A 288,358-nucleotide genomic window follows, 5' to 3' on the forward strand; every position below is an offset into this window, starting at 1 on the left:
AAATCTGAGGATGCACATGGCCCTTAAACAAAATGGCATAGTATGTGAATATAACCTACACACAATCTCCCATATACTTTAAATCAACTCTAGATTACTTATACCTGATATAACATAAATGATATGTAACAGCTGTTATACCATATTTTTAAAATTATCATTGTATTATCTTTTATTTTGTTGAATATTTTCGATCCCTAGTTGGTTGAATCCAGGGATGTGGAATCCACATATGCACAACCCATGGATACAGAGGGCCAACTGTACATACTTGACTTTTCCAGTTCTGTCTGCTGAATAGCGTAGAAACAGACACCCAGTAGCAATGAGTATATCCAGCATCCAGATCTAGGTATCTAATATTCCCTAGGGTTCTATGGATAAATTGCTGACTCTAAATCCTGGAATATATTTTATATAACCTATGAAGTGCTTCAAACAAACGACAGAGGATATCACAAGGACATGGGAGCCAGCTCAATAGTTTCTACTGGCCAAATCTAAGGCAACTTGAGCATCAAAGTAAGTATGGTAAAATTAATTTAAAAAAACATTAAAAAGCATGAGTTTATAACAATAACAGATGTAAAAATGAGATGGATATAGATGGATGAATGAATGGATGGATCAGGGGAGAAAGCAGGGCTCCTGCTTACAATAAAATATTAATTGCCAACTGGTACATGTGGAAAGAATGCTGAAGTTGAAGACTGAATAATCAAGAATCATCAATGCATGCTAAATCCTGGATGAAAATGTTGTTAGCATGGACTTAAGAGAGTCTCCCACAGGTTGCTTATTAATTGCAATATAAAACACAGTAACTATACATTGGAGAAACTGAACATTACCTTGATCAGGTGATCAAAATTAGCATCACCAATAAGATGGACATTGTGTGCCCCCAGTATCATACCATGATGACATAGTACCATCAACAGAGTATTCTCACCAAGAATGCACAACTTAAATTCGATTCAATGCTATAAAAGACCAAAGTGGCCATGGAAATGATCCAGAGTAAAGGGGACTTAAGGAAGGACAAATGAACAAGCAAACAATAAAATGAAGAGGGTAAAATCTGAGTAATAGTTGAGTCTTAAAGGACATACAGATGTTCTTCGCACTATTCTTATGCTTGCAAATTTCCTGTAAATTTGAAATTATTTCCATATAAAACGTTTAAATCAATTAAGACAGCTCAACAATGAGTTGTCAACCTGTTTTGCCTGATTAGGCTTTTAAAAGTTATTTTAAAAAAATTTACTATTGTATCATTTTTTAAAAGTGTGGAAAGACAGTATTTTAAACATCTAAAACAGCAATAATCTCCATGATCCTTTAAAATGACTAGAGTTAGATTTATGAAAAAACAATCACATTGCTCTAATTTTTCTCATTTTCCTGTGGACCAGGGAGAGGTTTCTCAAATTGATGTTTGGGAACTAATATCCCAAACTAGACATATTTTCAGTAATAGAGGGAGTACAGTTCAGGGGAAAGAACATGGAATCTGGACACAAATTTAAACTCTGGCCCTAGCAGTTACCAGCTGCATACCCTAAGCTCTGTCAGTTTCCTCAATTGTAAGATAGCTAAATCACAGGACTGTTAAGAGAATTATGTAAATGTAACTAGGGCTTGACACAGAGAAGGTGCTCAACAAATTTGTTTTCCTCCTCTTCCTTTCCTCTGAAGCCACTTTTCTGTTCTCTGGAAATGAATCTAACTGGGGCCACTCTGGCCTTCCTTTAACACAAACTCAGCCCTGTTGGAAGGATCACATAAGAAACTAAAGTACTCTAAGAATAAGCCTCCTTTGTGGAGGAATATTTCATGAAAACAGAAGCCAGAGATAATGGATAGTGGAATGATAATATGGAAGGCTTATAAAAACAGGTGATTTGAGGCATGTCTGGTAACTGGCTGAGTTCTTTTAAGGAGGGTAAAGACAGCAGAAGGAGTGATGATGTTAGATGATGTTAGAAATGATGTTTAAAAAGTCTGCTGCAAATAAAACAGTGTCTTTTTTCTTCATATATCCACAAGTCTATTCGGCAACTGATCACCCATCTACTTCCAGGAGTGAATGATAGTTTATGCCAAAAATAAATAAAGATCAGCATTCTATTTGTTTTACTGGCTACATATCTTTGAAGAAAAAAAAAATCAAGTCAGTAAAATGTTCACTAATTAAGAGATTTCATCCAATTGCCTATTTTTTTGCTCCTTTCAACATATTTTCATTTACATTTAACAGGATGTTTTACTTTTATGGTGCGAATGATGATAATTCTTTAAAAATCTGTTTTTTAAAATGGAGAAAAATAAAACAACTGAGTTGCATAACAGCAAAAAAATATACTGCCAACAGAAACTTAGTTTAACATCTAAAATCTTTATAAAAGATAAGCAAATTCTGATTTTTTCCCTTTATTTTATAATTGAAAAATGAAACCACTTAACATGAACACTTGATACATAATTTCCTTAAAACTTCTCTATGGTGAAATAAAACTGTACCTAGTTGAAGAGTGTATATAATATTAACACTCATGACAATTTCAATCCAACCGTTGATATAGCTTCAAATTACTATTAATTGTGTCTATTTTTTGGGAAAAAATTGTGCAAAGCTTATGAGGGCCCAGTACATGAAAGGCTTAATTTTTAAGAGTCAAATCTACATTTGTCACAAGAGTTCAAAAAGTGGCATTATAGAGCAAAAACACTAGAAAATGCTATCTCTTACTCATAAGTCTTTTAAAACAGGTTGGAAATCATATAAAAATACTCAGTACCTTATAAGTAATTAACAAAAATATTTCCATTGACTACTCTGTGTCCAAAGTGATTAAGGACAAAAATAGAAATTCTTGCTTTATTATTTGATAAACTGCTGATAAGCTCCCGTTAGAAGTTTTTTAGACATTACACCAAGTTGTCTTGGTCTTCTGTTCATATATATATATTTATATATATACACACATATATATATGCATTTTTTTCAAGTAAAGAAATGTTTAACAGATGTAAACTATTTATTGAATATTTGCCACCAAATATTGTTAAATACATTATCTTGCAGCATATCGCTTTCAAGTTAAAATGTCAGAAACAAACACCAATATTTACAATTCTTTTAAGGAATGTTATATAATGACACATTAAGGCGTAAATTCTTTTGGCTTATAATTCTTAAAAGAATGATAATAGCAAAAGTGATGCAAAATCTTCAGTGTGAGATTATGATTAAGCTACATTTTACAAAAATATGGTGTAAGATGGCAATAATCCCATTCAACATCCTGGATTAGATCCCTTCAGGAGGGACTGATAATTTATACAGTCAAACTTTAAAATTTACAGATAAAGGCAGTTCAATACTGCCACTGAGAAGTACATCTCTTAACATATACAACTTTCAGGCCACAGTTTTGAAGGTCTGAAGTATTAAGTTGGTTTGATGAATTAGTCGGTTGGCACTTACGAACACATTTATTGCCCTGTTTAAAAAGAAAAGAATAAGCATTAATTTCATCCAAAAAATTCACCCTTTTAAGATTTATACTATTAACAGTAGCAATGAAATCAATTTTAGAAAAAAAAAGACAAGTTAGTATTATTAAAACTTTTATTCCAATTTAGGATGTAATAGTCTTGCATCATTTTAAACTATCTAGTAATTACTGCCCCCTGGTGGTTCTGACTGGTAATAAAATGTTGGAGGACTGCTAATGATAGCGCCTCAACAACCCAGTTCATTTATAGGTGGAACAAGTTAACTGGCCAAAAGGAGGATTCAGATGTGGTCTCCAGCTGTGGTTTCATAGAAGTTAACAAGTAAAATCTAGCAAAGTATCATAATCTCAAAATCTGTAATTAATGGGCATAATACTCAAGAAAAAGTTAATTACTTCCAATCTGATTCATCCCACTCTCTTATCTCCTTAAAAAAAGGTAGAAATTCTAAACTACAAACTACTTTTACTATAAACATACTTTTAAAACAAAATAATCATGCAGTTTTCAAAATCTGGGAGCTGACAATATATAAAAATATATTCTTTAAAATTGGCTTTGAGCCCCACCACATTCTCCTAATGGCTCATCTTCATGCAGCTGGGATTCAGAGATGATGCCCTAGTCCCATTGTGTGGCCTCAACAGTTTCCTAGTATCATATCCAGCATGTACCCGCATCCTAGACATTTCTCAAAAGAGAAGGCCCAGGGACTGGACCTGGTGGCTCGCACCTGTAATCCCAGCACTTTGGGAGGCCAAGGTGGGCGGATCATGAGGTCTCCTGGAGTGTGAGACCAGCCTGGCCAACATGGTGAAACCTTGTCTCTACTAAAAATACAAAATTTAGCCAGGCATGGTGTCATGTGTCCATAATCCCAGCTCGGGAGGCTGAGGCAAGAGAATTGCTTGAACCCAGGAGCTGGAGGTCGCAGTGAGCCCAGATCCAGCCTGGGCAACAGAGCAAGACTCTGTCTCCAAAAAAAAAAAAAAAAAAGAGAAGGGCCAGGAAGAAACAGCTGAATCAATGCAAATCCATCCCCCTACTTTTCTGACTTTAAGCACTGTTAAAAAATAATCTTGTTCAAAAAATTCTCACATTTGACTTGAAGTGCAAATAACTACCTATACGGCCAGACTTTCCATCAGTTTATACATTATACGTATGCATGTATGTATGTTAAACTATATAAAATCTCTTGGTTTTCTATAGTGCATCACAACCAATTATATGTAAATTAAAAAATAATGTCCAATTTACATTTTAGTATATTTCCTATTTTATAGAATGATGCTGTGAAAGCCTCTTTCCAGGACAGTGAGTCAAAACCCTTACAGCACTTTAAAAACATCTTGGCACTTTTACAAAACATCTAAACCCTGACTCCACTCCCAGCCAATTCAATCAGAATCTCTGCAGGTGGGGTCTAGGCAGTGGGAATTTTTTAAAAACTGTCCTCAAGTGACTCTAATGCACAGAAAGGATTGGCAACTACTGCTTTAACTTTAGTGCAGTAGTTCTCAATAGACCTGTGATGTCAGTATCACCTGAAAATTTCTAAGAAATGCAAATTCTTGGGCTCCATGCTAGACCTGCGAAATCAGAAATTCTAGAAGTGGGACCCTCAAGCAATTTGCAATTTGTAACAAGTCCTCCAGATGACTCTGATGCCACTAAAGTTTGAGAACCACTGTTTCAGGAGTGTATAAAGTAGGCCAATGAACTAAAACTGCTTTTACAATTTTAAATGGTTAAAAAACAAATCAAAAGAAGAATATTATATGACAGGTAAAAATTATTTCAAGATACTGAAATTTGAATTTTGTATGAAGTTTTATTAAAACACAGTCACACCCCCTTGTTTGTACATTGTCTATGGCTTGTTTCTGTACTACAACAGGAGAGATGGGTGGATAATGGCAACAGGCCCACCAAATCTAACATATTTACTATGTGGCTCTTTTCAGAAAGCGTCTGATAACTCCTGTTCTAGAAAGGAGTTATGGCTAGATTAGCAACCATTCATTTTCTATTGTTAATGGTCTGCCTTCATTATCAGTTGCCTGGAGTACTAATAATAAAGTAAAAGGGCTTAATTTATGTGGTTTTCACATCATATAAAACCACATAATCTATTTAATTTTAAAAGTAAAGGATAAATTACAGTACTTACTTGCCATCTTTAAAATACGTTTTCAGAGTATCACTGAAACTTTTGGAGTACTTTACAAATTCTTTCTTTTGGTGTTCAAGTGCCTACAGTCACAAAATATAAGAAGAAATAAAGTACTAAATAAGAGAAATAATCACAAAAGCCAAAGGCAAGGACAAGAGATTACACAGGATATGGGATGCACTTTATATGAATATTACTAATAAGCAATTGTGGAGTATTCACTTTTAAATAAAAAGGCATATTTAAATTCAAGAATAAACTCAATGGTTAATGACACAAAACTATTTCCAACAATCAATCTTATTTTTAAGTCAATAAAACAACTAGGCATAAACCAACATCTAGGGTGTCAACTAGCAAGGCTTCTACTAAACGTACCCTGCGGTTCTGGTATTGATATTTCTTGAAGACATTATTCACTGTATCAAGAAGTTCTTTTATTGCACTAGCTATATCCCTGTTGGGAAAAGAATAAAGAATATCAGCTACATTTGAAAGAAATTTGTGAGAGAAAAGAACATCAGCTACATTTGAAAGAAATTAAGTACACTCTTAATCTAATCACAGTACACTCTTAATTATGGTAAGCGCAATCACTTCAAGAACAGCCAGACTTTTTGGCTAGCTGGTTGGAGTGGGGATTTTAGCCTGTACCCCCCCTCTGTAATCCTGATTCTCTTGCACTGCTGACCAAAGGTTGCCAACCAAAACCAACTTTCTCAAATCAATCACATTTCATTAAGCGTTCCTTACTCTAATTTATAAAAAGATAAACGTTACCTATGCCTGTCTTTTCCCATTTTAAAATTTTTCTTTGCTCTGGCTAATGTAGCTAAATTCAAGCTACCATGTTCTCTACTTTTGTTATTTGAACAAGGAACAATTTTATAATATTCTCCATTACATATAACTCAATTCTGTATTTAACAATGCTGTATGCTAGATACCTATTAGTTTTGATGTTTAACATAAAATATTTCCTCCTCAGAAAATATTCCTCTCCCCTGAGGAAATACCTCCTCCTTTACTCTTTTATAGACACTTTTAGCTTCTATCTAGCAACCAAATATCCTCCTCTTTCAAACACTTGCTGTCAGTCACTATTCCCTTTGGAAAATATAATATTTAAATTACTAGGGGAGACAACATCACAATATTCTTCCACTTTAACCTTCCCAGCAATCATCCTTTGACTATATATGCATCATCATCTCCCTCCCCTTTCTAAAGAAAAAAAAGAAGGAATCAATAATTCTCATTTGAGTTGACTGTTCTTCTTATCCATGCACCATTTTTTCTGAACTTTTTTTTGCCTTTCTATCTAGTCCCTTTCGATTTCCACATTTTAACCTCATAGCAATTTTTTTCTGCCAAATTGAACTTTATGTAATTCTGCATTCTCAAATAGTCTCACATTCTCTACGACAAACCTTTTTCACGGCCATTCTCTTAGCTGTTAGTCACAACAAAAACTTCAAATGCAATGCAACTGTGAAAAAATGAGTAAGATGGAAATCTGCACCATCCTAAACATAACATTTTATTACTAATACTAATTACAAATGTCAGATTTCAGTTATTTCCTGTCTAAAACATTTCAACATTCCTATTTCAAGGGGAAAAAAACCTCAGTGTCCAGGTTTCTGTGTGCATGTGGGTGTTTCCCAGCATGTTTTTCAGTAAATAAGCATGTAGAAATTTTAAGAATTAAAAGCATACAGAATTTTGATATTTTTTAAAAGAGTATTTTTGAGTACTCTGAAGTAGTAATTACATTTTCATTAATTATTTTCAATAATATTTTACTTATTACCTCTCAGGTCAAACACTGGTATTGGGCTGAAACATTGAAACATTACATATTCAAGTAGGACAGTAAGTCTTACATAAATGTTATCTGTCTAATTTTTTTTGCCTCTGGTTTAGTAACAGCAGTTTTTAATTAGATAACTATTCCTTTCATTTATGGCTTAAGTTGAATCTTTGTATATTGGTGTGATGGACATAAACCCACCACTGTTTAAAAAAATGCTGTCATAGAAAAATTACAATTTCAACAAATAAAAAATGTCAAATCTCCAAATATGCAAGCTTCTCCAAATCCACAATGGAGTTATTTAAAATGGAATATAATGGAGCAAATTACATAGTGATCAGACAGAAGTTTATATAGTCTCACTTTGTAGTGTATTTCAATATTCTGCTAAAGAGGAATAAAATGTGTTTCCAGGGCTAGTCATCAAGATGAACGTATGTTTCATATACAATAACAATGGCTAGATTCTACCAGTCAAAAGAGTGGGTCTGAAACATGTTGCCTCATGCACCTAGGGAGACAAAAAGACAAGGGGAGAAGAAGGGAGGGTTTTGCTGGACAAAAAAAGAGAGACCTGCTGATAAATACTGGAAATCTCTATTTTAAAAGGGAGTGGAGGGAGGCGCAACTCCTCAGGTGACTGCTGATGAGTCAGGTTTGAAAACTTGGAGCTAAGGTTTAATGCCTTATTGGAACAGAGCTCTCTGTCAACCAAGGCCATTTATTCCTAAGCCTCTGTTTGGACACGAGGCAAAAGACTATTCAATGCCTACCAAATTGTAGAAAAAATGTTCTCTAGAAACAATCTGCAGCAATGTATGTCAAATATTATGTTATCCATATATACACAGAAAAGTATTTTCATTTATGGCACCAAGGTGTACACATAGGGAAGCTAAATTATATTAGTAACTACCAGAGAGTTTGTTTCCTATGAGAGAAAATACCAGCACAAAAAAACCACTACAGACAATTAACCAGATAAAGAACTGAGAAAAATCTTGAGGGTAAAATAAATATCGAATAACTAATGAATGCGGCTTGGTGCAGATGAATTCTGTGGTAAGAGGCAGATAGTATGAGTAGAAGAAGGAACTTAGCAATTTGCACCAACCTAATAGCGCAGCTTTGCGAAACATACACTGAAAGGCAAAGGCTTCAGATGAAACGTAAACATACATCTTATCAAAAAACTGCAATGGAAAAGTAGAGTTTCTAATCATGCCACCCAAATCTGCATGATACATGTTTATGCAAATGCACTAATGAAAGGGAATCCCTCTGCTATATGTTGAGTTTGGTTTAGACCGGAAAACTCTGAAAAAATCTATTCTGAACCCTTCATGAAAACTCCTAACTTAAAACAAATAAACCTTGCTGAATTTTAGCCTAAGAACATGCAAATGCAGATTACAAACAGTAAATAAATGCCTGGCTTTTTTATTTTGGTCTGTTAAATCACGAGTCTCCACTAGTTTTCCATTAGTTGAGATGTATTGGACTTCAAAAAAAATACAAATTAATTTTATAACATATTTGCATAGCTCAAATGTACTCAGGCACACACATTCACTGATCAAAAGGCCTTTTAAAATATTTGCTGGATCATTTTTCCTTATCAACTCCATTGAGAAAAGGGAGGAAAATCCTCATTTCACAATGCTTTATAGCATGTACTGTCGAATGTATGCTAGGTTCTGTGCTAGGCACTTCATGTACATCATTTCTTTCAATTCTCACAAGTCATTACCCGCATTTTCAGAGGCACAAACTAAAATGACAGAAGTTATGCAACTTATATCCAAGGTTACATAGCTAAATGTTGGAATGGAGATTCAAACCTAGGTCTGCTAATATATTCAAAATTGCCTGAATATTTATTAACTGTCAGGATTCTTTTTTACTTGTACTTTGATACAATCTATAGCATCACCTATAGTACTTGGTGTAATATGTATATGACATATGCTTATTGAAAAATGTTGCTAAAATGAATAAAGGGGATAACTACCTTAGATATAAGTAAAATATTGGAGAAATGCCTGAAGAAGAAATCATTTTCTATTTTCGTGCAATTTTATCCACTAATTTGTCAATTAATAATGGTAAGAACATACATGAAAATGTACCAATATATGACACTGATACAAATAATTATACTTTAGCCTATCTATGCTATTCATATGTGGTTGAATTTTTAGTCTCAGAAATAACATACATATCGACAAACTTGCCAGGGCAAATTATCCCTCCTCAAACTGCAGGAAGTAAATTTTCACTGCCACCATTACTCTTAATTCAATTGTGCTAGATCAGTACACTCTAGAAACCAGAACTGAAGTATTATTACTCCCTCATAAAGGAAACAACACCCTAAAGAAAGCCTCTGTCAATGACTATGGACAAGACTCTTAAGCTCAATTTCCTTATGACTAAAATGTGCTGTTACTAATGTGGTTTTCAAACTGCAGCTCCCTAGAGTCACAGACGGTTTAGCAGAGATGTCTCAGGGACTCTGTAAGGGGAAAGAGGATGTCAAAGTGACAAGATGAGGGCTCTGGGCCTACATTTCTATCCCAGTTTCAACCACAATACTGTTATCTCTCTCATATACTGGCATTCTATGTTAAAATATCCTTTTTCACATTTCTTTCAAATGTCAGAAACTATTTTTCAATCTCCAGATTACATCAACATTGGAAGTCTATGATTGGGAAACAGCAGTGAACACCTGGCATTAGATTGCCTGGGTTCAAATCCAGCTCTACCACTTAATAGGTAAGTTCTGTGGCCTTACCTAATTTTCTGTGCCTGCTTCAATTTCCTCACTTGTTACTGGGTTGTTGTGATAAGTAAATATATGTAAAGTGATTAAAATAGTGCTTAGCATATAATAAGTCCGACATAAATGATTGCTATTAAGATGACATTGATTATATAAACCTACTTCGATGATCTGAAGCAAAATCTGCTGCAAATATTATTTTAAATGTCAAATCTTCATAGAAATGTATCATGGCTCATCAACAAGTACACGATTACCAAAGCAAATGGAAACTTACCAAATTATTTGAAAACTTTAGAAATAAATAGTCTAAACAACCAAGTTTGGGATCACTGACAATTTATCCTTTTACAGGCCAAACATGTTTACTTTAACTATACAGGGCGAGTATCCCTTAAACAAAATGCTTGAGACCAGAAGTCTTTAGACCTGGGGATGAGGCCCAAGTATAAACATGAAATTCATTTATGTTTCATAAAGTGCATTCATATATGCATATATTTTGTGCATACAACAAAGTTTTGATTGTGTTTTGACTACAACCCATCCATCACATGAGGTCAGACGTGGAATTTTCCACTTATGGTGTCATGTCATGGTGCTCAAAAAGTTTTGGATTTTGGAGCATTTAGAATTTTATATTCAAATTAGGGATGCTCAGCTTGTACCAGATTAAAAATAAAACTCCATAAACAGTTGATTATCTTCCCCCTTCACATATTAAAAGTAGAAAAGGAAGCTGGGGCTTTCCTATAGGAAAGGTAAAATACAAAACCCTTAGGCCGGGTGCATTGACTCACACCTGTAATCCCAGCACTTTGGGAGGCCAAGGCAGGCGGATCACAAGGTCAAGAGATTGAGACCATCCTGGCTAACACAGTGAAACCCCATCTCTACTAAAAATACAAAAAATTAGCCAGGCATGGTGGTGGGCGCCTGTAGTCCCAGCTACTCGGGAGGCCGAGGCAGGAGAGTGGCATGAACCCGGGAGGCGGAGCTTGCAGTGAGCCGAGATGGTGCGCCGCTGCACTCCAGCCTGGGCGACAGAGCAAGACTCCGTCTCAAAAACAAAAACAAAACAAACAAAAAAACCCTTAGTGTTTGTCCCTTGTGACACAGATTTTGGCTATTCCATTAAAAGCCTTTTTTATATTCCTGGCCCTTAATTATTGTCAAAGAGTAGGGTCATTCCTTGATAGCTGGGTTGCATACCTATCACAAACCGTTATTTTCTATGGGACATATTCCTCTCTTTATGTGACTCAAAAGAGAGTATCCAAACTAGCTAGGTATCCAAACAAGCTAAAATAGCATTTCTCAATGTGAATGACAAAGAACACTATTTTCAAAAGATGAATGTTTTCTTTTTCTTTCATAATTGAGATTTCATCACTTGTGTTGAGGATCAGTACACAGACATTTCAACTTGTACACAATTCTGAACATAGGTACTGCAAAATCTAAAAAGCCACGTATCATTATTATTCTTTAAAGTTATTCCAGTGACTTTCCAGCTTACAATTGAGGCAAAATTTCCTTAAAAGGCTATCAAGTACCAGTACCTTCAAATGCTGATAAGCTGTCACATACGTCCCACCGATTCACAATTTAATAGCATATACACTATATACTTTAATCTTTCACAGCACATTAACAAAGTTATTAGAAAAACAGGACTACCATGTTACAGAGTGCACACAATTCTGATAGGGAGAGCCAGGCTCAAGGAGTGGTTTGCCCAAGGAAACAATTCCACTAAAAAACAATATGAAGAATAGAAGTAATTTAAGGCCAGGTGTGGTGGCTCACTCCTGTAATCCCAACACTTTGGGAGGCCAAGGCAGGAGGATCACTTGAGCTCAGAGGTTAGAGACCAGCTTGGGCAATGTAGGGAGATGTGGTATCTACTAAAAATTAAAAAAAAAAAAAAAAGAAATTAGCTTGGTGTGGTGGTGTACACCAGTAGTCCTAGCTACTCTGGAGGCTGAGGTGGAAGGACTGCTTGAGCCCAGGAGGTTGAGGGTGCAGTAAGTTATGATCACGCCACTGCAGTCCAGTCTGGGTGACAGAGTGAAGTAATTAAAAATGTTCAAGACATTAAATGCAGGACTGCGACTCCACTTTGCCATTTAGTATGCTTTATATTATGGGATATAAAAACTAACCACCCATCTATGGAATGTTAAGCTGACATCCATAACAGTCAAGGCTTCCCATAATTCAATATCCAACATTATTTCCTCATTGTACCAAAAAATAACTAGCAAATTAAATTATTTCACCTCTTTAAAAAAAAAAAAAAAAAAAAAAGCATTTACACTTAAAAAATGGGATGCGGTGGAATTCCCTCCTTAAATGTTTCTAGAGCTACTAAAAAACATGCATTTACAACATAGTTGATAAAAATATTCCTCTGGATTATGTAAGAAGAGAGACAGGGAACCACTGATAAGACATGGTATGCGATATTAATCAGATTGGGCTTCTTTCTCTCCTGCTTCAGAGGCTGGACTCTCTTCAGTTTTAGTTTTTCTGTTTTCTGCAGGTAAATTGTTATTCTTAGTTAGCCACTTTGGCTTGTTTTCACTTTGCTACTCTTTTCTCTTTTGTTTGCACTTTTTTGCCTGAAGATTTATGCTTTCCTGCTACCTTCTGGGGCTTCAATTTCCACTACTGAAAGAGCAGGTTTATCTGACAACCACATCAATCTCCTTTTGGGCTCTTCCTTCACTGTCCCATCAGCTGAGCTGACCATCCTCTTGGGCATCCTGGAAGCGGGGAAGGCGCATATCGGATGCATGTGGGCCATGGCATGCTGAGGGCCTTCACGAAGCTGGGCTGCCTGGCTGCTGCCACTCCTCCCACTGCCCAAGCTCCAAAAGACGAATGTTACTATTTATTCCAAGTGAGTCTCCTCAGGTTCTTCAAAGTTACCACATATGTCACAGCCTCTTCCAGAAAAAGACCTGCACTAAATCTTTTCTTCCCAGCACTATCTATCTATGGTTTCACCAAAACCATGCATTGATAGTGACACTGCAGGTATTCCCAGCTTTCTTTGTTTTTTATCCACTGAGGCTGAATAAAATTATCAGACTCTCTAGTTTAAAGATACTTATGTAGGGATTATGTTTTCACTCAATCCCCTACCTTCTCACCCCTCACTGTACTCCAGAAGAGAGTATCCCTGGTCTGAGAACTACTGCTCTAGGATGACCCTTCTTGCTGCTGCTCACCAGCCAGCCTTCTGGCCCCATGCGTATTCTTGGTCTTATTTAACCTATATCCCCCAAAGGCAAGGATTTAGAGGCTATTTGGTCAGTCTTAGAAAACACTACTCATGCCTAAGAGTATATTACTTACCTTAATGACTGCTGCCATTTCTGAAATATAAAAACAATTTTGGTATCTCTTACTACCAATCTCTAGGATATATCCAGTTTCTCTATTCATTTATCTGACATTTATATCTTCCCATCATTTATGTAGTTCAAACTACATTCCAGTTTATGCACATTCCATTATTGTTTTTAAATTAAACATTCTAAAAAATGTTGTACTCTGAAACCAAATGCCATAAAGTTAGTAAAATGTGGTATTTAAAAATTTGAGATTTTATTTCAAATAAGCATTTCAAGTTAATGTCATACCAAAATTAAAAAATTTAGATGAGTAGTTCCTGGGAAGTACTTTTAAGAAAAGAAGAAACAAAACAAATAATTGCTTACTTGATTGTCTGCAGAAACCTCACTCTGTCATTGATCTCATCTGGGATCTTACTGAGAATTTGTTTAAGTGCTCGTGCCTTTTCGTTTAGGTCTTGGAATTCTGGCTCTGGTCGTTCAATCATATACTCTGATAAAATAAATACATAATAAAAAACATCCTGCGACTCTCTGCCAAATTCATCACATCTAAGAATTTCCAATGTTGGTCAAAGGCAGGTGGGGAAGGTGAAAGGCCAGATAATTAGGAAAGACAAGGTTGCAAAGCAGAATTCATTAGCGTTCGACTTAGTCCAGTAACAACAGCAGGGCTCCCTTCAAGTAAGGTATCACAAAAAGAAAGAATAAATATTTCCAATTTGGGATAAAAGAAAATCCCATGAAATCTTAAAAAAACAAACAAAAACAAAAAAAACAGATTTAAAAGGGAGGCTTAAGTTCATCAGTACTCTGACATTACATTTCCCAAGGAAACCTTAAATAATGAGTGTCATAACTAGTGCAAAGGTAATATCTACTTGCCAATTAGAAAGATTAAAAATTTAAAACCCCTATATTTAATATACATTGCTTCATTATATTAAAACCCCAAATAATCTAATAAAATCTTTCATACATTCTTGAAATCTCACTTAAAAACAAAAACACCAGCACAAATCCAACACACGGGCTGGGATCACAGAACACCAATTTTGGAAAGGAGACTTCACCAGATTCGTTGTAGACTTGGAAGCATTACAACTCTACCAATTCATCAATATATTATGGCCTAATGGGCTGCAAATGCTCAACTCTAAATAATGATAAGGGCTTTCTTATAATCATGGAATCAGTTAAAATACCTGCTTTTTGTTCTTCCTTAATAATTATGGGAAATTATATGTCCACATTTTTCTAAATTAGTGGGAAAACTGCTACTAAACTTAAGTAAAACCAATGTCTAGATAATTTCAAGTAAAAAAAAATAAGAAAAGCAAAAAGGATGGTTATATTGTTCTCTTAAATCTGTGCTTGAAAAACAGATGCTGTACTAAAGTTAAAAAAACAACCAAACAAAAACCTCATTACTTTCAAACTGTTGTTTGCTTAAAGTCAACACATTCCAAATAGCTTAGCTTTTAGTAAAACTGAAACTCACCAAACATAAAGGGGGGAAAAATAAAAGCATGCAGCATAAACAAAGTTCAAGTAATTCAATCTCACAAATATAAAAAGCAAGAAAAACCATTTTTCTATTTTATCTACATTAGCTTCCACTATCACCACCACCACCACCATCATCATCATAAGTGAAGGGAGGGAGGGAAAACAGTAGGGAAGGAAGATCCTTTAGTCAAATGATAATGATTTAGAGGAAGTGCTATTCAACAACTGTATAACTTAAACAAGGTTCTTCTGTCCGTTACCTTCTACATCATCAGCTGCCATACGAAGAAGGGACTCCGTGAAGTTAACTTCTACGCTTTTTTTCTCTAAAATTTTCATAATGATGTCTTGTGTGAGACCTGGATTTTCTTTTTCAGCCTATAATAAAGAGAAAACTAGTTTTGAAATACAGATAAGGAATCAACATTTTAAAGCCAAAGTTTAATTGTTTAGAATCTGTTGGGAACATCTTACACTGATAACTTTTAAGGGCAGAAATCTTTGTAAAGCAGGTGTCATGATAGCATTCACTAAGGCTTTGTTAGAGCTTGTGCACCCAACTCTTTACTATGACTAAGGTTCCATTTTCCATTTGAACAGAAAGAACTTAGTATTTTCTACTCTTCTTTATACTCTTTTGCAATTGGACTAATAACAAAGATAGAAATAAGGATTATATATGTTTTAGTAATCTATCAATTGCTATTCTCATTACTTTAAATATCTTGATAATTTTTTAAGCTTTTTTTAATGTGCTAATACTGCAACTCAAGGATCAAGCATTAACTCATCTGACTAGTGTTTTGCATATTCTTTCCATTTATATTAAGAGAATGCCAGGAAAAACAAAAAAGGTTTTATTTTGAAGGTTTTACTGAACCTATATAATAATACCTTAACTATTTTCCCACACAATGATTTTCATTTCCTATTTTATTTTTGTAGCAAGACTGTTTCCTTCACTGGTTTCTAGAACATCATTAAACCTTTTACTACCTTTTGAGCTTGTTTCATTGAGTTTGCATTGGTTCTATGTTACTTAGACTCCCCAGGACACTAAAATTTTCTAGCCATTTCAAGACTGGGCATAGAGTTCTGAGTTTACCAAAGCCAGAGTTAATTTTCAGATTTCAGTTTTTCCCAGTAAATTCTGTAATCACACTTGATGTTTGTTTCCTGTAGGATGCCTGCCAATTTTAATCATTATGCTGATGATTTTCTTTCCTTTTTGCCCTAATATTAAACAGCAAAATAGAAACACAATTTACGATCTTAATCAGATGGCAATCTTTTTGTTTTCTTATGTGTCAAGCACACTTAACCTCTGCCTCTTCAATTCCATTGATTATCATTGCAGATACAGTTTTCTTCTCCTCCTATTGCTCTTTCCATTATAACATCTTGTTTCTCATTAGACCTCAAGTATCAAAAACTGAAAGGTTGTGGGATGAAATGAGAAAAGAAAATACACGCATTTATCCCAATCTTGGGATCATTTTAAACGCTGTCAAATACTATTCAGGAAAATCATTTTGATAGATGATTAGTAACAATAAACTGTGTTTGACTGAATCCTCTTTCTTTTATAGCCTATGTCGACTTTTCCTTCCATGGATATATATTTTAAAAAGAATCTACTTTTTAGCCAGGCATGGTGGGGTGTGGCTGTGGTCCCAGCTACTTGGGAGGTTGAGATGGGAGGACTGCTTGAGCCCAGGAGTTCGTGGCTGCAGCGAGCTATGATCATGCCACTGCACTCCAGCCTGTGATACAGAATAAGACCTCGTCTTAAAAACAAAACAAAACAAAAAAAACTGTGTTTTTTAAAAAAGGAGTTTCCTTTATAAGATGTCCAAATATGGCTTAAGACGTGTTGTTACAGCATTAATGCAGTGAACTGCCACAAAATTACATATAACGTAGCATTCAGTAACAATACTTTATCTTATCTAGCAATAATCTTCCTACATAATGAATTATCTTGGGGAGAGGGGGAGCATTCTCTATGTGCTTGTAGGGGATGAAAAAAGAAAAGCATATCTCTGATTAAGTTATAATAAAGTACTGAAAGGTTTAAATGCCGAAAATCTGAGAATAAAGTTTTCAATACCGAGCTGGTCTGGGACCCCAAAATGCTAAAGCTAGAGCATTACAAAAGTCTCACAAAGGTCCCTAACTTCTTCAGTTTTCAGTGCCCTTAGTGCCAAAAGATATACCTCACAGTGCTGTTTATTAAATACTTAGGTCCAAACAACTTAATAAGTATAGTGTCCTAACCACTTAGCCTTTCAAAAAATAATACACATAAATTGAAAAAAACAATTTTTACTCCATTCTTAAGTAACTATCGTCATTTATTACTGGGATGTGTGTGCCTACTGGGTACTTCATAATTTCTCAAACATTGATCTTAGATTGGACCTTGCCCCTCTCATTTCCTCTTGCAGATATATTTTTTCTGGTACTTCTGTTAGATCATAGCACTGGCCAAAAAGTCCAGCTTCTCAACGATCTAACACCAACGAAAGCAGTGAAGGACAATCCAATATGCTGAACTGCAATCCATCTCAAGCTAGGAGTCCATGCAGTGTCAAACAGATGTTCAGTATCACTGTACACCTTCACAATTTTAAAATACTTCGTGGCACCCCTCTGTATTTGCTATGGGCCACCGGGTACCTCAGTACATCGTTTGGAAGGAGTAGTCTTAGTATCTCCTGGCTAAAAACCTGGTTAAGCTAATTCTTATTTCAAAAGCTTGAATTTACCAAATGGCTCTGATGACAAAATGAATAAATATGGTCTTAAATCAGAGGGACAATCTACAACTCTAGGTTTTCCCTCAGAATACAACATGAACCCTGTAGGGTGTCTAATCTTTGTAAAGAATCCAGCTGTAAGAAAATATAAACTGAAGGGCAGTAACATACACTCTTGTGGATCAGTGATTCTCAACCTGGAAGCCAACCTATCGGAACCTCTCAGAGAGGATAAGGGGGAGAGGGAATCAAGTAGAATATAGCTGACCCTTGAAGAACTGGTTTTAACTGCTCAGGTTCATTTACATGCAGATACTTTTCAATAAATATATAGGAAAAATGTTTGGAGATCAGCAACAATTTGAAAAAGCTTAGACAAACTGAGTAGCCTATAAGTAGTGAAAAAAATAATAAAAACATGTTATGAACACATAAAATATAGGTATCCACTAGTATATTTTAGTATTTACTATCATAAAATAGATACAAATTATTAAAAAGTTAAAACGTATCAAAACTCACACGCAAATACAGACTGTACATAGTGTTATTTGCAGTTAAAAGAAATATAAACAAATATACAGAGGGAATATTAAATTATAACTGCACAAAATTAACTGTAGTACATATGTATATGTAATAATTTTGAAGCCACCTCCTGTTGCTACTGCAGTGAGTTCAAGTATTAGTAAGTATATGATTAAAATGCCGTGTGACTCTAATCATCTCCATGTGAACAGTTCATCTCTCCAGCAAACTGCACATACCAGTACAAAGTAATACCTCCCAGCCCTCACATATTTTTTTCATCGTGTTTAGTGCAATACTCTAAACATGGAATAATACCATGGGACCCAACAAAGTGCCACTAGTGATGTTGGAAGTGTGCTCAAGAAGTAAAGTCATGACATTACAAGAAGGTGAATTGCATGATACTGAATTGCTTGAATACAGCCTAAGACTCACCGTCAGAAAAAAAAAAAAAAAAGGAAATTCATGAAACAAAGCCATTGCTGCAGCTACATAGCAGGTACAAAAACCTTGCATGTTTTGTAAAATACCTTTTTGTCTCCTGTTGAAAATGCAGCTTTTATGTGGGTGCAGGATATCTATAAGAAAGGCACACCTATAGACCCTAATATGATTCAAGAAAAAGCAAAGTCATTCTATGACAACTTAAAGCAAAAGGAAAGTCTAAAGCTGAAGAATTTAATGCCAGCCAAGGATAGTTTGATAATTTTAGAAAGACGTTTTGCTTAAAAAATGTCAAGATAACAGGAGACCCAGATTCTGATGACCAAGAGGCAGCAAATAAGTACCCACAAACCATTAAGAAAATCTTTGAGGAAAAAAATATCTGCCTGAAAAGGTTTTTAATACAGATCAAAGTGCCCCATTCTGAAGGAAAAAATAGCCACAAAGAATACTTATTAGTAAAGCAGAGAAGTGAGCAAAAGAATTTAAGGCAGGAAGGGATAGGACAACTCTACTGTTCTGTGCAAATGAAGTTTAGTTTATGATCAGGACTATCCTTATTTATAATGCTGCTAAACCCTCGAGCCTTGAAGGGAGAAGAAAAACACCAGCTTCCAGTCTTGTGGTCATACAAGAAGACCTAGACAAAGAGAACCTTGTTCTAGACTGGTACCATCAATGTTTTGTTCCTGCAGTTAGAAAGCATCTTGGCAGTCAGGTATGGTCTTTTAAAGTTCTTCTGATTGTGTATATGTATCTATAGAGATACCTATATATCTCTATATAGACAGATCTATAGATACCAGATATATATTGAGATATCAGATATATATATATATAGATATCAGAGATATCTACATATACATACACACATATATATATGTATATGTATATTTAATTAGACACAAGGTCTTCCTATGTTGCCTAGGCTGGTCTTGAACTTCTGGCCTCTGGCCTCACACTTCGGCCTCCCAAAGTGCTAGGATTACAAGGCACGGGCCTCTGTGCCTAGCCTTTCTTTTATTATTACTGTTGTTCAAAAAAATTCTTCTGATGCTGGATAATGTCCCTTGCCTCCCAGAACCCCATGAGTTCAACACTGAAAGGCATCAAAGTGGCCTACTTGTCCCAAAACACCACAACTCTAAATCAGCCTCTACATCAGGGGATCAAGAACCTTTAAGGCTCATTATACATGGAACCATAAGGCCTCTATGGAAAGGGCTGTCAACAATCTTTGGTAGAAAGAATACCATGAATGTCTGGAAGAATTACGCCATTGATGCTATTGTTGTTATAGAAAAACCCATCGAGCCTAAAACAATAAATTTCTGCTGGAGAAAACTGTGTCCACATGTTGTGCATGACTCCACAGGATTTACAACAGAGCCATGGAAATCATGAAAGAGATTGTAGATATGGTAAAAAAAAAAAAAAAAAAATGGTAGAGGATGAAGGGTTTCAAGATATGGATATCAGAGAAATTTAAGAGCTAATAGACAATGAGGGAGAAGACAAAGGAGTGCCAGAAAACAAGTGGAATTAGACAATCCAGCAGAAGAGTTCTGTTTATTCAAGGCTGCTTTATGACATGGACCCTTCTCTGATATGAGCACTGAAACTAAAGCAAATGTTGGAAGACTGGTACTGTACAGAAACATTTTTAGAGAAATGAAAAACTAAATAAGTCAGAAATTAAACATATTTCTGTAAAGTTACACTAAGTGTGCCTGCCTCTCTTGCCTCCCCATTCACCTTCTCTACTTCTGACATCCCTGAGCTAGCAAGACCAACCCCTTCTCTTCTTCCTCCTCCTCAGCCTACTCAATGTGAAAATGACAAGGATGCAGACCTTATGATGATCCACTTCCACTTAATAAATAATATATTTTCTCTTATGATTTTCTTAATAACATTTTCTTTTCTGTGACTTTAAGAATACAGTATGTAATGTATAGGATACACAAAATATATGTTAATCAACTGTTTTTTTCTACCAGTAAGATGTTCTGGTCAACAGTAGGCTTTTAGTAGTTAAGACTTTTGGAAGTCAAAACTTATACTCAAATCTTCAACTCTACAGGGGGTCAGCACCTCTAACCTCCACACTGTTCAAAGGTTAACTGTATATACATTAAAATATTCAATAGTATTATCTTGGGAAAAACTATTTTAATCCTCTTTTTCCTCCAAGTAACAAAAACTATGATGAAAATTATTGTTGTTGTGGACCAATAATTGGAAGTATGAATATAAAAGATTTTATGACTAGTGAGGTTTCTTTCATCTTTTTCAAAAGTTGTAATTAAAAAAATACAAACATCTTTACATTTTTAACACGTCCTCCTTCAATTTCACTTGAAATGTAAGAAACTAAATGTGATAATTAAAAATACATCCATGCAAAATTGGTGACTTTGTTTTCTTCCAAAATAAGTAATCTATGCCATGGACAACAAACTTTATCCATGGATCAAACCACATCTATCACAGTCACATAATTGTACTTAAGTGTTAGATAATTAGCTTATATGTTAGGATGTTACAAGAAAAACTCTCATGAAATTTATTATTTTATTTTATGAATGTCATTGAAGATACTATCTACTCCTTCGGACAGGGTCTTCTTCTCTCTGTTCTTGGCATTAGAAAAGCTGAAATATTGACTTTTCTCTTAGCAATACTACGGTACAGATTACTTTTCCTTCTTCTTTAGGCCACAAAAATGCTTAAGATAGCATCATGCCTCCCTAATGACCAAATATGCCATTCAAAAGCCAAACTGACACTCAAAGAAGAAAACAACAACAATAAAAAAAAAAAGAAAATGACTAAGGTGTTGCTTCATTAACCCAATGATTTGGCAGGATGCAATTTAATGAAACTATTAAATATATATGTACTCACCTTGAATCACAGAATATTAAATCAAAACAGCTCTATTCTAACATATGTAATGTAGATTATTATGGTAATATGAGATACCTAGTGACATGACCTGTGCTACCAGAAAAGAGTGTTATCAATAAACTTGTGTGACATGGAAGAAATAAAGCAGAATGGGCTTATAGTTTCAACTCCAATTAAAATATAAATGTATTCCACATTTAAACATTAAAATACTTTACCTAAAACACAGGTTATTTAAGCTACTGATGGGAAGGAATACAAAAATCAAAATTAAAGTTTTGGGCACCATGATATGTATTTGGGATGGAGGACCAGATAAAAGTTTTATATTAAAGAATGCATTCAACATGTACAGTAAGTCTCTAGAGTAGGGCTGTACAACAGAAATGTAATATCAGCAACAACTATGAGCTACCTATGTAATATTAAACGGCCACATTTAAAAAAAAGTAAAAAGACACAGGTAAAATTATTTTAATAGTACATCCAAAATATTATTTCAACATGTAATCATTATAAAATACTTATTACTAAGCTAGTTCACTTTCTTTTTCTTATATGAAGTCTTCAAAATCTGTATTTTAACTTCGAACATATCTTGATCTGACCTAGTCTTTTTTTTTTTTTTAAATGTATTATTATTATATTTTAGGTTTTAGGGTACATGTGCGCAATGTGCAGGTTAGTTACACATGTATACATGTGCCATGCTGGTGCGCTGCACCCACTAACTCGTCATCTAGCATTAGGTGTATCTCCCAATGCTATCCCTCCCACCTCCCCCCACCCCACAACGGTCCCTAGAGTGTGATGTTCCCCCTCCTGTGTCCATGTGTTCTCATTGTTCAATTCCCACCTATGAGTGAGAATATGCGGTGTTTGGTTTTTTGTTCTTGCGATAGTTTACTAAGAATGATGATTTCCAATTTCATCCATGTCCCTACAAAGGACATGAACTCATCATTTTTTATGGCTGCATAGTATTCCATGGTGTATATGTGCCACATTTTCTTAATCCAGTCTATCATTGTTGGACATTTGGGTTGGTTCCAAGTCTTTGCTATTGTGAATAGTGCCGCAATAAACATACGTGTGCATGTGTCTTTATAGCAGCATGATTTATAGTCCTTTGGGTATATACCCAGTAATAGGATGGCTGAGTCAAATGGTATTTCTGGTTCTAGATCCCTGAGGAATCGCCACACTGATTTCCACAATGGTTGAACTAGTTTACAGTCCCACCAACAGTGTAAAAGTGTTCCTATTTCTCCACATCCTCTCCAGCATCTGTTGTTTCCTGACTTTTTAATGATTGCCATTCTAACTGGTGTGAGATGGTATCTCATTGTGGTTTTGATTTGCATTTCTCTGATGGCCAGTGATGGTGAGCATTTTTTCATGTGTTTTTTGGCTGCATAAATGTCTTCTTTTGAGAAGTGTCTGTTCATGTCCTTTGCCCACTTTTTGATGGGGTTGTTTTTTTCTTGTAAATTTGTTGGAGTTCATTGTAGATTCTGGATATTAGCCCTCTGTCAGATGAGGAGGGTGTGAAAATTTTCTCCCATTTTGTAGGTTGCCTGTGCACTCTGATGGTAGTTTCTTTTGCTGTGCAGAAACTCTTTAGTTTAATTAGATCCCATTTGTCAACTTTGGCTTTTGTTGCCATTGCTTTTGGTGTTTTAGACATGAAGTCCTTGCCCATGCCTATGTCCTGAATGGTAATGCCTAGGTTTTCTTCTAGGGTTTTTATGGTTTTATGTCTAACATTTAAGTCTTTAATCCATCTTGAATTGATTTTTGTGTAAGGTGTAAGGAAGGGATCCAGTTTCAGCTTTCTACATATGGCTAGCCAGTTTTCCCAGCACCATTTATTAAATAGGGAATCCTTTCCCCATTGCTTGTTTTTCTCAGGTTTGTCAAAGATCAGATAGTTGTAGATATGCGGCGTTATTTCTGAGGGCTCTGTTCTGTTCCATTGATCTATATCTCTGTTTTGGTACCAGTACCATGCTGTTTTGGTTACTGTAGCCTTGTAGTACAGGTTGAAGTCAGGTAGCGTGATGCCTCCAGCTTTGTTCTTTTGGCTTAGGACTGACTTCGCGATGCAGGCTCTTTTTTGGTTCCATATGAACTTTAAAGTAGTTTTTTTCCAATTCTGTGAATAAAGTCATTGGTAGCTTCATGGGGATGGCACTGAATCTATCAATTACCTTGGGCAGTATGGCCATTTTCACGATATTGATTCTTCTTACCCATGAGCATGGAATGTTCTTCCATTTGTTTGTATCCTCTTTTATTTCATTGAGCAGTGGTTTGTAGTTCTCCTTGAAGAGGTCCTTCACGTCCCTTGTAATGTTTTTATCCTCTTTTATTTCATTGAGCAGTGGTTTGTAGTTCTCCTTGAAGAGGTCCTTCACGTCCCTTGTAAGCTGGATTCCTAGGTATTTTATTCTCTTTGAAGCAATTGTGAATGGGAGTTCACTCATGATTTGGCTCTCTGTTTGTCTGTTATTGGTGTATAAGATTGCTTGTGATTTTTGTACATTGATTTTGTATCCTGAGACTTTGCTGAAGTTGCTTATCAGCTTAAGGAGATTTTGGGCTGAGACAATGGGGTTTTCTAGATATACAATCATGTCGTTTGCAAACAGGGACAATTTGACTTCCTCTTTTCCTAATTGAATACCCTTTATTTCCTTCTCCTGCCTAATTGCCCTGGCCAGAACTTCCAACACTATGTTGAATAGGAGTGGTGAGAGAGGCATCCCTGTCTTGTGCCAGTTTTCAAAGGGAATGCTTCCAGTTTTTGCCCATTCAGTATGATATTGGCTGTGGGTTTGTCATAGATAGCTCTTATTAGTTTGAGATATGTCCCATCAATACCTAATTTATTGAGAGTTTTTAGCATGAAGGGTTGTTGAATTTTGTCAAAGGCCTTTTCTGCATCTATTGAGATAATCATGTGGTTTTTGTCTTTGGTTCTGTTTATATGCTGGATTACATTTATTGATTTGCGTATATTGAACCAGCCTTGCATCGCAGGGATGAAGCCCACTTGATCATGGTGGATAAGCTTTTTGATGTGCTGCTGGATTCTGTTTGCCAGTATTTTATTGAGGATTTTTGCATCAATGTTCATCAAGGATATTGGTCTAAAATTCTCTTTTTTGGTTGTGTCTCTGCCCGGCTTTGGTATCAGGATGATGCTGGCCTCATAAAATGAGTTAGGGAGGATTCCCTCTTTTTCTGTTGATTGGAATAGTTTCAGAAGGAATGGTACCAGTTCCTCCTTGTACCTCTGGTAGAATTCAACTGTGAATCCATCTGGTCCTGAACTCTTTTTGGTTGGTAAGCTATTGATTATTGCCACAATTTCAGCTCCTGTTATTCGTCTATTCAGAGATTCAACTTCTTCCTGGTTCAGTCTTGGGAGAGTGTATGTGTCGAGCAATTTATCCATTTCTTCTAGATTTTCTAGTTTATTTGCATAGAGGTGTTTGTAGTATTCTGATGGTAATTTGTATTTCTGTGGGATCGGTGGTGATATCCCCTTTATCATTTTTTATTGCATCTATTTGATTCTTCTCTCTTTTTTTCTTTATTAGTCTTGCTAGCGGTCTATCAATTTTGTTGATCCTTTCAAAAAACCAGCTCCTGGATTCATTAATTTTTTGAAGGGTTTTTTTTGTCTCTATTTCCTTCGGTTCTGCTCTGATTTTAGTTATTTCTTGCCTTCTGCTTGCTTTTGAATGTGTTTGCTCTTGCTTTTCTAGTTCTTTTAATTGTGATGTTAGGGTGTCAATTTTGGATCTTTCCTGCTTTCTCTTGTGGGCATTTAGTGCTATAAATTTCCCTCTACACACTGCTTTGAATGCATCCCAGAGATTCTGGTATGTTGTGTCTTGGTTCTCGTTGGTTTCAAAGAACATCTTTATTTCTGCCTTCATTTTGTTATGTACCCAGTAGTCATTCAGGAGCAGGTTGTTCAGTTTCCATGTAGTTGAGCAGTTTTGAGTGAGTTTCTTAATCCTGAGTTCTAGCTTGATGGCACTGTGATCTGAGAGATAGTTTGTTATAATTTCTGTTCTTTTACATTTGCTGAGGAGAGCTTTACTTCCAAGTATGTGGTCAATTTTGGAATAGGTGTGATGTGGTGCTGAAAAAAATGTATATTCTGTTGATTTGGGGTGGAGAGTTCTGTAGATGTCTATTAGGTCTGCTTGGTGCAGAGCTGAGTTCAATTCCTGGGTATCCTTGTTGACTTTCCGTCTCGTTGATCTGTCTAATGCTGACAGTGGGGTGTTAAAGTCTCCCATTATTAATGTGTGGGAGTCTAAGTCTCTTTGTAGGTCACTCAAGACTTGCTTTATGAATCTGGGTGCTCCTATATTGGGTGCATATATATTTAGGATAGTTAGCTCTTCTTGTTGAATTAATCCCTTTACCATTATGTAATGGCCTTCTTTGTCTCTTGATCTTTGTTGGTTTAAAGTCTGCTTTATCAGAGACTAGGATTGCAACCACTGCCTTTTTTTGCTTTCCATTTGCTTGGTAGATCTTCCTCCATCCTTTTATTTTGAGCCTATGTGTGTCTCTGCACGTGAGATGAGTTTCCTGAATACAGCACACTGATGGGTCTTGACTCTTTATCCAATTTGCCAGTCTGTGTCTTTTAATTGGAGCATTTAGTCCATTTACATTTAAAGTTAATATTGTTATGTGTGAATTTGATCCTGTCATTATGATGTTAGCTGGTTATTTTGCTCGTTAGTTGATGCCGTCTCTTCCTATTCTCAATGGTCTTTACATTTTGGCATGATTTTGCAGCGGCTGGTATTGGTTGTGCCTTTCCATGTTTAGTGCTTCCTTCAGGAGCTCTTTTAGGGCAGGCCTGGTGGTGACAAAATCTCTCAGCATTTGCTTGTCTGTGAAGTACTTTATTTCTCCTTCACTTATGAAGCTTAGTTTGGCAGGATATGAAATTCTGGGTTGAAAATTCTTTTCTTTAAGAATGTTGAATATTGGCCCCCACTCTCTTCTGGCTTGTAGAGTTTCTGCCGAGAGATCCGCTGTTAGTCTGATGGGCTTCCCTTTGTAGGTAACCCGACCTTTCTCTCTGGCTGCCCTTAACATTTTTTCCTTCATTTCAACTTTGGTGAATCTGACAATTATGTGTCTTGGAGTTGCTCTTCTCGAGGAGTACCTTTGTGGCATTCTCTGTATTTCCTGAATCTGAATGTTGGCCTGCTTTGCTAGATTGGGGAAGTTCTCCTGGATAATATCCTGCCAAGTGTTTTCCAACTTGTTTCCATTCTCCTCGTCACTTTCAGGTACACCAATCAGACGTAGATTTGATCTTTTCACATAGTCCCATATTTCTTGGAGGCTTTGCTCGTTTCTTTTTATTCTTTTTTCTCTAAACTTCCCTTCTCGCTTCATTTATTTCATCTTCCATCGCTGATACCCTTTCTTCCAGTTGATCGCATCGGCTCCTGAGGCTTCTGCATTCTTCACGTAGTTCTCGAGCCTTGGTTTTCAGCTCCATCAGCTCCTTTAAGCACTTCTCTGTATTGGTTATTCTAGTTATACATTCGTCTAAATTTTTTTCAAAGTTTTCAACTTCTTTGCTTTTGGTTTGAATATCCTCCCGTAGCTCGGAGTAATTTGATCGTCTGAAGCCTTCTCTCAGCTCGTCAAAGTCATTCTCCGTCCAGCTTTGTTCTGTTGATGGTGAGGAACTGCGTTCCTTTGGAGGAGGAGAGGCGCTCTGCTTTTTAGAGTTTCCAGTTTTTCTGCTCTGTTTTTTCCCCATCTTTGTGGTTTTATCTACTTTTGGTCTTTGATGATGGTGATGTACAGATGGGTTTTTGGTGTGCATGTCCTTTCTGTTTGTTAGTTTTCCTTCTAACAGACAGGACCCTCAGCTGCAGGTCTGCTGGAGTACCCGGCCGTGTGAGGTGTCAGTCTGCCCCTACTGGGGGGTGCCTCCCAGCTAGACTGCTCAGGGGTCAGGGGTCAGGGACCCACTTGAGGAGGCAGTCTGCCTGTTCTCAGATCTCCAGCTGCATGCTGGGAGAACCACTGCTCTCTTCAAAGCTGTCAGACAGGGACATTTAAGTCTGCAGAGGTTACTGCTGTCTGTTTGTTTGTCTGTGCCCTGCCCCCAGAGGTGGAGCATACAGAGGCAGGCAGGCCTCCTTGAGCTGTGGTGGGCTCCACCGGGTTCGAGCTTCCAACTGCTTTGTTTACCTAAGGGAGCATGGGCAATGGCGGGTGCCCCTCCCCCAGCCCTCGATGCCACCTTGCACTTTGATCTCAGACTGCTGTGCTAGCAATCAGTGATACTCTGTGGGCGTAGGACCCTCTGAGCCAGGTGCGGGATATAATCTCCTGGTGCGCCGTTTTTTAAGCCCGTCGGAAAAGCGCAGTATTCGGGTGGGAGTGACCCGATTTTCCAGGTGCCGTCTGTCACTCCTTCCTTTGACTAGGAAAGGGAACTCCCTGACTCCCTGCACTTCCCGAGTGACGCAATGCCTCGCCCTTCTTCAGCTCGCGCACGGTGCACGCACCCACTGACCTGCGCCCACTGTCTGGCACTCCCTAGTGGGATGAACCTGGTACCTCAGATGGAAATGCAGAAATCACCCATCTTCTGCGTCGCTCACGCTGGGAGCTGTAAACCGGAGCTGTTCCTATTCAGCCATCTTGGCTCCTCCCCCTGACCTAGTCTTATTTTAAATGCTCAAAAGCAACATGTGGCTAGTGATAACCCACTGAACAGCTCAGGTCTAAAGACAAGAAAAACATTTATTTTAAGTAACTTAACTGTATATCCTCAAAGTATATTTAATTCACTATATTTGAAGGTATTACTTTCCCACTGAAAAACATTTTTTAGACTCATGTTCTATAATTAAACAATAGAAAGAATACCTTTCAAGTTACACTTTTACAAATACTTTTAAATTTTTACTTTATTTTGAGACAGGGTCTTGCTCTGTTACCCAGGCTGGATCACAGCAGCATGATCATGGCTCACTGTAACCTCAAACTCCTAGGCTCTAGCAATCCTCCTGCCTCAGCCTCCTGAGTAGCAAGTATGACAGGCACGCACCACCATGCCTGGCTAATATTTTTATTTTCTGTAGATACAGGGTCTCGCTATACTGCCCAGGCTGGTCTTGAGCTCCAGGTCTCAAGTGATCCTCCTGCCTCAACCTCTCAAAGTGTTGGGATGACAAGCCTCATGAATCACCATGCCCAGCCATATAAGTTTTCAAAAGGTCAAATAATAGAAAAAAAAAATCTCAAAAATATAATCTACAGCTAAGGAGAGAACACTCTGAAAAACTCAGTTTCAAAAGCACAAAGTGATGAAAAGATGAATGCGAACGAAATAACATTTGTTCTAGTTTATCTTTTGGAAGTGTTTAAAGCTTTATGGAATATAGTAAAACAGGCATAAGATGGCTAAAAAGGCTTTCCCTAAAAGAAAATAAACTGGCAACCATCACATGTACTTATATTTACAAAGAACATACACTTTAATAATCATAGTAAATTATTTGCACCTCACCTTAATGAAAGCGGCTCTCAGTGTCTGGGCTGCAGACAGATTTACTCTTTCTAGCTGCAATAAAAATTTTAAATTATTATGAATATCAACTTTCTTGGAAAAAGCACATTTCTGAGATTCCATTCTGTAGCAATCACATGAACACATTAAACATTTAATCAACATTCTTGTTAACAATTGTACATCACCGTAATTCTTCAATTAGGCTATCAAAATTTTCAATGAAAAAATATATGTCCTTAATTTTTTATAAAAAAATTAAAAGCAACCCATATGCTTTTAATTTTTATATCAAATATGTGAGGTTTATAATTTCAAAAGATTAACATCCTTACTACACACATTAATTCAGTTTTCAGCGAACCAAAGGCACAGAATTTCATAATTTCATAAAAATAATTCCATTTGTAAAGAGTTAACTGCCAGGCTTAAAAAACCTAGCTTCTGTTAAATTCTTATTTTTTCAGTCCTTAAGGATTGAGCTAGTTAACCCAATAAAACTCAATTGTATATATTTTTTACTTGGGACAATATTAAACTGGAAACAATGTAACCTATATAGATTTTTACCAAGTAGAATATTTCTACACAAACCTTATGAACATATATCATATTATGCAATAAAGTCTTCCCTTGAGGCAACAGAAGTATAAGTTTTGCTTCAGAAATCTCCTGTATGGGATCTCTAACACGTTAAATCAATTTATTTTCTAAACAAGACAGTTACAAATGCCAAGAACCTTATCTCCCTACAAATTACTAACTTTAAGCACAAAGCAAAAGCAACAGAATCTGACAAGGTAATTTATCTGCCAAAAAACAATGAACCATTTAGCTTAATATTTAACATGACTTCTAACAAATCTTATAAAATCTAATATTGCCTCAGTAGATAAAAAAGGCATAAAGAGCCCAGTAAACAAATGTAGAAAGAAATAACTATATAAGTAGTTCATAATTAACAAAGATATGTTTCCAAAATATGAAAAAAGTTTCCTACTTCCAAGTAATTAATATAATTATAGTGACTATTACTAAGATTAAAATAACAATATAGCTCATTAGATCTCAAGTTCTTGTCATTCAAGAGAGGCAGGGACAGACATAAAGAATGTATGTTTCCGTTTTGATAGGAACCCATTTCCTTACTTAGGTTTACACCACACTCTGACCTCTTTTAAAAACGTCTGAGTCAGCTGTGTGCTTTCAAGTATCAGCGTTATTAGTTCATTCTGTATAGCCCTGAATGGTATGTGAAAGGATCCAAACAAGTAAAAGTGCCCAGAAAGTTCATGAAGAGCTAACAAGATTATCTTAGATATCAGCAACTCTAGATTTCTAGACTCATTTTAATTATGTGAACCTTACAAAAAGAATAAGTCACAGGAAGGTCAGACATATACTAAATCAAAAATCTGTGAGCTGAGAAGCACTTCACCAAAATTCTGCTGGGAGTCACTTGGAGATACACTGCAGTCATGCATCGCTTAATGATGGGGATGGATAAGTTTTGAGAAACATGTCATTAGGTAATTTCATCATTATGTGGACAACACAGAGTGTACTGACATAAACCTACAGGGATAGCCTACCACACACCTAGGCTGTATGATACAGCCTACTATGTCTAGGCTACGAACCTGATGTTTACTGGACTACTATAGGCAACTGTAACACAATGTATTTGTGTATGTAAACATAAAAGAGGTAATGTGTTGTGCTACAATGAACAATGGCTTTAACATCACTTGGTGAGAAGAATTTTTCTGCTCAATTATAATCTTATGGGACAACCATCATATATGCCATCCATCTACCACTGACTGAAATGTTATGTGCCACATGACTGCATATACCCACAGGCCTTACAATAAAGTCAAAAGGCTTTCTTACTCATATGGTATTGATATATTCATGGTGTCCAGGACAGTACCAGGCATATGTCTATTGTTTGAACTGAATTTAATCTCTTATCCATAAATATATCTAAACTGTTCTTAAATCTATTTATAATTTCAGCCTGTACTAGTTAGCTAGCAAGATATGTTATCTTCTCCATTTTACAAAGGAAGAAACTCAGTTTGACTCTGAATCCTGTATACAAGCCACCAATGCTACCCTGACGCCCTGTACTCACTCTTCCAGACTGGAGTCCACCCTGTCACTGAATCTCTTCAACCTGGTTCTTTAAGGACCGACATATTCTTGAGTTCCTACCATGTACTTGAGTTCCTACATGCACAACGTGAAGCAGCTATATGAAAAGTGGAGTGATTGCCATCAGTTGAAACAGAAAGAAGTCTTTATAAACACGGGATTTGAACTGATCTTTAAAAAGTGTGTTCCGGCCTCTTAAAATCATCCTCCTGGGGAGTTCTCCCACTTACAAGTTTCTTCAGGGTTTGTAACACATGGAATGTAATGATTTCATGTAAATTTAGAAAAGAAAAGAATTTCCACTTTGTTTTCAGTCTCTTTAGAGTCCAGCACTTTCTGAGCTTTAGGGATAACGTCTTTGGCTAGGGTAACTCTAAAGAATAAACACAGTAAGGCTGGGCATGGTGGCTCACGTCTGTAATCCCAGCACTCTGGGAGGCCGAAGCAGGCGGATCACGAGGCCAGGAGATCGAGACCGTCCTGGCTAACAAGGTGAAACCCAGTCTCTACTAAAAATACAAAAAAAAATTAGCTGGACATGGTGGCGGGCGCCTGTAGTCCCAGCTACTGGGGAGGCTGAAGCAGGAGAATGGTGTGAACCTGGGAGGCAGAGCTTGCAGTGAGCCGAGATCGCGCCACTGCACTCCAGCCTGGGCGACAGAGCGAGACTCTCATCTCAAAAAAAAAAAAGATTAAACACAATAACCTTCTTAGTAGTAACTGACAGTGCATACACTGTATTTTGGGTCCCCTGAAGGAGGAATATATGACTGCACCTTGCATTAATGGATACCGCGACAGTGAGAAGCACTGCTTGGGCCTCAGTTATACAGTATGTCCATGTAACCAGTAAAGGAATGAGAGAAAATAAGAGAATCAGAGTGAGAGAAAAGGTATGTAACATACTTCATCTCTCCTAAAAGAGAAGGAAAAGTGCCTCCTGAAGCACATTTGGAGACAATGGATAGGCTGGGTAAGTCTAACAGGAGAGGTCTTACCTCAACCCCCATTCTGCCTACTGTTTTGTGAACTCCTTCTGTAACTTATTGTTGATAGCCTTTAAGAACACTTACACTTACTATCAACCACAAACTAGGCAAATTTACTCTGGTCCACTTATAAAAATATTTTAAAAGCTCCACATAATTCAGATTCCATGGAGAGAACATTTGTTGTTTTGCTCTCTCCAAAAGTATCAGTTTCTTCTACACTTTTCCAGCATCAAGTTTCCTAAAACCATAATTAAAAAAAAAAAAAAAAAGCCATTTAGCCCTTTGGTTACTCAAGTTTTAAAAGACTCTTGCTTTCACACTTTTGTGAAAGCTGTGTGTTTTGTTGTTGTTTGTTTTAAAGATCAGAATAATTAGATTAACTGGTTCTGAATTGTGTACAAATCTACTTGCTTCCTCAAAATCAGGCAAGATTTGATTTTTCCATGTTCACGCCCCTCTCCCTACCCACAGTGAACAAAGATTGTTGATCTTATTTCTTAAAAAGAACTAAACTGGGCCAAGTTACAAGAATAAAAACTTCAAATACATCTCCTGCAATTCAAATAAAAATGAGGTGAGCCAGGTAAAAGTAAATAAGCTTGCTAGAAAGACAGAAGTAATGGAATCAAGAAGTCACTTAGTTTTTGAACTGTCACAGAGAAAGAAAATGCAATCAGCTGTATTTTGTACATGTGAAGTTCAACACATGCTTCTAAAAGAATCAGTTCTGTGGGCTGCCAAGCTGTCTGGCAAAAAAGGTAAGCAGAACCACCTATTATAAAAATATTCCATTAAAACACTGGCTACAAGTATATGAAACTGTGAAATACATGTGCAAGATTCCTTAACAACAATAACTAACACTTACTATATAACTAGTACTATTTTAAACACTTTACAATACATCAACTTACTTATTTCACAGAGTTGTTGAGATAATGAAGTACACCACTGTTTATCCCCATTTTATAAATAAGGAAACAGATAAGATTAAATAGCCTACTAAGAAGAAGAGCAGTAATTCAAACCCAAAATGCTAATTATGATCACTTCCGGATGGTAGGATTGTAGATAAAATCCCTACCTGCATTGTGAAGAATGTTTACTATGCTCAAAGTTTGAGGTCTGGTTTATTTTATCTTAACAGGAAAAATAAAACTAAGAGAGGAGGCGAAGCAAGATGGCTGAATCAAAGCCTCCATTGATGGTCCCCTCTGCAGGAATACCAATTTTACCAACTACACACAAAAAAGCACTGCCAAAGAACCAAAAATCCAGTGAGCAATCATAGTACCTGGTTTTAATTTCATATTGCTGAAAGAGGCAATAAAGAGAGTGGGAAAGACCATCTTGAATCACTGATGCCACCCCTCCCCCATCCCGCAATAGCAGCTGTGTGGCATGGACAAAGAATATGTGCACTTGGGTGGAGAGAGCACAGCAACTGGGAGACTTTGCATTAAACTCAGTGCTGATCAATCACGGTGGAGAGCAAAAGTGTGCTGGGTTCAGCTAGCAGCCACCCACAAAAGGTAGCATTTGGACGTGACATGGTCAGAGGAGAATCGCCGATCCAAGAGGTTGGAAATTGAGTAAGCCTTGCTACCAAGGGCTAAAGTGCTCTAGAGTCTCAGATAAACTTGAAAGGCAGTCTAGGACACAAGGACTGCAATTCCTGGTCATGTCTTAGTGTTGCACTTAGAGCCAGTGGACTAGGACAGCATGCAACCAAGTGACCCACCAGACAGGGCGACCAAGGGAGTGGATATGTCACTCCTTCCCCAATCCCAGGCAGCAGAGCTCACAGCAATAAGTGACTCCTTCCTTCTGCTTCAGGATAGGAAGGCAACAAGTAAAGGCAACAGGAGTGTGTCTTTTATCTTGTATACCAGCTCAGTCACAGCAGGATAAGCAACAGGCAGAGTACTGAGACCACATTCCAGGCCCTACCTCCTGGACGACATTTCTAGACACACCCTGGGCCAAAATGGAGCTCACTGCCCTGAAGGGAAGGATCCAATCCTGGCAGGATTCATTGCCTGCTGACTAAAGACCACTTGGGCCCTGAATAACCAACAGTGATACCCAGGTAGTCACTGTAGGCCTTGGTTGAGATTCAGACATGCTGGTTTCAGGTGAAACCCAGCAAATTCCTGGCTCACTGTGGTGGCTATGGTGAGAGACTCCTGCTTGAAAAAAGCAAAAGGAAATATAAAAGGGATTTTGTCTTACATCTTAGGTACCAGTTTGGATTTTGGGGTCCCCGATTCCAGGCCTAGGCTTTTGGACAGCATTTCTAGACCTGTCCTGGCCCAGAGGGGAGCCCATTGTCCTGAAGAGTGAAGCTCAGGCTCGGCAGCAATCACCACAGGCTGACTGAAGAGCCCTTGGGTTTTAAGTGGAGATCAACAGTGGCCTAGCAGAACTCCCCATGTGCCAGTGACCACAGAGAGAGGCTCCTCTGCCTGTAGAAAGGAGAGAGAAGAGTGGGAAGAACTTTGTCTTGTGCTTTCAGTGCCAGCTTAGCCACAGTAGGAAAGAACACCAGGTAGATTTCTAAGGTTTTTGACTCTTAATTTCTGGCCTCCAGACCGCATCTCCAGACCATCTGGGGCCTGGGGAACATACCATACTGAAGGGAAGGACATAAATCTGGCTGGCTTCACTACCTGCTGATTGTAGAGCCACAGGGCCTTGAGTGAACATAGGTGTTAGCCAGGTAGTGTTTACAGCAGGCCTTGGGTCACACCCAGTGCTGTGCTAGCTTTAGGTATGACCCAGTGCAATTCCAGAGGTGCCGGCGACAGGGGTGTCACCCCTCCCCCAGCTTCAGGAAGTTCAGCACAGAGAGACAGAAAGAAACTACATTTGTTCAGGAGAAAGTAAGGAAAGAGAACAAGACCCTCTGACTGGAAATCCAGAGAATTCTTCCGGATCTTAGTCAACACCACCGAGGCGGTGGTATCTCTACGAGACTGGAAGAACCACAGCATTATTGAGCTTGGGGCCCAAGTCCCTTCGAACACTTAGAAAGTCTTCCCAAGAAAGATGGGCAAAAACAAGCCCGGACTGCAATGACTACAATAAATTCCTAACTCTTCAATGACCAGACACCAACGAACATCCACAAGCATCAAGACCATGCAGAAAAACATGACCTCACCAAACAAACTAAATAAGGCACCAGGGACCAATCCTGGAGAAACACAGATATGTGACTTTTCAGACAGAGAATTCAAAATGACTGTGTTGAGGAAACACAATGAAATTCAAGATAACACAGAGAAAGAATTCAGAATCCTATCAGACAAATTTAACAAAGAGACTGAAATTATTTTGTAAAATCAAGCAGAAATTCTAGAACTGAAAAATGCAATAGGCATACTGAAGAATTCATCAACCTCTTAATAGCAGAATGCATCAAGTGAAAGAAATAATTAGTGAGCTTGAAGACAGGCTATTGAAAATGCACAGAGGAGACAAAAGTAAAAATAAGAATTAAACACTCCTACAAGATCTAGAAAATAGTCTCAAAATGGTGAACCTAAGAGTTATTGGCATTAAAGAGGAGGTAGAAAAAGAGATAAGGGTAGAAAGTTTATTCAAAGTGATAATAACAAAGAATTTCCCAAACCTAGAGAAAGATATCAATATCTAAGTACAAGAAGGTTATAGAACACCAAGAAGATTTAACCCAAAGAAGACCGTGTCGAGGCATTTAATAATCAAACCCCCAAAGGTCAAGGATAAAGGATAAAGAAACAAATAACATATGATGGAGCTCCAATTTGCCTAGCAGAAGACTTTTCAGTGGAAACCTTACAGGCCATGAGAGTAGTATGATATATTTAAAATGCTGAAGGAAAAAATTTTTATCCTAGAATATCCAACAAAAATATCCTTCAAACATGAAGGAGAAATAAAGACCTTCCCAAACAAATGAAAGCTGAAAGATTTCATCAACACCAGACTTGTCCTAGAAGAAATAACAAAGGGAGTTCTTTGATCTGAAAGAAAAGGACATTCATGAGCAATAAAAAATCTTCTGAAAGTACAAAACTCACTGGTAATAGTAAAGTACACAGAAAAACACAGAATATTATAATACTGTAATTGTGGTGTGCAAACTACTCTTAAGTAGAAAGACTAATGATGAATCAATCAAAAATAACTATAACAACTTTTCAAGACAAACCGTACAATAAGACATAAAGAGAATCGACAAAAGTTAAAAAATGAGAGGTATGAAGTATAGAGATTAGTTTTCTTTTTGCTTATTTCAAAAGCTAAAAAATGAGAGTGATGAAGTATAGAGATTTTATTAGTTTTCTTTTTGCTTATTTATGTAATCAGTGATAAGCTGACATCTGTTTGAAATAATAGGTAATAAGATAGTGTTTGCAAGCCTTACGATCACCTCAGAACAAAAAACAATGTATACACCAAAAATAAAAAGCAAAAAATTAAAACATACCACCAGAGAAAACCACCTTCACTAAAACGAAGACAGAAAGGAAGGAAAGAAGGAAGAGAAGACCAGAAAACAAGTAACAAAATGGCAGGGGTAAGTCCTTACTTACCAATAATAGCATTGAATGTGAATGGACTAACTAATCAAAAGAAAAAAAGTGGCAAATGGATTAAAAAACAAGAACAACCTGTTGCCTGCGAGAAACACATTTCACCTATAAAGACATCTGAACTCAAAGAGACGAAAAAAGATATTCCATGCAAATGGAAACCAAAAAAAGAGTAGGAGCAGCTGTATTTGTATGAGACAAAACAGATTTCAAGACAAAAATTATAAGGAGACAAGGTCATTATATAATGATAAAGGGGTCAATTCAGTAAGAGGATATGATAATTGTAAATACATATGCACCCAATCCTGGTGTACCCAGAAATATACGGCAAATATTATTAGAACTAAATAGAGAGACTGAGTAAAATACAATAATAGCTGGAGACTTCACCACCCAACTTTCAGCACTGGACAGATCTTTCAGACAGAAAATCAACAAAGAAACATCAGACTAAATCTGCACTATAGAACAAATGAACCTAAACAGAATATTCCATAGAATAGCTGTAGAATACACATTCTTTTCCCCAGCACATGGATCATTCTCAAGGACAGATCATATGTTAGGTCACAATACAAGTCTTAAAACATTCAACTAGTATCAAACATCTTCTCTAAACACAATCAAATAAAACTAGAAACAAATAATGAGAAATTTCTGAAACTACACAAACACAAGGAAATTAAACAATAGGCTTCTGAATTAACCGTGGATAAATCAAAAACTTAAGAAAATGAAAAATTTCTTGAAACAAATAACAGAAACACAACATACCAAAACCTATGGGATACGGTGAAAGCAGTACTAAGGAAGTTTATAGCTTTAAGTGCCTACATCAAAAAAGAACAAACACTTCAAATAACACACATCTTAAACAACCAGAAAAGAGCAAACCAAACCCAAAATTAGTAGAGGAAAAGAAATAATAAAGATCAGAGATAAATGAAATTGAAACAAAGAAAATACAAAATATCAATGAAACAAAAACTTGGTTTTTTGAAAAGATAAGCAAAATTGACACAACTTTAAACCAACTAAGAAAAAAAGAAGACCCAAATAAATAAAATTGGAGATGAAAAGGTAGACATTACAAACTGATACCACAGAAACTCAAAGGATCATTAGTAGCTACTATGAGCCACAGTATGGCAATACATTGAAAAATCTAGAGGAAATGGATAAATTCCCAGACATATACCACTTATCAAGACTGAACCAGGAAGAAATCCATAACCTGAACAGGCCAATAACCAGTAACAAAATCAAAGCTGTAATAAAAACATCACCCAGTAAAGAAAAGCCCAGGATTCAATGGCTTCACTGCTGAATTCTGCCAAACATTTGAAGAACCAATACCAACCCTACTCAAACTATTCCAAAAAACAGAGGAGGCAGGAATACTTCCAAACTCATTTTACAAAGCCAGTATTGCCCTGATACCAAATCCAGGCAAAGACACATCGAAAAAGGAAAACTACAGGCCAATCTCTGATAAATAAATCCTCAACAAAATACTAACAAACCAAATTCAACAATACATTAGAAAGATCATTCATCATAACCAAGAAGATTTATCCCAGGATGCAAGGATGGTTCAACATATGCAAATCAATCAATGTGATGATACATCTTATCAATAGGATGAAGGACAAAAATCATATGACCATTTCAGCTGATGCTGAAAAAGCATATGATACAATTCAACATCCTTCATGATAAAATCTCTCAAAAAAGCCTTTCCTCTATGATGTGGTAAACGACAAGGATGCCCACTGTCACCGTTATTCAACACAGTACTGGAAATCCTAGCTAGAGCAAACTATACAAGAGAAAGAAATAAAGGGCACCCAAATTGGAAAGGGAAGAAGTCAAATTATCCTTGTTTGTAGATGATATGATCTTATATTTGGAGAAACCTAAAGAGTCCACAAGGAAACTATTAGAACAGATAAATTAAGTAAAGTTGCAGAATACGAAATCAACATATAAAAATCAGCAGCATTTCTATATGCCAACAGTGAACAATCTGAAAAAAACATTTAAAAAAGTAATCCCATTTACAGTAGCCACAAATAAAATTTAATACCAAGGAATTAAGTTAACCAAGGAACTAAAAGACCTTTACAATGAAAACTATAAAACATTGATGAAGGCAACTGGACACAAAAAAGGCAAAGATATTCTATGTTAATGGATTGGAAGAATCAATATTGTTAAAATGCCCACAGTACTCAAAGCAATCTACAGATTGAATGTAATCCCTAGCAAAATACCAATGACATTCTTCACAGAAATAGAAAAAACAATCCTAAAATTTATATAGAACCACAAAAGACCCAGAATAGCCAAAAAGAATGAAACTGGAAGAGTCACACTGCCTGACTTTAAATTATTCTACAGAGCTATAGTAGCCAAAACACCATCTACTGGCAAAAAAAAAAAAAAAAAAAAAAGACCAGTGGAACACAACAGAGAACCCTGAAACCAATGCATATGCCTACAATGAACTCAATAACAACAAAGGTCCCAAGAACATATACTGGAGAAAAGAGTCTCTTTAATAAATGGTGAACAGAAAACTGGATATTCCTATGTAGAAGAATCAAAGTGGACCCCTATCTCTTGCCATATATAAAAATCAAATCAAAATGGATTAAAGATTTAAAACTCAATCATCAAACTATGAAACTACTGCAAGAAAACATCCACAAAACCCTCCAGAACAATAGTGTGGGTAAAAATTTCTTACATAATACCCCACATGCACAGGCAACCAAAGGAAACGTGGACAAACAGGACCACATCAAGTTAAAAAGCTCTGCAGACAAAGGAAACAATCAGCAAAGCAAAGAGACAACCCACAGAATGGGAGAAAACTGCAAACTGTCAATCTAACAAGGCATTAATAACCAACATCTATAAACAACTCAAACAACCGTACAAGAAAAAAAATCTAATAATGCAATTTTAAAATGGGCTAAAGATTTGAGTAGACATTCCTCAAAAGAAGACATACAAATGACAAACATGCATATGAAAAGTTGCTCAACATCACAAAACATCAGAGAAATGAAAATCAAAACTACAATGAGATATCACCTCATCCCAATTAAAATGGCTTTTAACCAAAAGACAAGGAATAACAAATGCTGGTAAGGATATGGAGAAAGGAAAACCCTGGTACAGTGTTGGCTGGAATGTAAATTAGTACAACCACTATGGAGAACAGTTTGGAGGTTCCTCAAAAAACTAAAAACAGAGGTACTATATGATCCTCTGCTACCAGCAATCCCAATGCTGGGTATATATCCAAAAGAAGGAAAATCAGTATGTAGAAGAGATTTCTACACTTCATGTTTGCTGCAGCACTGTTCACAGCAGCTAAGATTTTGAAGCAACCTAAGTGTCCATCAACAGATGAACAGATAAAATGTGGTACACATACACAATGGAGAACTATTCGGCCATAAAAAGAATGAGATCCTGTCATGTGCAACAATACGGATGGAACCAAGGTCATTATGTCAAGTGAAATAAGCCAGGTACAGACAGACAAACTTCAAAGGTTCTCATTTATTTGCGGAAGCTAGAAAATAAAACTGAACTCATGGAGATAGAGAGATGGATGGTTACCAGAGGCTGAGGAGGATAGTGGGGGTGGAGGGGAAGTGAGGATGGTTAATAGGTACTAAAAAATAGGAATAATGAATAAGACCTACTATTGATAGCACAACAGGGTTACAATAGTCAACACTAAATTGTACATTTTAAAATAACTAAAAGAGTGTAATTGGATGGTTTGTTATATAAAGGATAAATACTTGAGGGGATGGATAACCCATTTACCATGATGTGAGTATTATGCATTGCATGCCTGTTTCAAAGTATCTCACGTACTCCATAAATACATACACCTACTATGTACCCACAAAAATTTTTAAAAAATTTAAAAATAATAAAAATAAGATTTTATCTTCTTAAAAAAAGTATGTAGGTAATGTTGGAGAGGTATTCCAGGTTTCATTTGCTAACTAGGAAAAATTAAGAGTTCCATATCTGCCAATAATTGGCAGAAATAGCTGATTCAGATGCTTCTGAATGGAAACATATTAATTACTTACACAGAAGCATACTTTTGTGTAATTTATTAGTAAACAAACATATAAACCTTTGGTGACCTAAAATTCACATTTAGTTGCAAAACTGTTTATTTTTCAAAACATAACATACATTGCTTGAGAAAACAATTCCTCTAAATGGTCTTAGGAAAAGAAAACACAAGACTTATTTTTTCCTGGAATCAAGAATTGAATCACCATTCTCTCCTCCCCGATATACAAAGAATCACTACAAAGTAATAGTTATGTGAGAACCTGATATGACATGAAATGAGGTTTCCAGAAATCCATTATTCCATAATGTAATCAGGGGACCTATTTCACAGTACATTTACAACACATGCAATAAACTTGGACTCTGAACTCCGCAGCAGCTGATTAAACAAGAAGCCTACTTCTTCTCAGCTGTCCTGGCATAGCTTTATTAAGTCTAGCAAACATCGAGCTTCCAGAATGCCATAAATAACTTTGGCTTGCAAGCTGTAGTAACAGTACTAAAATTTCCCCAGGTGTAAACATGTCCTACTAGCTAGAAATCCTTTAAAAGATGATTACTAGACTACCATTGTAGCTATCATGGATCTAATGTTAAGGTGAGAAGGAGTAATCATTTTAACTCTTAAAATACACTGTAGACAAGATTTAGCGAATCATTTAGCTTCAGAGTAAAACAGTCATCCTTACTATGGTACAATTTTGCAGATTAATTTGACAACCACTTTCATCTTTAAATCTGCACAGCACAGAAAAAGCCAAACTAAAATATAATTTCCCTATTAGATATATAGAGAATTTCATAGGTAAATTACAGTTAAACACTAACGTGTAACTGATTAGGTATCTTATTTATATGTTATGTTAACAAACAAACACCAAATAATAATCCTAGTATTTCATTCTTTTTTAACCAAACACCTCATATTTGAAGGAACAATTATTTTACTCCACTCCCAATTCAAGCCCTAGATTTCATCTCTATATCAAAGAGGAAACCCTAATAAGTACCATCCCTATTTCTAAAACCCTATACTTCTGAACATGCTTTTGAATACATGACAGAAATAATTTTTTTAAAAGCTTGACACCACGCTGTTAATGTTTGATCAGTAAATTCAATTTGAGAATTATGCAGGAAAAAGACCACTCAAATTGTTAGAACAAAAACCTTTTCTAATTTCTCTTCATTCACTAGAGGATTAAACTGAAGATAATGCAATGTAAATTTCCCTCCATTCAAGTAAAGGCTCAAAATACCAGATAAATACAGAAAATTCTTCCAAACAACTTTGCCCAATAACTTATCAACTCAGAATATAGACATGAAAAGAGAGAGTATCTCTGGGTGGAATTGTGATAATAGTTCCTAGAGTAACTGAGAAGGTCAAACTAAATTGTTACCAAGATAGGTTACTCACTAGCTTATAGGATCTGTCTCCTTATCAAATTTCTAGGGCAAGAATAATTTAAAATTTTACTTGCTTAAATATCTGTGTTTCCGAATAGATTCTTAAGAACATGCATGCAGCCTTTTTCACACTTCTAGACCCTAACAGAAGCATTCAGCAAACAAATGGCTGGCATTCAGTAAGTATTTACTAAACAGAACTGAAGCCACTTGCTTCTAACAATAGCTCCTTGAAATGAATGGGAAAGTATCACAACAAAAATGGTGAAATTAATTACTGGTGTTGGCTACAGCTGCCAGAGGGACATAACCAGACCTAAAAAGCGTCTCCAATGCTACCATGGTGGCAGTATATCAGGAGGTTTTTCAAAAGATGCTTCTTCCTTGATAACAACACTCCTAAATTTCTCAACCCCTTTGTGGCTAGGTTTGGTCATTAGAATTAAGTTCTTGACAAAAAAATTAAGTGGAAGTCTTGTGTAGGCCTTTCAAAAAGGCTACTTTAAGGAAGCAAACTCAGCTAGATGCAGGACCCCACTCTCTGCCCCACTTTTTCCCCTTCCAGGCAACAACTTAGGATGTGACGGGTGGCTCTTCAGCAGCTATCCTGTATGCTGAGGTGACCTTGATTGATAATGGAAGGCAAACACTAGAAGACAGAGCAGAAGATAAGAACCTGAGTTTCTCATACTGAGTCATAATAATACTAGCCCTGGACCACTTACCTTCAGAATCTTTTATGTGACAGAGAAATAAATTTTTATCCAAGCCACCATTTTGTCCATTCTTCTATGGTTGTTAAACCTAACATTACTCGAGAGACAGCGTTTGAAAATTTAAAATGTTGACTGCATTGGCAACTAAATCTGTGGCTTTCATGGCAATGAGTGTAAATGGATCACTCTCTACTGCCCCTAAGACTTAAGATTATAGAATACAACAACTGTAATCAAACCCAATAATGTGGAAAAAAATGGTTTTGAAATGCAGAATCTTACTTTAATGAAAGTATTTTACAAAGAGAGATGAAAATTCATTGGAAATGGTGAGAGCATATGGACTATAACAGTAACAATAAGGTTAATGGTACTAAAGGCAAATTAGATTAATAAAATAGCAAAAAATTATTAAATTTTAAAAGGCTGAAGCCATTGAATTTGAAGTCTGGAGATCTTGATTTGATTTTTTATAGGTAATTTTAGGAAAATAATTTCACATATCAGGGCCTTAGTTCCCCATTATAGAAAAGGAATTAAATAGTCTCTAAGAAAATTTCAGCTCCAGAATTCTCTACATACCTTAGCATGTTAATATTAATTTAAAAGAAAACCCCAAAATATATCAACATTAAGTCTAAGACAATTCTTCAAATTAAAAAGCAACTACATCTTCTCCAGATACAAAGCAATGATATCTTCCAAATATTGGTTTAAAAAGTTTTGTCACCACTGACAATATCTGATTAAGATCTTTGTGCCTGCTATTCTGGCTACCTAGAATGGACTTATCTCCAACTCTTCAATTAACTCTATTTATCTCTTTTAGATCTCTTTCAGGTCTTAGGATATATGTCTCTTCTTGAGTGAGGCCTGTCCTGACCCCTAGAGTAGGTCCCACATATTTTCTTTCCTAACATACTCTGCTTTTAAACTTCATAGTACTTCATCACCGTTGTTCATTCATATAATTATTTGTGTTCTTTTATTAAATGTCTTTTTCCCATTATAGCATAATCTCTAGAGGGAAGAGGCATATCTGTTTGGCTTTGTTTTCACTATTTTTTGCCCTGATACAATGCCTAACACACTGATAAGAGTTCATTCATGCTAGTATTTGTTATACAAAAAAAACAAGCAGATGAATAAATAAAGCAGGCATTAAAGAATTGCAGAGTTCATGCAAGAACATGTTTACCCAACTCACCTCATTAAACACAGGATACATGACTGCATAGAGGGGCATAGAAACCATGGATGTGGTCTCAGCTTCATTCTTCATCTCTTCCATTGTCATCCTCATTCAAAAGCCAACTACAGTTGAAAAAGCAGTGCTAAAATGCAGAGGAATCTTCATTCACTGCAATATTTCTTCTCTTTTTTGGTGATAAAAGAATTGGACACAAAAAACACACTGATCTGGTGAAAGGGGAAGAAAGAACAGAGACTTACTATATTAAGGGGAAATGACAAATACCAATAATTTTCCTTTCCAAATTAGAGTTCCTATCTTATGAAAAGCTATTTTTTAATATATTCTACTTGTGAAAGCAAACCTAGTTGGCAAGAAACTTACCTTTTCCTCCAAAGACTCAACAACTGCCCTTTCCTAAAGTCCTTGGTTAGGTACTACCTCACAAAGCAGTGATTTAAGACGCTGCTTAACCTGAACTCAGAGAGTTCTCTATGAAGCACCATGGAATAATGATTTATGTCATGCCACCATATACAATCTAAGAGAACATATGAATAAGACACATACTTATAATATTTATACATAATATAAAATTATAATCAGGAAATGCATGATGTGTAAGTGTGTGCAGAAAACCAAACTGAAGAACCAATAAAGAAGAAAGAACTAGGGTGTTTTAACATTTTTATTAAAACCTTTTTGCTACTTGTTTATTGATTTTGTCACCTGAAAATAACACAAACATAACAAGCACCAAATAAGTCAGACAAACATAAAATTGAAAAAAACGCTACCAAATGTGATCCACTTGGTAAAATACTTGCTAGTTAATTGTGCCAGTGATACTTTTTGGTATTTAGAAGAACTACAGAAATTGTTGTCCAAATCTGACACAAAAACTGAGAAAGAAGAAAAACCCAGAGAGGCTGGTAGTTTGGGATTAAAATCAAGAATTCAACAATAAAAGAAATTTTGTCTTGAGGTGTTAAGGAAATATGTTAGTTTTTAAAGAGAATACAACTATATTTCCTTTACTATGGTTAAAAAAGATGATCCTAATCATAAAGTGAATAACAGTAGTGACATACCTATATTAAACAAAAAGCCATTTTTTGGATTAATTTCTACTACTTGTAAAGCATTTTCATAGTATAAAACATTTTGCACATGCATTTAGTCCTATAATAACCTGCTTTAAAAAACTGCAATTCTAATTTTACAAGTGTAAAGCAGGCTCAGAGATAATAAATAACTTGCCCAAGATCACACAGGTAGAGACCCAAGACTTGATCCCAGGACTCTGAATACAGATCTTATATTCTCACATACTAAAACCAAATTTGAAGTGGAAATAAAGAACCCCACCTCATCTACTCAAGAAAAGTACCCAGAATTTATTATTCACTAAACATGTTTAGAGTATGTTTAACACACACCGCTAGGTATGAAATGCAGTTCCTAATCATTAAAAATTTATCTGTGCCAGAATGTGTAAGACCTAACGAGATTGAAAGATACAATCAAAGGCCTGCAGTGACGCTTCAAAAAGCTCCAATAACCTGTTCCATTGGAAAGCTGCTTAGTATTCCACCATATCGCTACCAGTGAAAGGGAACTCAACACCTACGGAAACTGTTTAGTCCCATTTCTGACAGTTCTAAACATCAAAGAGTTTTCCTGTTTCTCACCTGAAACCTACTCCATGACTTGACAGAACAAAAAGAGCAAAAGGCGAATTCCTGAATTTCGTTCTATGGGGAAAAAGAATACCATTCCCTGATTATGTAACTTATTTAAGTAGATGACTTTGGTCACAGCATGATGGAGAGAATGGAGGAAGAATGATGACAAGGAAAACTTAAGAGACTTAGTATACCTATGTCAGAAATAAACAAGACCAAAATAATAAGCAAAAAGAAGTAGATAAATACCAATTGTGGCCCTGCTCTTCCTATTTAACTACTTAAGTCACTTCGTAATCTGCTTTTCCACTTCAAAATAAATTGGGAAAACTTCATAATAAAAAAAACCTGGGGAAAAGGAGGATGGCTAAAATGCAGTGGTATCAGTTAAAATGAAAAGGGCAGAATGAATGCAGAATATAGACAGCAGCAGAAGGCATGGTATCATCAATGAAAAATCAAGTAAGAAATGGCAAAACAAAACCAAGAACAGACCTTGAAGAGCTCTCTCATTGTGTGACAGAAAAAAAATTATTTAATAAATATTTCATTGGTCACAAAGAGGCACGGTATTAAATATAGAGCAGTGAACAAGACAAGACAGTCTCTGACCCCATAAAACGTGTTTTATAAAAGGAAAGTCAGAAAACGTACAACTGTGATGCGCACAAAAGGGAGAAGTTAGGCTGCTATATCGCTATGGGAGAACTGGAGAAAACCAGCATCACGAAACAAGTTTCAAGAAGAAGGTAGCCAAAAGTTTTAAATGCTACTGAGTATGGAAAGTAACTTTTAAAAAATTATTTGATTTCTTGATGAGGTTAAAGCGGTAACCTTCAAAGAGCAGAGTACTTATATACTGGGGTGAGAAATCCCTGCAGGGGCTAAGAGAGTGAGCTGGTAAGTTTTCAAGAATCTCGGTATAAAGGAGGTGAAATACTTATGAGAAAAGTAAGCACAATGGAATTACTTTTGTGTTTCACTCTTTTGAACACATACGCATGTAACTGCAGATGTACAGGCTGCCAGAGGTAAAGGGATAAGGTAAGTAGCCAGAGTCACTTTCAGAATTACTGCTGACATCTCTACCTATCTACCCCCTATAAACCTACTCAAATACTTAATTTTTACCTTTTGTAAATACTGGCATTTAATATTTTTAAAACTCGTGTTTAATAGTCTCTTCTCTAAAACTAACTTTACAGTACTTATTTGTCAACAAAAAGAACAGTATTTTGGCAACATCATGGGCTACATAAGTGGCTGGCCTGCGGCATACATGCCATCTTTTATACTGTTCTTATGAAAAATGCTCCAAAGAATCAATTTAAAACTGAACTTTTTATAACACACATTAACAACTGGAGCCACTCACAGTTTCAGTAGCATTTACATGAGATTAAAAATCAACAATTCCAATACGGCTTTTTAAATATTGAATTACTGTCAATTTCAACTTCAAGTTAAAATATGCCTTTGTCATTCCTTCCACATGCTTCTTCATTTGAAATAGTTCAAGGGACAACCTGCAATTACCCCATGCAACAAAGAGCCTGCTATGGAAACAGCAAGGGTTGGCTGAGCTGAGTGAGGTCTGAGGCCCCCTTTGACAAGGTGCCTTCCTTTTAGGATGAGTGTGACCAAGTCCCGGCAGCTGGGTAGCACATTAACAAAATTTCAGCCCTTTAAAGGTACACTATTTTCTGGAGTAGGTGCTGATTATGCACATACAGAAAACTGAAGATCACTGACTACAAATCCCACATCTGAAATGGCCTTAAAAAGTTATTTCATCCATTCCACTACCTACAGCAGAAACCGAAGTACAAAAAGGGTGTAGTGACTTGCTCCTGGTCACAACATCTAGCTAATAATTAAATACATAATAAAAATTTAATGTTGGTATGATGACAACATAGTAAGAACTTTACGTCTCACATTTCAAATGTGCTGCTTTGCAGGGAAATTTTCAGTTCAAAGTAAGCTTTGTGTACTGTTAGCATCCACAGAATAAAAACCAAGAACAAGAAATGTTGATAAGAACCTAGACAAAAGGCATACTTTTAAACACACTTTTCTTCAAAAACACCCATTGTGATATCGGGATATCAACATACAGTATAAACAATCTTCTCATTTATAATTTATCCCTCATTTTCTTGAATATTCAAAATAGCACTGCTAATTTTTAACAGAAGATAATCAGCTTTAAACATCTTCCTGAGCTGAAGATAATTATCACTTGCTTAGAGTAAGAAGCCCAAAAACACAGGTATTCGCCATTCTACACCAAAGTCTTAAATCTTTGGTGTTTCTGCCCTGCCTAACCATTTAAAGAGCTACACATGGGTATATCTCAGGGCTCAGAATCAGTATTTCCTGAAACTGCCTTACTTTACTCCATCTGGGACTTGGGATAAGTCTAGAGCCAAAGCTATTTACTATCAAATGAAAGGAGTGGACCAACATAAGCTCTTGGTACTGGTATGGGCACTTCTTGGTTAGAAAAACAGCTTTTTAAGTAATTCTACACTTAAAACGTTTGTAGGCAGGCAGGTCTTTTTGTCTTGTTTTTCTCTCTAGTAAAATCCAGTACTCAGCCCTCTTGGCCCTAAATTCTTATAATTCCTACAATTTCTCTCTCTAAAAAGGGAAAGATTGATTGAATGATGTATGCTGGATCTCCAACAAAATGTGCATGAACAGTCAGTTAAGAGAAGTGTGTTCATTCTAGCAGTGAGCAGAATCCTGTGTTTATGTTCCCATTTATAAGTGTGTTTCTTCTTCCCAATAGGGACATTAGAGTCAGCATAGCAGGCATATAACAGACACTTAATGTTTGCTGAATGACCAAATTCATGAGTTGAGATGGGCAATTTATAAATTGAATCAGTCTTGCTAATACTTTTAAAATAGCATGCCTAGCAAAATAAAAACAAACACAAAAATCAAATTAATTCTATTAACAAAGCCTGGACCCAGACACATTATCACTGGAAGCAAAATTCAGTGATAATAAGACTTCATTATTGTTATCAGCTATACTTTCCAAAGTAATCTAATAGGAATTTTTTTAAGACAAATTTTTCTTTAAACATCATATCATTAAAAATTATTTACAAATTCTAGTTAAGGAGGTCCTCCCCAAGAGTTGGTTAACCCAGGGTTTCAATTAACTGACAATTCCTTGCTTTCTCTCTATAATATAACATACAGAATCATACTCATCGGCTGGGCACGGTGGCTCATGCCTGTAACCCCAGCACTTTGGAAGGCCAAGGCAGGTGGATCACTTGAGGTCAGGAGTTCAAGACCAGCCTGGCTAATATGGTGAAACACCATCTCTACTAAAAATACATAAATTAGCCAGATGCGGTGGTGGGCTTCTGTAGTCCCAGCTACTCAGGAGGCTGAGGCAAGGGAATTGCTTGGACCTGGAAGGCGGAGGTTGCAGTGAGCCGAGATTGTGCCACTGCACTCCAGCCTGGGCAACAGAGCGACACTGTCTCAAAAAAAAAAAAAAAAAACCGCTCATCAAACTCTTAGAGAAAATGGATTTATACAAAGACTGTATAGATCGCAGTCTGGCCATTTAACAAAGCTGGGCGGGGTTAACAATTGCTGACACAGTTTACGTACCTTTTTAGGGCTTTCTCAGGCCAAAATGCTGTTAGTCACTTCCAAACAAGAGACCAAGATTTAGAGGACAAAGCTAGGAAAAAGGGAGGCAGAGGAATAGGGTAAGTCAGTGATCCTACTTAGAGTAAAATGAGCTTGATGTCTTAAGGATATACCTACATCTCTCTCCTTGACTTGCAAATTACATCTTCTATAATTCAATGTCTTCCATTTCCAGTTTTCTTAATAAAGTTAAGTGGAACCTAACCTCTGTGAACATACACTACTGTCAGTTTAGTACTTACAGAATTTTACACTTAGGGACATCTAGAAGCAATCTCTTGTTAATGGTAAGTGTATATAGCACTTTACCATTGTATTGTTTATATATATATATGCTTTAAAAATATTAAATGGACAATTTGTGCAGAAAGATACAGGGAAAAAGCATAAGCATTTAAAATCTCAAAGCATGGGCTCAAATTCTGGTCCTGCCATTTATAAATTATCTTTGTCTCTGAACAAGTCATTTCACCTCTCTATCCTCTGGTTTCTTCTTTAATATATCTGACAACTCTAGGGTACTTAGCAGCACAAGCTTGTGGATCTTCAACTTGGTGCTGCTGAGACTTCCAACTCACCTTAAAAATTAACTGCATCATGTCAAGTGTATGCACTTACATATTTTGTAGAGTACTGTTTCTTTTTTTTTTTTGAGACAGAGTTTCACTCTGTCGCCCAGGCTGGAGTGAAGTGGCGTACCTCCGCCCAGGTTCAAGCGATTCTCCTTCCTCAGCCTCCCGAGTAGCTGGGATTATAGGCGCCTGCCACCACGCCTGGCTATTTTGTATTTTTAGTAGAGATGGGGGTTTCACCATGTTGGTCAGTTTGGTTTCAAACTCCTGACCTCAGGTGATCCACCCGCCTCAGCCTCTCAAAGTGCTGGGATTACAGGCGTGAGCCACGGTGCCCGGCCAGAGTACTGTTCTTAATACAGAAATTTATAAAATGGGTAAGAAGTAACTTTTTCTACACATAGATAGACAGTATACAGCAGGAGATAGTGCTCAGATTGGAAGGAAAAAAACCTCAGTTTGAATTTTTGCTCAGCTGGATGCTATCATTTCAGTTTTGTAAATCTCTATTTCTAAACTAGTGAGAAACAGAAATACTGAAGTACTCACTTCCCCAGATTAAGAGTACTAAATGCATATAAAATACTTACTACAGTGGCTAACACATAATAACCATTCTATTCATATTGTTATTAATATTTTAGCCAAAATTCTAGGAACCTGACATGGAATCAACTGCAACTAGGGTGAGGCAAACCAGATGCCTAGAACACAAAATTTTGCTCTGATTTGCATGACTTGGAGAGTTAGTGCTTCTTCAAAGTTTGTACCCTAGGCACATCTCTTGCCTCACCCTAGTCCTGCCCCTGCATAACATACACAATGAGAGTCAAACACTGATATCACAATGTCATAAAGGCCACCTACATAGCATATTTTCAAAACCTTTAATCTCCCATTTGCCAAAATGGATGCATAAATAAACTTAGTTTTGGCTTACATAAAAGAATTTGGCCACCAGGTGCATTTTAAAACTTTTGCCAAGCCAATGTTAAAATTACTTTTTCTAAATGTACATAGATAAACTTAACAAAGGAAACCATGGCCCAGAAGCAGGCTGGGTAGCAGGCTGGGTTGCAGACTGAAATCAAGATGTGATCAAAGCCCTTGAGATAATTCATAAAAGGTTATAATCTGTACAAGATAATCAAAAGTTGACAACAAAATCAAAGAGCTCATTACCTCTGAACTAGCTGATAGGAAATGGAAACAGTTAACAAAATAGTAACAATTGGCTCCTACGATATTTCAAAGCAACTTGTTCAGGGGGAAAAACATACATCTCTTTAGTTGTGACAATCCTCATTTTTTTTTTCCTGTGTCTAAATTTTTGGTAAATTCTGATCTGAGTAAAATTTAAATAAAAACACTTGTTGGAAGACAGGAAACAAATCTGTCCCCTTGAATATGTTCATCTTTTGCCCATAAAGTTCTCAACCTAATGGTTCATGAATAATGCCTAGTTGAATAGTTGTTTGGTGTTTAATTGAGGTACATGTCTATTTTCCTTTTTATTAGTATTATTCCTTGTCTTAGTTTCTCCAATACGATGTTAATTAAAGCTTTCCTTTAAAATCCCTTAGAAATTCAACTAAATTCCTCAGAGTGTTCTTATGTCCTCTCTGCTTAAAGGTACAATTAAAGGAATCTGTACCACCCTGGATCAGAGCTACTTGCTTTGTATCACTTATAATCTTAGATACCTAGAATTTAACTTAATGACTCCTAATGGCTTAAGATCTTCTAAAACATGCAACAGGTACTTTCATTACTTTACACAATTTCTTTGCACCAAAAACACTGCCACAGGGCACTCAAATGTTGATAGAAACTATTAGCCCCAGACAATAAATAGCCTCTGCCTTATTTAACATTAGGTGCTAATGAGGCCAAGGTTCTATCTTGACGATGCCATTTAACTTTACCTTTAGCTCCCAATTGATCTCAAATACAAATACTATTGCTTACAAGAAGAAATTAGGGCCAGGATAGTATCTGTTTTTACTGCATCTACTGTTCCTCCTGTAACCTTCACTTCGCAAAAGTGTGATTTATTTTGTAAGGAAGCATACCAAAAATAAGGTAGAACCTTGGAAATCTCTCAAATTTTGACAGTACTGCATAAATACCGATTTTAATATGGATAAAGACATAGAGAAAGATGTGTAGTTCTCAATTAAAAAAAAAAAAAAAGGATTCCAAATGCTTTGGAATTAAATGAAAAAAAGCCTAGCAACAATCTAAACTCGTATAGGGTGCAGTTGCTGTCTAGAGGCCAGGTCTGACTCATTTAACATTCCCAACTGGCTTCTGTTGTAGTAACCTTATATAAGTCTGAGGAGGCAGCCGGTGTGTAACATCTTAGGGTTTTGTCATTCCATAACTTCAATCTCAGTTGAATTCCAGTCTATCTTGAAGTAAGAGAGAATGACTGAATAAGACAGGGAGACCCATTTCAGTGCCAGGGACCAGATGGCAGTTAGAGAAACAATCATTTATTTTTCTATCAGCTGTAACCTAAAATTGTAAAATGAACTGATGCACATGGAAGTACTTACTATATTAGAAAGACTAAATGTCCATACAATGGTCTTTCAACCCTTTCCCCTTGTAGCTACTAAAGTATAAACTCCCTAAAGAGAAGTTGTATCCATTTCTCTATTTCCTAGTATCCAACACAGTATTCTGCATAGTCAGTCTAAGTCAGCAACAGTGTTAGTTGGAGATATGGTGATGAAAAGTCGAACAGCACATACCCTTTGAGGGTATGTAGTCTTGCAGGGAAGAGAGACAGTAAAGAAATACAGTAACATGTCACACTGCCCCTTGGCATTAACACTCCAGGGAGTGTACCTGCTTCACATGATACTCCTACCCTATGCAAGTTCAACAGACATGGTGAACATTTGTTTGAAGAAAACAAACAAAAAAAAACTTCATTAAAAATAACTACTGGAGTATGTGATAATTCCATTCCCTATGCAAAAGTCCCACAATGAGACAGATAAGAAACATGGATCTGCCACTCCCCACACCAGACTGAGAGCCACAGTGAGCTCTCACAAAGAGTAGCTTGCCACACTGATTGTGACTCTTGTATTATAATATATATATTTCTTTTTTCAATACGGTCTCTGCATAACAAGTCAAACACTTCACCTGGTACTCAAAAGAAATCTACTCCAATGCTAGAAAAAAACTGGCTGTGTTGAAGTTGTTAGTCTACAACGTGTATTTCCTAATAGGTTTTTTTAAAAGTTTGAATATTAAGTAATTTCTGCCTGCCACACTGACCTTAGCATTTAAGACATAACTGCTCTGTAACCACAACTCTTAATGCTAATTTCTCTCTCCAATGCAGTTCAATCACTAACATCATTTTTACTATAATGATGAAAAACATGGTCTCTTGAGTCAGCCAGCCTGGATTCAAATCCTAATTCCAAGCAATTTTTCCTGCAACCGCAGGCAAGTTCCTTAACCTCTCTGTACTTTAGTTTCCTCATTTAAAAATTGGAGATAATAGTGCCTCTACCTCGAAGGGTTGTCGTAAGGATTATAAGAGATCCTGTAAAATGCTTAGCATGAGACCTGGAACTTACTTAATACTCAATAAATGCTAGCTATTATATTAGGTTCCAGTTCATTCCAACGAAGGTTTAAGGCAATTTCACAATTAATATGCATTGAATAAGTAAATGAATCAAAAAATCATTATTTAGACTAACCTCTGGTAAACTTATTCCCAAGTGACTGGCCTGAGTATATGTTAGTGACTACCACTTAACATGCTCCACTGCTGTTACCCAATAATTCATAAGCTTGTTAATAAAATTCTTTTCTTTTTCTTTTAACCCTATAGGCAACCTTGATTCTATCAACTGTATAAGAATGAAACTGAACAGCATAAGATCACTTTTGGGTGATTTTAAAAATGGTTATACATAACCAATAATGTAAGGGTGAGCTTGAAAAATAAGTGTAATATAATACACTTAAGACACATTTAAATTTTGTAGCTTAAATGACAAAATTGAAATTTCCGTCTTCATATAGACAAAAATGAACCACCAAACCAGTGTTTATCTTTCAGCACATAAATTATTTCTAATTGCTATAATAAATGTGCTTTCATTTTTTGCATCGTGTGTGTGTGTGTGTCCCTAAAGCATAACCCTCTAACACTGCAGCTTACTATAATATTTCAAATGCAATAACATAGATAACAGTGACATTTAACTTCTAAATCACTTTTACAGATTATGGAAAAAATTACTTATCATGTAAGTGGCTTAAAATCCTTAGTAACACCTATCATAATGACCTTTACTGTCCAACAACATATAAAAAGCAGTACTTCAGTTTTATCCTCCACATACTGGTTATGCTAGGTAAATATGAAAATTTTATCCAAGATTCAAGTAACATCAACACTGACTTTTTAAAAAGTAAGTTTAGGATTTAGCAAAGACTTGTTTTTAATAATAAAATGGATAGTATTACCAAATTTTAAAGCCAAATTATCAGCAATCTCTTTTTGACAAGATCTTGTGGAAGAGTAAACTGGTAAATCCATGAAGGCACACAAGGCTACAGAAACTCAGGGCTATTGACCTTACTCTATGCCATACTGTGGTACTACAAATAACTGCAGAACTTGTTTTCAAGACCAAAACCTAACACAATTTATCCCTAAAATTCAGTTTCTATGTTTTAAAAATGATCTTTTTATCCTTAAGTCTCCAGCTATAAAGCAAATAAGATTAGAAAAGTATTAGAAAAATTTTCAGGAAACCCAAAATATAAGTTCCTATGAAACAAAAACTACTCAATTTTACAAAGCCACCTTGTCTAAATCAAGTGATACTAAAGGTATAATTCATAGGAAGATAGCAAGGTTAAAAAGCAAGAAACAAAACAAAAAAGGAAAGAAAAAGGAAAAATTATGGATTTTAGAATACAGAGATAGATCCGGATTCTAACCATGGTTCCAGTACCAACATTTTGGAAACTCTAGCAATTTAATTCAACTTTTTTTAGTTTAATAAGTAAATTTACTTATTTTCTTGATGTCTTCAGCTATAAAACAGTATTAATACTACTAGCTACAGGAAATAAAGGTTTTTAGGGCAGAACGAGACAACATTAGGGAAGAAGAGTCCATTAGAAGTTTCTTCCATGTCTATATTTTGTTATAATGAATATCGCTTGCAAAAAGCAGGACAGTGATAAGTCTCTAAAATGCTGTGTTACACAGCAATTTTGCTGTAAATGAAAGTGATTCCTTTATCATTTCCACTTAGAAAATTAATCCTGATTTCAGAGACCTCCAAAAAGAACAAACATTTTTCTACAATTTATATTAAAATTCTGTAAATGACTCCTTTCCATATAACCTAAATTGCCTAAGCATTATGGCTCATTTGAAAGTTCTTATATACTTCAATCCAGAAAGCGTATCCGCTTTATTCATTTCTCTATTTCTGTCCCCAGAGAAGTGCTGGAAGCATTGTGCATGAATACACTCCTTCATTCATTCAGCAAATATTTAGTGAACCCTTACAATGTGCCAGGTACTATGTAAGTAGTGGGGTAAAAACATGACAAATGAGAGGGCCCTGCTCAGGGAGCTTATAGTCCAGTGAGGAGACAATATTTGTCAAATAAATACAGAAATAATTAAGTTTCTATTATGATGATGCCACAAAGGAGTACAGAGTATGGTGAATACATGGCGGAAACCTATTCTGATTTTGGGAAGGCGGGCAAGGCTCCCCTGAGGAACGATATTTAAATTGACACGTGAAAACTGACTACCAGGTGGCCACATTTAGGTAGGCGTGAGGGGAACAGTCCAAGGAGTGAGACGGAATATGTAAAGGCCACCAAGTCAGGAAGCAGCTTACACATGTAGTAACTGAAAGGCATGGTAAATGAGAAAGGCTGGAGATAAGGACGGAGAGCTGGATAGGAGAAGAGATAAATTTTTAGTGTTAAACAGAGTAAGAAGGTAATAGTATTTGAATATTTAAGTCACATCAAGTCTTCTTCTCATGTAAATAATCTAAGGGAACTAAGTCTTCACTCCAAAATATTAAAGACCTGTAGTCAGAAGATCTCGATTTTATCTTACTCCCATCAGTTACAAGTCGCTTAACCAACTTGAGCCTCTTCATTCTCTTTGTAAATATTATCTTACCTACTGAGACAACAATAATAAACAGCCCCTATTCTTACAGACCTTACATCCTTAAGAGAAAGAGACAGATGTATAATATACGGAAGACATCCCAAGTCCTCTAAGAAATAATGTCCAAAAGCTGACATAAGGCTCCTGCAAAGTTCAAAATGAGAAGAAATGCAGACACTGGTGAGCTGCAAACCACATGTGTACACATAACTCTGTGAACTCCTAATTATCCAACTTGCAGAGATCTAAAGTGACAACGATACTGCAGCATGTGACTGAAAGATGATAACAACAACACAAACATTAATCCACCATCCCAACAGAAGAAATATCAAAACAATAATTGGCCTCAGAGATAAATAGTAGTGGCAGAAATGAACCAAGAACAAAATCTAAAACACACTGAACAAATGCATTATACTAACTAATTTCCAAAATTTCCTCATAGTTCAAAAGCTCTTTCCATAATGACAGAGTTACATGCCAAAGATTAGAACTTATTTCGTATCTCCTTCAACAAAAGGCAAATACCTACATTGTCATCTAGAAAACAGATTAATATTCTTGCTTTACCATCACTGACTCATGTTCAGTTTATGGTCTACTTACACCACCGCACCCTTCTTAATCCAGCACAAAGTCAGTTATCACCACATAATTTTCCATTTGTTTAATTGGGTCTTCCTTGTCTGTGTACTACATTACTCATGGTACATTATTCCTGATTTTACTTCATTCTATAGTACCATACTTTTTCCATTTTAAAAATCGTATTAATTTCCAGACCATCTTAATTTCAACCATAAGGGAAGATAATAACTGTTCCGAAAAAACGTTTTTGCATTAAAAAGTGAAGCACATTGTTGATAATATAGTAACTGCAGAGTACATTCAAAATTCAGCATAGTCTGATGATCAACTTATATATAAAACAGTAAGCTATGATTTATTACATGTTAAGAGTAAGCCATGATTTATTACATGCTAACCTGTATGGATACAAAGTTATCATAAATAAATTCTGCCATCAATGAACATACTTTTACAATTCTATTAAAAACTTATCCAATAATAATAGTCATGAGCTATAACTGGTCATAATAATTATAGAGGATAAGACTTGCATAAAGGCACTACTTTCTGCAAGATATGAACTATAACTGTACTGTTTTTTCATTCTTTAATGTAAAATAAGAATGAATTGAAAGTCACAGTTGATGCTAAGAAAAATAAAAATATGCAAGAGCCCAATTTTATTATTTGCAGACACACACACAAATACAGCCTAGAGTCAAGAAAATGGGGGGGAAAGTAAAATCTCAAAAAAGACGATGTTACCTCCAAGAAATGCAAAGTACCTTCTTTTCTAGTAATGGGCACACTAAACTCTTCTAACGCTACATTATTTGAAAAAAGTGTAAAGTTTTGAAAAAAGTGTAAAGACCATGTTACCTCCAAGAAATGCAAAGTACCTTCTTTTCTAGTAATGGGCACACTAAACTCTCCTAACGCTACATTATTTGAAAAAAGTGTAAAGTTTTGTGAAAGAATTCCAATCCCACTATTATCAGTTTTACAAAATGAGAGTAAAAACAGTCCTAAGGTAGAAAAAGAAAAGAATATTCTTCTAAGGATGGGATATACTGTTTAACTGTTGTTCTCCCATCCTATTACCTACCCTTAAAAATGAACTGTGAGAGTAGAGTCTATCATTTAATACACCCCTAAAAAAAGGGGAAAAATCTGTAAAAGTTGAAACTGGCCATTTTTATTTTTTCCAAAAGGTTCTTTCCTTTATTGAGGAATTTCACTCCAGTTCAAGTAACAACTTTTTATCTCACAGTGGCTTCTTAGATATACTATATAAAATACATTTACTTTGTAACTTCCTCCACCCTTTTCAAAAAGCACAACCAACGTCCCTACTCCAGAAGCTGGACTCGAACCAGACTAGATTCAGAAAGTCTGTCCCTACGTGTGTGACCTTGGGCACGTTATATATCCCTCGGTTTCCTCATCAGCATCCCAAAATAAAAGCGCTCTGAAAGCAGTAAAGGAGTAAAAACATACCTTAGGTATGACACCTAAGAGGGTCAAGCCTTTCTGTTTAAGGCAAAATTATCTCCTTAGAGGGCCACATCAATCATTAAACTGGGACTGAATCCGCAGACCCCAACATTTCTCTTCCTTCTTCCAGTGCTCCTCTTCCCTCAAAGGGCATAACCCGAGTCACCCCCAAGAGCCGACTCCCAAGCACCCTTTCCTTCCTCCTCCCTTTCTCTTACTTACAAAGCAGGGGGAAAACAGCAGCCTCACCTCTCGGTCCGAAGCCACACCTTCAAAGGACCCCACCCCAGGCACATCCGCCCTGTCCCCTCTCCCGGGGCACCAGGGGCCAACCTCGCCCTTCCCCTCCCGCCTCCACCTAGAGGAGACTTCCTGGAGGCGTTCGGGCCCAAGCCGGCAGGCGGCATTTACAAACCCGCTTTACGCCACTCGCGTAGGGTAACCTCGCTTACGCCCGTAGGGCCCCGCTCTCAGCCCCGTCCGCTCCGCCTGCCAGAACCAAGCCCGAGTTCCTCAGCCATGGCCTCTGCGTGACCCTAGACTTCTTCTGCTCGGTGCAGAGCTACGGGGACTGGGACAGAACAGCTACACCTTACCAGCAACTGAGGCACTGACTTCACTTCCCACCTTGCAGCCCTCTTCAACTCCCGGATCAATTCACTCCGGCGACGCCGGAAGGACCCGAGAGGAACCAGGCGTTGTCCGGAATCCTGCCCAGCCGGAGTCGCGCAGAGGCCTATGGGGACTCGTAGTCCCGCTCGCCGGCGTTGTCCGCAATTCCTGCAATCGAAAGACTGCACTTCCCGGCAGGCCGTGCGGGGGATCCTGAGGCGATGGGTGGAGACACTTCTAGCCAATAGTAAGAGAGTTCCCTGCCTTTGCGGGAGGAGGTGAGATGAAGAGAGATGGTGCACGGAAAGGAGAGGAAGGGCGGGGAAAGCCCTCACCTGCGCCAATCAGGGTGCGGGGTAGGCCCCGCAGGCGCCTCACCCATTGAGGGGGCGGGCTGACAGAGCACGGGAAGGAAGGGGGTGCGGGGCCCGTTGTGGGGATCCTGGGGCTGTCGGGCTGAGTATGCTGTGTGGGTGGAGAGGAAGCCTCGGGGAAATCGCCCGGGTGAAGGGAGGGCTTGGTGTGGGGACTTGCACTGGGCAGAGGGGCAGCTTCCCTGAGAGCAGCTAAGCCCCAGGCACACCGGGCATCCGGACACACAGGTCGGGGAAGGATAGGCTGAGCCGGGGCTCCCAGCAGAGACGCCTGGGTGGGGCAGGAGGCCGCTCCAGGTGTGAGCCACAGAGGAGGGGAGAGGGACCCCCAGGGGAGGGGAAGTGGCAGAGCAGCTGCACAAGTGCAGGGAGCGGGAAGGTACCAGGGCAGCTGCTTTCCGCTGCCTCCGGCCCGGGCAGCTGCAGAAACAGCAGGGGGAGGAGCAACAGCTGCCAAATTCGCCAACTAGAGGAGGGAGAGGCGGAGCTTGGGTCCCTGTAGAAGCCAGAGGCGCAGTCTGGACTTTAGTTTCCCGGGAGAGACGAAAGCAGGAACGAGAGCGGAGCGGAGCACAGTCCTCCGAGCACCAGCTCCAGCATCCCGTCAGGGGTTGCAGGTGTGTGGGAGGTAAGCGTGGGTCCTTCTTCGGGGCGTCTGCACTGCCCTGGAGAAAACGTCTTCCAATAGGAATTACATCAAGACACAGCTAAAAGAGTCCGCCGTGGGTTAGGAAACCGGTGCAAAACCTCTCGGGTGAAAGATTTACATTTTTCGACTTTAAGGGCAAAAAAGCAAAAGGAAGCTTGACTCTGGGTATAAAGGGCGTGGTTAGTGTTTTTGGTTTGAGTTGCACCAGTAAAACTGTTCTGGGAGATCTGAAGATTGAGAAAAATCCTGCTAATTGAGGACGAGGTGGATGTTATCTGGTGGATGTTATAGGTGCGTAGCCTATAAAAAGCAAAAATTTTGCTATTGATATAGAATGACTTCTGAACTATTTCACTAGGAAAATAACTTTGCGTTCTTCTTCAGTGTCTACCCTTTACGTTGGTTTATCAGATTGTCCTGCTACCGACCTGTTATCCAGGGTGGTTATTTTGCTGTTTCCTAGAATTGCAAGAAATCCGTATTAAAGAAGCAAATGCAGGCAGGAATAGTCAGGATAGGATGGGCTCTGACTTAATCTATCAAAAGTATAACTTTTGCCAGCAATAATGTAAAAATGAATTTTAATGAATGGATAGTTAGCTTTCTTCCCAGTGGTTCTGGAATATTGGAACAAAGACCTGGATTCAGCCTACAATGGAAACATATGGTGTACCTCACTGCTGCTCCTTAGTCTCTCATTTGTGTCCAATCATATGTGTACATTTTAAAAACAAGAGTACATGGAAAGCTGTGTGTGAATCTTTTCTCTGGGTAGAGAGTATGTGCTGAAGGACTACCCTTAATATGTGTTATGATAGTGGGTTCAGATTTAAAACACATGTAGTGACATAAAATAATAGTTTATTCTCGATATTAAACTATATGTGTATTCAAAGCAACGTAACTGTAATACCTATGGATGGAATTACGTTGTAATGCTGGGTAAAGATGAAAGTCTCACCTACCTTTGTGTAATTATGACAAAATTACAGCCTTTTATTTTTAGAGAAGTAGTAAGAAGCTATTTTCCTAGTTCATTTTCATTTTGTTACAGAGGTTCCCAGATTACACGGCTTTTAATCATAGTAGCATATTGCAGCAAATTTTGCTCTGAAATGCTTTCATTGTGACAGTTGCATATTTCAGAGTCTGTCTCAATACTTTCATCTACGTTTTTTTTTAATAACCAGGGTCAATAAAATGGAGTAATTGTCTTGTTTTCTCGTATTTCTATGCTTTCCTGAGTTCTCGGGATTTTAAATTTTATTTTTGTAATGCATCCCAAATTTCTTTTTGAAAAGAAATGGCTCAAATGAATTCTCTTCCCAGATTAAAGTTCAGTCCTACTGAGTGCTACTACCGATAAGCCTAAGTGACTTATCAGTGTGTATACTCTTCCCTCCCACACTCTCACATACCATAGAAATATATAGACAGATAGATCTTAGAAAAACAGCTGCTTTTTGATTATCCCTAAGCAGATCAGCTAAGTATCAAAAACAGCAAAGAGCTTAGAAGAAAGAAAAAGCAACAGTAGCTGCTAAACTTAACCACTATAAGGATCAGGTTTTATCTTTGCTGCAGCACTGGAGAATCTATTAATTCGCATAGCTGATATGGCCCTGTGAAAATGATTTTGGGAGTAAAAAAAAAGTGGGTATTAGGGTGACACATGGAAAAGATTGTGTTTGCCCTTGTTATTTGTGATTAAGTGGATTGTCTTGAATCAGTCTTAGATTCTTTCTCAGACCCTACTACTAATTCATTTTGTAAAACTGAATAATTGCTGTCGCTGGGTTATTTCCTCCATGTAATAATTATAATACTAGCAATGAAATTCTTTCCGAGGCTTTATTAAAAGATCTGTTTGAAAGAGTTTTATTGGGAAACAGTTAATAAGCAAGCAAATGGATAGAAGATAAATATCTAAACAGTTGAAATTAAGATATACTTTGAATCTCAGCTCTTTATAGGTCTTCTGCTCTGAGACATGGTAAAGGATAGAATCTGATTAGGAATGAATGAGTTTGTGGTATTAAAGTACTGATTTTTTCACCTGTTTCCAAGATTTGGCTCCTTTTTACTGTGTCAGTAAAAGAGATTGGGTTTCAATATCATTTGAAAAAAGACCATATTTTTATATGAGAAAATATCATTGGAAATATATGGCATTTATTTTTTACCTTGCACTCTTGATTCATGTTAGTTAATATTCACATTCAATCTCAGGTAATCTGAAGATTTTTCTTGATTGGTGTTGAAAACGTTCATTATATGGCGGTTTATAATTCTGTGTAAAATGCTACCTATGTTATAAGCATATTACTTATTTTGCTTTTTAATTTTACTATTTGTGTATGGCTATCAGTGAATATGATGAGAAAGGAAAAGCAACAGAGTGCAGAATGTCTCTCTTGAATGGAAATTGCTCTGGGGATGATTGTTCTTTAGCCAAAAACCTTGGTTAATTTCAAATTACCATATCCTTTGGCCTTTTCTTTAGAGTTCTGATTCTAAGCCTTTTGAGTAAAAATAAGTTAGTATGGATTTCTCTTTAACAAGAAGATTCACTGACGCATGCAGCACAAAAGAGCAAGACTTAAAGGTTCAAGATCAAATGGTTTTGGTAAAGAAGGATACAGGGGAATAGATATAAAGAAAACTACTTGAGAAACACACCTTTAGCAAAAGAGAAAAAAGATTTTATATTTTTTGTTAAATTCCTATAATCCATGATTCCATGGCCTTTTCTCCCCCAGTCATTAATTTGTAGAGGCCTGTATTCATATTGAGATACATTACTTTTCTAAGTAAAATTGAATATTCAAAATCTAATGAATACCACTCTGATTCCAGTTAAAATGGCAATTTTTACTGGAATAAATTTTGGATGATTAACCTTCCTTTTTTATGCTTTTATAACCCATAAATATTCAAAATCTAATGAATACCAGTCTGATTCCAGTCAATTGCCATTTTAACTGGAATCAAACTGGTATTCATTAGATTTTGGATATTCATGGATTATTAAAGCATAAAAATCCTACCTGTATACACTCACTTCTAAGTGAAACATTATTTGGACAAAATATCAAAAAGTAAATACCTAAACTGATGTTTTGCCCCTTTAAAATAATAAAGGTACTTGAACCAGACACTAAGATGAGCAAGAGCCCATTTATTTAATTAAGCAAATTCCAAAGGTTAAACACTGCTTTTGAGATCAGAATTAACATACACAAATAAGGGAGAGATTTTTTTTTTTTTTTTTTTTTTAAATCTTACCTCTAAGAATTTAGTCTTTAAAATTTGGAAGGTGTGTTTTAAGTAACTACATTATTAACTCTTAGAGACCATATACTTCATTTCTATCTCCTGTTAGTCCTGAGCACTTTATGTCATATTCAGCATAAAGAAATTGAGTAACCAGTTACTGAATTAGAACCATTGGACATTGGACAATACTTCTATAATGCACACATTGAGACAATTTGCGCTTTGATAGACAGAGTCAGCTGACCTCACAGAATGATTGCTTATACATTAGTCCTTCTGAGAATGTGTTTATGCTAGTTTGCCTTTGCAAAAGTGTTGATTGAGCACAATTGGATTCACACTGTGTGCGCTGCAAATACATTACGGATTTGAGTGCCAGCATTTCTAAATTCATCTCAGAGATAGGATATATAGGCGAGGGTAAAGGAGTCTCCAACTGGTGGCACTTACGGTCTTAATTTCACAGACAGAAAAACCCAGGGCTCAAGCACCATTTAACCTCAAGGCCCTGGAGTTATACCTTTGTTGAAGCTTATCTATAGAAACCATATTTCATTCTATAAAAACTGAATTTGCTCTTCTGTTTTTCTAATTATTTCTTCCAAAAAAAAAAGTAGACTGATTTTGTTTAAGCATGTGTGGAGTTGGTCATTAATTGTTTTTTGCATTTGACCTTCTAGAAACAAATTAATCTGATTGGTGTTAGAATTAAGAATCTAATGTAATTTTTACTTCATTATGATAGACCTATACAATTCTAGTTAATTGTATATAGTTTTTTAGTAGTAAAATTAATTGTAGCACATATTTAACTATCTTCTGTTTACTTTTACCTTCATGTTGATTGATATAAATTGGCTTGCTTAGAACTGATAATTAACCTGCCTTTTTCTTTTTTTTTTCTTTTTTTTCTTGCCTTCTTTTTTTTTTTTTTTTTTGAGACAGGGTCTGACTCTGTCGCCCAGGCTGGAATGCAGTGACCTGATCATAGTTCACTGTAACCTTGAACTCCTGGGCTCAAGCACTCCTCACACCTCAGACTCTCCGGTAGCTAAGACTACAGGCAAGAACCACCATGCTCAGCTAATTTTAACTTTTTATAGAGATGAGGGTCTCACTGTGTTGCCCAGGTTGGTCTCAAACTCCTGACCTCAAACATTTCTCTCACCTTGGTCTCCCAAAGAATTGGGATTATAGGTGTGAACCACCATGCCTTGCTGATATTATTCTTAATGATTAGCACTGTGCCTTGTGTGGAGTAAACTTAGTTCATACTGTCTTTCTCACCAGATAGGTATCTTTAGAGCTAACTCTGAGTTTCATTGACCTTTGTATTCATTTTGAGAATCCTTTTACATAGTTCATACTTAGTAAGTAGTGACAATTTGGATAACTATTTGGCAATCTATAATGAAACATCATTTTGCAAACAAATACAACTAGAAAAATGAATTTTTCTTAGACATCTGTGTTAGTACCAAATTCAGCCCTCTGCCAACAACGGTTGCTTATATTACAGCTAAATATAAATATTGCTATCTTGTTGGACTTCTAAATGAGTAGAACAAATTTTGTTATTAACTGCAACCTTGCGTGTGTGTGTGTGTGTGTGTGTGTGTGTGTGCGCGTGTGTGCGTACGTGCATGGGCGCATGCTTCAGACATGAATTTATTCATTAGATGCTATTTGGGGTTTGTGTGGTCCTTTTCTCTCCTTGCCTCTAGAACTCTGCTGATTTAAAGATGTGCCTTTATGTAATACCTCCCCTCCCCTACACATGATTTCCATTACTTTTTTTCTTAACAAATAGAGAAAAATAAATAGATGAATGTAATATGAGGCCTTAACTAAAGTTTAAGTGGCTGTAAATGTTCTATTTTCAGTGAAAAGGCTGCATTGAGAGACCTTAGTAAAGCTTATATTGTACCTGAATTATACAGGTATTTGTCATCTCTGAGCCATCATGGGGAACGAATGAGTTTTGAGACTTGGCATTGACAGTGCTCAGTGTTGGTCTTCTGTGTATAGCTCGGTGGTGGAAGCTTACAGGGTACCTTCAGTTTCAGCCACTGCTTCGAGGCCCCCTTCTGGTTCTGCCTAGGAAAGGAGACTTCTAAGCTCCTCACAGCTCTTAATGTGGGAAGGAAAACAGATGAAATGTTTTTCATTTAATAACCTTATTTTGTTAAACTGTATTGTTTTTCCCAGGTATATCTCGCACCAGGGTTCCCAGTAAGAGTAGCTCAAATGTCACACAGTGATTTCTATAGCACAGCCAGGCAGTTCAATGAGTACCTATCAACTTGTAGTCCACTCCTAGCATCTTGGCTTTTCTTGAACAGACCCCAAAGAGCCCACTAAAACATTTCTGATATTTTACCCACATTGGATTGCTTCTGTCATTTTCTTGATAACCTAAATTTTGTTGCTTTGAGGTCTTTTAACCAGATCTAACTTGAAGAGCTAGCTAATTTTATTGTTTTTATACCTGTTAGTAGTATGCTAGAGATACCATATTGTGGTGTATAATTTTTGCCTTTACTTGAATTAAATCAGTTATTGGAGCATTATAATTGTTGTGTACTTCACGAAGCAATTTAGAATCATTGAAGCAATTAGTGTTTTTGAGATATATTCAACCTTCCAATTAAGAAACCTGTACCTAGTCTCCTAAATTGCTTACAGATGTTAAATCCCTTATTCAATGTCTGTGGCAGGTTAAATAGTATCTTATATCTTATGTCCTTTGACATACAATACCAGATGAAATTATATAATACCAATAATCTCATAGAATAATTTTTGGCTTTGGTAAATTAGGAAACTTTTTTAAAAATTATGAGATTTTGAGCACAAGGTATATTAACTAAATCTAAGGCAACAAAGTTTGTTTTTGTATTTCAAAGTTTCTGATATGTTCTTTTAAAAATGCAAATAACTAGTTATCTAGATAAGAAGAAAAAGCCTTAAAATTTAAAAAAAAATAAGGAATAAAAATTAAAAATGCCAATAACTTTAAAGGTGTAAATAATAGCTATTTGTTAATATAATAGCAGATTTAATTAATAATTAGTAATTAGTAATATAAAATTGAACATTTTGAAAAGGAGAGAAAGAAATCTTATCCAGGATTATCTTGAAAGCAAATTTTTCCTCACATTGCGTGGCCCAAAAGTGATTAACAATTTAAAAAATAATTGTAAAGTACAGATCAACTAGAAGCGCTTTCAGCTACAAGTTTTATGCACAATGAGATAAAACAATAGGGATTTATTTTTCCAGAACAAGAAGTCTGAGGAGAGTAGTTGTTTGCTTTTTGTTTACAGGCTCGATGTTGTCAGGGTTTTGTCCTTGTGATTTCTCTTGTGCTTGCTGTAAGACAGATGCCTCTGTTGATCCAGATATCACACTCTCATTCAAAGAAGGAAGAATGAGAAACAGTTGTTCCTGTTGAGTCTTTCTCTTTTAATCAGGAAATAAAAGCTTTCCCAAAGATCCCCACCAAATGTCCACTGTGCACTAACTGGCTCATGTCATATGGCTGCCCTAGCTTTAATGGAAGTGGAGATATCAAAGACTTTTGGCTTCTGTGGTAGATGGAGCAGGGGAACAAAGATTTGAGAATGACTTTTGGGTAACTGTCAATAGTTTCAGCCATAGTCTGATGACTAAAACCATGTTTATTTTAAATTTTATTTCTTCTCATTCTTATCAATTTTGTGCCGTTTTGTGTGTGTGTGTGTGTGTGTGTGTGTGTAGAAGTTTAGCAACTCTAACCTTCCCACACCAAGTGTTCACTTCAGTGATTTCCAAATTTTAAGTCCCTGAGCAAAGGCATTCCTCAGAAACTGATGGTATCTCCAGTTAAAAGGCCATCTTGTTAATATTGCATCTAATATTTTTCTTGTACTTTGCATTACAAACACTTTTCGTAAAACTTGATGGTTCTGTAATAAATCTGCTTTAAATCTAAAAATATTCAGTAATCTCTCCATATAGACTGCATTAAAAAATATGGGTATAATACAAATAAAAGAAAAATTTAGTATTAGGATTTCTTTTATGAAGATTTTCTTAGCTGCCTGAAAAAGCAAAATAAGACATTATTCCCTAGAGGAGAGCCTACTCTAAAAATTTGTTACCCTAGAAAATGGTGTTATTATCCATTTCAAAAATGTGAAAAATATGAACATCTATAGAGTGATTATTACCTAAATTATGACTCATTCATACAGTGACACTTTGATACTCACGGTTTTGGTGAATTATGATTCCTTGAGGTAGGAAAGTCTGAGAAGAAAATTGAAATTGAGAAAATGTAAATAAGTACGTTAATTTTTTTCTCCGCCTATAAAACTCTCATAATCAAAGATATCGACTTGGCAAAATTGTAGTTGTCTTTGCATTTCTATATCAACATTTTTACTGCCTGATTTTTACATTTCTATCATGTTACCCTAGGTGAATGGCTTTATTGGGATAAAGCTTTCCAGATAAGAGTCACGCGTAAATTTCTAAACTCTTCTACAAACAATCTCTAGTGTGAGTTTGGATGCTATAGGGGAATATAACAAAATATATAAAATTACTTACTGTCTGGCATAATCTTTTGTCAATATAGTTAATAAAAGAAGACATTAGAAGACACATTCACATTACAACAAGGATATATGACTTAAGGCTATGATATTACAGCAGTTACTATGGTAGAAAGCCACAAGCAGAAGAAATTGTTCTATGTGGTAATCAGGAAAGGCTTTGAGGAAGAATTAGGGCAGCTGGTATGTTGGTTAATTGCAGGGGATGGCAAGCTAGGGCCTACAGTCACACTACCTTGTTTTATAAATAAAGTTTTATTGTAACACAACCATGCCCATTCATTTACATCTTGTTAAGGCTGCCTTCTCGGTACGCAGAGTTGAGTCATTGCAATGAAGACGTGAACCACAAGACTAAAGTATTTCCTATCTGGCCCTTTTAAAAAAATTTGTCAAACACCGGTTAAGAATGTCAGCTCTACAGTCAGACAAAACTGGGTTCAAATTTTTGTTCCATAATCATTAGCCATATGATATTCAGTATGTTACTTAATCTCTCTAAACCTTGGTTTTGTGATATGTAACTTTACTCAAAGGTTGTTTATGTTGACATAATGAGATTTTACATAGAGTGCATTACACAGTACCTGGAGTGTAGTAAATGCTCATTAAATGTTATTTTATTAAATGTTAGGTTTTATTTTATTATAATTTATTTTGTAAGTGAACTATAACTTTTTTTACTCAAATAGGGATTTGAAGCTCTCATTTTAACTCCTCTTCAAACCGCTAAAATAATGTTCAGGACACTAGGAAGGGTATCATCTAATTGTGAGGAATTTAGAAGAGTTGCGCAGAATATTGTACTAGGACAGTAAGATTAAGAGCCAAATGACCTAAGTGTATGGAAAAAGTAATGCTACACTTTAAAATATAGTTAAGACTGAATAGCTTATTGAGTATTGAAGGGTGCCAAGCCAGACAGTATTTTATAAGTTAAGATACTTTCTCAGAATTTAGAAGAAAATGATATTTAAAGGTGAATATAGTAAAGAGGAGACATCACTACCAACCTTACATAAATAAAAGTATTATTGGAGAACACTATGAACAATTGTATGGCAAAAGATTAGATAACCTAGATGAAGTGAACAAATTGCTAGAAAGACACAAACTACTGAGACCAACTTAAGAAATAGAAAATTCAAATATAGACTCAAAAATGCTCAACAAAATACTAGCAACCGAATCTGGCAACAAAAGAATTATATACCAGGATCCAGTAAGTTTTATTCCAGGAATAAAGGTTGGTTTAACATGAAAATCAATTAGCGTTACATACTGTATCAATGAAATAAAAGACACGTAATTATCTCAATTGAAGAAGAAAAATATTTGACAAAACACACTTTCATGATAAAAACATTTAACAAACTAGGAGTAAAAAGAAACTTCCTCAACGGGGTAAGTACATCTACAGAAAACATAAATAATTTTTTTAAAAAACATAGCTAACATATTTAATAGTGAAAGTCTGAATATTTCCCTTTAAGATCAGGAATAAGTCAAGGATGTCAGCTCTCACACTTTTATTCAACACTGTACTGAAGGTTCTAGCCAGGGAAATTAGGCAAGAAAAAGAAATAAAAAGCTCCCATACTAGAAAGGAAGAAATAAATTTCTATTCACATATGAATTGGTCTTGTATATAGAAAATCCTAAGGAATTCACATGAAAAACTATTAGAACTAATAAACAGGTTCACCAAGGTTGCAGAATACAAGATCGATATAAAGAAACTAATTGTATTTTTATACACTAACAGTGAATATCCAAAATCAAAATTTTAAGATCCACTTAAAACAGCATAAAAAGGAAATAAAATACTAAGGAATGAATTTAACAAAACTGCAAGAATTTTACAACAAAAACACCAAATGATGTACAAAACATCACTGAAAGAAATTAAAGAAGACCTAAATAAATTGAAAAGTATCTCATGTTCATGAGTTGAAAGACTTACTATTCTTGGGATGGCAGTATTCTCCAAATTAATATGCAGATTTAATGAATCAAAATGTCAGCCACCTTTTTTGCAGCAGTTGACAAGTTGAACTTAGGACTCACATGGAAATGCAGGGAACCCAGACATATGTGTCAGTAGAACAGAATTCAGAGTCAAGAAATAATTCTTTACATTTTCAGTCAATTGATTTTCAACAGGGTGCTGAGACAGTTTAATGGGGAAGGATATCCAACACATGATACCAAGACAACTGGATATCCACATGGAAAAAAATAAAATTGGGCTCTACCTCACGCCATATACAGAAATGTTACTTAAAATGGATTACAGGCCTAAATGTAAGAGCTATAACTATAAAAGTTAAAACAGGAGTAAATTATTACCATGCATTATATAGTAGTTTCTTAGATATGACACCAAAAGTACAAGAGACATAATAAAAACAAATTGGACTTCATCAAACTTAAAACTTTTGTGTTTCAAAGGACACAAGAATTGAAAAGCCATATAATGGGAGAAAATATTTGCAACAGGTATTTGAGAGGAACCTTATATGCAGAGCTCATAAATAACTTATAATTCAACAATTTAAAACAATGCAATTAAAAGTAGGCAAAGGATATGAGCAGACATTTCTTCCTCCAAACAAGATGTAAAAATCCAGGAAGCATATGAAGAAATACAGAGCATTATTAGACACTAGGGAAATGCAAATCAAAACCACAGTGAGCTACTACTTCACACAAACTAGGATGGCTAAAGTCAGAGAGACAGACACCTATGACAATAAAAAGTACTGGTGAGGATGTGGGAATATTTGAACCCTCATAAGGTTTTGGTGAGATTGTAAAATGATGCTGTCACTTTGGAAAACAGTTTAGCCATTCTTCAAAATATTAGCCACAGAGTTAGCCTATGACCCAGCAATTCCACTGTAGGTATATGCCGAAAAGAGTTGAAAAAATGTTTGTCTACACAAAAACATCCACAGGTGTTTATAACAGCATTATTCATAAAAGTGGAAACAATCCAATGTTTGTCAGTTAATGAATGGATAAACACAATGTTGTATAGTCATCCAGTGGAATATTATTTGACGATTAAAAGGAATGAGGTACTGACACTACAACATGGATGACCCTTGAAAGCATATTAAGCAAAAACACCAAACACAGCAGGCCACATTTTATGTGAAATATCTGGAATAGGCAAATCCATAAAGACACAAAGTAGATTACTAGTAAGGGACAAAGAGGAATAGGAAGTGACTGCAAATAGTTATGGAGTTTCTTTCTGGGGTGATGAAATGGTCTAAAATTAGATCTTGGTGATGGCTGCACAGCTTGATGAACTTCTTAAAAACCACTAGATTGGCCGGGCACAGTGGCTCAAGCCTGTACTCCCAGCACTTTGGGAAGCCGAGGCAGGCAGATCACAAGGTCAGGAGATTGAAACCATCCTGGCTAACACGGTGAAACCCTGTCTCTACTGAAAATACAAAAAATTAGCTGGGCGTGGCGGCGGGCGCCTGTAGTCCCAGCTGCTCGAGAGGCTGAGGCAGGAGAATGGCGTGAACCCGCGAGGCGGAGCTTGCAGTGAGCCGAGATCTTGCCACTGCACTCCAGCCTGGGAGACAGAGCGAGACTCCGTCTCAAAAAACAACAACAACAACAACAACAAAACACTAGATTATACACCTTAAAAAGGTAAATTTTATGATATGCGAACTATATTTCAATAAACCTACTTTTTAAGTGAATATAATATTTAAAACTTTTAAAAATAGGAGTTATGGAAGATTGAATTATGAGGACCCCAGACTAGCAGATAAAAAGTAATGTAGAATAAAAAATTCATTTTACATCACTTGGCCTCACAGAACACCATGAAAAATTAGTGAAGAGAAACTAAGACCTACCCACACTTTGTCAAAGTTTTTTTTGTTGTTTTGTTGTTTTTTTTTTTAATTTCAAAATGAAGGCAAGAAAAAAGCCTAAGCAACTTCAAGCAGATAAAAATAAAGGAGGCGGAAATATCAGCTTATCTTAAAACTTCTTTTTATCTTATTTTTCATTCATAGAAAATATAATACTTAGGAACAAAAACGTGATCAAAACAAAAAGAAAAAACTAGAACTTTAAAATAGAATGACAAATACTAAACAAATATATTGCAGTTATCAACAGCTTTAGTCCATTAATGAAACACAAAATCCGTCATACTGGATAGAAAAAAAAAAAGTCAAACTATTTAATATTTAAAAGAAAGTTAAGCAAAAGAATGCTAGTTTAAAGTGAAAGGATGATGAAGCAATAATAGACAAAATAGACAAAAATAAGTTTTAAAATGTAAGGCAGCTATATTTGTATAAGACAAGACAGAATTCGAGGCAAAAACCTTTAAGGTCAAGGAAGGTAATTTATATTGATAAAGGTGTAATGCATAGTGAAGACTGAATAGCCATGAGCCTATTTGTGTCGGTCACATAGAACTAACGTAGCTAAGCCAGTCTGAAAAAGAACTGTAAACATGGCCTTTGGTGCCAGATCTTGATTCAGGAGGGAAAAAGTAAATAGTCATGCAACATTAAGAATAAGGAAGGGCTAAAAATGGACTTTGGAAGAAATGAAGATGACAATGTCTCAGAGGTAGTAGCATTGATGATGCAGATTTGAGGGAATTTGAGTACAAAATCAACTAGTTTTGTCCCTGAATTAGCTCAGTGATTACAAAATAGGTCAGCAGTCAGCCCACAGGTAAGAGAGCGTGTGTTAGAGAGTGTGTGTGTGTGTGTGTGTGTGTGTGTGTGTGTTAACTGTATCTAAATACCAGTTCTCCACAATGACTACCATGCCCTGTTGTCTTACACTGAGCTCTTTTTGGTCATTTTCCCAGCCTCCCTGGCCTCTGTAGGCATTTGGATTTGTTACCACTAGTTTGGGATACGGGAGAAACTGATAAAGAGGAGTAAGTAAGTTTTGAGTCGAGCAGCAAGAAAAGAAAGAATAATTGTAGTAATTCAAAATGTAACCATTGTAAATGAGCTGAAAACGTAAAGCATTTAAATCTTTACAAGGATCGTATTTATGTACATTCAGTTTGCTTCATGTTATTAAAAATTACTCACTGAGATATTGATATATCACGATTTTGAAGTTATCCCCTTGCTTTTATGATTAAGGAAGTCAACTTTCATTAAAATACTGAATCTCATTTCCTCTCTTCTGTGTCTTAAATTTTTGTTTGTGTTTTTTTGCTCTAGTTTACTCTCATGCAATGTTCCTTTTATGTCTTACCTTACCCTAATGGGAACATTTTATTTTTTGGTTTGACTCCTTCTCGACATCCACAAAACATATGAAGACATCTATGCTTTTTACTGTCATAAAAACATAATGTTCAGCTAGCTGCCTGGCATGAATAATCCATCGCTGAGGACCATTAACCATACATGACAAGCTACAGTACAGTAGTTGCTATCTTTATACAAGACAATCGTGACTATAAGGCTGATGACTTAAAACCATAAACCCAGTCTCACTTTAAATCTAATAGTGCACCAACTGATTTTTTTATTATTATTATTATTATACTTTAAGTTTTAGGGTACATGTGCACTATGTGCAGGTTAGTTACATATGTACACATGTGCCATGCTGGTGTGCTGCACCCATTAACTGGTCATTTAGCATTAGGTATATCTCCTAATGTTACCCTCCCCCCTCCCCCCACCCCACAACTGTCCCCAGAGTGTGATGTTCCCCTTCCTGTGTCCGTGTGTTCTCATTGTTCAATTCCCATCTATGAGTGAGAACATGCAGTGTTTGGTTTTTTGTCCTTGCGGTAGTTTACTGAGAATGATGATTTCCAGCTTCATCCATGTCCCTACAAAGGACATGAACTCATCATTTTTTATGGCTGCATAGTATTCCATGGTGTATATGTGCCACATTTTCTTAATCCAGTCTATCATTGTTGGACATTTGGGACCAACTGATATTTTAAGTAGTGTTTTATTTTCTGCTTTTTAGAATGACTTATAAATGAGAAACTTTAACAGGAATATCTCATTTATTAAAAGGATCCAGAATTTCCACTGTAACACACCTTAGAATACAGGAAATAAGCTTACAAACCCAGCCAAATTCCTTGCTGTGAAATTCATCTTATTTATCCATTAGCCTTTATGCAGAACCTGTTTACTGTTAATAAACTGTTTAATTTACTATTGAATGCTATTTATATGTTTAGACAAATTAACAATGACTCAATATAAACAAAAGATGAGAGGGGAAAAAAGCTAAGTAACTAAGAAAGCATAGTTGCCTGAAGGGTTCATGTCTTGACCTCAGAGAAGTGCAGAGACATAAGCTGTGGGGCAGTATGTGGTGCTCAGTAGATACTGGCTGGGTGAATGAAGGACAGAGCCAGAAAGTTTTAAAAAATGACCTTCAGGCATAAGAAAGAGGATTAATTGTTACATTTCCACTTTTCTGGAAAAACTAAGTGAATTATACATTTTCTTAAAGTTTCATGCAAATGGCTAAAATAAAAATAAATTTTGGTGCTTAAAAAGTAAATTCACAGCTATTGGTAAAACACCCAGCCAGGATGACTTATTTTCAGAGAAATTAAAGAAACCAAAGCTTTGCTTTTTTTCTTGATATCACTACATGTATATGTTACCCAAATATCTAAAATGACAGCATTGAAATGTCTGTTTCAGAAATGTGCATATGAAATGATTAATTACACATTATGTAACATATCTTCTTTCCAGGTTGAATTTAGCAAGCTCTATGAGAAATATTTTTTCAGCCATGCAATGTAGCATGGGAAAGTAAGAACAAGATGACTGCACATAGAAATTAATGAAATAGAAAAGGCAACATGGAGCAATGGGTTTGCCATCACGTGTTCGTGATACTTATTTGTGTATCATGTGAAGGCTATTATTAGTATGTGAAGAGAAAGTGAAAGGTTTACAGGAGGCAGTGAGTGTTGTCTAGAAGGAAATCCAGAACTGCTTCACTGTTTCTGAGACTGAACTTTTTACTGTGACCTAAGCACTAATATCTTTACATCCATACATTATCACCCTTAATTTTTATGACAATCCTATGAGACAAGTACTATCATAATTCTCATTTCATAGATGAGGAAAGTGAGGCATAGAAAATTATATAGGTTATTTCAGGTATCACCACACAGTACCTAGTTTGCATTTGTTTTCAGCCAAAACATAGTTCTGCAATATAATTATGATCTCAGAAGTAACCAGAATACTTTGTGTATTTCTTTGGAATTGTCCATATTTACTTCACAGTATTTGTATATTGTACCTTGCATTCTGCAACTATGAATTCTCTTGCATTCTTAAAAAATTAGACAGCTGCAATTACATATCTAAACCCTATAAAAATAATAAAATCAATATATAAAAACTCTAACTTCAGACAAAAACTAGAGAATGTTTCATAATATTAAAAAAAGAACAGAAAATCCACGGCAAGCTTACTTTAAATTAGGCATTTCAAACTGGCAGCTTGACAGATGGAAATCTTTCTGTCTCACCTCCTGCCAGCTAAATTGTTTTGCAGAGTTTATTACATTAGGAAAAAAAAGATCTTCTTTGGGTAAGGAATAGCCTCTTCAGTTACCGCAGACTCCACTATTCTCCATTATACTGGACCAATTCACACATTTATATTATCTGCTAAGAAACTGCAGACTTCTGAGTTTGTCAGAACTTTCAATCATGAGCCTCTTGGTAAATTTAAAATATGCTATTGAATTATTAACATAGTTTTTGGAATATGTCTACTTGATAAAATGAGGTAGACCTGTAATTACACAAAGTAAGTCAAACTGTATCAGAATAGTTTTTCAAAGCTTAGTTTCTACAAGCAAAGGTTAAATTATTAAGCAGTCAACCATATCTGTTAACTTCCTTTAAATGTTTTCTCCACATGGAAAGGAATAGGAAATAAGAGATTTTTCTTAAGCCAGATGAAAAATTTGAGATGTGTTAAATTGCAAGATGTGTTAAATTACTCTGCTAAATATATAGATTTATCAGAGAATAGTGTTGAGGTTATCGACACAACATGGTGATGGGTTGTCAATGGCATTTTCAGGCTGTCAACTGTCAGGATGAAACTAATTGGTACATCATATACAGCATTATCATGTATGATTTGTTCTAATATCTTTTCCAGTATGATATCTAGTATCTTTTCCATGTACAATAATAAAGCCTCCAATATTAGTGATTCTCCTTCATGTATGAAGTGACATTTTAAAACTGTATACTGTCCCACAATATAAATGGATTTTGTTTCAAATTGTGTTATATGAAGTTGAACTTTGTGAAACTGCCGATATTTGACTATTTTTGACTTACCAAAAAAAGGTAATTTATATGGTTCAACCTAATACAATAGTTATGCCAAATCGGGAAAACGTTTTTCAACAGAAACTGAAATACAGGTTTGTTTTGAGATTAGTAATAAACATGCCTTGTGTCTCTGCTTTCTGCCAGACCCTGAGCTCTCAAGGAAGATCATTTTCTCTCTTCATCCTCGTAAGTCTTGCATGTGTTTGGATTTCCCAGAGCTTGGCCATAGGGTGCCTCTTCTCCACACTCCCCAAAAACTCTAATCCAAATGTGCTCATAACTCCTAAATGTATCTCTAACCCAGACCTGCACTCTGAACTCTGACCTTATTTATCTAACTACTTTCTTAACTCTCCAAGTGGATGTCTCATGGGCACCTCAGTTTTACCTATCCAAAGCAAAATTCATGATCGGCTATCTCACCCCTCTCTGCTTTTGTTCCAGCCTTCTCCATCTTAATGAAGGACAGCTCCACCTTCCCAGCTGGCTGAGTTTAAACCTGGGAGTAATCCTGACTCACCCTTCCTTACTGTTACCTCTGTCTTGTCCAATTTATTTTTTAAATAAGTCTATCCATAATCTAACTACCCCTTTTCTATCTTCATTGCAACCCCCATAGTCAACTATCTTCTCTCACTTGGACTGTTACAATAACCACCCAATTTCTCCTTGAGCTTCTGCTTTAGACTCCCCATACTCTCCTGTATAACTTTATAAATTATACTGTGTTTAGGAGAAAATGCAACATCCTTGCTGCTTACAAGGGCCTAGATAACCTAGCCCCTACCTCATAAGCCAGCCTCTTCTTTCCCTTTGTTCATTGTATTATTTCAGTTCTTTAATCACAGAACTTTTAATCACAGTTCTTTTCTGCCATCAGGCCTTCATATTATTCCCTCTGTCTGGAATACTGCTTCCCTCCTTAACTCTTATTTATCCTCAACTCTCAACTTAAAGAACACTTGCTTAGAGAGGCCTTCCCTGATTCTCTCCTTAATCTAAAATAGGTCCCCGTTATTCTTTTATATGACACACTATTACTTTTTCTTCATTGCACTTAACACAGTTTTCAACTAGGTACTTTAATGCATGTGTGTTTGTTTAATGTAAGCTCTGTGAAGGTAGAGCCCTTGTCTGCTGCTTTCACCTCCATATCCAGGGCCCAGTACACAGTGGATGCTATCTCCTTGAAATGAAAAGTATAGTCTATATTGGATGTCGATGCTTGAGGAAAGCCAGATGTTCAGAGGAGGATGTGAGGGGCTTTTGGAAATGTGGTATGGTTTTAAATCCCATCTTTGTTTTGGGTGACTTTTCTGAGCCCCTAGATTGTAAGCTTTCTCAAAGCAGTTATTTTGTCTATTTTGTGTAGAGGGCACTGCTCTATTCCCAGTGCCCAGAAAAGTGCTTGATAATTAGGGATGTTCAATAAATATTTGTTGAGTAAATGAACTGTTTCCTCTTTCACAAAGTTCCTTTCTCATGAAACTATGAGGATGGTAAATAAAGAAAATATAGGAAGCATCTAATATATAGCAGGTACTCAATAATGCCAGGAACCCTAGTGGGTTTTTCAAAACATAATTCCCACATTTTTTACAAGAGTGATTCTCAGAGGCCTTGGGACCCTATGAAGATTGGGGGTGGGGAGCAGTGAGGTGGGTATCTTAAACTTACCCCTGTGGCCTTTTTCAAACTACCTAAACTTATACTTCATGTCCAGTGCCTACTACAGACTGGCTATTTTTGATGAAGAATATATCATATTCCTCAGGTGTGCTAAGGCAAAGATGAAGAAAAATATGTCTAAATCTTGCCTAGAACCAATGTCACAAGAATAATAGCTAATAAAGGAGAACTGTATATCAGAAGACTATCAGTGTTGTTGGGCTAAAGTATGTATATTAAAACAGGAACTGTGAAATAATTATATAACGATGCTACTGTCTCTCTTCTTGTAAGAAATATCAGAATGTGTGCTTGATAGAGTGTCTCTCTGGGTATATTACCTTGGATTCAATTTTAAAGGCATTGGCTAGCCCTTAATGTTTTTTAAAAGGGGGAGAGGAATAGATTTTCTTATTCTCCAAAATCATGTATTAATCTTACTTCGAGCTTCTTTTTCAAGGGAAATATTTATACCCCCAGTGACTGGTTGGAAGAGATGCAGTTATGCCACATTTACCTTTGTTTTATCCAGTTTAAGAATTTGTGAGCTCTGTATTCATTTTTATACTGGTTAATTAGGCATGAAATCCAGGAGGGATAAAGGAATGAAGGTTAGAATCACCACAGGCTGTCACAAATCCCAGAAGTAGAGGAAGTGAAAATTCACCAACCAATTGAACCACACATTACATACAGCCAGACCCTGGGCTACAGAGATGCATCTTCAGCAACTGGAATAGATGAAAGTGTCCCTTAAAGCCCTCTGTTGATCTATAATTGTAAAATGTTTACAAGCATTTTGATTGTGTATACAACAAAAATAAGCAAATTTAAATGCCCTACCTCTGTGGCACATACATTTTCATAAGTTACAGATTTTATTATCTGTGCTTGCTTTAGTATATGTACACTGTTCAAATTTGAATATTCTAAATGTCAACAAAGAATAACATTAATGTTTATGACTTGGCCATAAGGAAATCCACAGTGCAAAATCTGAATTTTCACATCCTTGGAACGTACTGGAAGTGTCACTAATCAGATAAATCCATTAGAAGAAAAACTTCTGGTAGAGGTATAATCCAGAAGGGAAGTTGATTGAATACAACTGCATTATTTGCTTATAGCAGAACTGCCACACTATAGGATTTCCAGATTCATCCAGGTAAATCCTTTCATTTTCTTCCACTTCAGGAGTTCTCAATCTTTGCTGGTCTGCATGTCCACCATGGAGTTCAGGGTCAAGCTATTTTTGTCCATGTCCTACCCAACCCTGAGTAGGTGCTTGCTTCTTGGATCCCTGCTAGCACTGTTTCATTCCCTATTAACTGACCACCTAGTTGGCCTCCTCTTGCTTCTTTCTTTCTTTCCTGCTGTTCACAAATATCTTTGATAGCTCCTTCCTGCAACCTCAGGCAGCTCAATGAGCTGTTCTGCTGTCTGATCAAAACATTCATTCAACAAATCCCATTCCTTCTTGACTTTTATTCCAGTCTTTCAACAACCCTACCAGGTTACTGGGTCATAGCTCTCATTGTAAGCATTAAGATATAACTCCACAACTACATTTTTTTAAGTTTAGCTGTATGGAAAGAATCATGCATATTAATCCATGACCTATTTCAGGACGGTAGTTTGGAAGCACTTCCTAATTAAGAAACTCTGAAAGAAAGCACATGACATTATCATGATCACTCCAAATGGACCTCCTTTTAAAGTCATTTCAGATTTCACCAGCAGTACACATTCACTCCTGATTTGGAGTAGGCAAGTGACCAAGGAAGCTGGTAGATTCAATATTTTTAAATGAACTTACTGGTAAAAATAAGTTCTTGTTTCAAGGAAATAGATGATGGTCTTATAGTACTTCAAAAGGGCCCATTATGATAGAGCTAAACTTTGTAAAAAGATTTGTTATTTTAGGTTAAGCAATTCAGAGAGAGGAAACCATAAGAAGGCTGTGGTTGGTACTGGAACCTTGTAAAATGAAGATCAAAATCACTGACTGTTCATACTTGAAATTACAATAAATGTAAAATGTGACCTTGGTATTATGGCATAGTCTTTTAAAAATGTCTTTGTTTTCATTTGTTTTTCACTTTCTTCTGTAATCTCCCAGATTCTAGTACTACTGAAATAGTTTAGCTTTGTAAACCTAAAGCCTATATTATTAGCTATTAAAACAAGTAGGTGTTGATTTTTTTTATTTTTTATTTTTTGGCTGGGGTCTGTCCCACAGACCCCAGCTGCATGATGGATGAATAACGTACTCAGACACTGATATTCAGTGAAAGAGTGGGCTAGGGGACCAGGCCGCTGACTGAAAGAGATGTAGCAGCCATGACCCTGACTAGCTGGCTCCTCTGACATTTATTCAGCACACATTAAATGACAAAGGGTTTGAATCAGCACCACTAGAGGCTAATTAACCTGGTCACCCTCCCTGCCCCCTGCCCCCTGCCCCTAGCCCCAGAGAGCCATCCTGCCCATGAATGATCAAAGGTTAGTTTTAGGACCACATGAGTAAACAAGTTGTTTAGATAAGCTCCTCTACATTCCTAGGTATCCACGCCCTGTGCTTTTAAGATAATTCAGCTTCTTTCAGCCAAACACTTTACTGAAGCTATGTAAACCCCCAGGCCTTCCAAGAAGGTTTGTGTTTATTTCCCATAATTTTACAATTTCTCCCACCATCCTGACCCAACCCCCACATTTTTTGAGACAATGTCTCACTCTGGTTGCCCAGGCTAGAGTACAGTGGTGTGATCTCAGCTCACTGAAGCCTTGACCTCCCAGGCTCAGGTCATCCTCCCACATCAGCCTCCCAAGTAGCTGGGACTACAGGCATGCATCACCACACTAGTCTTTGTTTTTGTTTTTTAGTAGAGATAGAGTTTCACCATGTTACTCAGGCTGGCCTTGAATTCCACTACTCAAGTGATCCACAGGCCTCAGCCTCCCAAAGTGCTGGAATTACAGGCATAAGCTGCCACGCCTAGCCCTAAAATTGCTTTCGTAATTAAACTTCCAAATAAACATGTCTAGCCATTAGTCAAAAGATAAGTCATCTTTATTTTTTTTTGAAAAATATATATGAGCATATGCCCCTTGTAATGACTATGGCAGTCATGCCATAAAAGCAATTTCTAGTCCACCACTGCAGTTATTTAGATTAGCTATTTGATTTCCATTAATCCAAAGAAGACCAGAACATCTAAGTATCTACAATATGCAACCAACTTTCTGCTTCAGACTTTATAAATAATGTATTCTGCGTCTCAGCTGACTCTTCGTTATGTCACAAGTCTAAGCCACCATGTAAAAAATAGACTTAGTGACTCTATGTAAATGAGGTTTTCTGCCTGTAGGGAATCAGTTCTGTGAAATCCAGTGAGTATTAAAACAGCTACAAAGGATTTATTAAAGAGAGAAAAGTGCATCTATTACTGATTAGGATATTTTTAGAGAAAGGCACATTGAACAGCAACCTTTAAATAATCAAGTTAGTTAATCACAGTATCAAATGACTTTAGTGCTGGAAGGAATCTGAAAGATCAAAGACCAACCCTCCTGTTTTACTGATGAAGCCTAGAGCTTTTTCTAAGACCAGCTTTTGAAAGGACCTCACACTAAACTGCAAGGTCACTGAAGGCAGTGTATAATGGTTACTTATATCCATGGTGTTTGTGCAGTGCTTGGGATCTATTAAACATTGAAAATATGAATTTGCATGATGAATTAATAAATGATTTTATAAACAAAACTCAGGAATTAATATGATCTTGGTGTTACGTAGGAATTTCTGTTATACAAATCATAATGAGCGTTAATGTTACCTGTTTTCAAAAAGTACTCTCGTTTTTAAAGGAGCCTTAATTAGTGAGATCTCTCTCTCTCTCTCTCTCTGACACACACACACACACACACACACAAAATACATTACACTATTAGATATAGTCATTGAACTTGTAATCATACTCCTTGTTGGCCTCGAATATTCAAATGAACCAGTGATAGAAATGTTCCTAACTGTGGCTGGGTGTGGTGGCTCATGCCTATAATCCTAGCACTTCAGGAGGTTGAGGCAGGCAGATCACTTGAGTTCAGGGGTTTGAGACCAGCCTGACTAACATGGCAAAATCCCATCTCTAATAAAAATATGAAAATTAGCTGAGCTTGGTGGCCTGCGCCTGTAATCCCAGCTACTCAGGAGGCTGAGGCAGAGAAATCACTTGAACCCAGGAGGCAGAGATTGCAGTGAGCCGAGATCACACCACTACACTCCAGCTGGGGCAACAAAGTGAGACTCCATCTCAAAAAAATAAAGAAAAATATAAATGTTCCTAAATGTTCTTCTTGACAATTGTCAGAAAACCAAATCTCCAGCCAGAGTATAAATGTCAGGGGTATTCAGCATTCTGATTTATGTAACACAAATCCCTATGCAACAGACAGGAAGTAATATTAATTCCTTTGCACAGATTCATATTTTGAATGTCTCTGTATCTTTATAAGTCTTTTGTCTTCATTCTGGACCTGCAGGTGTGTGGATCCGGTGCCCTGTGTCCCCTGATACCCCACACATTTTTTTCTTGTCTAAGCTTACATTTTAATCAAGTTACATTTTTAAACAGGCATTTCTTTGGATGGACTAATTTTTAACAAGACATTGATCTATGTGAGTTGGACCATCTAAAAAGTCCATAGCAAATCTGGGACAATTTGAAAAATAACTAATGACAGCAATGTATTATAGCCTGTAGAATAAAATAAATACCTATGAGTCTCTACTGACACAAAAATAATTTCGATACATAAGTAAATGGGAGCAAAGGGACAGCTATTTCTTACAGTAGAATTCCAATTGAATGTAGAAAGAATGATGGAAGTAGAAAAATCACAGTGTGTCAAATACAGCATTAATCATTGTTGCAGATAATCATTAGCAGATTAAAATTAGTGTTCAAAGATATGATGAGTAACAGGATATTTGTATAACCTTAAAGTATTCAACCACATGACACTTTTTCACAGATTGGAGGAGACTAAGGACATGTGGCAACTCAATGCAATATGGGATCCTAGATAAAATCCAGGGTCAGAAAAAGATCATTATTGAAAAAATTTAAACAAGGTCTATAGATTACTCAATAACATTGTATCAGTGTTAATTTCCTGGTTTTGATGATTATGCATTAGCTATAAGTGAGATACTAACATTTGGAGAAACTGAATGAAGGATATATGGGAACTCTACTTTTTTTCAACTTCTTTGTAATTCTAAAATTATTTCAAAATTAAAATTTAAAATGTTTTAAAAATAAATACAAAGGTTATAACACTCTCTTATATTTGAGTGGCTCTTTATAAAAGAAGCTTAAGAGATACAGATGTTTTTATGATCCACATTAGACACAGGAAATAGATTACAGTCGTTTCAGTGACTTGCCCAAGGCCACCCATTATAGAGCCAGGTGTTCTGTTAGATTCCATTTTCCTCTCTACAGAAACTGCTGGGCTGTACTATTTCATTCTCATAACTACTTTACAAAGACAGAGAAGGCATATTGTTCCCATTTTATAGACTTTGAATTCCAGAGATTTCTCAAAGACCTAAAAATAGAACTATCATTTTACCCAAAATCTGACTACAGATTTTTTTTACCACCCAAAGGAAAATAAATCATTTTATCAAAAAGACACCTGTACTCATATGTTTATCATAGCACTATTCATAATAGCAAAGTCATGGAATGAACCTAAGTGTCCATCAACATTGGATAAAGAAATGTTGGTATATATATATGTATATATAAGGAAAATGTGGTATATATATATATATGCCATGTGATACTATGCAGCCATAAAAAAATGAAATCGTATACTTTGCAGCAACATGGATGGAGCCAGAGGCCTAATATTATCCTAATTAAAATAACTCAAAAAATCAGATACCAAATATTCTCACTTATAAATCGGAGCTAAACACTGGGTGCACATGGACATAAAGATGGAAATAATAGACACTGGGACTCCAAAACTGGGGAAGGTGAAAGGGGGTGAGTGTTGAAAAGCTACCTGTTGGATACAATGTTCACTATTTGGGTGATATTTTCACCAGAAGCCAAAAACTCAGCATCATACAAAATATCGATGTAACCTCCACATGTACTCCCTGAAACTAAATAAAAATAAATGAAGTAATGAATGAGACTGAGTTCCAGCTAAAGTAAAAAAATGCCATAAATAACACAGATTAGTGAGTAGATAGAAGTTAAGTCCAAGTTTTCTCACTGTTAATCCAGTTTTGTTTTTATTCATATTCCGACAGGTATTTCTGTAGAATTCCAAGAGACAGACATTTCTGCAGTCAAGACACTGCACTGAGCACTATATATATATACATATATATGTGTATATATATATGTATATATGTGTGTGTATATATATATACATATATATATATGCCACGTGTCCTTAGTCTTCTCCAATCAGTGAAAAAGTGTCATGTGGTTGGATACTTTAAGGTTATACAAATATCCTGTTTCTCATCATACTTTTGAGCACATATGTGTATATATATGAAAATGGATATGACTTGTTGGGGATCATCTTCAATGAGATGAGCTCTGAAAGAGGATTAGAAGTTGGCCAGGTGAAAGGAATTAGGAATATCATTCTAAGTAGGAATGGTGCTTAAAATTCTGCTTCTGGCAAGCTTAAATTAGTTATGATGTCTCATCAATTCCTCTGAGTTATCAACTAGATGTTACCATAGTTGCAATGGTTCTGGTAAAAGAAGTGCCTGCTGCCAGCTGGAAAACTAATTTCAAATATATATATATATATATATATATATTCCTGACTGGCTTGGGAACTGTGAGATCACATGCTGTTCTGGCACCAGGGTAGCAGCATAAGGCATCTGATCAGAGAATGCATATAACCTCCAATCCTCTGATACTATGTATCTGGGTTGAACATGCTGCCTCAGCTTTAATTGGTGAGCTGGTGACAAGAATTTCCTCAATTCTGGAAGCCTGGCTCCAAATTGTGGGGGGGGGGGGGGGGGGTGTATGTGTCTTAACTGTGTTACAACACTTAACCTGTTTAAACACTATAGGTTGTTTAAGTGGAACATCTCTCTGGATTTATCTAATCTGGCCAAAGATTACACAATTCAGATTATCTGAATTTGTCCTTTCCTTCATTGATTTCAAACGTGTTCAGATTAGCCTACAAAGAGGAAAAGTTCAACAAGGGAGATGTAAGGCATTAACATTTAAGATCAATTCATCACCGCAGTTCTGAAAGTAACAGTGTAAAGGCAAGTTCAGGCAGAGTAAAACCAAATGATTATTTTCTGCAGGGCGGGTAGTTTTGGATCTTGAGCTTGTGCCATTGTTTTGGTGACATGCGGAATTTATGCATCTGTATTTGAACAAGATTTAACACTAGTACAACAGCTGTTCCTTAGAACAAATGAACTGTTTGCTTATATAAGAACCTTTAACCTAACTTAGAGAGGGAGAAAACAGTGCCTCATATGGTTTACTCACGTGTGATCTTTTGCCCAAGCCTGCCTTCAGACTTACGAACAATAGACTTAATACATTTGGGATTGCAGGTGTTTCATAAGTGTATCCACTGAAAGACTAGCCACTGGGTTGCAACAGCTTTGAGGCTTGAAGAGCCCAAATAAAAAGATGAAAAGTTTGGTGATAGAAATTTTAGTTTGTTAAACTATTCATTGTCCCCAGGTTAAAAACTTTGTGGGCCTCTATTTAATGGCTGATGCCTTTGCCCAGATTCTCTGTTAATAAAACTAAATTCCCAATTGTAACAATTTCTAATTGTATCATCAAATGTAGTAGCATAAAAACTTTAAGCCATGTTTGCCTTAAAGATTTGATTGATATGGTGGGGTGGAGGACTAGTGAGTAATACCTTTATTATCTGACTTGTGTAGGCTCATTCTACCTTAACCCTCTAACCATTATATAGTCTACTGATGTCCTAATTCCATAGGACATTAGAGTAATTTCTGTTGCATAAATGATAGCTTTCATTGCTTATAAAATGTGCTTCAACACACTCAATAATGTCTTCTTCAAACTTATATTGCATTGATTACATCTGGCAGCCCCATATGGTAAAACGTAGTTATGACCCTTCTAATTAAATTATAGTTAGAAACTCACTTCTGGGGTGCAGCTCAGCAATCTACCAAATTTCTCAGTGACATTCAGAACATGAAAAAACTTGGGGAGAATAAATTTGCAATACAAATGGGAACAGAGGAGAAGGTTTTCAATCTCTATTTTTCAAAATTCATTACTTGTACAATTTATTTTCCAAACTAATTCTAAGCAAAGATGAGTAATACTACCTTGGCAGGAGTCTGTGCTTAAGATATTTCCATATGTTTAAGCAGAAATACCTAGTATGGTACTTTCCCTATAAGTAGAATGCCATGAAAAATGTTCTTAAGACAGGTTCTCCAGCACCTCCTTCCACCCTTGGTCTCGATGAAGGACCCCATGTCCTACTTCACAGAGAAAAGGGAAACCTTCAGAAAACTTCCACACTCAATACCACGTGTTTCCACCCAAAAGCATCTGTACCCATGTACTTTACCTTTTCTCCTGTTTCTATAGATACGTTGTCGGTGCTTCTCTATAAGGTCAATGCCTCTACTTGTGTTCTAGACTTCATTCCCTCTCCTCTCCTCATGATACCACTCCTGCAGTGCCCTTCTCCTCCAAATAATCAACTTCCCCCTCCCCTAGATCATTACCCCTAGGAAACGTGCTGTTTTTTCTCCTGTCTTAAACAAACTAGAAAATGAAGAAAACTCTTTCTTGACTACTCTCTTGTCCACCCAGCTACTGTTCTTCAAGAGTTTTCTTTGCTCAGTTTCTAAATTTTTGTTTCCCATTCTTCCTTAACTCAGTCTAATGAGGCTTTCAGTTTCACTCTCCACCTCAGCCTCCCCATTCCACCTGTATTGGCTTCTTGCTGATCTCTGGATTAACCAGACTCATTCCTCAGCATTTGTACTTGCTAATCCCTGGCCTCTGACCCTAGATATCCAGAGTTTAGCTTCTTCACCTTCCTCCTTGAAACCTTTGTTCAAAAATCACCTATTCAGTGAAGCTTCCTAATCTTTTTGTTTAAAATTGCAATACTCCCTCTCACCTCTTTACTTTTTCTTATCCCCTTTCGCTGAGGTTTTTTTTTTTCCAGGATATTTATCACATTCTAATATTCTACATGACTTATTTTCTAAATAAAATTCCTTACAGAGGTTTTTGAAGACTTGAATGTTTAACAGGCAAAATAGATAGAAGCCTCCTTTACGAACAAATTGAATGCCCGGTGACATTCAGTTCAAGGAGGGGATGTTGGGAGGGAAGGGGTCTGGACTTTGGAGCCAGACCCGACTGATTCTCTGCTTACTATTTTTCAGCTGTGTCATTTTAGGTAATCTACCCAAAGTCCCCATGTCTCAGTTGGCTCATGTATAAGTAGGGATAATATACCTAAATCACTTGATATACCTAAAACATTGAGTGCAGACTTGGGCCAAGCAGTGGGCTAGGTCCTGGTAGTCCTAAGTGGGTCAGATGTGGTTTCTGTTCCTCATGGAGCTTGCAGTCTTGGGAGAAAATTGATGTTAGGCAATAATGCTAGAAAAAAAAAGATAAAAATCACAGCTAGTAGATTGCAAAGGAATAAGTGGTCTGTCTTGTAATTATTGCTCAATTATTTCCTCGTTTCCCGTTCCTCTCATGCCACCACTGTCTTATTTCAATCACAATTGTGTGTGTGTGTGTGTGTGTGTGTGTGTTGAGACAGGATCTTACTCTGTCACCGAGGCTGGAGTGTAGTGGTGCGATCTTGGCTCACTGCAACCTCCACCTCCTAGGCTCAAGCAAGCCCCTCACCTCAGCCTCCCGAGTAGCTGGAAACACAGATGTGCACCACCACGCCCAGCTAATTTATTTTGTATCTTTGGTGGAGACACAGTTTCAACATGTTGCTCAGGCTGGTATACCACAATTTTACTGACAGGCATATCCTAGTTGGTATTCTACCAGCTCGTTTTCCACACTTGAGTGTGTCTGACAATCACCTGAAATATCCGTTAAAAATACAGGCAACTGAGGTCAATATGTAGAATTTCATTTTCAAGAGTTTGGTGATGTGGCCCCCAAACTGGATTTTAACCATCTCCTAGGAAATTCTGAAGTAGCAATCACCAGACCACACACTCAGAAGTGCCGGGTTTGAGAAATAGTTGTATTGTCTCTCTTTTTAATAATAGGTTATGAAAACACTTTAAAGTCATGTCATTCTGAATAAATTATATTCTCCCAGAAGCTATTTAATCTAGAACTTTTGCCTCACATTAATAATATTAATGATCTTTAGAGAGCACACACTATTGAATTATACTAGGATCTAAATCTTAACATAACTCACTCCCCAAGGACACCTTTTGTTTCCTGGTATCTTTATTGCAAAAAACACTTAAATAATTTTTAAATTGCATCAATTACAATGGCTAAAGAGTAAGGAACAGCAAAAGAACCACAACCAAAAAGAAAACTGACCACAGAGAGCCTTCCTGCCACAGGCACTGAGGACAGCAATCAACAGATGGTGCTGACTGCTGTGATTATTAAGCCAAACACATTTGTATTAGTCCGTTTTCATGCTGCTGATCAATTCATACCCAAATTTATACAGGGAAAAGGGTTTAATGGACTTACAGTTCCACGTGACTGGAGAGGCCTCACAATCATGGTGGAAGGCAAGGAGGAGCAAGTAATATCTTACATGGATGGCAGCAGGCAGAGAGAGAGAGCTTGTGCAGGGGAACTCCTCTTTTTAAAACTATCAGATCTCATGACACATATTCACTATCATGAGAACAGCATTGGAAAGACTTGCCCCCATGGTGCAATTATCTCCTACTGGGTCCCTCCCACAACACATGGGAATTCAAGATGAGATTTGGGTGGGGACACGGCCATACCATGTTATTCCACTTCTGGCTCCTCCCAAATCTGACATCCTAACATTTCAAAACTAATCATGTCTTCACAACAGTCCTTCAAAGTCTTAACTCATTTCAGCATTAACTCAAAAGTCCACAATCCAAAGTCCCATCTGAGACAAGGCAAGTCCCTTCTACCTATGAGCTTGTAAAATCAAAAGCAGGTTAGTTGCTTCCTAGATACAATGGGGGTACAGACATTGCCTAAATACAGCCGTTGCAAATGGGAGAAATTGGCCAAAACAAAGGGGCTACAGGAACCATGCAAGTCTGAAATCCAGCAGGGCAGTCAAATCTTAAAGCTCCAAAATGATCTCCTTTGACTTCATGTTTCACATCCAGGTCACGCTGATGCAAGAGGTAGGTTCTCGTCTTGGGCAGCTCCACCCCTGTGACTTTACAGGGTACACCCTCCCTCCTAGCTGCCTTCACAGGCTAGCAGTGAGTGTCTGTGGCTTTTCCAGGCACACAGGGCAAGCTATCAGTGCATCTACCATTCTGGGGTCTGGTAGACAGTGGCCCTCTCCTCACATATCCACTAGACAGTGCTCCAATAGGGACTCTGTGTGGAGGCTCCAACCCCACATTTCCCTTCCACATTACCCTAGCAGAGGTACTGCATGACAGTCCCACCCCTGCAGCAAACATCTTCCGGGGCAATCAGGCGTTTGCATACATCTTCTGAAATCTAGGTGGAGGTCCCCAAATCTCAATTCTTGACTTCTGTGCACTCACAGGCTCAACACCATATGGTAGCTGCCAAGGCTTGAAGCTTGCACCCTCTGAAGCCACAGCCCAAGCTCTGCGTTGGCCCCTTTCAGCCACAGCTGGAGTGGCTGGGACGCAGGGCACCAAGTCCCCAGGCTGCACACAGCACAGGGTTCCTGGGCCCAGCCCATGAAACCACTTTTTCCTCCTAGGCCTCTGGGCCTGTAATGGGAGGAGCTGCCACAGAAGTCTCTGACATGTCCTGGAGACATTTTCCCTACTGTCTTGGGGATAACATTCAGCTCCTTGTTTCTTACGCAGATTTCTTCAGCTGGCTTGAATTTCTCCTCAGAAAATAGGATTTTCTTTTCTATAGCATTGTCAGGCTGAAAATTTTCTGAACTTTTATGCTCTACTTCTCTTATAAAACTCAACACCTTTAACAGCACCCAAGTCAATTTTTGAATGCTTTGCTGCTTAGAAATTTCCTCTGCCAGATACCCTAAATCATCTCTCTCAAGTTCAAAGTTCCACAGATCTCTAGGGCAGGGGCAAAATGCTGCCAGTCTCTTTGCTAAAACATAACAAGAGTCACCTTTGCTCCAGTTCCCAATAAGCTCCTCATCTCCATCTGAGACCACCTCAGCCTGGCCTTATTGTTCATATCACTATCAGCATTTTTTTCAAAGCCGTTCAACAAGTCTCTAGGAAGTTCCAAACTTTCCCACACTTCCCTGTCTTCTTCTGAGCCCTCCAAACTCTTCCAACCTCTGCTTGTTACCCAGTTCCAAAGTCGCTTCCACATTTGCGGGTATCTTTTCAGCAATGCATCACTCTACTGGTACCAATTTACTGTATTAGTTCGTTTTCATGCTGCTGATAAATACGTACCCAAGACTGGGCAATTTACCAAAAAAAAAAAAAAAAAAGATTTAATGGACTTCCAGTCCCACATGACTGGAGAGGCTTCACAATCATGGCAGAAGGCAAGGGGAGCAACTCACATCTTATATGGATGGCAGCAGGCAAAGAGAGAGAGAGCTTGTGCAGGGGAACTCCCATTTTTAAAACCATCAGATCCCTTGAGATTTATTCACTATCATGAGAACAGCCTAAGAAAGACCCACCCCCATGATTCAATTATCTCCCACTGGGTCTCTCCCACAACACATGGGAATTACGGGTGCTACAACTTGAGATTTGGGTGGGGACACAGAGCCAAACCATATCAGTGAGGAAGGCATTTTAAAAGCTGAGATAGGCCAAAAGCTCAGCCTCCTGTGCCAAGGAGCAAGCCAAGTTGTAAATGCAAATAAAAAATCCTGAAGTCAATTAATTAAAAATGCCACTCCAGTGAACACAGTGAACACATGGATGATAGAAGGTTAAACAGGCCTATTGCTGATATGGAGAAAGTTTTAGTGGTCTAGATAGATCAAACCAGCCACAAAATTCCTTTAAATCAAAGCCTAATCCAGAGCAATAGCCTAACTCCTAAATTCTATGAAGGCTGAGAGAAGTGAAGAGGTTTCAGAAGAAAAGATTGAAACTAGCAGAGATTGGTTCATGAGGTTTAAGAAAGGAAGCCATCTCTATAACATAAAAGTGTATGGAGAAGCAGCAAGTGCTGATGGAGAAGCTGCAGCAAGTTATCCAGAAGATCTAGCTAAGATGACTGATGAAGGTGGCTACACTAAACAACATATTTTCACTGTCAATGAAACACCCTTATACTGTAAGACAGTGCCATCTAGGACTTTCATAGCTGGAGAGATAAAGTCAATGTCTGGCTCTAAAGCTTCAAAGGACAGGCTGACTCTCATTATGGGCTAAATGCAGCTGGTGACTTTAAGTTGGAGCCAATGCTCATTTACCATTTGGATAATCTTAGGGCACTTAAGAATTATGCTAAATCTACTCTGCCTGTGCTCTACAAATGGAACAACACAACCTGAATGACAGCGCATCTGTTTTGCAGCATGACTTAGTGGTTATTTTAAGCTCACTGTTGAGACCTACTGCTTGGAAAAAGAGGTTCCTTTCAAAATATTACTGCTCGTTGACAGTGTACCTGATCACCCAAGAGCTCTGATGGAAATGTACATGGAGATTAATGTTGTCTTCATGCCTACTAACCCGGCATCCACTCTGCAGCCCATGGATCAAGGAGTAATTTTGACTTTCAATTCTTATTATTTAAAAATATATTTTGTATGTTTATAGAGCCGTAGATAGTGATTCCTCTCTTAGATCTGGGCAAAGTAAATTGAAATTTTTCTGGAAAGGATTCACTAGAATGGCATCATTTAGTGATGCCATTTGAAAAAAAATATTATCTTTTTTGTAAAGAAAATTTTTGATTCATGGGAGAAAGTTAAAGTGTCAACATTAAAGAGAGTTTGGAAGAAATTGATTCCAATTTTGAGGGGTTCATTGAAGTCTTCAGTGGAGGAAGTAACTGTGGATATGGAAGAAATAACAAGAGAACTCGAATTGGAGCCTAAAGATAATAACTGAATTTCTGCAATCTCATGATCAAATTTGAATGGATGAGGCATTGCTTCTTATGGATGAGCAAAGGAAGTGTTTTTTTGGAGGTGGAATCTACTCCTGGTGAAGATGCTGTGAACATTGTTGAAATTACAACAAAGAATTTAGACTATTACAAAAACTCAGTTGATAAAGCAATGGTAGGGTTTGAGAGGACTGACTCCAATTTTGAAAGAAGTTCTACTGTGGGTAAAATGCTATCAAACAACATTGCATGATACAGAAAAAATATTTTGTGAGAGTCCATAGATGTGGCAAACTTCATTGTTGTCTTATTTTAAGAAATTGCTACAACCACCCAAACCTTCAGCAACCGCCAGCCTTATCAGTGAGCAGCCGTCAACATCAAGGTAAGACCCTCCACCAACAAAAAGCTTATGACTTGCTGATGGCTCAGATGATCATTAGCATTTTTCAGCAATAAAGTATTTTTACATTAAGGTATGTGCCTTATTTTTTTTAGACATAATGCTATTGCACACTTAATGGACTACAGTAGAGTGTAAGCATAACTTTTATATACACTGGAAAACCAAAAAGTTCATGTAACTCACTTTATTGTGTTATTAACTTTATTGTGGCGATCTGGATCCAAACCAGCAATATCGCTGAGGTATGCCTGTACTCAATTCAAAACTGAAGAAGACTGAAAAATCTGACTTGTGGGTTAAAAACAAAAGCACATCAGTGATCATGCATTATTTGTCTTTTACACTATAGCAATATCATAGCTAGCTACAGCCACAAATAAATTTGTTTTTCTGTGTATCTGAGTTTTCTAGAAAACTGAAATGTATCCTGTTGAATATTCCAATATTGTGTTTCAGATGGCTTATGGAATTTATCTAACACATATTATGCACATCCCTGAAGATCCTACTGAATAGAATAGGTTACTATTTCTGAGATGGTTGAAGGGCATCATCATGAGTATCCAGCACTGGCTGCTGCAGTAATACCATGATCCGCATAGGAAATATGCTTATGGTAAAGGTCCTAGACTTTAAGGCTTTATTTGAGGTCTGCCGAGTTTTTCATTTGCTGCAGACCAGCTTTTTTTATGGCTTCTTCCTAAAGTCAGTATGCCTGTCTCCAGGAGCTCCTCCCTCTAATTTTGTTCTTTTGTTTGTTTGTTTGTTTGTTTTGAGATGGAGTGTGGCTCTGTCACCAGGCTGGAATGCAGTGGCATGATCTCAGCTCACTGCAACCTCTGCCTCCCAGGTTCAAACAATTCTCCTTCCTCAGCCTCCTAAGTAGCTGGGACTACAGGTGCGCACCACCATGCCCAGCTAATTTTTGTATTTTTAGTAGAAACGGAGTTTCACCATGTTGGCCAGGATGGTCTCGATCTCTTGACCTCGAGATCTGCCCACCTTGACCTCTCAAAGTGCTGGGATTACAGGCATGAGCCACCGTGCCTGGCCCTAAGTTTGTTCTTTTAATTGCCAAAGACAGGAAGCCAAAACAAAACATGCATGTACATTAAGATCATACATAAAATGAAATTAAACATTCTAGGGTAGGGATTACATACTTCTGCCCCTCTGAGTTAACTATACAGACTTTGATACAAAATATTTAACTTTATGGATTTTTATTTTTGACTATTTAAAGATCTGAAAGTTTTTGCCTATTCTAGTTTATCAGTTGCATTCTGGATAAGAGAAATCATCTAATATTGTGACCTTTGTATAAGTGAGATAGAACCATAAAACCCCAACCCTAAAGATTATAGACATATTCTACAACTTTTAAGAGGTGACTGCTTTTCTGTCCCAGTTCATTTTTTTACAAGTCATGCCTTAGAGTCATTCTCTAATATTAAGAGTGTGACTCTTAATATTATTTTTATCAGTCTGTTAAGTGACTAATGGTACCTCAGTGTAGTTTATTTTAATTAATAATTATTGAAAAGTTTGACCATGTTTTTACATGTTTAAAAGCCATTTATAATATCTTTTTGATGAAGTATGTATTCATATTCCTTGCCTCTTTTTCTATAGAATTTTTGTTGATTTTTTTAATTTATAAAAGTCCTTTGTAGAGTAGGAAAATTATTCTTTTGTCTGTGAGTTAAGATTTTTCAGTTTTTCACTTGTCTCTTGACTGTAGTTATGTGGTTTTTTTTTTCCTGTGGATTATTTTTATTTTAACATAGGCATGTTTACGTTTTTCTTTTTAATGATGCCTCGGTCTTTGTCACACTTGGGCCTTCTCTAATGCAACCTTATATATTCAGCTATAACATGCATATATATGCACACATATATGTATGTTTGTGCATATATGGAAAAGATATGTACAAATATGTGTATGTATATATTTACATATGAATATATCTTTTTAAAGTATATGTTTAAAAAACTTCATGATTTTTTCCTGGAACTTTTAAGTTTCATTGTTTACTTTTAAAGTCTGATCTCTCTGGAATTTATTTTGATTTGAAGTACAAGGTAATCTTCTTTATTGATTTAACACAAAAATATCTTGTTCTCCCAACACCAGTTATTATTTACTGAATAATCTCTTTTAAAACCACTGATTTGAAGTGCCAAGTTTTATCATATAGTAAATTATATTTTGAACCACCCTATTTTAATTATTGTGGCTTTTTAATGCATTTTAGTATCTTATCACTGTTTTTATTCCTCAAAATTTTCTTTGGTGTTCTTAATTTTTTCTACATAAACTTTAAAATTAGTCTAATTTTTTTAAAGCTCTATTTTTATTGAAATTTTATTAAATGTTTAGTATAATATAGGGAGAACTGACATCTTTTCAATATTGCATATTCCTATTGAAGAATAAGGTATCAATTTCCACTTATTCTAGTCTTTTTCCACAATTGTCTCAATTGTTATAAATGACTTTTACAATTTGTTTCAACTGTAAAATAAAGCCCAGGCATGGTAATTTGTTGACGTGCATCTCAAATCTCTTAAGCCATCTGTTTCCCTGTTTCTCCAGCTCTCACTGACCTTTATTTCTATGTTACGTTTGTTGAAACTGATCAACTGTCCTGTACATTTTCCCACCATCTGGACCTTGCTGATGTACCCTCATGGTGTTGTTTATCATGTTAATCTGTCCTTATTTTGCTAAGAATACTACTTAAAAGATGAAGGATTCTAGTCTTTTCCGTGTTTATTCCTCAGCAGCATTTTATCTGTTCTTTTGTGTAGATCCTTCTTATTTCTGTTTGAGTATATTTTTAGGGTTTTTAATAATATAACCTCTGTAGAGGGCAATTTGACAGTATTTATCAAAATTATAAGTACTTGTATCTTCTGACCCAACAATTTAACTTCTCGGAATTTATCCTGTGGAGATAATTGCCCACCTGTGAAATGCTATATATCTGAAATTACTTGTTGTGGCATTATTTATGTAGTAAGGTTGCAATAATCTAAATTCCCATTGGTATAAGACTAATTAAATAAATACAGTGAAATGTTATAAAGATGATTTTTTTAAATGGGAAAATTCTTTATGTAATGCTAGGAAATAGTTTCCAACATACACTGTTAAATGAAAGTAAAAATGTAAACCAGTGTATATGAATGTATATTATGTTGTTATTTCTGTCAGAAAAGGGACCATACATATACTGTATATACATAAGATATCTCTGGAAGATAACTTTGGTTGGTTTCACCAAGGGAAACTGGCTAAGGGACAAGGGAATGTGGGGAAGAGAATCTTCACTATATACCTATTTATAACTTTTGCATTTGTGCTCTGTGAATGTTTTACCTGTTTAACTTTTTTTTTAGTTAAAAATGTTTAAGTACTGTAATGAAATAAATGACAGATTAACATCCCAATAAATATATTTTATGTTTGAGACTTGTTGTAGAGTTATTTGGCACAAGTAGGACCGATATGTTAAATGTCATCCACATTTAAGGAATACCTTGCCAGCAAGTAAGACAGTTTAAAACTAGATGGACAGTGTGTGTGTGTGTGTGTGTGTGTGTGTGTGCGTGTGCGTGTGTGCGCGTGCGCACATGCACACATGGAATTTAGCAGAGTCGGTCTTTTACAGGGAATTATTGCATTAAATTAACAGAAGTGAACCTGATGACCTCTAAATATCATCTAACATGGGCAGCATGGCATAGTGAAATAGTACGAGACTTGAAGCCTTCAGATGAAAGTTCAGATCCCCTCTTCACTCCTTAATAAACTGTGTGAACATGATATAGTATCTTCAACTTAATAGATTTCAGTTTCTTAATCTACAAATGGGGTTGCTTCCATCTACCTATAGGCTTGTTATTAGCATTAGCAATAATTTATATTATGTCTAGAAGTTTGGTTCATTATATTATTATTCCATCTCCACAGAGCTATGAATGAATGATCCTTGGGGAGAAAATTGAGGTCAAAGGATATATTTTATGGGAGGAACTTCTCCTTTCATTTTGAAACTTAGATATTTCTATCATATTCCTGAATGTTATTAACAATTCTCTAGATCTTTTACCTCCCATCCACTCACCTATAAAAATCTACAAGCAATACTAGAAGTGAGGAAATATGACCATATATCCCAACCTATTTGGGTAGCCTGCCTTGCACTTACCTTAAGTTGAGCTTTGCCTCTTATTGCTTTTCTTATTGGGATTTTAAAATTGTATATTCAAATATAGCTGTATAGATCTGTTACGGAGTAAAATCCATGATGCTCATGGCAACCCAATGTCCATCATGTAGTCATTCTTTGCAGGGCTAATTGTCTGTATTTTTAAAAAGTTAAGTCAAGAGAATTGTTTCATTTTATTCTAATTCATTTATGGACATGTCTTATCTCCATGACAGTCTCTGACACATACCTTGGAGTCATTAAAATATTCTCTGAAATTCAAGTGCAGTGGAGTGTACCTATAGTATCAGCTGCTCAGGAAGATGAGGCAGGAAAATTCCTTGAATAGCCATTGTATTCCAGCCTGGGCAGCATCTTGAGACTCTATCTCTCTCTCTCTCTTTGTCTCTCTCTCTCTATATATATACGTATATACAGATATATATACACATATACGTATATATGTATATATATCTGTATATGCGTATATATATATATTTCTCTGAAGTTTATCTGACACAACTAACTTTAACTTTTGGTAGTGCTTAAGACAAGAAGCAAATCAAAAGTTAAAAAACAAAAAGACTCCAACATATTTCCTGCATTTCATCATGACTGTTCTGAGAACTTTCAGTGGTTACATAAGGAGAGGGACACATCCTAACTATACCAGGGCAGTGAATGCTATTGTTCACAATGTAAGATCCATTAATTACACTTCCCATTCTACCTGGCCAATGATGGGAAAAGCTTTAAGCTGCTATGTAAGCAGCTTGATAAGAGACAGTTTCCTGTTAGTGAGGACTATTAAACTTGGATTTGATTCAGAAAAATAAATTAAATCCATTTCTCTCGAGATCTCCAAAAATAAGAGTGGTCGATTTGCTATTTTAAGTGCCTTGTGAAGAACTACAATATTTCCCCTACTTTTTTTTTCACCTACACCAACATTAACATTGGCTGATTTCCCTGACACGTCTTTCTACATACTTCCTAAAGCTGTTACTTTATAAATTATGTATTATAATTGTTGTTCCAAAAATTACAAGCAAATGTAACTAGAATACTTTGATAGAACCTTTTTAAAACCTACTAATGTTTTAGTTGTTTGCCCACACTCTGCAATAAAAATTATAAGTTGTCTTTTCAGTCATTCACACTGATGAACAGGAAGAGGAAACCAAAGTTTCTTTTAGAAATACCTCTATTACAATGTGTGTGGCAGGTTTATAAATAGAATTAACAGGCAGGTATTTTCAGATAGCATTAGCACCGTGTTAGTCAATGTCAGGGAAATTTTTTTAAGTTTATAGGAGCTTTAAAAAACAAAACAGTAAAATTACTTTTGACACATTCTTTGTTACTTTGACTTTCACCACAGTCTATAGTCCTGAAAAGACTGTTTATAAAGTAACGTATGTAATTTAATTTCCCCAGGGTCAAGTAAGTGTCAGCCACAAGTAGTTTTGTGATTAAGAAAGAGCCACTTAGGTTGGTGTTCCATATCAGTTAGAGATTTCTTCTGTCAATTTCTAGCATTTCTACCACAAGTTTTTTTTTTTAAAAAAAAAAGACTTCTTAGAGGAAATAATAAAGATTTTTTCCAGATATCTAAATTAGTATACATTTTTTAAAACATCATAATAACTATGAAATATAAAGTAGCAAAACAACATATGAAAGTTCTCATCTTCAGCTTGGCACACAGCTAATTCTTAGTAAGTAGCAGATTGAGGCATATGAGGTTGCCAATGTTTGACCACTTTGACTTATAAAAATGACAATTTCATGAGATTCAAGTTAATCTTAGTATTCTTCCTTATTTGCATTGGTGTCAGAATCCCATTAGCCTAATTCACCTTACCAAAAGGGCCCTCAGATCTCGAGAAAATTATGGTTATTGGCCAAGATAAAAGTGTATCTGCATGGCTTCAGTAGCTACTGCAGCAAAGTGAACCTGTACATTTCACCTCAAGAGAGTTTAAGGATGTTCTCAAACCTCATACCTGATATTGTAAGGCGGAGATCCCCAATCCCTGGGCCATGGACCAGTACTGGTCAGTGACCTGTTAGGAACCAGGCCGTACAGCAGGAGGTGAATGGTGGGCAAGCAGGAATTACCAACCCGAGCTCCACCTCCTGTCAGATCAGCAGCAGCATTAGATTCTCATAGGAGCCTGAACCCTATTGTCAACTGTGCATGTGAGGGATCTAGGTTGTGCACTCCTTATGAGAATCTAACTAATGCCTGATGATCTGAGGTGGAGCAGTTTCATCCCCAAACCATCCCCTCACCCCTGTCCATTGAAAAATTGTCTTCCACAAAACCTGTCCCTGGTGCCCAAAAGGTTGGGGGCCGCTGTTATAAAGTACAGCAAGAGGTTAAAGCTAAAGGAGTGAAATAACAGTTGTGAGGCTGACATTGTAGTGGAGAGAGACACAGAATCCAAAAAAGCAAAAAAGGACAAAAACAATCTACAAATATAATACAAATACCATTTAATATGGGAGGCTTTGATGTGTACAAATGACTAACAGCACTATATCCTGCTGTCCTGTATCAAGATATCATTATATTATAATAACATATTTCCAGTTCTGACTGTTCATTATGAAGATAAGTTTAAAACTGTCTTTGAATGCTCTAAAAGTCTGTGTGAATTTTAAGTGTGTGTTCTAAATAACTTCTCTGAAAATTTTACCTGATTTCCCAGCCCTTCAGGGTACAATGAAGTGTCACTTTATTATTATTATTATTATCATTATTATTATTATTATTTGAGACAGAGTCTTGCTCTGTTGCCCAGGCTGCAGTGCAGTGGCTCAGTCTCAGCTCACTGCAATCTCCGCCTCCTGGGTTCAAACAGTTCTCCTGCCTCAGCCTCCAGAGTAGCTGGGATTACAGACACCTTCCACCACGCCCGGCTAATTTTTGTATTTTTAGTAGAGACGGGCTTCACCTGAAGTGTCGCTTTAACACATGAATGATTAGAGGATGAGTCAGGCTACAACTCTCTTTATTAGCAAAACGATTGGGGAGCAACTTTGTATCTGAGTATTTTTAGACTTTCAGGGACACAGCCAACTTTTAAAATTTTATTACATGAAAACATTTTAATAATAAAAAATTAGAGAATGTAATTTTTCTAAAATTCTGCATGAAAAGCTGAATATCTCCTTGAACAATGTAAACCTAGTAGATGAAGAAAAATACCACAAAGGTGGGTTGCTTATTTCATCCTGTTTTTTCTGTCTCCCTGGCACCTAGCTCAGGGGCTGGCACATAGCTGGCAAGAATACATATTTGTTGAATGAATGAATGAGTGGAGTGAATGCAATTCTAAGTATTGCATTAATATGTAAGTCTTTAGCTCATTAAACGTCCTTTTTGTACAAGAAATTGTTCAGTAAAAATACTCTTTTCTCCACTGCACTTCAGCCTGGGCAACAGAGCGAGACCCCGTCTCAAAAAAAAGCGAAAAAAAAAAAATACTCTTTTCTCACCTACAAAATGGGGGGAGGCCTTACAAGGTGTTTCCAGCATAAATATTCTACAGTCTTGTAAACAGGCAAGCCCACTGTCTAGGGAAGAGATCAAACAGTAGGGATTTCTTAAAGCATTAATGGGTAAGCTAAGACCATTAATGCCTGGCTTCGTTCCACAATGGCCTTGGGCCACATGCAACCTTGATTGATGATGACTTTTTACCCGTCTCTCTGAAACTACTTGCTGAGTTTTGTCTTAGGGCTTGTGTGTCACTTGTTTAGCTCTCCTGACATTAATCCAAAGGAAGTCATTCATTGGCAAGTACAAATTCTCCCCAATTATGCCAAAGAGAATTATTCATTACATTTTATGGAAAACCCAAATCTTATTTCCAGGAGGGCTGGGGACCTGCCAGCTCACTGGGTTTTGTTGGCATTGATTGATTTTGCTTTCCCCAGGCTTTTAACCAAAAGCTTTTGGAATTCCAAATGGAGCCTCTTTATCGTTTGAGATCTCCTGAAGAAAGGGAATTTGTTTTTAAATAAAAATATCTTAGCTAAGGACACATGTTTTGTGGGATTAATGCTACTAATTTTTCTCTGCTTTTGTTTTAAACACTTGAATTATGGGCTCTTTGGTCAAGAACCAATGTTAGGAAAAGTTGATCTGTTTAGCCTACTTCTAGCTGTGTCTGCACTGTTTAATGCAGAAGGCACTAGCCACATGTGACTATTTGATTAATCAAATTAAAAGTTAAGTTCCTTTATTTTACTAGTCAAATTGCAAGAACTCAATAGCCAAAAGTGGCTGCTGGCTGTCTCACTGGAGAAGCACACATATGTAGTATTTCTGTCAGCACAGAAAGTTCTGTTAGACAACACTGGCAAAGACTATCTCCTTGACTGAACTTGAGTCAGACTCCTCTGAACTGTCTTCTCAACTAGGCCCTGGCCTTGGACTCTGTCCTTGACCTACTTGGTCCAGTTTTAGCAAGAATCCTGCTGAGTCAGTATAGCAAGAATTCCCTAGTCTTGATATGTGATAAAATTCCTCATCTTGCCCAACCTACCCCCATCATCCTCCATATCTTATCACTCTGGCCTGCCTTCACCAAGAATCCTATCAGGTCAGTTTAGGTAGGGGTCCCCCTTATTCCTGATCTTTCCTCTTAGTAATTTTCCATCCACTGACATCCACTCTGCTCCTTGGCTATAAATTCCCACTTGTCCTGGTATTTGGAGTTAAACACGTTCTCTCTGTACTACTACAAAACCCCCACTGCAGTAGTGCCTCTTGAACAGTCCTCCTTATCATCTTTGACAATGTCGTGAGCATTTTTTTCTTTATTGACATTATCTTAACTTCTAAAAGGACATAAAATATTCAAGTATTTCAGCTTTTAATTTTAAAATTTTCTTATTATCTAAGATGGGAAGAGGATTAACCAGAGATTTATTTATTCAACATTTATTTATTGAGTCAAAACAGTTTCACAAGAGGTTATTGTAGTTGTGAAATATTCTTGGAGGTTTACACCCTCTATCTCCCACTACACAGGTGATGTTATGGTCCGGGGAAGCACCTGGGGAAAGCCCAAACCCTTTTTGGAAGTCTCAGACACTGCTAAAGAAAGGGAGTCTTCTCTTCTGAGTCACAGTTCATCTTCATTTCACCCACCCTTCTCTCGATGCTGAGGAATTCAAGTTTAATATATTAAATATATAAGAAAGTACTTTAGAAATTCTAGGGAGTGTTGGCATTACATATTCTCTTAGTTGTTTCCAAACGTTTCTAGGGCTAGATTGTGTTACAGTTTGAATGTGCCCTCCAAAAGTTTATGTGTTGGAAACTTGATTGCCACTGTAACAATGTTAAGAGGTAGGGCTTTGGAGGTGATTGGGCTATGAGGGCTCTGCCCTCATGAATGGATTAATGCTGTTATCATGGGAGTGGGCTGGTTATGGTAGGAGTTTGGCCTCCTTTTCCTCTCCATACTGCCCTCTCTCGTCTTCTCTTGCCTTTTTACCTTTCAGCCTTCCACAATGGGATGACCCTCATCTGATGCTGGTGCCATGCTCTTGGACTTCCCAGCATTCAGAATCATTTGCCAAATAAACTTCTTTTCTTTATAAATTACCCAATCTGTGGTTATTCTATTATAGCAACAGAAAACAGACTAAGACAACTTGTTAGTCCCCAAATGAGCAGGTCATCAGGCCCAACTGTACTCTTGGATGCATGTAAAATAACCAAGAATTTTAGACCTGTGTTACAGCCCAATGGGTTCTTCTTGCCTGCTGCACAGATAAAACCAATACACTAAGACAACACTGTTGCAGCAGAGAAAGAATTTAATTATCGCAAAGCAGCTGAGCAGTAGAGAGTGGGAGATATTTCTCAAATTTGCCTTCCTGAGATCACAAAGGCTATGGTTTGTAAGGATAATTTGGTGGGCAGGGGGCTAGGAAATGGGTTTCTCTGATTGGTTGGGGATGAAATCATAGGATATTCAAACTGTCTTTGGAAGCTGAGTCAGTGTCTGTGTGGGGATCACAGGACCAGTTGGGTCCATTCCTTTGTGTGAATCACTGATCTGGGTGGCATCAGTTGGTCCATCTGAGATATTTGAAAAATATCTCAAAGACAAGTCTTAGATTTTGATAATAGTGATGTGATTTATAGGAGCAATTAAGAAAGTTTCAAATCTTGTGATCTCTGGCTACATGATTCCTGAGCAGTAAGCAAGCTAGAGAACAATTGCTGATTATCAGTTAACTATGCTTATGGGCTGGCAGAATTCAGGCCCTTACCATAATTCCCAAAGAAGAAAGGAGTTAGTTTGGGGAAGAGACTATTGTCATCATTGCTTTAAAGTTAAGCCATAAGCTAAATTCCTCTCATAGTTAGCTTGGCCTATGCCCAGGAATGAGCAAGGAGAGATAGTTTGTGAGGTTAGAAGCAAGATGACGTCAGCTGTGTTAGATTTATCCTGCTACTATAATCTTTGCAAAGGCAATATCAACTGTAGCACAGCCAGGTCAGTGCTAGTTGCTATGTGATCAGTAATCCCAAGCTACAGAGTTCTACCGAATCATTTTGGGCTATCACTGATACAGTACACATTCAAGCAATGATTAAGTGATTAAGAAAAGGCTAATATTCCAGTACCTTCCTAGCCTAATTATTGGATTAGTCTATGAAAATACATATTTTTAAAAGAAAAATTTCTAGCTTAAAAATTTTTTTAAACCAATTAAATGGTAATTATTTTTAAGAAGGTTATAATCTTGACTCTCATACAAATGCAAAACGAACACATATCAAAGATTTTTTTAGCTCAGTAATTAATGAGATAACAAGTAAGATATTAGAATTCAGGAAAGGATCCAAAAAGCAAATGAATATATAAGCCTTCAGAAATACCAAGATACATTTGCTTAATAGATGCAAACTGGCCAATATCCACAGGGCAATAATCAATTGCATTCCACTATACATGTGTATTGTGCATTATTATGGACTAGAATCATTTGCCTCATGACCAGTTTTCTACAACATAGAGAGTTGTAAAATTGTTCAAAGAAAACTTCAAAACCCATAGAGTCAGATAACCTAGAAATGCATGTTTTCAATAATACCTAGTTTTCACTGGAGACATCCAGTAATCATCTTGGCCCATTCCCAAGTCTTCCATAATTTTTTCTTCTGGTAAATTAACTCTTCATATATTACTCTTTCCATGGTTATGCCCTTTTGATGTACCTGGCCATTTTCTCAAGTTCACCTTATTTGAGAGATATCTGAGGAGCTTTCCCTTTTGTTTGATTCAATAGTACAGAAAAAAAGAGCATGTCTCCTATTACAAACTCCAAGTCAAGAGATATGGGAAGGGTCACAGTGAGCTGGGTAGCTAGAGGGAGAGGCAAAAGAAAGAGAAAAAGGAGAAAGGATTAAATCATTTATATCATAATTTCATGGGTAGTATTATAGAATTCAACCTCTTTGTAGTCCCTTATTTCATAGGTTCTGGCCCATTGGCTTTAAGAGGCATCTCAATTTAGTGATGGTTTTTTGGAGGAGAAAGAAAATATGAAAAGGAAAAAATATATACTTCTTAAAAAAAATGGAGTATATTTATACCATGGCATATTATTCCCTCAGTAAACAATGGTTTAAAACTTTTTAACATTCTTTCGAATCACTTTGTCCATCATTTATCATGCATATGACTTGATACTTTCATAGTGCATTTCCTGATTGAAACCTTTTTAGCAGCTTTGTGATTGAAAATGTAATCTTAAAGCATTTCAAAGAATACTGGGATATTTTCTACATAATCCACCCCATACTCCTACTCTTTCTACACACTCCAATTTAATTATATACCTGAGGTTACCCAGCTAATTTTGAAAGTTGTAAGGAAGGTTTTGATAGCTTACCACCTAAGCAGTTGTCCTTAGCATAGCATTCATGGGTTATTCACTTTTCCTAGCTTTGAAAACACTGTGATCTATTCTGTAAGACTGACAAATCCTTCTGCCTTTAACTGTGCTGGTTGGCATCCAACAGACAGTCCTTTTGAATAACCCAAGGCCAAAAGATTTATTAACTTGCACAGATTTATCTACTTGCATGTGTTTTCTATTCTTGGGTCCTCTGTAAAACATTTAATTGTTATTTTACAAGAGAATCACTTGGTTCATTTCTTGAGTGATGAATATTTGCATCACTTACAGTAAATTTACATCCTCTGGTGCTCTTCATTCTCTTCTGCATTCACAGTACTTTTTCTGTTCAGTTCTGCCATCACAGTACAGTCCTATTGAGGACAAGTCCACATCCAAATTTAAGGAAAACTACTGTGAGAGGCAGGACCAATGGAAACAATTGAACTGAGGGAACAAGGATAAACAAATAGCCTAAAGTACACAGTTGTCTAGGCTATGGCTCATGCACAGAAAAATGGCAGCTCTGACACATAATTGTCTGTATGATGATCAGCTGATTTCTTTGGACATTGATTATAAGATTTATTAGAATTGGGAAAGGGAAGGAACACTATGCATGAGGAATTTGCAAAATTACAGATTTCTAAAATACAGATTGTTTCACGAAGTGTGACCCCCTTTTCTTTTGACAAGTTTTTTTGACAAAGTTCCTAGCTTCATTGCTGCTGATCTAATTGTGCCTTTCTCTTAGCAAATCAGGAAACACAGACCTGGAAACTTTCACTTATTCCAACTTTCACCAAGGTAGCTAGTATTAATCAAAGTTAAAGCAGTGGTTTCCAAACTCCCAGTTTTCCAAACACCTATGATAAAGTTTTCACCAGTCTGTGGCAAAATGAAAAAAACAAAGTAGTGAATTTTTATGAGTTCAAAAATATCCACTTCAAGGGATTGTTTTATTTTCATGTTAAAATATTCATTTTTTATGTGATTAATGTAGTCATTCTTTTGTGTGATTAAAAGAGGCATTATTTTTGTAAATTTTTTTGCCGCCACCCTAATATATTAGTAGAACAAAGAACAAAAATTTAGTAGCCCTATGTAGGTTCTTTCAATTAAAGGAATTACTAGTCCTTTACATACAAAAGTCTGAGAATTAACAGGCAGGGAACTTCTAATACAGTGTTCTTTTTGTTAGGCATTTCTCCCTAGTTATTTCTTGTGGCTTTTTTTTTTTTTTTTTTTACTGGAGAAAGGGCCTCCCTCAAGCATTTTTCTCAGCTACCAAAGGACACCTCTCTCTTTTTCTCAACTCACAATTATGAAACGATTTTTTATAATTTTAAAATAATTGGGTTATAAAAAAGATGCATTTATGAATAATCAATACCTTATAAATTAGATGAACTACCAGGGAAGTTAAAAAACACTATCTTTTTTCATAATGCAGACTTTCAGTTTTGTGATTCATCATACCTCAATTACAAGAAGATTTAGTTCCCTTACTTGTTTTAATGAAGTGTTTTCTAAAGTAGTATACACATATACACTTATACGCAACTTACTCTACCACTGGTAACAAAGAAGAGAAATGCAAGAATTAAGGGTAGTTTATTCATAGCTAACCTACTTCTACCTTTTCTACTACCATAGCACTATCTACTACTATTCTGGTACTGCAGCCTCTTGTTGTTTTTATGTAAAGGCATTTTACAGAGTAGCTAGAAAAATAATAAATCTCCAATGTAATTGTCTATGTGAAAGTAACTCATTTGAGAATATATTGATTATTATGATTAATAGTAGGGCCCTGGCATTTTGTAGACTAATGTTAATATTGTAATGTTTTGGTACCACCTTCTGCGATTGTTCAAGGTAGTGTACTTGTTATTATATTACGTGTCCAGTCATTGGTGACAATACCACTTTGTCGGGCTGTAAAGATGGAAACACTTTTTCAAAGAGAAGAAAAAATTGAGCTGCTACCCCTGGGCTCAAAGTAGATTAGCCTTAATAATTTAGAAGTGACAACTGTTCTTGCTGTTCCTTCTGATACAGCATTATGGGCCTTTACTTGTCACACTATATTAATTTAATAAATATTTATTTGGCACCTACTATGTGTAATTAATTAGGTGCTCATTCTGATTATCCTAAGACATACAAAGATGAATATCCTTCCATTTGTGTCCTCAAAAAGCTTAGGACAAGAGATGATCCATGTATGAAATTACCTGTAACAGAAGGAAGCAGTGGTATGTGCTATTGGAGAGGTAGAGATAAAAATTTGCCAAGGTTTTAAAGGAGGGAGGAAGTTGCTGTTTTAATTGAAGAACCAAGTGGGTATTCAGGAAGGAGACAAAAATAGAACAGAACCTGGAGAAGTGCTTTGGGTTTGAACATATGGAACTTGGGCTAGGTTAGTTTCAGAAAGAGAACTACACAAGCCAGTAACAGGAGAGGAAAATTCTGGTGTATCTGATGCAAAACAGAGTCTGGCTAGAGTTACAGGATCCATGAAGGAGTAGTAAGTAGAAAGTTATGCTGCGTCACAGAACAAAGGCTGTGTTATATTCGGGACTAAAGATTTTGGGCTTTGGTCTACAGGGATGAGAGATCCTGAGGTTTTGTAAACATAGGAATAGCCTGGTCATGAGTATCAAGACAATTGATCTGGAGGCTCAGCATATGCTGGATTGAAGAGGCCAATAACCAGCAGTTCAGAGAGTGGCTGGAAACCAGAACCATTGGAAAAGTCCTTGAGATGCATTGAGAGGAAGAACTGCCATTGTGGCCATGGCAATGGCCATGGGATGATCAACAGGAGAGGTGCCAGGGTGCAACATGGAATGAGTGCTTGACAATGAATTGAACATGAGGGAAAAAGAGATGGAGGGGAGTCAAATGCTTTGACGTTGAAAGAAAAAAGAGTAGATTTGATTGATAAGATAAGGAGTCCTGTTTGGGCCTCCTTGAATTCAAACTGCTGGCAGGCATCAACGAATAAATATCCCAAGAACAATTACCAATGCATATCAGAAATTAAGATAAAAATGAAGCCAGAGCTATAATTTTACTTATTTGGGAATAATCTTAATAGATATAATAGTTGAAGTATCTTTGTTTTGAGAGTTCACCAGTGGGCGTGAGAAGTGTACTACCAAGAAGAGAGAACGGCCAGGACTAGAGCTGTGGAGAATATCAACACTTAAAATGTAGAACAAGGAAACCACTCCCTTCAGCCCCCACCCAGCCAAAAACCTAGAAACTAAAAATAACCACCCAGCATTCAGGAGAAGTCAGAGGCAACAGAGGCAAAGGAGGGAGCCAGCAACCAGCAACCAGCAGCAGAGAGGCTAGAGTAGGCTAGCAGAGGTAATTTTGCTTGCAAGCTGGACATCTTGCCTTCAAAAGGAAGAAAGATCACTTAACTGTGGATAGACACGTGTGTTTCCAGAGCAGAGTTTTTTCAGCTCCCTGAAAGAGTTCCCTGACAGGGCCTGCTCCCACAATTCATAGCCACATGGTCCAAATTTCTTGGCAGAATGTACATCAGTGGCCTGCTGCCCACTGCCCTGGCAGAGCCCTGTCCCACAAACATAATGGGAGCTCTTTCCAGAAGTCCAGAAGCCCGAAGATACATCTGTGGTTTTGACATCCCGTTTTCCCCAGTAAGAAAAACCTGCAGAGCTGCAGGTCTATCTAACATTGCTTTTTTTTCTATCTGATCATCTGTAACCTCTGTAAACCAGAGGTTTTTAACCTGAGGTCAGTGAATATTCTGGCCAGTGGATATAATTTTCTGCTATCCATGTGCATGTATTTTCCTGCAGGGATGATTTATTCTTCTCATTCTTAAAGAGATCTATTTTCTTAAAGAGCCACTGTAATATTAATTGTACACTCTTGCAAATAATGTGAGTTCCTTGAGGACAAGAGCCTGTCCTTATAAATTTTGATAACCTCATGGAATCTCTATCAGTCTTGGCTGAATGAATGGCTAATGGTGCTACATTAGATGGGCAACAGAGATGATTGTATTAGTCCGTTCTCATATGGCTATGAAGAAATACCCGAGACTGGGTAATTTATAAAGGAAAGAGGTTTAATTGACTCACAGTTCCACATTGCTAGGGAGGCCTCAGGAGACTTACAATCATGGTGGAAGGCAAAGAAGAAGCAGGCACCTTCTTCACAGGGTGGCAGGATGGAGAGAGTGCAAGCATGGGAAATGACAGACGCTTATAAAACCATCAGATCTTGTGAAACTCACTCACTATTATGAGAACAGCAGTGGGGAAGCTGACCTCATGATCTAATTACCTCCACCTGGTCCTGCTCTTTACCAGATCGGGGATTATGGGGATTACAATTCAAGATGAGATTTTGGCTGGGGACATAGCGAAACCGTATCAATGATAAAAATACTCATTTTGGTTCTCTGGCCTATTGTTTAACTTAAAAAATATAGATACCTAGGAAACATTTTTTCATAATGTCCTCTGTTAGAATAACTTGTTGCTTAAAATGAGTGCTTCGCGCCAGGCATGGTGGCTCACACCACTTTGGGAGGCTGAGGCGGGTGGATCATGAGGTCAAGAGATCGAGACCATCCTGGCCAACATGGTGAAACCCCGTCTCTACTAAAAATACAAAAATAGCTGGGCATGGTGGCATGCGCCTGTAGTAGTCTCAGCTACTTGGGAGGCAGAGGCAGGAGGATCGCTTGAACTCGGGAGGTGGAGGTTGCAGTGAGCCGAGATCTCACCACTGCACTCCAGCCTGGCGAAAGAGCGAGACTGTGTCTCAAAAAAAAAAAAAAAGAGTGCTTTGCACACTCTCTCTTATTTATTTCCTTAATAATTTTGCAGAGTGGGGATTAATACCTTTATTTCATTAATGAGGATGCTAGGGCTGAGAGAATTCATGTGACTTGCTGAGGGTCAAACAGCATGATAGCCGACTTGGGACTTACATCCAAGTCTTTGTTCTCCAAGTCTTATATATTGTCCCACTTATCCAAGGACTGGAGAGCCAGGTTAGTTTAGTAGGTAAAGCCCTGTAAAGATGGCTTGGGCTCTAATCCTGGCTCTAGCACTTCCTGTATGACCTTGGGCAAGTTCCTAACCTCTGTAAGCCTGCATTTCCATTAATAAAATGGAGATAATAAGTGTCTGTACTTATAAGGTGATTGCAAAGTTTAAATAAGATAGTTGTTATAAGTATTCAACAAATGTTAACTATTATTATTATCATCTCATGGTACGTTCATTTGTAAACAAAAATGCCTGTGATCATAATAGATTTTGCCTTGTTTTATGGAATGCTTATTGGCAATAGGTTGGATTTTGTTTTATACAAATACAATATTTTTCTTAGCCTAAAATATGATATTCATGTTAAATGCAGTGGTTTCCAAATAGTTGTGTTATTGACTGACAGATACAAGTATCATACAGTAAATTTAATTGCTTGGCCTTACACACTTATTGCATAATGACAGAGATATATTTGAACAAATGAGTCATTAGGCAATTTCACTCTTGTGGCAACATCACCGAGTATACTTACACAAACCTAGATAGCATAGCCTACTACACATCTGAGCTATATGGTATTACGTAGCTCCTCGGCTACAAACTTGTACAGCATGTTACTGTACTGAATATGGTAGGCAGTTATAACACAGTGGTATTTGTGTATCTAAACACAGAAAAGGAATAGTAAAATACACTATAACCTGCCTTTCCAGTCCTTGGATAAGTGGGACAAGATATAAGACTTGGAGAAGATAGGCCGGGTGCGGTGGCTCACGCCTGTAATCCCAGCACTTTGGAAGGCCAAGGCGGGCGGATCACTTAAGGTCAGGAGTTCGAGACCAGTCTGTCCAACATGGTGAAACCCCGTCTCTACTAAAAATACAAAAAAAAATTAGCCGGGCGTTGTGGTGGGTGCCTGTAGTCCCAGCTACTTGGGAGGCTGAGGCAGGAGAAAGGCGTGAACCCGGGAGGCGGAGGTTGCAGTGAGCCAAGATCGCGCCACTGCACTCCAGCCTGGGCAACAGAGGGAGACTCCGTCTCAAAAAAAAAAAAAAAGACTTGGAGAAGATAAAATATGATGTACCTGTAAAGGACACTTACCATGAATGGAGCTTGCGTGGGTAGAAGTTTTCTGGGTAAATCAGTGAGTGTGATGCCTAGAACATTATTGTATGTTACCGTAGAATTTATAAACACTGTATACTTTGGCTATACTAAATTTATTAAAAATGCCTTTCTTTCTTCAATAATAAATTAACCTTCACTTACTGTAACTTTTATACTTTATAAAGCTTTAAATGTTTAAAAAACTTTTTGACCGTTTTGTAATGCCACCACGTCTGGCTCCAGTATTGTACAGCAATATCCTAGGCTTCACGTTCAGTTACCTCTTACTCACTCACGTACCCAAAGAACTTCTACCCATGCAAGCTGTGTTCAGTAAGTGTGTAAGTGTGTAACAACACTTAACTTAAAACACAGACACATCGTACAGCTGTACAAAAGCGTTTTCTTTCTTTATATCCTTCTTATTCTATAAGCTTTTTTTTCTAATTTTCTACTTTTTATTTTTATATTTTTACTTTTTAAACAGTTTTGTTAAAACTTAAGACACAAATACACATATTCACCCAGGCCTGCACATGATCAGGATAATCAACATCACTGTCTTCCACCTCTACATCTTATCCCACTAGATGGTCTTCAGGGGCAATAACACCCATGGAGATGTCATCTCCTGTGATAACAATGCCTTCTTCTGGAATACCTCCTGAAGGATCTGAGGCTGTATAACAGTTACTTTTTTTAATGATAAGAAGTATGGTATAGTAAATACATAAACCAGTAACGCAGTCATTTATTATCATTATCAAGTATTGTGTATTGTATGTAATTGTGCTATACTTTTATACAACTTGCAGTACTGTAGGTTTGTTTAAACCTATCCCATGCATCACCACGAGTAAAGCTTCTGCCTTTTCCTGGAGTCCTCTGGAGTACAAAAGGAAGTAAGATTGCCAAAGCAGTGGCAGCCCCCCAAAGGTGGCTGAAATCAGTAGACTGGCAGGGCAGCTGTGCTCTTGGCACCTGGCTTTATCCTAATGCTGCATGAGTGACAGAGACTGCCCCGCAGCAGTGCACTCCATCTCCCATTAGCTGTCATCCCATTAGCAACAGAGGTGATGAGAGTTCATATTTACAAAGAGGCTGAGACTTACCTTCCTAAACAAGCAATAACTATTTAAACTTGCATACAAATGCAGGAGGGTGAATGGGTGAGGGCAGAGGACTTTGGAACTTTTCAGACAAAAAAACTGATGCCTCTAACATGAAAATGTGAAGGACTTACAAAGTCACCAGGGAGTTCTCTGAAATTGGAGTTACAAATAAATGTTACAGGACTGATTAGGATCTTCTAATTCATAAGCCTGTTGGAATCACTCTGCTCTTCAGTTCAATGTGTATGTACTCTGTTAATTGAGTAATGGAGACTATTAATGCTCGACCATAATTAAAATACAATTTTCCAAATGCATTTGCTCAATATCACTTTACATGTTGTTTTAGTGATTTTTTTAAATCATCAAGAACAAGTAAGTTACTTAATTGTATGAATAAACAGTTTAGCTTTCCAAATGCCTGTAGTGACAAAATGGGAGAATACAAAGGAAAGAGGAAATCGTGTCCCCAGTGTGCGCAAGTCAGGCTGTTTGTGGGAAGACACGGCTTCTGGAACACTGGCATGCCAAAAAGCAGAGATATTATTCAGAGATATCTGGGCACTGATGGTGCTTTTTTTCTCCAAGAGAAAATGTGGCCTCGATGCCCTTCAATTTGGTTCAAGAACCTGATGAGCCTGATAATTAGAAATATTAATTTAAATAGAAACACCAGTTTGTTTGGTGTAAGCTGAAATGGTAACATAAGCCTGAATATAAATGGACTGTGTCATAGCAAGAATTCAGCCTCATTCTCAACTTTGGTAGAGGGCTCCTCCCTGCCCAAAGATTGTCACTGGGAGAGCAGCAGCCTCCTAGGAACCAATACATGAGGAACAATCACGCAAGGGTGTGCTGAGTCTGCTCCTTCTCTGGATTACCACTTCCTGTGGGCTCTGCAACCTGGAATGAATAAACTGGGATTTGAGGCAGGTATATGTCTGATCTCTGCTCACCAGTTGGTAACCCAGCTGCAAGGTGCATTTACTTTATAAATGGGTGCAGTGACATTTTCAAATGCCTAGCGGTGCTAGTTCATCTTAAGCCATGTAAGTATCTTTTGGTTTTCATTGTACTTGTCCTAGACCTATGTAGTTTAGTGAAAGCTAGAGTAAGTCCATTCAAAGTCATGATCAAACTGTATTTGGCGAGGCTATGAAAAACTGATAAATTAGTTTCACCAAACATGACTTGTAATTACTTGTTGTATAAGTAACTATACATACTCTTAACCCCATGAAGGTGGAGACCGTGGTATCTTGTTCCTGGGAGAATCCTCAGAACTTAGCAGTGTAATTTGTTCATTTAACTGTTAATTGACTTTTTAAAAGTAGAACCTCCCAACATATCCTTCCATGAGACTTTTGTTATAGAGATAACTAATAATTAATATGTAAATTATTGTTTTTTAGGCTTGAAACTATTACAATATGGCTTTCCTTGGACTCTTCTCTTTGCTGGTTCTGCAAAGTATGGCTACAGGGGCCACTTTCCCTGAGGAAGCCATTGCTGACTTGTCAGTGAATATGTATAATCGTCTTAGAGCCACTGGTGAAGATGAAAATATTCTCTTCTCTCCATTGAGTATTGCTCTTGCAATGGGAATGATGGAACTTGGGGCCCAAGGGTCTACCCAGAAAGAAATCCGCCACTCAATGGGATATGACAGCCTGAAAAATGGTAAGAGTGATCAGGTTTGATTTCTCAAGACTTTTGAATTTGACTTTGACTCAGTTATGTTGTATTCTTATTCCAGACACAGCAATATTTACACAGGGTAAAAAATAATCTCATTGAAATGATATGGCTAGAGGGATTAGGAAACCCAAGAAATCTGTTAATTCCTGGTTCCATTTCTGGCTGAGTGAATCTAAGGAAATTGCATCTTTTAAAAATTATGATTTACATAAACTCATTGTGATTTAAAAAAGCAAACATTATTCTGGAGTTTTCAGTGTAGAGGGAGAGGCACATATTTTATCACACAAATAAATGAAAAATTACAAATATGATGAGTACTACAAAGAAAGACAGCATGGTTTGCTAAGAATATCAGAAATTTTTGCTTAAAATCAGCAGTATCCTCTTGTTTAAATAGCATCCAAGATTTTTTGAAGTGTTATCTTATTATAAAAATTCTATGTATTGGGGGAAATTTCTAGCGTAATGGTATTTTGTAATTACTTTGACATGATGTTTGATTTCTATTTTAATGCTCTGATATATGTGTGAATTAGCTCATTAAAAAGTTAAAAATTAAAACAATTTCTAATGGCTTTTCTAGTTTTAAAATTAAAAGGTCTACTGAGTAAAATGTAAAAGATGATCTTGAATTTTAAAATACGTACTTTTTTCTAATAGTATAAAAGAAGTTTAATTTCATCAAAGTAACCTAGTAATTTGGAAGAAAACAGTCTCTATAGATTGTAGCAAAATAACAATGAAATAAAAAATAATATCAGTAGATGATATTAACTTGCAAAAAGTTAATTTGAACATCTAGAAGTAGTACAAGTATTGGACCATATCAATGTGGGGGGAAAGCCTGGCACTTTTCCCCTGGGTGCCTGTTCGGTTAATCTCCCTTGCTGTGCTTTAATGCTCCTCCACTCTCCTTGACATTTCACCATGTTTGTTCTACAAATAAACTTATCCTTTCTCATCTTTCAGGTGAAGAATTTTCTGTCTTGAAGGAGTTTTCTAACATGGTAACTGCTAAAGAGAACCAGTATGTGATGAAAATTGCCAATTCCTTGTTTGTGCAAAATGGATTTCATGTCAATGAGGAGTTTTTGCAAATGATGAAAAAATATTTTAATGCGGAAGTAAATCATGTGGACTTCAGTCAAAATGTAGCCGTGGCCAACTACATCAATAAGTGGGTGGAGAATAACACAAACAGTATGTCACTTGGTTCCTTTCTTCCTCTAGTAGCTTAGTTTTAACTGTCTTTAACTTCTGAAAGTATTTCCTCCTTGCTCCTTTTGCATTTTGAATGTTTGAGAGCATTTAGTTGGGTATCTAATAATTATTATGTATAGATTATGGTCTATTTGAGAAACATTGTTATGAATGAACATTTGAGAAAGAAGTTAAATCTTTTGGCATATATAGAATTTGGCAGTGATAATCTGAAATCTGTACTCTCTGATTGATAGGTTTCCTCTGTAATCTTAACCACTTTATTGGAATTTTGCTTGTCCTATTTAATAAATTAGTTGCTAGATAGAATGGCAGTTGGCTCTCATAACAATGTGATCAAAATAGAGTTAAAAAGAGTTAAAAATCAGAGTTTATAGATGTTTGTTGGCTTTTGAACCAAAGAACTTCATTGGTAATTTAAAACATTTGTATATGACTCATTTTCAAAAGAGCAGCTTATTTTAAGCCCTCCAAAATGGAGAGGAATTAGAATGAGATGTATTCATTCGAAATTTTATTGCTATTTTATATTTTTTAAATGTATTTAGGGTTTCCAAATGTTTCATATTTTAGCATTTTATTTTCCAATTTGACCAGCAAAATAATTGAAATCGGTCCAAAAATTGAGACTAAATTAAAAGTAAATTTTTATAGCTGTTCATTAAATGAAGCCATATTTTCAAAGCCACCCAAATCATGTTAATCTTGAACTTTACATTGGAACAACAACAAAAACAACCCTGAGTAGATACTCAATATCCCTTAATCTCCAAGATGCAGGCATCTTTTACCTTAAGAAGTGCCATGATTAATACAGTGAGAGAATACAGAGCAAATTTTTGTCTTATGTTTTTTATCTGTGAGATTAAAAAAAGATTACAATTAAATAAACAAATTTAGTCTTTTAATAATCAAAGAATAAATCAGGGGTGATAATCTATATGAAGTAGATTCAACTATTAAAACCCATTTGTTTTCAAACTCCTTTAGACACGTTTAGCAAACAGCAAAGACCTAATATCTTTTAAAATAGATTTGGAAAGGAATATTTCAGATGATAAACACTAATGCATCATGATTTAAACTGGCTTTCACTCATCTGTTTTCACTTACCCAAAAGCAATTGGTATATTGGCAGAATGATGTCCAGTATACACAGGGAAGAATTTGAAATTGATAATTTAATCATGTACATTGTTCAAGAATAAACTTAGGGCCGGGCGCGGTGGCTCATGCCTGTAATCCCAGCACTCTGGTAGGCCAAGTGGAGTGGATCACTAGGAGTTCGTGACCAGCCTGGCTGACATGGTGAGACCCCATCTCTTCTAAAAATACAGAAATTAGCCAGGTGTGGTGGCACACACCTGTAATCCCAGCTATTCAGGAGGCTGAGGCATGAGAATCACTTGAACCCAGGAGACAGAGGTTGCAGTGAGCAGAGATCATACCACTGCGCTCCAGCCTAGGTGACACAGCGAGACTGTAAAACAAAACAAAACAAAACAAACAAACAAAAAAAAGAATAAACTTCGAAGCATTTATTGAGTGCTTACTCTCTATTAAGAGTTTTACGTGCATCATTGCAACTAGAAAGTGATTAAGTCTAAGCTTATGTTGTATGTGGTTCTGTAGTTTGTGTATCAAGAAGCTACTAGTATTATTTCAGGTGATATGGGTGTTTTGAATGCCCTTAATTGCATATATATATATGTATATATATATATATATATGCAATTATATATATATATGCAATTATATATATATGCAATTATATATATATGCAATTATATATATATATAGTGTGTGTGTGTGTGCGTGTGTGTAACTCTTTTCCCTTTGAAAGTAAGATACTTTTTATTTTCATTGTAAATTTGGTGTACAGTTTCTCTGGACCACTCTATCAGATGGTGGTTTGAAAATCTTCTGGTCCCCCTTAATCTTCCAGTTTAACATGAATTTTTATCTATTCATTTTTTCCTAAATAGATCTGGTGAAAGATTTGGTATCCCCAAGGGATTTTGACGCTGCCACTTATCTGGCCCTCATTAATGCTGTCTATTTCAAGGGGAACTGGAAGTCACAGTTTAGGCCTGAAAATACTAGAACCTTTTCTTTTACTAAAGATGATGAAAGTGAAGTCCAAATTCCGATGATGTATCAACAAGGAGAATTTTATTATGGTAAGACACTTTTTGCTTTTATTTCTCTTTTCTTGCAGAATATCAATACATTTCTAAGAAAAACATGAAGTATTCATATTCAAACTCCTTGTCAATCTAATTCGGGTTACAATTCAATTTTTTTGGCTCCATTTTAAAATCCTTCTAATTAGCTTCTGAGTAAATCTTATATTCATTGATAGTTTCCAGTGTATTTTCAAATTTCTAAGTCGACCACACCTGCACATTAGCTTTATTCATCTGAAAATACCTGACATTGTGTGAGAATGTTCTGATTTACTCCAAAAACTCACTGGGTTTAGGATGGGTTTTAGTGAACCATATGTTCCACGAAGCACTTGATTTGGGCTCTGTACCACTTTTTAAATTACAAACATTCTTCTTATACAAGGACTTTAAAAAAATTTGATTTTAGACATGTGTACATATGGCCAAACATAATTGTTTGTTTATACTTTAATTTATTGAGAGCCTATAATTTTTAATATAATTCAATATCTTTGGCATTATTTTCAAAGGTGTTTTATTGGACTCTTCAGAAGTTTAAGGTATTAGTCCTTCTTATCCACTATATTGACTTGTAATAATTTGTTAAGTCATAATCAGAAAGGTAATTTTTAGCCAAGTATATGTTAGAACTAGTAGTTTTATTCTATTAAAAGCACAGTACAGGCCAGCTGCTGTGGCTCATGCCTGTAATCCCAGTACTTTGAGAGACAGAGGCAGGAGGATTCCTTGAAGCCAGGAGTTCGGACTAGCTTGGGCAACACAGCAAGACCCTGTCTCTACAAATATATATATATTTTTTTTTAATTAGCTAGGCATAATGGTACATACCTATAGTCCTAGCTACTCGGGAGGCTGAAGGAGGAAGATCGCTTGAGCCCAGGAGTTTGAGGCTGCAGCGAGCTATGATCACACCACTGCACTCCAGCTTAAGTGGCAGAGCAAGACCCTGTCTCTAAAATTATATGCGTACAGGTTTTATATGTAGATAAAACTATATATACTGTGTGTATATATATATAGTTCATTTTGGCCGTGTGTGTGTGTGTGTGTTTATTTGGCTAAGTTCATAGAGCACAAAGCCAATTACCTCATTTACCTAATTACCTAATTTGGAGATATCAATATTCACAAATATAATAGCTAAATATTATACAATGCTTAGATTTCATTTTGACTCTGCAAACTTTGCTTTAAAACTTGTAGTTTTTGTGATAATAAAGTGCCAGGTATTAAATGGTCAAATTTTCCCTTCTTAAAAATCAGGTGAATATTGATCAATGTGCTTTACAGTCAGCTTGGAGCCAAGGCTTTATTTTTCTAACCAGTGTTTTTTGTTGTTTCTAATGCTACACTTTAGATATATTGAATTGTCTCATTTAAAAATAAAAAGCAAGTCTTGAATACATATTATTATAAATGTGAAATAATTCCGTGGATTCTAAAATAAAATAAATTATACAGGGCTGTGAACTTATTTGAATTTTAGGGCCTATTTTCAAATAAACCTGCTTTTTATCAGATGCTTGAATTTCTTTATATTCTATATACTATTTAGGAAGAAACATATATAACAAATTTAAACCTTTTTATTTATTTTTATTTTTTTAGATTTTATTTCAATACTTTTGGGGAACAAGTGTTTTTGGTTACATGGAAAACTTCTTTAGTGGTGATTTGTGAGATTTTGTTGCACAAGTACCTGAGCAGTGTACACTGTACCAAATATGTAGTCTTTCATCTCTCACCCCCAGCTTTTTTTAAGCTTTGATATGCATCTTTTATGGCCTTTATTTTCTTTTTAGGGGAATTTAGTGATGGCTCCAATGAAGCTGGTGGTATCTACCAAGTCCTAGAAATACCATACGAGGGAGATGAAATAAGCATGATGCTGGTGCTGTCCAGACAGGAAGTTCCTCTTGCTACACTGGAGCCATTAGTCAAAGCACAGCTGATTGAAGAATGGGCAAACTCTGTGAAGAAGCAAAAAGTAGAAGTATACCTGCCCAGGTATGAGGTTCCTGTGTCACCCATCCCACAGCATGGAAGATGGGCTATCAATGAAAATCTGACCCAGAAAAACTCTTCGAACTGCTTTCGAATTATAATTCTTGTGCCACTTTCTTATTCTTGTTCTTCTCCTTCTCTTTCTTCTACTTCTCTTTCTCCTTCTCCTTCTTCTTTGAATTTTCTTCTTTTTAGTATTCTTTCATAGTCATTTCTTTCATACTCATGTGGTCCTTCCCGTAGACACATGCTCACTTATTGGTTCATTCAGTGCTATTCATCAAGACCTAGTTTCAGATATAATTCAATGTTCTTGTCTTTGTTTTAGAAAATTTATCTATCTATTTTGTCTGAATATCATTTGCATTGACAAGTATTTTATTAACACTAAAGATTGATTATGACTGGAGAGGAAACAATCTCTGACACTGCTAGAAGAACTGCAAGCAAGTCACTGTGCTAGGTGCTGAGATGCAACCATAAATTAGCAGGAAGATGCAACTCTGCTCAAAATTCTCCCTGTGGCTAAAAGAATAAGATGCATAGAATGCCTTTGATGTCCTGAATGCCATCCCCTTCTCAACCCCATTTCTGGCCACTCATCACATCAAGCATGTTGTTGCATGTTCTGTCCAAGTACTTGTGATTATGCCACATACATCATGCTCTTTTCATGTCTCTGAATCTATACTTATGTTCTTACATTGGCCTAAACTGCCCTCCTCATATTTCTTTACCAAGATAGTGTTGCTTAGCCTTCAGGGTACACCTCTAGAACCAGTTCTTCTCTGAAGCCTCCCATGAACTACCTGGAGCAAGTTACCCTCATTTTTGCTTCACTTATACACCTTTCTGTTATTACTTGTTACCATCCCATAATAACATTATCTTTTTGTAGGGCTAGTTTTCTTTCTGTAAGTTCTAGGGTAGAGCCAGTTTTCCTTCTTATGGAAAGAACACAGTAAGTGTTTGCAAAATGAAACTGAACTGAAAATGTTTATTCTATCCTTGAATACCTTAAAACCTAGTAGGAGAACTAGGCCAGTAAACAAGTAGAACATGTTTATTAGCATACTATGTAAATTTTAGTCTAGAAAACAAGACATATCAGTAAAAACAGATTAAATATATATGTATGTATGTATGTGAAAGTACAGTTAAAACACATTCTATATTAAGAAAATTGTTCAAGTATGATTAACTACTGTGAGCATTAAGGTGATAAATAAGTTATTAGTATTAAAGATGAATTATTAATAACTGATTAACCTATTCATATTTATTCTAATTTTAGGAATTATCATTTAAGGATTACATTTTATGTAAATATCAATGTTTCTAAAAACTTAGCTGATAGTTTGTGATGTAAGTGAAGGAGATCTATTCAGAACTATGGAGTTTTTGCCTGGAAAATTATGTTTTATAATATATTCATAATATGGAATATTGTGTTAGGTCACAAGTTATTATATAGCATGTCATGTTATATATTCATAATATATAACTATAAATAATATGTAGCCATATATTTTCTATTTTTTATATTTTATTTTAAGTTCTGGTATATATGTGCAGAATGTGCAGGTTTGTTACATAGGTAAACGTGTGCCATGGTGGTTTGCTGCACATATCAACTCATCACATAGGTATTAAGCCTTGCATGCGTTAGCTATTTATCCTGATGCTCTCCCTCCCCACAACCCCCTGACAGGCCCCAATGTGTGTTGTTCCCCTCCTTGTGTCCATGTGTTCTAATTGTTCAGCTCCCACTTATAAATGAGAACATGCACTGTTTGGTTTTCTGTTCCTTTGTCAGTTTGCTGAAGATAATAGCTCCCAGCTCCATCCATGTCCCTGCAAAGGGCATGATCTCATTCCTTTTTATGGCTGCATAGTATTCCATGGTGTATATGTACAACATTTTTTTTTATCTGGTCTGTCCTTGATGGGCATGGCATTTTGGGTTGATTCCATGTCTTTGCTACTGTGAATAGTGCTGCAATGAACATATGTGTGCATGTATCTTTATAATAGAATGATTTGTATTCCTTTGGGTATATACCCAGTAATGGGATTGCTGGGTCAAATGGTATTTCTGGTTCTAGATCTTTGAGGAGTCACTGCCTTCCACAATGGTTGAACTAATTTACATTTCCACCAACAGCGTAAAAATGTTCCTTTTTCTCCACAGCCTTGCCAGCATCTGTTGTTTCTTGACTTTTTAATAATTGCCATTCTGACTGGCGTGAGATGGTATCTCACTGTGGTTTTGATTTGAATTTCTCTAATGATCAGTGATGTTGAGCTGTTTTTCATGTTTGTTGGCTGCATAAATGTCTTCGTTTGAGACGTGTTGTTCATGCCATTTGCCTACCTTTTAATGTGATTGTTTACTCCTTGTAAATTTGTTTAAGTTCCTTGTAGATTATGGATATTAGACCTTTGTCAGATGGACAGATTGGAAAAATTTCCTCCCTTTCTGTAGGTTTTCTGTTCACTCTGATGATAGTTTCTTTTGCTGTGCAGAAGCTCTTTAATTTAATTAAATCCCATTTGTTAAGTTTTGCTTTTGTTGCAATTGCTTTTGATGTTTTTGTCATGAAATCTTTGCCTGTGTCTATGTCCTGAATGGTATCGCCTAGGTTTTCTTCTAGGGTTTTTATAGTTTTCGGTTTTACATTTAAGTCTTTAATCCATCTTGAGTTAACTTTTGTATAAGGTGTAAGGAAGGGATCCAGTTTCAATTTTCTGTATATGGCTATATATAGCCACATATTTTCTTGTCTACATACAAAAGCCAAGACAATCATAACCCAAATCTTTTTGGCTAAGATATTTAGCATGCATAACTTTCCATGACAATACATATATGTAGAAATATTCCATTATAAGTCTTTTCTTAAGGAGAGGTAGTTAATGAATACCTACCAAGAGTTTTTTTATGTATGATAATTGACATTTATATACTAAATATGTAAACAATGTACCTTAATTCCAAAGAACAATTTACTTTTGAACATGAATGGTTAAATTTAAATTACTATGTAAATCAGGCCTAAACTTATAAAACATATAGTCCATGTTGACCCTCATCTAATGACCTTTCACAATTAATTTTGTATTTTTTCTTGCATTTTATGAAGAATTCCTTTTGATAAAATGAGAAATTCAGTACAGTGTTAATGCTTCTCTTATTAAATCCATGAATTAAGTGCAGTGCTTCCAAATGCTCCAATTCTGTGAGGATGCAAAGTTATTTAGGAGTATATTAACAGAATTCTAAATGAATGCTTACTAAATATTATACATTCTAATTCAACCATATTCGCTAGAAAATGTGGCCTCCAGGTCCTGCCCGCTGAGAAATTGAATGTAGCAGCAGAAGAAAATTAAATTTTCATTTCCTAAGAGATACTCTTCAATTATGAAATAGTTTGGCTGTCTTGCTCATATTAATGCCTGTACTAAATTAGGCACAGGTAATTATCATGTATCAATTTTTCCAGGAGTTCCATAAATTCTCCCTGTACATGGCTAATGCATAGATAGGGAGGCTAAATAGCAAAATAAATAACTCTGGATTCCCCTTTTAACAGAATGGCTCTTTTCAAATACTTATATATTATAATAATCAATGTGAAACTCCACCTTCTCCATTTTACAGCATTAGGATCCACTAAATGTTTGATAATGGTAATGATTTATGTGACCCATTTTTAGCAAAGGTAAAAATGTTTTTCGTAGCTATACTCTGTGTTTACTCAAGTGTCAATTTTAATGGTGTGCATAGTTTTATCCACAGAGAGATATTACTCTGAAAATGCAACTTGCATTTCTGTATTTTGACCACATTCTTGTCCTGCTTGACAGGTACTTTTACTTTCTATTTTGCTAGAATTTATACAAACAGCTTTCAAACACTGTCCTTGAACCAAATACTGCATTTTCTCACTTATAAGTGGGAGCTAAATGTTGGGTGCTCATGGACATAAAGACAGCAACAACAGACACTGACGATGACTAGAGGAGGGAAGACAGAAAAGGGGCAAGGGTCGAAAAACTATTGGGTGCTATGCTCACTATATGTGTATCTCATTGTGCTTTTGATTTGCATTTCTCTAATGACCAGTGATGATGAGCCCTTTTTTCATATGTTTGTTGGCTGCATAAATGTCTTCTTTTGAGAAGTATCTGTTCATATCCTTAGCCCACCTTTTGATGGTTTTTTTTCTGGTAAATTTAAGTTTCTTGTAGATTATTATTAAAATAATAAAAATATATAAAATGCTGTCTTTAAGAGGTAAAGGGGAGGGTATTTGCAGGGGAGGGTCATGTAGAAGAAGAAATTGCTTTTGTGTTTTAGCAGTTTTTCCCCCTTAACAGTAAGTTCTACAGAAATTAGATGCTGAACTGAAATTGTATTTTTATCCAAAATATAAGAATCTATTCAAGAAAAGGTAAGATTGCTGTACCCATTACCAAATCCAATGAAATGCCACAAGATTTATATACATAGTTGTACATATCTAAGATTTAAATAACATTGCCAGATCCTTCCATTTATCCATGGTAGCAAAAATAGTTTGTTTCATATATAAAATATTTATGTAAAACACCCAAAAAGCACTTAAGTATCAAATCTGCTACAGCGTAAGCATTATGTAATTATTACCTATTATTAATATTATTGTAATTTGTTTAGTGTACATTTTAAGTCCTGGTATTTACACTGTGTTAATCTTATAGGTAGCTTTATATATACTTCTCTCTAAATTGAATTTTTTAAACTTGATTCTTTTGCATTTTCTCCTCTTCAGTGCGTATGCTTCCTTTTCAGTCTTTACTGATATAGCTTAGATATAAAAAGATTTTTCTAAAGTCAGCATCAAATACTTTAATACTTGGAAGCAGATGTACCTTGCTGTATGTAGTATCAGTCTACTCTGGCTTTGTAGTCTCAGATTTGTCATTTGTGATCAGAGTGTTGGACATCAAAGGATGTGAAGTGGTTCTCTATTTTGTAACCAGAAACTATCCTGATATTTTGAAATAATTGCCTATTAATAAAGCATTTTAGTTTGATGTTTGTAAAGAAAACTACATAAGTCATCTGCTTTTTTGTTGTTGTTTTGTTTTGTTTTGTTTTTCTTCTAGACAGAATCTCACTCTGTCACCCAGGCTGGAATGCAATGGCACGATCTTGGCTCTGCAAGAGCACTGCAACCTCCACCTCCCAAGTTCAAAAGCCATTCTCCTGCCTCAGCCTCCCAAGTAGCTGGGATTACAGGCATGTGCCACCATGTCCAACTAATTTTTGTGTTTTTAGTAGAGATGGGTTCTCGCCATATTGGCCAGGCTGGTCTCAAACTCCTGACCTCAGGTGATCCACCTGCCTCGGCCTCCCAAAGTGCTGGGATTACAGGCGTGGGCCACCGCACCCGGCCCTGATTTTGTTTTTTAACATGAGTGCTTTTCATTAGATTTTTCTACAAAGGGTATGATTGGGTTTTTAATCCTTATATGTGTTATAGTCTCCTAGCTAGGATATATTTGTTATTTTCTAACACTTGTTCTGCAGGTCTTCAAACCTCTACCCTCCGTACGGCTCTTCAACTTATTCAGGTAGAAAGTTGCAAATGCAGAAATTACATTGTATGCCTTTATTAAAACAGGCATGCCCTTCGGCTTTATAAAAGCAGTGTCATGGCTTTTAATGTTTATAATTTATGAAATGTAAAATCTACTTCTAATGTTTTTTTTTATTTTTAAAAGTTGTTGTTGGAATTATAGTGATTAGTGATGTGGGGGCTTTACTGTCAGAAAGACCTCCATTCATATCCTCATTCTACCACATATTATCTGTGTGATTAGAGAAAGTTGCTTGTTGCTTAGCTCTTTTAAGCTTCAGTTTAGCCTTCTGCAGCCAGGAGATGACACTTATCTCATAGGGTTGTTCGAGAGCATCACAGAAATCATTAAATAACATATTATTCACAAAAGGATTTGCATAGTGCCTGAAACATAGTAAGCACTCAATATATGGGAGATAACAATTATTTATATTAATATTAGCTTATATTAAGAGGAAAGAAATAATAACTAATCACTATTTTTCAATAGTTTGATTTTTTAAAAAGTCAAGGAATGGACAACTGGAGATTATTTACTCCCTATCTTCAACTTTGAACAAGGTCTTACAAACACCTAGATTTTATTTCATTTGCAACCTATGTGGTTTGTCTTATGCTAGATATTGCAAATATTGGAATAAATAAGACAATAGATTTGGCTGATTTACAGTTAAGGTGGCAGGGATTAATATAGCTATTTAATCAAATTACACCAATTACTACTGGAATGCAAACATACAACACCCTAACATCTATAATAATGTGACATGTTATACATAACTACAATATAATAAATGGTATTAATGGTATCTGCTCCTCATTGCATGCCTCCTGCATGCTAGCACCATCCTAAGATCTAACCTTATTTAATCTTTCCAACAATACTATGAAATAGGTATTATTATTGACATTTTCCTGTGCCAAAACTGAGCCTCAGAAATTAAGAAACTTGCCGAAATTTGCCTGGATCGGTCACTCATCATCACCTGACTAGCTAGTGTTTCATCACTAAAGTGTGAAACAAACTAAGCTGCTTTTAAGAAGCAAAAAGAATCCCCTACTAATATCTTCCTTCTCTTTCTTATTTTAAATGGAGCAGGACAACTGTAATACCACCTGGATCCATAGCCCTGCTCTGCCACTTATTAACTGTATGACCTTGGTTGTACAGGTTATTTCATCTTTCTGCTACTCAATGTTTTCTATTACCTGAGAATAACAAAAATACCTGCTTCAGGGTTGTGGTGATATTTAAGTTAATATCTGTTTTATACTCTTGCAAGTTTCTGGCATATACTAAGCTCCACATAAGTGTTCAAAAATAAATAGTAACAATAAGCAAACGCATACACACATAAACATTTTAAGCCATTGAATGTATTGTCTGAGACATTCTGTATTTTCTTACTCATTCCCTTTTTTGAGCTGGATACCATAGAACAATTCTACTTCACAATCAATACCTGCTTTTGGTAGAAAACAAAATAAACAATATTAAGTCAAAGTGCAAAATTTAGATAAAATTTAGCACTCGGTTTAGTTTGTTTGATATACATGTACTCATCTGTCAATCATATTTTTCCATAACTGTGAACCTGCTAAAACTATTTTCCACTAATCATTCCTTTTGTTAACTGCCATCATTTCCTTCTCATTTTCCTTAAAACCAGACGTTAGAAATGATGCTAATGAAACTTTTTGTTGACTATCACGGACTTATCTCTGTTAAGAGAACAACCTATCGCCTAAAATTTTATATTTATAATCTGTATTAATTAGGAGGCAACATCCTAGAAAAAGTGAAGCATTTTGTTCTAGCCAGTTGTTTTCACTTTTAAAATAAAATAAATGCCTTTGCTTGTTTAAAAATGTATTTTTTCAGGCGTGGTGTTTTATGTCTGTAGTCCTAGCTACTCAGGAGGCCGAGGCAGGAAGATGGCTTTAGACCAGAATTTCAAGATCAGCCTCAGCAATAAAGCGAGACCCACATCTATACAAACAAATTAAAAACAAAAAATAAAAGCCACGTGCTGTGATGTGCACCTGTAGTCCTAGCTACTTGGGAGGCTGAGGCAGGAGAATTGCTTGAGCCTGGGGGTTCGAGGCTGCAGTGAGGTGTGATCATGCCACTGCTGCACTCTAGCCTGGGTGACAGAGTGAAACCCTGTCTCACATGCACAAAAATGTGTTACTTGAAGCAGGCATGCTTGGTCCATGTCTTTCACAAGAAAATTTGGTGATACAATTCATTAGTTTGGGGAAGAGTCCATATTAAGACCAATCTGGCTTGCTGTGGAAACTATTTTTTAAGTTAATATTCTGTTTACGATCACTATATTTATTTTCTTTTTGTTTTAAAATAATGTTTTATTTTTTCAAAATTGATACACATTTATATATAATAATTCATAAGGTCAATTAAAACAAAAATAAAGACCCATGATTCTTTTGTTTAAAAAAACTCTTAAGTGTACTAATTTACACTTCCACCAACAGTGTAAAAGCGTTCCTATTTCTCCACAGCCTCGCTAGCATCTGTTGTTTCCTGACTTTTTAATAATCACCATTTCGACTGGCGTGAGATGGTATCTCATTGTGGTTTTTGTTTTCGTTTCTCTAACGACCAGTGATGATGAGCTTTTTCTCGTGTTTGTTAGCTGCATAAATGTCTTCTTTTGAGAAATGTCTGTTCATATCCTTTGCCCACTTTTTGATGAGGTTGTTTTTTCTTGTAAATTTGTTTAAGTTCCATGTAGATTCTGGGTATTAGACCTTGTTGGATGGATAGACGGCAAAAATTCCTCCCATTCTGTAGGTTGCTTGTTCACTCTGATGGTAGTTTCTTTTGCAGTGCAGAAGCTCTTTAGTTTAGTTAGATCCCATTTGTCAATTTAGGCTTTTGTTGCAATTGGTTTTGATGTTTTAGTCATGAAGTCTTTGCCCATGCCTATGTCCTGAATGGTATTGCCTAGGTTTTCTTCTAGGATTTTTATGGTTTTAGGTTTTACATTTAAGTCTTTAAACCATCTTGAGTTAATTTTTCTATAAGGTGTTAAGGAAGGGGTCTAGTTTCTGTTTTCTGCATATGGCTAGTCAGTTTTCCCAGCACCATTTATTGAATAGGGAATCCTTTCCCCATTGCTTGTTTTTGTCAGGTTTGTCAAAGATCAGATGGTTGTAGATGTGTGGTGCTATTTCTGAGGTCTCTGTTCTGTTCCATTGGTCTATATATCTGTTTTGGAGTACCATGCTGTTTTCTAAAACCAGAAATACCATTTGACCCAGCAATCCCATTACTAGGTATATACCCAAAGGATTACAAATTATTATATTATAAAGACACATTCACATGTAGGTATATTGAAGCACTATTTACAATAGCAAAGACTTGGAACCAACCCAAATGTCCATCAATGATAGACTGGATAAAGAAAATGTGGCATATATATGCCATGAAATACTATGAAGCCATAAAAAAGGATGAGTTCATTTCCTTTGCAGGGACATGGATGAAGCTGGAAACCATCATCCTCAGCAAACTAACACAGGAGCAGAAAACCAAGCACCGGATGTTCTCACTCATAAGTGAGAGTTGAACAATGAGAACACATAGACTTAGGGAGGGGAACATCACACACTGGGGCCTGTCTGAGGGGGTGGGGGACAAGGGGAGGGAGAGCATTAGGACAAATACCTAATGCATATGGAGCTTAAAACTTAGATGATGGGTTGATAGGTACAGCAAACCACCATTACACATATATACCTATGTAACAAACCTGTATGTTTTGTACATGTATCTCAGAACTTAAAGTAAAAAAAAAAATTCTTCAGTGTAGAAGCACATGGTTTTTAAGATATAATATTTCACTCACTCTCCATTGATTGTTTTTTTGTGATGATATCATGAGAACAGGCTTATGTTTTAGAGATCACTATAACCATAAATTTTTTAATGTAGTGCATTTTATTTTTGCTTTCTCTGAGTTGTAGGGAGCTGAAATGCTAAATGTATTTATTGTAAAATAAAATTTGGGTCTAATTTAACCTTGTCCATGGCATTGATGTGGGTGGGAGTTGCATAGTGGCAGAGGGAAAGGAACATAAATTGACCAGGATACTAAGAAGAGAATGAAATAACCGAGGTAAATGTATGATTAGTCATCTCCAGCTTAAAAAAAAAATCAAATATATTACTACTAGGTCAAAGGATTTTGAAAGCTACTCATTTACAAGTTTTACTCAATACTATGATACTAAGTAATCATATGGTAATGATACTTGATCTCAAAACTCATTTGTTATACCATACATTATGGTTTTGTGTCTATATCATATATTTTCCTGCTTATATGTTTAAATTCTATTTTGTTATGTCAGTCTCTTTGATGCCACCTATTTTTCCGTGTTCAATCAAATGCTAATTGCAGTCAAAAGCCAGTTTTAGCACAATTTACTCTCCATAAAGCAGACTTTAAATATCCACATATCTAACACTTTGTTCTTGTTCCAGGTAACAAGATGCTGTAACTAAATATTTTTCTCCCTGTGTGTTCTCCAGGTTCACAGTGGAACAGGAAATTGATTTAAAAGATGTTTTGAAGGCTCTTGGAATAACTGAAATTTTCATCAAAGATGCAAATTTGACAGGCCTCTCTGGTAAGAAATAAACACAAATTTTTAAAAATGTTATTCCATAAGAGCTTTATTAAATGATGATATTAAATCCTCTATTTACTATGGAGTTCTGGGGTAAAATGTAGTTACCACTTGCCAAATGAATCTAGCATGAAATATATTTAACCTCTACAAGCAAAACTATAGATATAGTCTTAACATTAAGTTTATATTATCTGTTTCATATCGTATCTTTGACAATAGATTATATTCTCCAGAAGACCTGTCTTAAACATCTTTGGATTCCCCATCCCATCTGACATAATGCCTTGTAGAATAGGTAATCAATAAATGTGTTGATTGACTATCTCAATATGTCCCATTGTAGTAAATCATGTAAGAAAGAAAGAAGGGAGGATAAATGAGTGACTGCTGTGAGAGCTAGACCAAAGATCCTTTTTAAAAGAATAAAGAATACCCAGTGAGATGGTATAAACATGTTCTAATTATTTAATAAAAAAATAAATAAACAGTGGGCTGGGCATAGTGGCTCATGCCTGTAATCCTAGTACTTTGGGAGGCTGAGGTGGGTGGATCACCTGAGGTCAGGAGTTCGAGACCAACCTGGCCAACATAGTGAAACCCCATCTCTACTAAAAATACAAAAAATTAGCCACACATGGTGGTGGGTGCCTGTAATCCTAGCTACTCGGGAGGCTGAGGCAGGAGAATTGCTTGAACCCAGGAGGCAGAGGTTGCAGTGAGCCAAGATTGCGCCATTGTACTCCAGCCTGGGCAACAGCGAAACTCTGTCCCAAAAAATAGTAATAATAAATAAATAAATAAATAAACAGTGGTTTTAAAGAAGTAACTTCAAAGTATACCTGGCACATTGGGGTGTCTAGTAATTTATTTTAAATATCCCAAGAAAAAAATCCAATTGAATTATTTGATTCAAATACCCTATTTTTTTCAGAATAAAAAAAAATCACAAAATATTAGCAATGTTAAAGCATTTATAATTTGTAAAATACTTTTGGAAGTATTTTTAAGTAGCTAACCCCAAGAAATTTGCCATCAAAAAAAGGCAACAATGAACTTAAGACTGAGTAAATAAGTTATATAAGGATTATTTTTATCATTTCCTTAGAAGAGAGAAAATAAAAATACAATCTGTTTTCTGATGAGATAAAGATAGATATATATTAAGATAAAAGAAACTCAACATGTAAGGCCTCTTTATATGCAAATTATTTAACTCAAATTTCCAAATAGCACTGAGATGATAGATTCCTTAGCAGTTCTTGTGTTAAAGGAGAGAATTTAGTTTTCTTAGCCTGAAGCAGCAGCCTATAGAGAATCAAGCTGACCAAACTATAGCTTCTAAACCTGGAGTGTGAGGGCTCATAGACTGAATTCAGAGAAGCTGATGCCCTCCAACCCTTGAAATTGCATATAAATGTGTGCACACAAAGCATCTGCACATATACATGTAGGTGTGTGTGAGAGAAGCAGTTTGGGGGGGTCATATTAATAGCTTTCGAGAAATTCTCAATGTGTCTGTGATGAAAAATCCTTTGTCCTCCCAGATTTAGGATTGGATGTGTTGTTTTCTAAACAGCACTCAGCTTCTAGCAATGAGTTGATACTAATGTATTTGGTACAACTTCTACCCCTCGTTCAGAGAGCTTACAGCCCTAAACACTAATAGAGCTTTTCTAAATGTCTACTATATAAATGTTCTTGTCCACATAAGAGAAATGAGCTTTCCCTGAGTAAATGTTTTCATGGCTTATATCCAAGCTCCTAGGGCTCTGAACTCTTCAGTGGGGTTATCAAGAATGTAGGACTGGTAGAGTTTCAAAAAATAATGTGGTATCTGTACCTGAGTCAGAAATATATTCATGGCTGAAGTTTAGCATAATTTAACATTGTCATTCTCTCTTCTTTAGGAATTGAGAGAAATCTGTCTTACCACACTGGCCAAATTCCAACTGGATAATTACATTGTACTTTCCTAACGTGGCTCTATTTTCAGTTTGATTAGTAATTCCTCACTGTCTCACCCAAACATCTAGGAAGTTATTTCAAACAAATAGAATACCTGCTGCCTCTCAGTCCTGACGGAGTAGCACTGCAGTGGCAAATCAATTATTGTGGTCAGTGTAGCTTATAATTTCTAACACATTGGAAGGTTTATAAGGTAATATTTAATTGCCTTTACAGAGACAGAGACAATAGACCATAAATACGCATTATTATGAATACAGAGGGTTTAGAGATTGGAAATAACACTAGAATCTTCCAGAGAATTAATACATTCTATATGCAAAGTATCTGTTTGTTTGATCAAAACTTCCATGAGAATTGAATCCTTCTCTGTGTCCTACTCACAGTTGTATTCCTGGTACCTTGTAAAGAACTGACATATAGTTGACACACAGTAAATGTTCACTGAAAGGTAAAAAGGATGAGGGGAAGAAGACAAGAGGTTTATTTGGCCCCACATTACATACGGTCTAAGGACTATTTGCCCCCTTAAACATAAGTAAAAAATCCTGGATTTGCCGTTCTCAAATACCACCCCATTCAGGTTTTCAGGATCACTTGATAAAAGATCTAAAGCAAACTTCCTAGTCTTTCAGTGGGAATTCTTTGATTATTACATTATTAGTTTTGCCAGAGTCTAAGCAGCTCCAGTATGCCATCCACCCTAACCAATATATCCTTACATTCCCCGTGGCGTGCACACACACATTAATTTATGAATCATTCATTCAAAAATTATTGTTTTAATTATAAAACTTGCCTCCTTGTTTCCTCTAAATTCAATAGCATTTATCTCTTCATCATTTATTTGAGCACCATATGCTCTGCTTTGTAAGGTTGGTATCATTTTCATATGTCTAGTTTTTTCCTCTCCAAATAACATAACCTTGATGATTAATGTCTATAACTCTTCATAACCCCCATAAATACCCAGGACAATTATTTGCATGCATTTTGTTTCTACTTTAATAAGAATCTCATGGTGTTTAGGATATATAAAGGTTTACCTCAATATATTACAGGTTTGGCTCCATACCACTGCGCTAAAGTGAATATTCCAATAAAATGAGTCACATGAATTTTTTGTTTCCCAGTGCGTATAAAAGTTATGTTTACACTATACCATAGTCTATTAAAGGTACAAAGACATTATGTCTGAAAAAGTAAGGCACATACCTTAATGTAAAAATACTTTATTGCTGAAAAATGCTAATGATCATCTGAGCCATCAGCAAGTCATAAGCTTTTTGTTGGTGGAGAATCTTGCCTTGATATTGATGGTTTCTAATAGACCAGGGTGGTGGTTGCTGCAGGATGGAGTAGCTGTGGCAATTTCTTAAAATAAGACAACAAGGAAGTTTGCTGCATCCATGTACTCTTCTTTCCATGAACAATTTCTCTGTATCATGCAATGCTGTTGGTAGCATTTTACCCACAGTACAACTTCTTTCAAAACTGGATTCAGTCCTTTCAAACCCTACCACTGCTTTATCAACTAAGTTTCAACTAAGTTTCTGTAATAGTTTAAGTCCTTTGTTGTCATTTCAACATCGTTCACAGCATCTTCACCAGGAGTAGATCTCATCTCAAGAAACCACTTTCTTTGTTCATCCCTATGAAGCGACTCCTCATCCATTTAAATTTGATCATGAGATAGCAGCAATCTAGTCACATTTTCAGGGTTCACTTCTAATTCAAGTTCTCTTGCTGTTTCTACCACATCCACAGTTACTTCCTTCAATGAAATTTTGAAACTGTCAGTTATAAAAGTCAGAATCAACTTCTTCCAGACCCCTGTTAATATTGCTATTTTGATCTCCTTCCATGAAATATCAGTGTTTTTATTGGCATCTAGAATGCCGAATTCTTTCCAGAAGATTTTTTCTTTGCCCAGATTTTGGATCTGGGCAAAGAGGCCAGGAATTCTTCCTAACATCTGCAATGCCCAGGAGAGCTCCTCCACAACAAAGGATTATCCAGCCAAAAATGTCAATAGTGAAAAGGCTGAGAAATACTATACTGGAGAAAGCATGTGGAAACAGAGAAGAAAAAAAAAAATTAAAAGGCAGAATGGGAACATATTAGGTCAAAAGACAGAGGAGTCAAGCATATGAAATGGCTAAAAAAAAAAAAAAGAAAAAGAAAAAGAAGAGAAATGAAAAAATAGAGAACAATATATGTATGTATATAGGCTTTTAAATGGACATAAAATATTTGAACAATATCTTAGAAAGTGATAACAGCAGTTGCCTCTGGAACACGGGACAGAGGCTTTAGATGAAAGAGGAGTTTTCGTTTCATATACTGCTCTGTAGTGTTTGGAATTTTACCTTGTATATGTATTGCTTTTTTAGTTAAAATTGTTACTTAAAAATTAGAAAAAACTTTTAAAAAATACCATTAATAGGCCAGGCGCAGTGACTCATGCCTGTAATTCCAGCACTTTGAGAGGCCTACACAGGACAGTCCAGGAGTTCAAAACCACCCTGGGCAACATAATGAGACCTTGTTTCTTATTTTAAAAAAAAGTCATTAATAATAGAATTAATTAGCAAATTTGAAATCACTCAGAGAATAATTCAATACTATCGTTATATTGTTACTTTCTTAAATTATGTGATAAAATTGTATCTTTCTTCAAAAATAGCATACATGATTTGTCAGTGGGGAAAAATAAAACCTGCTTTGCTTTCTCTTGCTTCTGGAAAAACGGAGTGACTTGAGATCTTTTGCTAAGACCTCTCAAGTCCACTCTTTCATTTTTTATTCCATGGCATCCACTCTTATTTGAGACTCATTACTGCTGTTGTAGACTATTTCAATAGCCTTCTAAACAGTTTCCAATCTCTCTCCAATCCAATCTATTTTATCTGCCACTGCCAAGATTAATCACCTTAAAAACTTACTCTTAGATCATTCCAGTTCCTGTTCAAAGCCGGCCTTCAGTCGGCTGTGCCCCATCCGCTGCTCAGCAGGGCATTGAGACCAGGCTTCGCTCTGGTTGATTCCATATATACAACTCCTGCGCAGCCAAACTAAATACTCACTCTGTGTCTCACCTGTCCCCAGCTCTCTGCTTCTGTGAAGTCTCTTCCACAAGAAAAATCTCCTGCACTGAACCTCAGCTTTAATATCCCCAATTTCATCAAGGCATCATGACTACACCAACCAGAAGTAATCATTCCTTCTTAAATTCATGATACCTTGTGCCTTTCTTTATGGCACATATCTCTTTTTATCTCATATTATTGTTATTGATGTGTCTAATATTCCCTGCCAGAATTTAAACCCTCCAAGATTGATTCTTACACATTTCCTATAGTGCCCAGCACTGTGCTTTCTGCTTAGCACCTACTGAATGAAGAAATGAATAAAATGAGATGTTCAATATTTATTACATTTATTTTTTATTTCTATTTGATGTCCATTGCTTTTGTTGGTAAATTCCATTAACATAAAACACAGTAAAGGCTCATACAATAAACATGGATTATAGAAAGTGCTAAGAATCATTTTCTTCTCAGGCTCTATTTAAAAATGCTCATCTACTTGCAGTGAGGATCCTGTTATAGAGAAGGACTATTTTTGTAATGGAAATGGATGACTGTCAGCATTTGGATTAATAGATAATCCTCTTGGAAGGTGTAAGGGGAAGGAGAAAGAGAGTACTAAATCCTTCAGCATCAAGTACAAGCTTTAATAAAGGAGCCAGTAAAATAAAGGAATTAAAAAGACACACCAAAAGCCATATTCAGGTCAGACTCAAGTGCTGTTGATTTATGCTGGACCTACTCTTACCCCCTGCCCTTGTTTGTTCTCTTTCTCCTTGCATCTGTAAACTACAAGGCTCTATTTCTCTCATTGCCATAATTCCAATTCTTCTACTTTCTTGCCTGGATTATTGCAACAGCTAACAAAGTTCATCTTCCTGCCCCCAGCTGTTTGCTTATCTGATTCACCCTGCACAGCAGCTGCCACAGCTATCTTCTAAAATCAAAGCATTGTGTCCCATTACTTCTGGACAAATCCAGGCTCTCTAGCATCATCGTCAAAGCTCTTAAAATTATGTCCTCTCCTACTCCCCAACCTCCTCGTAGCTCAGGCTCCAACTAGACCTTCAAGAGATCCCCACTGGGGATGTAAAGTTTCTCTCACTTTACAAATAGAATCTTCTGCTTGGAATGTCCTTCTTGCCTTCTCTGACTTTTCACTCTTACTAATTGTTTAAGAGCAAGCTGAAAGGTCAACACATCAGAGAAGCTTGACCTGACATTCCTCTTCCTTCCTAAATGGTTTACTTTTCCTTATCTGGAATCTGGTAGCACTTTGCATACACCTCTGTTAGGACATGTTTCATTTTCTCCTAGACTATTCATTTACATACTTGTCTCTGAGCTCAGAGCTATTCAAAAGCATAGACATCTTTCTGTCCCCAGAACACAGAAGAGAATTTGTGGTGGGGGACAGGGTAGATACCGAGTGGCTGAGTGCTGTGAGTAAATGTCACTGTACCCCACCTGGCTACAAGAATGGGGACTTCTCTCATACTTCCTGCCCTCCCCACTGCAGCCACACAGCCCCTTCTTTGGGTCCTTAAACATGCCCAGTTTCTATCTGCCTCTGCACTAGCTTTTCCCTTCATCTGAAATACTCTCCCTTTATTTCTTCCAGTGGCTGGCTCCTTTGTATTCCTTCAGTCTCAGCTAAGATTTGCCCTCTCAGACCCACCTTTCTGAATACACTGTGTCAACTAGCTCCTCTTCGCTGCCCCAGTCAGTAACCAACATATCACCTTATCTTGTTAGCTTAGTTATACTTACTATACCCTGAAATTGTAGTCATTTATTGATTTGCTTTTTTATTGTTCTTTTATTTGATGTCTGCTTTCCTCTCATTAGGAAGGAACTATTTAGTTCATCATAGTATACCTGGTGCATCTGGCTCATAGTAGGTGCTCAGCACATGAATGAATGAATGAATGAATGAATGAACCAATAAATGAATGTTTGCTGGTTTTGTAACAAATCTATCCAGAAAAGCAAACAAAGAAACGTTATTCCTATCATAAGATAACTCAAATTCTAGGAACTTTTATAAATTTCATGGGTGGGGCTGAAGCTAAAAATATTTTGGCAACTAAAGCACAGAGACACTTTTGGTATGCTAGGGTTCTGTTATAATACTCTCGTCATTTTGTTATTTTAAGCATGCCGTTGATGACGCAGAAATCTATTTAAATTGGCTGAATTTAGGAACAGTGCCACAGAGGCAGTAGTGGCCTACACTTGCATGATGGCCATCCTGCAAGCATGATGTTAATCAGATACTTAGAGCCTTTGGTGCCCTGCACAATACCTCATATGTAGTGGGTACTGAATAAATATTTACTAAGTGACTGAATGAATGCCTTTGTAGTCTTGCCCTGCTTTTTTCAGAAAAGGTTGAATTATTGCCCAGTTTTTCTCCGGGGGAACCTAGGGTTTACTGGCCCTGTTCCCATCTCATCCATTGTAAAAATCCTGGCCTCATGCTGCCTGGAGGAAAGTAGGACCAGTCATTTGGCAGCACTGTCTGCTGTGGCCAGAAGGAGAAGGCTGCTTGGTGCCAGCAGATTTAAAAACAAAAAACTATTTGCCTTTGCTTGATTGATTGAGAGAATAGCTAACTTTTCTCTAACCAACAAGACAAGCTCATCAGTGTAAATCTCCTTAATACCCCTTTGCATTCTGGTTGAATTTATCAAATATCTGAGTGCATACCTGGTACCTGGCAGTGTGCAAGGTGTTGTGGATGAGATAAGTAGAACAGGCAAAGTCCAGGCCTTGAAGAGCGTATGGCCTAGCAGGAAAGATGGTCTTGGTTGTCTCCTGCATGACATTGCCTGTTTCTCTGCATGACCTGATCTACTTCTAAGATTTTGTGGCTGCAGACACATGCTTCCTTAGACCACTTTCTGGTTATATTTTATTTTAATGAGACAGCTTGAAGTTTGTCTCAAGAAAAAAAGGCTTCATTTTCTTTTTTTCCCCTTGGTACCTGTGATGTGATTTCTTTTTCTTTTTTTTCTTTTTTGTGAGATGGAGACTCACTCTGTCACTCAGGCTGGAGTGCAGTGGCACAATCTTGGCTCACTGCAACCTCTGCCTCCTGGGTTCAAGCAATTCTCTGGCCTCAGCCTCCTGAGTAGCTGCTATTACAAGTGCACGCCACCACACCAGGCTAATTCTTGTACTTTTGGTAGAGATGGGGTTTCACCATGTGGGCCAGGCTGCTCTTGAACTCCTAACCTCAAGTGATCTGCCCGCCTCAGCCTCCCGAAGTGCTGGGATTACAGGTGTGAGCCACCATGCCCAGCCTTCTTATTAGTCCATTTTCTTCTACTTATGTATCCAATGGGATGGTGTTTTTCTGAAGGTTGATTGTCCTAAGGTCTCATTTACAGGTGCAGACATTTGTTATCCCTCATGTAGTAGTTAATCAAGATATGGGAATCCAAACGTTGCATTCAATCTTTGTTTTGCTGTCTTTGAAATAAATACAATAGCACTAGTCTGCTGGATCCCATTCTCCTTACTCTTTTACTCAATCAGATTTTGAAGTCTTTTAGCATGTATGTGGCCTTTGCACTTTTTCCCTCTCTGCTGCTGTTGTCAATTTTCTTGGAACGTCTACTTTAGATTATTGTCTTATGTTTTATTTATTACAAGAATAAACTCAAAAAGAATTTTTTTTTTGAGACAGGGTCTCACTCTGTGTCCAGGCTGGAGTGCAGTGGTGCGATCTTGGCTCACTGCAACCTCAACCTTCTTGGGCTCAGGTGATCCTCCCACCTCAGCCTCCTGAGTAGCTGGGACTACCACGCCCAGCTAGTTTTTGTAATTTTTTGTACAGATGGGGTTTTGTCATGTTGCCCAAGCTGGTGTCCAACTCCTGGGCTCAAGCGATCGGCCCCAGGCAATTGGCCTGCATTGGCCTCCCGTAGTACTGGGACTACAGGCATGAGCCATTATGCCTGGCCTATTACGAGAATAAACTTTGTAGCCATAATTGTGAACAGAGTTGTGGTCATAGTGCACATCAGATGACACTGAAAGACTTTATATACCCAAAGTCTTATAATATGAAATAGTTAACCACTTTCATTCAACAATTACTGAAATCCTGTCTATGACAGCATACTGGGTTAAAGACTAGAAAATTGAACATTACCAGGAAACTCCCTCTACTAGGGTTAGTTCATGCTTTAGGCCCTACTATATGCCAGAAGACAAGGTTACTAAGAAAAATGACACAATCCTTGCCTTAAGGAAGTAGACTGTCCAGGAAGAGGGAAGCATCAATGCAAATATGACATATTAGAAAGGCTTCAATAGAATTAGTTTCTGGGTTCAATAGGAGAGTGATCAGATCTACTTTAGTGATTTAGGAATTAGAGGAGAGCAGAAAAAGCCTCACAGAGCTTGATGCTGAGCTTCTAAACTACATTAGGTGTCTTACTGTACAACAAAAGTTGAGGGAGGTTCTAGGGAAACAAGGATACAGAAATGACAAAGCGTGCTATGTTGAGGCTGTTTCAGTTCATATAATTTGAAGCACAGCATATGGGGCAAAGAATGCTAGTGGAAGGAAGCAAAGGCAGCCTGATAGAGATCCTTATAGTTTATACTGAGCAGGTATGCAGGTTTGCAATATACTGAAGGTGAGGTGAGAGGGAGAGCAAGCAGGAGAGGGGATAAAGTGTTTTAAGTGGAGTGGTAGCATAATTTGATTTGTATTTTGATAAGATCATCCCGGAGGAAGCTTTAAGGTGAACTGGAGGCAGTCAGGAGAGCAGTTCTCTACTGCTGAGTCATGACACACTGTAACATCCATTGAAACTCATTCGAAAAGATGATTTGTATATGTTGCTGAGTTTAGTTTTCTGATTTCTAAAGAATTTTATCTTCATGCTAATAGGTGAGCTTGGTCTATGATTTTCTTTCTTATATTTTTTTTTCAATTTTTACAGCAAAGTAAAATATCCACAGATGAGTTAGATAGCTTTTATTCTCTTTCTAATGTCTAGAATGGTTTTACAACAGGCAATCCTATCTGTTCCTTGAAGATTTGGTTAAAATCACCTAGAAAACCATCTAGGCTTGGAGGCTTTAATTTCGAGGGTGGAGAAAGTTTTTGTATACTGATTCAATTACTTTAATGGTTACTGGATTATTCAAATATTCTATTTTTTTTCCTTGTCTCAATTTTATTTATTTATTTTTTATGTTTTTTTTTTTTAATTTTTCGAGACAGAGTCTCGCACTGTCGCCCAGGCTCGAGTGCAGTGGCCAGATCTCGGCTCACTACAAGCTCCGCCTCCTGGGTTCACGCCATTCTCCTGCCTCAGCCTCCCAAGTAGCTGGGACTACAGGCACCCGCCACCACACCCGGCTAATTTTTTTTGTATTTTTAGTAGAGACGGGGTTTCACCATGTTAGCCAGGATGGTCCCGATCTCCTGACCTCGTGATCCACCCGCCTCGGCCTCCCAAAGTGCTGGGATTACAGGCGTGAGCCACCATGCCCGGCCCAATTTTATAATTTATACATTTGTATAAAATAGTCTAGCTCGTGGTAAATCTCTTCATTTTCAAAATTATTTGCATAAAAAAGAACAAATACTTTTTTAGGGTAGATGGAAATATTTTGGTTTTTAGTTTGTTTGTTTGTTTGTTTTTGAGATGGAGTTTCACTCTTGTCACCCAGACTGGAGTGCAGTGGCACATTCTTGGCTCACCACAACCTCTGCCTCTCGGGTTCAAGAGATTTTCCTGTCTCAGCCTCCCTAGCAGCTGGGATCACAGGCACCCGCCATCACGCCTGGCTAATTTTTTTGTATTTTTAGTAGAGACGGGGTTTCACCATGTTGGCCAGGCTGGTCTCGAACTCCTGACCTCAGGTTATCTGCCCATCTTAGCCTCCCAAAGTGCTGGGATTACAGGTGTGAGCCACTGCACCCCGCCAAATATTTTGTATTTTATTTGTGGAGAAAGGTTCACAGATATATGTATATCTATCAAAATTTCCCAAATCATGTATAATAAATATTCATAGTAAATAACTTATAATCTCATAAAGTTAATTAACATTTATCTGCAGAAAATTATACATAGTATTTTTTGTGATAAAAAATTATTTTCCCTATTCTTGGGTATGTTCTTTTTTTGCTCTTAATATTGTTTATGTGGACAATCTCTTTTTTTTTTAATGAATTTTTTTAAAAGTTTGTCCATTTCATTATCTTTTAAATAACTAGCTCTCTGAGAATAACCCTTAGCATCTTTGTTTTCTTTCTCTTTCTGCCATAAGTACCTTGCAATATCCCTGCCACAACTACCACCACCATCGTTTTGGTGGGGCAAGTGGGAACAGGCAAGAAAATAGGTGACTAGAGGATATTACAACATTTGGGACAGAGGCTAGAAATAAAGGGATGATTTTTCTTATTTCAAAGTGCCTACTGCAGCCAGCTGGTCAAGCCTAGTAGCTATTGGAGGCAGTTTCCTATGTGCAAATTGATGTAGTTGGAATATTATGTGGTGTCTTTGAAGAGAACCCCTTTTAGAATTCTTCAGAAGGGCTTAGCTGACAATGTGGCTACTCATTACCCTGTAGGAACTGGGTTCTAGCACCTTTGTATTCAAGGTCATAATATTGGCTCTTGATGCTTAACTTACAGACTGATGAAAATGGGCAGCAGAATCTGAAAATAATACAGCATCAAATAGCTGCTGGTTAATATATTTTACTGTCTTAAAATTTATTTTTTAAATGTTTTCTTTTTTATTATTACTATTTTAAAATTGAAATTAATATTATTTTATTTTGCATAGAGATGAAGTCTCACTATATTGTCTAAGCTGGTCTTGAGTTCCTGGGCTCAAGTGATCCTCCTGCCTCAGCTTCCCAGAGTGCTGGGATAACAGGCATGAGCCACTGTGCCCAGCTACTGTCATGAAATTTATGTGCTGATTTTACCAACTAAATATATTCGGTTACTTAACACAATTTAAATTTTTCTTAAAAAAACACTACTCTTTTGGATTTGAGGGAGCTAATTATACTTTATTACTAAATGTGAAAACTTGATTGCTTTTTTATTTTTCTTCTCATCAACAAATACATTCTAGAAGAAAACATCATAATATGTGAAATGGACTATTTAATAATGTAGTACTTATATCTTAATACCAAATAAGATCTGAGGAAGTAATATTCCCATTAAAAGTATATTCAGAGATGCCATTGTTAGTTGTCTTGGGGCTTATTCAAAGTAATCAGGTCCTCTGTAACAGATGTACCAAAATGTTGAAAATCCTTCCGTATACGTACAAGATAATTATGTGCTTTTCAAAGCTTGAAGGAAAATGTATTTTGTGGGTAGGACTTGATACTTACAAAGTCTAACTAAGCAACCTAATGGGAAATCAACTGTGCTTTTAATGGTGTTGGACATCAGCAACAAAGTTATTTATCTGAAATCTGAATTAGATCTCCTGGAATTGAAAGGGGAGTTATAAATTTGAGTAATTCTTTTTCTTACTCTCCTGTGCTCTTTCAAAAAATGTATTTGAGGCCTCTTTTGTTTGTTTTGTTTCTTTCTTAGAGAAAAGTTGAAACTCCAAGATTGAATGCCATTTTATGGTTTGCTAGGGCTGCAGTAACAAGTAACAGACTGAGTGGCTTAAAAAACAGAAATTTATTTTCTCACAGCTCTAGAGGCTGTCAGTCTGAAATAAAAGTGTCAGCAAATTGGTTTCTTCTGAAGCCTCCCTTCTTGGTGTGTAGATGGCCGTCTGTCCCCTCTATCTTCACGTGGTATATTAGTCATATTTACGTGATGGCAGTGGTGGCCTGTCTGGAGTGGCCGCTGCCATGACCCCGTCTGCAGCAAGGGAGGGAGAAGCAGCCAGGGCTTCATGCTCCACGGAGCCAGCAGGAGCTGGGAACAAGTGGAAGCCTGCCCCCTTCTGAGTTGGAGAGGCGGGAGCCCGGCCAACCTGGGCACAGCTGCTGTGGACCTGGGCATCTCTGCACTCTCCAGGCCCAGGAAGCCCCTGCCCATTGCAGGCTCAGAAGTGCCTGCTCCTACTGCCTGACCTCTCCCTGATCCCGGAGACCACTCTGATTTCTGAGCAAAGTTGTGGCCAAGTCCAGGTGCTGTCATGAGCTGGCCGGGTGTACACATGCCTGGGGCAGTGCTGACACATCAACCGCCTGCCGACTGGGCCCCCTCCAGACTTTGGGCACTGATGAGCATGGGAGGGAGGCCAAGACGGGGCTAAAGGCAGCTCAGTGCAGGCCTGCAGGCGCCCCTTAGCATGGACAGCCTGGATGCCATGGGTACTGTGGAGGGCAGGCCAATGGTGGCAGGAGGCAGACAGGCTCCTGGGTGGAAAGGGGAGGGTCCCCAATGAAACCCCACCTTCAGGCCAGGGATGACCTGAGGCCTGGGGTCCGGGCTGCCAGTTCTGCGGACCAGAATGAGAACTTACGGTGCTTTCTCCAGGCCACCCGTGGCCATCCATGGACCAATCAGCACATACTTCCTCCCCTCTGAAGCCTATAAAAACCCCCAAACTCAGTCAGACTCAAGCAGATGACAGGATGACCTGCCTGCAGAGAAGAGCTACCCACTGTGGGTCTCCTCTCTGCTATGAGTTGGACACTTGTTGGGACAACCCGCCTGCAGAGAGGAGCTACCCACTGCAGTTCTCCTCTGAGCTCTTCTGTCACTCTATAAAGCACCTCTTTGCCTTGCTCACCCTCCACTTGTCTACATGCCTCATTCTTCCTCGATGTGGGACAAGAACCTGGGACCCACCAAATGGCGGGACTGAAAGAGCTGTAACACAAATAGGGCTGAAACATGCCCCTTGCTCGCCATGTTGTAGACAGCAAGAAGGAGAGAAGAGAGGAGAGAAGTGCCGTGGCCCTTCAGGGAGCCCAGACCTAGTAGCTCCCGAGCCAGGGCTGTGACACCCTCTTTGAAGCTGTGCGGTTCCTGGTGTCTCCAAGCTTCCAAACACCACCACATTTCCTGGTGCCAGCAGTGGAAGCTGCTTGTGGTACTTCTGGTGCAGCTGCAGCCTAGCAGTGAGCCAGCACCCATGCCAGTGCCTGGAGCTGCCTGCCCCGCCGTAGCCAGAGTGCCTGACTGTATGCAGCAGACAGACCCCATGCTCGCTCACTCACATGCCTCTCACCACTCCACACCTGACTCGCCCTTGGCAGGTGTGGGATCCGGGCTGGTAGCACAAGCCAAGTGCAGCCTGCCAGGCCGAGTGGGCACAATGAACCCAGCAGGCCTAGGCAAAACTCAGGCAAAGGCACCATTGGCAACAGAGGTTTCCAGCTGGTGAAGTGACACCCCAAGGATCCTGTAACATATGTATGTGTACATATACAAATATATATACATACATAATTAGTCATTATATTCATATTTATGAAGAGAGAAAAATTTTAAGGAATTGGCTCATGATTATGGAGGCTTTGGATGCTCAAAATCTTCAGGTGGAGACCTGGAAAAAAATTGCAGCCCAAAGGCAGCCTGCTGGCAGAATTCTTCCTTGATTGGGAAGGGCCAATCTTTGTTTTATTAAAGCCCTCAGCTGATTGGATGAGGCCTACCCACATTGTGAGGATAATCTGCTTTACTCAAAGTCTACCAATGTCAATCTCATCTAAAAGCACTGTTATAGAAACATCCAGACAGTCTGACTAAATATCTGAGCACCATGGCTCAGCCACGCTGACACATACAGCTAATTAACCATTACACAGGGACTTCCCTCTGTACCTGTCTGTGTCCAAATTTCCTCTCCTTATAAGAACACTAGTCATATTGGATTAGGACCCACCCTAATGACCTCATTTAAATTTAAAATTCTGTCTCCAAATATAGTCAATCTCTGAAGTACTGGCGGTTATGACTTCAACATATAAATTTGTATAGAACATAATATAGCCTATAACAGCCATTGCCTTAAAACAGGCATAAATAGGAAGGGAAAAACAGTCCTCCTAATGCTAAAAATGTGTTATTTCCTCTTATCTTAGGACAAAGCGTGTTTGTGAATCCTCAGATAAACCAATTAATTGTAATGGAAAGTAACTTTTTCGTAAATTTACATTATGAATCTAGAAGTCAATTTCATTTTTCTTTGCCAAGGATATTTACATTATCATAGTAATTAAATATTAGGTTAAAAAAGGAAAAACCTTTTTTTTATTCTGGCTATTTCTGAATTTTTACCTGTTTTCATTTCATACTTTTATATTTAAAATTAAAGAGCAATGTGTGAGATATTTTAATCTTGACTTATGAAATAACTTGAAGTCACTATTAAAAAAAGTTTCCACTTTTTCTGAAAATATAAGACATACATATGGGAAAACCACCAATAAAAATGGAAAAGAAAATTAGCAAAAAATATAAAATGAGGGCAAATTAAAAACCACATCTTCAATGGTTATCTCATAAATGAACTCTTGTAACATTATCTCCTAGGTTTTCTTCAGTATCCCAGTCTCTTAGATCTCTAAAATCCATTTAACAAAAGGGCAAAATATTTTGCTATCTCTGAATGAAAAAAAAAAAAAAGTCTGATTCTCTTTTTGCAGATAACAAGGAGATTTTTCTTTCCAAAGCAATTCACAAGTCCTTCCTAGAGGTTAATGAAGAAGGCTCAGAAGCTGCTGCTGTCTCAGGTACTGTTTGCTAAAATCTTCTCCCTTCTTCTAGATTTGTATTTTTAGAGCAATCTTGAGTGGGGAGTGGGGTCATTTTCAAAATGAAGCCAAAGAAGTCACTCTGCTCTAACTTAGAAGTCAAGGAAATGCTGAACCAGCCGGAATTTTCTAAATAGAATGTGAAGTGTGAACTCACTCCAGTGCCCCTTTACAGATAACTCTCATCTTCATTTTCTTTCTAATGAGAGACAGGAGGACATTGGCAGTTCTGCGAAAATAGATTTTTCTGCTGTGCTGCCTGTTTAAATATTTTAAATATTTTCCTGCTACCCATTTAAACATTTTTCTTCCTACCAAACTATGTGCTGAAGTTGATTCTTAATTTTGTCAGCAAAAAGTTCTTATTTTTTATTTTCATGGTTACATAGCAAATGTATATATTTATGGAGAATATGGGATATTTTTGATACAGGTATATAATGCATAATAATCACATCAGGGTAAATGGGGTATTCATCACCTCAAGCATTTATCATTTCTTTTTATTACAAACATTTCAATCATACTTTTCTAGTTATTTTTTAATGTACAACAAATTATTGTTGACTTATAATCACTTTGATGTGCTATCAAATACTAGATCTTCATTCTATTTAACTGTATTTTCGTACCCACTAACTATCTCAACATACCCCACCTCTATCACTTTCATGTTAGGATAGTATTTTCAGAAGGAAATAAGAGCATAGTAGCCTTAGGCATCAAGACAGCTTGAAATCTTACATGTAATCTGGACTTTCTTTTAACAATTAACTATACTGCAGCAAGTATATATCATCTTATAATGAGGATCTCAGGGGAATTTAGTAGCCCAGTCATAGGATACCTCATTGTATCTCTCACTGTTATATTTTCCCTTTAATCACTGCCATCCTGACCACTAACTAGAAACCTGGTGACTTCCTATGTACAAATACCCACTTCAGACAAAAGAAATAATGATTTGAAAATATAGAGAAACTCTCTTTGGTTTTTGTTTGGGGATTTTTTTCTTTCTTCTCCCCCTTCCTTTTACTCAAAAGTCATTTTAGTAAAGACACACATATCTATGTGAGGCTGAGAATAAACATTTCATAACAAGCAGAATAAATTGTCCTATTATTTTTAGTGGAGTAGAGAGAAGAAATTGTTTGTTTGTTTTGTTTGTGGTGTGTGTTTTGTTTCGTTTTGTTTTTTAAAAAGATCAAGTAGAAATGTTAACACCTTTATAATTTTTCTCCAGTTAAGTCTTTAAAATCTTGTTTCCTGTAAATTGTTGTCTTTGCATTAGGTGGATAGGCATAGATGGTTTTGAGGAATTACTCATTAGTCTCTGCACATCCACAGACATATAATTACTTTTTCTCTGCACTGTAGGAATGATTGCAATTAGTAGGATGGCTGTGCTGTATCCTCAAGTTATTGTCGACCATCCATTTTTCTTTCTTATCAGAAACAGGAGAACTGGTAAGTTTATTATGAAAACAAAATTTTATTTAATAGGTCACAAAGAACCTCTTTTTTAAATGGAGATTTTTTTTCTTAGTACTCATCATATAATTTCTTTTCACAATTCTATTTATTTATTCTTTTTCTAGAGATTGACCAACTGAATTATCAGATAATTTATAGTGTTGAATTGATTTTTTTTAATGAAAATAAGGCTGGTGAGGTGGCTCAGACTTTAATCTTTGCACTTCAGGAGTTCCAGGCAGGGAGGATCACTTGAGGCCAGGAATTCAAGCCCAGCCTGGGTAACATAGTGAGACCCCATTTCTACATAAATAAAAATTTTTAAAAAGTAGCCAGGCATGGTGGCAAATGCCTGTTATCCTAGCTACTAGAGGTGTTGGGGATGGGAGGAATGCTTGAGCTCAGGAGTTCATGGTTACAGTAAGCTCTGATAGAGCCACTGCACTCCAGCCTGGGCATCAGAGCAAGAGCCTTTCTCTAGAAGGAAAGAAGAAAGGAAAGGAAAAGAAGGGAAGGGAAGGGGAAGGGGAAAGGGAAGGAAGAGAGGAAGGAAGGAAGGAAGGAAGGAGAAAATAACATATTTTCATTAGTTGTAAGCAAGAAGGAAGATAAATATTTTATTATTTTGTTCACCCCCTCTTTTGTTTACTTCCAAACCAATACAGGTACAATTCTATTCATGGGACGAGTCATGCATCCTGAAACAATGAACACAAGTGGACATGATTTTGAAGAACTTTAAGTTACTTTATTTGAATAACAAGGAAAACAGTAACTAAGCACATTGTGTTTGCAACTGGTATATATTTAGGATTTGTGTTTTACAGTATATCTTAAGATAATATTTAAAATAGTTCCAGATAAAAACAATATATGTAAATTATAGGTAACTTGTCAAGGAATGTGATCAGTATTAAGCTAACGGTCCTGTTGTGTCATTGTGTTTGTGTGCTGTTGTTTAAAATAAAAGTACCTATTGAACATGTGACTAGATCTATTTTTTTATTTTAGAAGTTGTAGTATAAAGATATCTCTAGGTGAACTTTGGAAACAATGTTTCTCTACCTCTGAAATCTCTTATGCAGGATCAAAGCATCATAGTAAAATAGCATTATAAACTTATGCGTAACAAGCAATAACAAGTGAGGTGAAGACAGGTACTCTACAAAAATTCTCACTGTCATTTCTTGGAAATAAGAGTATAGTGTAGGCAAAAGAATACAAACTGGACATCTTCCGTATTGCTTCATGACAAGACCTGTTAGAAAAAAACAACAGAGCTATGCAAATCTCAGATATCTATAGCTTATTTTTCCAAATCATTGAAAATTCATTTGGCTTCATATGCCTAAAGGAGTTTAAAAGTCTGGTGTATCACTGTGTTTTGTTGCTGTAAGTAAAATCCAAGCTACAATTTCCCAAAAGCCCCAAAATAAACCACATGAGCAAACTAAAAATAAAAATATGCACTTTGGCACGTCATGAGAGAGTTAATTAGAAAAACCATGCTAGCACGCATACTGGAAAATGGCAAGTCACGGGACTGAACGCTGCCCACGGAAGTGTTCTTGTTTGCTCTACATGGGGCTTTCACATTTTGAATGTCTGTAATTGGAGTATCATGTTCCTTGTTTCTCCCGTTAATTACCTGAGTGGCTACTGGACGCATTTGTGTTGGAGATCTGGAGAGAGTTATAAGTAGCTCTCTGCAGAATATATTGGTCTTATTTTCTAATACAATAAATAGTTGATTCCAAAGGGGGCAGTGTCAACTTCAAGGTCTCCAGTAAATTACTTTATCTTTTAATATTTCTTGGAAAAAATATTTCATAAGATCTCATGAATGGAACTATTTCTGTTTAATGCCAAATTTTTAATTCTATGATGAACAGTTTCAGAAAAAGTTTGACACATTTCAAAATTTAACAGAAACAGTTTGCATGTTACTTTCTTGTGTATTATGTATTGTGCTGATTTGGACCTGTTTACAAGAATTGTTATTATCAATTATCATTAACTTTAATTCAGTTCATGAGAGTTTGGGAAAACCAGGCCAGATCTTAAACCTACTAAATTCAAAAACTTGAAAATCCACTTTTTTCCCCAAGCTTTCTTGGTGATTCTGTTACATGCTAAATCTTGAATACTGCTAAAGTAAAGGGTACATATGGAATACTCACTTATAACCAGTTTTTTTAATGTGGTTAATTTACAGAAACTTAGATCAATCAACAAGTGTATTAAATCAATGCTTCTCAAACTTTATTGTGTAATGGAATCACCTGCGGATCTTATTAAAAATTCAGTTTATCATTCAGTAGGTCTAGGGGGTGGTCTGAATAGCCTGGAGTGTGTTTCTAACAAACTCCCAAGTAAGGCCTTTCATGTTTGTCCACAGACTTTGCTGTTTCTCACTTTGTTAGCAAAACTCTACTTAATATTTGCATGTTTGATATTTTTATAAATGGAATAGAATATCTGCATAATTTTTATAGAGTTTGGAGGGATTTGGGGGTGTGGGGTGACAGTATGCATGAAAAAATGGAATATACTTGTCCAAAATGGGGAAAAATAGTTTTACTCTAAAGTTTTTTTTTTTCTATTACATGCTATGGACAAATGCATAATTCCTCTGCACAGTAGAACACTTGAAATATATTCTTTAAAAATATGAAGATATTTATAGGCATTATTCACAAAAGAATTTATGGATGCCCAAGGACATAGTACCTAGCACAATCTTTTACAGCTTATATAAATTTCAGAAGACTTATAGTTTATTCATAGGTTATTATAGAAAAGTGCTCTTGTTTCATGTATAATGTATACAGGTTGGGTTAACTGATGTTTCAGTATTGGTATTATGAGTTTGTGATATTCTTCATTACCATATCACTAGTTGTTAAACATTATTTCTACATTTGTATGGCCATCAGTCAATGAAATGAATTACCTATAAGGAAGAGTAAATGTCATTAGGCAATCATGTGGATTTTTTTTATTTTTTATTTTTTGAGAGAGAGTTTCACTCTTGTTGCCCAAGCTGGAGTGCAATGGTGCGATATTGGCTCACTGCAACCACCGACTCCTGGGTTCAAGCGATTCTCCTGCCTCAGCCTCCTGAGTGGCTGGAGTTACAGGCGCCCGCCACCACGCCCAGCTGGTTTTTGTATTTTTTAATAGAGACGATGTTTCGCCATGTTGGCCATGTTGGTCCCAAACCCCTGACCTCAGGCAAACCACCTGCCTCGGCCTCCCAAAGTGCTGGGATTACAGGCCTGAGCCACAGCACCTGGTCAATCATGTGGATTTTATAAAGCCCAAAATGCAACTTTTATTAACTGATATAAGATTAAATTCTACTATTCAGAAGGTTTACCTTAAAATATTTCAATACCATTGAGATATCCTTTAAATAAGAAAAGATTCTCCTGTGTTGTTAGTATGCTTGTGGAATGCTTAGGAATAGAGTAATTGATAAACCAAGTTTTTCATTTTGTTTGACTTGGTTTATAATATCTTCAGTATTTTTGTTTGTTTTGAAAAAGCAACATAGTCAAGTTCAATTTCCTTTAAACGAATAAATTAATACACACACAGTATACAGTTTGCCAAAACTTGTTATTTTTTGAACCTTTTTCTTAGAGAAAATCAACATAATTAGGTAGATTTTGCTTTTATTTTAAATCTTGATTTTACTTTTTATGTATTCAATAGGCTAGACTGAATAGTTATAGACAATATAATCCTACAAATTTTGACATCGTCATAGTAACCAAATAATTGTTAAAATCAGTCTTAAATAGAGACGATTATTTGACCACCAGAAAAAGTTAGGGTTTTATAAAAGTAATTAGAATAAAGAAAATATGGTGAAAACATTTTATTCTCATTAAGTATGTGTGCATTATACATATTATAATTCACTGCCTTTGGTATATAATCAGCTTCTTGATTTATAATGATGGACATTTTTCTTATGTAAAAAAAAAATTCTTTTTTTGTTAACCAAAATGGCTTGGGGCATTTTAGTTATTGGCCAAAGGTTACTTGAAATGCATCTTTGTTAAGTATAGGCCTTTGTTGCAATGTTGAGAAAATAAGATGAATATTTGTAATACAAAAAAAATGGCTGCTAAAAAAATCAGTAACCTTACCATATTCTCAGAGGCTCACTACAACACTGTCTGTTACAGAGAGGATTCGTTTAGAGAAGTATGCCTTAGACAGAGGGCAAGTTTCTTTAGTTAAATGGCTTCATTATAAGACTGCCCCAAGGTATAGGCTCAATAAAAAATATCCTAACAAGACTCCCATATAGCTGTTTCCTTTCAGGAAAGCTAGACTGCCTGTTAATATTTTAACACATTTTAAAAAATATATTGGACTAAACTAAAAACAAATCTCCAGCTTGACTAAAGTGCATCATTAAAAAGAAATCCCAGACCCATATGAGCAGGGACCCAAAATACATTGTTTTAATTCAGTTCTTGTTCTCCAAAAAAAATGCTAGAATCACTAGGGATGATGTATCAGGACAGGGAAAAGGAGTGTATAAAGGAGTGCAGTTGCGTGGGCAAATCTAAAACCAGCATCCCACAAGTTTTCACCATTTGATAAGTGGAACACACATACCAGCAACTTCTGGCCCACTTCCAGATCATATATTATTTAGAAGAACTTAGTTTGTATGTTTTTCTGCCTGAAAACTGAACCAGAAAACCACACTGTTCCATTCCATTTTAGATTCTCTGTGTGTGTGTGTGTGTGGGGCGGGGGGGGGGGGGCACATGCTTGTGTCTGCATTTTTCCTTATTTTTTAATGTTTATTTGAATGGCTTACTCTCTGCACTAAAGATTTTTATCCTCAGTCTGACAATAGGTGAGAGAAGTCCTTCCACATCCATCATTATTTACTGGGAAACAATCTACCCTCCCCCAAGGATGCTTGATGTCATTTTTCCCCCCAAAATTTGAGGAAGCCCCTTTAGAGAAAAAGAGGAAGAAATTTGCTTACAACATGAAACTTATTCATACAGAGACTCTCTGCTCTGTAAAGTGCTTTCCTGTTGAATTTTCCACTCAAATTCCACAGACTTTAAGATAGAGCAAAAAATATTATTGCCATTTTAAAAATATATAAACTGAAGTCTAGATAAATTAAATGACTAACCAAAAGTGATATGCAATTAGGTAACTGAAAAGAGACTAATAGTTTATTAAATTATATTACTCTATTTGACACACATATTGAATTTATCAGCCTTTTACCTACCAAATGTCCAGTTTATATGCGAGTGAATGAATGTAATGATTCCTTTGCCAGTAAAAATGTATTTTTAAAATGGTTTTTCCATTAAGCCAGACTTGCTAACAAGATTCATACCAGGCTGGACTGGGTAGCTCATGCCTGATATCCCAACACTTCCGGAGGCCAAGACAGGTGGACTACTTGAGTTCAGGAGTTCGAGACCAGCCTGGGGAACGTGGTGAAACCCTGTCTCTACAAAAACTACCACGCTGGGTGTGGTAGCTCATGCCTGTAGTCCTGGCTACTCGAGGGGCTGAGCTGAGAGGATCACTTGAGCCTGGGAGTTTGAGGCTACAGTGAGCTGTGATCGTGCCACAGCACTCCAGCCTGGGAAACAGAGCATGACCCTATCTCAGCAACAACAACCACAAAAAAAGATTCATACCAGGTGCTTCTGTCTGTAGTAGGACCATAAAGGGAAATAACCTTCAAAAGAAGTCCCAGTTGACCCTAAGCCAGTTAAAGTATCTGAAATGTTCATTTTTCCAAGCTCAGCACTATTTAACAAAGATTACATTTTGTATTATGTCTACATAATACGACCCAGGAAAGAAACACTGAAAAAGGCAAACTTGTTGTAAACTTGTACTTTAAGGAAAATGATTAGACTCTTGCACCAGCCTTTGTAACATTGGGAGTTCTTTTTTACAACGTATTGGTAGTTCTGCAGTTCTTCTATTTTTAAGTAAGGATACATAATGACACTAAGTTCCTAACGAAATTGTACTGCCTCTAAAGTATCTCAAATTGCTATGATTTTAAAAATTTACGTACACCAAAATTCACAGTTCTTACTGCACTGTTCAATGCGTTTTAAAACATGTAGATTGATGTAACCTTCACCACAAACAAAATACAGAACAGTTCCCTCCCTAGCATAAACTCTTTTGTTCTTTTTTTGGCCACAGCCTCTCCCTACCTGCAACCTCTAGCCACCATTCATCTGTTCTCCCTTTTTATGATTTTGTCTTTTTCAGAATATCATATAAACAGAATGATACAGTATGTATACTTTCAAGACATTGTTTTGTTAAGCAATAATGCTTTTGCGATTCATCTAAGTTATGTGTATCAGTAGTTCAATTTGTTTATCCACTCACCCATGAAAGATATTTGGGTTATTTCTAATTGCTGGTGATTATAAATAGTGCTGCTTTATAAATATTTATATACAAGTTTTTGTGTGAATTTGTATGAAACATTTTTCTTTTCATTTCTGTATGATAAAAACCCAAGATTGAGATTGCTGCATTATGTAACAACTGTATGTTTAACTTTACAGGAAGCTGCCTAAATATTGTCCAAAATGATTGTGTACCATTTTGCATTCCTGGTAGCAATATGTGAGCCAAATGAGATAATTCCAAAAATCCTTACTAGTACTTGCTAGTATCAGATTGTGTGTGTGTGCATGTTTTAGCCATTCTAATACATGTGTAGTGGTATCTAATCATACTTTAAATCTGTATATTCCTAATGATTTGATTTGAATTCCCTAAAGTTGGGAATATTTTCATGTGCCTATTTTTCGTGTGTATATCTTCTTTGGTAATGTGTCTGTTAAAATTTTTGGCCCATTTTTTATTAGGTTATTTGTTTTCTTGTCTTTGAGATTTGGGAGTTCTTTCATATTCTAGATATGAGTTCTTTGTCAAATATGTGACTTACAAATATATTCTTTCAGTCGATAGCTTGTCTTTTCATTGTCTTAACAATGTCTTTCACAGATACTGAAAGATACTAAAATATTTTTTGCTTCAAAAGTGAAATAATTTTTTTAAGATTGTGTTGTCGGTGTTGTGTCAAAGAACTGTACCTAATGTAAAGTCATGAAGAATATGTCTTGTTTTTTCTCATAATAGTTTGATGGCTTTTAATTAAATATATGGTTCATTTTGAGTTAATTTTTGTATAAGGTGTGGAATATAGCTTGTTTTTTGTCTTACAGATGTTCAGTTTTTCCAACGTTATTTATTGAAGAGACTATTCTTTCTCAATTTGTCTTTGCTACTTTGTAAAAAAATTAGTTTTTTACTGTAAAAAACTGGTTTTTATAGGATAGTAAAAACAATCTTTTACAGTAAAAACCATTTTTAATAGAAAAAAGTTAACTTTTATCATATTGTGTAGATGTATTTCTGGTCTCTCCATTCTGTTCTATTAATCTATGTGTCTATCCTTTCTCCGATATCGCACTGTCTCAATTGCTGTAGTTTTCTAATAAACCTTAAAATTAGGTAGTTCGAATGTTCAATTAGGTCAAGGAAGTTGATTATATTGTTCAGGTCATCTATATTTTTGTTGATTTTCTGGCTACTTGTCCTACCAATTACTGAGACATGAGTGTTAAGTCTCCAATTGTAATTGCATGGTTTTCTATTTCTCCTTTCAGTTATATCAGTTTTTGCATCATGTGGTCATTTAAAATAACATTTAAAATGTGTTTCTTGTAGACAGCATTTAGTTTGGTCTGGTTCTTTATATCAAATTAGACTATCTTTACTTGGTATGTTTGGATCATTTACATATAGTGTTTAATTACTGATATGGTTGAATTTAGATCTACCATTTTATTACTTGTTTCCATTTCTACTTTGTTTTTTATTCCTCTGCTTCCACTTTTTTGTCTTCTTTGAGAATACTTGAATTTTTTCCTACTATTCCATTTCAGTTTACCTATTGGCTTTTCACTGTTTCTCTGTGGATAATTTTTAGTGATGTCTGTAGGGATCATAACTTAAATTTTTATTCCACTTAGTATTACTATTTCACTACTTCATGCAGAATGTAGAAACCTTATAACTATGTAATTCCCTTACCCTGTCCCCTTATCTGGTTGTTGTTATATGCATTATATGTATATGCAATGGAGAAATCCCATCAGTCAGAAATTATAATTTTTGCTTTTAATTGTCATACATATTTAAATGAACTTCAAAGGAGAAACATAGTCTATTATATTTACATAAATATTGACCATTTTGGTTGCTCTTCCTTTGTTTGTAAAGTTTGGAGTTTTCCTCCTGTTATCATTTCCCTTCTCCCTAGAGAAATTTCTTTAGCATTTTTCTTGGAATGAGAATACTACTAAGAATACATTTTAGTCTTTTTTTAAATCTTAGAATGTATTTCTTTCACTTTTATTCCTGAAAGATATTTTCAGTGAATATAGAATTCTGGGTTGATAGTTGTTTAACTTCAGCACTTTAAAAAAGTTGTTTCATTGTCTTCTAGCCTCCATGAATTTTGGTGAGAATTCCACAGTCATTTGAATTGGTGTGCCGTGTATGTAATATGTCATTTGTATCTTTATTCTCTGAAGATATTCTCTTTGGTCTTCAACACTTTCTTTATGATGTATTTGGGTGACATTTTGGGAAGCTTTTCATTTTGGGTGAGGTTTTCTTTGAGTTGATCCTAAAAAATAAAGTCATCAGAGTTCCATATTCAAAGCCTTTAGTCTCTTGTTTAAAGTCAGTTACATGCATAGCAGTTTAGGGATTGTCCAACAGTGTATACTCAACTTTTGGAATCTGTTGATTTTTTTGCAATGGATTTTTTAAAGTTTTCTAAACCAGTGATTCTCAAATTTTAGTGTGTACAAGAATAATGTGGAAATCTTGGTAAAATTTAGATTTTGATTAAATAGGTCCAGGGGTCAATACTGGGATTCTGTATTTCTATTCATAGAAATACAGAATTTAGATTTTGATTAAATAGGTGCAGGGGTCAATACTGGTATTCTGTATCTCTATGTGTCACACTCTGAGTATAATAAAAAAAATAATAATAATATAAAAAAGAAAAGCTCTAAGTTACTGGTAATACAAATAACCTGAATAATAAATAATTATTTATTAATAAATAATAAACCTGAATAATATGTCTCACCCATTTTTTCTTAACATAGTTGAAGAAAGTATAATGTCAATATTTCTTGATTTTTATTTAGTATCATCAGGAATTTATCTGATTCCAAAAAGTAAATTTTTCAGGTGTCAGTCTCCCTTTAAGCTTTAACATGCCTCACTTTGACCATTTTTTATTAAAAGCTTCCCAAAATGTCTTATTTCGTTATTGAGTATTTTTTAATATTCTGAACTTAAAAACCTTTCCAGTAATTCCATGTCATCATTATGAGCATCTGTTATTGCACCTGCTGTCATGTAAATGTGCACACATGATTACTGAGATGTTCGATGCTGTTTGTTCAAAATGGTGAAAGATTGGTTGCTTGTTGAGTTTTATGCTTGCTATGTATATATGCAAGCATTTTATTTCCTTTTCTTGGTCTATTTCTTCTTAATTGTCTCTTCTTTTTATGGAATGTATTTCCCTGAACATTTAAATATGCTTCTTTATATCTGTGGGCCAGAAGCTCACACACTATGTTAGAATTGGAAATAAGTAAAAGCAATTAGGGCAAAATGCTTTGCATTTTTAATGCATTTTTTATGGAAAGAACATGTCATGTAATGCTCAGATTTTCTGACCGATTATTTGTTAATTCAACTTTCTACTTTTACCTTAATGTTAAGATGGTTTTGATTATGCTAGATACATCCTATGTTGTTATAGATTCCAGCATAAAATTTCTCCCTAGGAAGAATTAAGGAAAATATTAATCTTCTGCCCTTTCATTTAGGATAGTATTTGCACTATAAAATAGGAAATAAGATGCAAGGATTTCTAAAACTCAGTTCTCAAAATCTCCAATTTGTGAATAATTATTTGTTTGCTTTTCAAGTATATAGCCATTTCTAATATTGTTGGATAAAAACATTTTTTACAGGAAATGTAAGTTTTAGATTATCTATGCCTATTTCAAACTGTACACAAATTTTGAGATTTTTTTTTATTTGTGCAAACATAGAGAACACGATGTTTAGCGCAGCCACTTTGTTTTATGTCTGCCAGCAATGCTATTCTTGAGGGAACGCAGAAGCCTCCATATGCACATAAAAATAGCTTATAAAAATCTGTCTTATAAAGAAAAAGACAGATTTCCACAGAATTAGTTTAATTTTTTATTAACTGCTTTGGTTCAAAGTATAGAAGACAATTTAACTTTAGTAAGCTAAGAACTTAAAACTGGATCATAGTCATGGTGATTTCTGATTTTGGTGAGATAAAGATTTGTGCAAAGTACATTTAATTAATAGACAAAACTGACCCAAACCAAAAACATACTGCTCTTGGTCCAAATTTTTTTATTTTATTTATTTTTTATTTTTTATTTTTTTAGGCAGGGTCTCAATCTGTCACCCAAGCTGGAGTGCAGTGGTATGATTTTGGCTCTTCCAAGGGCCAAACTGCTTCCTGGGCTCAAGCGATCCTCCCATCTCGGCTTCCCTAGTAGCTGGGACCACAGGTGCGCACCACCATGCGCTGCTAATTTTTTCTTTTCTTTCTTTCTTTCTTTTTTTTTTTTTTTTTTGTAGACATAGGGTTTTGCCATGTTGCCCATGGTGGTCTCCAACCCCTGGGCTCCAGCAATCTGCACGCCTCCTCCTAAAGTGCTGGGATTACAGGTGTGAGCCACCGCGCCTGGCCCACATTCACTCTTAATTATATATATTAAATATAGATGCATTCTCTTCTCTTTGAAAATTGCAGAATTTTTGTTTCCTTGAGGAAAAGTAAAGTGGTTATTTGTGACATATGGCATGTTCCAGAAAATGTTTCTTCAGCAGTAATCACAGCTTCTAGCTGATGCAGCAGTTTTTTCCCCTACTCGAATAGGAGACAATGTTTCATCTCTCTTTTCTGGAAGTTTTTTCATAATTCACGCATATATAAAGCTGACATTTGTTCACACAATTGCTCTTTGCTCTGTTATTCAAGGAAAATTGCTGATGGAGAGATTATCCTTTTATATGTGATTGAGTGACTCTCTCTCCTGGTATTTTTGTTTAACTATTTTTAACAGATGCCTATGGAAAAAAATATTGGTTTGGGAATGAGATAAAATTGAGTTTAAACCCCAGATTTTCCACTTGCCAGATGTCTGTCCTTGGAGCAAGTTGTTTATTTCCACCTATATATTCAAATAATACCATCTACTTCATAGAATTATACTAAGGTTTAAATGATATAATGCATATGAAGAATATAAATAGAGCGATCATTCAGGAAAGCCTACCTATTATCATCAATGTTACCAGATTTCAGCTCTTTTCAGGCAAATCATTGTTCACACTTTAACATTTATGAAAATGGAAAGGCCAATTGTGTTTACGATCAGTGGTAGTCAGGTGGCAGCCATGACTTAGCTGTCATCACCTGTGCATGTTGTAATCTTGTTGCATGACCGTTTCTAACTGTAATGTCTTGCATGTCAGTCTACAAACCACTTGAGGAAGAGTCCTAATGACCATTTGAGGAAGAATTGTAAATCTTAGTCATTGTAAAAAGACCTTCCATTGATTTTTCTGTAAGATAAAGTGCCAGTTTCAAAATGTTCAGAATATGTGTCAATAGCTTGAAAGAAAGTCCTTGAGACAAAAATTGGGGCTCTCTTTGGGCACAGCTGAATCACCAATGTCCTAACTAGCATAGAGGGCAATGGAGTGGGCAAAACCAGACAGCAGTCACTGCATGAAAAGTGACTTGGATCTGGACTCTGTGTTTCAGAAATATTATATTTTGTTTATATTTTTATTTTAAAATATGCATAAGCATTATATAAAATAAAATTTATTTAAATAAGCCTAAAAGACATGTAATGCATTTTGATTGAGTTAAAAATAATTATTCTAGTCAATGGTCACAATTTAGCTGACAGTGATTTTCTTCTTTCTTGGTAGCACATAAAACAAAGGAGTATCTAACAATTGATGTCTCAAATCAGATGAAATAGTATATTATTCACGACAAGACTTACAAGGAATCATATTTATCAAAGTACATAGCAAGAAGCAACATTATCACCTATAATTTCAAAAAAGGATTGCTTTTGTTGGCCATGAGACGGGTCATTTTAAAGTTCAAAATCAAAAGGAGAGGAAGTAGGTGGGAGAGCGAGTGAAGGGAAGAAGGAAGGAGAAAAGATCCCTGCAAATGGTCATGATTTTCAGCGGAATGACTCTGTGTTACCTGAACAAGACTCAAATTGGTCATCCCTGAATCATGATTTGGAAGTGAACATTAATGACCAAAATGTGTGTTTGCAGAGTGGGAGTGTGGAAGTATTAATTCTAGTCTACTGTGTCTTTAAAAAAATTATATATTTTATTATACCTTAATGGAGTCTCACTTTACACACTACACTTGCTAATTAGAGGTAGTCCTTGAAGAGGCTAATGGTTATCAGACTTAAATGGCAGAAATTTGATTCTGTTATAGAAAATATTTTTCTTTCAATAAAAATCTTTCCTCAAATAAGATTATTTTAATTAGCTGAATTATAACAATTCCTAGAAGTTATGATGACACAATACTTCCTTAACAGAAAACTTTTAATTTTTAATTTCGTTGTCTTTGCATGGACAACAGATTTCTAGGGCATTTCCTATGTTATAATGAGGCTGATGGAAGAAAATTTAAAATAAATGGTAGATTTTAAAAATCTGTTTTCTAATTTAAATTATTCGGAAATATTTATTTGAACCAAATAAAGTAGAATGGATTTTGTTCATTTGGCTTCTACTTTAATCAGTAATCAGATTTTTTTGTCAATGTATATTATATTAATAAAGCCAAAATTATTTGGCAAGAACTGATACGTTCAACTTTTACCTGGTCGGGAATTTTAAAAGGGAAAATTATATGCCACAAGATGTCACTGTAATCTTTAAAAACTGATAAGGGTAGTAACCACTTTTATTTCAACATTTAAAGAAGTTGGGTGAAAAAAAAAAATCCTCATGACAGACACAAAAGCAGTTGGTAATATTAGTCTATCCAGATGTACACAAGCTATAAAAAATGCTCCTTAGAATGAGCCTCTTGCATTCAGTGGCAACTTTTAGAGAACAGAATATGAATCTTTCACTTTTTTGATGTAAATAGCCTTCATTTTCATGGCACAGTGCTATCTGGCCTATTTCTGATTAAGATTCGAAATAGAATAATAATTTTGACTAACTGGAAATAAAAACTCAAGGTTAAAGAACCAGTTCTTTATAAACATTCTATAATGTCTTTGACGAACATGAAAGATTCCATTGCCAGCCAGAAGGGAGATAAAATTGCGAGAGGAAAAAAAAACACAGCTTGGGCTATCAAATAAAAAAAAAAAAAAAGAGGAAGGAGAAGAAAAAAATTATCTCTTGGTAATATACTCTGTGACACATATTGTAAACAGACTGTTTTCTTTGTTTCGTTTTTTTGTTTTTTGGTTTTTTTTGAGACGGAATCTTGCTCTGTTGCCCAGGCTGGAGTGCAGTGGCACAATCTCAGCTCCCTGCAAACTCCGCCTCCTGGGTTCAAGTGATTCTCCTGCCTCAGCCTCCCGAGTAGCTGGGATAACAAGCGCCTGCCACCACACCCCACTAATTTTTGTATTTTTTAGTAGAGATGGGATTTCACCGTGTTGGCCAGGCTGGTCTTCAACTCCTGACCTCAAGTGATCCTCCCGTCTTGGCCTCCCAAAATGCTGGGATTACAGGCGTGAGCCACCAAGCCCTGCCCAGACTAAGTGTTCTTGTTAACGTCCCTGTTGAAAGTCTTCTGATTCACATCTTATAGTCAAAGCACACAGATTAAAGGAGAATCTATAAACCTCTGTTTTGACTACAGTGACAAACTGGTGGGAAAAGTGAGTTCATTTGGTTCTTCCAAGATCACTTGTACCACTATTAGAAGAGATAATAGCATACCATTTATTAAAGCTCTTCTATGTCTTTGAACATGTAAAATAATGTTATATTCACAATGTTCCTGGGTTTTAGTTACAAGGGGCTAAGTGGTTGGCATACATTGATTTGGAGGAAACTTTCTTTTTTTAAGTTTTGCCTCATTTTTCAAATAGAAAGGGCTTAGTGAAACATTTCCAAAAGCAAATATTTTTGACTATGTACATGAGAGCTTTTGCCACTAGTAACTTTAATGATCACTTGTCCTTTTACTGGACTTTTCCCCATACTTACTCACTTGACTATTACTAATTTGTCATGCATTAGAAATACATGGATTAAATACAGATCTCCCTGCCTCCTGGAGTTCTTAGAATCTAGCTGAAGGAGGCAACTGTATTAGCAGATAACGTTAGGAGAGAAGCTAGTATTGGGTGTAGCCAGGACATTGAAATAGTGAGTTAACTCAGGAGGCTGGTTAAGGAGGTCTAATTCTATACAAATCCCAAATAGGAGACAACAAAAATCTTCAGGCAATTGTGTTTTTTGCATTTGTTATGCTCATTTATTTCCCTCTTTACTGGAGGAAAACCTGTCAAAACACAAGATTTCAGTTTTCTTTTCAGTTTGACAAGTTTACTTAATAAGACCAACCATTTCTAATTTGCACAACATCGCTAAAAGGAAAGAAATGTAAGAAATTGCTTATTTGAAGATAAAAACATTTCTAAAGAGATGTTTTCTAAAGTAATACTCATGTGGCTGCATAATTATATTGAGTTCCACACTTGTTTGCTTCTGCACATAGCTATTTGCAAAAAGAATCTTATCTATTGATCCACTAGTCTGTAACAAAGGAAAAGGTTTAATAAAAATCACTTTAATGGACAACAAAGATGCAGCAAAGCCTGTGAGCTTACCTTAGAGGCTAGAAGTTCTGTCCACATTAGTCACATTAGTAGAGCATTATTAGGTCCCCAAAACCTAGTGTCTGAAGTTAGGAAAATGATTTCTCACCTCTGGTGAGTCATATCTCTGCCTGCCTGTGGGAAATCCCAGTGTAAGCATCAATGGTAGACTCCTTGGCCCTGACTTTCAGGCCTGGGTAAAGGCAATTTCTCCAGGTCTGGAACAGAAAAAAATTTTAAGGTTGAACATGGATATTACTCCAGCATGACAGAGTTCCTGAGCAGTAGATTTATACCATGCACAGATGTATAAGATGTTTTGGAGTACTGACATGGCTAGAGATAGGAATAAGCTTACAGGCCTTAGGCTCCCCTAACCTCAGGGAGTTCTCACTCCGTGAATGCTACCAGGCCAGTAACCTTGGCAACCTCTATAAGACAGGCAAGGGAATCCTGCATCCACCCACCCACATCAGGTCTCGTTTATGCCCTTTGCACTGCTTCTTTGCTGTTTGGGAAATAAACGCAAGTACCGGCACCTTAAATTATGTCCAAATCACTTCCACACTTACCCTGCAACTCTGATCAGCTTCTTTACTCTGGTTTTGCACCTGCTATAGCTTTCTCTTAAAGTAAAAATTCCAGACTGTTCAAACAACATATTTTCTTCAGATAACTTTATTTCTTTAATTTAAAAAGAATTAGTTTTTACATAAAAAGGAACTTGACAGTTTATAGAATGAGGAAAAATAAGAGTGGACCTTTGGCAAATAAAAAAAAAAAAGCTAACATTTTACCACCAGTTCCCTTTTCTCCTGGGCACACAGTGGCTACATGTCCTATCTTGCCTTGCTGTTGGATGCTGCCAAGGAACCAAAGTCAAGCCAAAGGTATGTGAGCAGACATACATATGTCACTTCTCTGTCCTCCAACTCTTTCTCTCCTATCACCTGCTGGCTGGGTGCAGCATGTCCAGAGAGACACCTGGACCCTAGGATTTGGAAGAACCTTAAGAGGGCAGGAGCCTGGCTCCAAGTTGCCACTTGTAGGAGAAATGCCCAGAAGAGCCATGGAACCAGGAATACCTAGTTGGCCTGCGCATTAGCAAAACCTACAGCTTGTACAGTTAAGCCACTAAATTTGAGTCTGTTTGTTTATTATGTCAGTTAGCCTATTTTGACCTTTCCAAGCATGCATGTAACTAATTTATTCTCATAAGCATGGTTTATACCTTTTCACTTTTTTCTATTTTTCTTTTCCTTTACCTTTTACCAAATAGTATACTATGTAATATACTTTCCCAAGATAACAATATGGTCTCCAATCAGTAATGCAAATTTATTTTATTTTATTTTATTTTTTTTGAGATAAGGTCTCACTTTGTTGCCCAGGCTGGAGTACAGTCGTGTGATCGTGGATCACCGCAGCCTCCACCTCTTGGGCTCAAGGGATCCTCCCACCTCAGCCTTCTGAGTATCTGGGTGTATAGGCACATGCCACCACACCCAGCTAATTATTTTTTAGTAGAGACAGGGTCCCACTACGTTGTTCAGGCTGGTCTCAAACTTCTGGGCTCAAGCCAACCTCCCACCTCGACCTTCCAAAGTGTTAGAATTACAGGCATGAGCCACTGCACCTGGCCCAAATTTACTTTAAATTAATGCTTGATCTTTATGAGGTTGCTCTCACTAAACATTGTTGAATAATGAAGAGTAAGTCCTAAGAAGGATTTTCAAGCCCTGGCATCTCAGGTAGCCCCTTGAGTAGCCCCCATAGGTCAACTGGCAGGTATCGATTGGGTTTTTTACCACCTCTCTGTTTCTGACTCTGAAAACCAAATATTTGAAACAACCTTTTGTTTCCTGGAGAAGTCTGCCCCATGATTTTGCATGCTTTGCCTAATTGCCTCTCTTTGAGGAGCTCTGAACTGCAGTGAAGAAGAGACCTGACTGACTGCCCTCCAACACCCTCAGGCTGAGGCTGCTAAAGATATTGAGGACATACAAATTTATCATCTCCTCCCAGGTCTGAGCTACTAAGAAAAGTAACTAGGCTTATAATAGAATAGACTATCAATTAATGTGTACTTATTCATTAATGTATTCACCACTTATTGAGTACCCACCAGGATCTGTGAAGGCATAGGAAAGCAAGTGAGCCAAAGTCTCTACCTTGAGAGAATTTACACTCTAGTGGAAGGGGATGGGAGGGGGAGACAGATGTGTCTGTAGGCAGCTAGGATCTTAATGCAAGTTGTGTGATGGAGGGATGCTAAAGGTGGGTATTTGTCAAAATTAATTGAGCTGTGCAAATTGAGGGTTTGTGCATCTTATTGTATGCAATATAATACATTTTAAAGTACTGTTTAAAAAGAAACCCATTAAACTTTTTTTTTTTAAATAGCATTTATTAGCCAGGTGCAGTGAGTGGTATATGCCTATAGTCCCAGCTATTTGGAAGCCTTAGATGATAGATCACTTGAGCCCAGGAGTTCAAGTTCAATCTGGGCAACATAACAAGACCCTTTCTCTTAAAAAAAAAAAAAAAAATAGCATTTGTTAATAGCCTTCCTCTTCTGTCACAGGACTTTTCTTTTTCATACTCCATTTATTTAAATATTTGTACCTGTTATTTCTGATTTTTAGTTTAGGCCTTTATTTTCTTTTGGAAAATCAAGATGTTTACAGATCCCTTATAAACTAACCCACTTTTAGGGTATTTTCAGCATTCTTATTTCACAAGCATAACACAAATTAAAATAGCACTAAAATACTTTGAAAATACAAAGCACCATGGAATTTCTAAATTATATCAGTGCAGGTGAGGGAAGAATTGCAGACAAATTTAACAGTTTTGTGTACATTTTTCCTCCTGGGAAACAAACTGAGTTCAAGTTATTCATTCTAAGAACTTAGCTCTGAAAATAAGTTTCAAAATCAAACAGAACAGATAAAACTCCAAAACCCAAAATGTCAAACAAAATCAAAGAAACAAAAGCAATAGTCTAAAACAAACTACCTACTCCAAATACTATAATGACAATGATGAAAATAGAACAATTTTAAATAAAAGTGTAGAAAAATAACAAGCCATCAAATGCGATCTTTGAAATAAACATTTGGAAGTGGTTTTCAAAAAGAAATAGTTCTAATTTTTGAGTATCAAAATTCTGACACACTCAGTAAATACTTAATATGATTTGGCTGTGTCAGACTCAAAATCTCACCTTGAATTGTAATCCACATTACCCATAATCCCCATGTGTCAAGCGTGGGACCAGGTGGAGGTGATTGGGTCATAATCCCCATGTGTCAAGCGTGGGACCAGGTGGAGGTGATTGGGTCACAATCCCCATGTGTCAAGCGTGGGACCAGGTGGAGGTGATTGGATCATGGGGCAGTTTCCTTCATGCTGTTCTTGTGATAGTGCATATCTCACAGGATCTGATGGTTTCACAAGTGTCTGGCATTTCCCCTGCTTGCAATCACTCCATCCTGCCACCCTGCAAAATAGATGCCTTGCTTCCCCTTTGCCTTCTGCCATGATTATAAGTTTCCTGAGGCCTCCTCAGCCATGCTGAACTGTGAGTCAATTAAGCCTTTTTCCTTTATGAATTACCCAGTCTTGGGTACTTCTTTATAGCGGCATGAGAATGGACTAATACAATTCTATGAGTAACATATGCAGTAGTAATTTATCTGGTGTTATGACTGTCTATAAGACATTCCTTAACAGTTTTAAAAGTGGGAAGAAATATAAGCAATGATTCCTTTAGCAGTGACTGTTCAGTTTCAGCCCTGACAAAGATAACTTTTTATTGACTATGTTAAAGAAAGAATGGCTGAATAATCATTGTTAGTAATTGGCATAAGTCCCAGGTATAGCAGTATAAACGCTACAGAAGCTTAACCTGTGCACATCTCAGCAACAGAATAGCTATCTCAGTGCACAGTATTTATACTTCTGACTAGCCCTTAGCTCCTAGCACGTCTAATTTATTCTAAGGCAATACAGGTACAATTGCTTTCTGCTAGAAGTCCCTCCTTATTCCACAAATAATCATTCGTTTGCCCTCAATGAGAACCTAGTTCAACCTTCTATTTTATAATTGAGGAAACCAAGACCCAAAGAGATGGTAGCTCTGGCCCAACATAACCGTCATCTCCACTTAAAAATGGGGAAACTGAAGCTCAAAGCAGTTGTATGTTGTACTCAGGGTCACACAGCTAAAATTTAAGTCCTGGCACTTCTTCAGAGCCACTGTTCTTAATCACTACACCAAACTGCATGTTAGTTGTGGTGCCATAGAACACAAAGCTCGGTACTACCAAGCATTGTCAGCACAGTTATTATTCAGTAATGTCAGCACATTACTTTTAACGGCAAAACCCGCAGGTACTTTTGCACCAACTATTACAATTAATTTGTCATATTTTAGGCACTCAAAAATATTGCTGAGCAAATCACTGAATGAAAACTAAATGCATGGAACATAAGCCTTAAAAATTGATCGGCAAACAATTTTCACAAGCACATTTAAAAGAATGGCTCCAACCATGCAGTAGTTAGACATCAGTTTCACTTCCTTTCCAAATTACCTCACTATATACATCACTTTTTTAACAGGAAATAAAATATGACAGTTAAGAAGGGAAATGTACATTACCTACAAAAAGTTTTAACTTGAAAACAGAACATGGCTGAATTACATAGGTGTGTATATTGAAAAAATCAGAATAAGTATAAACAGAAAATAACAAATGGTAAAAACTATAACATTTTAAAAGGATCAATATATATCAACTTTTTGAAATTTCTAGTAAAAGGATGATATATATGATCTGTATATACACATATGTTGTATATATATTTCCCTAAATGAGGGTTGATTTATAAGCCATTATGTTGCTATCTGGTTCTTCTTTATTAAGGTCTTAATGTCATCTAGTAGGTATTGAGTAAAGGGGTCAGCAAGGCAGAAAAGAATCTATTATAATTTACCGAAACCAAGTCTCAGATTTTCTAGGATAATACCCATTTAAAGAATGTAATCTGCCCAAAATTTTCATTATAAAACACTCTGAAATTTCATTATAAAACATTCTGAAATGTCCACATTTGACACCAATATGCCCTCTGCCAGACTTTCTCTCAAAGCCAAAAATCAATACATTCAACATCAATTTATTCCACAAATATTTACTGGCTGTCTATTATTTGCTAGACCCCTGGGATAGAGGCATGAGCATGAGTCCCAACTTTGGGTTCAAAAAAATAAGTAACTTTATGTCATCTTAATGGTGAATTGCACGTTAATAATCAGTTGACCTTTAAACAAGGCTAAAACTGTCTCTTTTTGCTGGATATGTGATTACCTAGGAAACTTCCATTACAAACAGGTAACAATAGGTTTTTGTTTTTTCTTTTAAATTCTTTTTAGTCTTTTATACAGTAAAGGGTTTTTAAAAATGGGAGACAAAAGAATTTTAAGTTATGAGTTATAAAGAGTTCATGTCTATATAAAAAGAACTTATCAATGAATATTTGCATTTCGATGGCCAAGTCAGATAATTCCTGTAAGCTACTGCAGTCAAATATATTATTTGAATCCCTTCATTTAATATTTTTTCATCACCAACCCAATAATCTTTGTAATTTTTTAAAAGTAATATTGACTCTGTATAAAATATGAACTAAATGTCCATCAAAACAGAGATGAATGAATAAATTATCACAGATTTGCACATTAGTTAAAAAGAGTAAAGTTTCAGGGATTAATATGAATAAACTCTCAAAAATAGTACTGAGCAAAAAAAATATATATATATATAGGTTTTAAAAATACTTTTACTATCTATACATTATTTCTGTCTTAGTTGGTGGTGCCATAACAAAGTACCATAGATTAGGTGGTGTGTGTATATCTATGTATCTATGTATCTATCTATCTATCTATCTATCTAGTGTGTGTGATACTATTTTTATAAAAGTACTTTCATGGACTGTTTGTGTTCCTCTGTCCACTCATATGTTTAAATCTTAACTCCGAGTGTGATGATATTAAAAGGTGGGGCCTTTGGGAGGTGATTAGGTCACGAAGAGGGAACCCTCATTAATAGGATTAATGCTCTTATAAAAGGAGCCCCAGAAAGCTTACTTTCTTTCTACCACATGAAGATACAACAAGAATATGGAAGTCTGCAACCTGGAAGAGGGCATTCACCAGAAGCGACTATTCTTATCTTGGACTTCTGGCCTCCAAAACTGTGAGAAATAAATTCTTGCTGTTTATAAGCCACCTAATCTATAGTACTTTGTTATGGCAGCCCCAACTGACTGATAGAAGTAATGTATAGATAGTAAAAGTATTTTTAAAACTGTGTGGATTGATTTAAAAAAAAAATCCAGGAGAGTGAAGATGGAGAAAAAAGACTAGAAATGGAATCAAGAAAGGGTATTCAAGGGAGAAGATGTCAAATGTGTCTGTCTTGCAGTCCAACAATTCTCTCCAGGCAGAAAGTACAGGTGACTCTAGTATTCACCTGCTTTGTTTGCCTTTTCTAAAGAATCACAGTACTAACCATCTTAGTCCAATGTCAGAAAATGATTGTTTCCTATAATTTAACATTTTTTAAGTTAAGGTAAGAAAGTAACGACTGATTCTCTTACTTCCTTATGAAGTGCAAATCTTACTGTACTCTTTTAATTTTGAAAAATAACCAATACAAAAGGAAAAAAAAATCTTGAAATTAACATAGTAAATGTTGTTGATATTGGGCACTGTTGAGTTTTCCGTTCTGGGATATTTCTCATATTATACTTTATAAGTTTCTGTATTTTTGAATTATTTCACAATTTTAAAAGTAAATTTTTAAAAGTAGAAATGAGAAAAAAATTCAAAATTCTGAAAAGCCAAAAGGAGAAAAAAATTATCATTATTTTGCTACTCAGAAATAACCACTTTTATTTTTTTGTGTGTATTTTACAGTTATATGGGGGAAAATGAGATGATACTTCCTCTTACCATATTTAAAAATTGTATTCTAAAAATATTTTCATAATATTAACCATTTATCTTCACATATTTCCCAAATGAAATTTCATTGTACATCTGTAACATGTTTTATTCAATCAATCTTTCTTTCCTAGAATTTCTGGAAATATAATCTATAAAGTAAACTTTCAGGGTCAAAAACTTTATATAGTTTTTTAGGTTTAAAGTATGTTTTGAAATTGCTAAATTTTAAATAACATAATCCAAAAAGATTATATTAAATTCTACCAGCAGAATATGAGAGACCCCATGCTTCAGAGTAGCATCTATTATTTAAAAAAATCTTTGCTAGTTATATGAAATAGATTTTACTCGTTTCATTTTTGGAAATTTCTCTTTCATGCCTTCCCCTGTATCTTAACTAGCTCTTTATCTTTTTTCCCTATAGTTCTTTAAGATTTTTATATTAAGTATATCAGCCTCTTCTTATGTATTGTGAAAATTTCTTCTGGGTTCTGGTTTGCCTTTAAATTTAGTTTAGGATATTTTTAATGTCCTGAATTAAAAAAAAATAAATCTATCAATATTTTTCTTTATGTTTTCTGCTGAATATGCATAATCACTTATACATTCTTTAGCATTTCTGTTTCATTTTGCATTTGGATATTCAGCCCATATGGAGTTTATTTTAGAATATTTGGACATATGGTTCTAGAAATCAAATTCCATTTTTATTATGAATTATTACAAATAGTTGATCAGCTGTTTCAAAGGCATTTATTGAATAATCCAGAGAGCCTATTACATTAAATTTTTTTCAATATTTAACTTTAAAAATATTTAAGACTGACACATGATAATTGTATATATTTATTAGGTATAACATGTTTCTGTACATGTATTCATTGTGTAATAATCAAAACAGGGTAATTAGCATACCTATCATCTTAAACATTTATTATTTCTTTGTCACGAGAACATTATAAAACCTCTCTTCTAGGTTGGGCACGGTGGCTCATGCCTGTAACTCCAGCATTTTGGGAGGTCAAGGCAGGGTCACTTGAGGCCAGGAGTTCAAGACCAGCAGGCAAGGAGTTTGAGACCAGTCTGGTCAACAAAGTAAGACCTTGTCTCTAAAAAAAAAAAAAAAAAAAAAAAAGGCTGGGCTGGGCATGGCGGCACATGCCTGTAGTCCCTGTTACTGCTACTCCAGAGGCAGAGGCAGGAGGATTGCTTGAGCCCAGAAGTTCAAGGTTGCAGTGAGCTATGATCACACCACTGCACTCCAGCCTGGACAATAGAACGAGATCCTGTCTCCCAAAAAACAAACAAGCAAGCAAAACAAACACACAAAAACAAAACTATTTTGAAATATACAATACGTTATTATTAATTATAAGTCATTCTACTATTCAATAAAAAACAGAACTCATTTCGATCTAACTGAGGCTTCATACCCTTTGACCAGTTTTTCACCATCTCCCGCCTCCTAACCCTCCACATCCTCTGGTAACCACTAGTCTACTCTCTACTTTAATGAGAACAACTTTTTATATTCCACTTGTGAATGTGATCATATGGTATTTGCTTGGCTTATTTTACTCTACTCAATATCCCCCAGGTTTATCCACACTGCCACACTGCCACACTGCCACAAAATTTCATTCTTTTTTGTGGCTGAATAGTATTCCATTTTGTATTATGCCACATTTTCTTTCTTCATCTGTTGATAAATATTTAGGTTGATTCCCTATTTGGCTATTGTGAATAGTGCTGCAATAAACAGAGGCAGATATCCCTTGAATGTACATTTCCCTCCCGCGCTTTGTATACATACCCAAAGGAATGCTGGGATAGCCAGATCACATGGTTGTACTATTTTTAATTTTTATACGAAATCATCATACTGTTTTTTTCTTTTTTTTTTTTTTTTTTTTGAGACAGTCTCACTCTGTCACCCAGGCTGGAGTGCAGTGGCGTGATCTCGGCTCACTGCAAGCTCCGCCTCCCAGGTCCATGCCATTCTCCTGCCTCAGCCTCCCAAGTAGCTGGGACTACAGGCACCTACCACCACACCTGGCTAAATTTTTTTTGTATTTTTAGTAGAGACGGGGTTTCACCATGTTAGCCAGGATGGTCTCGATCTCCTGACCTCATGATCCTCCCGATCTCGGCCTCCCAAAGTGCTGGGACCACAGGTGTGAGCCACTGCATCCGGCCCATACTGTTTTTTTATAATGGACGTACTAATTTACATTCCCACCAGCAGTGTGTAAGGGTTCTCTTTTTTCCAGAACCTCATCAACACTTGTTATCATTTGAGTTTTTGATAGTAACCATTCTGACTGGAGTGAGGTGGTATCTCTTTGTAATTTTGATTTGCATTTTCCTGATAATTGGTGATGTTGAGCATTTGTTCACAGATCTCTTGGCCGTTTGTCTGTCTTCTTTTAAGAAATGTCTATTCAGCTCTTTTGCTCATTTTTTAATTGGGTTATTTGTTTTTCGTTGTTATACAGTAGTTTTAGTTTCTTATATATTTTGGATATTGTTTATAAATGTTCTCTATTCTCTTTCCAAACTCAAATAAAAGAATTTATTTTTCCACAAAAATATATTTCTAGTACATTTTAAACAGATTTTAAGAATAAGTTTTCCTAGCATTTACATTGTATTAAAAATTTCAATGCAATCTAATATGAGCTGTTGATTTTTCTTATTTTTACTGCTCTTAAAAATCCTAATCTACTTAAGCCTAGTGAAGAAAAGCATTCTGGGACATGATATATTAATTCCTGTCATTTAAAATTATTTTATTTACAATTCCAGGAATTTGAATTTATAAGCCAAATAATTACATGATAGCATGCACAAAGACTTAGCCAATTCTTACTCTTCGCTGGCTAAAATCTTAATAGGAAACCATGAGACTGGAATGTATTATTTTTGATTTAAGCTTCTGCATGTTATCATCCAAGTTATTAAAATGTCATTTTTATGTCTACATGTCTTATTCCTCCTTGGGTCAGTGAAAATGAATAAAAATTCAACGTGATCATAACTTATTCTTATCCTCTTGCTCACCTATGTATAATGAGTACTTGCATTTCTTACATTTCCCCTTCTCAAATTACATGAAAAAAACAGTTACTGCCATAGGAGAAAGAATATATATAACGTATATTTTATTAGATAAGCCTCCTTGAATCTTAAGATTTGCATCTATTGTATTATTTAATTAATTGAGCTGTAAATATGTACAATGTGAAGCTGATAGAAATTTATGGGTGATTTCATTTAATTTTCCCCAAAGAACATGTTTCAGCCCCTATCTTTTTAAGTCTCTAGAAAATTCAACAGCAACTTCACATTATAGGAATTTTAATATGCACAAACATAGAGAGAATAGTAGTGATGAACTACCATGTGTCCATTACTAAATTTCACTTACAATAATTATCCACATTTTACTGCTTTTGTCTCAATAGCCTTTGATATGGTGGTATCTCTTTCCTTTTCTTCTGATAACACATTCCCCTTCCTAGTTTGCTTACTACCCTCTGTCTGCTCCTTCATGAGCTCCTTCTCTTGTCTTTAAATTGTCATTTTCCGCTTGAACTCAACCACTGCCATGGCTTTATCTACCATCTTTGGCCAACTCCTAAATTCTCATGTACTGCTCAGATAGCTTTTCTGAGGAATATCAAACTCAATATGACCAAACAAGAACACATTAGCTTTCATATTCTCTTCAACCCAGCTCTGCTTTCAGTATATCAAGAAATGATCTATCACTCAATTTTTTATAGAGATTAGACATATGATCCTTGATGGTCCTGTATTTCACAATAAATCATCAAGTTAGTCAATTTAGTCTTAGTGTCCTTAACCCTTTTAAAATGTGCCTATGTCCTTCCATCTGTATTGTCAAACTCTAGATCAGCATTGTCCAACTCTAGATCAGCATTGTCCAATAAATATAATGCAATCCATACAGGAGAGTAGCACATATAATCTTAAAGTTTCCAATAATTACATTTTAAAAAGTGAAAACAGGTAAACTCAAATTTAATAAGATATCTCATTAAGATATCAGTATATCCAAAACATTGTCATTTTAACATGTCATCAATGAAAAAAGTTAGTAATTAGATATTTTACTTTTTTCTTACTAAATCTTTGGAATCTGGTATGTATTTTATACTTAAAGCACAACTTTATTTGGACAGGACACATTTTAAGGACTCAGTAGCCACAGGTAGCTAGCGTCTACAATATTGGACAGAGCAGCTCTAGTCCAAGTTGCAACCACCTCTTGTTGTTGTGTCTGTTAATGGGTTTCACACATCCCAATCTGGTCCAGTTTCAATTCATTCTTCCCAGGCAGCTAGAGTAATTTTTTTTCAATCCCAATGTGCTCTAATGGCTCCCAGCTAAAATCTTTCAGTGATTTTTCACTTTTCTCTTTGGCTAAAGTCTGTACACAAGCTATAACACCTTTTGTGATCTGACTGCACTTTATCTCTCCAATTTGTATAATACACAAGGCTTATTCTCATCTCACAGCTTTTGTATAAGCTTAAAACATTTTTGTTCCTATCCATCCTTATTCTTAGCTTAAGTACCACTTAAATGTTTCCTTGAGATCCATGTCCACTCTTCTATCCCAGAGCAGGTTATGATTCCAATTACTTAGTATTACTGCACAGACTGCTTTTTCTTCATAGGAGAAATTATTTGAGTTATTAATTATTTAATGTGGGCCTACGATTCCAGACTATTAGTAACTCTTCTTCATCTACACAAAGAACAGTGTTTGATATTAAATAAACATTTACTGAATGTATGAATTTGGTCCTCTCAACATTATTCACATGAGAAAAAGCCAAGTTTACCAAGATAGGCATAGACCAATCATGAGTCATGGGCCTGGGATAGGCAAGGGACTCTATGTTTGAGCACAAAGCTACCTCATTCTTCCACAAAATTAATGCTGTGTTAGCAAGAAACACGGGGAACAGGTGGCTATTGTGTAGGCCACTAACACTGTCTACCAGAATTTCCAATTTATCATTGTGATAGACTGCTTATCTACTTTGACTTACATCAGCCCCAAGAAAAGCAAGGCAGAACCATCTGGAGATACAATTGTGGATGAAGGAGTTTTGTTTTTAACTATAAAAGTAAAGGAGAGGAAACATCATTAACCAGGATTCACAAACACTCCTGTATCAACTCATTTGGCTTTCCCAACAATTCTGACAAACTCACTACGTTGGCGTTACTATCATCAGCCATAATTGACAAAGGAGAAATCACAAATCAGAAAGGTTAAGTGGTTTTGTCCAAAGGCACTTGGTAATCATATGTTAGGATTTGTAGGACATATGTGTTCTGATTTTCAAATCGAAACTCTTTTCCCTTCACGAGTGGTACTTAAGAGTATCGGCATCACCTGGGAGCTTGTTAGAGAAAAGCAACTTCTCAGGCACCACCTTAGATTTAATAAATTAGACTCTCTGGGAGTTTGCCCGGTAACCTGTGTTTAACAAGCCCTCTAGGTGATTCTTTTGCACACTAACGCTTGAGAACTGCTGCATTACACACTACTACCCACACTCCTTTCTGCTAAATTGATCACATTTTTTTTCTGGTTGTTATATGGTTCAGCAGAAAAAGCAAAAGTACTGCATTTTGCTTTTCAACTCAGGAGTCCCTTTTGGCCATTTGGGAACATCATAAAAAGTCAAAGTTGTCTTTGCTTTACTTCCAGATTCAAAGGGCCCTTGAATTTTGGGATCCACGCATTGGGCCCCATTTTCAAGGTTACATTCTTGAATCAAACGAGCAGTGGCCATTTATTCCTATATACGGCCTGAGTACACAAAGGGAGATAGAGTAAATCTGCAACTCATAGAATTTATTTTTATATACTTAATAATGAGTCACACTGTACTCTCTCCTCTGCCAAAATGAGAGCCCTTTGCTCTCTATTTCTCATACACTTCTGTGATCCGAATGTTTTACCACAAAACCTTCAGTATTTTCTCCTTTCTGAAAAAATAAACAAAAAATTTCAGTGACTAATAAACATCTCTGACAAAGATGCTCTAATTTTAGCATATAATACATTTGTCTTCTTTCCAATTTGATTCTGTCTTTTACTACATTTTCAGTACTACAGTAATTCTAACCCATAAATAGTGGGCCTATCCCTGAATACTGTCTATTTTCCACATTTCTGCCCTCTTCGTGAGAATGAAAGGATTAATAGACCCAAGGTTCATTTCAGGCCCAATTTCAGGCTGATACATAGGCAACGTCTGTCTCTCCCAGTTTTGGGAACCTGGCATTCTCAGTCAGTAACCACCTGGATAACTACAGATTTTTGCTGCTTCTTGGTTTTCTCAGAGTTCTATAGTCACACTTTACTATATTGTTGTCCCCCAGGAGTAAATCTTACATTGGACATATTATTTCCTAATAAAATTTACTTGCACACAAGGAGAAAGCATTGTGCTGACTTTGAAGTCAGGCCAAACTCTATGGCTGATGACCTGAGCAAGCTGCTTACTTCTCTGTTCAGTTCCCCATCTATAAAATGGGTATAATTCAGTGGTTCTCAAATTCTAGGGTACATTGGCATTATTACCTGGAGGTCATGTAAAAAGAGAAAGCAGGCCAGGTGCAGTGGCTCATGCCTGTAATCCCAGCACTTTGGGAGGCCGAGGTGGGCTGATCACAAGGTCAGGAGTTCGAGAACAGCCTGGACAATATGGTGAAACCCTGTCTCTACTAAAACTACAAAAATTAGCTGGGCATGGTGGCAGGCGCCTGTAATCCCAGCTACTTGGGAGGCTGAGGCAGGAGAATCGCTTGAACCTGGGAGGCAGTGGTTGCAGTGAGCCAAGATCACGCCACTGCACTCCAGCCTGAGTGACAGAGCGAGACTCTGTCTCAAAAAATAAATAAATAAATAAAAGAAAGCAGACTGCTGGGCCCCCCACAGAATTTCTGATTCTATGGGTCTATGACATGACCCAATAATTTGCATTTCTAAAAAAGTCTCAGGTGATGGCAGATACTGCTTGTTTAGAGACCACACATTGAGAATCACTGGCATAATGTTACTAGGATTAGAAACACTATCTGCAAAGTTCCCAATTCCAAGTATCTGCCTAATAACTATTAGTCCTCTGTTTTCCACTTCTATTCCACGTCTCCTAAAAGGAAAGGAAATAGAAAAAAAAATAAATTGATGACATTGGATTTAAATGTAACTAAGCTAAATGTAATTATTGTTAGACAAGCCTTTCTGGAAGTAAACCAAAAGAGTATTTCTGAAGAAGTAAATGAAATATTTTAGATAAATGAACATTTAGAAGCTAATGACTGGCACTAACAAAGTCATCAGGCAAAGGGAAGACCTATATACTGTTAGCAGAAAAACATATACATAATTTTGGAGAGCAATTTGGTAGTACCCACCAAAATGTGACCCAGCAATTTCACTTCTAGAACTATATTTTTGAGAAACAAACACAAATAAACAGGGATATAGTGCAACATATTTGCATAGCAGCTCCTAAACTCAAGATTGAAAGAAATGTAATATTTTTTCCATAAGTCAACTTGATTTATATTTCAAGCCCATTGCACCAGGTGGTAAAAATAAATCTCATTTATTTCAGGATTCATTCCCTGATATTTTTTCCACAGTTGCATCTGAAAACCAGGAGGCACATACAGAGCAGAGCGGTGTGTGTGTGTGTGTGTGTGTGTGTGTGTGTGTGTGTGTGTGTGTGTGTAGAGTATTTGGCCTTATGTCTAATCCATTAATGTTGTCATCTGCTGACTTGGCCATCATTCGGTTGGTACTTGATAGATTTTATATACAGATTTCTGCTGCCTCATTGCATGATTTTCTCCTCACAGTCCCATCCTGTCTGCTTCATCCTCATCACCTGCTGCTTCTATTGTCCCCATACTATCGTGGGCTGCCAGATACTATGGGAGGCTGAGACTCTGATTCCTTTGACACTTTCAGATGCTTAGGATTATTCTGCAGTTTCCATGTCTTGTAAATTCTGAGCTTGTGTGGAACTCTAATCAATTACATACTTATTTATTTTAGTCCTACGAATAGAGCAGATCAATAAAGTTCAACTACTAGCTTTAAAAGTGTCACAGGTTTCCATTTTGAACCTTGTGTTACTTTAGTTTTTATCAGATACTAAAGAAAAGAAAATAACCATTTTGATGGCAAAAAAAATAACCATTTTGATGGCAAAAAAAATCTTGTTTTCAAGACAAGTCCCAGATGTAAGCTCCTTCTTAATCAGTGACTCAGTGATTATAACTTAGCAACATGCAAGTCTGTGTTAACTATATATAGCACTATTTTTGTATGCATTAAAATGAGCCTCTGATGGTCAAAATAGTTTTTTTAATTTTCAAAATGATAGCAGCTGTTTATCCTTAATTTTGAGAATAATTTGGGGAGCTATGTACTTTACTTTTTGCCCCAAAAACAGAAATGACTTCATTGTTTAGATACAGGAAGAAATATGTTAAATCATCTAACCAATGCTGCTTGGAATAGGCTTCTTTAAAACATATTTGGATTGTGTAACTGTTCTGAACTAAACTTGGCTTGCTAAGCTCTGGATGTTATATAACCTCAGAGAAAATACAAAAATAAGAAATAAAGACAGAATTAAACAAAAGACAATGAGGTTGGGGCATTTCAGTGTTCATTTTTTAAGAACCCTTAATGTACCAGGTGTTGCGAATACAAAGATAGATGGGGCACAGCTCCTGTCGTTGAGATCTCCAGGTAGGTGGGGAGATAATCAAATAACAGTGGCAACAGCAAACACAAAGTACAGAGCCAGAGAGCGTTTATTCTACCTGAAGAAAGGCTTCGTGGTGGAGGTAACATTTAATCTGTGGTGAAAGAGGAAAGGAAGCATATTCAAGATTCAAGGACAGAATTTACCAAGAGATCCTATTCATTAGACTATAAGTTTGGGGATAGGAGGAAGAATGTCTGATTCACCTTCTATGCATTTAATGCCTAGAAGAATGCCTGATACATAAGATGTGAGAAATATGTATTTGCGGAATGAGTGGAAGCATGATTTCAGGCAAAGGTGGGTGGTTCAGTTATTCTATCTGATGAAACACAGAAAGAGTGGGATTAACAGGTAAGAAAAGCTAGAAAGGTATGTAAGGACCAAATGCCATGACTATTACCTTCTGAGAAGTTAGGATTTTGTCTTGCAGACAATGGCATGCCATTAATAGCATTTGAGTAGGGCAGAGACCCAGGTGAGGATTTAGTAAAATGTTGAGTGAATCTTTCCAAGTGCTTGGAACTAGGGTTTATAGGTAAGGACCAATGATAAGTACCTCATATTATGATGAAAACACTCAATTATCACGTCACAGGCTTTACCTTCACTTCCTCTATACTCCCCCTGCTGCCCCCAACACACAAACACACACACACACATGCACATGCAAACACACAGCTCTGTGGAAGTATGGCATTCTTGGTGAGGTGAAATATTCCTTCATCTAGCCAGGATGGCTAGAACAACCTTGCAGCCTCTGCTCACTAGTCTCAATACCCCTTCACAGGGAGCCATGGGAGTCAAAGTGGTCCTCTTCTTTTTTCCGTGAGGGCCACAGGACTTGGTGTGATGATTCCTCTCCCTCCCTTTGGCTTTTATTCACAGGGAAATTACCGAACTATTATAGCAGAACTGTTATAGCAAACCACCTGCCCTCATACATTCCTAGACTAGAAAAAAGGACCAGTCTCCAAGTTCCAGTTCAATAGCCACCTACAAGGTACACACATCAAGCATTCCCAATGATTCTCTCACCATACTCTCCACTGCAATTTCATGCAGTGTGGTCCCCAGACTTTGCAACTCATCAAGCATTCAGCCAGAGATGGAACCAAAATGCATAGCTTCACCTCTTGCAGGGATCCTCAAGCTCTTGTTCCTGATACCTAACCTTCAGGCCTCATCACTGGGCATGGCGGTGGATAGAATGTGAACACAGACAGGTGAGCAGGAAAGCCTCTCTCCACAAACATTGTCCAGAAAAGTTACTGTTTTGTTGAATTTGGGATTGTAGATGGAATAGCTAGCTCCTTACCTCTTAGTTTAGAGAGCTGGTAACCAAATCGCCGGCTGCTCTCTTTGGAATGTGGAGCCAATGAGCACTTCTTGTCCTCATCTAGAGATCCGAGAAGCCAACTTCAGGGCAACAGAAAAAGTTTCTCTCAACATTCAATATTGGTTTCCAATAGAAATAGAATGTGAACCACATTACGCAATTCCAATTTTTTTAGTAGCCACATTAAATAAGGTAAAATGAAACATGTAGAATTAATTTTAAAATATGCTTCAACCCAATGTAGCCAATTATATTTTAAGTAGTGATCAATATAAACATTATAAATAAGATAGCTGCATTCTTTTTTGACACTAAGTCTTCAAAATCTAGTGTGTATTCTGTACTTACAGCACATCTCAATTGTGACTAGCCTCATTTTAAGTGCCTAATAGATTTTTTTTGGATAATACAGATGTAGATTAACTTGTGACCAAAGCTAGCAATGGTTCCTTATTGATCACAGGGTAAGTTCAAATTCCTATTACAAATATATTTGTTTTTAGGGAGCTGTCTTCAAGGGTAGTGGGGAGGTCACCTGATACAGGTCTTTTCTCACCATAGAAGACCACCCTGTTTAATATGGCCTTAATTTCTAATTGATTATTTAAAAACTTAATTGTTTTTAAAACTCTGAAAGGAATAGTTTTTCCTGACTCAGGTCACTGCCTTAATTAAATACAGCTGAAATTCTAGAGTAACTTTTCTTTGAACTTTGCATCACAGCTTTTAAAAACTGATGATTTTTTTCCTCTTAAAGAACAAATCAAACTTTCCTTCCACAAAGGCAATTCAGTACAGCGCTTTGCAGATCAATGGGTCTACTTCAATGGCCTGGTAACTGAACACAGGCTGGATGTGCCCCATCTGCTCTGTCTCAGATTTATTCCTTCAGACTGAGCAAGAAACAATCAAGGTAGAAAAGATCGAGTAAAATAGTGGTCATTACTTTTCAAATTTTATTTTTTATTTTTTTGGTTTGGCAAGTTGCCTCATTCCACACAGACTTTATGAGGTGCTTATGTCTTATTTTTTGAAGGTGAGAACTGTGATCTAATCTGTATTCTGTGGGTTACTTAGCACATTGAGAATGTCCAATAAATATTAAACAGGAAGAGTTTATTGAACCACTAAACACCATACACTTCCTGGTTCATCTGTTATACCAACTTCCAGTGCAGATCCATCATGAATAGATGAGTAGTTGGATAGAATAATGAGTGAATTTATTTGATAGTTCACTGCCAAAATATTGGTACTTATAATTAAATAATATTTCCTTGTCTTCTCCTATGAATCCAAGGAAAATAGTCTCACATTAGTAACAATTCTAAGTTTAAACAAATACATAGTAGCCCTTTATCTCTGGAAGTTTTAAAGCAGAGGTTAAAGTCCAGTGGCCCCTATTATCATCAATCCATAAAAGTAGAGCCCTTAAAATAACCTTCTGGCACCTCAAAATCAAAAAACTTTAATAATACCAGAATATACAATAGTTAAAATATTAACTCTGACTTATTCAAATTGAATTATATTCAATACTATTTTAGTGCTAACTAGGTTTTATTTCTTCAAAACTATTCATTTATCAGATTCAATCATTTAAAAAGCAATTGAGTATAGTATAGAGCACCTACTATGTTCCAGGCATGGTTCTAGGCTCTGGAAAACCAAAAAATTCTAGCTTTAATGGAGCCTATGTTCTATTGGAGTATTTATTTCAATAGTTACTCAATCAAAATATTTAAAACATTTAATTTAATCAAATATTTTACTTTAATTCAAGCATTTATTGCTTTTAATTCCATTTGTGTTTGATAGAAAATCTACAAGGTAGGTGTTGGAACTATGGCGCCAATCAAGGTCTTTTGATTGTGAAATTTATGTTCTTTTCATAGTAGTGTGACTAGTATTTGTCTTTCAATTCAGTTTGTTCAGGATTAGTTTAGGAAAGCCACAAGATCCCTTCTAGCTCTAAGACTTTCTTTTTTCTGATTTTGTAATAAAATGTTCTAATCCAAAGATAACCTCCAGAAAATTGAGTCTCAATTCGAAAATGAAGATAATAAGGCTAAAGATAGTACTGACGATGTAACTCTTCCCTAAAGGGTTCTACAAGGAAGGTTTATGAAAACCTTGAGAATAAAAATGCAGAATAATCATATCCTTATAGATTGTATTAAGATGACAGAAACAGTATGGTGAGTTGGAACTTTTCTATTTTATATTCAAATATATTAACTGCCATTCTTTCAGACTTGCTCTGAAATGTGTTTCTCAGGATAATTAAGAGCTGCTTGTTAGAGGGTAGAAGAGTGGTTATCAGCAGCTGGGGACGGATGTTGAGGATATATTGGTTAAAGGATAACAAATTTCAGTTAGATAGGAAGAATATGCATGGAGATTATAGTTAATAACAATATATTGTATTTTTGAAAATTGCTGACAGTAGATTTTAAATGTTCTTACCACAAAAAAGAGATGTAAAGTAATGCCTATGTTAATGAGCTCTATTTAGCCATTCCACAATGTATACCTATTTCAAAACAACATATACATGATAAATACATGCAATTTTTGTCAATTAAAATAAATTAAAAATAAGCTTAAAAAGTAACTGCTTGTTTTCTTATAAGTTACATACTATATATCTATATTGTAAAAGCATTTTAACCTCATCAAATAATATGGTTTTCTCCTTTCCCCGGGAAGCCTCTCACAGCTAAATTGCTTCATACATCTCTTGAATGCCTATTACTGATGTATTTACTTTTTAAAATGTTGACTAAAAGCATGATAAAGAGGGCAGGTAATGTGGGAGACAGGAAAGGGTCTGGGTGAGACAATCCCTTAAATAATCAGAAGCCGTCCATTATTTAGAAGATTACTTGTTTTAAAATTCTAAAAGAAATTTTATTGTTCCAGCTCCCTGCCTCATTTAAATAAAGGCTAGCTTCTAGAATTAATTTGTCTTTGAAATTTGCATCACTTTTCAAAAATTAATTAAATCTATTATCTCTTAAATCACCAATCTAGTTTGCTGTCTACTAGGCAAGTCAAGACAGCCCACTTGCAGATGAAAGTGAATACTCTCCATGCCACAACATTCAGAGCCCCTAGACCATCTTCTCAGTTGCACTCTACCTTTATAATTGCTTCCTAAATGTTGGCTTTTTCAGGAAGCTGCTGGTGCCTCAGAATCAAAGTGATACCTACCAGCTCCCTTTCTGAACTTCCTTTGTCTCTTCATTACATACATTTCAATAACATTTATTAAATAATTTCATGTGCCAGGTGTCTGGGTGCGGTGGCTCATGCCTGTAATCCCAGCACTTGAGATCGGGAGTTTGAGATCAGCCTGGCCTACATGGCAAAACCCCATCTCTACTAGAAATACAAAAATTAGCTGGGAGTGTTGGCAGGTGCCTGTAATCCCAGCTACCCAGGAGGCTGAGGCACGAGAATTGCTTGAACCTGGGAGGCAGAGATTGCAGTGAGCCAAGATCGTCCCACTGCACTCCAGCCTGGGCGACAGAGAGAGACTTAGTCTCCAAAACAAAAAAACAAAAATTACATTTTAGGTGCCATTTCCCAGGAATGTAAAAATGAGTGTTATTGCCTGCTCTATATTTACTCACAGTGTAGCAAAGAAGAGAGATACAAGAAAGAATGTGGTTGTTTACTGTGATAGAGACATGCATAGAATCTGACAGAAGCATCCTAAAAGGGTCTCTAATCCAGATTGGGAACTCAGAGAGTTTCCTGGTGAACACGGTGCCCAAGAGAATTCAAAAGAGAAATTGGCATTCCTCAGAGAGGATAGATGTGAAGGCAAATTGTCTCTGTCTTTTTCTGGAATGCATACCTATCATGAAGCTCATCATTAGTATATTGTATCCCATATACTTCATAGCTCCCATTCTAGATAGTGAGTTCTATGAGTCGAGGCTCATGTTTGATACAAATTTCTCTCTTGCACAGGATCTAGAAACTCTGAGTCAAGCAGGCTCATTCTGCAGCACACAGGTGACGGGATTAAGAGACCTACAAGTCTAGCATAAAGGTTTCTTCTGATTACACCAGAAATACATCATGCAAGAGCTGAAATTTTTCTCATATTGAAGCAGATAAAGACATTCGAAACCTTTTAAGGAAAAGCTGAAAAACTCTCAACTTTTATTTGCTTACTAAAGCAAAGGCCATGAACAGCTCAAAGGGAATCATTTCCATTTTGTTCATCATGTGCACTTGTCAAACCTCACAAAGAACAGTGTAGATAACACAAGTGAATACTGAATGGTGCTAAAGAGGATAACTTCTCATACTGTACATCAAAGTGATAGCATAGCATTGAAAATTGATGCAAGACAAAGCAATTTCAAGAGACTAAACGGACTGAATTGTAGCTTCTTTTATCCCTCTCCTCCCACCTCCAAAGTTAGTTTTAAGTGATCACAGCAGTAATTAAAAAATATTGATAATACTCAGTGCTGGTAAGTATGTAAAAATATGTACTCTTAAATACAGCTTGTAGAGGTGTAAATTGATGTATTTTTCGAGAACAACATGAATATTATGTACAACCCTAAAAATACATTTCCTTAACAGCAATTCTACTTCTAAAAATCTATATAAATATTAAAATTTTTGTCATACAAACCTATAGTACTGGTATAGAAATATATCTAGAATACATTGCTATTTTTTAAAAACCTGGGTTACACAGAGAGTATATCATATGATTCTATTCTTAGTAATTAATAAATGCACCAAAAATTCTGGTAAAATGTGGTCCTAAATGCTTATAGAAATTACGTCTGATAAGCAATATTAGAATAAAATCGCTTCTTTATTACTTTTCTAGGAGTCTTCACGTAATAACCCTACTTCCACACCCTCAAAAATTACCCAACTATCCACACTATTTTCAAATATTTTGGAATAAATATGCATGACACTGATAATCAGAAGATCTATTATGCTATTAAAGTTCTAATTCTAGCCTTTCTCATGCTGTGTGTATGTGATGTGTGTCCTGGTGTGTCCTGCAAGTTTCTCTCTGCTCCCATTTGTCACATGCAGGGCATCCTCGTGACAAATTTAAGCTATAAAAGAAAGAGGATATTTGAAATTAGAATTGCTGGGAAAGGCATCTTGTAGTTTATTTGCACACAAGTACTGGCTGATTTTTTTTTTTATAACCACACCCACATTCCTTGAAAAGCCTGACTTTCTTTATGTGGAAATTTCTAAGCCACACATTTTGCATGCAGGCTTCCCAGCCTCCTACACCAAGCAATAGCTTCTCCTTTCTTTGACCTTGAAGTTAGGCGATAACAACCATAACATAATATACAATTTTCTCTGGTTACTTTAGACTGTAAACTCTTTAAGAGAGGGCTTTTCTTTTCCTTTTTGTACCCCCACAGAGATCAGACTGAAGCTGGTTAAGCAAAATGCCCTATTTACTTCCTCAGTTATATGGTAAGACAGAAAGCTAAGTAACCTGAGGAATTTGAAAATACAGTATTTTAAAAGATACATTTTGAGTTCTTTTAAAAAATGGTCTAACAAAGCATGTATATACAATAGGCGTTTGGAAATCTTCATCATGATGAATGGAGTATTCGTCAACCTATACTTCATTGTAAACAAAATGGTGATTAAGTGTTTGCTGTTAATGTTGAAATCATGCCATAGAAACATATAGACTATGTCTAAAACACAGAAATGTAAGAAAAGAAACAAAAATGCCCCGTCCTGAGCAGTTAATTTCAGCATTTTTGGTAAATCTTGGCTTGCTTACAAAGAATTGTTTGCTTTGGAAGAAGTGAGAGGAACACATTGTTTATCTGACAGGTCACTGTCTTGCAGGAAACAGAGCTATTGTAAGGCGGTGTTTCCTAATGAATTTAAAATATGATGCCATGACATTTTGTAAGATGAGAGCTAATTAGTTCAGGGTCCTGAAAAGAATAAACTCATCATGAGCAAGTCCTCACTTGCTTTCCAACTGAGTGGCATTCACATTACATTCTTCAAACAGCAGAGCCCCCCCAAAGAACCTTGAGAACGAAGAAGTTACAATCAGATTCCAGGCTCCAGGCATGGCTGAAACAAACCAAGTGTCTCCACAGCAATTCTCAGTCCTGTATACAGATGAAATGTTAAAAGACTCTTCACTTTTCCAGCAACTTAAACCTAAGGAAAAGGCAAAGACTGGTAAAACCACACACCACTCAAAGATTTCAGCTTTAAGACACTTGTCTACCCTCTCATGGACGGAGTCTCGCTCTGTCGCCCAGGCTGGAGTGCAGTGGTGCAATCTGGACTCACTGCAAGCTCCGCCTCCCGGGTTCGTGCCATTCTCCTGCCTCAGCCCCCCGAGTAGCTGGGACTACAGGCACCCGCCACTACGCCTGGCTAATTTTTTGTATTTTTAGTAGAGACGGGGTTTCACCGTGTTAGCCAGGATGGTCTCGATCTCCTGACCTCGTGATCTGCCGACCTCGGCCTCCCAAAGTGCTGGGATTACAGGCGTGAGCCACTGCGCCCGGCCTCATGGCCTAATTCTGACTGGGGCAGAGAGAAAATGGTCTGGTAGGGCAGTGCTTCTCAAATTTGAGTGTGCACACCCATCGCCTGGGGGTCTTGTCTCCCAGGGGATGCTGGCACTGTTGGTTTTAGGACTGAGTAGCAAGTTTCAGGAGTACCATGGTGCACCATGTTGTGTATTGAATCTGTAGCAGGAATGTCCAATCTTTTGGCTTCCCTGGGCTACACTGGAAGAAGAAGAATTGTCTTGGGCCACACATAAAATACACTAACACCAATAGTAGCTGTTGACCTAAAAAAAAAATCACAAAAAAAAACTCATAATATTTTTACCAGTTTGTGTTGGGCCACATTAAAAACCATCCTGGTCTCCCTGCGATCCGCAGGCCACAGGTTGGACAAGCTTGCACAGGGCTTCAAAGTATTGGGAAATCCCTGTGCTTCTTCAAAGTCGACTTTTTAAATCAATAGCGGATGAACAGGGTGTGACCAGCCCTTGAGGTGGAGGGAGGTGAAAGGAGGCTTCAGTCCTGAATTAGGGCTCCATCCTGTTTTTGGGTACCTGGCACGTGCTTGGGCCACATTTGATACAAGCCATGCTCAAAAAGAGGGCAGCTCTATCCCTTCTGTGGCCGGAGGCCAAGGGTTCTCAGAGGCACAGCTCAGATGGTGGAGCTTGAATTCACACCTTCCTGGCACAGCATCATGACCTATAAAGACTGTGTTCTTGCTTCAGGGAGAGCAAGGGGGAGAACAGGAGGAAGTGCTAACACCTTGCTTTTGTGGTTTCCTAGCGTCTAACTCTCTAAAAGACGTGTTCCTTCCATTCCCACCTTCCTGTGGAAGGACAGACCAGACCCCTGACCATCACCTCACTTGATCATTTCATCATCTGGATGGCTTCCCTAAGCTCCCACCTGGGCCCAGAAAGGAAACGGCTTATGACCTGCAGTCTTTGATTATCACCATCCCCATTCTATTTATGGCCCTGCTGCACCTCTGTGCAAATTGGGAGAAGGTGACCCTCTTGTGGGGACGGAGGAGAAGGACAAACCAGGCTGTGATCTGGCCAGTAAAGTGGGACTGGACTGGCTCCCGGTGGGCTTTGGCAAGGTGTAAACTGCATCACGGTCATTACTGCCCAAAATGAGAGCCATCAGCTTGCTAAGAATCACTGAGCCCGGAGCTCCACTCTTGGGTGAGGATGCTCCTTTCAGATCCCTGCCTACCCACCAGCAAGGCTTGCAGGAAGCCTTGAGAAGAACCAAGAAGGAGGCTGATGCTCCTAGTTGTTCATGAGCAGCCAATGTGGTAGGCTGATGCCTAATACTTTCTACCTTCTTCTGCATTTGTGGCTGAGAATCTACCCATGAGCCCCACAGAGCAAGAGCTGCCTGATTAATGCTCCTGCCTATGACATGGAAATTGTCAAAAATAGACCTGAATCCTTGCCGGGCCTCCCCATGATTTCCGTGTAGTGTGACCTTAAATATACTAGATAAGTCAGAAGCCTAAAATAGCTCAGCTCTTAGAATAACAGAATTTGGTCCCCTCCCACTTCCGTAATTGCTAAATTTCAGGCTTTTTTTGTTGTTTATGTAAGAATTTCAAGGCCACAACTCCGTATTTGAAGTAAAGTGCTCATAAAATTAATTGCAAGGTAATTTGCCGTTAATAGTTATCTGATTTCTACTTTGATCTAGTGGTTGTTAAGAAGAGAGGTTTTGGTTTTTTTAATCATGATTTTGCTGTTGATTCCTACTTTTATTTGCTGTACTGGAGAAAATGATCTCTGTGGGCCTCTTTGAGGTACAGCACATGATTCACAATTGTATATGGTCTGATAACATAAAAAAAACCTGTTCTCAGTGAGTAGAATACAAATACTTAAAAATATATGTTTTTAAAGATTTGAAAAGGGGTCTGCTGATTCCATTATTAATGTATTGCATCCTCACTTGGCTAAATTACTTTTGTTTCTGGAGGATTTTTTTGTATATGTATATTTAATGCTGTGTCCCTGGTGAGTTATAAACTCCTTGAACTACAGCTTTTATCATGCATTTGTTATAAATTTTTATTCATTTTATATATATTGATATTGTCAATCCTCCTTTTTAAAATTTGGATTTGACTTTATAATTCTGCACATCCTTTTCTTTTCAACATTTGCCTTCATTTTTCAAGTGTGTTTCTTATAGACGGCACATGTCTGTATTTTTTTAAAACCCAATTTGATATTCCTTGTTTCATAACAGGAAAATTTGGTTCATTTGAATTCAGTGTGAAGATTAATATTTTGGTGTTGTTCTCATTTTATTTGCTATTTACTATTTATTCCTTTTTTCGATTTTTACCTCTATTTATATTCTTGCTAATAATATTAAGCTTTTTGCTAGTCCTGTTGTTTCTCTTTTATCCCCTCATCCTGGTTTTTGAATTAATGTTATTTTATGATTCCCCATAGCCCTAACTATAAACTTATTCTAACAATATAAACTATTCTAAAAATCATGTATGATTTATGTGTCTTTATTAACACATAAAAATTAATAAGTAAGTGTAACCACTCAAGTATTTAATTTGCCATTCCTCCCGCCCCTTTAAAAAGGAGACATTTTCACTGGCCCCTGCTTTTCCATCCTGAGCAAACTCCCCACTTCCACAGTAGCCAACACTTGGGTTTACAGCAATGGTTTCAGATTTTCAGCGTTTCATATCCTGGCTAACATTTTTGAGATAAAAATTTCTTCTGTTTAGCAATAAGTTCTTAAAATTTAAATATATTCCAGTCATATCATTTTATTAATTCATTTTTTTCTCTATATCTTAAAATCTATGGCATCTCATGGTTCGACGTTAGGAAATCCATCACTATGATTCAGTAAGTAAACAAATTCAAGGTGCCACATCATATTGCCTTTTTATGCTTTTGATTTTAGTAATATCCTTTCACATTCATAATCCAGATAGAGAGATAAGCAAGATTGTATCCACCAAGCCTCCTCTTTATTGATCTTCCAAACTGAAAAACATAGCTGCCATTTTAGTCAGCAGTTTAAACCTTATTATAGAATATTTTTATACCTTTTCTGCTAACATTACCTGCAACTCCCATGGTGATGCTCAAATCCCATTTGGGAATTCAGTGAACTAGCAGAATGAAATTCTAAGAGACTTGGGCTTGTTTATGTGTCCACGCTTTCCATGGGAACTGACATTAAATATTTCACAAATACCATAACTTCCGAATTCACATTTTCTTTATTGAATGTAGAATTGTGAAATCTTTAAGAAATAACTGAATTATTATTTCTTGACTGTCTCCTGCCTGTGAAAGCAGAACTATGAAATAGCTCAAGGGAATCAGTGAGAGATTTGTATCCATTATATTCAATAGCCTGCATGTGTCCAAATCACAGATGAAAGAATGTGGGCAAATATAAATTAAAATTGAATGTTTCAAAAGTGGTTGAGGAACTTCACCAGGATACGTTAATGTACAAACTGAAAACTGACGAAAGGCAAGAGTTTGGTCGTATGTGGTCTAAAGGATAGGAGCAGTTTTGTGGACATTTCTTCATCCTTCTCTTTCTGCTTTTCCAGACTTCTAAAGAGAGATTTGCTAGGAGAAATAAAAAGATGTATAAATTTCAGTGACGCTGAAGGTATGTGCAAACAAATTCTCCTCATTAATAGTAAAGGTATAAATTGGTGTGGATTTTCTAGAAGACAATTTAAAGGTACACACTTGATTTCTAAAAAGTACACTTTTTAATCCCAATTTATTTACAATTTATTATAAGAAAGTATTTAGGTAATTATGCAAAGATGTATGTAGACTAAGTTCACTAATTGTTCTCAATACAAAAAAAAGGATGAAATTCGATAAACATCTATTAAGAAAGACTTGGTTAAATAATTTATTGTACCTCCGTATGTTTAGTCATTAAAAATGGTCACTTAAATCTCGAGTGTATTGACATCAAATAATGTCAACAATAAATTTAAAAAGCATAAATATATAGAAAAATATCCATATGTCTATATAAAGAATGTCTACATACCCACCTATGAATACATGGAAACATATCTGCAAGGATATAGTCTAAAACCTTATCGGTAGTGTTTCTTCGCAGTAGTGTGAAAGAAATACAGTAGAAACATTTAACTCCTTCCAGTAATGGGAAGGAGAGGAAGAGCTCACAAAAACAGAAGGCAAATATTTTTGACATTTTGATATTTTAAATGTAATCTCTTTTCTTCATTTTTCTGGCTACATATATTGATTCAACACATATTAATAAGCAGGATGTAATATTCAATAAAAACTTCTGTAATTGTCTGCATTAATTCCAATTTATTCATATAAAAACTATTCATTTTACATATCTTTTTCTATTAAACTAACATTTAGCATCTAAGGCACAGTTTTATTTTTGAAATTATTAATAAATTAAAATATTAGTGACAAACATAAACTCTTGAGCTTTACAATAGATTAATGACAAAGAAGACAGCCAATATTAGATGGAGAAATGCTTCATAAAACCCACAGGTTAGAGAAAAATTGTTAGGCATTTAATAAATGATAGATCCTTAGTATTTTGCTGCACAAAAACCAAAAATGAAACCTTTTTTAAATGCATGCTCTCGGCATGCATTTCAAATAGCATTTTTGAAGTTTATGAATTTATGATTATGTAGGGGAAGAAAAAATTCTTTGTTTCTCCACCCATCTTAGATCTATTGCCTGGAGCTCTGCAATTTAGACTGGCAAAAGACGGATTAAACAAGAGAAAAACAGAAGTTTATTAACATAGGCACAATACATAAGAATGGGAACTGTCACTAATGTATAACTCAAATGAGTGGTTAGAACTTAGGGTTATATAACAATCTGAACAAGGAATAATAAATATGTTGAGAAGTGTCAGGACAAAGGAAAGGAACTTTTGGCTTCTAGGGGCAGCAAATTGTGGGAAGGTAAATTTTTGGGAAAAGTTAATGGAAGATGCCGGGCACGGTGTCTCACTCCTGTAATCCCAGCAGTTTGGGAGGCCGAGGCGGGTGGATCACCTGTGGTCAGGAGTTCAAGACCACTCCAGCCAACATGGTGAAAGCCTGTCTCTACTAAAAATACAAAATATTAGCTGGGCATGGTGGGGTGCACCTGTATACCAGCTACTCCGAAGGGTAAGGCGGGAGAATTGCTTGAACCTGGGAGGCAGAGGTTGCAGTGAGCCAAGATCATGCCACTACACTCCAGCCTGGGTGACAGAGTGAGACTCTGTCTCAAAAAAGAAAGAAAGAAAGACAGAAAGAAAGAAGGAAAGAAAGAAAGAAAGAAAGAAAGAAAGAAAGAAAGAAAGAAAGAAAGAAAGAAAGAGGAAGAAAGAAAGAAAGAGAAGGAAGGAAGGAAGGAAAAAAGAAAGGAAGAAAAGAAGGAAAGAAGGAAAGAAGAAAGAAAGGAAAGAAAGAAAAAGAAAGAAAGAAAAAGAAAGAGAAAGAAAAGAAAAGAAAATCAATGGAGGATGAGGTCTAGTTAGTAGGTTTGTTTTATATATTATGTAGATTCCTCTCTGGTGCGTTCCTTGGGCTGGTAGACTTTATAGCTGTTTCTGGTGTTGTGGAATCATCCTGCCCTTCCTGATGCAGGGGGGATAACAGAGAGTTTTTCTCGTGTCTTCTTGTTTTTTGTTTTGCTTTGTTTTGTTTTGTTCAATTGCCTTTGACTCAAAATAGTCCTTAGGTCAGAGTGACATATTTTGGGGTGACATCCTCTGAACCTTTTCAAATATAAGGTCTGCCTCCTTCTTTCTACTTCATAACATAAAGTCTTCTTTCTCTTCCATGAATATTACAATTCCTGCCTGAGTCTTACAATGCCCTCCTCTTCCCTGTAGGTCAGGACACAATTGGTCCTTTGAATTGAGGTGTGGTAGTAGCCAAGCTTTCAGGACTGAGATTTCCACCTTTCATCTTGTTTCTAAAAGTAAATATTTAGTAAATGATAAAAGCTGTGTTTTTAGTTGTAAGTCTATGGTGATTGTATAGCACAGAATGATTCTAACGTATTATTTTAGCAATGAAGACAAGCAGATTTGATGAAGAATTCCTAGTCATAAGGAGCCAAAATATTTACGTTGCCCTTAGGGGATAGATATTGAATGTATCTACCCATATTAAACTTTTTTTTTAAAGAGATGGAGTTTTGCTGTGTTGCCCAGGATGGCCTTGAACTCTTGGACTCCTCAAGCAATCCTCCTGCCTCAGCCTCCTGAGTAGCTGGGATTACAGGTACATGTCACTATGCCCAGCTTACCCAAATTAAGCTTTAACAAATCTTCTCAATAGTGTTTTCCTAAATTATTCTTGAATACAGTCATGTAGAACATACAACACCCAATTATGAAGTTTTAAAAATTTATAAGTTAGGAAATTTTGAATTAATAAAAACAAAGGAAACTTTTTTTTTTTTTTGAGACAGAGTCTCATTTGGTCTCCCAGGCTGGAGTGCAGTGGCATGATCTCGGGTTCAAGGGATTCTCCTGCCTCAGCCTCCCGAGTAACTGGGATTACAGGCGCTTGCTAGGAAATAAAGGCAATAAAAAGTCGTCGTTAATTATCTGCTCTAGGTTTAAAAAGCTCATCTAAACTTTTCAAGTGTCTTTTTTTTCCCTGAAGACTACATTTTGTTATTACTTTAGTTGGAAAACGACTCTAGTCAATGACTCCTCATTCCCTCACCATTCTGACATGCATTCCAGCATCCCTTTGCCATTATTTCAGCAAAGATAGATATAATATGCTATGGAAGAAAAAGAGTAGCAACCTTAACTTAAAAGTTGAGTTCCTATTGTAAAATAAAGACATTACTGAGACTGGGTTTCAAACAAATATGTTTTTAAGCTCCACTCCTGTGGATTGCTTTGTTTTGTTTTGTTTTGTTTTTGTCTTGGTCTCTTTGTTGATCCTGTCAGCCAATGGTTTCTCACTTGCCTGTCAGAGCTGAAGAGTCCATTCCTTGTCAATTCAGATGCAGAGTATAATACATCATCAGTTTTGAAGTGGAACAAACATCCTTTAGTAACAAAACCAATCCGAAATGAAAAAGGGTATGTTACTGCTGACTGTGGTGGTTGTCAATAAAGATGTTTTCACAGCAACTATTCCTTCAAAATACAATGAACATCTGCAATAGTCTTTTACCCAAATGACAAATTCCTTTCCTACTAAATCATGTCTTTACAAAATTAGGAGGCTCTATTTTAAACCTTGAATTACTTGACATTGAAGGTAATGCTAATTACAATAAAATCTTCCACTTACATAATTATTAATTCAAATTTGCACCTTTTTCCTGAATTTTACCTGCTTAGAAATCCTTATGGTGCTAATGATGAACATAATGATTAAGAATTTTGTTGCTGAAATCTCTCTATGCCTCAGTTTAACCATGTTAAAAATTGATAATACTTAATTGATAGAAATTGTGATAATAAAATAACACCACAAATGTGATTACAACAGATCATGGCAAAATAAATGCTAGCTAAATTTTTAAATCACGGTTTAAAGATACAATTTGTGTTACTTTAATTAAATAATTGATAAATAGTTTTCTTGCCTTGACATTAACCTTGAGTATTCATATTTCTGCAAGTAGGAGAGGAAGGATGTGATGCCTTTCCCCATCCGTCATAAGGGTCATGGCCAACACTCCTATAACAAAAGATAGGCTAACGAGAAAAAAGCACAACAAATGTATTTAATCATACTTTTACGTGACAGAGAAGCCTTCTGAAAGAAGGCTCAAAGAACCAGGGAAAACTATCCATCTTTATGCTTAGATTCAATGGAGTGGACAGTTGTGTAGAAATGTGATTGGACAAAGGAGGAATTATCTAATAGTAATGGACTGCGTGTGGAAACCCAGTAAGAACTGTCTATTCTGATTCTTCTTGGCCTCTCTGTGTGGCATTTCTTCCTCCTGGGTATGGGGCAAGACTCCTTCTGGAATTAGGGTTTGATGACCTACTATCAAATAAGGGGAGGTCAGAGAATTTCTTTACGGCCAGCTCCTGGATAGAAAGGCAGGGCAAGGTTAGAGTAATAATTCTAGCTTTTATTTTTGGCTTTGAGGAAAAGTGGATATGGTTTGTATGACCCACCTTAGGGAAGAGGAATTCTAGTTTCTATGGTTCGCCTTGAGGGAGAATGAGGGGCAAGAGATATCTGAATCCTTCACTTCAGGGTATCATTTTCTGAGGCTCAATATGGACAAGTATTTATAACTGGGTGCTTAATACGGCCTTTTGAGATACACACTTCCTATGCTGCAATCTCACAGGCAATGAATGGTCTTTATAAAAGTGTGTTAAAGTTGAAAAAAAAAGTAACAAAACAAACAAAAACCTGAAGAAATATTCCTCATTGAAGGTCCAGCTTACATTAAAAAGAAAACTATAATAATTTATTCTCTTGAGAAGGGTTGTATAGCAAAGGAAAATTATTGAATGTTCCCTCTGCTTGCCCCACGCGTCAATTCTGTTGACATTAAAATAGGCCTAGCAAATGTACTTCCATTCTCACTGACTCAGTCTTTATAATTCACCACCAATTCTGAAAAATAATTAGAAATTATTTCAGTAAACAGCTCTTATAAGTGCTACATGCATAACAATATTTCAATATCAGAGACTTCTATCCCGTGAGAAGATATTTTCAACCTAAAATTTATTATAAATGACCTAACAAAGAACTATTTTTTCAGTAATTGGCTATTAGGGTCCAATCTGTTATACCCACTTTACACTAGAAACTATCCTATATTTTCTTGTTGCCTACGTAAAAGTAGGCATGAAAAGGTTAAACAGTAAACTTCCTGACTCTTGCCAGCCAAGGGAAGACTACTGGTGTTACCTATGAAGTGTCATGGCATTCTCATTTCTGTTTAATGAGGGAAATCTGCTTTCAATACAAACCCCCATAAGAAAGCCACTCTTCCAGACAAATTAAGCTAAATAATCCATCATGACAGCTGAGAAGACAATGGGCAAAATCTCAGTGGAGGCCAGGGAGAGAGAGGCAGAGATGGACTGTAAGAGCTGCAGCACGATGCAAATACTGAGAAAAGGCATTCTCTGTTAATACAGCTCTTAATTGTAGGCATTTTTTACAGAACATATTGAGAGTGAAGCAAAGCTTCCTTAGCAGTACTCTGATGTCTTCTCAGCAGGATAATGTAGGGCAATTCACAGTGAAGGCAAGGGGTTAGGAAAGTCACAGCCCTAAAAATCAATGGGCTGCTTACAGGTGCAACAGATCTTGGAGAGCACAGAAAAGAAGAGATGAGCAGCCTATATTGAACAGAAACCAAAATATTAGTTACATATATCTAGCAAAGCCATTCCACAAGTTCATTAGTGAGTAGGTGCCAAAAGCCAACTGTAAATCCTAGATACTTGTAAATATGCATGCTTATATTACTTATATTTTAAGCAGTCATATCCTCAAGCTATATTATGAGTTCAGTCATTCTAAAAAGATGCTTCCATTGTCTTCTTGGCACTTACTCAGAATCTTCAGTTATCTTAGTCATACTGTGTGCTTACTGGTTGTCTTAACAGATGAGGGCAGGGGCCCTGTCTTATTCACCTCTATATCCCCAGGATATAGAATAGTGCTTGGCACACAGCAGGAACTCAATAAATATTCATACTATTTTGAGTCCCTTAATCCTCATATCAACTACAGGATTTAGATTTTATTGTTATCTCCGTTTTACAGATGAGGGAAATGAAGAACAGAGAAATTAAGTAATTTGCCCAAGCTATGCATGAATAAGTGGCAGAGTCAGGATTTGAAGCCAGGCAGTCAACCCCTAGAATTTACACTCCAACAACTACTGCCTCTAGTGGTTATGTATGTATTTATACACGTATATATTTGCAGAAATAATTGAAACTTATTTCTGCCTAGGTGCATGATATATTAAAGCATCACTAAATCCTTCTGAATATAATTCAAACTTCTTCCTACCATAGACAAAGTAATGGCCTATAATGGACATAATGATTATCCCATCATACACCTCGTACTGTATTAGTTTTCTTTGCAATCTCAGTTACACTTGCATTTTTATTATCATGGTTTCATAAAACTTTATGACTGGAAAGTACCATATTCATAAAGAGTTGTGCCTCATATATGTTAGACACTCATGCATTTTTATTAGTAATTATAAGTTTTATGCAGCCAGGTAGCCCCAGGTTTATGATTCCATATCTTTTGTGTTGTATCATCTTTTGTAGCTAGTTGATATTGTAATGTTTGCTGACTTAATTCAGTCAGTTATTAATTTCTATAAACTGGAATTTAGGAGACATTTCAATGGACTATGGAGAGAAAATAACTGAAAATTGGAAATTGAGAGCATCTGAGAAAATCCAAGTTGTTTGTACATCCTGGACATAAATCTCAGGAAGACTGACATATTTTCCTTCCTTGTCAAGTCATACAACCAAAGCTATCACTAAAACTGGTCTAACATTTAAACATTCAGACAATCAGTTTAGTCAATGCTTCATTAAGTTTACTGAACTACCAGTTTCTTACCAACTAGTTACAGAACAGTCACAGCTGAAAATTATCTATACATTGTATTATAAATGGGATTAATTATTCTGCCAGACAACCCCCGGTGTGCCCCTTCCTCCAAGACAACCCCTTCCTCCAAGACACTCATTGAGAAACTAGACAGCATCTGAGCATTGTAGGAACAAACACTGAAGTAAATGGATTCTAAATCCCTTTGAGTTCTAAAATGCTGTAGAGATCTGAGAAGCCCACAAACTTATAACAGCAGGCAACATAGATTATGCTTAAAAAGCAACATACTTTCAATTGATTGATAAACCCCTTTTGTTGTTCATTTAATGCAAATAGGTTTTAGAGCTCAATTCACACTTTTGTGAATAAACTATGGTACACATTGAAAATATTTGATTCAATGGTTATATTTCTGCCTGACATGAGGAAATTATAGAATCTATTAACCCTAACAATTTAATTAGCATGTCCCAGATGTAATCATTCACTAGCTGGGTAGAATTGGCCCAATTAGTTAACCACTCTAAACCACAGTTTCCTCATCTGTAACATGGGATGGAAAATAATAACAACTCATAGGGTTGTTAAGAAGAATGCATAAATTATTCATGTGCCCTGTCTGGCACACAATAAGTGCTTATTAAATGAACCAATTGTAGAACTGTATTAAGAACTAGTAGTAGTAGCTTCCATGTTTAGAGAGCCATCAATTCTGTTTTCCAATAACTCCATTAGTGAGAATTGTGCTGTGTGTTTTTTTCCCCCCGAGTTGCACTGCTATGTACAAGGATGTAACTTCTGTCTCTAAAACTATTCAAATAGTGAGCCAGGGGAAAACAAACTTAAGTCAAAAGAGTTTGACTAAACTCGCTGAGAACATTTAAGTTGGATAAAAATAGATGTATTTTGTTTGTATAAATAGATTTTGGTCATGAGAAAGAAATAAAGAGGTTCCTCTCAAAAGAAAGCCTGGTTTAGCAGTCAGCAAACACTGAGAAGAGTCAGCAATTAACTTCCCCATTGTGTGGAAGAAACTGCCAAAAGCCCATCCAGAATCAGGTGTGTGGGAGCGAAGAACAGAGGAGAGGCAAACAAGAAGCTGTCACTATTCACCACTTCCACCCTGAATAACTTTTAATTGAAAAATAAAGTTGCCAAAAGAAGGAGAAAAAGAAAAACTACTATTTTATTCCCTCCTTGAGATTGAATTAGAGGGAAACATATAGACCGCAGTAATCCCAAGGTTGGACTCACGTGATGGCAAATGTCACTTAGTTCTAAAGCTCTAATTAAAAACAGGGCTGAAGTTTTAGCCAGCTCCTGCTACTAGAAATAAAACATGAGGCAACAGCAACCCAAGCCCTGGACACCCCCCGACAGTGAACTCTAAGGTGCTTTCTGAGTGAGTTCACTATAAAGCTGACCAGCCTAAAGAATTCATACTTGAGCAAATATTGGGAAAGAGTAAACTGGGTCAGTTACCACCTGTTTCTAGATTTTGTTTTTTTCTAGACTTCAACTAAGATTGTCTTTCACATTAATAAGAAGAATGATGAATATAATCTATTCATCCAACTTCTACATTCCAGGCACAGTATCAACCACTTTATTACATCTTATCTTCTATAATATTCACAATGTTATTGGGTAGACTAATCAACTTGCCCAAGTTCACACAACTGGTGACTGGCAGAAATGGGATTTGAACTTATTTGATGCCAGGTGAGGTGTATCCTTTAATATTTTAGAATAACTTATTTATTTCATTGTATTTTATGACCCTTGAAATATGTTTATTGTAAAAAAAAAAGCAGAAAATACAGATAGACAAAATAAAATGTGTCTTTACATTAAAGGATTTAATTTGCAAAAGAACAGTTGTTATTTTAAAATCCTATCCAGCAGTTTTTCATATTTCTCTTCCTATGTAGGGTTAATTTCATGAGGACTTTCTTTTATCCATCCACTGTTTGTAGGACAATTCTTTGCACATAATGGGCACTTAAATGTATGTGGATCATATTAGTCCAAGAAAAAGCTGCTTGTTGGGGCTACCAAGCCAGTGTGGTAACACCTCACAATCACCCTTTCTACCTGCAGTCACATTGTTCCCAGAGTGGGGTGGTGATACTTGCCAGCTAGCCCAAGTTTCTGGATATAGACCTTTAACAACTTCATAAGTATCCTTAGAAAATTCGGTTAAGACTGAACATGGACATGCTTGCTCCATTTTTTTCCACTCTCAAAATATCCTTGAGCAGTAACTTATTCATAGATAAGAAAAACTTTTTCTCTTCAGTTTTTTCTTTTCTTTTTGAATCTTCTTTGATTTTAGCAGAAATAGGCACTGTAAAAGAATAAAGAATATAATAGACAAAGAACAAAATTTATCAAATTTAGAAAGTTCATGTTAGAGAATTGTACTCTTTAGGTGGATCCTTATTTAAAGAATAATTAGAAAGAGGAAAGAAAACAAAAGAAGAAAGTGTGCAAATGAGATTCCTGAGCAGTTTTTTTTTTGATTGATAAACTTTTAAAATGTGTTTGAATTACAGTATTTACATATCAGGAATATGAAAGTTTTAATCACAAAAATTACATAATATTTCTTCCAACATTTTCATCTTGTCATTTTCTTCATATCTATAGTGGAGAATTACCCTCTGTAGGCAAGAAGTCTTTATTCTCTTCGAAAGCTGCTCCTCTTGCCCTCCGAAATATAGTTCTGATGGAAGCTGCCAATCATGTTAACCCATTCCCAGAACAGGCATGGTACCAGACTGGGGTCAATCATATACTCTACCTTCTTTGTCATGGAAAGTAGCCTAGGGATACTTGTATGACTCAGGGCAGTTGGAGTAGTTTCATGGAATTTTTAAAACCAGAGCTGACAGGAAGTAGCTCTGTTCCTTGTTAGTTGCAAATGCTGCAAGCATATGACCCTAGAGTCATCTGTTGCCGATTGTTGCCTCATGGAGATCATAGGCTTAAGATGATGAAGGCAGCAATCAGCAATAAGCAGAGGTGTGCGTGTGTGTGTGTGTGTGTGTGTGTGTGTGTGTGTGTGTGTGTGAATGAGAGAGAGAGAGAAAAATTACTGCTTCTGAAACCAAATCCATTTCCAAGGTGTGGTTTCAGAAGCAAATAAATTGCCAATTTCAGAGCTGATTCAAGTTGAATTTTTGTCCTGTAACCAAAAGAGTCCTGACTAACAGCCAAAACTCAGGCTGTTAAGTAAACATAATCTGTAAGAATCCGCTTTCCAGCCTCCATTCCCCTTGACATCTTCCTGAAAGAAGACTTGTATAGGAAATGCTGACGTCTCTTTGGCAACTGCATAATAATTATTGTATTCAACAAATTTATTATATGTCTCTTTGTGGCCAGGCAGCTTGTTTGGCACTGGAAATGCTAGAGAGATTGGGGCAAGAAAAATACCTCTCTCCATGGTGGTGGCATACATAAAAGACGATTGCTACACGACTGTGTAAGAATTGCTTTAATCAAAGCCTGAAGAAAGTGTTGTGGAAACTCAAAGGAGTAAGCAAAACGCTTCACATGAAAGTTTGACACGTAACTCAAAGAATCACAGGTTTTTCCAAGCAGAAAAGAAAGGAGAGGACATCATGGACAGAGGAAATAGCATGGTGCAAAGGCATGGTATGAAAAAATACACGACAAATTTGTGGAATAACAGAACTTTTGATGTGATCACAGCATAATGTGGAGTTGGGTAACAGTGAGGGATTAGGCTAACCAGCTTGGCAGAATACTGACTAAAAATTTTTAAATGCTGTGCTAAGTTGTTAGAACTTTATCTTACAGGTTTTGAGAAGCCATCTGCAGCTCACAACTAGATGAGTGACACAATCAGATGTGCGTATGCAGGTAGGTAATGAACATCCATGTAACCATCACCCTGAGTCAATAACTATCCCTTCATGGGTGAAGTTGGGCAACTTTTCATATGGTTAACAACAATTGGCCAGGCACGGTGGCTCACACCTGTAATCCTAACACTTTGGGAGGCTGAGATGGGTGGATCATTTGAGGTCAGGAGTTCAAAATGAGCCTGGCCAACATGGGGAAACCCTGTCTCTACTAAAACTACAAAAAAAAAAAAAAAAAAAAAAATTAGCTGGGCATGGTAGCGGATGCCTGTAATCCCAGCTACTCAGGAGGCTGAGGCAGGAGAATTGCTTGAACCCGGGAGGAGGCAGGGGTTGCAGTGAGCTGAGACTGCACCACTGCCCTCCAGCTTGGGTGACAGAGCAAGACTCCATCTCAAAAAAAAAAAAAAATCCTTTTTTTCATTATCATCAATTTTCTGCAGATCAGTCCATTTTACTATAGAGTTCCTGGCATTTTCTTCTCAATCTTTAAAACTTTTTATGTTTTATGAATATCTTTGTATTGAGTATCAGTATTACTAACTTTTCTGGTATAGTTTGCAAGATATTTGTTCCCATGCTATGATTTGTATTTATTACTTTGCTTATGTTATATTTTTACTGTGAAAAATTTTAAAAATTATATAACAAAATATATGTTATTTCTGTTGTGTCTTCTAGATTTTGAGTCATATTAAGGAATGTTTCCCCATTTTCAGATTATAGAAGAATTCATAACTGCTTTTTTAAAAATACATGCACAGTTCCTTTTTAAAGCCTTGATTTAAATATCTGATCCATTGGGAATTTATCCTGGATTATGGTGTAAGAAATGGATCCAATTTTATCTTTCTCCATATGGCTACCCAGTTATCTCAGCAATGTTTATTTAACTGTCCATCCTCTACCCAGCAATTTGAGATGCTACCTATAAAGCATACTAAATGTTCACATGTGATTGTATCTATTTCTGAAATTTCTACCTTTTCATTAGTTTGTCTGCCTATTCATGTGCTAATATCAAACTGTTTAAATTATAAAGTTTTTATAGTACTTTTTAAGGAAGTCTGATATAGTTTTTCCTTCCAGCTCTTTTTTTTTTTTTTTTTTTTTTTTTTTTTTTTTTTTATTTCTTTTTTTTTTTTTTTTTTTTTATTTTTTATTTTTTATTTTTTTTAATTTCTGAAGTATTTATTGATCATTCTTGGGTGTTTCTCGGAGAGGGGGATATGGCAGGGTCATAGGATAATAGTGGAGAGAAGGTCAGGAGATAAACACATGAACAAAGGTCTCTGGTTTTCCTAGGCAGAGGACCCTGCGGCCTTCTGCAGTGTTTGTGCCCCTGAGTACTTGAGATTAGGGAGTGGTGATGACTCTTAAAGAGCATGCTGCCTTCAAGCATCTGTTTAACAAAGCACATCTTGCACCACCCTTAATCCATTTAACCCTGAGTTGACACAGCACATGTTTCAGAGAGCATGGGGCTGGGGGAAAGGCCATAGATCAACAGCATCCCAAGGCAGAAGAATTTCTCCTAGTCAGAACAAAATGGAGTCTCCTATGCCCACCCCTTTCTACACAGACACAGCAACAATCTGATCTCTCCTTCCTTTCCCCACACTTCCTCCCCTTCTCTTCAACAAAACCGCCATCGTCCTCATGGCTCGCTCCCGATGGTCGCTGTCTCTTCGGAGCTGTTGGGTACACCTCCCAGACAGGGCAGCCGGGCAGAGGCGCTCCTCACCTCCCAGACAGGGCGGCTGGGCAGAGGCGCCCCTCGCTTCCCAGACGGGGCCGCCCGGGCAGAGGCGCTCCTCTCCTCCCAGATGGGGCGGCCGGGCAGAGGCGCTCCTCACTTCCCCGACGGGGCCGCCCGGGCAGAGGCGCTCCTCGCTTCCCAGACGGGGCCGCCCGGGCAGAGGCGCTCCTCAGTTCCTCCCAGACCGGGTGGCAGCCGGGCAGAGGCGCTCCTCACCTCCCAGACGGGGCGGCCGGGCAGAGGCGCTCCTCACTTCCCCGACGGGGCGGCCGAGCAGAGGCGCTCCTCACTTCCCAGAGGGGGCGGCCGAGCAGAGGCGCTCCTCACTTCCCAGACGGGGCGGCCGGGCAGAGACGCTCCTCACTTCCTCCCAGATGGGGTGGCGGCCAGGCAGAGGCGCTCCTCACCTCCCAGACAGGGCGGCCGGGCAGAGGCGCTCCTCACTTCCCAGACTGGGCGGCCGGGCAGAGGCGCTCCTCACCTCCTAGACGGGGCGACCAGGCAGAGGTGCTCCTCACTTCCCAGACGGTGTGGCGGCAGGGCAGAGGTGCTCCTCCCTTCCCAGATGGGGCAGCCAGGCAGAGGCGCTCCTCACTTCCCAGACGGTGTGGCGGCCGGGCAGAGGTGCTCCTCCCTTCCCAGATGGGGCAGCCAGGCAGAGGCGCTCCTCACTTCCCAGACGGTGTGGCGGCCGGGCAGAGGTGCTCCTCCCTTCCCAGATGGGGCAGCCAGGCAGAGGCGCTCCTCACTTCCTCCCAGACGGGGTGGCGGCCAGGCAGAGGCGCTCCTCACTTCCCAGAGGGGGCGGCCGGGCAGAGGTGCTCCTCACTTCCTCCCAGACGGGGTGGCAGCCGGGCAGAGGCACTCCTCACCTCCCAGACGGGGCGGCCGGGCAGAGGTGCTCCTCATCTCCCAGACGGGGCGGCCGGGCAGAGGTGCTCCTCATCTCCCAGACGGGGCAGCCGGGCAGAGGTGCTCCTCACTTCCTCCCAGACGGGGTGACGGCCGGGCAGAGGCACTCCTCACCTCCCAGACGGGGCGGCCGGGCAGAGGCGCTCCTCACCTCCCAGACGGAGTGGTCAGGCAGAGGCGCTCCTCACTTCCCATATGGGGTGGCGGCCGGGCAGAGGCGCTCCTCACTTCCCAGATGGGGCAGCCGGGCAGAGGTGCTCCTCACTTCCTCCCAGACGGGGTGGCAGCCGGGCAGAGGCGCTCCTCACCTCCCAGACGGGGTGGCCGGGCAGAGGCGCTCCTCCCTTCCCAGACGGAGTGGCCAGGCAGAGGCGCTCCTCACCTCCCAGAGTGGGCGGCCGGGCAGAGGTGCTCCTCACTTCCTCCCAGACGGGGTGGCGGCCAGGCAGAGGCGCTCCTCACCTCCCAGACGGGGCGGCCGGGCAGAGGCACTCCTCACCTCCCAGAGTGGGCGGCCGGGCAGAGGCGCTCCTCACTTCCCAGAGTGGGCGGCCGGGCAGAGGCGCTCCTCACTTCCCAGAGTGGGCGGCCGGGCAGAGGCGCTCCTCACTTCCCATAGGGGGTGGCAGCCGGGCAGAGGCGCTCCTCACTTCCCAGATGGGGCAGCTGGGCAGAGGTGCTCCTCACTTCCTCCCAGACGGGGTGGCGGCCAGGCAGAGGCGCTCCTCACTTCCTCCCAGACGGGGTGGCGGCCAGGCAGAGGCGCTCCTCACCTCCCAGACGGGGCGGCCGGGCAGAGGCACTCCTCACCTCCCAGAGTGGGCGGCCGGGCAGAGGCGCTCCTCACTTCCCAGAGTGGGCGGCCGGGCAGAGGCGCTCCTCACTTCCCAGAGTGGGCGGCCGGGCAGAGGCGCTCCTCACTTCCCATAGGGGGTGGCAGCCGGGCAGAGGCGCTCCTCACTTCCCAGATGGGGCAGCTGGGCAGAGGTGCTCCTCACTTCCTCCCAGACGGGGTGGCGGCCAGGCAGAGGCGCTCCTCACCTCCCAGACGGGGCGGCCGGGCAGAGGCACTCCTCGCCTCCCAGACGGGGCGGCTGGGCAGAGGCGCTCCTCACCTCCCAGAAGGGGCGGCTGGGCAGAGGCGCTCCTCACTTCCCATATGGGGTGGCAGCCGGGCAGAGGCGCTCCTCACTTCCCAGACGGGGTGGCGGCCAGGCAGAGGCGCTCCTCACTTCCCAGATAGGGCAACAGGGCAGAGGCGCTCCTCACTTCCTCCCAGACGGGGCGGCCGGGCAGAGGTGCTCCTCATCTCCCAGATGGGGCAGCCGGGCAGAGGCGCTCCTCACTTCCTCCCAGACGGGGTGGCAGCCGGGCAGAGGCGCTCCTCACATCCCAGATGATGGGCGGCCGGGCAGAGGCGCTCCTCACTTCCCAGATAGGGCTGCCGGGCAGAGGGGCTCCTCACATCCCAGACGATGGGCGGCCAGGCAGAGACGCTCCTCACTTCCTAGACGGGGTGGCGGTGGGGCAGAGGCTGTAATCTTAGCACTTTAAGAGGCCAAGGCAGGAGGCTGGTAGGTGGAGGTTGCAGAGAGCCGAGATCACACCACTGCACTCCAGCCTGAGCACCATTGAGCATTGAGTTAGCGAGACTCCGTCTGCAATCCCAGCACCTCGGGAGGCCGCGGCAGGCAGATCACTCGAGGCCAGGAGCTGGAGACCAGCCCGGTCAACACGGCGAAACCCCGTCTCCACCAAAAATACAAAAACCATTCAGGCGTGGCGGCGCGCGCCTGCAATCCCAGGCACTCGGCAGGCCAAGGCAGGAGAGTCACAGGAGCCCGAGGCAGGGAGGTTGCAGCGAGCCGAGATCCCGGCAGTACAGTCCAGCTTCGGCAACAGAGGGAGACCGAAAAAAGAAGGAGAGGGAGACCGAAAAAAGAGGGGAGAGGGAGAGGGAGAGGGAGAGGGAGAGGGAGAGGGAGAGGGAGAGGGAGAGGGAGAGGGAGAGGGAGAGGGAGAGGGAGAGGGAGAGGGAGAGGGAGAGGGAGAGGGAGAGGGACCCTTCCAGCTCTTGTCCTGAACGTTGCTTTTCCTTTTCAGAGTGTATCTGGTTATTCTTACTTGTTTTTAAATTCCTAATGAACTTTATAATCAACTTGTTTAACTCTAGAAAAAAGCCTAGAGACATTGAACTAAGATCAAATTAAATGTATTAAGTAAGTAAGAGGAACTAACGTCTTTATGATATTTCCTTCTCTCTCTCCCAGATGATGGTATTTCTTTTCATTTATTTGCGACTAGTTCTTTCAAAAGCACATTGTAGTTTTGCTCTTATAAATATTAGACACTTCTGATGAAGTTGATGCCAAGGTGCTTTCTTCTTTTTTCTCTATTTTCTATCACAAATGAGATCTATTATTCATTTATATATTCTCACTGTTTTTGTTTATATAAATGTATACATATACACTTATATATGCTATTGATTTTGACATGCCATTTTATAACATTATTTTATCGAATTCTCTTATTGTTTATTATATTTCCCCATGGATTCTTTTGAGCTTTCCAGATATATAATCACATGTTCTCTTAATAAATAGTTTTACCTCTGTTTCCAAAACTTATGCCCATAATTGCTTTTTCATGCTTAATGATTACATCGGTTAGTGTACCAACATACACAAACACTGAATGTTTGTATCCTTCCAAAATTTATATATTAAAGCCCTAACCCTCAGTGTTGCTCTATTGGAGTAAGGAAGCAATTAAGATTAAATGAAGCCACAAGAGTTGAGCCCAAATCCAATAAAATTAGTGTCTTTATGAGAGGAGACACCAGAGAAATATACTATCTAGCATCCCCCTTCACTCCCCCTACAAACACACACACACACACAAACACACACACCCCTCTCTCCCCTCATGCACACAAAGATGAGGTCATGGGAACACACAGTGAGATGATAGCCACCTGCAACCCAAGGGGAGAGCATTTACCAGACACCCACCCTGCTGGCACCTTGATCTTCCAGTATCCTGAACTGTGAGAAAATAAATTCGATTGTTTAAGCACTCAGTTTAAGGTATTTTGTTATGGCAGCCCTTGTATACTAATACAGTTAGTGTCTGCAATATGCTAAATGTTGTGGATATAGTAGGTATCTTTGCTTTGTTCCTGCCTTTCAAGAATAAATATTATAATGTTAAATATTAAACATTAAAGTTTCCAAAGCTTTTGGGATGATGTAAATATATTGTAATATGCTAAGAAAGTTTACTGATTACTTTTAACATGAATAGGCGTTACATTTTGTCTAATGCATCTACCGCATTAATGAAGATAATCAAATAATTTTTCTCTTTAGCTCAGTAATTTAATGACATAATAGTGGATGTCCTAATATTAGGCTATCTTTGAATAACTTAATAACTTAAATAGATATGATTTGATCATGTCTATTATTTTAAAACTGGGCTGTTAGAGTATTTTGGATGGTATTTTAAGATTTAGATTTGGTTTTAAGGAGAAAATTCTGGCAATTTTTGACAGATATGGTAGAAAGAAGACAGAATGAAAAATAATGTTAACAATCTAGGTGAGGAATTGCTGAGGAGACAAATTAAGGTAAGAGTTATTTGCAATTTCTCTGTTTTATGTTAGCCTTCTTTTCAGTAGTCTATAAATCCAGGAAGAATAGGGCCTCACTGCCTTCTTCATTAGCATGTCTACAGATCCCATTACAGTTGACAATATATTCACTCAACTAATGAATGGATTTAAACAATCTTAAGGAATAGGAATTAACTGAAGAAGATAAGCCTAGGTGATACTTACCAGGTAGAGTCAACAGGATGTAGGGACTAAATAAATATGAGAGATTAGAGAGACAAAATTACATACTATTGTTGCCACTAACTTGAGCAGGGAATTTAGGAAAGAGAACTGATTTGGGGATAGGTAAGTAAGATATTGATTCAAAAGATTTGGATATATTGTCTTCAGGTTTTTATAAGACATCTGAGTGGAGACATCCAGTAGGCCTGGCTCTATTTTCTAAGAAAGAGCCCTACACGGAATAATGTATTAGGTTTTCACTTTTTGCCAGATACTGTGCTAAATGCATTATGAAAATTGCTTTATTCTAACCTAACAACATAGCAGGACTATTAACATTCTCAAATTACAGAACAGTAAACTAAGACAATGAAGTTAAGTAATTTAACAAGATCACCTATGATTAAATGGTAGAACTAGCGTTCAAACCCAGGCAGTCTAATGCCAGAGCCCAACAATAGCCATATGAACTCCTAGGATTTGAAGAGAGGCCAGTGTATTCACGGTAGGTGAAAGAATTAAATTATCCTTCAAGAGTGCATACAGCAATAGTAAAGTGTGAGAAGAAAAAGAGCTGAGAGCAAAAGAATTTAAGAAACAGGCAGAAGAGGACCTCAAGAAACAGACTGAGAAGGAGCAGGTAGAGAGAGGAAAGGAAAACCAAGGAGAGAGCATGTCGTGGCATGCATCTGAGGAGTGATGGAGAGTTCCAGGAGGAAATTTGGTTTATTTTCTGCCCCTGATTCTTTTTTAAGTTCCAAAATTTCCTCGTGCTAATCAATTCCCATTCTTTTAATTTTTACTCATCTTCCCCCACAAAAAGTTATCGGGTATGAAATATTGCAAGATATCAACAGCTACTTTAATAAAAAAAATTTCACAAAATTATCAAACAGCAAGAATGCCCTTAATTATTATTAGGAAAGATCAGCATGCTTGTAATCCCAGATACTTGGGAGGCTGAGGAGGGAAGATTGCTTGAACTCAAGAGTTGGAGGCCGCAGTGAGTTGTGCTTTTGCCACTGCATTGCAGCCTCGGTGACAGAGTGAGACCCTGTCTCTAAAAAAAAAAGAGAAAGATCAATGTTTCTTGTGCTTTAGGGTATTTATAAACTTAAAAAGATTCCCATTTTACAAGCTGATGTTGCTTACATATTGCCATGTAAGGAATAAGTAACCAACATTGTGATCAAATGAACAAACAATATGTCAACCTTTTTAAAATGTAATATAACTAGTACAACACAGAAGTAAACACATAGTTTTGCTTTTTGATCTGTACATCATTTCCTTCCTTGTAAGATATAAGAAGCATCAGTGGGGTTATCCATTTGGTCTTGGTTGAAAACATTCCAGTGCAACATTGCCATTCATCTTCATAGTCATTTAAATGCAATTTATTATCCAGTTTTGTGATTCTACTTTATATTTTATGGAGTTGGTAAAACTCCAGAATTACTTTCAGAATCATCCATCTTATATATATGGGGAACTTTTAATCCTTCCATCTCTAAGCAAGGAAAACTGTCATAGAAATACAGCCCCAAAATGAATTCTTCAAGAGCAGGAAGGATGGAGAGGATGAATCAATCGAATTTTTTTTTTCTCTGCAACTTGTTATTCTAAACGAGCTTATAAACAGTTTTCTGTAAGGAACGGGTTTCTTGAATATGGTAACATCTGCCATCTAGTGGCTGACTTGAGCTACTATATGATTAAACTAGAAATTTTTATTTTTATGTAAATGATAACATGGAGGTGGGCAAATCATTGTACTTCATCTCTCTCTCTCTTTTCATGTTGCAAACAGAGTAGGAAAATATAGATTTTTCTTTGATGAACTATTATTTTTAGCACCAGATTTGATCTAATAATTCAATCCTTTTAGTGTAGGCATCTTCAAAGTAAAGGAGAAAAACAAAAACAGAAAGAAAAGAAGAAAAAGAGAAAGAAAAATAAAATAGTATGTTTACCTGCCACAACAGAAGATATAAACAAAGTATAATTATAGTTCTTAAATTATTTCAGTTCTAGGGTGATTCTATTTTGTCATTAAACAAAAGTTAATTTATTTGTACTTCAGATATAGTTAGAAAAAATAAAATCGATATCTTTACATGAAAATGTCACAGGTAAAAGTGAATGTATAATACCTCCTCCCTTATTTTTACGAGAGTTAAACTATTATGCACATATACTTTACCATGTAAGCTGATAGAATTAGCTTAATTAGATAGTCTCCATGCCAAAAACAATGATCAATTTTGAGTCTTCATCTCTCTCAAGTCTCACCAGCATTTGACACAGTTGACAGACCTTTTCCCCCATCTGGAAAGCACTTTCTTCACTTTCAGGACACCATACTCTTCCTGTAGGTCATAGTTTGTGGGGCCAGGCACAGGATGAGAATGTGGGGCTCCCTTGTGCAAAAAATCAGAAAAAAAAATGTCCTTAAGGTAGGCTACAAAGTAAGCGCAAGCATCCACGTAAAGACGTCAGGTCAAGGTGTAGCCCATGAGGTGGCAAGAAATGGGCTACATTTTCTACTTCAGAAAACTACGATTACATATAACTTATGTGAATTACACAATAAATATTTTGTAGTTCATACCTGCATATGTACTTCATTCGTCCCAGAAGAGTGGAAATATTGCCCAAAACTAACTCAACTATTTTATTTCACTTCTTGATACAGTAAATACTGTGGAAGGAAAGAAGAAAGGAAGAAAGAGGATTGGATGGAAGAATCTCCATTTCTCAGTAATTCATTTATTTACTTTATTAGTTTACTTCCATGTGATTGGCATCTGAATTATTATTTTAAAGTTAGATGACTTTTGCTAATATCCTTGTATTTAAATTTTTAAAAATACATCTTGTTATTCTTCTAATGTGGTTGAAAATTACTTTTATTGGAGGTGAATAGGATTAGGACTTAAATTGTAAGATTTTTTTCTTCTTGCTCTTTTACTTCTACCTTTGATTTAACTTACTAAAAAAGCACACAGACAAAATATCTTTAATTCTCTATTTAGTCATAATAGTTTCACACACAGAAGTCAAAATGAGATTTGAATTATACTTTGTTGACAGGTAACTGATTGCCCTATAAATATCTCAATGACATTTCACTGCCTTTTTTGATAAATATGACGTCATACTTTTGTCTATGATGCATGAAAATTGAAAAAATCTAATTATTACAACTTTTGAAAGATAAGCATTTAGTAGATCTCTTTAAGTGCAATAAAACAATATTACATCTCAACAAAACTTACCCTGTTCTAACAGATGCCCAGGAAATAAATAGTGAGTAAATTTGAATTTGCAAGACTTTTTCACTTATAATTCTGAATATACAGATTTAATGAAATAGCTCTCTTATTACAAATAAACTTAAAGAGCTGGAAAGGAAATACAAGAACTAAATGTAGATGAGTTAGTTGGTAGATATAGTTAAATGGGTGTAGTTATAATAAAATTTGTTTTTACTTGTTTTTCTATGTTAGAGTAATCTCTTTCTGAACTACCACTTCACATTGAATTATAGACCTTCAGGAATAGTTGCCTCCTTTTGGATTAATTCAATAAACATTTACTAAATAGCTCACATCTATGGCAAGTCCTATGCTAAGACTTGGGGATATAATCATGAACATTTTTTGTCTTCTGAAGCCCACTGCCTATTGGGAAAACTAACAAATAAATTATTATTTCAACAAACCTACAATACAGGGATACAATGAGGATAAGCACAAAACAATAAGGGAGCAATATGGTCTAATTATCTTGAAGGACCAAAAGGACTGAGTGAGGTAAAGAGTTAAAGTGTGGAAAGAGTTACAGAAAGGGGAAACAGAATGAGACAAGACACACATGTTTTGGAAATTGCATTCTGGCTTCTGCATTAATGTCATTACATTTGCTCTTACAAGATCACTAGAGGCAGTCACCTTATATTAATGCCTCCTGCAGCTTTTGATGCTTTCCTGTAACACCCTTCCTCTGGTATCTGAGGCTTCCTACTTGGTTTGTTTCTATCTCTCAAGTCATTCACAGTCTTGTTTATGGCTCTCTTTTTACTCTCTATCCGTTAAAGGTTAGTGTTCCTCACAATTTGGTCCTGACCTCTCTTCTTTCCTTACTCTTCACATTTTCTGCAAGCAGTCTGATCCAGTCCCACGGTTTCAATTTTCAAAAATCTTTTGAAACCGCTAAAACATCTGTCCCTAACTTCTCTCTCTCTCTCTTCTGGGTCCAAATACGTAATACAGTACATTTGCCTGATAGTTCTATCTGGGTGTTCTTAAGGGTCCTCAAGCCCAACATGTTCTAAAGTAAAGGTTTTCCTGCCCCATCGCAGTGCATGGTACTACCATTTTGCTAGTTGTCAATGTCAGAAATCTGAAATGACATCTTTTATTTTTCCTCCCCCTTAATTCTCCATGTCCAATTAGTTATGCCAGTAATAACTTCTAAAGAGTCTCTCAAATTCCCCTATGCTGTATCCTCTTGGTATAATTATTAGACTTTTGCAAGACTCTCCTAATTTGCTTCCAGCCTCCAGTTCTCCTCCCTTCAACCCATTTTCTACAATGCAGTCAGGTGATCTTGGTAAAGCACAACTTTGATCATATCATTCATTCTCATTATTAAAACCCCCTAATAGTTCTCATTTATATAAAAATCAAGTTAAACTTATTCATAAAGTAAAGTGGCATGTATCTCCATTTGCCTGAGACAATTAAGTTTATGATTTTAGCTCCAGGATCTTCTGCTAGCACCCCCTTAACTCTCAAAAGGGTCTTGTTTCAGATGATAACTTATATTGTCACTCTGCATATAAAATCTTCACAGATTTCTGCTTGTGTCTTCAGCTTTATCTCTGTTACTCTTTTTTTCATTCTAAGCCATAGCCACCCTAAACTACCAAAGGTACTGAAACTGCAATGCTCTCTCTCACCTCTAGCCTTTGCCTTTTGCCTATATCATCCTTTCTCCTGTTTCCTTTTCTTTGCCTCTCTCACTCCTACTTAACCTCCAGCTGTCAGACTGGATAACAGTTCTTCTAGAAAGCCTTCTCTGATTCTCTTCCACCTCAGCTGATCAAGTGTCCCTTCTAAGGGATTCCATACCGTTCTAGTTACTTTTATTGTAACACTTTTCATGCTAATTAATAATTTCCTACTCTTTCTTTCACCTTCACTATATTCCTTCCTTGAATAAATCTGACCTGTTCACTATTGTATTTCTACCACTTAGCACAGTGCCAAGCACACACAGTAGAAGCTAAAATGCTTGTGAATGGTGATACAATTTTTAATCAACCTGAACATAGTTTTATTTAGACTGAAATGAAAACTCTTTATAAAAATTGATTTATCTTATAATTTAATAAGCAATGACCATTCGGTATTTTGGCCTCATTTATCTTATTTATGTTATCAAATTTTGCCAATGGAAAATAGAGTGAACGGAGAACCTTGTAATTCACTGAAGAAAATAATAATAAATTATTTAAAATACAATTTTGGGGTTTTGTCTAGTATTTATCATAATAATCTCTTTTATTCATTTCTCTCAGAGCTGCCAGTTAGTTTCAGGTAACTAAAATGATTTCAGATTCAGTGAAATTACTTGTTTGCCTTTAGATTGATTTCTATCAGCCCAGATACCTCACATTAAAATATAAAGCAGGTGGGTAATCTGAAGAATATCCAACACAATAAAGTCACAAATGGAGTCTCATTGTTAGGGATTATCAATAAGCACTTAGCAGTGATTTTTCTGGTAATGACAGGTTAACTGACTTCACAAAGGAAAGTAACAAAAACATGATAAGTTTCTAGGAATAAATGTTTTTTGAAGGTTGATGTGATATAGACGAACATCGGTATTATTGACTAGAATTTGGAGATTCAAACTAGAGTGCAATAAAAGAAGTCTAAAGTAGGCCGGGCATGGTGGCTCACACCTGTAATCCCAGCACTTTGGGAGGCTGAGGCAGGCGGATCACAAGGTCAACAGATTGAGACCAGCCTGGCCAACATGGTGAAACCCTGTCTCTACTAAAAATACAAAAAAAATTAGCTAGGCATGGTGGCAAGCGCCTGTAGTACCAGCTACTCACGAGGCTGAGGCAGGAGAATCGCTTGAACCCAGGAGGCAGAGGTTGCAATGAGCCAAGATTGTGCCACTGCACTCCAGCCTGGTGACAGAGAGAGTCTGTCTCAAAAAAAAACAAAAACAAACAAACAAACAAACAAAAACAGGGAAGTATAGAGTAGAGAGCAGCTTCATTACATGTTGAACATTTATTAAGCTCCCTTCTTGTAAAGAAGGCTGGGAAGCATCAGAGATTTAAACAGCCTTTGGCAAAACAAAATGAAACCCTTAGCAAATATTGCATCATATTTTTTGCAAATAAAAATTTTAAAAAGTGAGTTTTGTTGGCATTTGGCTAGTTGCCATTTCCACTGTAGACAGCAAAATCTTTAGAATTTATCAATTAGCTTGTGTTAGGCTCAACAAGATTATATCTGTATAAGAAAAATTTTAATATTCCAAGAATCAGCAGTGCTGTAACATCAGATTTGGGCAACCCTAAAAATCCTTTAGTTTATTCTCCAGCACCTTTTAACAAAACCATTCTGTATTCACATTTTAAGTCTTCACAGTAGACCTGTTGTTAATTTATGCCATTACTTATCTGAAAGCAAGAAAACTGTTTTTCCTATCTCACATAAATTCTTTGTGTACGCATAATGTTATCATACCACGACACATGAGTTACATTAGTATGATGTGCCTTTTTGCCCTCTGTGGGTTTCAAGGATGATAAATCTGCTAAATAAATAGAATGTTCCTACTTCAGCGGCCTGTTTCTTTTCTAGAATGGACTCCAGAGCTGTGACTCCCAAAGCCCCAAAGGCTGGTCCGAAAGTTAGCACTGGCAAAACCAAGGGAAAACAAGGACCACAAAGAAAACATAGTCGAGTTTCATGATGAGACGTTATGTTACTTTAAACGATTAGCCTTTATTTGAAGATACTGGTTTTTTTTAATGTTTGGATTAACTAATATATCTTTTCATTTTAGAAGTGGATGATGAAATATATAATATATTAGTTACCTTATTTGGAAAATAAGAAACTGTAAATTTGATGTCAATTAATTTTCTAAAATTTTGCATATTTATAAAATACTGAAATCGGAAACTACTGCTTTTCTACAGTGAATTTGTAATAAGTTAATTGAGTTAAATCTTGAAAAATCTGTGACTATATTTTATACATGCATATATAAACATGCACATGCAAATATATGTATATATAATTATTTATGTTAGAAAGTTTTATATAAAGAAAGGATATTTAAAAAATGTAAAATGACAAGCACTTGGTCCACCTCATACTTTCCATCAGTTGTTATAACCTGGTATCAATTACCTAGTAACAATATTTACTTAATAACAATTTATGATTACCTAACAATTTCTTCCAGTTTAAGTTTTGATTTCTCTTAGCCTGTTTTTTTTTTTTGAGTTGTGTAGCCCTTTATTAGCAACTAAAATAGAAGGTATCTTGTACAACACGGGTAGTAATTGACTATAACTGGAGATCTATTATATTCTAATACAGATCATCTATAAATGCAATTTCTTTATTAAAAAGCTTCCACATTTTTTGTTTGTTTGTGTACAATTTGCAAAACTATTCTGAAAGCGGAATATATGTGCACAAGCTTGCAAAGCGTGCAAATTTAGGATATGGTAAATGCTTTACCAGTTACTTTCCAAAAACTGTCTGCTGCAACTGAACCTTTACATTGTCATCTTTTTTGATCAAAATATTTTGATGCCAGCCTTCCTTCTACTGCCTAAACTATAAACCATTTTTTTAATGAGCTGAAGGTTCTGCTATAGTTACTATGATGAATATCAGGGGGAGATTTATAGATCCACTGAACATCTAGATAAAATGGGTATGAGTATTACAGAACAATTAGACCCTGTATCTTTTAGCAATCACATGAAGAAATATTGTAACTATATGTGGAAGACTTCCCATTTGGGTGTTATTAAATGCTATCACAGAGCTCCAGAAGAATGGAATGAATATGAGCTTTTCCTTTTTGAATTATGCCCAGTCGAGCCAGTGTAGAAACTGGCAAGACAATTCAGTGAGTTATGCAGCTGGAGCACTCATGGTCCACTGAAGCTCTGAATCCTCAGGGATGCCACCTGCACATTCTCATACTCTGTCCGGGGCCCCAACCTAGCCTTTACCATGATACTGGTCTTGGTTTGGGGGGATTTGAAACCTCAAACTAATAGAAATTTCTTTTTTTTTTTTTCTAGTAGGTGTAGTCCTTCCTTAGCCTGCTTTTTAATGAGTGCTGCTAAAGCCCTTAGCCTGCCTGTTTACCCTTGGAGGTAAGATCTTCTTCTCCTCAGATTAGAAAAGTCAATCTCCCCAAGCATTTCTGCTTCATTGGTTTCACTCTACTACTGAATGGCTATTATGTGCCAGGCCTTGGGCCAGGTACTCAAAACTCTGTTAGACCAAGAACATAACTATTCATACCCTGGGGGAAAAAAAGGGAAAAACTTTAATTTATCTCCAATTTAATCTTACAAGAAGAAAATAAAAGCTTTTTCCTTGATTATTTTCTCCCCGAAGATTAGAATATAAGGCAGGATCCATACATCTATGTTACGAATGTACCATGGAATTTTTCTCAGTTTGTGTCTTGTTTCCCAACCAGTTATTCTTCATACTGTTACAGGAAAATCTCACTTCTTCTGAAACTGCCAGGTCAAGAGGGAACTGAAATAAATTTCCACTGAAAGAAACCTCTTGAAATGTTTTCCATAAGCAATTCATACATAAACACACATACATAAACACACAAACATTTCCCAATAGTTAACTCTGTGAAGTGTTCTCCAGCTTAAGAATCATTTCTCCTGCCAGATGCAGTGGCTTATGCCTATAATCCCAGCACTTTGGGAGGCCGAGGCGGGCAGATCACCTGAGGTTGGGAGTCCGAGACCAGCCTAACCAACATGGAGAAACCCTGTCTCTATTAAAAAATACAAAATTAGCCAGGCGTGGTAACACATGCCTGTAATCCCAGCTACTCAGGAGGCTGAGGCAGGAGAATCGCTTGAACCCGGGAGGCAGAGGTTGCTGTGAGCCGAGATCATGCCATTGCACTCCAGCCTGGGCAACAAGAGTAAAACTCCATCTCAAAAAGAAGAAAAAAAAAAGAATCATTTCTCAGCTGTGAACTGTTTCCATCTTCCATGTCAGCAGGATGACTTTAGATATTTGTACTTTTATGCACTTATTTAACTAATACTTCATTCATACTTATGATATACCAGATTCTGTGTTTGACGTGAGAGATACCAAGTGGTGAAAAATATAGACAGGGAACCTACTATGGCCGTCAGTTACTTGGTAGTAGGTAATGACCAATGTGAAGAAAGAGTAGAAGAAAACAAATTAACTAGTCATTTGTTTGGAGAAGTCATTTCTTAAACTTCTAAATTAGATTAGGCCCTTTTCCTACAATAAGCTCTTAAATAAACACCCAGTATACCTATATCATAATAGACATAACAGCTTTAATCAATTAGTTGTGAATTTGATGTAAGTTAGCATTAGATGCCTGATCTGTACATAGTGCCAGGAAGATAGAGGTTGCTTCTGTGTGTTCTCTACTCTGTTCTCAGGACCCAACACGATGTCTGGTACCTTGCAGTTACTCAGTAAATGTATATTAAGTTGATGGTAAAATCTTAGTTCCAGGAACAATAATATTTGGTTTCTTACATAGCACCTTCACTACCATCTGTCCAGTCAGGATAAGTAACAATCATTTTACTACTATCAGGGTCTCAAAACAGACTGAGACTTGGAATTGGGAGAAACATGAAGTTGAACATTTCAGAGCACCTGGCACCTGCCCCCCAAACCAAAGCTGTTGTCTAATTAGTCTGCTTGGCATAAAACTAGATTTGCCACTGCTCTGTAAAACTACTTCATTTCAAACAGACTACAAAAGCAGCAGGTAGTGATCACAGAAAAATTGGAAAGTTTAGAAAATTATATATTATATGTGTTTAAGATTTTGGTAGAGGTATTTAAGGCCACCCCTGTAACCTTGCTTTGTAGGTACTCATTATTGAGCACCATCTCATAGCCTCTTCACGCGCTTCACTTTCCCAGTGCCCCTTGCTTCTCACCACCCTATTCTACAAATCAATCTGCCCTTTTTTGATACCATGTTCTGAATCTTCCCTTCCCCGACCCTCAACCGTTGGTTTCCATTTCCATGGGAATTACTAATGACTAACAGGCTATTGTCAATCTAACCCTTATGCGGAAGCCCATGTACAAAGCTCATAAAAGCATAACTCTGTCTGAAGTGTTGAGAGGGTCCGGGGGCTCAGAAGAAAGGCATTTTCTTGCCTTTTCCAGCTTCTAGAAGTTTCCTGCATTCGTTGGCTCATGGCATCCTTCCCTCTCAAAGTTAGCGATGACCAGTTGAGTCTTCCTCCATTACATCACTCTGACACTGACTTTTCTGTCTCCCTTTTACACATTTAAGGACACTTGTGATTACACGGGGCCCACCTGGAAAATTCAGGAAAATCTTCGTATTTTAAAGTCAGCTGGCTAGCAACTCTAATTCCGTTGACTACCTTACTTCTCATTTGCTGTGTAGGGTAGCACACTCACAGTTTCCACGTATTAAGATGTGGACATCTTTGGGGAGCCATTATCCTGCCTAACACAGGAGGGTTTGTGAGTCCTCTAACATAGTTTTTTCTACTTTGCCTTATAAGACCTCAAGATTTTCCTTTCTCTTCTTTTTCTCTTCACCTCTGCTTTAGGCAGGGTTCTCCAGAGACAGAATCAGTAGGATATGTACATATACATAAGCAGATATAGATACCTAAGAGGTGATGTGTTAGGGGAATTGGCTTAAGAAAGTATGGAAGATAAGAAGTCCCACAACTAGCCACCAGCAAACTGGAGACGTGGGGACGGAGGTAGCCTGGCTCAGTTCAAGTCTAAAAGCCTCAGAATCAGGGAGGCCAATAGTGTAACTGTCCAGACCCAAGACCTGAAAACCCAGGAAATCACTGGTGTAAGTCCTGGAATCCAAAGTGGAGTTCTGATGTCCAAGGGCAGGAGAAGAGTGTACCCACTTAAAGCCAGACAGAATTTGCCTTTCCTAGGCATTTGTGTTCTATCTGGGACCCCAGCTGATTAAATGGTGCCCATCATGTTGAGGGTGGATCTTCCCCACTTAGTCTACCAACTCACATGACAATCATGACAATCTTCTCAGGAAACACCGTTACAGACACACCCAGAATAAGGCATTACCAGTTCTCGAAATACTCCTTAATCCAGTCAAGTCGACACCTAAAATTAACCATCAAAACCTCCTAGTTGCCAAAGGGTATGTCTCACTATTTTTTTTTTTTTTTTTGCCTTTATTCTCTCCCAAAAGCTGTGTTTCAAAAAAGGCCCCTTTATATCAAGCCTGTGCTTTCACATCTTGCATACTTTGAAGTCTCTTCCCTGTAGCTCATGCTCTGATTTGCCTGAACACTTTCATGGTACTTTCTGATAGTTTTAGATCTACTTTAGGCCTCTTTCCTTTCCTGTCCTCCCCACAGTTTTCCTTGGTTTGCCCTAGTCTTACTGTGGGATAAGGCTGAAGCTGGTGCATGCGAGACATACCAAACGTTTAAATTCATGGTTATTTTGAAGTTTTACTAGTCTCTGTTCTCAAGATCTACTGAGTGCTTGGTTTTTCTGTAGATATACTTTTCCTTCCTTTTTTGCTTTGTATCATTTTTGAAGGAAGTATAATATTAGGAGACTGCTAGGTAAGCCACGTCCACAAGTTCTATATTTTGATTTGATTTCACAATATTAGGAACATACTCTGCAAGAGGTATTTGTGAATGGTAGCCTTTATTTTTTAACAACTCATGTCCCAAATTCCTTATTCTAACAGATCCTAAGAGAAACAAAAAAAAGTATTTTTAATTGTCTAACAACATGTACCAACTGCTTAGCTTTTCTTAACTGATATTAGTCAACTTGGAAGTTGTACAAGAACTTTAGTCAATTTAAACCTTGTTTGTTTTGTGGTTGTTTCAAAAGTAGCTTACAATTTTGAGATAGATATTATTATTTTTTTTAAATCAGACACATTGGTGCTTTGTACCATTGTACGGATACTATTCTTTCTTTGTGTGATGGGGTACCATTGAAGCATTTTAATCAGAAGAGTGACTTGCATTTAACAGAATCGCTGTGAGTGCTATGGAGTGTAGGCTGTAGGGCAGTATCCTGAAGCAGAAGACCAGTAAAGCAGCAGCTGTAATGATACTAATAAATGTAGGGGTCTCATAACAGGCTAGCCGTGAAGGGAAGGAAGGTGATCAGATTCTGAATATGTTTTGAAGGTAGAGCTCATAGGATTTCATGAGGGACTGGATGTGGGATTTGAAAGAAAGAGAGTAGTTGAGGATAATTCCAAGATTTTTGGCTTGAATAGATGGAAGATATGAAAGCAGCTGATTTGGACAGGAAGTTCAAAGGTATATTTCTGGAAGATTAAGATTGAGATGCATCTAAGACATATAAGAGGAATTTCAAGTAGGCAGGTGAATATATGAGTCTGAGATTCAAGAGAGAGAGAAATCTAGGATGGAGTTATAAACTTTGGAGTCATTAGCATATAGATGGTTTTTAAGGCCATGAGACTGCATAAGATCATTATCCAAATAAGACTGAGTTGAGAGAGAAAGAAGTTTAGAGGCTGAGCTCTGGGCATACTGAGGTTAGGAGCTGGTGGGGGATGAGTAGGGAACAGCAAAAGGGACTATGAAGTAAAAAGACAGCTGGTGAGGTGTAGAGTCCTAGAAGCCAAATGAAGAGCGTGCTGAAAGGAGAGAGTAACTGTACTTTTCAAGTAAAGGAAATAAGGACTAGGAATTGACCATTGAATTTAGTAACCTGAAAATCATTAATGACTTTGTCAACTGTAATTTCAGTGGAGCAATTAACTGAAGATATTTGAGTGAGTTCAAGAGAGACTCAGAAGAGAAGAATTGGAGGCAGCAAACATACACAGCACTTTTAACGCTTTTCTTATATGCTGTAAGACATTAAAGCAATCTATTGGGATGAAAGCTGAAAGGAGAAGCGGGACAAGAGAGGGTATCTTTTGTTTTTGTTTTCAATGGGAAAGCTACAGCAGGCTTATATGCTGTGGGAATGATGCAGTAAAGAAGAGATATTAATAATGGAGAAGGAAGAGACTTTCTGGTTTAATGACTTTGAGTAGAGATGAAGTGACAGACTCCAATCCACAAATGAAGATGGAAGGGCTGATAAGGCCTACTTGTTAGAGGGGAAAGTAGAGTAAGTGGGCAGGTAGATGTGAGTAGGTGGATACATGCACGATAGTACCCTGTGGAAATCCTTTTCTGATTGTTTAGGCGAGAGTAGGATGGAGGCAGAAATAAGGGAAATTGGAAAAAAAGGAAGAACAACTGAAAATCATCTTCTAGACTGGGTGGGATGGAGGCAGTTTGGAGAATGGTTCTGGGAATTTAGTGTGACTGCCAGACAATACCTTGAGGTTAGTGGTTATACATTTTGGAGGGAGATCAGTCAGCATAAGGGTGTGTTTTCTTTTTTTCTTTTTCTTTCTTTTTTTTTTTTTTGAGACAGAGTCTTGATCTGTCACCAGGCTGGAGTGCAGTAGTGCTATCTCGGCTCACTGCAATCACTGACTCCCTGGTTCAAGCAATTCTCCTGCCTCAGCCTTCCGAGTAGCTGGGACTACAGGCACCTGCCACCATGCCCAGCTAATTTTTGTATTTTTAGTAGAGACAGGGTTTCACCATGTTGGCCAGGATCGTCTCGATCTCCTGACCTCAGGTGATGCGCCCCCCTCGGCCTCCCAAAGTGCTGGGATTACAGGCATGAGCCACCGCGCCCAGCCTAAATGTGAACCACATTTTGCTCCACAGAAGTAGGTACAGGTAAGTGAGGAGTTGAGAGTGTATAATAGGAACACTTTAAAATATTATGAATGCCTGGGCCCCACCCACCTTCAGATATTATTTGTTTAGTTGAGGAAGGGCCTCGACACTGGATTTTTTTAAAACCACCTGAGATAATTCTAAGCAAAGTCAGAGTTGAGTCGCTGGAGTATTACATAGCTTTTGCCTAAAGCAGTTAGGAGTATGGATCAATTGTTGTGAGTTATAAAGCTAAAAAGGTAAGTTTAGTTGTGTTTTATTCATTTTTGGATAATCTTGGTCTAGAATTTTTGGACTTGGGAAAGTTCCCAGGATGCTTAAAAAAGATAAGAGTAAAGAAAATGTATGACATTGGTTCTGTGGTTTATAGGCACACACACACACACACACACACACACGAGAGAGAGAGAGAAAGAGAGGAAAAGAAAGGAAAATGTCTAACATTTGTCATCTCTGTCCCTATCATGGGAAAAGTATCCAGAAAGTTTAGATGTGATATTTAAGGCATTTGAAAATTTTTTAAAATTATGCTAACTTGGGCCAGGTATGGTGGCTCATGCCTATAATCCCAGCACTTTGGGAGGCCGAGGCAGGTGGATTACGTGAGGTCAGGAGTTTGAGACCAGCATGGCCAACATGGTGAAACGCTGTCTCTACTAAAAATACAAAAAAATTAGCCAGGCGTGGTGATGGGCACCTGTAATCCCAGCTACTCAGGAGGTTGAGGCAGGAGAATTGCTTGAACCCTGGAGGTGGAGGTTGCAGTGAGCAGAGATCGTGCCATTGCACTCCAGCCTGGACAACAAGAGTGAAACTCCATTAAAAAAAATCATACTAATGTGGATAGAAAGAAATCAATGTATGAATCTTTAGCAAATATGTTAAATTATATTTTTTGGCATAGAAGATTGTTCTGCTAAGTTTCAGCCCAAAGCATTTTTTTTTCATTTTTTTTTATTACATTTGGACCTTTAAGAAACATATACCATCAGATATACCACTATTCAGTAAAAATCTATTCTAGTTTTTGGGAAGCATATGTGTCACAAACTGTCTTGCTTCTAGTCTCCAAGACTTTACTAAGAGTTTATCAAAAAGGTGGGCTCTGATCTATGGGATCCTGAGCCTTGAGGTTTTGAATGTTCTAATTGTTGTAAAACAATTTCAAGTGGATTAACTTAATTCCCAGCTGTTTTTCTTCTGGAATTAGCTAATCAGTTTGAATTATCTAGTCCATTACAAGAATATTAAATTCCTTGAGCTTTGTGATCTATTCTGTCTTTGGAAAACCTGGTAAAAAAGTAATGTTTTTCTATACAATAAGGATGAATTTACCAGAACATACCCAATATTAATCATAACAAAAAGCAGTATAGATAATGTATATGTGCTGTGTTCACTTTAATGACCATTTCATAAGTAACTACTCTAACTATGGGGACTTTTTCTGGATCAGTAAGATCCAAGTGTAGTTAGTTGCAGGCTACATTCAACTTCTTAACACAACTCTTGGTATCTGACATTGATTAAAAGTAAAAAAGGGTAAGTGAACAAATACATACTCATACATGATCACGTTTTTAAGAAGCTACCCTTTGCAGAAGTAAACAAGAGAGGAGACTTTCAGGAAGCTATTGATGGGGATTGGGAAGGTTTAAAGCTATCCGCCTGAAGCATTTTGTATGTAAAATTCAATTCCTGACAGAAACAAAGTAGAGGAGAATGTATTTTCAATTTTTGATATGAAACACATTAATAAGGTTACTGAAACATTTTTAGTCTATAGATGGATTACTACTGAACAGAAAAAAATAATAAAAAGAAACATGATGCTTTTTCCAAGATATGCAAATTATTTTGTTTTGAAACTAGATTTTGAATAAAATGGTTTCCTAAATATCTTCTTTTCTGAAGCAGTAAAGACTATGGGAGAGTTTACTATGATTTTGGCAGACAGCAATTTCTTAGTACACAAAAACACAGCTACATTCTTCTATTTTTGGGAAAGGAGACATATAACTTTCAAGTCTAGAGGACATTCATTTTATCAGCTCATGAAGTTAAAAATTCACAGTGCTATCTACGTACATAGCAGACACTCAGAGCAGGATAGTTGGATCAATAAGTGAGTATACATATACTCCTTTTTTTTCTGAAAAGTTGTAAAAAATTTGCTTTGAAATAAATATCTATTATTTATTTCTTGTTATGAACAAGGCAGAATTCCCAGTCTTCAAATCACAGGAGTTTTATTTGAGCAAACTTCAAGCAAGAATTAGATATCTTCCATTTTGCTTCTTTTTCTACAGAAGAGAAGCAAGAAACCAAATACTGGGGGATATATTGCACAAGTATAACTTCAAGAAACCCAAGCCAGTGCAAACAATTCAAAAAATAATGGAACCAGAAGACAGCGAATCTTCCAGGGATGCTATGGACATTTATCCCCTCTACTAACATTTATGTTTCTGTAGTTGAGGTTCAGTTATATCACAGTTTAGACAACTCCCTAGAAACAATGATCCCTGTTAAAGCTGCTCCAGGAGCACAGGAATTCCTTTGATGAGCTCTAAGAGATTGGTAACAATACTTCCTGAAGGGCCATGTTGCTAGGTAACAGCTTGTTTCCTTGGTCACAGTGAATCCATGGAAGACCCCCAAAAGAGGCTGCGGATTCTTGGTGGACAGCTCTCATATCCCCTCCAGGGAAAATGATGAAAAATGTCTTCAGAAAAATAGCTTTATGAAGGCAAGAGGAATTTTTGCACCTGAAAGACATGTCTGAAAGGTAAGAAAATTAAATTAAAAGTAACCTTCATCATTAGTTGAGCGACAGAAAAAAGCCAAACAAACGTAGTTAGTGTTACCAGATTAAATTTCCTTTAGAGACATAAAGTCATGCAGCCTGCATTACTGATTATGGTTGCCTTAAGAGAGAAGCAAACTCAACTGCCACCATCTCCCCTAATATCTGGTTACAAATGCGATGCAGTTTCTGTGATCATTGTTGTGATGGAGAGAGGTGAGCTTACTCCTTTAATAATGGTGTGTCTAAGAGACATAGGACTCTTCAAGAAAGCGTTTGTGATTTTCATGAGAAAAATAGGCAAGATAGCTGAAAGGCAATATCTATTAGTGTTTCAGTTTAAAAGAAATTACTATCATGAAAACATGACTTATACCAGCTCATTAAAGCCACAAATTAGATTAAATAGAGGCCCAAACCCAATATTTGTTTCCTCACTCCTAAATTTCACAGCTGTCTCGTAAGTGTTTCTCAAATATGCTGATAATTAAACAATATACAGTTGGAGGTTTGCAGGCTTCTTGAAAATTTTTTTTGTTTTTATATTAGTATATAACCTGGCTCTCACTTTTTAAAAACTGATATTTGCATCTTCAATTTTCAAGATTAAGTACATCGTGGTTTCATAAAAGTGTACAAAACTTATTTATAGCTTCCATTTACTACCTATAATTAAGATATGAATTGTGTTTGGGTAAGCGATTAGAATATCAAAGGAGTGATAGAAATTCTATTTGTTTAGCCAATTCTGTATATCTCAAACAGTGTCAAGATACTTGATTTTAATATTAAAAATTAAATGTGTATTAATTTGGAGAAATTAGCATACAAAACAATAGTTTAAAATGGGTAGTAGTTCTGTGCAGAATTGTAAACTTCATTTTTTCTCTACTTGATCAAACTCTTTTAGTACACTATAACAAAAGGTTTATTTGTTCCATATAAAATGATCTTTACTATCAGCATTGTTATTTTTCAACTAGTAAATCTTTATAAAATGATTTTAGAGACAACTTAAAGAGTGATACACAGGATACGACTTATTTTTATTTATTTATTTAATTTTATTTTTTATTTTTGGATACACAGTCTCACTCTATTGCCCAGGCTGGAGTGCAGTGGTGCGATCTCGGCTCACTGCAACCTCTGTCTCCCAGGTTCAAGAGATTCTCGTGCATCAGCCTCCTGAGTAATTGGGACAACAGGCCTGCACCACTGCACCTGGATAATTTTTGTATTTTTAGTAGAGACGGGGTTTCACCATGTTGTCAGGCAGTTCTTGACCTCGTGAGTTCAGACAATCCACCCACTTCAGCCTCCCAAAGTCCTGGGATTACAGGGGTGAGCCACCACACCCAGCCTACACCCAGGATACAACTTAAACTTTAATCTTCAAATTGTGAAAGGCAAAAGAAGGAAGGAGGAAGGAAGGAAGGAAGGAAGGAAAGAAGGGGGAGGGAGGGGGGAGGGGAGGAGAGGAGGGAGGGGAGGAGAGGAGGGAGGGGGGAGGGGAGGAGAGGAGGGAGGGGAGGAGAGGAGGGAGGGGAGGGGAGGAGGGGAGGGGAGGAGAGGAGGGAGGGGAGGGGATGAGGGAGGGGAGGGGAGGGGGAGGGGAGGGGAGGGGAGGAAGGAAGGAAGGAAGGAGGGAAGGAGAGAGGGAGAGGAGGGAGGGAGGAAGGGAGGAAGAGAGGGAGGGAGGGAGGGAGGAAGGAAGGAAGGGAGGGAGGAAGGAAGGAAGGAAGGGAGGGAAGGAGGGAGGGAGGGACGGAGGGAGGGAAGGAGAAAAGAAAAGTTTCCTTGATGACAGTATTTCTTCAATCACATTTCTGCACATCATGAAACAAGAATCTTATTCATCCCACCTTCCTAAAACACTGTCAATTTCATTTGGCATTTTATAGTTTTATTTCTGCTAGCAAGATCTACCTCAATCACATATTTTCTTTTAGTATCTATATTCTTCTAGCTCATAGTGCTGTATGTGGTTAAATTTTCAAAGCTGTAACAACATAGAGAATAGTAGCTATTCCTCAAATATTGAAAATCACCTAAGCTGCAGCTATAAATGTTGTTACAATAAAGCTCTAAAAATTTCTAAATATAATTTCATAGAGGGAACATAGAGATAGTCCAGTCTATCTTCATTAGTTCTCTTATTTGAATATATCTTTTGCTTCTATAAATGTCAGTGAACCCACTAGTAGCTACTGAAGTTTACAAGTTTTACTTCTAGAGAAGTATTATAGGTGTTTGTTCTTTTACTTTTGTTGTACCTTAGTTTGGTGGCCTATAAATGTTTACAGGAATATTTATGGGGCTAAAATAATAGGGACCTGCAAAATTTATGAGAACAAAAATTGGGTCACATAAAATCTGACTCATTCAGACTGAGGTAGAGAAAAAGCAATTGCAACTGTGAATTTTTCAAAATTGAAATTTATTGTCGTATGCTTTTAGAATCAACAATCTAAATCATTTAGGACACATCCGATGAAATTCTAGGCTTTGGGATAAGTGAAATATTTTTGGAATATCTCTAAAACACCTAGCTTTTCAGAATAGTTCACTGATAAATAATTATTTACTCAATTTACATGTTTACTTCCAGAAACTTAATTTAAAGCTATCAGTATATAGTAATAATCTTCAAATTAAAAAATCTAGCAAATTTGCCAGTGTAGAAATCAACAACTTATAATATCAAATTTCTTCCTGACTTTATGATAACTCCATTGAGAATACTTTCAGTTATCTCATTACCATGTCTGGCATGTAAAGAGTACAATCATGACCCATTTTACAAACAAAATACAAGCATAGAGAGGACTGAAATTCTGGGTTTTAAATATTAAAAAATGGCCTAAAAAATCAAAGAGGCTGAATTCATATTTCCTTTCATCCAAATTTAATGCTATAGAATTCATAGTAATTCTGTTCTGGCCCAGGCCTCAGAAGTACCTGGCTTTGGTGAGATCCCACTGAATTTGAGACTCTAGCTCAGTATTTTTTTGGAAGGAGAAGGAGGCTGAGAGATTGGAAAGAGTGTCCTTTGCTAACTGAAAAATAAAGTTGAACATGCTTTCCTTCCTTCCTCCTAAATACAAAGCCCTCATGTTGAAGCAATGAATATAAATGGAACATTTAGAAACTGAGTCACATGCTATACTATTTTGACAACCCTAGATGTCTTAAAGGAGCCATGGCCTGTGTATGATGTGTGCTCAACATATCTTTATGCAACCTAAGAGCTCAACTTCACCTTAGAAAGTGGGCCGTCTGTCACTTCCTCTTTCACTCGCCTTACAAAGTTACATAATCACCAACTTGACATTTTAATTAAACAGATAGCAACTGTTGCTGCAGAAAATTTATGAGGCTTATAAATTTGTGATTGTAAAGAACATTGCAATCTTCTGATGAAAGGGCTCATGAATTGATACATTATATTATTGTTCATCCAGCAGTCTCAGCTCACCTGATCCTTTTTGTTATACATTCTACACCTTTTTTCAACCAAGACTAGATGGCCAATTCAGATAACACCAGCTATTTTAAAGACACTATAAATCATGGCTGACAAATGCTGTACAGTTTTAGCCATGCTACCTTCTCCGTGGCAGCTTTATATTGGAACATTAATAAAATTAATTCCTCTTTCATAAAGGTTTAGATTTGTAATTTATGATAACTCTTTGTTCACTGCAGGCAGAAAGATTAAGAATGAGTAAACCAATATACCGACTAAACTGCATTTGTCTGGTTTTATTTTCTTTTGGGGAGGGGAGATGGGAGCATTTAAAAAAAAGTTTGATGTTATCTGGAATGGCGTTCTCATAGGTTCTACTACTGAAGGCTTAACTTTTGTTTTCAATAAATAATAACTGCTTGAATTTACATGTTCTATTAACTAGTACAATTGTATGTGTTTAAGTGAAGTAATTAAAATAAGAAAAATCAGTATTAGTGATTTTTCTTAATAACAACTGCACCCTAATGGTGATAGATCTCTTTAGTAATTTAAGGAATGACAGTAGTTTATCTGCATCTTGTATGAATTCTAGCAGTTAAGATCACTGGTCATTTACTAATGTAACTTGAGCAAGTTACCCTCTCTCTCTGTACCTAAATTTCCTCATCTTTAAAGTTGAAATAATGTTATTTGTTTCGCTAGGTGATTGGAAGGATTAAATGAGTTAATTCATGTAAATCTCTTAGTATAGTGCCTACCACATAGCAAATGTCAATAAATGTAAACAGTAAAAGTATAATTTTAGTAATAGCAGCACTTGTCATTATAGCAGTAATATTACAAAACAAAACACCCTATCCCTGAGGCACAGTCCACATTATCATCTGAATATTAAAGATACAGAACTGAGGATCAGAGATTATGCTAAGTGCCTTGACAAGGGTCATAGCAGTCACTGTTTTTCAAATTCCTAGGACTTGCAGGTCTTGCCATTTTGACTTCAATGATGTGCACATTAAGGCAGTTGTAGATGGAGAAGTTTGAGTCAGTTATATAACCTGGAAGGTACCCTATTTTTTATTTTATTTTTAAAACTAAATGATCAGAAATGATCTTGTTTTGCTGAGATTTCTCCAAAGGAGCAGACTGAAGAAAAATTCCATATGGAATTTATAATAGAAGTGACAAAACTAAGATTCTGAGAATGTTCCAGAGGTTTTTAACACAAGCTCCTCCCAGCACACTGCCCTTTATCACTGTACCCTGGTGTGGTGTCTGGAGTAATAAAAGAATGTGAGAAAAGGATCTAGACTTTGGGGCCTACAAGCAGATTTCACACTCAAAGACAATCAGACTAGTCGTCTATTGACTGGAATTTTCTTAGCTGAAACACAACCATTCTTCAATTCATTTTTCTGTCCATTCTGAAAAAAATGAAATGTATTGAGAGAGAGAGAAGAGAGAGGGAGAGAGGGAAGGAAGGAGAGGGAGAGACAGAGAGAGAAAGATGGTAAGGGTGTTAGCTGCCTACTTACTTGTATTACTAAAGTTTTAATTACCTTCAATTATTAATAAATGCCTGGTCATTACCGGGATAATGCCGTAAAGAGTTCTAGTTTCAACCAGAAAGAAATCTAATGTAAACTAAGATGATGAGATAATTTTCACTTATACTTTAAAACTTAATTTCACCTTGAGGTTCTTAGGCTTAGTCTTGCAAAACTACACAAGAAGGTACAATAAAAACCCAATCAACTGGATCTTTCTTATCAGATCTTGTAATTATGTGAACTTTATTTTCCTTGTGTCGTACTTGAAGGAGATTATATAAGCAAGATAAAACCATGTCTCATACTTTAGAGGGAGACTTCCAGGTTATTCTATTAACCCAACCCCTCATTGTATAACCATCGTTGAAGTTTGTAATCACAAGACACAAATCACTGAAGAAAGATTTATCCATATTCATTGTCCTTATTTTTCTTATTTTATTCTGGCATAAAATGGCTAGCATATTTTAGTAAAGACAAATGAACCCAAAAGTCAGTTAAACTTTCACTTCTGTTAATCCTCTCATATATTATTCTATTTCCCCTCAATTTTTTCTCATAATTACTGGCTAAAACTCCAGTTTTAGATGGCAAGATTTATCTGCTTTAGGAATAATAAAATTCAGAAATTTTGAGTTTGTTTCTCTAATGTTTGTTAATTTGTTTTTATGACACGATGCTTTTTGATAATTTCAAGAAACAATATCCAAACTGTTAAATAATTGCTCAAGTGAGACAGAAATGAGATGCATATATGTTTTGATTTTTTTACATAATTAAGACCAAATTCTTGACTTTTGAATTTAGTGGCAGATAGAGAAATAATTTTCTTCTTGATGATAGGTCATTTAAAAAAAAATTTAATGGCACAGTAATGATATTTTTAGAATATGAAACTTTTTAAAGAATGATGCTATTTTAGAATATAATCGTTGTGCTCTTCTACTGTACTAGCTCAGTTAATAAGTGAAAAATGAAAGATGTTTCTACATTGTACTTCATGAAGGCAACCTTAATAAACAAGAGGTGTGTAGTTTCCTATCAGTGAAATTGCTATTAAAGTCATAATAAATGTGCTAAAAATATAGAATACTTTCTCTTAAGATTCTTGGAGACTGAAAAATAATCTACCAAGAGAAAAAAAGAGACCGTAACTATAGAAAGATGTGATTTCTAGTTTTACTTCACACACACAAAAATATTTAGATTAAAATATTTTAAAATTATTGGCTTAACATAATGTACAGCATCAATTACAGAAAGAGAAACATCACTATTTCTAAGGAGAAAGGGAAAAGTGTAAGAATAACAATGAATAATAAACCAGAGAACTAGTATAAAATATATTTTACATCTCAGTGGTATAAATATAGGAATACAAGGAGAATTGGACTGTTGTTACGTGAAACGGTTGAGTGGCATTCCAAAATGAGTAAAATTGATTAAAGAATCTGACTTTTTAAGTCATTTGCCACTAATCTGAGGAAATATAATAGGCTTGGGGAAAATCTCAGGAAAATTTAAGTTCCAGAATCATGCAGAGATTTTAAGGATGGCTGTACGTGCCAGATGTACAGCTGTAGCTCTACTAGGAATGATGTTCCAACATCAACATGAGGGCTGTACTCCTTGGTATCTTACAAGCGTGTGTATGTGTGTGTGTTTCCGTGTATACTATTAGATGCCTTTTTCTAAGACACACAGTCTATGTAGACACCCTTACCTTTGAGGGGAATTTGTCTTAAGAGACCATTAGCCATAAAAATTTGCTTAGAACTATGAAAAGAGGTAAAAATCTTTCTAAAATCTACGGTATTGTCTTTCTTTTAGGGGAAAACTTTATGCTTATAATTTGTTGTTGGTTGTGGGTTTTTTTTGGTGTTTTTTTTTTTTTTGGTGTTTTTTTTTTTCTTTTAGACAGAGTCTCTCTTGCCCAGGCTGGAGTGCAGTGGCATTATCTCAGCTCACTGCAACCTCCACCTTTCAGGTTCAAGAGATTCTCCTGCCTCAGCCTCCCAAGTAGCTGTGATTACAGGCATACACACCACCACACCCAGCACATTTTTATGCTTTTAGTAGAGACGGGGTTTCACCATGTTGGCCAGGCTGGTGTCGAACTTCTGACCTCCAGTGATCCCCCGGCCTCGACCTTCCAAAGTGCTGGGATTACAGGTGTGAGCCACTGCGCCCGGCCTGTTGTTGTTTTAAACAAGGATATTTACATTAAAAAGCTTTAAAACACATATATGAACACTTTAAGAGTTTTCTTTTACTCAGCTCCTCAGGTCAAAACACAAGTAGTCAAGAGATTTGTCCATCTAATTCATCATACTACTCTGATCCAAGTGAGACCCACACTGGGTCAGCTCCATCAAGGAGAAGAACATTCCACCCACGTTTGGATTCTGGAATATCATCCTTGGTAAATATTTTTAACTCTTTACCTGATGATAAGCTTATAGAACATATTTTATTTGATATTCAACGTTTCAAAATAAGTGTATTAGCTGTTTATCCCTACCCTTGTAATTGTGAGACGAGAAATGAAAAGTTGACACTCTCAGTTCCAATTCAAAGAGTAAAAAAGAAAGAAGTTGGATTGGAGGAAGGAAGATCAAAAAGGAGGAGAAGATGAGTAGAAAAGATAATGACCATTAAAGCCAAAATGGCACTTCTTCCTTTCTCCTGCTGAGTGCAAATTCTGTCTCTATTCTGAGATTTACTTTCCTTTCTTTCGGAAATTTCCTTTGTCTGCAAGATACATTTTTCTTTTCTCCTGAACTCACCACTTCTAAGACATTCTCTCTAAGCCATCTAACTGGAATCATACACGCCTTTTCCCCCTTCCCTTCATACATAATTATTCTAGCCATCCCTCTGGCTTAAGGTGAGTTATTCAAATGTCTACCTACCAAATTACAGAAAATCAGTTTTTCAAGCACGATTATCATGTTTTATTCAACTTTGTATCCCCAGTGTTTAACAGAGTGCCTGACATATAATGTGGTAAAATATATATTTTTGAATAAAATGCGATGAAGCATGCTAGCATCAAAAAATATTTATTGAACAATACATTAATCAATTGGCCCACCAGAATTAAAAAAAGGAAAAATTACAGGGCAAGACACAAATATTCGCTCTTCCTTTAGGAAGAAACAACTGTCACACAGCTGCACCACTCTGACAACCTTACGCAGAAATACATAAAAACATGCAGCAGCTCATTTTCCTACAATATCAGAAGTTCCAAAATCAACCACTTAGCTCTTTAAAAAACAAACGGGTTTTTGTACAAAAGTAGATGTCTGGTGAAAAATGAAAACTTTCCTCTCAAATACAGCTTTAGCTTAGAACAATTTTTCTTTTCCCAGCACAAGCCTCATAAAATAGCACAGAGACAGTGGGTGTGGCAGTCCTAGGTAACTTAACTTCCAAGACATTTTTATTCTATAATAGAAGCAAGGAAAGAAAAATTCCAAACTCACATAAGGTGTTGGGAAAGAGGCTTCCATAATTATATACACCGAACAGCCAAGAGTAGGCTGTGGGCTATATTCCTTAGTAATCTAAAATGTTTTGTGTTTATTGTTTTCCTAAAAGAATAGTACAAAAGGATGAGTTCATTCCTTGAAAGCACATTAGCAAATCCTCAGAATATCTCCAAGAATTGCTCAAGCATAAGTTAACTTTTTAGTGTTACTGATAACAAGGTAGACAGCTTTTGTTCCTAGCTCTATTTTTAAAATGAAGATATTGGGATATTTATTAGAGCAAGGCCAAGGTCATTCAGTGAGTAAGTCGTGCAGCTAAAATATCAAAGTTAAATTATTATTAAAAAGCCAGCTTTTCTCAAACTTATTCTGGGGCAGCACTTGCCAAATTCTGCTCTAAAGAACAGAGTATTTGTTCCAAATACTTGACATTTTTTAAACTAAATATTCTGAGTTTGTTTGTACACGTGTTTAACTTTGGCTAACAGAAGAATGAATCTATGGTGTAAATATTTAACATAATATTCTTTTCAAGTAATATGCCTTTTGTTTGTGTTAACCTTGAAATAATAACAAGTTATATAAAACACTGGAATTTTGATTGACTACAACCTCAATGTTAGTAAACAATTAAAATTGCCCCAAATGTGGTCTTGGCACATGTTCTAGTCAGTAATATACTGTCCAGAAAAAGATGGCTTTACCTGAAATATTTCATTCAGTTTGAACTACACATTTTCAGAGTGATGTCAATAAGTTGAAACTCTTTCCAAGAATAACCACCAAAATATTTACTAATTTATAGACCATTATCTATGAGTAATAATTGAATGACTTAGGAAGAGAATGACAACTATAATTAAACATTTAAAACAGTAAGCATATGTGGAGGGATTCTCTGTGCAGCCTTAAAAATATAACTTGTACAATTGGAGCAAGTTAGAGGGATTATGTAATAAGCAGGGTCCATGTAATGAAGACATTTTAACAATTAGAACTGTTATAAATGGAATGAGACTGCTCATGAGATATTAAAAAATATTAAAGGGTGATTTATATAAATTGGTCTAAGGGGGATCATGAATGGGTACATATATTTATTCATGCTGTCATTTACCATCAAATGTAAATCAGTTGCAGGTGTTGGGGATGCAAAGTTGGACAAGAACACATAATTTAGATTGGATAAGATGATTTCCATGAGCACACCATTAGATATTTGGAGTTCAATTTGGCTAAGTGTTTGGCATGGATTTGCATTACTTTTACACACGGAAGCAAATGAACTACACATTGCCAGATGATACAGTGTTTCTCTTCTCTCTTGTTTTAAAGCTTCCATCAGATTCTTGTAAGTACCTCACTTTGCAGAAGGTAGAACAACATGACATTCAAGGAAGTCAACTGTGTTGCCCAAGAGTAAGAGAAGGTAAAAGAATAAATGTGTGCCTTTTTCGTGTACATCCTCTGAGTAGAATTTTTTGTGGATTAAAAGACATTACTTGAAGAAAAATAAAAGGCAGCATTTGGAGGTAAAATTTTCCTTTTTCAAGACCATAGAATTGTTGATAAATGAAGCCACCTTTGAAAGCATATTCTTATAACTATTATATAAATAACTAACATTCAGTAATAAATATTGGAAAACATGGAAAGATAAAGAAGAACCTATAACCAACTATCCAGAATAACCACCATGACTTTTATTTCCATTTACTTTTTACACACACATACATATATGTAATTTTTGTTTCTTAAGTTTTTTCACTTAACGGAATGATATTGTCAGCATTTCTTCCATGCCATTAAACATTACCCAAAACATGCTTTTTAAAACTTGCATAATTTTCCATCATATTAATATCATTAAATATATTTAACCAATAATCTTTGTTGGAAATTTAATTTACTATTTTTTATGATAAAGAATAACACTGTCATTTCAACTGATGACTTTAAGTTGACTTAATTCTATATTGTTTTTTTCCAGCAACATCAAAATAGAATCTAAATGTGTTAATCAGGGTTCTCCAGAGAAAAGGAACCAGTAAAATACACCTCCTTCTCTCTCGATATATACATCTCTCTACATATACACATCTATACATTGAGGGAGAGATATATAGATCTAAAGAGATAGATGATAGATAGATAGATAGATAGATAGACAGATAGATGAGACTTATTATAGGAATCACATGATTATAGAGACTGAGAAGTCCTACAATATGCTGTCTGTAAGCTAGAGAAACAGGGAGGCCAGTGGTATAATTTGGTCTGTGTCTGAAATTCTGAAAATCAGGAGAGATGATAGTGTCACTCCATCAGGGTCTATCAGGGGCCTCAATGGGTTGCATGATGCCTGCCCACATTGGTGAGAGCAAATCATTGCTCAGCCTGCTGATTCAAATTCTCATCTGTTCCAGAAAGGCCCTCACAGGCTGTGATGGATAATTTTAGGTGTTAAATTGATTGCATTAAAGGATAACTAGATAAATTGGTAAAGCATTATTTCTGGGAATGTCTGTAAGGGCATTTCTGGAAGAGACTGGCATTTGAATCAGTGGATTGAGTAAGGAAGATCTGCCCTCACCCAGTGTGGGTGGGCACTATCTAAGTGGTTGAGGACCTAGGGAGAACAAAAATGCAGAGAAACCATGAATTTGCTTTCTCTTTTGGAGTTGGGACACTGATCTACTCCTGCCCTTGGACATAAGAACTCAAAGATCTCTAGCTTTTGGACTCTAGGACTTATATCAGCAGGCCGCCAGATTCTCAGGCATTCTCAGGTCTTCATCCTCAGACTGAGTGACACCATCAACTCTCCCAGTTCTTAGACCTTCAGACTCAGACTGAGTTACACCACTGGCTTCATGGGTTCTCCAGCCTACAGACAGCATAAGGTGGGACATCTCAGCCTCCATCATTATGTAAGCCAATTTCCATAATGACCCCCCCTTTCATCTATCTATCTATCTATCTATCTATCTATCTATCTATCTATCTATATCTATCTATCTATCTATCTATCTCATATTGGTTCTGTTTCTCAGGGGAACCCTGTCTAATACACAGACATACCCAGGAGTAATGTTTCACCTGTTATCTGGGTATCCCTTAATTCAGTCAAGTTGATATCTAAAATTAACCATCACACTAAATAAACCAGGTAGTCTCATTTTACATTTTCACACAGCACTTTAAATTGGGTGGAATAACTGTTTTGCTATTACTATTTTATTCTATCAGGTTTTACAAGGGTAATAGTATAACAATCTGAATAACTGCCATCTGCAGTCCTCGATATACATAATGTTTGATTTCAATAAGCAGCTTTCAATAGATTATAAATTCTGTAAGAACAGAGGCCATGCATTTCTCATGTCTTTTTTTGCATCCACAAAAGCCAGTGAAATAATATTAGACATAATTCCTGCTTCAGTGAGTGTTTAGTCTCTAGGAAACATCAAATCTTTGCTATCTTCCATCTATGTTAGCAGATTTGCAGTAATATTGTATATTGCACAATTTTACTGTTGATTTAGGAAAAGTGGCTTTAGGTCTATTCATCTGCTCATTTTCCCTCTCAGTAGATCCCCACATGATGCTTGTCTTCTTTCACTCAAACTCAGTTGGCAAAGGAAGGGGAACTAAAATAGCGTAATTTTCTTATACTTTGAGTAAAATATGTTCTTATGCTTTAACTCTGTCAGCTCTATTTGCAGCCAAGCACTGACTCCTATTTTTAAAATGTGAGTAGATAGTACTACTAGGGATAAATTAGAGTTGTCCTGTCAGGACCTTGGGAAGATTTTTTTTTTTTCCAAGAGTGAGAAATTGTGAAGAATTAGGAAGGAAGGACACCAAGAGAAGTGGTGACTGAGTGTGTCACATGTGTCAGGAGTCCTCCAGCAAAAGGAAGAGAGAACTACGTCACAGGCTAAAGCAGGAAGGATTTAATTTAGTCCTTAAGCTTTAGTGTGTGAACAAATCATCTTGAGGTGTGTGAAAAGTCTGATTCCTGGGCCCTACTCCCACAGAATCTGATGTAAGGGATGGCGCCCAGAATCCAGATTTGTAAAAAATTATCACAGGGAATTCTGTTGTAGATGATTTGAAGGCCATACTAGGAGAAACACTGGTTTAAGAGGTATGAGGAAAGGGAGAGAAGAAAGAAATTTGAATAGGAAGTGAATAGACTGGTAAGTAAAAATGCTGGCATGAGTGTGTGAGTGCAGGGGCAGGTGGTTGATAATTGTGGCAGCCATAATGAGGCAAAAAGAAATCGTATTCTGAGCACAAGTGCGGGGTCAGGGTTTACAGAGAACTACAGAAATTGGAGATGACAAGGAAATAAAATGTGAGGGTAAACTGAAAATGAGCTTGTGCAGAGAATGTCCAAAGGTCTCCTTCTCTCCCTGACTTAAGTGGCCAGGTTATGTGCTGAGGTCATCACTCAGCAAAACCAATCCAACGTAAAGACCATGGTGGCCATTCATGCAGGGGACATCATTGCTCTGCAGAGATGAAAGCACATTCTCCTTCTGTAGATCATTAACAACACCCAATCTCTTGTAAGTGACTAGCCATAAAAGGACCAGAGCATGATCTAGGGGATGGAAAACATTTGAAAAAATCCCATCACCTCAAACCAGGGAGAAATAGATGTCCCTCCTTCATTGCTCTTAATTTTGTTTAAGTTTGTTTTGTGGCATGGAGAACAAATGCTTTTCAAAAGCACTTTGAGAAGAATTACCCTCCTTCCAGATTAGATATGGAAACTCCCATCAAAGCTACTTCAGTTTATCTCAATTGCCTCAATTGTACATTCAGGAAGAGCTCATAAGACAGGAAAGGTTATCTGGTGTGTGATAAACAGCAATTGCCTAAGGCTTCGATTGCCAGATCAAGACTGACTTAAATTTTCACAATTAAATAAAGCAAAGAAGTAAACTGCTGGCAGAATTCTTTTAAAGAATAGATTCTTTCCATTCGAAAATATCCCAGGAAGTTAATTCAGTGACTGCTATTATGTGTTACAAACCCAGTGAGGGGACAAAGAACAGGCTGAGAGGGAGCAAGTGAAATTCAACATCCCTGAACAGTCAGATATTCCAGACTGTAGTTCAGCTGCTAAGATATATCTTCAATTACCAACCAAGTCTGAGGAAAAAAAAGAAAAATCCAATTTAATTCAACTCCTCACAGTGGAAGTGAACTTCGGCCCCCAACTTCAAAGAAAGCTTTGAAAGCTACTTTAAAAAGAAATAATTAAAAGAGCAGAAGATCAATAACACTCAAACAAACAATACAGGGAAGAGTTTAATAACTCTGGGTTATCTGGTGTACAGAGAAAGCTGCCAAATTTGAAGTGGGGGTGGGTGAAAGACAATACAGCCTGAGGGACTCCCTGCTCAATTAGGTGATTGTCCCAGTTTTCCACTTCTATGATCCATTCTCGTGGATCCAACCATTCTCATCAATGAAGAAGAAGATTTCCTAACATAAGGATATTTTATTTGTAAGTCGGTTGAGATACTGCCTCATTCTGGGCCAAAGGATTTCCTGGGTGATAACAGCAGAGTTCATTATGAGAGAAATGACTGAAAGGGAAGGCTACACCCTGGCCTCCACCTGCCCCTGGTGTAAGAACTGATGTTTGTGCCGAAATAATAAAATACTGGACTCCCTCTTATTGCCTTCCATAAACTCTTCACAAATGAACTTACCACTATCTATCATAGTCCACAAAAGCCCACAGGCCACAAAAGCAAAGTTTGTTTTTTGATGTCCTCAGTGTCCTTTTCCTTTATTCTTTTACCTTTGAAATGAGGGGAGTCACACATTCCAGAAAAACAGAGTGGGGAAAGTGCATGCAAATGGTACCAGATGTGACTCATAGAAATACACCATGATAGAGCTGGTAGGGAATTGAAGTAATGTAGTGTAGGGTTCCTTTCAGGGGCCTGGTTGACATGTCAGAGTGAAGTTGACATAATATCAGAGGGAAGCACAAGAGAGTGTAGGGGCCTATGGCAATTAAAAAAAGGCCTATATTGTCCTTAAAGTACTAGAAATCAGTATTTTTATAAAGCACCATATGCGCCAAACAAACATGTTTTCTCACCAAATTCAGTTCACGGTCAGCCTTTGATTTGGGACTTCCCCCTATTTTTTGCAGACATGAAAAACTGAAGATCAGGATATTAAAATTAGTCATCTGGAGTCCCACATTTACCTATCAGCCAACTCCAGACTGGAAACAAGACGTTCTTTCCCTAACCCTGAAAGTTTTCTGCAAACCTTATTTGAAGGATGATAATGTTGGAAAATAGTGAGAAATGAGTTCGGAAATGGAAGTTGAGATAAGATTATGGAAAGCCTTATCTGACAAGCTAGGATTTGTAGGCAAGAAGAAATTTCCGAAATGTTTTCAGTAGTGAGTCCTGGGGTAAAAGCTGTGTTTTAGGAAGGTTGTATGGTAACGTGTGTCATTTATATTGGAGGAGAGAACATTGCAGGCAAGAAGATTCAAGAGAAAACAATTACAGTTTAAGTAGGAAGACATGAGAACCTGGACATTGAAAATGAAGGGACAGATTCTCAAAGGGAAAACTGCTAGGATAAGGTGACTAACTGAATTGAGACACAAAAGAGAAAGAAAATCAGGAGTGACTTCACAATCCCCAAAGAGAAAATTATGTGAAGATGAAATCACTGTACTAGTGATTGTTCTCACTTGACTGGGCTAGAAATATTTATGTATGGTTAAAAGTTAATTCTAGGCAAGTAGCGGTGGCACAAGCGTGTAATCCCAGCACTTTGGGAGACTGAGGTGGGTGGATCACCTGAGGTCAGGAGTTTCAGACCAGCCTGGCCAACATGGTGAAACCCCGTCTCTACTAAAAATACAAAAATTAGCCGGGCGTGATGGCACACGCCTGTAATCCCAGCTACTCAGGAGACTGAGGCAGAAGAATCGCTTGAATCCGGTAGGCGGAGGTTGCAGTGAGCCGAGATGGTGCCACTGCACTCCAGCCTAGGCAACAGAGCAAAACTCCATCTAAAAAAAAAAAAAAAGTATTTTCTACCATTAATAGAAGTGACTCCCTTCTCCTTTTAATAGTTCTAGAAAGCAATTAAATTATCTGTGATCCTTGAAATACATGCCCAGAATTTAAGGTATAAAAAATAGAGATATTTTATATTTTAACTGTCACATTTTCATAGTGATGTGCTAAATCTGAATTAAAAATAAATCTATGAGTGAACTTTTAAGCTAAAGGTAAGTCAGTCATCTGTAGAAACTTAGACCATGGATAGTATAAAAAAGAACAATTTAGGCCGGGCGCAGTGGTTCACACCTGTAATCCCAGCACTTTGGGAGGCCGAGGCAGGCGGATCACGAGGTCTGGAGATCAAGACCATCCTAGCTAACACAGTGAAATCCCATCTCTACTAAAAATACAAAAAATTAGCCAGGCGTGGTGGCAGGCACCTGCAGTCCCAGCTACTCAGGAGGCTGAGACAGGAGAATGGCGCGAACCCAGGGGGCGGAGCTTGCAGTGAACCGAGATCGCGCCACTGCACTCCAGCCTGGGTGACAGAGCAAGACTCCGTCTCAAAAGAAAAAAAAAGAAAGAACAATTTAAATAACGTAATAACCTTATAACCTATATTATAGCCTTAATATAGTTTAAAAAAAACTTTCCTTTGCTTTTTAAGCAAACAAGATGGAAAAGAAATAAAGTTGCTGATTGGTTTCATATTTCCCCTTTTTTGTATCACTCATCTTGTTTTGAGAGGGCTCAGTAGTAAGTCCCTCACACACAGCCACAGGCTCCTATAGCAGAAGGATAATGAGAAAACTGAGTGGTTTAGATATTTAATAGTCATATTTTGATTAATTAATTATTGTCATAACTGTGAATCTGATTTAGTATTGTCAAATAAGAGGTTTAGCTCAATATTCCTTAGAAGAAATGAGAGGAAAGTTAGTTGGAAAAATTATAAAAAATGATTTTCAACTATTAGAAAATGAAAAATGTGGTGAAGTCCTGGATCTTTTCCTGTCTTCAACCTTTCCCCCAACCAGGTTAGGAAGACAGGAGTGGGTTAAATCATTTTATTACTGCTCATACTATGTGGGTCAAATCATGCTTCCCCCAGTTGTGATATCTAGTGGGAGTTTCAAACAACTGGCCAAATAGCAAGTGAAGATGCCAGTCCTGCCCCCTAAACGTACTTCCAAAATCTCAACTTGTGGTTCTTATCTAGGACCCTCTGAAGAAGAGCAACTTTTCAGACAGGTAGAGTGTGCCTTGCTCCCAAGGAAAAGAGTTCTTGACAAAAACAAATGGGAAATATGGCTACAAGAAAACTGGGAAGACTGCAAGGCGAGACCTTTTTTATTAAAAAAAAAAAAGCCTATTTTTCCATTGATTAAATTGTGACATCTTTTTTTTAAAAGGGCATAAATTACACAACTTTTAGCATCTCTTCAGAACTTTCTGTAAAACTCCCAGTGTTTGGGCTTCTCTGTTTCTTTTTCCCCTTTCTTTTCATCATAATACGTTACATATTTTCTAACCTTCATTTTAACCTGGTGTTGCTGAACTTTGAGAATAAGTTTAAAATATTTGAGAAGAACAAAATTGTTGTTAATAATAAAAATGTCAAATGTTGGACAATAATCCATATCAATGAGTTTACGATGCAATCTGGAATCCTTTGAATGATGCATCAGGATGAAACTTTTGAGCAGCCAGCTCAAACAAAGCTATCCTGGAATAATCAAATTTTTAACCAGTGAGGGAGCCGGATTTTCATTTCTTGGTGCTGAAAATCACCCTGCTGACTGAGCCACTAGCATTGAAACATCCCCTGCAGTTAGTCAACCTGACCACTACAAAGCTGTGGGGCTGTGACTACTCAAGCTCCTAACTCCAATTGGATCAAGTCATGCTTAGGCAGAGGATTGAAGATCTAACTGGGACAAGTGTTTCTGGCAATAAAAGAATAAGTCAACTTCCTCATAACAGAGTGAGAGCTAATATTTTTGTATTTTAAAGGGATAAAATTATACTTGAAAAGTTTAAGAAGTCTTCCAGAAATGAAACAGAGCCTAAAACTCCTTGTTGAGGACTCCTGATGCCTCCTTTGCTTCACAGACTTACATACCATAGAATTACGAAATTAGGGGACGAGAAGGAGCTTTACATAGGGTCTAGTTTAAATTTCTTATTTTCAGAAAGGAAAATGAAGTCCAGGAAGAGAACTGACTTGCCCAAAGTTATGCAATTTTTCAGGGAAAGATAAGAAAATAGAAGACCATGTCCCAGTATGGTTCTTTCTTTTCAAATTAATTTTAAGTTATTCATATATAATGAATGGATACAATCTAGTACAAATATAAACAACACATCCACTTATTTATTTAAAAAATTTAAACAATGCATCTAAGGCTTTGACATCCATTCCCAGACTCTCTTTAGGGGTAGTCATTTTGGTGTCTGTATTCATTCCTTCTTTATACTTGCAATTTTAACCTTGGGTATACTTTAAGGTCAATGGAGCCTTGCTAATAAACTATCATAGGAAAATTAATTGTCCTTTCAATAACTATACTGTAAGAGAATGGCTAAATAAGCTCTAAACTATCATAGAAAACTTGGTTGGGAAATAGTGATAAATTTTTTAAAAAACTTTTCTGAGGAGATGATTTTAATGAATAGGTGATACACATAAACTTTTATCATTTCTCAAGTTTTATTTTAAAATAAAGACCTTGTGTGCTTTTGGAAAATAAAATTTCAAGTATCAAATTTTATAATATCTAAAAATATCAAGATGTTAATAACCTTTCAAAAGATAATGCCTATATTTCCTTAAAAACAGCAAATTATTTGGCTTCAAATTTTTAAAAAAGGGATTTTCATTCTATTCAGTATTTTTATTGACAGAAATTGATGGCAAAATATGGAAATACAAAAATTAAGTTGACTTTTAGGAATGCAGTTTACAAGAGCAATGCGACCACTGACAGTGGTAGCAATGTATTTTACACCAAAGTTGACTGACATTAAAAGTGAAAATAAAATATTCACTATCTTTGAAGCACACCAAATCATTTTTATGCATGTATCTCTAGTTACTTTAAACAAAATCATAGTTTTCATCTTCCAAATGATGTTATCTTACTCTGAAAATTTTATAAATGTGATTTCTGAGAATTTTCAAGCGAGGCTAATGATTACTGATCATGTAAAGCAGTCAGAAGTTTATCCCTTCCATTCTACACCCCTAGAAAATCTCAGAATCTGCTTGAGAATCATATCCTCCTTCCTCCATACACCCATGGAACCCTCCCGAACCCTGTATGCTGCTCACTAATTCTGATCAAGATCTTCACCCTCCCTATCCTGAAAATTGCTACAACATAATTGTGTTTGGATGTATAATTAATATATACAATACATTTTAAATGAATAAAGTTGACAAAAACCTTACTTTTTATTTGTTTTTCCTCAGAATTTGAACATTTCATTTCAGGATTTGGGGGATCCTTACCAAGTTGAAGATTTTAACAGAATTCTTAGAAGACTAATTCGAGTTGAAACCCTCTGGTTAGTGGATAATTCACTGCTGGACTTAAGTGTCATAAGATTGCCAAGGGATCTGCATGTCTAGTTAACAGGTTAAAGTTAAGTCTTTTCTATTTGGATACATGTGATCATTGGCTGTACACACTGCACCTGGCCCCATGTGATCAGGTCTTAAAGGTGACACTTTGCACTAAAGTGGCACATATGGCAAGGCCAGAAGAGAAATTTATATATCAGAATGTCATACTTTAGAGGGAAGCATCTATTTTTTTTCAATTAATATTTTATTACCAATTTTTAGGAAAGTTATTTGTATGAGCAGAAAAGTTTGCCATTTTCCTTGTGTTATAAACTAGAAAATGCAGTTACATGACATATACATTATGGTTTAAGAAATTAATTTTTAGTTAGTCATATTTATTGAACACCTATAGGGAAAGACTTTACAAGGTATTTGACAATAGTGGTCTTTAGGGTAACATTCTGTTATTGGAGTGGAGGCTGGTTATCAGATTAAGGACAGAAATAAACTAAAAATAAAAAAATACATAGACTCTTTTGTCTCTCAAGGATTCCAAACTCATATTGTTAAAAATAATCTCTTTCTGCTCAGGGATTGCTAAAGAACCGTTTTTACAGGGAACTGCTATTTGCTTCAGCAGGCAGAATGGGTAGGTGGAGTGAGCTTTGGTGGCGATGAGAGGGGCCAACAGAGGTCCTCAGGAGTGAATTAGATGAAGGAAATTGAGCATCCACAAAAAGGAAGGGTAATTTCTAGAGCAGGTTAAGATACAATTCTGAGCATTGGCTGAGAGAAGGTCACAGAAAGAGGCCAGTATAGCTGTACACAAGAGGGAAACAGTCTGGCAGGCAGGAAGTGCCAGGACAGAGAAAGTTGTGTCGCCACCCAGTTGCTTTGCCCCCCTTCTCTCCCCTAACATTTCCTATCGACTGGGGCAATCTGTGATGTGGTGAATCTGAGATACTGAAAGGATAAAAGGATACCCATGAGAAAGTGAAAGCATGACTGGTAAACAAGAAAATGACAGATTTCAGAGGAGAACGGGGAGAGAGGCAGGGAGGAACTTCCTGGGCTGGTTTTTCAATGAGAAATTGTCATACTACTGAAGTGCTCCTGAAGTCTGTATGAATTCTGGAAATAAGCAGAAGCCAAAAGTTATCAAAGATAAGATGAGATCTATATAAAATATACATATGGAGAGGGACTGAAAGGAAACAAGAAAATAAAAATAATAGATTCAAAAAATTACAATGAAATCTGGGTGGTTCAAAGGGATTTTTTTTCCCTAATACTTCTCTGTTGCATTTCTCTCTTTACAGCACTCTCTTTCCCATTAGCAATGACCATTTACCAAGTGTCTTTGTGGGGCCCAAGGCCCATAAATATGTACCCTGTATTTATCTCATGATATTAAATCCTAACTTATACATAAAGGAATTTTTCCTTAAGGCAAGATGTCAGTGATAGATTTTGAATTATTTTCTCTATTTGCACAGTCTTGTACAGTTATAGTTTTAAGGCAAACACATTGAGAAGCATTATCTATCAGGAAAATGTATTAAATTTAAATGCCTAACACATTTTACTGTTTCTAAGGATATTTTTAGTTTTCTTTTATATTAAAAATGACTCTTTTCTGATTTAAAAATGCCATTTTCTCAATATAGAAGTTTTTAAATTACAGAAAGGTAGTAAGAAAAATAACCATAATCTCACTACTTAGAGGCAGTATTTTTCACAGGTTATTTTTGTGTGTGTCCACTTTTATATTGCTGAGATGATATGCAGCTATTCATCCTTTTATTCAGGACATATCAAGAATCCACCATGGGCCAAGTCAGGTACCAAGCACATTCATTGGAAAAGAAAACAGATTCCTGTGCTCCACAAACTTATGGTCTCATGTATCTTGCTTATTTTTTCTTAATATTCTAATATAAATATTTCTCCTTTTTTTTGCAAACCATATTTGTCACATAGTTTGTATGTGACCATCATGACAGTAACATCACTGTTACTCTGTTGAGGGGTTATTGTCTACGTAAGGCATGCTAATCCTATGTTAGATTTGGTAGTTAACAATTCTCTTTAGGAGACAAGCAACAAGATGCTTATCTTTTGTATCCAGCTGCAGAATTTTAAATATGAGCAAAAATCATCTCACATCTTTCAAACAATTACCAAAGATACCTCAGATACAGCATTTATCCTTGGCCGAAAACCACATTGAGACTCTTACTGGATTCTCCAGTTTATGGTGCACTCCACTGGAATCCCTTATTCTCAGGAGGAACCCTTGTGAGTTCCACCAAAATTACAGGAAGCGGTAAGGCCCCAGACACCCTAAGTCATCTTTTGCACTTCATTGAATATTATACTTTTAACTATATTTTAAAATATTGTTCCTCTCTTGCTCAAATTTACCCAGCAAATAGTTATAGAATCTGCTCTATGTTGAACACTTCATGCTTCTGATCTCATCTGAAGACTTTTGAACTAATCTTTCTTCATCTTTTTAAAATTTTTTCTTAATACACTCTTTTCTCTTGGTTAAGTTATAGTTACTGTGCAGATTTTTAGGCTCCTTCTGTAATGACTTTACATATACAAAGTTGTTTAATTTTAGACTTTCAAATTCCACACATTTTCTCCCACATGCTTAATAGATATTATGTCTTTTAAAAAATCATACATACTATATATATTTTATTAAGTTCTATGCGACAATTTTATAAATTGTTTATTCTCTGGTTTTACTTTCACTCTTTGGGCCCCAAGGGCAACATTAAGTGAATACGAAGAATTCAATTTACTCCAGTGCTTGAAAGAGCTCAAAAATCTGCCAAGAAGAAACCATTTTTATTACTTTGTCACAACTGGGAACATTCCTAATGATAATAATGGAATCTAAACCTTGAAGTGTGCACCCAGTAATATGCCCACCTATTTATCTCCAGCTAATTCCCAGTACCACTAATTAGTGTACTTACGGGAATTAAAAGGATAAAAACAAGCAACTGAATTCTACAACCTGTATTTGCACCCATGACTGACATCATCTCCCCTCCCAGGCGAATCTGTCAAACAAAGAGTTAGATCATCTCCAGGGTCCATTTCTATTCTATGATTACAATCTTTTATTTACTTCAATTTCAGTAAAAGACATAGTTTTCACCATCTTCTTTTCTCACACTGCTCTTTTCCCATGAACAGCAACTGTATTCCAGAAGCCTGTATGATGTTAGACCCTTCAACGCCTGATGTACAGCGAAAATTTGTCAAAATAGAAATTCTAATCTCTGTTGTTACATAAATCTCATTACTGCAGTTGTCTCCCCTATGACTGGATTCTGGAAGCAAAATTTCATGTCTGTGATAATAAATTCTTAAATTGCTTTCACATAACAGTGAAAACTAGCAGCACAGTTGCTATAATATTGAGCTAATATTTAACCAAAATAATATTTGGAGGTCTAAAATTATATTTCCTATAATCAGAGGAGGTTTAGCTGGACATTTCACATCATTCATAAGAAAGCACATTCCTAGTCACAGGGATAATTTAATAATATTGTATTTCAGTTTTGTTAATTCATATGTGGGGTTTTATAAAGCATTTTGGTCCCAACTCAGCCACTTGCCTCTCTTCAAAGAATGCCTTACAATAATAGTATTAAGATGAATTGTCTGAAATTGGATATGCCCTGAGGTCTTACTATAATTCCGTCTACAAAATTCATGATGTGGTATAGAGTTATGTAGGAATGAGGGATATAATGAGGTTCTCCTGTTTTTCCAGTATTAACTCTATTGGATTGAGTCCAAGGTGTATATACGCTGACTTTCAAGTTAGAAAAAGCCAGGTTATGTTAACTTAGGTAGTGCAGGGTTACGTTGAACAGAATGATGGGATCATTTTAGAGCATGAGGAAAAGGTTTATGCATCCACTTATGCTAAGGAACTAAGTTCCTTAGGAGTCAGAAATTCATTCAAATATGGGTTCAGTTACCCAGCCAAAAATCCACACCTTGAAGATTATAACAGCTTTCATTTTGTCACTGGGTATCTGTGTTGAGGATTTGGGCCAGAGCTTCAGATGACTGTTTTTACACACCATGCTCAGAATTATTTAAAGTACAAGCTTTTCTCGACCATTATCACCTAGAATTGTGACTGCTTTCCCTTCCTCCTTTGTTTCAGATCCTCCAATAAGAAGACAGCACAATTTAAAAGAGAAAGGACTTAATGATAGAGCTAATAGTGTAAGTCCCAGTAGGTTAGAAGGTGGCCCCATTTCTGGGACACCTACAGGCAAACTTCTCTATGATTCTCTAGGAGTCAAACATGATGTTAGTTCATTATTGCTTGATGTAAAAAAAAAAAAAAAAATCAGTGGCTAGAAATTCTTGCCAGCTAAGTATGAATTTTGAAGCCAGAAGACATAGATTTTAATATTTACTTTGTCACCTACAGGCCTTATGATTTTGAATAAGTTACTTAAAATGAGGGATAAAAACCAATCTGACAGAGTTGTGAGGATTTAAAGAGATGCCCAGGAAGCAATTAATGTTAAGAAAATCATGCGGCCAATGGGGGCTTTCAAGGAGGTCAGTACCATCATTAGCTGACTTAGCATATCTGCTAAGAGGTTTCAGTACCTTTCATGCAGGCAAATTCAAATGCCATAGATTTCTCCCAGCCAGAGCCCTCAGAATTCCCAGATCTAGAAAAGCTGTCATTTCTAAAGAAAATGCTGCTTTTCAATGCCGCTATGTATATGACCACTGTTAACTGGATTGAACTGAACGATCTGTTTCTGAACACAGAAGTGACTCCCTGAATTTGAAATACGAGCTTTAGAAGTGCTTTCAGGAAAAAATAACAGCACAATATTATTTCCCACTCCCTCTTTTATATTTATCAGCCAGAATTCTTCTTTAACTATCACTGAATATTGTGGGCTTGCTTTACTTTCTCTCTCTTTCTAAACTTTTAACTTTATAATGAGCACATATATCATGATCTCATTCTTTCATGGTTAGTTGGCTAAATCCACTCATTGATTTTTTTCCCTTATAAGACTGTAAAAACTGGAATGAAATTCTCTTATAAAAACAGATTGTAGACAGTCCCACTTCTCTGATCAATATTTACCACCTGCTGAAAGATCTATTAGATCCCTGAAAGGGCAAGCTATGGCAAGGTCATCAGGTCAATTAATATGAATAATATTTTATTTTAGCTCCTCTGCAAAGATAAGGAAGACAGAATGAAGTGATAGCCATTCATCTTCCTTATAACAATAGGCAAAGTCCATTCACTTATAAAGAGAATAAGTGAAATAAAATGCTTTTGTTCAATGTAGTTTTTTTTTTTTTTTTTTTTTAACTTTTGCTTTAGAGTATTCTCCTGTTTGCCAAACTTAAAAATGCTGGATGGAATCTTGAAGCTACCAGAAGATTGCTCATCACCAGAAACCAATATTTTTTCAAAAATATGCCTAGTATCCTAATGCAGTCTGTATAGAAAGAAAGCAATCATCATTGTTGCTAAAAGCTAATAAACACAGGAAATGCATGATTAAATATTACAGTTTATTTTATATCTTTTTGCTTTTCTAAATCAAGGTAGGAAAATATTTTCTGTAAAGGACCAGATGGTAAATATTTCAGGCTTTCTGGGCCATATGGTCTGTGTCACAACTACTCAACCCTGCCATTGTAGTGCAAAAGCAGCCATTGATAATATGTAAATGTATGGGTGTGTCTGTGTCTCAATAAAACTTTATTTACAAAATGATGTGGCAGGCTGTAGTTTACTGATCTCTGCTCTAAATTTTAATGTCACATGGTTGATTGCACTACTCTTTACCAATATCCATGTGCCTTCCTTGGAAGAGGTGTATGATTCCCTCACTATTGAAGTCAGTTATGTCAAGCAACTTCCTTTGAGCAATGAAATATAAATGAATGTGATATAGGTCACTTGCAGGCAGAAAATTTGAGAAACAGTTTGTGCCTTGTCACACTTTCTTTCCTTGTGCCATACCAGTGGGCAAATTTCCAGATCAAGGCCTGTCTGCCTAGGTCCTGAAGTAAACCTGGCATGGAGCAAAGCCACAGTCATTCTATAAACGATGGATAGTTATAGAGTAAACCTCTGTTATCATTTGATGTTGCACCATAGCCTACCCTCTCCCTACTAACACACCTCCTTAAATTTAGGGACTGCAACATAACTCATTCAATGATGTATTTTCCCCCCAAAACAGGATAGCAGGCACTTGAAATGTTGAATGAATGAATAAATGGCTATTGTAGGAAATTATTAATGAATGACAGAATTACCATGTAGGATACAACTTCAAAAGTTTAGGTGAAATGGATACCACATGTTCTTACTTATAAGTGGGAGCTAAACATTGGGTCTCATAGGCGTAAAGATGGCAATAACAGACACTGAGGACTATTAAAGGTGGGAGGAAGAGAAGGGAAAAAGGACTCAAAAACTAACTATTGGGTACTATACTCAGCACCTGGGTGACGGAATAATTCAAACCTCAGCATCATGCAATATACCCAGGTAACAAACCTGTATATGTACTGCCTGAATCTAAAATAAAAGTTGAAAAAAAAAGCTTAGGTGAAATATATTGAAAACTTTAGGGCAACAGTGTTGGAAATCGACGTTATAAGGGCATAGGAAATTGGAGAGTTATGACAGCCAACAAATTATTTTATTGTTTAAGCTACTTTATGTTGGGTTATCTGCTTCTTGCAGGCAAAAACATGCTAACTGACAAGAAAATCATAGGTTTTATACAAGGATAACAAGTGCTGGGTTGCTTAGCTATGAGGAAGGCTAGGCTCACTGGTAAGGGTCTCAAGATGTAGATCATGCTAATCTGAAGATATGTGTTGATGTTGCAATCTGATGTCCTGTACAGGTTCTATGAGCAGTTTGGCCGAAGTTGGTAATATCTATCTATGCCAGAGTGGGACTGATTAGGAGACCTATAAACGAAATAACATCAAACCCCAAAGTTGAGTCTGTCTACTCACTGTAGTGGTGGTAGTTCTACCAGTCATCAGTGGTGACCCATAATGACATATCCAATAATTGCATTGCTGTAGTTTCTAGTATATCTGCTCACTTGACCTTTGTAGTACTTTCTTGCATCTTCTATAATGCACAGAGATCTGAGCCACTCTCTCCATGGTTTTAGCATACCAGAAGGTGTACAGTTTTGGAGAATGCATGGATTTTTATCAGCAATCAAACTATATTTGTGGAAATTTTGTGCATAAGTGCCAAAGATGGTTGACATCTGACCACATTCTATTTAACTCAACTGAATGACACCAAGCTCTCATCCTAAAACTTATAGTTACATCCACCCTTCTGAAATATTTAATTATTCTCCAATACACTGGAGGTAATAGGTATAAAAAGAATGTGCATGTGCAACTTAGCATCTCATATCTAATTTTGTGTCCCAAGTTCATTCTTCCCCTGAATGTCCCATGTCTACCAGGTGCAGGATTATCTGGATGGATCAGGTCAAAACAATTTCAGGGAATAAATTGTGTAGGGGACACAATTTTCTGAGACAGAAACATAATGTGAATAACTCCTTTGTTGGAAAATAATTTCAGTGACAGAAAGCCTTTCAGTTCATAAAGAAAACTTACATATCAACAAGCCTAGCTCTTCACCAGTCCCAATGAATGCTTACATCAATCAGCTCTACAATATCCAGTAAAGGACTTTCCAATTCGCCTTTGAATAAACTGAGGTATTGGAAACATCTAAGAAAATGGTTTTTAATTCTTCCTAATCTTCAGGGAGTTCTTCCTTATATTGAGCTGATATCTGCCTTCTGTAACTTTCAACTAATTATTCAAATCTCTCAAGTGATTATAATTAATTCCATCTTATAGGGAATTTTTCTCAGCTTCCAGGCTCTTGAAAATACTCTGATATTTTCTCTAATATTCCAGTGGAAATGTAAATGGGTAACGTAAGAGTCTGTGGGGTTAGGAAGGTGGAGGAAAGGTAAGGGAAAGCTAATGAGAAATAGTCAAAGCAAGAAAAAGAATTTTATTTTCTTCAAGTTCTTTGTACGTCCAAAGTGGAAGATTCCTAAAATAAATTCCCCATACCAAATTTTAAAAATTAAGTTAGCAAGCTTACTTTTTAATTTTTTTAGAAGCCAACTACTTCCATTTATTATTTCTTTCCAGAATAGAACAATTATCACTAATTGTTTGTCATTATAATGCCAAACTATGTTAATAGATGCCTGTTTTTTTAAAGGCTAATTGCAATCATGAAACAAAATATCTAATTAGTTTTAGAGCTTTGGAGCACATGCATCAATATTTGAATCATTCAGGTGTATACTTGCTTTCTGCTTTTTTGTCTCTTCAGAAGAAGTATTATATGCGTTCTGTTTATAATTTCTAAACGGTCATTTCAAAACTGATTATACGAGTTTATACAAATCATAGTGAAATTTGTTGCTTAAAAAATCTTTGTTTTTCTCTAAGCTCTCAGTGTCCTTGAGCTATATATATTTTATGGCAATTTTTACTTAATAGTTTGTATGCTAGTTATTTTCGACAATGACTACTAAAAAGGAAGTTTCTTCAAGGGAAGATTCACCTTAGTTCTTCTTTATACCACTCAAAAACCTCAGGGTTATTCTCCATGAGTATTGAGTAGGTGAGTGAACTTTGAGTGTATACTCCTTGAAATTATATTTCTGGAGCTGGAAAACTTTAAAAATATGTATGTCATGAGTCTAAAGAAATAAACATTATATGGCTGAAAAAATATTTTGTGAAAACCAAAAATCTCATGGAATCATGAACTTATCTATGGGACAGATGTTAGCCTTGAGGTTGTTCTGGGCTTCTTTTCTACCTCCTTCCCATGACCAAATCAGCTCAATAGTCAGCAGTTCTATCCTTCCTCTCCTTCTCCTTCCACCTAAGGAGCTAGAGTTGAACTGCTTGGTCACTGGTTGCTGACATGCTGAGTTTTCTACAGCTGGAGTTTTCAAGAGGGCTTTGATTTTGCTTTCCCCAGTTTTCCTTCTTCCACACTTGAAAAGTGGTAAGGGTACCAGCTTTCTGTCTATCTCTGACTGTCTCTCTCTCTCTCTCTCTCACACACACCACACACACACACAGAGAGAGAGAGAGAGACTTTTTTTTTCTTCCACCCTCCTGCACAGCAGGAGACCTTGCCTTGATCTTTGAAGGTCTACAGCAAGTGGTCTAGGCTAACTCAGTGCTGGGCGAATGGAGAAAAAACTCTTTTCTGCTTCCTTGCCTCCATGTCTTTCGGAGCTAGCAGATACAGCTTTTGTTCTATAGTAGTGATTCTTTCTAAGTGTCAGCTCAACAGGATGATGGCCACTCTTGTATATCACTTAGGCATGAGTTCTATTGAATCCCAGCACAATTTACCAGACTTTGTTAGTGGCTTTTGGAGTAGCAAAGACTCAATTTTTAATAAAGTGTTATTTTGTTTAGCTGGTAATTGTCATCGTCACTTATCTCTTTCCAGAAAATTGTGAGAGGTATTTTTCTAGAGAAGGATTTTGGTATTCCAGAGTCCTGTGGCTAAAATGTCATGCTAATCTCAACTTACTGTCAATATTAGAGTATGTGGTTACATGTGAAATACAAATATGCTGATAGTTTCAAATTGAACATTGTATCTTATTTGACCTAAGTCAAAACCAACTATAAACCATCAAAGCAATATCTTGAATAAGTCTCATAGATTCCAGTCATCTGGATTCTCAATCTATTGTCAATATGGTCTTAGATAGGTAAAAGATGTTCCCTATGCATATCACATTACACAAAAAGCTAATATTATAGCAATCCCTTGTTGCCCAAATGAAGGATTAAAATAAGGAACTAATATAAATGTATATTTATTGTCACACAGAGCTATAAAATGCAAATGAATAGCTGAATATTGGTCTATATTATTCAGAGTAATTATAGTCTCTCTCTTTTTGGCTTTCTAAAATAAAAATAAAGACACAGCAATTGATCACTGAGTAAAAGAGCTAAAATGTCTTTCAAATGAATTTGTACTAAGTATCCACAGAGCATATTGTCCACCATATTTTAGAAGTAAAACTTATTCTGATGAATTGTTTCTAAATGTTTATTTACTTCTTTTTGCAAGCAGACACCTGTTCAATGATTACATATATTTTCTCTGCTTTTAAAATTATTTTCCATCCACAACGCATTTTAAGAAATCTTAATGTCATTTTTTCTCAGTAAATTACCATGCGTAAACACAGAAAATAACTCACAGGTGAAAGAACATAAATTTGTACAGAGAAAATTAATTTTATTGTGCGTTATTGTTCTAGTACTCAAAACTTTGACGGAGAGTATCTGCACATCTCTGCCCATGCTCTTCCCCATACTTAACTCTCCCCAGCTCTTCCAACTACACAAAAGACATTACACAATCTAGCTCTGATTTAAAAGCTGTAACAGCAGGCGAACCATTAGATATGAATCAGAAACTTTATTTTTTACAGATATCTATATTCTGATAGATAAATATTTTTTCCAGGGCAACTAATATTTATTTAGCAGCTACAATATTCAAGACGCTGGGGTAACCTTTTTGGATCCTGTGCTATTCTATATGTAGCTTCTCTCCTCACTTAAAAAAATTCTAACAATAAATAAAGCTTTAGAATGTGTGGATCCTCATGTTGTCCCTCTGGTATATAAAGTTGCCTCCTATAAATCATTTTGCATTTTGACCCTAAAATCCATCTATGAGCAGATATTCTTCCTCCTTGAATTTTGGCTGGGGCACAACAGAAAGGAGAGAGTAAGAGAGAGGTTTGGCAGAAGTGTTACCGTACGTAGCTAGCCAGGTATGAGTGGGGCAGGAGACGCCTCCCCTACTCCACCAGGAATGTCAGGCAACCATCAGGTGATGGTGAGGTGTCAGGTGATTGTCACACTACCTCTCTAAAATAATAATTGGTTGTAGCCAGAGCCAGGGCAAGGCAGTTTCCCAATAGACAAAAATGCCTGTAACTGGTGATCGGCAGCTTCCCAATAAGATTTCAGGAATTGTGTGAATGGGCTTGAGCATGTGTATTAAGAGGCAAAATGGTAGAGTTTAACTGGTATATGACCTTCTGGGGACATTTCACTGGAAAAGGGAAGAACACCTCAGGTGAGTATGTGTACAACTCCAGTAAACACACCGCTCATGCTTACCTCACAAGTACTAGCAGACCACCACGCATGCCGGCAGCTTTCCCTAAGGGAAGAATCAAAGGAAATGGGATGTAAGACACTAGAAGTATGCTGGCATATAAAACCCCAAGTCAAAAGGTTAAATTCCACACTTGACTTCCAAAATGCCCACTTGGAGTACTTTACTTTCTTTTCATTCTTGCTCTAAAGCTTTTTAATAAACTTCCATGCCTGCTGTAAAACTTGGCTCCATCTCTTCTTCTGCCTTATGCCCCTCAGTTCAATTCTTTCTTCTGAGGAGGCAAGAATTGAGGTTGCTGCAGACCCGTATGGATTTGTCACAGGTAACAGAAGCACAACTGGGCATATACTAGGTGTGATGGTTAATTTTATGTATCAGCTTGGTAGGGTAACTGTACCCAGAAATTTGATCAAACATTATTCTGAATGTTTATGTGAGGATATTTTTTGGATGAGGGTTACATTTAAATTGGTGAACTCTCAGTAAAACAGTTTGCTCTATGTAATGTAGGTAAGCCTCATCCAATCAGTTAAAGACCTGAATGGAATAAGACTCCCCTGGCACCCTCTTCCTCCTACATGAATAAATCTTTCTAGAAGTTGGCCTTTGGACTGGAACTGCAACATTGGCTCTGCCCTGGGTCTCCAGCCTATAAACTGACCCTGTAGATTTTGGATTTGCAAGCCTCCATGATCACTTGAGTCAATTCCTTAAAAATTTCTCTCTCTCTCTCTCTCTCTCTCCTCTCTCTCTTTCCTATCGTGTCTGTTTCTCTACATCAGGTAGCCAGCCTAAGACACGCATCTTTTGTTTGCTTCCAGCTTTCTCTAAGAGAGTAGTCATCATTAATGTTGTACCCTCATTTCTGTGTAGTTGGAGATGCCTCTTTCAACATAGCCCGATATTTTCCTCTTACGTGGTTCACTTGTACTCCATGTCTGAGTCCAACAGCTTCTGACTTTTGATACTAGAAAGAAAGATTTTGGAATTCAGAAAAGCCTTTTGTCTCTCAAGAGCCTTGCCCTTGCCATCGAAAGTCTAGCTTTCAAATTCTTTTTGCTAAACACTTTTTAAAGTCTATCTTGAAAATCAAAGGTGAACAATGACTTTTTTGCCCTTGGCTTTTTCTCTATCACACCCTAAGGCAATAGATGCTTCAGCATCAACACTTAGAGAGCAAAGGCAAAAAAACTGAATCCATCAGCTAATATTTGTAAATATTTTTACTCCGCAAGAGAGTGGCATAAAATGCCACTCAGCTCTGGCTTCATATTAGAATCATCTGAGAAGCTTTTAAAAGTACAATGCCCTATACCCACACCCCAGAGATTCTGATTTAATTGGTCTAGAATGAGGCTCAAGTGTCACTATTTTTTTTGCTAGACCCTTCAGGTGATTTTTTTTTTTTTTTTAAATGGAGTTGCCCAAGCTGGAGTGCAGTGGCATAATCTCGGCTGACTGCAACCTCCACCTCCTGGGTTCAAGCGATTCTTCTGCCTTGGCCTCCCAAGTAGCTGGGACTACAGGCATGTCCCATCATGCCTGGCTAATTTTTCTATTTTTAGTAGAGATGGGGTTTCACCATATTGGCCAGGTTGGTCTCGAACTCCTGACCTCCTGATCTGCCCGCCTCAGCCTCCCAAAGTGCTGGGATTACAGATGTAAGCCACTGGGCCTGGCCTCTTCAGGTGATTCTAATGCACAACCCAGTTGGGGAACCACTGGTGTAGAGGAAAAGCCACTGGGCAGGGCTCTAGAGCCTGGTTTTGCCATGAAGTAGCAGGGAGAGCCCAAGGCATTGATTTCACCTATCTGTATTCAGTTTTCTCATATAGAAAATGTAAAGTTCAGTTTCAGTGTCTTCCAATAAACTTTGTAACACTAACATTCTGTAAATCAACCACCGTGACAACTAAAAGAGTGACTTTGTTCAGTGACTGATTCGAATATCAAAAAAAGAATTAGTCTAGACACACAAATAAGATTTCTACTTTGCTCTAAAGAAATATATGGTGACTAAAAGAACCCAGTGCTCCTTTTAATGTGATGGTCATTCCCTGTTTCACACTGTTGGACTGTTTAGGCACCAATTTAGAACCACCACCATATGTAGTTCCACATCCTTAGCTGCTTGGCTATGCTCAATGAGATGAGCCCCAAGTATTTTCTATGTTGAAAATATGTGTCTCTAAAAAGAGTAGAAAAATTGGCCAGCTCTTACTAGTAGAGCATTTTGAAAAATGTGGACTGTGTACAGGGAATTTCAAGTAGTGCATTAGATAACACTGAATTAAGTGGGTAGAACTTTCTCCTTTTTAATTGATTTCTTTCGGTGACTCAAGAATAGTCTTTAGTGTTGAGATATCTTCATTACATTGTTAAAACTAATGTATTTTAGGAGAGAGTAAAATTTCAGACTAATAGGCTCAAGCAGGCAATGGTATTTAGCTACTATTTAAAAACAATGTTTTACTTTCATTCTATTCGAGATATGGTACATATCTAAAAATATTTATGTGAAGATCTTTCACCGGCAAAAACATTATGACTCACCGAGGCTCAGATAATTGTTAGCATTTTTTAGCAATAAAGTATTTTTAAATTAAAGTATGCATTTTTTAGACATAATGCTACTGCATACTTAATAGACTACAGTGTGGTGTAAACATAACTTACATGCACTGGGAAACAAAAACTTCATGTGATTCGTTTTACAGCGATATTCACTTTATTGTAGTGTTCTGGAACCCAGCCTGCAATATCTCTGAGGTATGTCTGTAAAACCATAGAAAAAGATGTGATATGCAGGCAATGACCAAAAAAGAGCTGGAATGACTATACGGAGTATATGAAAAATAGACAAATTTAATGACAAATTGTTACTAGAAACAAATAATGATATTTTATAATGATAAGCGGCCAATCCATCAGGACGGGTATTAATATGAAAAACAGGCTTTTTTTTTTTTTGAGGAGTTACATGTTCTGATGCTGCTTATCTAGTTATATGTAACACTTGTTTTCAAAGTAATTCAGTTATTCTTACCCAAATAATTTATAGTGAATGGGAGGACTTAAGTAAGGACACTTGTTTTTAAAGCAATTTAGTTATTCTTACCCAAATTATTTATAGTGAATGAGAGGGCTTAAGAAAGGTTGTGGTACTTTGGTATAAGCAGTTTATTGGCATATTCGCCAGTGTCTAGGCACAATCTCTGATTTACACACAGTCCAGGAGACTCAAAGAAGACAATCTGAATCTAGTGTGTATGGAGTGACAAGAAACAATAGACTAGAGAAAGTCCCAGTGGGTACCCTGAGAGGACAATCCACATACTTGAGAAAAAAAGCCTGGTACAATAGATCAGGTTCAGCAATATAGTCTGTGCCAAATAAAACTTCAGTAGGTGGAAGTGGGGGTAAAACCGCTGGTGTGTGAGGGGCATGTCTGAAAAGCTGGAGAGGATTGTGTAGTAAGTCTGTGAAAACTTGCTCAGGAGAGACCTAAACTCCTCCAGTAGGAGACCCTGTCCCTCTTTCCTGAAAGAAGAATGTATACAGTATTTTCTAACCAGCTGGCGAGAAAGAAGTAGATTAGACGCAGAGACAGGTCAGGGAGATGGGAAGAGAGCAGATTCCTCAGGCGGATCAGGGCCATGTTGAAAGGTGTGAGTGAAGCCTGAGCCTGGGCAGCCTGAAGCTGTGTACATAAGCAACCAGCTCACAGCAAGAGCAGACTCCTGAGCAGAGAAAAGGCAGACGCACTGGAAAGCATTCAGATTAAATGTGAAATGAGTCTCCTTGGAGAACATGACAAAGAGATTCAAGAAAATTTTAGAAATGTCAGGAAAGGTCTAGAAAATAATAAGAAGTTCAAATAAGGCCATTTCCTATTGAGAGCTACTAATTGATCCAGCAGCCTTAGGAATAAACTGCAAGATAAACATGTGAGAAAAATGTAGAGGACCTATCACTGTGCAGTTATATATTTAAATACACTGCGTAAAAATTTCTTCATGTATTATTGCATGTAATCATCAAAATGTGTCCATGAAGTGATATTATTTCCCTTATATGGTTCAGGAAACAGACTCAGAGAGGTTAGAGTGACTTCCCTGATATCATCCAGCTAGTAAGTGTTGGAGCTAGCTCAATCTCAGGTCTTACGACTACAAAACCAGAGATCTAGCTACACACTTCTAGTTTTCACAACTTTCAGTATGACTCTACCGTGACCCTATTAAAGTCATTCTCCAGAAGCCCAAACTGCATTTTGATCAGTCAGGGTGGTTACAATAGACCCAGTAGGTAGCTGGTCACAGGCTGCTGGTAAGGCAAGAGTGTTGCCCAAAATAGTCTCTTTCACTGTACCTGAGGCCTTAGACAAAGTCGTCAATGTCATCCCAGATATATAAAGCCCTGACACTGCCATTTCCTACTTGAATCATCTCAATAGTAAAAGTCTTTTAAGCCTACAAAAGTGCAAATACCTGGAGAGATGCATTACATACTAGGGCAACTAGGAGGCAGAGAGAGACAACTGTTTGTGGTGCTGACTCAAGATAAAATGTGGAGATAGACCTTGTCATTCTCTAACCTACAGAACTCAACAAAAATTTACAACTATTACTTGTTTCAGATTCACTAAATATCAGTATTTCTGACATGTCTAGTACATATTATTAAGCTAGGATCTGACCCCACATATCTGAACTGATCGAGAGAGCAGGTGACTATTTCTTCTTTGTTCCAAAAAGTAAGGACTAGAGAGAACCACATTTATTGGCAGTATAATCCTTCAAAGGTTTGTACAGGTTTGCTAAATGAGTAAATGAATCAGTTTTTTTTTCCTGCAGGTCTCAGATTGGAGAACAAGAAAAGAAAAAAGGGGTAATTTGGGACAATAATTTGTACATAACTGTAGTTGTTGATGAGCCAGAACATCTTTCTCCACTAAACTGCCATTTTAAAAGTTTTTGTGGCATTATACCAAGATATCTCAAAAGATTAAATGCCTCGCTTCCAGTGACAGAATCAAATGGTGCCCTTGAATGTAAAGTTTGCTGTTCCAGGAAGAGGACAAAAGAGACGCATATTGTAGATTTTTAAATTAGAGTGATCTACGCCAGTAACATAAACATCACCATCATCATTATCATCACCATCATGATCATCAAGGATTCTAGGCACATATGGCAGAATGTGTTTACAGGCTGGACGTGGTGGCTCATGCCCATAATCCCAGCACTTTGGGAGGCCAAGGCAGATGGATCACCTGAGGTCAGGAGTTTGAGACCAGCTTGGCCAACATGGTGAAACCCCATCTCTACTAAAAATACAAAAAAATTAGCCAGGCATGGTGGTGGGCACCTGTAATCCCAGCTACTTGGGAGGCTGAGGCAGGAGAATTGCTTGAACCTGGGAGGCAGAGATTGCAGTGAGACGATATTGCGCCACTGCACTCCAGCCTGGGTAACAGACTGAGACTCCATCTCAAAAAAAAAAAAAAGAAAAAGAAAAGGAAAAGAAAATTGGATTTATCAAAAAAGAAGAATGCCAAAAAAGGAATGCTTTTAGTAGAGAAAAATAATTAATTCTCAGTTACATATGCTTTATTCATGCTGTCTTTAATCTTTTGAGAAATTAAACAGGGGAGCCAAGTAAGGAAGAACAAAAGAATGGTAGTAATTGCATATGTAATAGATGCATATCCATATCCTAAAGCAAACTCACCCCATGCCTCACTTTCTCTCTCCAAAAATATCCTATGGGAATTTCATCTAGCTGATGTGCTTCATCAAGATCACCTGCTTCATAGATAATTGCTCAATTGTGAGACATGCAATAACAGTCAATACAAACTGTTCTTCCAAGCTTCTGACTTTCATTTTATCCCTTCTTCTTATCTTCCATTGGGAATTGTGTTACATTCTTTTCTTGCATGAAAAAAATTAAAGATCATTAAAAACGCCACAGATATAAAAAAAATAAACAAGTCTAGCATCTTGTGGAAGATCTTTAAAAAGTTCAGAACAAACTCTTCCAATATTGCAGAGGCTGGGCCTGGTGGCTCACAACAGCACTTTGGGAGGCTGAGACAGGAGGATTGCTTGAGCCCAGGTGTTCGAGACCAGCCTGGGCAACATGAAGAAACCCCGTCTCTACAAAAAATACAAAAAAAAAAAAAAAAAAATTAGCCAGGCATGGTTGCATGCACCTGTAGTCCCAGCTACTTGTGGGGCTGAAGCGGGAGGATGGCTTCTGCCTGGGAGCTCAAGGTTGCAATAAGCCGTGATCACACCACTGCACTCCAGCCTGGGTGACAAAGGGAGACCTTGTCTCAGAAAAAAAAAAAAAAAAAAAAAGCATATTGTAGAAATATGAAGAGTTTGTTCTTGATAGAGTTTTTCCTCTTGATAACCGTCTATGTCAGCATACCTAGTTGTTGTTTACAACCAGTTTCTTTATTATATAAAAAGGAAATGTTCCTAAATTTATAGTATTTGCCTTTATATAATTCATAATTTTTACTACTTATCTTGCTATTCAGTTTAGCTTACTTTTTATCCCCTTTTTTTCCTAAAGGCAAGACTTTATCAATGTTGGAAACAGTGAATTAATCTACATGTTGGGACAAGCTCCTTGATCTAGGTAGCTACTCCATATTATTTTCCTGCCATTACAACTATACCATCAGAATTTTTTCCCATACTAAACTTAAACTCTGGACCACATTTGTTGACAGAATAATCACCATCATATTTAAATCACATACCTGTGAAAATACTGTCATGTTAGCAATATCTGTGCATTTATCACATTGTGATGAAAAATACTTTGCTAGCTTTCTTTATTCTGACTTGGTTTTCCGTATCATTCACCAGTATCAGAATATATCAAGCTGTGATATCATTGTAAGGTACTTTAACTACCTTCTCTGCTGCAAAATATCCCAAAGTTTCCCAGCAAAAATCTTTTATACATTCTTTTGTTTAAGATTCAGCATTTGTATGTATTGTTACATTACAGGTAACCTATAAAGCACTAATGTTTATATGTGAAATAGTGAACATCTACTTCTGCTGGCTTTTTATTTCAATATTTTTTCTTTGGAAGAATTTTAGATTTGACCGTTTCTTTATGCTATGAATGCAAGTTCTGCTTAAGTGTTCATGTTATTACTTCATTAGCCAGCGCATCTCCAAAAAGTATCACACTGTAGTATTAACACATTTCTCCATCAGCGGCAACCACAAAACTAAACTCTCTACCTGAAGCATCAGATTTCCAGCTAAACTAGTATGGATTCTTTTGATCTTCCATTCTTGGAATCACACATTTAACTGCCACATTCAGAAAGAAGTTTTTTCTCCTGATTAAAAAAAAAAATCAAATGAACTACACTTAGAAAAAGGCCATATGCAAATTGGAATTAAATACAAATAATATGAATTTTACTTCTGAATCATGGCTAACAATGTTACATTGTAAAACTTTAAATTTTGAATTAAAAAGTAAAATAAGTTATAAATATTTAATGCTTATCTATTCTCAGATTTTAAAATAATTGTGGGTTCTAATTAACAGAATAACTTTAAAATATCACACATGACTAGTACACAGGTGAACCACACACAAATCCCCCTCATAAATGCAAGTTCAACAGTATCCATACTGATCTATGTCCTATCAAACATGATGAGTTCACTGATCATGAGCTTGGATACTGTGGTATGTCAATTGTGATAATGGTTTCTAAATGCTTACTCCCACTTTCTATACTTTTTTGGAATTATTTTGCTGTAAGCTGGTAATCAACAGTTTGCACACTGGCATCAAATGCAAAGCCCACTTTGAAACTTAATCATACTATCATTTCAAATGTACCACATCAAATGTATGAGTTGGGGCTCTCCAGAGAAATGGAACCAAGAGGATCTATTTATCTATCTATCTATCTATCTATCTATCTATCTATCTATCTATCGAGATTGAGAGAAAAATTGCATTAAGAAATTGGCTCTCTCAAATGATTATTGTAGGGAACAGAAAGTCTGAAATGTTCAGGGCAAGTCAGGAGGCTGGAGATTCAAGTAAGGGTTGATGTTGCAGTCTTGAATTCAAAGTTCTGGAAACTCAGGCAGAATTTTTATGTTGTAGCCTGGAGGCAGGATTCCTTCTTCTCTGAGAAACCTCAGTCTTTGCTCTTAAGTCCTTCAAATGATTGGATGAGGCCCTCCCACATTATGGAGAGTCATCTGCTCTACTCGCTGTAGATGCTAATTTTGTCTAAAAAAATACCTTTATAGAAACAACTAGACTAGTGTTTACTAAACTACTGGTCACTATAGTCTAGCCAAGTCGACACATAAAATTATCCATCACACTGAGTCAAAGAACCATCTTGAAACAAGTATGTGGGAGCTCTATTTCTAATAGTCAAGCCAAGAACCTCTGGAGTAAGAGTCTGTGATGGAATCTATGTTCTACTACTTCAATTTCATTCAAGCTCAGTTCAATGACTGGAACAAAACTAAAACAAAGACTGAGAATTCATAATGAATTGGGAAACAGCTGAATATACAGATATTAAAACAAAAATTCCACATAAAGTATCAACTTTCTCCATTATATTTCATATTTTAGAGTATTCTTAAAAACACACTCTTGTGGATCTAATTGCAAAAAATATTTCCCATTTGCACGTGATCTAGCAAATTTTTAACCTTAAAAAACTTTACCAATATTTTTCCCATTAAAATACATTTACTTTCATGCTGCAAATATCTGTTTTTCTGCTACGATGTAACTTTTGTCTGCATTATTATCTCTCATTCTATGTTTTCCAAAAAAACTTTGTATAAATTAGATTTGTTAAACCATTATTATTATTTAAAACCTAATATTGGCTGGGCACAGAGGCTAACCTGTATCCACAGAATATTGGTAGACTTAGGCAGAAGGACTGCTTGAAGCCAGGTGTTCGAGACCAGCCTGGGCAACAAAGTGAGACTCAGTCTCTATAAAAGATAATTTTAAAAAATTAGCTAGTTGTGATAGCATGTGCCTGTAGTCCTCTATACATGGGAGGCAAAGGCAGGAGGATTGCTTGAGCTCAAGTTTGAGGCTGCAGGGAGTCATCAACAGGCCATTGTAGTCAGGTTTAGAAGACACAGGGAGACTCTGTCTCTTAAAACCAACCAACCAACCAACCAACAACAACAACAACAAAAAACCCGAATGTTCTTTTTTATTTCAAGAAGTGTACCCTGGTAGGCTTTTCATTTATCCCTTAGCAAAGCCCCTAAACTCACCTCACAACTACCCTGTAGCAAAACTCACTAAGAAAATTATTTCTTAGGTTTTGAATATGTTTTTAAACATATATTTTTTTAACATTTTCTTTAAAATGTTTTTTCAAAGAGAAAATCTGACTGTTTCAGCGTCTTTTTCCCATCTTGTATGACAGAGACCAATATTACCTTTTTAAAGGCTTTCAAGCAGAGATTACAAAGGATTCTTTCAGAGAAGAGAAGCTGATAGCAGCCCTTGGGAGAAAGAGAGTCCCTGGATTCCAAATGGGAAGGTAATTGCAGGTTTTGTGAGAATTCGGAATTTATATCCCATTCCCTTGCTGAAACCATGGAGGGTAGCAAGACTGCAGGAAGCACAGTGCCATGATGAACCTAGGAAGCCCAGACTCAAGACGACAAGGCTCTGAGCCTTGGCAAGGACACAGCTTGTCAAACCTTGGCAGAGATGCAGAAAAGCAGATTGCCTCCAAGGCAACATGCAAGTGTATCAGTGATCATGCCAGGCGAAAGAAACCAGAGGACCCTTGCCAAATTTTCTGGACCTCATTAGCTTCCCAGGACCTGCACACAACCCTGACAAAGGACAAAGCAGCCAGTGATTAATAATATTGAGTTATCTCCCATTTTGTTGACCAGATAGGGACTCCATGCAGAAATATGACTTAGAGAAATAAAGAGCTATAGAATTTGCAAGTAACGCTCACCACACACTCAAATTTCTAAAGAGTAACAGCTAGTAAAAACGTTTCACATTCAGGTGATTTATAAAAGGTTTTTGATGCTATTGGTTTTGTGACAAGCAATTTCAACACACCCAACTTCTAGACAGATCTTTATAGTATTCATTCAATTATTTGCTCATTCACCGAAAGTATACTCAATTCCTTCTATGTACTAGGAATTGTTCTAGATGCTGTGGATACAGCAGGGAACAAAATAGACAATAGCCGCTGCCTCCATGAAATTTCTATTTTAGTGGAGAGAGAGAGAGAGAGAGAATAAACTAAGGAAACGTAGCTCATAGCATATTAGAGAGTAAGTCCTAAAGAAAAAAATAAAGCACTAAAGTGGAATCTGGGTTGTTGTCTACACGTTTCAATTTCAAGTGGGTGATCAGGGAGGAGTCCATTAGAAGAAGACTTTTGAGCAAAGCCTTGAAGGAGGTAAGGAAGCAAGCGATATGAACATCTGGAGGGAAAGTGACCCAGGCACAGAGAACAGCAAGTATAATAGCCCTTGTTTGGGGAGATTTCCGCAATGTTGGAGGACATGGAAAGCGGTTACTGTGGGGAGCAGAGTGAATAAGGGAAGAATGACTGAGGATGGAACCCCACAGGCAATGGAGGGCCAGATTATCCAGGGTCTTTTAAGCCATTGTAATGATTCTGGCTTTCACTCTGAGTAAGGTAGAAGCGATTGGAGGGTTTTGCGCAGAAGAGTGACAGGATTTGACTTATGTTTTAAAAGGTCATTGTGGCTGCTGGGTTGTGAAGATACTGCAAAAAGTATTTTTCTCGCACAATGTCCAGCTGCAAGGAAGTAAAGTAATTACACAATAAAAGGAAGTTTCATGACTTAATTCATTTTCTTCCCTGTTATTTATTAAGTAAATAGTTAATGTTTATTCAATAAATATTTACTACAATTATGTATCCATTTCTTTCTTTTTCCTTTTTGATCCACCAACACTGCCATTATTACCACTACCACCCAGATGCAAATGTCATAATCTGGAAAGTGGACAAGAGTGACCAATGGAAGACTTCCTAAACATCAACCATATTTACACTCTTTAATTGGTTTTATAGGGACTTGGCTCTAAAATAACTGCATCTGCAAGATAATGATGGTATCAGAAGTGTCCTGGAAAAAAATCTATGCTCTAGGTTGTGGTGCTATCAGTGTTTACTGATGTGTCAGTAATACTGCTCACTGATTCCTTTTCTCTTTTATCAGTAGGTTATTAACTACAATGAGCAAGCTATTCAAATAAATATGGCATTTTTTCTTCCTCTTTTTTCTTTTTTTATAACTAGAGTCACAAATATAGATATTTACTCATATAGTAGATAGATAGAGATAGATAAGACAGATAGATAGATAGATAGATAGATAGATAGATAGAGGATTTATTATGAGAATTGGCTCATGCAATTGTGGAAGCTGAGAATTCTCACAACATGCTATCTGCAAGTTGGAGAGCCAGGGAAGCCAGTGGCATAGCTAACTCTGAGTGTGAAGGTCTAAGGGCCTAGGGGGCTGCTGGTGTAACTCTTAGTTCCAGGCTGAAGGCTAGAGAATCTGGAGTTCTGGTGTCCAAGGGCAGAAGAAGAAGAGAACTGCAGCTCTAGAAAGGAGAGAGAAAGAATTTGCCTTTTTTCTTTTCTGCTTTTTTGTTCTATCTGTGTCTTCAACTGAATGGATGGTGCCCACCCACACTGGGTAAGGGTGGCTCTTCCTTACTCAGCCCACTGATTCAAATGCCAGTCTCTTCTAGAAACACTCTCACAGACATATCCAGAAATAATACTTTACCAGATATCTGAGTATTGCTTAACCCTGTCAAGTTGACACCTAAAACTATCACAATTCCTAAAATGTATACGAACGCCAGAAAATCGGAAGAAGGTTGGGAGGCTGAGAATCTAAGTAACATAAACCATGCTATCCTCAAAATTACCTGTCAGGTGACATAGTCTTTGCCATTGAACCAGCCCCATATATCTGATTCCTCTTCCCTTTAGGATGATTTACGTCCTAGGAGGTGCTTCATTCCTAATATAAATAGATTTCTGGTGAACCAGTCTCACTTGTCCTCCAGACATGACTGGTCATGTTTTAGCTCCAGCAGGGCACTCAGCTGCAGACCACACTGGCACTCCCACTACACACATAACCCGCTTGAATCTGCACTACCACCTCCTTGAACAAATCAATAATAAACTTGTTTTCTCTCCCTGAGGTTTTAAGACAAATGTCTTCAGTGTCTTGACATATGAGTAGAAAATTCAATCTTGTGAGTCATAAAGGATCTGAAAAGTTGGTTTCTTTAGAGGCCTTTAATTCTAAGAATTTCATGATTTGAAAAATGTCCTCTGAAAATCTCTGCATCAAGCTTCCTATGTGACTAAAATGTAAAACTTATATTTCTAGACTTTGCTTCATCTTCTTTTAACGAGCCATACCCCCGGCAGTATTTAAAGGCCACAACAAAGAGAAAAGTTTCAAATGTGGTATCTCCCTTTCTGCCCATTATACAAAATCTGACTTGCAAAGCTCATAGCACAGAATCTCCTAATGCATGATGCAAAAGAAGTGTGACATATCAGTCTCCTTTCTGGCTTGAGCAAACTGCTGAAATTGTCCCTGCTGCCTTTTGGTTGTAGATGCTCCACTTGTCATAAGTTAACTTAGCACTTCCAGGTTTCTAACAAATTTCTCAAATTCTTTTCTTGCTAATGAGTTAACCCCTCCTAGTTATTTTGTGCTTACATGTTCAGTTTTATTGTGTTTTGTCTTTGTACCGAATTATCAACAATTGTCATTAATGAGAGCTAGACATGGTTCTAAGACAATTTCTCTGATCTGCATAACAGCATAACAACTTGCAAGGCAGATGTTATTGTCTTGATTGAAAGAAATGTAGCTAAATAATAACTTTACTCACTTTCCCAAGGTCACCCAACCAGAGGCTATAAATTGAGGCTTAAAAAAGTTTTTGCTAAATATCTCATAGTCCCCGTATGTCCGTAGTACTTAATGCAATAATGGATGATGCCATTACAGCACAACTGCAGTGAGAAAGAAAGAGCGAAATGTTGCAGTTTAGTTAATGCTTTGGAAAAAATGTTTTTAAAACCGGCCTCCACCCAGTTTCCTGTGTTCAACTTGCTGATACTGTTACTTCAGTTGGTTCATCGTCTTAGTGATCCTCTTAAATACATTTTGTACAGAGTGCATAGCCCTTTAATCCATTTTTACTCTTTAAGCAGTCTCATTTTGGCATTTAAAGAGTCAGTATCAATTATTTCTAAAATTCTGCCACTTTATCTAACATAATGTTCCTCTTTCCCTTTTCCCCTTTGTAGGCTGTCTAGTTCTCATGTGACTTGGAAAAGAGGCATCATCTGCTTACATCCAGCTTCTTTGTGGTTTCCTCCAGCTTCTTTGTGGTTTCCCCCACCCTCTCTGCTATTAGGCAGGAGGAAGGTTGGGGGAGGTCATTCACTATGGCTCAGAGACAGCTGGAAGCCCTCGTTTGTTCTTTATCACTGTTTCTTAACACTGTCTGGCCAACTGATTTCCTTAACAGTCTGGTTTCTAAATATTGGCTTTATCATGGGGCACAGGCTTCCTACTTCCCTCCCCTGCTCTAGGTGTTCCAGCCAGTTTGATCTCTTCCTCTGTCCCTGCTGCTCATTCTGCAATCTATTGCAGATGTGGTCTGAAAAAAAACGGCTCTCTAGGATGGGAGAACTAGTGGAATTCATCAACTCCATGATATTTTGGTATCCAAAGGACTTCATTAAAATGACTATTATAAAATGACAATCAGGAAAACAACAACCAGAACATTTCAAAGACATACATTTCCAAGAGAAAGAGACAGGAGAGGAAACAACAATAGAAAAAGATGGCAACAAATTTTCCAGGAAACAAGGTAACTCAATCTGTAAAACCCCAGACATGCAGGAATTGGAGTCATCTGCCTGATGGGAAGTGTTCAGAGTGGGGCTAAAAACAGGTGGATCTGTGGAAAGCATTTAGATGTGGCACTTAGATCTTCACACCAAATGTATATACTGCATAACCAGGCATATACTCCCTTCCTTTCCTTGGCAGAATATTCAAGGTTCAGCCTTGTAGAGATAAGACAACAGATCCAAGGACATCGTGTACAACCAAGGCAACATATGAGGCATGAAAACATTATATTAAAAAGAGTAGTACTAAGAGAAAGACATAGATACACATTGTATTAGTCTGCTCAGGCTGCCATAAAAAAACACCACAGAATAGGTGGCTTAAATAACAGAAATTAATTTTCTTACAGTTTTGGAGGCTAGAAGTCCAAGATCAAAGTCCAGAATGGTTGGTTTCTGGTGAGCATATAAATATAGAAGGGACACAAACATTCAGTCCATGATACCCTCTAACTCATTTCATTTGCATGGCTCTCAAAATACCAGAAATAAGCCTCATCTCCAAGAGCAAAGCAAGAAAGATTCCATTCTGGGGAAACTCAGTAGCCTAACAAAAAAGACCTATAAATATTCACTTTTGGAGAGCTTCTGATGCACCTTATAGTAAGCTTACATGTAGATAAGTCCCACCTATACATGCAGAACTTCTAATCAATATTCTAGTGATTATTTCTTAAATATGAGCAGACGTTAAATGCTCATCAGGTATTTATGCCTCTGATGCAAAATAAAAAAGCCAAAACAAACAATGAAATTCTAGGAGAAAGAGACAATTCAGGGAATAGACTAAAATATAAAAGGAAAAAATGTATAATTAACTCCCAGAGATATAAAATAAGTGTTTATAAAATAAGAGCAACAAGCTACCACAAAGAGATATTGAGAAAATAGTAAAAGAGCTTTAGAAATGAAAAATATGAACATATAAAAATCTGTATTGGTTTGGTTTCTTCAGAGAAACCAACAGGAGACACACACACACACACACACACACGAAGATATTTACTATAAGAAATTGGCACACACAAATACAAAGGCTGGAAGGCTGAGAATTTTCAAGATCTGCACTTGGCAAGCTGGAGACCTAGGAAAGCCAGTAGTATAGTCCCAGTTCAAATCAAAGGTCTGAGAACCAGGAGAGCTGATGGTGTAAGTTTTAGCTCAAGTCCAAGTTTGAAGGCAGAAGACCAATGTCCCAGCTCAAACCCAGTTAGGCAAAGAGAGCAAATTCTCTCTTACTTAGCATTTTACTCTATTCAGGCCTTCCACACATTGGACAAGACCCACTTACACTGGGGAAGACAATCTGCTTTACTTAGTATATTAATTTGAAAATTAATCTCATCAAGAAATACCCTTATGGATAACCCAGAAATAATGTTTAACTAAATATCTGACCAACCAGTGGCTCAGTCAATTTGACATATATAATTAACCAAATACACAATATATGTGTATGTATGTATAGGTATACCAAAAATAAAAATTTTAATACAAATTCTGGAAGATAGAATTAAGGACATTTCTTAGGATCTAGCTTTTTTTTTAAAAAAAATAAAACTATGGAGAAAATTGAAAATTAGAGTATGGGTATAAGAAGTCTAATGTTCAAAACAGCAATACTCAGAAATAGAAAATGTAACACAAAATTTCCAGATAGAATGCATCTCCTGAGTTTCCAACATAGCGAAGGAAAAAAGATCCACATGAAGTAGAGACTTAAGAAATTCCAGAACACCGGGAGCAAAGAAGTAAACATAAAAGCTCTACAGAAAAAAAATCATTATTTTATTAAAAAGGTCAGAAATCAGCCTGGCATTGGTCTTATTAATAACAACACAAGAAGGTAGAGGAAAATGGAAAACACCTCTTCAAAAATTTAAGAAGAAAAATATATTCAACTTAGAGTTCTTTGCCCAGCCCAAATTAATCAGAAATGAGGGTTAAACAAATAAATTTTCAGATTTTAGTTATCAAAAATTGTACTATCCATGTATCTTTTCACAGAAAGCTATTGGTGAATTTAATGATGATCCCCACCAAAATAAAAGAAGGATGTAAATAAAGGAAAAATATAAATGGAGTATTTGTCAAACTGAGATCTTACACTCACGGAGATCTTACAAACTGGGTGACAAGGTAAGTTTGATAAAGGGATGATAGGGTAGCCTGAAGCTAGCAACTGTGTGAAGCTATTACAATCATTAGTCCTAAAAAAACAGGAACAGGAGCAATTACCAAAGACGTGAGTTTTCCAGGAAAGTCTGCCTGGCAAGAGATGTGGCCTTTAGCATAGGACACAGCCAACCTGTAGTCACCTCTCAGGGCACAAGCTAGAAGAATAAGTGCCTCAAACTTACTCTTTTCCAAGCTGCCAGCTCCAGCCAGCATCCATCATTGACATAACCCAACAAGAAACCATGGAGGTCAGTACCCTGGGCAAAAGGAAGGGTGAGAAAAGTTTGAAAATAGACCCAAGGGGACAAACAGAAAATATCTCATATATACCAAGAAACAGTGAATCACGCAATAAAGACTTCCCAGGAAATAGTGAAGAACAGTCCCAGGCAGGTTTACTTTAAAATGTGTGTGGTCTAAGATGAAAGTACATTTAACCTCCACAGCTGCACCCCAACTCACAAGTTCAATATTCCTCCAATATTGTGTTCCATTTCCTGCATGATTTTTTAAGTGGAGAAGAAGAGAAATCTGAACACTAAAATAGAAGGCCAACTAGTATAATTGGAAGGAATAATAACTGAAAGAATTCACACCACAAGTAATGAAGCAAAGCAATATCATGTACCTCACTGAGAACACAAAATCATTTTTTTAAATTTTTACCACAAAATATTACCTGAATCTAATCGTGAGAAAACAACACAATTGTTGAGGCCATATTGAGGAACATTTTACCAAACAACCAGCCTGTACTATTCAAAAATATCAAAGTCATAAAAGACCAAAAAAAAAATTAACCAATACTGAGGAAAATTATCTATTGGTAGTGACTAAAAAGCAATTATAAGTAAACACAGCACATAATCTTGGATTGAATTTGGACCAGAAGAAAAAAAGTTTGATATAAAAGCATTATTGGAGGATTCTAGCGAGGTCAATTAGGTTTTTCTAGATAAAAAGTAAGAAGTAAAGCTATTTCTATTTGCAGATAATATTCTGTACAGAAATATAGGACAATATATAATAATTTTCTGTACAGAAAATTCTAATGAATATACTAAAAATTACTCGAGGTAATAAATGAATTCAACAAAGTTATGGCATACAAGATCAACATACAAAAATCAGTGATATTTATATGTATTAGTAATTAACAATTTGAAAATTAAATTAAGAAAACAATTTCTTTTGCAATAGTATCAAAAAGAAAAAAATTTTCAGGGACAAAAGCAACAAAAGAAACACCAGACTTGTACACTGAAAACTATAAAACATTGTTGAAAGGAATTAAAGGACATCTAAATTAGTGAAAAGACATACCATGTTTGTGAATCAAAATACTTAATATTAAGATGGCAAACCTCTCTAAACTAGTCTACAGAATCAATTCCAATCAAAATCTTAGCTGACTGCTTTTTTTATTCTTTTTTTTTTTTTTTGCGGCAATTAACAAGCTAGTCTTAAAATTCTTCTGGAAATACAAGAGACTTAGAATGACCAAAACAATCTTGATAAAGAACAAAGTCAGAAGATACGCACGTCCCCATTTAAAACTTGTTATAAAACTATGTATGTAATTAAGAACATGTGGTTCTACCATAATAGCAGACATATAGGTCAATGGTAGAACTTAGGGTCCAGAAACAAATATTTGCATTTATAGGCAATGGGCTAACAACAAGGGGGCCAAGTAATTTAATGGAGGTGGTGGGGAACAGCCTTTTCAACATATAGTGCTAAGAAAACTAAATATTCACTTGCCAAAGAATGAAGTTGGACTTTTACCTCACACAATAAATGAAATTAACTCACAATGGACCAAAGACCTAAATTTAAGAGCTAAACTATAATGCACTGTGAAGGTGTAAATTTTTATGACCTTAAGTTAGGTAATGTTTTCTTAGGCATGACACCTAATACACACACACACACAAACAAAACAAAACAAAACAAAAAACAAAAAACAAACAAACGGAAAAAGTAGGTAAATTGGACTTCCTCAAAATTTTAAAATGTGCTTCAAAGGGCACTATCAATACACAAAGAACTATTGCATAAAACTGAAACCAACACATGAAAAACATTATACACCATAATCAAGTGAGATTTATCCCAAGGATGCAAGGACGGTTAAACATACACAAATCAGTAAATGTGGTATATCACATTGACAAAATGAAGGACAAAAATCACATGATTGTTTCAATAGATACAGAAAAACTATTTGGTAAAATTCAACATCCGTTCTTTATAAAAACTCTCAGTGAATTAGGGATAAAAGAAATATACCCAAACACAATAAAGGCCATATATGACAAAAGGACAGCCAATATTACACTACACAAGAAAAAGCTGAATGTTCTCCCTTTGAGAACTGAAATGAGGGCCAGGTGCAGTGGCTCATCCCTGTAATCTCAACACCTTGGAGGCTGAGGAGAGAGGATGGCTTGAGTCCAGGATTCAAGATCAGCCTGGGCAACATGATGAGACCCTGTCTCAATGAGAAATTAAAAAAAAAAAAACCGTCTATTGTGGTGCACACGTGTAGTCCCAGCTACTCAAGAGGCTGACAGAGGATCGCATGAGGCTGGGAGGTCGAGGCTCCAGTGAGCTGTGACTCCAGCTTGGCAACAGAGCAAGACCTTGTCTAAAAAAAAAAAAAAAAAAAACACCAAAACCAAAAACTGGAAAAAGACAAGGATATCCACTTTCACTGCTCTTATTCAACATAGAACTGGAAGTGCTAGCCAGAAAAATTAGGCAAGAGGAAAAAACAAAGGACATTCAAATTGGAAAGGAGAAAGTCAAATTATGCCTCTTTGAAGATGACATGATCTTATATACAGAAAAATCTAAAAACTCTCCAAAAATAAATCTCAGAATTATAAAAGAATTCAGAAAAGTTGCAGGACACAAATAAACATACAAAACTAAGTAGTGTTTCAATATACATGAACAAGAAACTAGCTGAAAAAGAAATCAAGAAAGCAATCCCATGGACAATAGCAACCAAAAAAAAAAAAAAATACCCAGGAATAAATTTAACCAAGGAGGTCAAAGACGTCTACTAGAAAAACTGCAAAACACTAATGAAAGAAATTGAAGAAGATACAAACAAATGGAAAGACATATCCCTTGCTCATGGATCAGAAGAATTGATATTATTAAATGACCATACCACCCAAAGCATTTTACAGATTTAATGCAAGCCCTATAAAAATACCGACATTTTTCACAGAAATAGAAACAAATTTCTAAAATTTGTGTGGAACCACAAGATACCATAAATAGCCAAAAATCTTGAACAAAAAGAACAAAGCTAGAAGCATTAAACTAACTAATTTCAAAATATACTATAAAGCTGTAGTAACCAAAACAGCATAGTACTGGCATAAAAACAGGCACGTAGACCAATGAAACAGAATAGAGAACCCAGAAATTAATCCATAAATCTACAGCCAACCAATGGTGCCAAGAACTCTTATTGGGAAAAGGCCAACCTTTTCAATAAATGGTGCTGGGAAATCAGAATATCCATAAGTAGAAAAAATGAAACTAGACCCCTATCACCATACCCAAAATCAACTCAAAAAAAATTCAAGATCAAAATGCAAGACCTGAATCTATTAAAGTGCTTGAAGAAAACACAGGAGAACTCCTCCAAGACTTATGTCTAGGCAAACATTTTATGGTGAAGACCTCAAAAGCACAGGCAACAAAAGCAAAAATAGACAAATGAGATTATTTCTAACTAAAAAGCTTGTACACAGTAAAGGAAACAATCAACAGAGTGAAGAGATGACCTGAAGAATGGGAGAAAAATATTTGCAAAACATTCATTGGATAAGGGATTAATATTCAGGCTGTATACTGGAACTCAATAGCACAAAACCAAATGATCCTTTTTAAAATTGGGCAAAAGATCTAAGTAGACATTTTTCAAATGAAGACTTACAAATAGCCAACAGATTCATAAAAAAATGCTTGAAATCTCTAATCATCAGGGAAATGCAAATGGAAACCATAATGAAATATTATATCACCCCAGTTAGAATGGCTATTAGCAAGAAGACAAAAGACAAATGTTGTTGAGGATGTAGAGAAAAGGGAACTCATACACTGTAAGTGGGAATGTAAATCAGTACAGCCATTAATGAAAACAGTGTCGAGTTTCCTCTAAAAGCTAAAACTAGAACTATATAATCCAGCAATCCTGCAACTGGGTACATATCCAAAGGAAAAGAAAGAACTATGCAAGGGATATCTGCACTCTCTTGTTTATTGCAGCACTATTCACAATAGCTAAGATATGGAATCAACCTATGTGTCCATCCACAGATGAATAAAGAAATCGTAATAGACATATGGAATACTATACAGCCTTAAAAATGAATGAAATCCCATCATTTGCTGAACCCTGGAAGAGCGTGGAGGACCTTACATTAAGTAAAATAAGTCAGGCACAGGAAGATAAGTACTGTATGATCTCACTCACGTGTGAAAACTAAAAAAGCGTTGCTCTTATAGAAGTAGAAAGTAGAATAGTGGCTACTAGAGTCTAGGAAGGATAGGAGCAAGAGAGGATAGAAAGAGTTTGGATAATAAATACAAAATTATAGGTAGATAAGAGAAATAAGTTCTAGTATTCTATAGCAATGTAGGGTGACTATAATAAACAATAATTCATTGTATTTTTTCAAATAGAAGAGAGAATTTTGAATGTTTCCTACACAAAGAAATGATAAATGTTTGAGGTGGTAGATACTCTAATTACCCTGATTCAACCATTATTTATTTTATACAAATATCAAAATATCACGGTATGCTTCATAAATATAAATGATTATTGTCAGTCAATTAAAAATATGTATATTTTTAAATTGTTAAGAAGAACTGTTGCATATATAAAAATCTCATAACTTACATAGAAATAACAGAATTTTAAAATGGGCAAACGATTTGAATAGAAGATATTCAAATTGTCAATTAGAACATGAAAAGATGCTCAACATCATTAATCATTAAGGGAATGGAATTCAAAGTCACAATGAGATACCCCTTCACACATGCTAGGAAGGCTACAATAAAAAAGACAAATAATAACAAGTACTGGTGAGGACGTAGAGAAATTAGAACACTCAAACAGTGCTTGGTGAGAGTGTAAAATAGTGCAGCTCCTTTAGAAAACAGATTGTGAGTTCCCCAAATGGTTAAACATAGAATTACTAGATGCCCCAGAAATTTCATATATGCCCAAAAGACATGAAAACTTATATTCACACAAAACTTGTATAGAATATTCAAAATAGACAAAAAGTACATACAACACAAATGTCCATCAACAGATAAAAGATAAGCAAAATGTAGTGTATCTATACAATGGAAAATTATGTCCCCATTAAAAAGAATGAAGTATGGATAGGTGCTACAACATGGATGAACCTGAAAACATTATGATAAGTGATTGAAACCAGGCACGAAGAACCACATATTGTATAAATCTAGCTATATAAAATGGCCACAATCAGCAAATCTACAGACATGGAGAGTAGACTGTAGTTAGCTAGAGCGAAGTGGGGGAAGGAGGAGAATAACCAACAATGGGTGTAACGTTTCTTTAGGGGGTGATGGAAGTAATCTAAACTTAGATTAAAGTGATGGTTGCACTACAAATGTACTAAAAATCATTGAATTATGAACTTTTAACAGGTGAACTTTATGATAATGTAAATCATATCACAAATTTATTAAAAATAATATGCACATATAGAGAAAATGGTAAGTTAAATGTAACACAATGTTAATAACTGAGGAATCTTGTAATAGGTATATGGGACTTTTAAGTTTTGTAGCTTTTATGGAAGTGAAGTTTATTTCAAAATAAAAAGTAAAAATAAGCTTCATGGTGATGATTTTTAAACTAAATACATGTATCGTGGTGATAACATTAAAGAAACAAAACAAATATGGGTTTAGAATGAGGCAAAAGATGATATGGTCTATTGAGGACCACTCCAGAATTCCAAAGAACATCATTTAATACTAATATAATGGCCAGACATTCTCTACTTAATCTGTAGCTTTCAATTCAATACGTGCGGTCCATGTGGCAAAACAGGCAAAGCTCTAGCGTCAGCCATCGGTTCAAATGTCAGAGAATTTTCGATGTGTTGCCTAGGAAAGTTATTTATGCCATCAGAGTGTAGCAGGCAGAATTATTACATCACCTGCAGTGAACCACTCCCTGTATAATGTTCTGCTCCTTGTGTGTGGATGTGAACTGTGAATGTTATAGAATAACCACTCCCATGGTTTAATATAGCATAATTGACTTTAAGAAAGGATGAGCCTGACTTACCACATGAGCCTTTTAAGTCTGGGTCTAGAGGTCCGAGACAAACAAATTAGGGATTTCTTTGTCAAGAGATATTTCTACTGTCTTCTTTAAAGATGGAAGGGCCACATGGCAAGGGCATGTGGGCAACTTCTGGGAGCAGAGTGACCCCCAGCTGATAGCCAGCAAGGAACCGGGTACTTCGGTTCCACAGTCTCCAGGAACTAGATTCCGCCAACAACCTGAAAGAGCTTGGAAGTAGATTCTTCCCCAGAGGCTCTAGATGAGAACGCAGCCCAGCTGACATCTTGATTTTTGCATTGTGAGATCCTGAGAAGAGAACCAAGCCATGTGGCCCCTGGACTTCTGCCCTACAGAACTATGAGCTATTAAATGGCTGTTATTTTAAGCTGTTAAATTTGTAGTGATTTGTTATGAATAAATAGAAAACTGATACACAGAGTATCAGTTTCTTCACATGAAATGAAAAGAACAGCACTATCTACCTCATAAGATAGTGTATCCTTATCAAATATACAGCCATATAGTGCATGTTTAATTTAAGTTGGCTCTCATTACCATTGTTATTACTACTGTTATTAAGATTAGGTAAAGCAAAATCTCGAAAAGAAATCGGAATCGGAAATCCACAGTCAACAGTTTTTTCATTAATATGCCAACCAAGATATTTTGGTATACCCAGGACATTAATAGTATTCCTAAAAGCTTTGGCTTTTATTCAATATCTGATTCATCCCAATGGTAGCATTTCTTAGTGAAAAATAATGTTCTCAGTCTTTTAAAGTATTCATCACAAGGCTACCTGTCAAGTTTTGATGACAGGTGGAAAATGATGTAGACAGCAGGGAACACTCTTATAAATGTCCCCTGAATATGGCATTTAAAGTTTTATACATTAACTGTAAAACTGAAGTACTCCTAAAAATGAAAAAAGCCAAGGTGATACTTATAAAACAGACAAACCAAACCACCCAGAAAAAAAGTTACACTTGTAAAATGGACTAAATAATTTTGTGTCATCTAATCCCAGCTGTGGGCTAACACTCAGCATAGGTGATGCCCATATTCTGAAAATGACAGATTGTAAATGTGCACTTGTGTTCATGTGAAGCAAAATAGCACTTACTCCCAGGAGGTGTTTATCTTTAGCAATGAAGCAGAGAAATTGTTAACCCTTATAATCTTAAGCAAAGATAGCCTTACCTCAGGCATCATAACTTCTATTGATGTTTCATAATATCACCAAAATTGCCATGAAGTAATCCTCTTTATTACCAAGTAAGGACTGCATCCACTCCTTGGTCCTCACTGTCTATCAAATTTAAAACAACTTTAAAAGATACTAGTATTTTTTAATCTCTGGAATTGACAGAAATGTATCATCCAATTGTCAGGGCAATAGAGAATGGCATACCTTCTAAAGTATGCCCAAAGATCTGCAGTAAAGCTATTAAAAATTTTAAAATTGCTAGAGAAATGAAATAGAAACATACCTTTAAACAAGGGGAAACTGTCATTCAGCTGTATGACTGTTTTTGAGGAGAGTCATAATTTTGAGAAAATTATTAACCAGGAGGCATCAGATACCTGCCTATGACAAATAATTTTCAATAACTGGCATTTCTGCTAAGAAGATTAATTTTAAAATTTATTTAAAGTCTCATTCAGCTCCCCTCATCTTAGACATAAGTCTATTCTAACCTATTGAAGTCATTTCATATGGCATTTTAAAATCGTGATCTGTGTTTTTTTAAATTATTTTAAGTCTTATGGTCACACATAATTCATAAATTTGTGTATATCTCCTCTACTTCATTCCTTCTGATGAGTTGAAAATCACCATTACCAATCACACATACACAGTTCTGCCATTTTCTGTGCTTCTGAATAGCTGTTAAAAGACAATTCTAAATTATAAGTTAGTCTGACTTAGTAAAGAGCTCAAAAGCAAAGTTTAAAATGCTGCTATTTCTTGTCACACTGACTTTTAAAGGCATCTGACCTTATAGATTGTCTGTAAAATGGGAGAAGTGTTAAATATTCTTTATGTGATATTATACATAAACCACATTAAAATGCTTTTCAATAAATAAAATGCAGCATTTTAGATTCAGATAATTCTAATTAGATTGGCATAAAAGTCAAAAATATAAAGCAGACATTGCTACCTTATCTTCAGCCCTTGCCACCTTATCTTCAGCTCTTGCCTTTAGTCATATGACTAAATATATTCAGTCATAGAAATCTAAATATAAAACCAATCTCCAATAGGTTGTGAGATGACATTCCCCCATCTCTGTGAAAAATTGAACACTACTAATTAGTCTAATCATATCTTTAGAAGGAGAAAAGAGTAATAGCATTTACTTTTTTTCTTTTTATAAGTGGTTATATACGTTTAAAAAAAAAAATTGGTGGAGAGAGCGTTTCTTCAAAGCCCAGGGCAATTGGCAAAGCTTACTCTTATGAATGCAGAGTCCTCGCTTCCACTCATTGAAATGCAAAATCTGGGAGTATGAGGTAGCCTCTAAGAAAAAAATCAGCCCATGCTGAGGTGCATTGGATTGTTATATCCGATATTCAAAACAACTTCAAAGAGGTTTGTATCTAAACTAAGTTTAAAAAAAAATTCCATAGGTTTTTTGGGGAACAGGTGGTATTTGGTTACATGAGTAAGTTCTTCAGTGGTGATTTGTGAGATTTTGGTGCATCCATCACATGAGCAGTATATCTTGAACCCAGTTTGTAGTCTTTTATCCCTCATCCCCTTCCCATCCTTTCCCCCTGAGTCCCCAAAGTCTACCGTGTCATTCTTATGCCTTTGCATCCTCATAGCTTAGCTTTCATTTATGAGTGAGAACATAGGATGTTTGATTTTCCATTCCTGAGTTACTTCACTTAGAATAATAGTCTCCAATCCCACCCAGGTTACTGCAGATGCCATTAATTCATTCCTTTTCATGGCTGGGTAGTATTCCATCGTATATCTATACCAGAGTTTCTTTATCCGTTCTTTGGTTGATGGGCATTTGGATTGGTTCCACATTTTTGCAATTGTGAATTGAGCGGCTATAAACATGAGTGTGCAAATATCTTTTTCATATAAAGACTTCTTTTCCTCTGGCTAGATACCCATTACGGGGATTGCTGGATCAAATGGTACTTCTACTTTTAGCTCTTTAAGGAGTCTTCACACCGCTTTCCACAGTGGTTGTACTAGTTTACATTCCCACCAACAGTGTAGAAGTGTTCCCTGTTCACCACATCCGTGCCAACATCTATTAGTTTTTGATTTTTTGATAATGGCCACTGTTGCAAGAGTAAGGTGGTATCGCATTGTGGTTTTGATTTGCATTTCCTGATCATTAGTGATATTGAGCATTTTTTGATATGTTTGTTGGCCATTTGTATATCTTCTTTTGAGAATTATCTATTAATGTCATTAGCCCACTGTTTGATGGGATTGCTTGTTTTTACTCTTGCTAATTTGCTTGAGTTTTTTGTAGATTCTGGATATTAGTCCTGTGTCAGATTTATATATTGTGAAGATTTCCTCCCACTCTATGGGTTGTCTGTTTACTCTGCTGACTGTTCCTTTTGCTGTGCAGAAGCTCTTTAGGTTAATTAAATCCCAGCTATTTATCTTTGTCTTTATTGTGCTTGCTTTTGGGTTCTTGATCATGAAATCCTTGTCTAAGCTAATGTCTAGAAGGGTTTTTCTGATGTTATCTTCTAGAATATTTATAGTTTCAGGTGTTAGATTTAAATCCTTGATCCATTTTGAGTTGATTTTTGTATAAGATGAGAGATGATTATCTAGTTTCATTCTCCTGCATGTGGCTTACCAATTATCCCAGCACCATTTATTGAACAGGGTGTCCTTTCTCCACTTTTTTTTTTTTTCTTTTTTGAGACAGAGTCTCACTCTGTCGCCCAGGCTGGAGTGCAGTGGCACGATCTTGTCTCACTGCAACATCTGCCTCCTGAGTTTAAGCAATTCTCCTGCCTCAGCCTCCTGTGTAGCTGGGATTACAGGCATGCACCACCACACCTGGCTAAATTTTTGTATTTTTAGTAGAGATGGGGTTTTACCATGTTGGCCAGGCTAGTCTCAAACTCAGACGATCCACCCACCTCCGCCTCCCAAAGTGTTAGGATTACAGGTGTGAGCCACCAGACCCGGCCCTTTCCCCACTTTATGTTTTTGTTTGCTTTGTTGAAGATCAGTTGGCTGTAAGTATTTGGCTTTATTTCTGGGTTCTCTATTCTGTTCCGTTGGTCTATGTGCCTATTTTTATACAAGTACCATGCTACTTTGGTGACTATGGTCTTATAGTATAGTTTAAAATCAGGTAATACGATGCCTCCAGATTTGTTTTTTGCTTAGTCTTGCTTTGGCTATGCGAGCTCTTTTTTGGTTTCATATGAATTTTAGGATTGTTTTTCCTAGTTCTGTAAAGAAGGATGGTGGTATTTTGACAGGAATTGCATTGAATTTGAAGATTGCTCTTGGCAGTATGGTCATTTTCATAATATTGATTCTAACTATCTATGAGCATGGGATGTTTCCATTTGTTTGTGTCATCTATGATTTCTTTCAGCAGTGTTTTTGTAGTTTTCCTTGTAGAGGTCTTTCACCTCCATGGTTAGTTATATTCATATATATATGTGTGTGTGTGTGTGTATATGTATATACACACACATATATACTTATATATACACACATATGTATATATGTGTATATATAATACACACATATGTATATATGTGTATATATATAATACACACATATGTATATATGTGTATATATATAATACACACATATGTATATATGTGTATATATATAATACACACATATGTATATATGTGTATATATATAATACACACATATGTATATGTGTATATATAATACACACATATGTATATGTGTATATATAATACACACATATATGTATATGTGTACATATATAATACACACATATATGTATATGTGTACATATATAATACACACATATGTATATGTGTACATATATAATACACACATATATGTATATGTGTACATATATAATACACACATATATACACACATATATACATATATGCACACATATGTATATATATGCACACACATATGTGTGTATATATATGCACACACATATATGTGTATATATGTATATGTATATACATATATATATATATATAGCAACCATTGTAAAGGGAGTTGAGTTCTTGATTTGATTTTCGGCTTGGTTGCTGTTGGTGTATAGGAGAGCTACTGTGTGTACATTAATTTTGTATCTGGAAACTGCTGAATTCTTTTATCAGTTCTAGGAGTTTTTTGGAGAAGTCTTTAGGGTTTTCTAGTTATACTATCTTATCATCAGCAAACAGCAACAGTTTGACTTCCTCTTTATCAATTTGAATGCCCTTTCTTTCTTTCTCTTGTTTGATTGCTCTGGCTAGGACTTCCAGTACTATGTTAAAGGGAAGCGATGAGAGTGGCATCCTTCCCTTGTTCCAGTTCTCAGAGGGAATGCTTTAAACTTTTCCCCATTCAGTATTTTGTTGGCTGTGGGTTTGTCATAGATGGCTTTTATTAGATTGAGGTATGTCCCTTGTATGTGGATTTGGCTGAGGGAAAACAGTGACAGCATTTACTGATTAGAATTGTTATACATTTTTTAAAAATTAATCGTATTTATTTAACTACAAGCCAGTCTTACTTAAATCAGGACTCCCCAACAAAAAATATCCTGTCAGTCATTTATGATCTGGATTCTGGTGTGTGAGATCAATTAAATTATGGTACACATAAAAAAATCACGAGACATTTCTTTTTTGTGATAGATAAAGTAATGGCCAATTATTACATATCAGTAAGTTTTTTGAGATAAGCTATCAAGTCTACTCTTTCTGTCTTCTTCTAAATGCCAGTGAAGATCATTTTTGTTCCAGAGATGTACTTCTTGGGATTCTCCAAATAATCCATCAGTGTCTCCTCTGCCCAGCTGATGTCTTTGTTTTTGTTGGCATCTGTATAAGAGAACTTAGCAGGCTGACCTGTCTTCTGCCCAGAAATCATGAAGATATGGCCCAGTCTTGTGCTTGCCCCTCTTTTCCATGGTGCGACACTGGGGACACTTCTAAACAAAAATCTTCTTGCCTTCCTCAGCATCACTCATATTTAATTTTATCTTTTCATGTTCGTACTACAAAGGTTCCTGCTCAGAAGCCAAACTCTTTCTCTCTCTTGTATTTTGAATCCTAACAAAATCTAACATCCTTGAAACATTACTAATTTTTGGAGGGAAGTTTATTCATTATCTTTATGGAACGCTTTAGCTTATCATCAAAAAGAATGCCCACTTACAAGACTATTCTATTATATGTAATTTATATCTTAATTATTTATATGAACATCATATTCAAAGCACATTGCTAGTTGAGCAGAATGGCACATCAATAAATGAAATCCAAGCCAAATTCTGATATCTGAATGCTGATAAAGGGCACATCTCCGTATATCAAAACAGAGTGGAGTGGAAGAAAGATTTTCCACATTAAAAGACTCAGTGACTTAACTATTTAAAACATTTGGTCAAGGCTTGTTCTCAAGCATTGGGGTTTTCACAAAGATGTTCTTGTCTGTGGATAGTTGTTAGTTAAACTTTCTGTTGGGAGGAAGTAGTGAAGCCTAAGACTTCCTATTCCGCCATCTTGCTCAAGTTTAATCTTCTTGGTATAACATCTTTACAGAGTAATTGACAATATTTATGAATAGATATTTACATTTTTATTTTAAAAACATTAAAAATATATTTACATATGCTTATGTAAATATATATTCTTATATATTTATATATATATTTCATATATATAATGTCCATGTGGACACATGCATGGACCACAGAACTGGATGAAAGTTGCATCAGAAGGTTTCACTTTGATGATACCACTCCTCCCTCTCCCCCAGATAGGCACAAGGCCACATGGGGAGGACTCCCCTAAGCCTACGTATTCTCCAAGAGGAAAAGAGAACTGGAGATGCACATCCAGCTTCCCCAGCATTCTGAGACACTTTCCAGGAAGCCCACGCTGGTCCACATTGTATTTAAAAATCATAACATCACTTTGTACCCCATAAATCTATACAATTATAATTCATCAATTAATAATAACAATTACACTGAGTTATATTCTTATCACAGAATATAAGTAGGCCATTTAGTTTTATTCTTTATCATTTTATTTTTTCTAATTTTCTATGAACAGCATTTATTTTCTTAAAAAGAATCGTCATTAAAAAGAAAATAAGCTTTAATTTTCTTGATCATTCTAAAATTTAATAGTCTAAATTTGAAAATTACTGATATCATTTAGACTACAGTACTACTTTTTTCATTCATTTATTTCATTACCTAATTTATAAAGATTGTTATTTCAATGTCAATCATTAATTTACTACCAAGTTGAAAGCTTACAACATGCTTACTGGAGCAGAGAAATTAGAAAGAAAGGCTTAACTAGTTCTCCAAAGTCACTTTTGCCTTATAATTTTCACAGAGTAGCGTGAAAAGAGTTTTTAAAATAATAAATAATTTTGATTTATTAATCATGATAATTTATTAATAAGTCAATATATCTGCCTCTTAGTTGGCTCTTTTAGCTAAAACCTGGGGGGTTGGGGAACATATTAAACTTTTCAGAGTACACAAAATAGATTTTAGTTTCTAAATTTGGAACATTTAGGAGCAGCTAATAGATGAAAGGAGTTAGGAATTTTTTATTCAGTTTTAAACTTCACCTTATTGCTCAATAAGTGTGACTGACTTTGATAATGTGTTGTCCCTCTACAAACATTATATTATTGACCCAGAGTCATGATACTAAGCTGCTTATTCAGACTTGTTGATAAATGGCTGTGACTCATTCACACACATTTGCATCCCACCTAATTGAGATTAGGGTAAAGTTTATGTCAGCACAAAAACATTTTTGATGTGAGGGGAAAACAAACCAGTGGCTGTAATAGAAACTGGACCCTTCTTTATTGCCATGGTCCTCCAACTGAACTAATTGATCCAGGGACAACATTCAGTGTTTCCTTCTAAACAGTTCAGTTCAGGACAGTTCCTTCTAACAAATATTTATCACCACTGAACTTCAGATCTACATAATAACAACTTGCAAATAACCAAATAGAAAATCTGTGAGGACTAGAAAAAACGTCCCACCTTAATCAACATCAAAGGATACTTTTCAATGCCATGTGAGCAGTGTGAAAAGGTGAGAATGATCCCTGGACCCACCAAAGCTCATGCATAGCTGAATCCCTGCAGCCAGTACCTATGACTGGCAGCTGTTGACACCATGCCCAAGAAAAAGGCTGAAGGATGGACCAAGGTTAAGAACAGACCACAGAAAAGATCCACAAGATTGTCTGCTAGACATCCTTCTCCAAAGCTGGAGCCCAAGCCAGAAAAGGCCCCTACAAAGAAGGGAGAATGTTTATATAAAGAGAAAAAGAGAAAAACTTATGTTGGCAAGGATGGAAATAACTTTGCAATAAACAAAGATGTCAAAACAGACCAGGCACAGAAAGTTAAAGGTGTTGTGAGATGACAAGTGAAGTGTGTGCATTTTTTGATAACTCTGGACTTCTGGTGACTGTACAATTTGAAATACTATTTTTTATCAAGTTTTATAAAAATGTAGAATTTAAGCTATGCTGTTAGCTCACAGAACACTTTATTGTTTTTTGGAAAGGGTCATATGTCACTAATAGAATGTCACTGAAGCTGGATTGATGTGGGGAAAACACCTTTCCCTTCTAGTTTTGAGACTTCCTCTTAGCTCCCAGAAGAGATTCTCTGGCATTGACACACATATCCAACTTAGCACAAATGCTCGTGCTGTAGAAAAACAAATTCATTTTAATGTTTCTTCTCCCTTTCCACCTTCAGCATAGGCTTAACTCCCTTAAATCCAGTCACCTTTTGGGACCTGACCCTCAATAATTGGTTACCAGTATGTCAAGCAATCTGGACTTGCCAGTGTCCCACAAAAGAGCAGCAATTCCATTTCTAGACTGTAGGTCTTCAGATAAATTCTGCCATTTTCATTTCACTTCCCGAAAGTGAGGGTCAGCTTGGGAAAAGTTGTTGAACAACATGCTAAATGGGAGATGTCAACCTTCACTCTAAACTTTTCCATTTAGAGCATCAAATAAAGACTTCATTGCATTTTATAGTGGCTTTCTGATTTTGGTAGCCCATTGAAGAAGGAAGTTTGAAAGTTGTTGCATACTGTTAATGATTTTCTGCCCATGTCCTACCTGAAATACCATGACTGTCTATGAGAAATACCTTTAATAAAGTTGGATACAGTTTGGCTTGGAGTAAATAAATAAATAAATGCTCTCTGTGTGTGTGTGTGTGTGTGTGCACGCACACACACGTGCACGTGCATGTAAATCCTGCCCTCAAGGAACTTGGATTTGCCTAGCAGGCAAGAAGATTAAGAGAAAGAGGTAAGCCAGGAAATATAGCAATTTGAGTTGGTGTTATGTCTAGAGTTAAATCTTATGATGCTTCACCTCAGTGTTATAAAAAATTATAATGAACCAGTACCTTTGCTGGATGAGCAAACACAATGAGATAATGAGAGAGCTGTCAAATCTCAGTTGGACTTCCCAGATGAATTAAATTCCTCTGCATGGTTGATCCTGATGCTAATCCCAACACCTAGGTGATCCTTGCACTCTGTTTTTTTTAACTTTCTCCTCTAATTAATATATTTAGTGCTACTCAGATTTCTTCATTCATTTTTTTTTCATCTTTTCTCTAGCCATTAAAAAGTTAACTTTCCAACCTGCGAATGCATCTCAACCTCAAGTATTTGCATGGATGAGCTTCAAAGGCCTATATGTTTCTTTAAAAAGTTTTTGAGAGAAAATTTTTGAATTTAAGGTATTGCCCTAATCTTAACAAGAACAGGGCACTAATCAAATCCCTTGTTAGTTAAAAATCAATATCCTTCTTGTCTTATTTAAAAGTGTCTGCCAAAGACCTTGAAGGCATTACATTATTATAAAATTTTCAGATGAATTTATTAAAAGATGTATTCTTATATTTACTTATGCTCTGTGTACATTTTTGTCCCATTGTTTACATCAATATCTTTTTCCATGCAACTTCCATTTTTTATTTTTTCACTGGGACAATACTATCACATTGTTGAACCTGGTCAACCAAAGATTCGCTTAATGACTTAACTCTGTAGACATTGATTAAACACCTTCTCTGAGCAAAGTAAAATGGTAGCCACTCAGGTAAATACAAAGATAAATTATCAAATATCCAATTCTCCTAAAGTTCAACATCAAGTGGAAGAGGTGGTAATAACACACATAATTCAATGCCTGTGTAAGATATTGAGAAAAAAATAGAGGAGGAGAGTAAAATCGAGATGCCAGAATTTCTGGCAATAAACAAAAGCATCAAAGAAGTCTTCTTAACACCTGTAAATCTCAGGATTTCTCTGGTAGATTTTGTTAGAAATGACAATATTCAAAACAGTTTTCATCCTCCCAGCTGGGAATAGCTATCAAATCATAAGTCCAAGTTTTCTCATAGTTCACTAAATTCTCTTGGGTCTTGAAGAAGATAGCCAAAAGCTATCAATTAATATTCACATTATTTTGATCGTATGTAGAATATTTTATAAATTTGACATGGTCAAATATTTAGCCCCTTTTAATGATGGCAAAATATACTCAGACATAAAAATGCTCACTAAAAATGTAGACATCAGTTATACCCACTTTATTATGGCCATGAGTTAATAATTGATTTGTATGAAACAAAAAATAGAAAGATAATTAACAAGAGAAATTGATTCTTTTTATAAAAAGGAGACTTGCTGCTCATAGAAAAATCATATGGGAAAAAATATATTCAATTTTATGCCCAAATGATCAAGTATTGAGAATTGAATAAAGAATTTGCAAAAGTGCAGGGACTTAAAATCCCATATGTACATGTTCAAGAAGTCACTATAATATGTGTCCTAGCAAAATGTGGTAGAAAAACAAGAAAGAGGTAGATTGGTATCTAGGACCTAGAGGACCAAACACAAAGAGCTGCAAAGTGGAGTTTTAACAGGACAGCCATGACTTAGGCTAGAAAGTAACCAGTATGGGTAAAAGCAGGAAGAACAAGGACTCCAGGGATATCTTAGTTTATTTGGGCTGCTATAACAAAAAATGCCGCAGACTAGGTGGCTTGCCAATAAGAGAAATTTATTTCTCATGGTTCTAGAGGGTGGAAAGTTTAAGATCAACGCTGTGGTAGATCCAGTGTCTGGTTAAGGCTCTCTTCCTGGTTCATCAATGATAACCTCACTTGGTGGAAAGGGAAGAGGAGATCACTGGTGTCTCTTTTATATGAGCACTAATTCCATTCAGGAGGGCTCCCTCTGCCCAAATGAACTATTCATCCCTCAAAGGTCTTACCTCCAAATAGCCTCACATTGACTACTAGGTTTCAATATATGTATTTTGGGAGGACACAAACATTTTGTTCGTAACAAGAGGTAAGCTTTCCAAATTATATTTATTTGTACATTTGAAGAAATAATAGTGGTGAGTTTGGTTGATATGACACAGGATTTGTAAAGGTATATGGAAACTC

The 288,358-nt window shown here is 36.7% G+C and overlaps 3 protein-coding genes and 1 pseudogene across 11 annotated transcripts; 2 read left to right on the plus strand and 2 right to left on the minus strand.

Annotated features, from left to right (window-relative positions):
• Positions 1-3,022: 3,022 nt before the first annotated feature.
• On the minus strand, positions 3,023-59,684 carry PDCD10 (programmed cell death 10). Of its 4 annotated transcripts, none has more exons than XM_054481484.2 (9): positions 59,345-59,684; positions 49,878-49,950; positions 44,569-44,780; positions 29,391-29,444; positions 15,431-15,548; positions 14,028-14,154; positions 6,077-6,155; positions 5,696-5,778; positions 3,023-3,506 (listed from the first exon to the last, which is right to left on the minus strand). In XM_054481484.2, the coding sequence occupies exons 3-9, from the start codon at positions 44,662-44,664 to the stop codon at positions 3,425-3,427; spliced, it is 639 nt and encodes a 212-aa protein (XP_054337459.1). In that variant the 5' UTR covers positions 44,665-44,780; positions 49,878-49,950; positions 59,345-59,684; the 3' UTR covers positions 3,023-3,424. The 4 variants fall into 4 exon arrangements, with proteins under 4 accessions (XP_054337459.1, XP_054337457.1, XP_054337458.1 ...); XM_054481482.2 differs by having other exon boundaries at positions 58,971-59,385; XM_054481483.2 differs by lacking the exon at positions 59,345-59,684 and adding an exon at positions 58,998-59,127.
• A 435-nt stretch (positions 59,685-60,119) lies between these two features.
• Positions 60,120-148,030, plus strand: SERPINI1 (serpin family I member 1). Of its 5 annotated transcripts, none has more exons than XM_063662395.1 (10): positions 60,120-60,362; positions 76,765-76,806; positions 113,799-114,066; positions 115,057-115,287; positions 117,294-117,488; positions 119,300-119,504; positions 129,693-129,790; positions 145,462-145,548; positions 146,947-147,036; positions 147,708-148,030. In XM_063662395.1, the coding sequence occupies exons 3-10, from the start codon at positions 113,817-113,819 to the stop codon at positions 147,782-147,784; spliced, it is 1,233 nt and encodes a 410-aa protein (XP_063518465.1). In that variant the 5' UTR covers positions 60,120-60,362; positions 76,765-76,806; positions 113,799-113,816; the 3' UTR covers positions 147,785-148,030. The 5 variants fall into 5 exon arrangements, with proteins under 5 accessions (XP_063518465.1, XP_063518467.1, XP_054337454.1 ...); XM_063662397.1 differs by having other exon boundaries at positions 60,120-60,351; XM_054481479.2 differs by lacking the exon at positions 76,765-76,806 and having other exon boundaries at positions 60,120-60,674.
• Positions 148,031-223,527: 75,497 nt separating this feature from the next.
• Positions 223,528-248,630, plus strand: LOC129033931 (uncharacterized). Of its 2 annotated transcripts, XR_008501705.1 has the most exons (9): positions 223,530-223,680; positions 230,995-231,139; positions 233,547-233,640; positions 240,489-240,607; positions 242,742-242,836; positions 244,966-245,163; positions 247,039-247,100; positions 247,312-247,445; positions 248,239-248,624. XR_008501705.1 is itself a non-coding variant. In XM_054483134.1 (8 exons), exons 1-7 carry the CDS (start codon positions 223,670-223,672, stop codon positions 247,082-247,084), a joined length of 708 nt encoding a protein of 235 aa, XP_054339109.1. In that variant the 5' UTR covers positions 223,528-223,669; the 3' UTR covers positions 247,085-247,100; positions 248,239-248,630. The 2 variants fall into 2 exon arrangements, 1 of the variants encoding a protein (XP_054339109.1); XM_054483134.1 differs by lacking the exon at positions 247,312-247,445 and having other exon boundaries at positions 223,528-223,680; positions 248,239-248,630.
• Positions 248,631-282,534: 33,904 nt separating this feature from the next.
• On the minus strand, positions 282,535-282,850 carry LOC129032952 (cytochrome c-like; annotated as a pseudogene).
• Between the last annotated feature and the right edge of the window lie 5,508 nt (positions 282,851-288,358).

The sequence above is a fragment of the Pongo pygmaeus genome, chromosome 2 (genome assembly GCF_028885625.2).
Source record: "Pongo pygmaeus isolate AG05252 chromosome 2, NHGRI_mPonPyg2-v2.0_pri, whole genome shotgun sequence".
Lineage (NCBI taxonomy): Eukaryota > Metazoa > Chordata > Mammalia > Primates > Hominidae > Pongo > Pongo pygmaeus.

What these genes read in the sequence shown, in the direction of transcription:
- PDCD10 (XM_054481484.2), bottom strand. Translation starts at nt 44,664, where the DNA reads ATGAGGATGACAATGGAAGAGATGAAGAATGAAGCTGAGACCACATCC. An exon ending in TGAGAGCCGCTTTCATTAAG is followed by an intron (nt 15,549 to 29,390) that starts GTGAGGTGCAAA and finishes TCTTTATTATAG; the next exon opens with GCTGAAAAAGAAAATCCAGG. An exon ending in ACGTATTTTAAAGATGGCAA is followed by an intron (nt 3,507 to 5,695) that starts GTAAGTACTGTA and finishes CTTTTTAAACAG; the next exon opens with GGCAATAAATGTGTTCGTAA.
- SERPINI1 (XM_054481479.2), top strand. Translation starts at nt 113,817, where the DNA reads ATGGCTTTCCTTGGACTCTTCTCTTTGCTGGTTCTGCAAAGTATGGCT. An exon ending in GGTGGAGAATAACACAAACA is followed by an intron (nt 115,288 to 117,293) that starts GTATGTCACTTG and finishes TTTCCTAAATAG; the next exon opens with ATCTGGTGAAAGATTTGGTA. An exon ending in AGAAGCTGCTGCTGTCTCAG is followed by an intron (nt 145,549 to 146,946) that starts GTACTGTTTGCT and finishes TCTGCACTGTAG; the next exon opens with GAATGATTGCAATTAGTAGG.
- LOC129033931 (XM_054483134.1), top strand. An exon ending in TTGCCCAAGAGTAAGAGAAG is followed by an intron (nt 233,641 to 240,488) that starts GTAAAAGAATAA and finishes GTTCTTATCTAG; the next exon opens with GACCCTCTGAAGAAGAGCAA. An exon ending in CACCAAAATTACAGGAAGCG is followed by an intron (nt 245,164 to 247,038) that starts GTAAGGCCCCAG and finishes CCTTTGTTTCAG; the next exon opens with ATCCTCCAATAAGAAGACAG.